Source organism: Lycorma delicatula, chromosome 7 (assembly GCF_047948215.1).
Source record: "Lycorma delicatula isolate Av1 chromosome 7, ASM4794821v1, whole genome shotgun sequence".
Classification (NCBI taxonomy): Eukaryota; Metazoa; Arthropoda; class Insecta; order Hemiptera; family Fulgoridae; genus Lycorma; species Lycorma delicatula.
In genome coordinates, this window is record NC_134461.1 from 42,765,921 (window position 1) to 43,054,278 (window position 288,358).

At 27.6% G+C, this 288,358-nt stretch overlaps 1 protein-coding gene and 1 non-coding gene across 2 annotated transcripts; both read right to left on the reverse strand.

Annotated features, from left to right (window-relative positions):
• Nucleotides 1-12,625: 12,625 nt before the first annotated feature.
• Hr4 (nuclear hormone receptor 4) lies at nt 12,626-122,751 on the reverse strand. The gene is given in 13 exon segments (XM_075370719.1): nt 12,626-12,981; nt 14,979-15,106; nt 17,010-17,202; nt 19,176-19,310; nt 24,168-24,296; nt 26,142-26,276; nt 38,006-38,179; nt 41,375-41,436; nt 47,080-47,228; nt 61,659-61,855; nt 71,780-72,360; nt 85,698-85,814; nt 122,652-122,751. Coding segments are annotated over 13 exon segments (2,181 nt in total). The 3' UTR covers nt 12,626-12,900.
• A 159,270-nt stretch (nt 122,752-282,021) lies between these two features.
• On the reverse strand, nt 282,022-282,095 carry TRNAI-AAU (transfer RNA isoleucine (anticodon AAU)). Its single transcript has one exon. It is a non-coding gene; the product is annotated as a tRNA-Ile (tRNA).
• Nucleotides 282,096-288,358: the final 6,263 nt, after the last annotated feature.

Sequence of the window (288,358 nt, forward strand, 5' to 3'; positions counted from 1 at the left end):
GTATGAAGACTTATATATGAATAAAAGCTTCAGGGATGATCTTGGAAGGTACTGTGTGCAAATTCCCTTGAAAGGAGATATTTGTGAACTCAGTGAATCAAAGGATTCTGCATTCAGAAGATTTCTACCATTAGAGAGGTGCCATTAACCCAGAGATGTGTTGACAATACATCCAATCCATGAAAGAATATGAAGAGCTAGAACATATGAAGGAAATTACAATGACTGGAGCTAATTCATCGAAGGCTTATTACATTCTGCATCATGCAGTGTTAAAGGAAGATTCCACCAAATTACAGATAGTTTTCGATGCATCCTCAAAAACAAGCTCCGGTGTTTCATTGAATGAAATCTCAATCGCTGGTCTAACAGTACAATCAAATCTTGTCAGTATTGTATCAAGATTCAGAACACAATCATATGTTGTAACAGCAGATATAGAAAAAAATGTATGTCAGATTAACGTCCAATCAGCTCAACAAAATTTACAACTAATCTTTTGGTAAACTATATACATATATATATATATAAAACTGATATATGATAATATAATCATATTTAGGTCGATTTCATAAACAAGGCTTTTTTTTAATAAAAATCTTTTTTTTACGTAACTTGATACATTTTTTCTTTTGATCTATTTTTTTCTTGATAAATTTTTATTAGTATTTTCTAATATGTCTTTGTTTTACCTAGTTTTCCAGAATATAATGATACATAATTGTTACTATTAATCACTTCAAGATTTTCAATATAGCGCAATATCTGTTTTGATCAATTTTAATTTATTAAATTATCATTCAAGTGAATAGCAGTTACTTCCCTCTCCTTCTCCTTTCCAGATTCTCTGTGTTCTTGTATAGTGAAGTACTAAGCCTTTACTTTCTAAAATACCATAATTTTCAATTTCTTCATTTTTATTATATTTTTTTTATTAATATATTCATTAATAAACATGTTTCAGTTAACTGATTATATTGTATCTAATTATATTGGGAAATAGATTAATAGGAAACTTTCTTTACAAAAGAAAAAAAGTTAAAAAAAAAAACAGAAAATGTATCATCCTATGACATTTATATATTTACATTTAAAGACAACAACAATTTCTGTATAATTATAATAATTATAGTAATAATAATAATAATTATTATTATTATTATCATCAAAATAATAGTAATAATAATAATATAATAATAATAATAATAATAATGCTATATAATATTAAAAGTGAACAACACAAGGCAACAATTTCTAGACCTCATTTCTCAACATAATGAGAAAATTTGGTATATTATAATTAATTATTATTTACTGTGTATTAACTATTATTTCTATTTTTACACTTTATTTTATAAGCCACAGAGTTGCAGTTCAATACTCTATGTTTAGAGTCGTCAGACTTTAAAAAATATATATTTTTAAGTATTTTTTTTCTCAGATTAATTTAAAAATACTAAGATTAGCACCAATAAATATCTCACATTAAATTAAATGAAAACAAAACATACATTTTAATAAAATATTTATTAACAATATTTTTTACTGGAATTCATTAATAGACATGAATAAAATTTGACATAATTTTTCTCTTAATTATTATTTTTGTTCCAGTAATAAACAGTTAATTTAATTTCATATATATAATTTTTTTTTAACGAACAAAATAATTTTATTTGTTCCCTAATTTGATAAAATCTATGAAAATTAAATTTTGAAAAAAATCACAAAAATAAACATTAAATAAATCACAATTAAGTTTTTTTCAACAGTAATTCTAAATATATATTAAGAAATAACAATAATTTTTTTTAAATTTTATATTATTTACATTTTGTTAACTTTAAACCTTTGGATTTTCTTTCTAATATTTTTTTGTAAAAAATAAATACAAATTCATTCGAATAAATAATAATAGTAATAATATTAATAATAGTATAAAACAAAATGCCACACATATATATAAATATATGTATAGTAAACAATTTACACGAAATATCCTACAATATTTCTACGAACAATACAGAGTGATATATCTATATTAAAAAAAAAAATAATAATAATAAAAAAAAATACTAAATAATATTAGCATTAATATTCTTTCTGGCAGTGATAGTGTAATGGTTGTTAATTAACATAAAAAATTAATAATAATAATAATAAAACAAATAATAAAAATACAATATTCACAATGTGCAATAAGACAATACAATTAACATACACTAAATTACAACATTATCATTGTTATTATTATTATCATCATCATTTTTATTACATTTTTTTAATCAGTCAGAAATTTTCAGTTGCCGCTTTTTACTTCATTATGGTAAAAAAATGTTATACACAATAATTAAATAGCTAGAATGTATTTTATATTTAGGTAGGCACTTAGTCTTTAATGTAATTTTATAATCAAAAGTTTAAAAACAATTACAATATTTTTAAAAAATCCTTCATCAAATTAATTAAATTTTTATTTTATTACACAGAAAGAGGAAGAGAAAATATTCTAATTTTTATCTATAAAAACTGCAAAAATTACATAAGCTTAAGATTAATTAAGTAAATATTCCAATAATACTTGCTTATACATTTATTTATTCCTTTATATATCATATTTGATTCATAATATACAATAATAAATAGTGGATAATAAATAGAAAAAGTAAAATAAAATCATATAGTATGTAATTTTCACTAATATAACTACTAAAACACAAAAAAATCACATTCCTTGTTTGCCTGCTTTTAATAATTATTTTAAAAGTATACAATTTAAATTCTCCATAATGTTAAAATGAATGAAAAATTTTACACAAATAAAAAGTCCTAGTCTGTTCATCTGTACCATTTTTAGAATTTTTTAGTTTATTATCTGTTTAATGCATAATATCTAAGCACACAGTATATACGCATCTGAAAAACAGAATTAAGAAAACTGATGTGGAAGAATATATATATATATACGCTGAGTTCGCTGTTGAAAATAATGCTACAGTAACATCAGGGTTAGAAATGACAATGGCATCTGAAATTTCACAGAGAAATTGTAAAAAAATAGAGGAAGCAAAAGAAATGAGTTAGAGGGACATGCTGAGATGAGGATGATATAATTATAATTATAGAAAGCAATATAAGAAAGATAATGAATGAAAAGTAAATGATGGTGATATATACAGTGTACAAAAAGAAAAAAGTAAATCAATCACTTGAAAGATACCAATGCATCAAAATGATATAATTGAAAAGGATATGAGACGACCATCATTTGTGAAATACATGTGACAAGAAAAACAGAACAAGAACAATATTTGTAATGAGGAATCAGAGAAAAAGTGAGTAAAAAATAAATGTAAATAATAAAACTAATCTCATAAGGCAATAAGAAAGCAGTCTGGTACAAACACGAAGAGTTTAGTATAAAAAAGGAGTCTGCTAGCATCAATTATAAAATCTTTGTATGTTCTGTAGGATTTATGGCAGTAAAACATGAAAAATAGTAAAAATAAAAATGAAAAGAATAGATGTCTTTGAAATGCGATGTTAAAGGATTTTGAAAATTAGGTAGGGTGGTGGCATTCAAAATTAAGTAGTCTTCAGATGGATAAGATCAAATCTGGTTAAGTAACAAATTACGTAGATGGGACATGTACTAAGAAATCCTAAGAAATGTACTAAGAGATATCATATCATGAAAAACACATAGTTTTAAAATTTTTATGAAAAAGTAGTTGAAATGTATTACAAAATGATGTTAAAATTGCCTTGTGCACATGGAGAATAAATGGTGATCTAATAAATACAAATCATACTTTGTAAAATACAAGAACAAGTAGTAATCAAAGTCATGATAATGGAAGCTAACAAACATGTAAGAATTATAAAATTTGATAGAAAGCTGTAAAATTCAATTACTAGTAATTTCTGCTACAAATGTTTATAGTATGATGGCTAAACTACTCAGTAACAAATTTATACACTGGTGAGAGATATCAATGATTTATTAGAGAATTAAGAAATATAAAGGAAGGTCAGTTACTTACAAACTCAACTTTATTAACTGAATATGTTAATAAAGGGTGATAAATTTTAAATTAAAATAATTTCTTATAACCCTAATACGTAAATTTTATTTAAGAGAAATCATAACATGAATAACACAAGCAAAAGTAGTCTTCTGAATTATGTCAACATCATGAAAAAGATAAATGGTAAAACTGTCAGAATCAATTTTAGTTTCACTTCCTATTAGTGATAACTAGTGGCTGAAAATGGATGAGATATAAGGGCAACTGTAATACAACTTTTAGTTGTGGGTGGAATTGGATTTGAAGTGTTGATAGAAAATTTGAAACTATGTAACTTTTAAAAATAAAAAGATAATTAAAAATCAATTAACAGATAGAATACATATTTACATTTTCTATTTGTCAACACATTTTGTTATTAAGTTGGATAATTTGTTTAATTTTGAAAGGAATTATTCAAATTATTAAATCTTATTATTTACATCAACAGAAAACTGATTACATCAGTAGCGAGCTTGCCTGCTACACCAAAGGCTCTGGATTTGATTCCAAGATAAAGTCTACAAAATTTTAAGTATACTTAATTTGATGAAAAACATGTAAGGTTCAAACAGAAACACCTTGTAATTTTTATTTTTACTGTTTCTAATAAGATTAAATAACTTTCAAATGAAACATTCAAATAAAAGTAATCATAATTAATATAAAGTTTTAAATATATTTCATATTACAAAAAATTTCATTACAAAAGTACTAAAAAAAATATGCTCTTCATTTCTAGATAATTAAAATTTAAATAGTATTACATTATTTACATTTCTGAGAGGTTATATAAATTCTATAATTTAAAAGTAGGATAACAATCCTATGAGGACTCTTCGAATTCAAATTAATTTATAAAAATTCAGTTATAAAGCGTCAAAAGTTAAAAAAATATTTAATACAAAATCTAAGATATCTAAATTTATAGTAACTATTCTATCATATTGAAATAATTGAGCTCTGAATAAATTTTAAATATAAACTATAAAACCAGTCACTGTGGTAATGTTAACTGTTTGTTGATGAAAAATGTATTTTTCTATATTACTGAGCATTTTCAGTGTTCATTTAAACTAAATAGTACACAATAAAACCAAGTTTAATTTTTTTTTATTTGTAGAACAAGTGTGAATGTGAAAATAAAGGAATTAACTGAATTACACTATTAAGAAATTGGTATTGATATATTTATTTAAACATCACTAAATTAAATGCATATAAATATTAATAAAAAATAAAATAATCTAAACAAATTAAAAATACACAATTAAAATATTAAAAAAAAGAAAAGCATAAAGTAATAATTTTTATATATCATTCAAACAATTTTGAAAATGTGTAGTAAATAAGATGTATATATTGCAACTAATACTTCTCAACAGACAAACAAGGATTCTCTTTTTAATTTTAATTTATAATCAGTCTTTTAAATAATTATGTATTGTAGAAAATGCAAATAAATGAACTTTTAAAAATGAATTCAATTTGTAATATGTTATAATTAATCTCAACTAACTGATCACTTGTAATCATAAACTTTAGTTTTTAATTACTTTAATTACTGATACATATATAAATGATTACTGATGTAATAAAATTTAGACATTATAAACCTGATATAGTTAAGTTACTATTATACTAGGGACTGAAATATATTTAAAGTATTATTAATATTATTACAGTGTTATAAATGTTTGTTACAAAGTCATGATTTTTTACAAATATTAAATCATACATCCAAAAAAAAAAAAATTAAAAATAATAAATTTGTTAATTTTTAACAGTAAAAATCATGATCAAAGATGAGTTAAAGAAAATAAAGTGCGACTATATATCAGTTTAGATTGATAAGATATGAGAGTTCAATGGACAATAACTACAATTAAAACAACTAACTTAGAATATCAGTTGAAAATAAATGATCTTGCAAGAAAGTACTGATATACTGTAAAATGAACACAAAATACATAGTTTACAAATATCTATTGGTATTAAAAGTATTTTAGTTGTTAAGACTGAAAAAAAACGTCATGTTGATAATGATGATGAGATGCAGAAATAAAGATGGCAAAGTAGAGGAAAAATTAATGATTGTATATTCAATCTAAGCAAATACATATATTTAAAATATGTTCAATGATAAAGATGAAATATATGATGACAAGTTAAAAAAATAGCAAACTATGGCCATAAACTACCCAAGATCAACTAATACAAAGAAAACCACTCAGTTACTATTAGATCACTCAGGAGGGAAAATGAATGACTAAGCTAATAAAAAACTAAACTTTTTTTAGAGAAAACGAATTGCAGTTACAGTAAAAAATACAGTTAAAAGTTATTACTACTAGCACATTTAAAGAATGTGCTAGTAGAATGTTCCCTTTCTATAAATTTTAGGGAATAAGAAAAATATTTTTGAGGTAACATTCCTTGTTTTCTATTTTTTTTTTTTTAGTGGTTTATTATATGAATACGAGGAGTAAAATTAAACTTGCACACAAGAATTTAAACATGAAATAAATACTATTTTACTTTATGTAGTCTGATTATAATGAAAAAAAAAGTTAGTAAGTCAAAAAAAAGAAAAACAGAATTTTGACTTTTTTCCAAAATCAATTCTACTGTAAAAAATTTGTAAAAACTGGTATAACACAAAAGTAGCCATTTTTCAAAAAGGATAGGTATTTTGAATGTCAACAAGCAGATACTTCTAATTATATTGGTTTTTATTTTAAAATAATACAAAATTGTGTCTGAAAAACAAGACTCTAAAAGATTGCATTATTTTTTCCAAGAATTAAATAATCATTACATTATATTAATACAGAGTGGGCTACAATCAATAAAAAAAATAAAAATAAAACTTTATATAAAAATAAATATAATATCAGAAGAAAGTACAGATCTATGAATTTACTTTGTTTTTTTTTTAATATTTCAAAAGGTTCAATAATTTGGAATCTCATTTGTATAAATATAAATACCAATGCAGAACAAGATTAGAAATGCAGTTTAGAAATTAAAACTATATTTAGAGGAGTGTTAGTAACTTGCACAAAAAAAAAAAAAGAAACAGATGTATTCGATTCAACAGAAAAACCTATTATATTAATATAATACATTATATTGTATTTTACAGAACAAAATTTAAAACTAAAAAAAAAAATTAGGGAAAATAAACAACAGTTTTAGCCCAAAACCTTTTTATTGCAGATAGACAGAAATCTGGAATTATAAAGCATATGACATGATAGTATAGCAAAATGTAGTCAATTTTTCAAAATGTTAGCAAAATTATACTAATTTTAAGGTCCAGTGTTTATATACCAGTGATGGAATATCACAAGGGTCAAGGAATTCTCTGTTTTGATGATGTAATATTATAAAATCCACTCTTAATATAAATGCATAGATGTATACTTTTATAAAAATAAATGCAGCTAATCAGAATTTTACTTCATGTACTTTCATAATAATAAAAAAAAAACAATTTAAAAAAAATATGAAAATAATATCACAATACATTGTAGAAAAGTCATCACTAGTGGAATTCTTAGATGTAATATTTGAACATAATATCCCTTGGAATGACCATGTAGTTTGCTGCAAAAAGAAGCCAAGGCTTAGAAATAATAAACTGCAGGAATATAAAGTTAATTGATGATTTCCCATGAAATGTTTTTGTGGATAGTTATAAAAAGAAGATAATAAGTGTTTTTAGATTAACTTGATGAACCTATTAGCTTCATGGTAAGAAAATATAAAACCTAAAGGAAATCTTTTAAAAAGAAACAATTAACGTAAGTTTTTTTTAAACTTATTTATGAAATAAATATAGTTTAATTAACAATAAATTAAATGAAGGTAGAAAGATTTAAAAAGAAATTTACAGTTGCAGTGGAACAATATTTGTAGAATTCCACAAAGAAAAAAAAAAGACTTTAAATGACTTTACATCAGAAAAAATTTCCTTCCTTACCTAATAAAAAGTTGTCTTTATAGGATTACATTGATTTCAGTCTAAGATCATTTTAGATGTTCCAGGAATAGTAATAAAATGGAAAAAGCATATCAGAAACCTTTACCAGAATATTTTTAGAAATATTCTACCTTTACTAGAATATTTTTAAAAATCAAGAGAATAATGATTTCATGAACCAAATTCTCTATTAAATATAAAAAATATAATATGGTATAATAATAAATATCAAGAATATTATTTCACTAATATACTGTTAAGAAACACATCTTTGATCAATTTCTCTTTAAGCAACCAATTCTGTTTTTTAAATGATGATATATAGAAAGACAACAAAGGAAAAGAAAGAATAGATTTCAAAACTAGGATATATAAATAACTTTATTTAGACAAGGATACACTTTATAGAAAGTATAACAATAATAAATCAAATGTAAACAGTTTTAAGTTCGAAATTATATTATAAAGACAGAAAATATGAACAGTGAATAATAAATAATAAAAATAAAGATGAACAAAACAATTTAAGAAGGAAGAAAAATATAGATTTCTAAAGTAATTTTAAAACGTACAAGATAAAAAATGATACTGCATTAACAAGAGCATATTTTAAAAGATTAAAATATTTTAATTTTAACTGTTTACAAAAAAAGGTACAGGTGAGGGGATAAAACAGATCACAAGTAATAGATGGCAATATATTTGAAATGGGGAAAAATATCATACATGAGTTATATCTTGAAAGAAAAATGTATACAGACATATAAAAATGGCATGAAGCAGAATTATAGAAACATGGATAGAAAAATAGAGATACCAAAAATATTGGGTGTAATAAAAAAAAAATAATAGTTAAAATTTAAAATTCAATGGATATAATACCCATCTGACATTTAAAATAACAATACTTGGTAATTACATTAACATGTCAATTTCTTACTATTACTGAATTAAAATATATTACCTGTATATAAATATCAGACTATCATAAGAATAAATTATTTTATTTCATCAATAACAATGTTCAAAGAAGCAGGATTATAATTTCATGTCAAGAGAAATATTTCACGTGGAGGGAATGATAAGAAGTAAAAAATAAAACAATTTTGAAAACAAATAAAAGAGAATAAATTAGATCAAAATCAAGTAGGAGCTAGATAAGATTGTAAAATAAAGGACAGAAGGGCATAAGCGCAACCTGCTGACATCATGATTTGATTTTTATTATTAATGTTACATTACATTTAAAATTATTTTTTCCTTTTGTCATCCAACCTGAAGGAAAGAAAAAGCAGGATTTAACAGGAAAATATATAAAATCTATTTTATAAACTTTTATAAAAATTTTATTATTTACTTTATCATCAACATGATTTACAATCAGAATTGTATCTAGAAAAGTGAACTAAGTTATCTTTCTAGAATTTATACTAAAAACAAGAAGATTAGATTATAGGGTAGATGCATGAAATGCCAATGTGTACAGATTAAACATTAACAACATATGTTGAGAGAAATTAGACATTCAGTAAAAACAAATAACAATAAACATACATTTATATAACATAGAATAAGCAATATAAAATAAACTCATTAAGTTTGAAAATTATAGGTTAGTATTAGGTTAGGTTAGGTAATTCTAAAGTAATACAAAATTTAATGAATTGAAAAATGGATAAAAATGAACAAGTTTACCGAAAAATATGCATCAAAGAAAAAATCTTTACTTATTTGTAATTATTCAAAATTATAAAAAAAAAACATTTACTTTAAAAAAATATTTAAATGTAACAATTTAAAAAAAAATGAAATAAAATATTTTTTATTTTCTATTTATAAATGAACAAAATTCCCATTAAGAAACAAAATTGTTATTAAGTGATAAAACAAAAATTGAAAAATAAAAATTAACAGATCTTACAGTAGTTAAAATTTCAGGATTAAAAAAAAATTTTCAGTATTTAAAAAACAATCCTCTATAAAGTTTTATTAAAAAAAAAAACATGCATTTTAGTTTCATCTTTACAGAAACTACATTCTGTACATTCATCTTTCTGAACTACATTCAGAAAAAAAACAATAAATATGCTTAATTAAAAAAAATTCATAAACACTTAAGAAACTTCTAGCACAGTAATTTCCTTAATCTTGTGTGTATATACTAACAATTTCATGGTAAAAAATAAACATTATTTACAATGTTTTATGCATATTGCTTTTAAAGATAAGCAGATAATGTAAATAATAATTAAAAATCTTTTAAATATCTTATAGTGAGAACAAATTACAAACATTTCAAAATAATTTAAAAATATAAAAATTTTCACAGAATTTAATCTCTAAAGGAACAGTGAAATAGAATAAGGAATAATTTTTGTAAAAAAAAACAACATAAAACACAAATTAATAATCATGAAACGAAAAATGACATTGTTTAAATTTTTGTTGTTGTTATGACACAAGAGTGTAATTAGATACATAAAAAATGTATCAACATTTAACACTGCCAGGTCTAGAGTAATAAACAACACTATCTTACAAGAATGAGCTACTTATTTTTTTTTATTAGGTTCATCAGTCAGATAATAAAAAGGCATATGATCTATAATCTACTTCTTTCTATTATTTAAAAAAAATAATAATTTTAAATATAAACTTCTAACATGGAGAGAAAAGAAATAATAAAAATCTGATTTTTGTGGCAAGAAAAAGCATTTGATAATAACAATACATCTTTACACCACTTTTAGCATTTAATTTATTTAAATATTTAATTTTTAAAAACATTTAATTTACATTAAAACAACATTATTTTACATATTTTCAAGCAACAATCTTACCAGATAATATACCAACTCACCAAGTTTTCAATTAATCATAAATTATAAACATTGTCATAATATTTTTATCTCTAAAAACATTATAGACATTAGAAGCAAATATATTTCTTTAAAATTATAATACATAACAATCAACAACCATCATATGTAATAAAGGCAGTGTATACATAACGCATTTTTTTCATGTAATACATGAACTCATACAATGATGGAACAGAGTAGAGTAATTTTCTGTTTTACACCACCTGTCCTGTTTTTTTTATAGTTGCAAGGTGTGTAAAACATTTGAAATACTTCAGAATTGCTTTCTCTGATGTTATAAACAGAGTAAAAGTATATTTTTACAGGTGAATATTACTTGCATTTCAGTAGATTTATTTTAGAGGTGCAACAGTAACTTCACTTCTCACTTTCTCTAGTAACCCTGGCTGGGATACTTATTCTTAAAAGAAGAGTATGTCAATTCTATAAACAACATGTTACATATGAGACACAGCTATTTGGTAATGGAATCTAATAGTCATATAATAAAATACAACTTAAGCAAGTAGTAAATTAAAACAAAAAAACCATTTGCTTGAATGAGATTTAAAAATTGTTCTTGGCTAGTAAAGCAAATGATTCTGCTGACCTAATCTATACATATATCCAATATACCTTGTACAACAGTAGACCTGTGAGTGTTAAATATTATTTTCTATAAATGTAATTATAAAAATAGTCTTAAAATCTTTATGTGATGATAAAAATTATATTCACATAAAAATAATACATATCATTTATAAACAAGAAAACATTTGAATTATAAATAACAGTAGTAATAATAATAATAATAATGACAATAATAATAATAATAATAATAATAATAATAATAATAATAATAATAATGGTAATATAATAATAATAATAACAATAACTTGAATAACGCTACAACACATGATTTCAATAATACGATTTTCCACTGGCCAAAATATGGTAGTGCTAAAATCACGATTCATATAGAATATTAAATGGTACAGAATAACACTGATAATAATCATAACTTCTGCATTTAACAAATGGTAAGAAAAAAGAACCTGAATTTACAGTGGTAACTTTAATTTAATTATTATATAACCATAATATAGGAATATCAATACAAATTAATTTTAACACTATTATATTGGAAATTAATAAATTAATTTCTTATTTTCTTTTTTAAACAATAGAACAAATTAATTTATTAATTATGAAAAAAATATATTAATAACTCAAACTCAAACAGGGTTCATCCCCATTTGAACAAAATAATTGCTTGCTAACACTGAAATTAAAGTTTTTTTTCAAGAAACAAAGACCCCGCCCACCTACTAATTAAATATAATACATTTTATACACAAGTTAATATATATAATTATGTATATTTCCTCAGTAACTCCTAAGAGTTGTTATTTCCGACTTAAGGAACATGTTATATCTTATATAATATTATGATTTTCTCACCAGAAATGGTAAGTGTGTTAGTTGGTAACTTTATATGGGACTATTTATATATATTATCAAAATGGCAGCATTGTCTCTAAAAGGTCAACTAGCATAATCACACTGACGTTATACCAAATGAAAAAAAGTGATTAGTGAACTTATTGGTCTAACAAAAAAAAAAAATAAAATGGTAACAAATTTTTAGGAATCAAATTTACACAAGAAAAATAAAAAAAATAAAATCACATTGATGGTAGCAGCGATTGTTTTGTTGTGACCGCATATATCATTATGACAAGTGATGAAATAATTCAAAATAATGAACTTTGGTTCTGTTGTCTGTCATCACTGTCGACAGTTCATTCAAGGCGAGACCTCATATGTCTGGCAGTCATCATTTATCAGTCATGAGATATAAATTATATATTATATCTTGATTTGTGCTTCAGTCGCCATTTAAGTCTGACAGGATGGTAACTGGAGGAGCGCGGGGCTCGAGATCACAGCTCAGCTCATGTATAACGGACTACCTCATAGCCCGATACTACCTCTGAATTGCAGAGTTCAACAGGAATGGAACGTAGAACATCTTACTTTCCAGCAGTAGTGAAGCTGCCGACTGTACCTGTGTAAGATATCATTCAGTTTAGAAAAGATTAAGCATGTCTATATAGGTAGGTAGGTATATTTTTACTTTAGTAAGTATATTTTTAAACTTTCAGAAATTATTTTACATACACAGCTTGCAATTTCTTGTTTTAATATTATAATTATATATTATTATATATCTACTACCTTCAGAGCAGTATCTTAAGATACAAAAAACTAACAAAAACTTTGAGAAATTGTTTTGTTATAAATAAACCAGATGTAATATCAACTTACACTAATTAAATATATAAATTCTGTGAACCAGTAGTTAAAAAGTCCTGTGTAAGTCATTTATTTAATGATTACACTGTCATGTTCATGATTAAACTGTTCAGTTAAATAAAGCTCTTTCTGAGAGAATGAAAGCATAATGTATAAAAAAATTCAAAGAGCATGATACCAATTCTGATTTAGTTGGTAAGGGTTCAGTGAAAATTTCTGAGTAAATTTTAATTAACCTATTACATGTCATAATGCTACAAAAAATGTGCAACAAAAAATGTTTTTGTCATGCCATGGGACAATATGTAATGTTAATGACACAAACATAGCTATTTTGGCCAAAGCATTTATTGAGCATTTATTTATCCTATTAATCATTCTTTAATAGGAGTGTTACAATTATCATTTATAATTACATTTAAAGCATTGGGTTACAATGTTAGTCTGACTTTGGAAGAAAGGAGCTGTGTTGAAGATGAAAAAAAAATAAAAACATGTTGACAATACAGAGGCAAAATTACTTTTGTTATCATTATTAAGTTATCATTGGAAAAAAAGGACAAACGAGGAATGAGGTGTATACACAACTGTGAAAATAAGACCAATTTAAGGACATTTTTATAATTTATTCTCTTATATAAAGAAAGATGAAGAAGAATTTTATAAATTTTTTATTAAAAAAATTTACTCACCTCTGTGACTCATTGCATAAGGACAAATGAAAAATACACCACTACACAGTCAACATAACCTCAGGCTATATTGTCTGTTGTCAACTTTAAATTGCGCGTCAACTCAAGAACGACTAAATCAATCTTCATCAAATTTTCACATGCACAACTTTAGATACACCACTACAGCATATCTAAATTTTAATAAAATTGATCATGTAGTTTTGGAAATTTGAGCCACAAAATTTTCAATTTTTTTGGAAAATTGAGCTTAACTCAAGAACAACTCAACCAACCTTCATCAAATTCTCACATGCACAACTTCAGATAGAATACTATAGCATATCTGAATTTCAGTGAAATTGATCCAGTAGTTTTGGAGATGATTTTCGAGCCACAAATTTTATACACAGGAAAAATTCTATACTAGGTATATATATATAAAAGCAAATTACTTTTTAAATGAATGGTATTTTTGTATTCCTCAAATTTCAAAGTGTAAAGAAAATTCATTTTCATCTCCCCCCAATCCCACTATGTGACTGAAAGTAATATGGTACATTTCTTCAAAAAGTTGATAAAAAGAGAGATAATGAAAAATAATAAAAGCTAAAAAGAATTATATAAAATAAGTAAACAAAAAGAATTAAAACACCCTTAATATCTAACTTGGACAGTCATCTTCACCCATAAAGTGTTTTACAAAATCATCAGCAGTAGTGCTCACTACTGTGTGTATCATGGTAAATGTGTCAACCATTTTGTTATGTTGGAGAACAGCTGAATGCGTGTGTATCAATTTGTGTTACCAATTCAGTAAATACTTTGGTTAATTAGGTACATAAACTCTTAGGATAATGATGCTTTAATACACTGAACCACTAACACTAATGAATCAACAAATATATATTTTAACAAAGATATACCATTAAAATAAAATAATTTACCAAGGTAAACTATGTTGAAATTACACATAAATTGCCAAGCATATTTGTAATTAGCTTAAGTTAAAAATTAGTAAACAATTAGAATATTGTTTTGTTGTGATTTTTAAAGAAAACAAGAAAAAATTACTTACTTCAGGTAACCGGATTAACAATTCATGAAATCTATTTGTCTGCTGGGGTGCCGTGTGTTCAACAAATGTTCTTAAACATGTCATATACCTTTCTTGAATTGTCTCTAATTCACTGGAGCCTCCTCTAGCTGTAACATTTACAGTTACTGATATTAAATACTTACATTTCAGTTGTTATTGCAGTACAAGTAAATTGTACAAAATATATTCTTTAGTTTATTAGTTTAAGTAATCTGAAACTTAAAAAGAAGTTTTTTTACTTTATTTACATGTAAAGATAAAACGGGATATCAAATCAATCTAAATTCATGTTATCCAGAACGTACCAAGATATTTTAATTTATACATTTATTAGTCAAGTCAATAGAATAAAAAACCTAATTGATTTGGTGGTAGATATTTATCAAATTGTCGTACTTGTCTCTTGATATGATGAGTATTAAAAAAAAACATCAGGTACTTTTAGACAAACATATTTTATACTATAATTCAAAATAATCGCTCACATTTTCTGTTTTCTTCAAAAAATAATTATTACAGAGGTCTTTTAATTAATCCATCAATGAACCATTTTACCTTTGACATTTGATTGTTTCTCTCAGTCTTTATATTAGGAATGTTTTAAATCAAATTAACTGTATTATAATAATTTAAAAAGCTATTAACCCCTTCCTCTTGGTTCAACTGATATTATCCAGCATATGTCAAAATATAAGTAGTTTTTTTATAATACTAAATGTACTTAAACATTACTACAAGTAAATAAAAGACACTGACTACATTATCAGTATATTATTCTTTTCACCAGAAAAATATTCCACCAGAAGTGGATAATTTTAATTTATTGATATAACACGCTGATATATTGATAACAAAAAAAAATCACACACACCCATAGAGAGAGAGAGAGAAAGAGAGTGAGAGAGAGATATTAGAAGACCAATGAAGTAATATATAATACCATACATACAGTTAATAATGAGTTCATTCAAAGATCAGACTTCAACATAAACTGCTTTTAGTTTTAAGTGGGACTATCTTCAGTTGTTATAAGAAAGATTTGGTAATAGAAACAGCTGTGTCGTCAACAGCTGTTCTGTCTACTTGGATGAACATTAAAGTTATTTTGATTCAAAGAATTTAAGCCTTTATAAAATCATTATATGACATATGTGGAAAAATAATTCTGATAACTTGGAAAAAAATAACTTTGATAACTTTGTGAATACTGGATAACAGAAAGATAAGATGAATACAATTTGTACATTGTATTCATCAACATATGAAGTTATTATGTTCATATAATGTAATATGTTTTTCTCTTTGTAAATTAAATGAACTTTCAATGAGAAGGGAAAGTATATACTGAAGTATTATATAACTTGATATTAAATCACCTACATTTTAATTAATTGTAATGCCCTATTTGAAGAATAAAGAAAAAATTCAATTTTTCTTCCTATGAGAGAATTAATGGAATGCTTCAATTCTGTCACATTGTTTTTAAATTTGTCATCTTACCAGAACATAAAATAAATTTTCTCTAAATGACTCAATTTTTTGAGGTTTTCAAATATTTTCTAAGTCTTGTAAAATCTGGTTCAGAATACATGTATTTACTATTACACATTTTAAGCACAATAGTACAACATAAAAGCAATGAAAAAACCACAAAATATGTTCAAACGTTAACTTTTATATCATGTACAGAATGTCACCTGTATGCACTAGAAAAGTCAATCATCAAATTTACTAATAACACAATTTTGCATAACAACAGTATTTTGAGCTTGAGATTGTCTGGTAACTCTCTTCACTTTTAATTTAATTATAAAATATTTTCATATTTTCATAACAGTAGTACATATTAATAGTACCTTTTACAAATATATATTTTAATTATATTTTATATATATAAAATAACGCTTTATTATTTTTTTTTATAAAATGATATTACTTTATCCAAAGATTGATACAAAAATTAAATAATTAGCTTTACTTAATCTGAAAAATATATAAGTAAAAACTTACAAGGGTTGAGCATAATAATAACTTTTAGACAGACATATTCTTCCATTCGTAACTTGATTCGTCGAAACATTAGAGTGACATATGTAATCTTTTCAACCATTAGACCAACATCTTGTCTTAACTGATCCATTGTAATTGGTCGACCCATCATTGATGTTAGGCATGTTTGTAAAGTACAGAGATTGTTTGAAACCTATAAATTAAAAAAGTAAAGACTAATTTAAAAGAATTAGCTAAATACAAAATTATGATTTTTCATTATAGTACCATAAAGAGTATAAAGTAAACATTAATCTTAAAAACAAAGTACAAATAAAACAAATGTGTAAATGGCCACCTCTATTAAATAAAAACTGAAACAACATAATTTTCATAACACTGATTATTAAACTATATTTTTGGAAAACTATATTTTAAACTATATTTTCTACTTGGACCATCAAAACTGATCACTTTTCACATTAACCGATGTAACATTTTGGAGAAGATCTTTATCTTCCCTAAAATATTACATCGCCCAAAATGTTGCCTATGCTCAGGCTTCAAGTTATAAAGAGAAAAGTCTCTTTATAACTTGAAGCCTGAGCATAGGTATAATACATGTAATGAAATAAAAATAAAAATTTGACTAGAATTCAAACCAGGGATCTTCTGAATGAAAGGTTGAATGGTACTACACTTTTGGCATTATTTTTTAATGTTATAGTCATCAATTCAAAATGTTCCTATTACACAAAATTAGAAGAAATCTATCTCCTGTGATTGAATGTATTTTTTTTAAGTTTGTTAACAATGCTATAATATCATCTACACTAATATTTTGAAAAAATAAATTTATACTAAATAAAGAAATACATGTTCACAGCTGGTGCAGTTATTGTATAGTCTATAAAATTAAATACATTCTACATTCTTACAAATTAAATACATTTAAATACATTCTAAGGCAAAACCTTCCAGTGACCACACATACATGAATATAGTACCCTACAATAATGTGCAAGAACAGTTTTTCTTTGACAAAAAATTCTGAATAGATGTCTATTGCAAAACTCATTCATCTCAAAAGATAAACAAGAAAAATATGAAGATACATAGTTAAAAAAAAAAAAAAATTATTTTTCAAAATAAACAAATATTGGCATATAAAAACATTATCAATATACCTACAACATTTTTTCACTCATGATAGATCTAATCTTAAAAGCTCTTAAATATTATAAGAGGTAATGAAAAATCCAAAATGAAGTATAAGGTAATATTGCTTGTACCATATTTTTTCTTTTATGAATTTCAGTAAGATAAAAAAAACGATTTCATAAAATATGAATCATATTAAATTAAATAAACAAATTTAACTTCTGAATAATTAAAAAATAATGAAGAAAACACTCTCTCATCAAGCAACAGTGATATCTTTCTCAATAAAATTATAAAGAAAATTAAGGGGAAAACTAATTTAATTACAGAAATTTAAAATGAACTGATTGTAATAAAACGGAACAAAAACATTTGTAACTCGTTCTACCTCTCCACAATCAATTAAATGAAAAGTAATCAAAACCACAACATTGAATGCATAGCACATTAGGATCAACCTCATCTACAGGCCTCCAGAATTAGCACCATATGTGTTAATGTAATACAAAATCTGAATTTTAAAACTGACATAATATAATAAGTAGAAAACAGCTCATAAACAAAAAAGGACACATTAGCCATTTGATCACATCCCTGCACTGTAGAGAGCTAGTACTAAAATTTATATATGAAAAAAGATAATGTACATTTGGTACCTAAAACTTTGTTTATTGTTTTTATAAGATATAAAAGATATTAGCAAACAGCAATTGTATATTTTGAAAAAAAAGAAATTATATAATCGGTTTATAAGCTTTATTATTAAACTGGATCCTAAACAGACATACTTCAAACATCACGTAGGAAAAAAATTCCTTTATATTTCAATAGGATAGTGGATACTTTAGAACTTGGTTTTGAGCCACAGAAAATATTTTTACTTAATACAATTGTTTTTGACTTAATCTGTTACAAGTTTCTAAGTACTCCTAAAATTTTAATTTTGTAGACTTTGAAATAAATATTTAAGTATACAATAATATTCTTTACAGAAACATGAAAATAAATGAAATTTTAAACACTTGCCTCCTGAGTAAAGTCTGCTTCCATTCCATCATTGGTAGAACTTCCAATTTTATGTGATCCATGAATAGCCTGATATGCTGATGTTGTAAGCACTAACAATTCATGCCACTTATGAGTCAAAAGTCTTGTATGCACCTGCAAACATATTATCATTAAATTTATTATCTTAAATTTAATAAAAATATTTAAGAGTTTTAAATCTCAAAATGAACATGCATATAAAAATTATGTAAAGTAAAAAAAAATCTATAAAATTACTTATATTAATAACATGCATACAAAAAGGTGGAATTTTTATTCAAAATAACAATAATTCTATAAATTATAGAAATAATAAGTCCATACAAAATTAATTTTTCATTAGATTACACATATTTACATTTATTTATTTTCTTTTTAATTTTTGTACCAGACAACCAACTGTCCTAACTTATTCCCCAAATCTTTGAAAAAAAAAATTTATTAGAGATTAAAATATATATATGTTAGAATCTTTAAGAATATCCTACAACAAGGCATATTCATTCAGTAGATTGTATTAAATCAACAATTTGATCAGCTCACAAATATGTATTAATACAACAAGCATAAATGTGTTATCTATTCACATGGCAAGCATAGTTCACAGGTAAAAATTACCACAAGGATCCTCACCTTCAGTTTTAAAATACATGTTTTTTTTTAGTTGAATTAAAGCAGAATAATACTGATGGAATAAAAATCACTAACATAGTATTAGCAAGTGATCTTATTTTAAAATAATTAAATCTTCTCTAAATTTAACATAAATTATTTATTAATGCTTTCACTACAGAATAACAATCATATTTTTGTTTAAAAATAATAAAGAGATTGTTAGTGACTGTAAAAAAGTATGCTTACTTAAGCAGTGATTAATTAACAGAATGTTTTTGTTAAACAGTTTTGTAAACAGTGTCTACTATTTCTGGTAAAAATATTTTTTTAAATATATGCTTTCATGTAGAACCATATCATGACATTTCTTTAGATGAAGATGTTTATGTTATTGATTGAATAATATTAAAAAAAAGCTACACAAAGATTAAATGGAAGAAATTAAAGTCTATAGAAGGACAAGACTGAAAATTTTACTTCATATCTGAAACTTAGAGACAAAGTAACTGATGCAGTAATGAAATTACTACTGTCACATTATCTAAACATTGTACAACAAATCTACATCTATTCTGGATTTATTAATAAAAAAGAGTGTACAGAAATAATAAAATAACAATTATTTTGCCTGTCATTAGTCTATTATGCTAGGGAGAGTAACATAACATTTTGTTTGAAGGGTCCAATTCTCTCCCATAATCACAACTCACCCAAATTTTTTATGAATATAAATGTATAAATAAAACCAACTTTAATATAAACAATTGTTAAGTTCTTAATAGTTCAAATTTGTAGTTCATAGGGAATAGATTTTAATTACTTACTATTAATTATTAAGTGAAATATTTTAGTCATAAAATAATAAATAAACTACATTAAGTTAATTCAAACTGAAAAATAAAAAAAAATAAACAAAATTGCTTAATTAAGAACAATTAAACAATAAGGTAAAAGTTATGCATGCAAATAATTAAAGATATATATTTAAGTTGTTGTTTTTATATTAACAAAACTGATTCATGCTTTAAACAGACTTAAAATAATAATACACTTTTTTAAGAAATGTTGTGCTGTCTATTATACAAATATACATACATTAAAAAAAACAAAAAAAAAAAAAACGTAAAAAATGAAAACTGTATTCTGTCAAGTTATGCGACACATATTTATTCTCAAGAAATATAAAATTTCTTACCTTATCCTATTTGAATTTAATGACAAACAAGTATAAAATTAATTTAAATTTATGTATTATAAACCAAATAATTAATTACAGCCGTATCTCATTTTTCAAATAAAGGACTTTTTTTTAAAAAAAATTAATTACAAATAAAAAAAATGGCTGAGAAAAGAAAAATATTACACCTTGTGAAATTACTTTTTCCATTACTTGTGAAAAGTCACTTACAAATCTCTTGATAAAAATTATTAGTTTCATTATTTGACGATGAAAACATTTTTTAATAATGAGCGAGTAATTTATATTTTTAATATTTAAAAAAAATTTTTTTTTAATATCTTTCCTTTTAATAACTAAACATCTGATAAACTGACAAAAAAGTGATTTTGGAATGCCATAAAAAATTATTTGAAATATAACTGCGTACAATCATGAAAAATGGTTAAATATAACAAAAATAATTAATATTTTTTTTAATGATTTTATGACTACAAATACAGAAAAATATAAAATTATTTCAGACAAAAAAAAAGAACATTTTCTATTAACATAAAATAAATGTCAACAGCATTTAATGTTAATAATCTGTTTTGGGTTCATATTTTATTATTTATGTAAATAAAAAGGTTTTTAATGTGGTGAGAAGGAGATGTCAGAAGAGGAAGGGAGAAAGACAGACAAAAATATAAAATCCTTCATTAAAAAGTAGCAAAATTAGAGGAAGTACAAACACAACTAAAAAAACATAGATAATGAAAAATATAAAAAAAAAACATTGTCTTTCACAAGTTTATGAAATGGTACACCTACTTCACAACAATAAAAATTTGAATAGTTTGTTGACCAACATATAAATGAGATTTATATTTAACTAATAATCTTGTTAGTAATCTTTACTAACAAGTAAAAAATTTTATTTAAAGAACACATAAAAGCTAAGTTGTAATTTAGTTTACTCACAAAAAACATTAATAAAAGCTCTGAAATGTAACTATTCAAATTAAGCAGAAATTTTTACCAAATCAGTTTTTATATATCAGTGCTTCAACCGTCACAATGACCTCAACAATTTTAGGAGAGAAGAGGTTCAATTTAGAAAAGCAAAGATTTAAAAATAAAAACTATTTAGTTGACTACAATAATAATATAAATAAACTCTAATGTTAAAAAATAATAAGGAATTCTGCAATTAAAAATTAGAAAAATAAAATGATGACATCACTGAAGAAGGAACTGCATAATGAGCTACTAAAAATAATATGAAAGATCCTCTCCTCAAAGAACAACTTCCATGTAATTTGAATGTGAACTGTTGATAATTTTCAATTTCAATTTTTTTCATGCTATTCAACAAATAGTATTAATGACCTCTTTAATTAAATTCTTAGAATAAAAATTAAATTAAACATAATATGCCAGTTACAAACGACACTCTACTGTATCATAAAAAATGTAAGAACTCTTATAATATATTCATATAACCGACACATGTTAGATACCTGCACTTTTTGTTGTAGATATAAGTTAAAAAACTATAATCCCATATATAACTTTAAAAACAGCTTATAAATTGGTATTACTACCAATGGTGTTGGTATCAAATCTACCAAACTATGTTCTCAAATTTTAGTTATTATATTTAAAATATATATTATATTACAAATATATTCAGTGGCAGCTCGCATATGGTCACTGTGAAACTGCAGCACTCCCTACTTCCACTTGATATTATTGATAACATTTAATATAATGAATCCTTTTCTCTTTAATGCTTTCCTTATACTTGTTCAAAGTATAATCCTTAAGCTTAATGTCAGTAGCCATCCCCCAGTTTATGAAAAATATACAAAAATCTTTGTATGGAACTCTGCACTTCACAGTTCCAGCAGCGTGGTGTTTGACTTTTGTGCACATGTGCACATAGGAAGATACAAGGGAGAAAGAGCACTGTCGCTTCTGCAGTGCCGACCCTTGTGTGTTGGTAGAAGGTAGTTTTTTTTTTACTCTGCATGTGTATGGAACATTCCTTGTTCGTTTCCTTTACTAATTTATTCAGTGGAAAGAATATGAAAGTGGTTTAGCTCTTTTCTCAAATAGTGATCAGAAGATGGCAGAAAGCAAGGGTTCTTTGATTGCCAAAACTGTCCTAAAACACACTGGAAGTGCAAAAGAGAAGGTAATTAGTAAAAACTAATTATTTATTTGTTTCTGTGTACATAGAAATTTAAATAAAGCACCACTGAACTATAGTGTTTTTAAACACATTTAAGTTTATTAAGACATTTTATTAAGTTATTATCTAATAATATTAAAAAATATTATCTATATTGACATTTTATATTTATTTGGTTAAACCGAATATGGTACATGGCTTATAAACACAATGTGCTTAAACCATATTCTTGAATGTGATGAAGTGTAGAATTAAATTATTATCCTGCTTTCAACTATTCTATTTGATTCATTTTTTTTCGGTTCTTTTATTTTACAGGAAACTTTAGCCATGGCCTTGAAAAGGCCCAGAAAAAACGTTTTCTGGAGCAGCAGCCCCACTAATTTCAACTACAAGCTGCCACTGTATATATTATATATGAATGTATTATAAAATATATTTTGGCTTCCTGAAAAGGTTTATATTGTTGATAACAATTTCTCTCAAGAAAAACAGAGGAAACAGAAGGTGCAGGAGGAAATTGAAGCTTTTAGATGATGTCAAGGATGGAGTATATTATAAGGAGATGAAAGTTCAACAATCTAGCAAAAATGAATGGAGACAGTGGAGGTACCTGAAATCTGGAACACTGAAGAATACTAAACACTGAAGAATACATAATGGTGATAAAAAAATAAATACAAAGACTTAAATTTACAAATATTCTATTGAATTTTCGGGAATGAGAAGCTAATTTATTGCCTCTAATAATAATATAGATTTCCAATTTTTTTTACGTGAATATAATTTATTTTAAAATTCTGATAAGTGAAAATTAACTCTAACTACGTGAAATATTTTTACAGCACTTTCAAAAACATGTTTTGATAACTAATGTAGTAGAACTTCAAATATCTATTGTAATAAAACTCACTACATCAAGCAATAAACAAGTAAAATCAGAAGCATTATCAACTGATAATAGTAAAAACAACAACAATAATAATGATTGAGGTTCCCTCACTTCAACAGGAAGTTCAAGATAAAATGGAAGCCTCTTCGTCCACTGTACCAATTTATAAACAATCGAATCACCAATCTGCATCAGTTTGTCTGATAAATCTGATTTATGTTCCAGTAAGTCTTCTAAGTTCTGTAAACAAAAATTATTTTTAAGTAATACTGTACCTTTCTGTGTTTATTTTTTTAATTGTAACATAATTCCACTATATTAAGCAATAAACAAGATAAAATTAGAAGCAATAATGTATCTATACACACACACATACACACACACACACACACATACACACAATTTTTTTTTATTATTATTATTTAATTCTGCATGTTATATTTCTTTTACTGAGTTCATTTTTTTCACACATAATGGCTGTGTGTAAAATATAACAATATTTTTATCCATATCAGACATCTAGTTTGAATTTAGTTACCAAGTAATTAGAATGTATTCTATTGTGAAGATGATTGAACAAAAAGTATTTGCATTAATTTTCAACTAAAAATGAAATGAAAGTACAGTGAAGCAGTGAAGATGTTAGAGAATGTTTTTGGTGAGGATGTTATGTCGAGACCAAGGATTTACGAGTTTAATAAATAGGTTGAAGAAGGCCGTGAAGTTGTGGAAGATGACAAATTGGTTGGATGTCCTAACAAATCACCAACTGATGAAAATAATTTTGATAAAATAAAGGACATTGTGATCAGTAATCGCAGAATCACTATTAGAGAAGTTACTGAAAAGGTGAGAATCTCTTATGGTGCGTGTGAAAACATTTTGACTGACATTTTATGTATCAAACAATCAGCAGCGTAATTTGTTTCAAAACTGTTCAATTTTCAACAAAAGCAATTGCAGAACAACTGTTAGTTGACATCGATGGTGAATTACTCAAATATATCATAACAGGTGACAAAATGTGAGTGAGTGTACAGTTGTGATATTGAACATCTAACATTCCAGTGGAAACTTCCTGAAGAACCAACACTGAAAAAAAGGACACCAAATTCGACTAAATGTTAAGGTTCTTAGTGGTTTTTTATTTTTTTTTATTATAATGGTGACCGGTATAAATTCTTACAAGGTTATATGGTCAACAAACTGTATTAATTAACAGTTTTACATGAGGTACCCTGAAGAAAAGACTACAAATGTGGGCAAAAAATTCTTGGAATCTGTTCCATGATAACACTCCAATTCTCATTTCACTGATAGTTTGTGCCAAAAAATAACACCATACTGTTGCCACAGCCTCCTTATTCTCTAGGTATGTGTCACCCTACAACTTTCTCTTTTTCCCAGTGATTAAGAGACTATAAAATAATGGAAATTTACAAAATTAGATGAAATAAAAGAAAAAATCATTACATGAACTTAAGGTTATACCAAAAAGCGCTTCTCACAAATGTTTTGAAGATTTGAAGAGAAACAATGGCATAATTGTATTGCATCTCTGGGGACTACTTTGAAGAGAACAAAATCAACATAGAAAAATAAGTAAAATCATTTTGATAAGAACGAAAATTCTTGTTTTTTTTTTTTTAATTATACTTTTATACATTTCTACTTTTAAGGTCGTTAACCACTAACTATGGAATGAAAACTATACAACAATTAGTTAAATCTTACACTTAATCATGATTTTTTTTTTTAATCAAAATATTTCTGAAAAACATTTTATTCAAAGTAGAGTTAAGTTTAAGTAAGGCTGGGTGGTTTGAGGTGTTGTGTTTTGTGCTAGGGGATCATTCTTGGTTTATTAGATATTTAGAAAATATATTTCTGTTAGTTGCTTTTAGTGGTACTAATGATGTTAATGAATTTTGTTTGGTTTATCATAAAAATTTTATATAATTTTGACTACCAACTATACGGAAAAAAATGATTGCAGAAATTAATTGAACTTGTTAGCACATAAGATAAAGGTAACTGAATAATGAACTGAATATAGTCTATTAACATTTCAGGGAAAAAAATTACCCTTAATGTTGCAATATCTTGGAATTCATCGCAGTCTACTAAATTCTGTATCATATTTAATGTTGCATCTATTGATAAAGCTCTATCTCGTGATGAACTAACTGCATTATCCAACCTCTGTCTTAAATGTATAACCTGTAGAAAAAAAAAAACAGTTTTTTTTTATATAGAAATAAATTTATATATATATATTGTATAACTTAAAACATTTCATGACATTTACTTTGAGCATTTATGTTATGATTTCCATAGCTTTCTTTAATCAAAACAGTCAATAACATATTCTTATTAACAGGTAACTCTTCATTTATGAAGAAAAAACATAACCTTGAACAATATCACAAAGTTTGAATTAATAAACAAGAAAATGCTCAATACCCCTTTAAAAATTTTTTTTAATTAAAAAAATAAAGGGCCATTAAATTAAAAAGAATTTTAGTTTTAGATTTACAGTAAATTTTCTGTGAACTGTTTTCGAGCATTTTCTTGTTTTTCAATTATTTTCAATTACTATTTGGCATAGCCTTTTCTTTATCTTATAATGGCAAGCAAGACTTTTGAGCTTAACATATATTTGAATATGCTTCATTATTTGAAAGGAAAGCTTTTTACATAGCTTAAGGCATTCATTTTAAATACAGATGGATTTCAAGTACAGGAGGGAAAAGTTTTCCAAAATTTGTTTAGATTAATATCCCTGTAAAATATTTGATAACTAAAAACTGAATTTAGATGTTAAATTAAATTGCTAAATTTGGAGATAAAAATAAGTTTTCCAAATAAATCTGTTATGAATTTGATGCATATAAAAAAACATGTATTCATTTTAACTGATTTTGTTGTGTTTCACTAGTAAAAAGTATTTTTATTTTTATACTAAATTTTTTTTGTTATAATTTCTTCAGAATCTCCTGATCATGATGTCTGTCAATCAAAATGACAATCTAGGTCAGGTTCCTAGTTATGACCATCTAGTTTAGGTTTTAAGTAAATTTTCTGTAAACACTTTTTTCTCTTCATTTCTCTTTTTTCAGTTCTTTTCAATATCCAGTAATCATAGATCTTTTATTAAAAACATTTTTTTAAAAGATAATTTTTTTTCTAAATAAGTTGAACTGAAGTCCAAGAAAATTTTTTTTAAAGTTAATATGCAACTTCTTGATTTCCTTGTTCAATAGCTTACATATGATGCTTTTGTTAATGGCACCCATCTTGAGACACCACTTTAGTATGCGACCAAATATATTTGATCTGTGTTGTGATTTTTTAATTTGTAAACTGTTTTTATCAAAATTTATATGTTTGAAAAATTTCATAATATACAACCAAGCGTCTTAAGGCCATGACTATTATGTGTTATTTATAACATTTTACGGTTAACATCTTTACACTTACATGTAAGTGTAAAGTGCACACTTGTAGTGCACACAAAGTGCACGTTGTAAGTGTACACTTACGTTGTAAGTGTCTTCTATCAGGGTGAAAATGTGTTAAAAAATTGCTTGATGTAGTATTTAATACAGTCATTGCAATTCATTCATACAAAAATATGCACTTAAATATTAACTTATAAAAGCAGTATTGGTCTGATAACTGACTGAACTATTTGCAGATATTGTTAAGCTAATAGTAATGTTTAAGAAATTAATAACAACATAAATAAAAAATCCATTGATTAAATGCAAAGTGGAAAATTAACAATTTAAGAAATTGAGTACACTATGCTATACTGAATACGCTATGCTATTGAATATGCTACAAAATGAAATATCAAGTACCCTACAGTTTCAAAATATTGATTAGTTTTAATTTATATCACTATTATTGTTATTTTAGGAAATATTAAGCTTATTATTTAATAACATTTTGTTACAAAATAAAGTACTAAAGTTTTATTATTAAGATGGTCTACTACTAACAATGCAAATTTTTTATTTTACTGTATACTTTATCTTTTTTGTAATTATAAAAGGTTCTTTTATAATTTTATGTATATATAACATGCTTTAGCAATTTTCATAATCACATAAGACTGCTAAGGTTAACAACAAAAGATAAAATTGTATATACTATTTATTAATGTGGTTATGAAAAAGTTGTTATTTAACATCAAATTTTAGTATGCATTATCCTTATTCAAAATACGAGGTCTGTAAATAAAGTAATGAGACTGGTTCAGAAAAACTTTTATTTACAATCCAATTACACATTGACTCTTATCACCTTTGAAATAGTTCCCTTGGGAAGCCATGCAATGATTCAAACGGTTTTCCCATTCTTCATAACAGTGTTGGAACTGAGAAACTGGAATATCCTTCAGATGATCGGTTACATTTTTTAAAATGTTTTCTACTGTTCCAAAATGGTGTCCTTCAAGATGTTTTTTTAAAGTCGAGAACAGGAAAAGTCACGGGGACTCAAGTCACGTGAATAAGGTGGTTGAGGAACTGCAGGAATGTTTTTCTTTTCCAAAAACTTATTAATTGAGAGTGCAATGTGACAAGGTGCATTGTCATGATACAGCATTCAGTTGTCTTTGATGGCTGGTCTCATGCAGGCAAATCTTTTCTGTAGTCTTTCAAGGATTTCTCAGTAAACATATTGATTTACTACAGTCTGTCCTATAAGCAAAAACTTCTTATGGACAATGCCATTACTATCAAAGAAACAAATTAGCACGGTTTTGATTTGCTCATGTTTGCATTTTTGGGATGTGATGAGTTTGAAGTGTGCCACTCCTTGCTCTGGTATTTTGTTCCTGGGTCGTACTCAAATATCCAAGATATTTCAAAACATTATTTTTTTAGAAAATCAGGATCAGTTTCAATTTGCCCTAGAAGATCACAGCACACTCCCATTCTGTTATTTTTCTGTTCAGCAGTGAGTTTTTTGGGACCAATTTTGCACAAACATTTTCCATGTCCAATTCATTTGTCTAAATTTGATAGAATGTGGTATGGTTCAAATTCAATTGTTCTGCAATCATTCTGACAGTTAATTGCTGGGGTCGTATCGTATCAAGTCTCTCATTCTCTCAACATTGTTGCCACTTTTTGACGTTGGATCAGTCTTCTAGAGCGTGGATCGTTCACAACTGATTTCTGGCCTTCTGAAAATCCTTTAAAGCACCTAAAACTTGGGCTCATGATAGAACATCATCTCCATACATCCTTTTTGATTTTGAAAAAGTTTCAGTAGCATTCTCATCGAGTTTAATAAAAAAACTTGATTGCACAACGTTACTCATAATTAGTATCACTCATTTTTGTAACACACAACATAAACTCGTTTCATGAAAAGTTTGCTTGTGTCTCATGTGGCAAAATAGACTAAAGATATTAATACCTAATATAAATTAGCTGTTCATATAAACATATGTTTACTACTAACTTTACAATGTTACCACTTCAGCTACCAAAAAGCTAATCTCATAACTTTATTTCCAGACCTCATATGATAATCTGAAATAAAACATTTTTATCTTTTGTTAGTAAATATATTTCATTACTAACCAGTTCTTAAATCACTTAGACTGTATTTCATACATTTTTGAAATATTAGGTACTAGACAGATCTCTGAAATTCTTAACTATCCTTAAATTAAAGTAGATGGGAAAGATGTAAGAATCAAGGCAACACACTTTATAGGTTACTGTCATTTTTAACGTTATACTATATAATATCAACATAGATAGTTGAAGAAAAAGTTTTTCTTTGAATGCCCTGTTTTTTGGTACTAAGTTATGCATAATGCTTTCTTAATTTTAATAAAATGTTATATTTCTTTCACTGAATTGTTTTTTTTTTATTTTCTTAATATTTCGCTTTAAAAAATCTATTTTTTCTATCATTAAAATTTATGAAGTTATTTTCCAATAGATTTACACTTAATTTATATAACTGTTATTATTAACTATTAAATCCCAGTAAATAAAGACCAAAAAAATTTTTTCTTTTTATTAAAAGTTTGAAAAATAGATCATACCACTTGGTAAAACCAATGTCTGAGTTTTGAAGTTTTTGTTAAGGAGTGTCCTCTCTTAGACTAAATATAGATAAAAACTTTTAATAGAACTCTTTCACCCAACTGTCCTAAAGTTTAAATTACAGAGACTGGAGAATTAATATGAAAATGAATAAATCTACTTTTATAAAGGAGATTTATAGTTATAAATCTCAGTTTATATATATATTTAGATAAGATTTATATATATATAGATATAGGTGTATATATATATATATATAGATAAGATTTATATATGTATATGCTTTTTAAGTTATTCAGAAACATTAAAGAAACTTTAGTTATTAAAGAAACATTACCACCATTGTTTTATTGTAATGATCAATGGAAACCAAAATAAATATAAACATATCTATTGTTAATAAACAACAGATTTGCTTATTAAACATGTTTTATTTTGTTGAAATTTTAATCTTATTACACATACTTTACTTCCTGATAATTTCAGGAGTTGTTTATTAACAATGGATACGTTTATATTTATTTTGGTTTCCAATCATCATTGCAATAAAAAAATGGTGGTAGTGTTTTCTTTATATACTGTTGATATTTATAAGTGGCTAATATAAGATCTCAAATGGTAAAAATATTATGAAATGTACTACTTTAAGAGTGTAGATGAGGAACATTGTGAAATACATGAAAGCAAAGATTTGATACATTTAAAATCAAATTCAGAGAAACTGTGAGAAAAGTGCACAGAAAAAGGAAGAAAAATTATTAGTGTATCATGTAATATTTACATGAGGGTCATGTTATTTTCGTATAGAAATTCATAAGTCTTATGTTCACTCTCAGAGACGTGTAGAATTTAATTTTGTAACTCAATAAATGAAAGGATATATAAAAATATATAATAATAATAATGCCATGTATTTATAATAGTTTTTATAGTACACAACCTTTTTTTATGAGTTTATTTATGCTCATAATTCAACTACATTAGTAGAAATGTGAAACAAATTAAAGTGTGATAATAAATTTATCTTTGTCATACTACGTTTAATCATTTAAGCATCTGAAAACAGTCTATTAAATAAATAAGAGAAATGTAATTTTCTTTTTTCTTATAAAATAATAAGATAAATGATAAGGACTACTACTTTGTTTTATTTTTTTATTTATTGCCTACGGTAACCAAGGAATTTTAAGCTCTTGCCTGATTACAGCTCTATTTATTCTCTTCTTAATTTGTTTTTATAAGAAAATGAATTTTTACCACGCAAACATTAAATTTCAAGCCTGATCAAACCTTCCAGATGAGTGACAGATGATACCATTCCGCCTTAGAGATTGGTAAAATGGTAGCATGATGAATTTTAATGACATGTAATCATTCAAAAGTTAATTTTTTTTTATTTGATAATACATTATGTTTAGCATTTATATCTTTATTAGATATATGGAGAAATTCAGTTTTCCTAAGTGCCGTTATTTAGAGTAAAATGTGTGAATTTCAATATTACTTCAACTTTACCATATTTTAGAAATAATAAGAAGTTTGGCATGGCTCATGACCTATGTAAGGAAAAAATGGATTTAGCTATCTGAAGCTGTTATTCCAAATCAGAAACTGACATCGACATTTATTATACACTCTTCTATATGCATAGTAATATTCACTAACTCCAACTCCATACATGTTTTACAATACTCCTATGTTATGTAAATTTTCATACAATGACCAATATTACCATGCACCATGCACCAATAAATAAATAAAAAATTAGTAATAATACAATTAAAAACATTAAATTAATGATTGCTGAGTAGCATACTAAATAGCACATTTAATTAATAAGGCGAAGTTAAAGAAATTATTTGCTTGCTGTTAATTGATTTAAAAAGGGAAAAAAGAATATTCTTTTTTAATAAATAATTTAATTAAAGAATTATAATTTTTATTATGATTTTAATTTTTTTTAAATAAATGAGAAAAAGCAACATGCATACATAATATGTGATCAGCATGCAAACAATTATGTAGCCTGATAAAAAAATATTGTGTCATGTTTATAATTACTATTATTTTATCCAAAAAAATGTACTTGTAATGAAAATTTATATGTAGTTTTGATAACACTTATATTTTGGAAATATTTACTATTTAGTAAAGTTTTAAGGAAAGCAAAAGATTAAATAAATTTATATAATGATGTTATCACTTTAAGTTACATTATCAATGAATCGATGTATTATCAATGAGATAACAAAATCCAATTGATTATATGTTAAACTATGAAAATAAGGAACTAAAAAAAAGTTATAAAACAATAATTACTTGTCCTGTAAACTTCACCATTCCAAGTCTTATTTAATAAAAAATATATAAAAAAACTTAGAAGAAATCATCTTTCGAATTTTAAGAGATTACATAAACGCAAGAAAATCTTAGAAAATAGACATTCGTTATCTTATTCAAGTCACTTGTTTAAGTTTTTTCAAGAATTAGATTTTTTGCGACTTATCACTGTTTGGAATGGCGTTCTAGCACCAACACATCCCTGAGGACATAAAGGTAGATTAATTCCCTTTTAACCTATGGTTAGGTTAAATAAGAGTACAACCAAAAAGTCTTACAATCATGTTGCCATATATCTTTATTACTCTTCCAATAAAAATACCTTCGTTAAAAAAGTAATTTTAATACTAATTAATAAATTTTATTATTATCACAATAAAATTTATTATTATCACAATTTAGGTAGTGTAAAATTTATTTTTAGTGGTTATCAGAAGGCTAATTTTGTCTTGATTTGATCAGATTGGATGCATCAACTATAGTTTTTTAAAAATAAAAGTGATAATTTTATTGTGCTTGAAACACTATTTGATCAAATGTGCCCAAAATATCAAAATTTTAGTCACAAAATATATTGCAAAAAAAAATTGTTTAAATAGCAAAATATTAATGTTAAAAACCTACAGAATTCTATTTATGTAAAATAAATCCACTTTTTAATAATGGACATTTTTTTAATATATCTAAAATTACAAACTAAATTTTTCTTTTACTGAAGAATAATATTAACAAGATAATTGGGATAAAAATAAAAATGAACTACCAATAAAATGAGGTCAAACTGTAAAAATCACACACACACACGCACGTGCGTGCACCTGAACATTTGCACAGACAAAAAACAAAGAGTACACTTTTATATGTAAATATACTATTGAATTTTGGCAAGGAATAAATCAAATAAAGGAAGGAGTCATTTCCTGGTTAAAAGAGAAAGGTTTCTGTGAATGAAAGTGAAAGTGGATTAGGTGAAAGTGAGAAGTGAAAGTTATATACATTTTATTTAAAAGAGAGATAAATTTTGCACACTAAATAAACTGTTTCTACTTCCTAGTTGTTTATTGGGAATCTATGGCAGTCAGTCACACGCTGCTGAACAAAAAGAAAAGTACTTTTTTAACAGTTACTTCCTATTTCATAATAAATATACAATAATAGATAAAGAGTAAAATAAATATGTCTAGTTAAATATAAAAAAAGGAATATAAAATGTCAATTCACAGTATCAAACTAAAATTTTTGATAAAAAATAAATTTACCATACAATAATAAAAATTAGAAGCCTGTAATTAAATAATATGTTATGAACATTGATATTAAAAAGAAATTTATGAAATGAATCTTAAATTGCATTTAGTTGAAACAGAAATGAAGGAGACTAAAACTTCTTAAGTTTTTAAGTTACAAAAAAGCTTTAAATAAATAAAAGTTCATCTACGATAAACTAGTATATGTATAACACATTATTTCTTTTGTTATAGTCATGAGCCATTATATGCCAATATATGTTATCCACTATTCAATCAAAATACTTTCACTGTTAATCAACACTAAAGTACAAAACAGCTTATTTATTTTTTTGTACGAGAGGATAATATAACCCAAAATATTTTGTGTATCACTGATTACCAGGTTTTAACCATCAAATTTATAATTTTCATCAATACCTGTTTTTCATTATTCACAATTATTTACAATTGACAGTATATATAATGTAATAATTAATTATTGTTAGGTATTATTAATTTTATATCTAAATTAATTACTAAAGGAACTAAATAAAATAAAAATGATTTCTTGACCAAAAGAAATCAGTCTTACTGGATAAAATACATTGAAACCCACAAAACTAAATATAAACTACATAACTGCTGTATATATGCATATATTTTAATAAAAATAAAATGTTTTTAAAAACAAATATGTGACAAAAATTTATGTACACATACACATCCTCAAATTCATACATATATGTTATCAACCTAGAAGTCAAGAATTATTTTTTAAATTTATTTTAATAACATTTATTATGATTTATATAATTTTTATTATTTTGATGCTACAATAATTTTTATTTAATTTATAGAATTGTTTTTGCTTTTGTCTGTGTAGCAGTTTAATTTATAACTTTTATACTTTAATGTAATATCAACTTCTGTGAGCCAACCTTTGGATTTTTGGTTTCAACAGGTGGGATAAATAACTTCATGTGGTAATTTTTATGTTTACATTTATACTTTAATATTATGTTCTTGTTAAAAAATTATAATATTTTCCAAACAATATAATTACCGATAAATTATTATTAAATGTTTATTATTCTAAAATGTTTGGTTTAAATTTTAGTATGTATACTAATTTTAATGAAAATATAAGATGAACATAATAACAGTTAAAAATCAATTAAATTTAATCCGGGATTTAACCTATTACAAAAGAAACTGAACAACTGCAATCAAGAAAGAAGTAAGCATTTAGATGACAAATTGTAATCTTTAACATATAAATTAAGTCTAAGCCCTTATCAAAGATGATATGTATCATCTTTATACTGACTTGTGTGTAGATTCTATTAAATCAGAATTATAATTTTTAGAATCCCCTGTTTTATATATATGAGGCATATTCATAAAGTAAGGGTTGTCAGCTTATATTTAAATATTAACAGGTCTGAACACAGTTTCATGCATGCAGGGCTATCTATTGGCTATTTACAAAGGCACTGGAGTTGTCATTTTGGTTTGGTAGTCGTTTGCCTCCTGGTGACCGCAGATCGCAATAACCATGACAATCATTTCTCCCACCAGTTGTGAAGTACGCACTGTGATTCGATTTTTGTGTGCAAAAGGATCTTCAGCTGCTGAAATTCATTGGGAGTTGTGTTTAGTGTATGAACCTACAGTAATGAGTGAAGGAAAGATTAGACAATGGTGTCAAGACTTTAAAAGTGGTCGCACAAGTGTGAACGATGAAGAACGAAGTAAGTAACAGACCTAGTATTCAGACCAATGAAATCACTGAACAAGTTGAACTGAAAACTGCGATGTGATTGGCGACTGATGATTACTGTGCTGGCTGATGATTTCTGTGACCTCCATCTACATGAATGTCACAGAAAAGCTTGGATATCACAAGTTGTGTGTAAAGTGGCTACCAAAAATGCTCATCGATCAACACAAAGAGCAAAGAATGTGCAGTGGACAAGTGTTTTAGACCGCTATCAACAATATGGACTATTTGTTTTTCCAGATTGTTACAGCGATGAGATGTGGATATCCTACATCAACACAGAATCAAATCAACAGTCAATACAGTGGTGCCATTCAAGTTCCCAAAAATCGAAAAAGTTTAAGCAATCTCCGTACTAGAATCAAAATATGTTGTCTACCGTTTTTTGTGACGAAAAGGGCATCATATTGGTTGATTTCATGGAATGTGGATCAACAATTACAGCTGATGTGTACTGCAAAATGCTCACAAAATTGAGATGTGCGATCCAAAATCTATGTGGGAAATTGTCGTCCGGTGTAATCCTCCTTCAGGACAACGCGCACCCTCACACTGCTGCCTTAACCAAGAAGAAGATTCAAGATTTTCATTAGGAACTTTTTAACCACCTTCCATATAGTCCTGACCTTGCACCTAGCAAATACATCCTCTTCTTCCATTTGAAAAAGTGGCTTGGTGGACAATGGTTTGAAAATGACAGGGAACTCAAGAATGCCATTGTTAACTGGTTCAATTCCCACGCGGCGAACTTCTATGCAGAGGGGTTAAAGAAACTGGTGCAGCGTTACAAAAAAGTGCTTAGAACTGAATGGCAGTTATGTGGAAAAGGGTAGCAGATATGTAGTAAACGAAAACTCTAAGTAAAAACCTTTTCTCACAAGTTAATTTTTTTATTAATCAAATGGCCCTTACTTTATGAATATGCCTTGCATGAGCGTGCACGTGCGCCCACACACACACACATATATACACACACACACACACACTTAATAGAAATACTCATGATTTTTCATTTTATCTATTATGTACTTCTTAATATGTGTACTTGTAAATAAAGACGTGCTTCATGGGATTATTTTGTACCTGTCTTATTTTGGTAAACCATATTACTGTATCATTCTGTATATGTATGTGTTTGTTCTAGTGTTAAAAAGGATGATCAGAATTATCAAGACTTATAGACTTATAAATACATGGTTATGATTATGAATCAAGAGAACACTTTAAAATGTATATAATTCAAACATAATAAACATGTTCATTTCAAAACTGAAGGACTATTTAGTTTTACATAAACATATATCTTATATTAATAGATATATATCAATTTAAAAATATTAATTGATATAAGCTAAGGGCCAGTGATATACATTTAATTTTTCATTTCACAAAGTTCATTTTGTTATACAAAATTTTAATTTAATTTCAACTGTTTTTAAAATATTGAAAAAATGTTTCTAAAATCAACTATCTGCCTAGAGTATAGAATACTTTATGAGAACAAACTTTTAACATTAAATTTTTGTAAAAAAAATTTAATATTTTGTGGATGAAATAACCAATTATTATCACAGCAATTTACATCTGGCATATTACATCTACATGATCAAGCAGTTTTTATTTACTAACTATTTTTTTAATTATGAAAGTTTTCATATTTAATAAAAATAGTACTGCAATTAAGAAGCATCTTGATGTATGAATCTTTTTAGGCTGCACTCCAAAAATTGTAGTTTAATTAATACAAAATACTTGCACACCATCAAAAAACATATTTCAGTTATTGATAAATATAGGTTTACAATTAGGATCTTTTCTAAAAAAAAAGAAAACCATGACAATAGAAAAACTGCACAAATAAAACAATTTTATTTCTACTAAACTAATTTTTCTATAATCTTATTAGTACAACCTAAGAGCCAACAGCAACAGATTTTTTCCAGAAGTAAATTCATCTAGGCCTACCATAGGCTTTGAGCATGGCTATCCTATCTTGTCGCAGCTGTGTTGCTTTATTTTTACCATGCAATATAGAAATGCCCTGCCAGTGGGTATCATACCTAATTCTACATACTACAGAGCAAGGGAGCGTGTGTATGAGGGAGCTCTGCAGAGGGATAAGACAAATTTAAAAGTAATATCTAAACAAAGTATTTTTAAAGTAATCAATTGTTTATAGTTTTTCATAATAACAACAGAGACAAAGCACGACAGAACAAACTATATAGGTCAAATTGTAATCATAAAAGAGAACTTCTGCAACATGTTTGTTTATTGACAGAAGGCTTATATATATATATGTCAGGCTAATGTTTTACCTATTCTTACATAATTAATATTTTTAAAAACTAACAATAAAAAGAGATTAAGGTAAAGATTACTTAATTTTTTTAGTCAACAGGATTTTGGATCAATATATTAAAAAGTACTATGACTTCTGGTTGAATTTCATTTCATCAATCTACATTTTCTTTTATCCACAGTATATTTATTTAAATATAAAAAAGAATAAGTTACTGATTAAAATACCTCACTAGGATTTGTAAGAGCTGTCTTCAAAATAGTTCCATTGACCAGATGTGGTGGTACACCATGTTCCGAACTTAGCGTAACTCCAATGTTCTTCTGCTTCTCATGTGCTTGTCCAGGTTGACCTTTCACTTGTCCATTTCTTGGACTCTTCTTGTGTTTTTTGTACTTAACCTTCAATTACACCATACACCACATGTCACTCACACACGCCATTAATTTTATTAAAAGATAATTAAAAAACACTATAAAATAAATCATTAATTTAACTAAAATATAATGGAAAAAAGGGTTTTTATAATATAGTAAGGTGTTATTTAAAAATGGTTGTAACTAATAATTTTCAGTAAATAAGGGGGAATACTTAATTTTATAAATATCATATAATATTAAGAAAGTAAAATTATATATTGTTTTTAAAACATATCCATTGATTATTTACTTTAGTAAAACAAAAATTGTAAAAGGTAACTATTCGGAATTTGCATTTATTTTTAAATTTTACATTGTATATATTTATCAGTCAGTAAGTCCTTCATCCAAATGAATAATGTACATGAAACAATAGGCATACTAAGGAAAATGAGGTGTGAAGTAGTTTCCTACCACTTTTTTCACTGAACCAAATACAATATAGCATAATGGAAAGGTACATCCACAGAAATACTGATAACATTCAACCCTGTAAGTAAAAGAATCACTTTGTTCATCACAGTGATTGAATGTTCAGTGAAAATCATTATTTTCATAGAAGAAATATATATTTAATATTACAAAAATAAAAAAATAGGAATAATATGTGATAATATATCAAGCCGATTTAATAATTGAAACCTGTGTTCCTATTGTATGCACATATTAGCCAATGTCTTTAACACATGAACTACTGAGATTGTGAATCTTTTTTCGATTATTGCAGGACAATTTACGCTATACAAGGTGAAGATGGAAAAAATAACCTATATGACAACTTAAAAGGAAAATACAATCATTTTATTTTTATTAACACAAATATTTAAAAAAATATATATATATATATTTTTTTTTAATGTTTATTCTACTCTTGTGTTTTTTGGGTGGGATTTGACAGAATTTTTACAACTGAATGCCATTACTAATGCCAACCTACTTCAAGTAGAAGTATAGAAGATTTTAGAGTGTGATAAACACTATGCTGTTTGTCACACTCAAACAGTGTGATTGGAGTATAAACTCAAAACATTTTGAAAGAAAAATGAAGGGCTCTTAGAAAGGTCTACTTTAAATGTTCTAAAAAGAAATTTCTGGAACAATCCTTTAAATATTATACTTTTACTTTTAACATTTATACTTTTTGATTAAAAATTGTAAAACTTTAAAAATAATGTTATGTAATAAATATTTTTCGATAAAATGTTTTGTAATGTTATCGTAATAATGTTATATCTCTATAATCTTTACGTCCTAAAGAATAAATGTTAATACAGATAAAAAATGTATCTACCTTTAGTAAAAGCATTTTTTCATTACTTTAACAACTGATGTTAATAATTTTTAAACTACAAAAAAATTACACACTATTAGTTTTAATACTACTTTAAATTAAAATATTAAAGCAATACTAATAATCTAATATTATTACTAATATTTTTTACTTTCTAATACAAGAACAATTGTATGGAAAATTATTATTTTTATGGAATATCTTAAAAATCCCTTCTTCCAGACTCTGTTTTAGGTATTTAGGACCCAAACCTGATCTAGTAATCACTTTCTGTATGAAAAAGGGGGCAATAGTTGTATGGGATTCAACAATCCAATTCACTGTATCTGTTATCATGGTGAGTCAAGCCAAATTATGAAAGACATTTGTTATTATTGCAGTGTAAATAAAAATGCAGAACAATAATAAGAATTGTTACTAATAGTACATAACCAGTGAAATGACCAAATAAAAATTTTAATTGTGAATGAAAATGTAATTTTTTTCTAATACAATTAGTGTTAATAAATATATTAATAAAAAAAATATATTAATAAAAATATTAATTAATTAATTAATAAATATATATATATAGTATAAATGTAATATGTATAAATCTATGTTTATTCTACTCATGATTTTTTTTGGGGTGGGATTTGGCAGGACTTTTACGACTGAATGCTACTCCTAATGCTAATCTAGTATAAGTAAAAAAATTTGTAGAATGTTACAAATACTACGTCTGGTTGGGATTCAAATTCAAAATTTTCTGAAACAAAATTGAATGACTGTTAGGAAGGTGTACTTTAAATATATTAAAATGAAATTTCTGAAACAATCCTTAAAAGATTATACTTTAACTGATTAAGAATTATAAAACATTAAAAATAATGTTATTTTTAATGGCATAATAATGTCATTATTCTGAAGAAACAAAAAAAATATATATACAATCTTTTCATGGAAGGGATCTACAAAAACCTGATTGAAAATTTTAGAAAGAGAAATATTCAAAATCAACTTTTTTTATTCCAGTTGAAAAAAACAAATAAATACTGTAAAAGACAAAAAGCTGATTAAGGAAAGAAGTGACAATACATAAATAAAAAAAGAGAAAAACATTAAAATTATGAGGAAATAAACATGAATTCAAGACTGCAAAATAAACAAACAAATAATTGATTTAAAAAATGTATTTCTCTTATAAAAAATTAAATGTACATCTGTGATCTAAAAATGTAAAAATTCAGCATTTACTAATTTTTACAAATCTGTAAAACATCATATAACTAAAATGTTCCCATAATACATTCAACAGCAACATTTAAAAAAAAAATTAAATTAAAAAAAAACACTATCTGTAGGTGAATAATTATACCATACTTGGAATGATGAAGGAAGATGTATTTTAATTACTGATAATATTAATTATCAATTTAATTCAAGGTTAATTTTTTATAATACTCGTGAAATTAGTAATTCTTTAATGTACGTACATTAATTATTCATAAATTTAAAAAAATACATAAAAACTATTAATTAATATAATGAATTAAAATTGCATTATTATTAAACATGTAAGTAGATATTACGTATATGTTTTGTTTCAATATGATAGTGTATCATAATTAACTAAATATTTAAAATCGTATTATTTAACCTTAAAACCTGTTTCAATTTAGCACGAAATGAAGAATAATTTTATAATTAAGATAAATGTATATGACTGACAAAATGTTAAATTAAGGTAGATAAAATCCAGGAAGTGTACCTAACATAATTATTATTACTTTTTTCTTTTAAATTAAAGCGGAAAAATGTTTGGTATGATATGTTAGATTGAAATCAAAAGGCATGATGGTAAAAGGGCGATGATAAAATTATTATGAAAAAAATTCTTTTCTTACCTTATATAAATTATAAACAGCACCCGAATTTCTTCCTCCAGGCATCCTATCTTCTCTTACAGCTGAAGAAAAAAAAAAAAATTATTATACAATTGCTTTAGTTGAAGATGTAAGTAGTAATAATTTCTTTAAGAGCAATTATAAAAGCAGGGTTCTAACAAATATATTATAACAAGGCCAATGGATTAATAATAATAGTAATAACAATAATGCAATTAAATGAAATTTGTGAGTATTATGGAATATATTATTCATATCCTACAGGTGTAATTTATATAAGGATGTCAAGAATTTACAAGGAAATAGCTCCATAAACGAAAAGTCTATAATGTATCACAGCTTGTGAGAAATGTGTTTATATTAATTAGGGCGGTAACCCTCTATTTTGGCTTTATACCAAGAAAATCATCTAAACAATTCTGAATACAAAAATGTGAATATGACAGAAATCGGATTTTCTCAGCAGATTTGTTCCTAAATAGGTTTCAATGGGTGGATATGTTGTAGAATAATAATTTTTTAAATATTTTCTTTATCAGTCTATCTGCTTTTACTTTAATGTAGATAATAAAATGACAAAATAAAGTTGCCAAGCCCACATTAGGAACTGAAACTGGAACCAGTTAGCTGATATATCAGTCAGTTGCTGTATCATTAAGCAACCAAATATCTGAAGTGAGGATTAATAATCATTAGGATATAGATAATAATGATTTATGCATATTAACATAGCATACAGTAATACAGATTTGTAATTCCTTGTTTAAAACAGCTCAATCCCAGAATGTCAAGGAGACTGCAATCACTTTTAAATTCTTAATCACACTTGAACTGGCAACTGTTATTTTTTAAACTGGCAAGTTATTTTCAGCAAATATATTACTCGACTATAAAAAGTGAATTAAAAATTACATTTTATCATATCCCATTTTAAGTTTATCATATTATTAAATCATATTTAAAAGTTAAATAAATCTACATAATAAAATATTTTTATAATACTACACTACACACAATACGTCTTAATCATGAAGATACAGAAGAGAAAAAGCAGATAAAAATTAATATGTTGTGTACTAAAACTGTACCTAATATTTTGTAAAATTATTTATAAACAGGAAATCTGTGATTTTGATTACAACATGACCCCAAAAATATCAATACTGCAATGGAATACGGTAAATTACATTTTTCAACACTACAGTTCAACCAAAAACATTATGTTTATAAAATCAATGACTACCATTTCAAGGATTAAAATGCTGGTAAACAACTAAAGATATTAAAGAATTGGAATGTAAATATTACTCATGAGATACTGTGAAGGCATAAAATTTATGTAAAGATATGTAAAAATCTATGTAAAAATGAGTAGCCTAGAATTAAAACTTAAATTATGAAAACTGATAAGGTAATTTTCTTTTTTCTTGAAATTAAATGAATAGTAAATGAAAAATAAAATTTTAAAATATAATTTTTCACTTTGAATTTGAGTAAATCAAATTCTAAATTGTTTATCAAGTGACATTCTGTTTGTTATGTCCCATAACTGTAACAGTTGTAGGCGAGCTGACATGTATTACAACTCCTGAAAATAGCACAGCTATTCTCCCAACAATAGCCATCCTACGTCAGGCAGGCTTACTAAAGTGAGGATTGGTTTCCTATTCACTAAGCCAAATATAAACATCAACACATCAGCATGTTAAGCCCAACAAATGCCAGTTGATATTAGGCCTTTCAAGTCATACCTCTGTTTTTTTTCACCATAAAATATACGGTAAACATAATAGTACAGCAAAAAATTAATGTACAATTAGTGTGAAACAAAGTGAAATACATAACTGTACTTTTAAGTTGATGACTACAACATTACAAAATTGACTGTACCAGAAATGGATTAACTAGCAGAAAAAAATGGTTTAATCAGTTAAAAAAATATTGATAATAATAAATACAGAAAAAATATTACTTTTCTTTTAAACTTTGAAATTTTTCTTTAAAATTAAATTCATATTTTATTTATATATGTTGAATAAAAGTCAAATGATATGTAAGATGTCTTCTGTTTAACATTTCACCTGGGTGAGACTAAAATTTAGTATTCTAGTACATAATGGGGGACACTGCTCACAAATGGGGTTTTTAAGAGGATTTACTTATCTCATAATCAGTAGCATTGAATCTTATAAACTCAAAATATTACAACAAATTATTCAAAGCAATTTCATACAGTGCTCAAAAATGTATTCAAGCAAAAATAAAATATTAAAAATTTTGAAAATAATTTGTTTTTTTTCTAAATAATAATTTATATTGAAATAAACTACACTCCATTATATTTAATAATTAATTAATATATATTTGTTTATTTCAATACTGTAATGGTTTTTACTGGTTCATATTGGTTAACATAATTGTGGTTTTGTGGTATAAACTTAACTGATAAGTGACGTAGTTTTAAACACTCTTAACAATGATAATTTATATTATCTATAAAAAAAAATCACTGATAATAAATTAAAAATATATCGTTCTAAAATTACAGGAAAACCAGATCAAATTTCTTCATCAAGAAAATACAGAAGAATAATGTGTACAAAATAAGAGTAAAATAAAAAGTACATCAAACGTTATGAATGAAAATATAAATGATTCACTGGCAGTCTACTCTTCTAAAACCAATATAAGGTTTACTGTAGACATAGACTAATGCAAGCTACGTTTCAAATATCAGCCTCTATTTTTAGTCTATTTTACTACAAATAACTTAAGCCGCTCGACATTACTACAATTCAATCTTATTAACACAGCTTGTATGTAGTATTTATATTTATTAATGAAACAAAAATTTATCTCACAATGTTGCAGTAAACAATAAATATTAGTAATGATAACAAATTGTACATTATGAAATTCATTAGTCTATTTATTATTATTTAAAGTATTACTCAAGATTATCAGATAAATATTGCCTGTTACTGGATCAAATTAGAATTGTTTGTAAGTCAGTAGGATAGGTTAGTAAATAAAAGCTCTCTTGATCATAGGCCATAGTAGAAGTTGTTTATTATAAAGTTTTGCTCACTCATAACTTTTTAAAAATATTTTCCCTTTTGTACAAAATAAGAACATTATATGATAAAAAGTATATTCATTTTGCATTAAAGGAAATCAATAAATCTTCTTCAGCGTCATCTGGAGAAAAGATAGGAAAACTTCAGTTCAATAACTCTTTCATTTATAAGATGCATTTTGTTTTATTTACTGTTAATATAATTCATTACTCCCTGTTGCAGGATGTGCAATTTTGATGAAAAAATATTTTTACACAACTTGTATAATGAATAAGGTAAATTCAGTGGTCAGTTCAATCACAAATTATTTATAAATATTTAATTAAATATAATTATTAAATTCTTGTAAAAGTAGGCAGTTCTAACTTGTTAGTGATGTTGGCTATATTTAATCATTTGGTTCAAGATTCAAATCCAGTAACTGATTGAATGATGACTAAAAGAAATTATATGTATTTTTATCAGAAATACATTTCACCCATTATTTAGTTTTTTGTCCATGTAAAGAAAACATACAGTTCACAGTTTCCTAAAAAAAAAACAGAAAATGTTACCGTCTCACTAAAGTAATGGTAATGTTCAGTTGCTAACAGAACCAAAAATGGGAGCAGTATGGTGTATGATGAGAAGCATATGAAAAAAATATCAAGTAAGGAAGAACAAAGAAAAAAAAGGGAACAGGTACTTGTATTTCAGGAGGGATTAGGAGACCTGGCTTCATCCTAAAGGCATTTCAGTTATTAAAAAGACACTCCATTTCAAAAAGGAAAAAGAGTTTATTGTTGGATTCATTTCTTCAGAAATGGATAAAGGTAAATAAATTAAATTTTGTACATATATTATTTCCTTTTTTTTACAACTTTTAACATAGGGATTTGCTCATTTGTTAACAATTTTAAAACCTTTTAAAATATTTCCAGATGACTTGGCTAAAAAAAAAAAACAAGTTAAAAGCAGGTAACTTTGAAAGTATTATGTCAAAAGTTGTAAAAGTTTGAACAATAAGTAGTAAAAATTTGAATTGATTATCTCTACCCATTCATAAGAAAATTGAGCTTTTGAGTACGTTTATGACAATATATTTTCAAAAAGAAAATCCAATTAGAAAAATTTGGTGTAAATATTTCAGATTCCTTTTTCTGTTTAGCTTCTGAAACCACTGTAAGGTATTACTTCAGAGAATGAATGAGAATGATATGCTTGAATGTAAATGATGTGTAGTCTTGTACAGTTTCAGGTTGACCAATCATAATATCTGTGGTAATTGAAACCCAACCACCAGAAACCCAGTTATCCATGATCTAATAGTCAAATCTATATAAAAGTAGCTACTTTTATACTGATTTACTAGGATTTGAACCTTAGAACTCTTGACTTTGACGTTGCAAATCAGCTAATTAGCTGATTTGCAACGATGAGTTCACCTCTACACCAACCCGGTGGTCTAATGTAATTATTACTTGAACTGAAACATATGTATTATTTAATTCAAACAGCCACTTCAATACAAAAAGTAAATATTTTATTGTTTTTAAAAACAGCACTAACACAGCTGTTCAAAATGAAATATCCTTTTACAAAAAGAAGAAATACAAGAACAAAGTTTCATTTTTTCACAGGGTGCCATTATCTCAGAATCAAAAGACAGTATGAATAGTCAACAAAAATATGCTATAGATAAAAACTTCCTTATCAGAATTTCATAAATGTTATCTTAATTTAAACAGAAAGTACTAGAAAAAATTATGGTATGAAACAGAGTTTTTGATGAAAATCAGATTCTGATCTTTCCTTTTTAAGTGAAAAAAAAACAGGAATCAGAGCACCCACATAGATAAACCAAAAATGCACTAGTTACGGTTTCCAGTTTCTCCAGCATTGAGGATCTAACACAGTCAGCTTCATATTTGAAAAATTGTAATGAGGAAGGTAGAAACAAGATGAGAAAGGATATTTCACTTTTCAAAAAAAGTTCATACACACCAACAATCCCATTTAGAGAAAAGTACAGTTCCTTTCCAGGCATTGCCCATATCACCAAAAATTTCTTGGGGAACAGGAAAGTTTTAGTAAAATGAAAGCAGCATATTACTGACAATTTTGTGTTGTATAACCTCAATATATAGTGCAAAAGAAATTATTTATTCTCCAAGAATTAAAGAAGCACTTGAAAACAAGTAAAGGATTCCTCCTATAGGACCTATCGCCACAATTTCGTGGGATGCAAACCATCCAACTGAACTATGAACCATTCAGTCAGATTGTCACTGGTGATAAGAAAGGGGGCCTCTTGGCTATCACACAGGTGATAACCAAACCATAAAGATGCCTAGAGCCATGGCTAACAGATGATGTTCCAAGTGTGATGTTCCAACTCTTAACTTAAGAGTTTAATTAATCTGTTTTATCTGTTGATCTACCTAAAACTATATAGTTCTTTCTTACTTTTATTGGTAGTTAAGTTAAAGTTAATTCAAAAGAATAGTGAACATATTTATAACTGGACAATTATGTACAGTTAGCTGATGTTTTCAAATTTTCTACCATCTGATCAGTTGATTGTTCAATAAGACTAGTTTTACTTTAGTTTTAAGATATCATTACCTTATTGTCTAATAAACTACTTACCTTGTAAAACCATCCCTTGTTCGATGCACTTTTTAAATCGGCAGTACTGGCATCGATTTCTTTGTGCTTTTGTAATTTCGCATACACCATCAGCTACACATGTATACACTCTTCTATTCTGGACTGTTCTCTTAAAAAAACCCTTACATCTGATAAAAAAAAAAATATTAAGTGTATGATTAGATTTTTGTTTATCTATTTATTAAAAAAATATATACATCTATTTAGTTATAATATATGTGTAAAGCTAGGAGGCTTAAAGATAGGGTAAATTAAAATTAACTTTTAAGGATTTTCAGAAATAATTTTTTTTTACAGTATTTAAAGTAAAGTAATTTTGTTTATGATCTGATGTTTTTTTTTTTTTAATAGTAACAACAATTTTTTTTGGTCTAATCATTTGACTGGTTTGATGTAGCTCTCCAAGATTCCCTATCTAATTCTAGTCATTTCATTTCGGTATACCCCCTACATCCCTATGAATTTGTTTTACATATTCCAAACGTTGCCTGCCTGCACAATTTTTTCCTTTTATCTGTCCCTCCAATATTAAAGCGACTCTTCCAGGATGACTTAATATGTGGCCTATAAGTCTGTCTCTTCTTTTAACTATAATTTTCCAAATGCTTCTTTCTTCATCGGTTTGCCGCAACACCTCTTCATAACAACAAATTATAATGTTCAAAGTGAAATTTACCAAAATTTGTTTCATTATAATCATTAATTACAAAAATAATTTTTAATGTTAAAGATTTTAAGTAGACATAGTTTTAAGCTGATAATTTTTTTTGTTTAACAAACAAGACGAGAGATCAAAAAATTTCTTGGACAATGCATGCTTAAAAAATACTTTTTTTTGGTTTGTTTTACCTCTGGATTCACAGTCAAGCAATTCATTTCGCAGAGGATGAGATGAATGTTTTGTAGCATGTGTGAAAAATGCCACGCCTGACCAGGATTCGAACCCAGTGTTTAAAAAATACTAGATTTGAATATTAATACCATCCTTTTCAAAACTACTTTTCTTATGCAGGGGCACACAGATCCAAGTACTGTATGCATGTCAAGTATCTACTGTCATTTAAATTATACCTCCAGTTCGATATCAAAATTTAACGCTTTGGTTTAAGTTTCACCTTTGGGACTAAATTTTGAAAGCATGGTTAGTATAAAAAAATAATCATACTGTTGCAACTGAAAAACTCACGCGTTCTGTATGCTTTGTAGTAGAGATCATTGTTGAAATGGATCACTGGCCTTGTTCTTGTGCTGTAATTCAAATCGTTTGAGTTGAAAATCCTGCTCCCTCAGACAATTCAGAAGATTACAATAGAACAATGTGTCGACAGTCTGGTGACAAATTCCTGGTGTACAAATCCCAGAAAAAGATGATGAAAAAAGAATCCACGTTGAAAAAGATGATTAGCCTATTCTTGACTAAATATACCTTATATATATGTATGCCTTCTTCACACAAGTGAATAACATTCAAAGCATCTTATCTGGCTGATTAATTGTTGCAAGGATGCCTGATCAATCCAAGGTTCTCTGTTGCAGATTTTCTGAGTTTGATTCCTTTCCGTTCCACCTTACTGCTTATAGTGAGATCACAGATGCACCTATGCATGTAGTCATTTAGGCTCGTGCAATGTGATCCCGTTAAATACTACGTGATTTCATTCGATATAATGGCAATGAAGATTGTTTTCTATTGTGACTGCACATGCATACCCTAGGTAGGAATTTTCTGATTGTAACTCGTATTAAACTAAAGAAATTTAGAATCTGTAAATAATTCCATTAAAATTGAAAAAAAACAATTTTTAAATCTTTGAATGGAATAACTTTGCAGCAGCACTACTAAACACTGATGAATATTACTTGTATGAAATTTAAAGGATTTTGACATAGTTTAACGACATAAAAGTTGATAAAGATATTTACATAACAGATTAACCAATAATAATGTGATAAGTAACTAGACTAAAAAAACACAAATGGAACAATACAACAAAATAAGTATAGTGTACAATTATTTATGCATTATGATTTAATTATCTTTTTTCTTTATAGGATACATTACAATATTAATTTAGCAACACATTTCAATTAACATAATCCTATGAGAAATACTAATCGCATGAAATCCTAAAATTATATAGTGCTAACGTTTCATAAAATAAATTCATGAACAATTAAACATTATTTTCAAATATTGCTTAAACTTATTAAGCAATATACACAAATTAAATTTTATAAGTGATTTATATTAATAGGTAAAAACTGGAATAGTATTTTCTGGGCAAAGATACCTGAAAGCGCGTAACACATCCTCAGGTAAAAAAAAATTAACCAGAATTCTAGGAAAAATACCGGATAATCTTTTATATTTGATAGCTACATACCGATTCAATACAGATAGTAGAGCAGTTGTTTAATCGGATAGGGGGGGAGTTGGAGGTTCTACCGTTATATGTTAGCCCTCATCGTCCTGCTCGGATGCATCACGTGTCCTTGTGACGTCACACAATATGCCCGCCCGGTCATTAGCTCGCGGGGAAATCGGACAAGGTCGACGAAGACTGACAATGCCTGGGTTGTTGACTGCCTGTCCTTGCGTTAGACAATGATATTGGTTAGCGACTTGGGAAACTGGTATCAACTGCTGTGTATTAAACGCAATGCGTGAGCTTGAGCGTGACTTACGATGCCCCGAGAAAACAAATGCCGTGAATATACAGAAACGAACGCACATGAACTCCGTCGGTCAACCTTCGTTGTTAAACAGTAAATAATAATTGTTTTATTACATTATAAACCTTAAAACGTTATCAGGAAGGGTACATAGAACAATAATAATAATATTAATGTAGACCTACAAGCATTAAAAGAGTGTACACACAATGCCAACTGATTACATGGCAGGGAAGATAATGTTACGTAAAATCATAAAAAAAGATTATAAATTTTAATTCCCTCATAATGTAAATTATAAACAAAATTCTATCAAAGATTGACTGATAACAATTTTTTTTTCTGTTTAGCCACCAGAACCACCGTATTACTTCAGAGTGAGGATGATGTATGGAGTGTGTATGAATGTAAATTTAGTGCGGTCTTGTACAGTCTCAATCAACTTGACTATTCTGAGATGTGTGGTTAATTGAAACCCAACCACTAGAGAACACTGGTATCCACAATCTAGTATTCAAATCCGTATAAAAGTAGTAAAATCCTAGTAAATGCCTTTAATAGGATTTTATCTGAGAACTCTTGTCTTCGAAATCAGCTGATTTGAGATAACGCGTTCGCCACTAGACCAACCCGATAGGTTAATAACAATAATCAATGTCGTTTTTTGTTTTTTTTGCAAACTGATATTAAAAATTTGTATCGAACATTCATACTCAGTTCATGACTAACGTATTACGTAAAAAGAAAGATAACACCTTATTTTGAAGTCATGAGCTCCGCTGAGTGAGAAATCACAAAAATTGGATTCATAGCTCTATTTAAAGCTTGTTCTTTTTTAAATTAAATTATGTACAGTATTCTCCCTATTAAAATGCGGGAAAAATCCTTTCTAAGCAGATATTGCAGCATATATATTTAACATGTTAGTAAAGTTTTTCAAAGTGATTTGGAAGTTGAAAATTTTATTTTTTAACTGTTGTTTCTTTTCAGAGGCACACACCAAATATTTCAAACTTGGTTATTCTAATGAGGTAAAGAAAAGCTGGAAATTTTTTTTAGTATATTCAAAGATTTTCGTTAAAAAGAAATGAAAAGGGATAAAAAGTAAAAAATAAATTTTATACTACAAAAATCCGGCTGTAAAAGAATATTACAGCCAGACCATTTTTCACTTGTAAATTGCATTAACCATGTGATATCAGAATCAACGTAAAAATCAAATAGTTTTTTTTTATTAATAGCTGGAAAGGGAGTTTTTTTCTAACTTGGTAGGTAAAATTTTATACTTTATTTTTCGTTTCACATATATTTTACAGGATACAATAAATTTATATTAAGGAAATAAGCTTCTCTATAAAGAAAATATATAAATAAATAACCGCACTTAGGTAAATAAATTCTTTCAAGTTCAATAAAGTTCATTTAAAAATTTAGTACAAAGGTTATAAACAAAATATATTGATTTAAAAATGAAAAAAAAAATTGGAAGACTTTTTAGGAATCACTTTCAAAATGATGTATCCTAAATTTGTTTCTGATGTATCAGAAAGTTAGTTTTTCGAAAATCAGACAAAAAAGATTCTTAAGAAATGTGTATTATAAACGAAAATACGTTAAATTTTGAATATAATTAGTCAAATAAGGACGTTAATTTAAGTAGTTAATTGTTTACTTGCAAAAAAATGTATAAGTTAGACGAATATGTTCATTTATTAATTTTCTGGTAATTATCCAAAAATAAATAACTTGAATGAAATATGTTTATAACTTTACTAAAACGAGTTCCTCAGTTTGATCCAAATGTATCTATATTTAGCCTACTCATCACTGAATAAATTGATTTCGATGGTTTTTTTTTTACTTTTGTAGAGAAAATCCTTTTGATATTCTAGTTATAAGATTTTCCAGACAACTTTGATAAAAGGTTACTTTTTTAACGAAAAATTACACTGTCTACAAAGACAGATTTTGAAGATATATTTTTTATCATCATTGAAATATTAGGAATAATAATGAAATGAAATTAATTATAACATTTAGGTTAAGAAATATTACATATTCTTACATTTCAGAGAGCTTTATTCACACAATAGAAATCATTCTTGTGTTTCTCTGTATTTAGATTTTATTTTTATTAGGGTACAGGTTTTTTACCTTTGTATTCCTTTTTACGAGAATCTTTTTTTTTTTAATACAGAGAAGGCTTCTTTAAATTAAAAAAACTAAATAAATGTAAATAAAATATAAAAGTTTTAAAGAAGTAAAACCGACTAAAATTACATTAAAAATAAAAATAGTTTTTTTTCAATTCATCTTTAATGTCAAATTTTTAAGCCAAGCACTAAATTTTGAATAAGTTGATTTTTTATAATTTGATACCAATTTCTAAGAAGAAAAAAAAAACGAAATTTAAAAACTGTAATACTAACAGCATTCCCGTCGCGGTTTCAACCACACGCTATATGGGCGTATAGAATTTCAAAAATGGGAAATAGTTTTTTAGAAATTATGTGTGGGATGGATATTGTTCTGTGAGTTTCCGCTATTGACAAGTTACCGGAAAAAATAGATTAATTTTGATATATTTCAACGATTAAATACATAAAATGTTGGTCATTTTCCTTTAATTTTATAACTAAATTAATTTGTTTTTACGTATATCACGATAATAATACAAATTGATCATTTATAGGCAACTAACCCCTTTGCAGCTTCACCTGTGTTATACGGTTACTTGCGTTTCCTGTTGCGGTCAGATGATGTTTAGCTGGTCAGGGGTCTCTTCGGTCGCCCTTCCCGTCTCGCCGGGGATTCTCTATCCCCTGAAACCTTCTGTGTTCATTAAACTCATGCTTGTGAGAATAATAATGATAAATAAAATTTAAAGACTATTTTTTAAAACTATCAGAGTATTGTATTTTTTTTTTAATTTCCCATCATGGCTACGCTCGCAAAATAACAGTCAGAATTACAAACATTAAATTTAATGTTATCAAATTTCGTAAAGATTTAATATTCAATAGCGGTAGCATAAAAAGAGTGAAAAAAATTAGGTTTTTTACACTTAAAATGGTTCTTAGATATTTATCTGAAGAGTACTTGCAAGGCCAAATGGAATGAATATTTCATTTAGTATACTCGGAACTGGGGAAAATTTGCAATCATTCGAGATTTTTTTACCTTTCTTCATGACTTTCAAGGTCGAATTTAAAAAAAAAATAAAAATTAGATTTTAGATATTCACATAAAGATTATACATATCAAAAATCCAATTGACGTCTATATTTGTTACCGAGAAATTAATAAATTACAGTGTTACTTTGTTTTAACGTTTTACACCCAGAATTTCAAAAAATTCTTACATCATAAGTGCATACAAGTTTCGTAAGTGTTATACAAATTTTCATAAATTTATCTTCAGTAGTTTTCGCTGATTGTTGATTATGAATCACTCACGACATATTTATATAGATGAGATTCATTTAGTAAATCACATAATAATTGTTTGAAGAAGCCGATATTGAACAAGACAATGAATGATCGACAGACATAATTTTTTTTGGCTGATGAATTAATTCACTAAAGAAGCTTCCTTGTAAGCTTGTACGTGGGAATATGAATATGGAAAATTGTAACATAAGAAAAATACCATGCCTGATCGGGATTCAAACCCAGGACCTATGGATGAAAAGCCGAGACGCTACCACTTCGCCACGGAAATCGACGGAGTGGTAAACATTCAATTTATTAACAGAAGTTCTAGGTTATTTAATTATACTTTTTTTAATGATTTATAGAAGTGAGATTGGTGTTCTAAACTGTAATAAGATAAGTAGTAAGAAGAGAAGTAACTGTAGTAATGAGATAAAAAATAAGGACGGTATGATACCAGGTTTATTTAATTTTAAATATCAATTACATAAATTTTTAGATAGTCATAAACAAAAAACATTTTGTAAGCTCAACCAGGATTCTGTATTTTAGCGGAACGGTAATATTTGTTTATGAAGAAAATTTATTTCATAAAATATTGTATGAAAATTATCTTCAGTCCAATGAAAGGCTTGTCTTTTATTACAAATCTATTCATTAAAAAAAAACTTAATATTTTATTTTCGAAATAGTTAAAGACTCATCCAGATAAAATAGCGCAGAAATGTGATCAATTTTCGATCTAACTCTTTACTTCTGTGTGATGTAGTATTTTAACTACAATAGTCCAATGTTTTTAACAGCCATACATGAGACCCCAGTCCCTTCTGAGAATAGTTTACCTGTTTTCAATAATAACAAGGATACCGTATCGGTATAACTGTTAAAATGAGAAGTTTCCAGTTTCTTTTACATTGAGTCGTTAACTCATTGTATTATACTGAAGGGTAACGGCATATCAAGCCGACCAAAATGCAGGAGTTATTCAGTCCTACAAGCAATACCTTTTCTCTGTCTTTTCCATAGGAAGTAGTATATTTCATGTTTTACATACGTCACACTAATAAAAAATTACTGGGATAGATGTGTAAAGTAACATATTAATGTACTCCTTTCTGTGATATTCAATCACTAAATGGAAGGAAAATAATCAATTATATCAATTAATTTATTATGTAATTGAAACATAGTGATTGTAATTTGAGTAGTGTGTTGACCTCGTACAAAAGCCTAAAGAAATTTTTTTTTCTGTCCTTGACCGATAAACAATAAAATAACTTACTTAGGCCCTAATATATTTACTTTTTGTTTGCTTAATTTAACTTAAATAAAAGGATTATATATATATTCGAATGAACTTACAAATATCGCAATTTTTAAAATAATTTAAAAATATTATGTCAACAATAATTTAATAATATGTCAATATTATTATATAATATTATTATTATATGTCTATTGCATCTTTTTATTACAAACACAGGTCACAGTGGGTCAGCCTTCCAATGCTTCGTGGGTAAGAGATCATGAAGTCTTGTAGCGAACCCCTAAAAGATGTATTTGGACAAACCAGGGTCAGATGGGCGATCGTTTGCTCTTCAGCTTCACATCGGTAGCATCGTGGGCTTTCCGCAGCTTCCCATTGGGTCAGACTCTTATTACAGATACCATAACTTATGCGAATCCTGTTGATGTTACACCACTGTCTTCTGAGAAGAGTAAATCCTGGTACCCTCAGAGTTGGATCTGTCATAAGGTTGGAGTTAGTGCTATTCTGACCTTGCCATAGTGACGTCCAGTGATCCTTTGTGTTGAGGTCGTTGACCCGATTGGCGGCTGCTACAGGTGGATGTCTGGATTTCAGTCTCCGATGCTGTTTGAGAAAATCTATATCGGCATGAATAGGTAGAGATGGTTAGCATTCTATTTTTCCAACTGTGATTTGTGGGTTGCTAGTCGTCTAGTTTGGGGGGTGCGATATTACTCAGCAATGGCAATCACTGGAGCGGAGTTGTTCTAATGGTTCCAGTTGTGGTTCGCATAGCCTGGTTCATATGTGTGTCGAAATAAAAGGATTAAAACCATATTTCAATAAAAATCTGTTGAAAAACTGTTCGGATTAACATTAATAAAAGTGTCGTGTATTTTTCCACCAACTTTGACGCTACATAAGATGACTTACATTCAAACGATTTAGTTCTACGGCATTTCCGTCAACGTAATTGTCCTAATATATGTGTCACAATTATGAATTATTAATCAGTTGGGATTTTTTTAATTTAATTTTTTTTTATAATGTCTAAAAATTGATTACAGCTTTATAAATAAGAAACAATCTTCATTACTTAATTATGGATCTTTAAATATATTTGAAATCTGAAATATTTAATCTAAAAAGAGCTCTTTTCAAAACTTGGTAAATTTAGGTTTTTATTAAAATTAATTACGTTAAGATAACCGACTTATAAATTCACATACATTTCACATTATAAAATATGATGCAGTCTTTTTTTTTATCAAAAGTTTTGTTTATTCTATTAAAACTGGATTGGAAAATTTCACACAAAAAAACTACTTTCTTCACCACTAAATTAACCTCTGTTCCTGTTTCCAATGGGGAATAAAATTTTCAGCAAACTTTCATGTAGTATGATAAGAATTATTACCTTAAACTGATGAAGCGAGCGGAAACCTATACAGAATTACAATTAAAAGAAACACAAATTAGAAAGATATACGTGTCTCTCAAAATGAATGTCGGAGTTTTAAAGCTATATAATATTTCTCAAGTTTCACGTATAACGATTAATTATACGTAATTGACATGAAAGAGCAACTCAAACAGTTTTAGCTGCGCGCAAGATTATAAACTGTTTTCTGTACCTTCCGCTTGAAAACAGTAGAAGCAAATATGGAGACCCCCCTACAAAAAGCGATCAGTGGTTTGCAGTTTGCAAAGTATGTATCCGTAACTATCGTTCAACGTGCGATCCGTTTGAAGTTCCGTTGTGATCCCACGATTGAAGTAGATGGTATAAACAATTTGAAACCACTGGCTGTATTTGTAAAAGGAAAAGTACAGGATGACCGAGTGTGTCCAAAGATAATGTTGAACGTGTAAGAGAGTCTTTTGTGCGTAGTTGTAGGAAATCAGGAAGACTAGTCGCAAATTAACAATTCCAGTGACGTCTGTGTAGAGGGTTTTAAGGAAACGCTTACAACTGCGTTCATATCGTTTATAGCTGTTACAAGTTCTAAAGCCTACAGATAATGGATTGCTTCGCAAATGAAACGACGCACCGTTATTAAAAATACATTCTTTATAGTGTAGTATTCAGTAACAGATCAATATTTCATGTTAATGGAAAAGTAAACACTCATAATGTGCGTATCCGGGGATCAGAAAATCCTCACGAAGTATTGCAGAGTGAACGAGATTCCCTAAAACTGAATAGTTTTTGTGCCCGGGCCGTTCTTTTTCGCGGAAGCAAGTGTGACTGGAATGAACTATCTTGATATGCTACAAGTATGGCTCTTTCCTCAACCGCAATAGAACCATATAACATTATTTGGCAACAAGATGGTACGCTTCCTCACTGGCATAACGCCGTACGTGATCGATTGAATGAAATTCTCCCCGATCGCTGGATCGGTCGCCGGGGACCAGATGATAGGGCTTGTTAGCCGCGGTTTCCACACTCGCCCGATCTGACCCCAGGCGATTTTTTCTTTCGGGTTTTATAAACGATCAAATGTATGCTCTATCGTTACGCGCTGATCTACCCGACTTAAGACAGGATTGAAGCAGCTGTCGCATTAATTACTCCAGATTTGTTGATTAAAGTATGGGATGAACTTTCCTATCGGCTGGATGTGTGCCGCGTGACAAATGGTGCTCACATTGAACACTTATAGGAAAGACTCTTTGAGCTGCTCTTTCATTTCGTATATAATTTATCAATGTAAGTAAAATTTAAAAAATATTAAATAATTTTAAAACCCCGATATTCATTTTGAAAAACACGTAAGATGTATAGATGTATAACTTAAAGTTATATAATAGTTAAGTGACTATTATATAATTTAAGATATATATAATAGTTACTTTAAAAAAATATATAGTAACTTTTAGGTATCTATACATACATCAACGCTGATGAAAATAAAGAAGATTATGCCAGCCATTTTAACAGGTATCAGAAGTAAAATAGATTATTATTGTAAGTTATATTATAACGCTGCATAGGTTAATATAAGAAAAAAACACCTTTACGTCACTAAATCAGATCACTACAAACACATCGGAAACCCCATAATAAGTGATGATCGGTTTGAAGAGTCATTAAAATATTTAATATCGGAATAAAATGAAAAGAAAATAGGCAAAGAATCGTAACTTGATCAATCAGCGCCACATTCCTTTAAATAAAGTTCATATTTTAAGAGTGAATGTAACAACAAATATGTTTTATTGTTAGGAAGGATTAAAAACGGCGTTAAAATTAAGTGCAAATTAAGCCAAAATAAATTCAACTATTCTTAAAATCGATTATACGATAACTGGTATTGGTCTATTTAATTTAATTTTTTATAAAACATTACGTTATTACGACCAATGAGAAGAAATTGAGCCAGAGGTATATAAAAAAATGTTAAATCCTACGTATGATATTTAATAAGTACATAAAAATGTTAAGGTTAAATCATATATAACAACTATAAAATATATAGTGTTCAATATAATGGTATAAATTTAATTTTATTACGTATAAGAAAAGGAAACTTTAAGTAGAACACGCAATGTAGTGATTGTAATTAGTAAAAACAATCTAATATTAATCAAATAGTCAAGGTAGATAGATAGTTGTAACAAAAAATGAAATGTTGATGCGTAAAAAACCACTCTCATTCATTCATTATTTTAAACTTGTTTACTACGCATTTATTTGTAAAGTTGTTCTGACGGTCCACCTCGTACACCGGTGTCTCAAGGCCATGGAATTGCCAACCGAACAAGACAAAACAAAACAAAACGTTAGGGAATTCGAGCTGAGTCGAACAACAACGGGATAAGTGTTATTATAAGGTAGTAGACTAACAACCGTCTAATATAGTCGAGTAAGCGATGTTTACAAACATTTCACTTAACTGGTTAAATGTATAATAATATTTCAAACTGAATTATCAATCGTTTATAAATAACAAGCAAGAAACGAGTACTTGACTTAACAATTAAAACGTGTGCTATTAAACTTTTAAATTACTACTATTTATAGGAAAAAAATGATAGTCTTGAAAAAATAAAACTTCGAGCAGCAAATTTTAAGTGTTACATAGTACGGTAAGATAATATCAACGTATCGGATCTATTTTCAAATAATAAAATGTACAGATTGATCAATAAATTTAGGCTTTTCTACCTTGAAGAAAATGATTTCCCAATTCTTTTTTTTCATCTAGCCAAATAGAACTTTTACAAATAGGTATATCAATCCTACCAAAGTATAGATATTCAGTTTTACAAATTATATGTTTAATCTATTAATCATAAGGATTTAAATGTATATTGAACATCATTACTCTCAGAGAAAGTAATTCACATTAATGTTATTTATAACTCAGATATTTTCTACGTCACAAATATAAGAAAAACTCAGACAGATTATACAAAGCAACAAATTAATGTGTCTTTTCTTTCGAGAACTGTTTATATAAATAGTTTCTACTAAAAATATTAATACATAAATAAAAGTGAATGAAACTTAAAATATTTATAAAAACGTATAGTAGGAAATATCTCTAGTTACATTTTTGTTAGGGCTTTAACCCTCTGGCACAAGTTTTTTGGCATTTATTCACTATGGATGGTATCCTAATAAAAACTAATACATTAACACAACTTCGTAGGAAATTAATTTTTTTTTATCGCTCAAAATTATTTTAACAAAAAATTTTGAAAACTAAATTAACATTAATTATTTTAAATTTCGAATGTACGCACTAACCACACTCTCTGGGAATTTTTACCTTAACTTTTCTATTAGGTATTAGTCCGGTTTTAGTAGAAACATCTTCGTATGATTTATTAGATTGGGATACATTAAACAAAAAGCCTTAGCGAACATAAATAAAACAGAATAACAAATTTTCTCCAATAACTTTTTTTAATTGAACGAATAGTTTCTTTCCGGGTAATGAATAAGAACTGATGCCATAGGGATTCAGTTGAATATAGTTTTGAGGTCTCATTTTTGAATTATTTAATAAAGGGTAATTTCCTTCCTTCTGGTAAAGAGAAATAAAAATGAATACTTGCACCAATCCGGATATCTCATTAACCTACGACAGCAAAAAATAGTTTACTGGAATAAAGGAGTAACTCTGAAATAATAAATAATGAAAAAATTTTCAAATGACTTCAGAAAGATTTTGGATAACTGAAATTTGAATCATAAACGAATAAAAAAATGCATACAAGAATATTACAGTAAAAATTACACCATATCCCTAACACTCAAACTAGAAATATTAATTAAACACAACACAGTATCGTGAAAATAATGAACATAAAATTTTACCTACAGGCTACACTTGTGATGTAATATTTAGGGGGAAAAATTCGGTGTACTGAACCTGTCTTCCTAATTTTAAGATGCAAAGGACACTTCACGCAATATTCTAGTTCGCACATATGAATATCTTACATGATTCAAGTGTCTACTTCATACGAGTTTGTTTACTTACTAGACGGCAAAAAACTTGAGACATACACGCACTAATGACCATCATTTTTGTCACCTTTATGCTTAATTCCCAACAAAGACAAGTAGCTTTTACGAACAGTAACAACAAATCTGTTTCGCTTTCGTTTCTATTTAAAAAAAAAAATTTTTTTTGTTTTTTTATGAATTAATTTACTGCAGAAGCTTGTAAGCGGGAATATTAAAATGGAGGCTAATAAATGGTATGAAAAAAGTGACTTTATGACATTTCATTCTGCCTGACGTTTTGCTTTGGGTCTATCAAAGTTGAGGAAGGAGGAGTTTTTCGGCAGGTTTTTTAAGGTAACGACGAGAAACGTAGGAGAGCGAGTCAAAACATGGTTATGGCGAAAATGTTTTCGCCATAACCTAAGATCGTCATACTACCTTCTTCGTGTAAGTGCTTAGTGTTGGTATGAACTGGCGGTATGGATTCTCAAGTGTGTGAGATTTGACACCGATCGCGTCATTTGCCTTCAGGATATTACAAAGTAAACATGTCTTCTCTGCTAGCAGTTTGCACCAAGGACGAGCAACGACCAGTGATCCGATTTTTCTGGTTGGGGGGTGCGAAAGGGGCCAAAATTCATCGTAGAATTATATTATAATACGGGGTTTTATCACGTAAAAGTGTTTTATCGTAGATCGAGAAGTTTAAAAGTGGCCGGACGAGTGTGACGCATGAAGAGGAATTAGGACCCCTGTCAACCTTCAACACGGACAAGATTCAGCAAGCTCGAGAGATGGTTCTGGGGTATAGGCGAGCTACAATCGATAAGGTAGTGTCTTTTTTAACATCAGTCATGATTCTATCCACGACAACCTCGGTTTCCGTAAAATCTGTACCCGATGAGTACCAAGACAGCTTATTATATAACACAAGCAATCATAGTGACACTTGCCAACGCTTACTCAATCATTTCAACACTGAAGGTGACAAATTTTTGAGCAGAATAGTCACGCCAGAGTATGGAGTGGAAACACCCGGGATATCTGTCGAAGAAAAGAATTCAAGACTGAGCCATCGACGAGAAAGATTTTGGGACCCAAAACAACCTACAGTGGAAGACTTCATGGAAAAGGAGACTACGATCAACAGCGCGAGTTACAGTGAAACGTTGAAAACAAGCTGAAACCAGCAATTCGCAACAAACGCAAAGGTCTATTGTGGAAGAAAGTGTTGTGTGACAACGCCCGCCCGCCTGCACACGCCTCGCGCATCGTTCAAACCATCAAAACGTTGAATTTTCAGGTACTAGAACACCCTCTCTCTAGTCCAGTACATGTTCCCTCCAATTTTCATCTGTTTGAGCCGCTCAAGGATATTTTGCGAGGTCGTTCAATTTCTACAGATTTAGACGTGAAGGAAGCAGTACAAAAGTGGCTTTGCGACCAACCGAAGACCTTTTTCTTGAAAGGAATAAGCAAGCTTGTGGACCGCTGGACCAAGTGCATTAACAAGGAAGGTGACTTTGTAGAAAAATGGTGTAAGTATTGAACCCTACCTTTGTTAAGATAAAGTTTAGAACGAAAAGTGTAGATAATGTCTGACTCGCCCTTGTGTACTACTTTAGTTTAATTTTTAGAATAGACTTTTAAGTAAAGGTTTTTTTATAAAAAAAATTACACTACCCAAACAGTAAATTTTAAGACGTAAATAAATATTAAAATAAAAAAGAAACTAATACTTACCCTTCACAGGTAATAATGCCATAATGAAGACCGGTAGCTTTATCTTCGCATATCATACATATCATAGGTTGTTCTTCATCTTCGTTATCCTCCTGTAAAGGTTGTAATGGTGTAGGTCCTTTTGTAGCAACTTCACCGTTCTTCATAACAGGCGGCCAACATGGTCCACCACTTCCTGATGTTAAATTTAAGGCCTGCTATAAAAACAACGAATAGTAATTTCATTTTTTTTTAATTATATTTTTGCATATTTTTAGAGAAAATATGCAGTTATTTTAATAATACAATTAAATAAAAATGTACTTAAAGAAAATAATATCAAATATCGATATATCATAGTGACATATATATTGTAGTGATATACATATTGTAACATTAGAATTGAAGATTTGTAAATGAATTAGAGGTAAGAAGGAAACTAGATTTCAATGGACTTCGCAATAGAATACAATTAAAAATTTATTTTAAAGAATGATCAACTTTGTTATTATTTCTTTAACAAATTTTAACTTATTCTATTATGTTTTAAGATAATTTTTGATTAGGACAGATCGTAGAATCAAGAAATCTGTTTTTAATATTAATTTTATTTCCTTCACAGAGAAAATCAATCGTATTTTTCCCGAAATCACATTAATGTCATCGATTGAATACACATAAATCCAGTAAAATAATAAAATTATTGTCAGTTCCTTTAGCTTTTTATCCTCGCGAAAAGGATATTTCCCAATATTAGACAAAATTTAATTTGACAAATAACAGGGCGCTTAACATACAAGGGATACACAACAAAAAATATCTTGAAATTTTTAATACAGGGCTTATAATTCTACGTTTATTAAATTGAGCTTTTAAATATTTCAGAAGGTAAAAATTCCATTAGTAAATGTATTTTATTTGTTGCAATCAACTAAGGGAGTCAGATCAATACAAACAAAAACTTAAAACTACTATCTTTTTCTGCGGTTCATTCTATTATTTTAAACTGTTTATAGTTTAATATTTTTAAACTGTTTTATAGATAAAGTAAATAACTCCTGATTTTATCTCGGAACAAACTAAGTCCGTTAAAAAAAAAGTAGCTTTACTTTCAACCACAAAATGAAAATATATCGAAATATACCAATAAGTTGCTTTTATTTACATTAAACGCCCTTTTTTGTTATTTCTTAAATTACTAATTTATTATTAGTAGTTTTTAAATTAAATTATTATTTTTATCTTTTACTGATAGAAATTAATATTATAAAATATTATTTATCTACAACTTGTATGCTTCCGGTGTAGGTGAGCGAATTACATTTTACCATACAAAGCATGTTTTAGAAGATATTTTATGCATGTTCACTAAACTTTAAAAGGAAATTAGTAATTAGTAATTACTCTCTTTTTAAGAAAAAGAAAATATTTTTGTTATTTTTTTTGAACATGATGTTTTAATAAAAAAAGGTTTTTCTATAAATAATTTTTTTTTTTTTGTAAATTTATTCCTTAACGAGTAATTTATACTTATATAAGATTTCTACGATTAAAAAAATAAAATAATCTTTTAAACTTACTCTAATTACTTAAAAAATATTAAAAAAGAAATAATAAAAAACGAAAGTGTTTCAGAATATCTTCCAAAAGGAATGACTCTAGAAGCTACTAAGGCTAAATTTTTAAAGGAATTCGTATATTCATCGAATTTGATATGACAAAGGCAGCAACTGAAACTCTTTTGGTCATTGAAAAACGCAATATAAATTATGTATGAAAAGTAGAAAAGATGCCAAACTGTGTAAAAAAATAATTTGAACTATAGAAACGTCATAGAGGTATATATATAGAAAGACAGTTCAATAACTTGTTAACGATAGGCCTACCCGACCAACTATTTATACTGTTTGTTATATGTAAGTGTATCGCAATGTTTTTTGTCTTATATCTCAGGATTGACCAAACCGATTTTTTTCAACATTTCTATATATAAGGCATTGATAATATTATTTTTTTTTTATTTGTTAAAGGAGCGGGGATATCGCGAAAAAAAACAATTTCGATTCTCTTCAGAGAAAATTTTATTAAAGCATATTTGTTACCAAATAATTCACAAATGAATAATCCAAAAAAAGTTTTTTTAAAAATCACTTCCCTCTTAAAATTTTAAATAATTTTCAAAGAAATTTTTAAAGTTTATACTTCACATAATTAAAAAATGTATATATTTTTTTTTAAATTGTAGAAGCCAGGCCTAAAATGCAGACATTTTTTTTGAAAATCATCTTTACTTATTTTAGGCTTTATTGAAGGGGATGTTAGATTTACAGAAAACTTTACTTAAGCAAATTTGTTAAGCTTAAGCTACATATGAATTTTTTTTAAAAAACCTCTTAAAATTTATTCTCCCTTCAAAAAAAAAATATATATATATATATATATATATATTCTGTTTTTTTCTCTAACTCTTTTAATTTTTACTTTGCCGTCTAGATAGCGCTATAGCAGAACAACAGCTCTAGAAGGGAAAGTATTGTAATCCGTCCAATTTGAGAATATGCGGTTTTCACCTGTTCTTGACGTTTTGACACCCAAAGAAATCAAAAACAAAAATGGATGGAAATTTTCCTGATGACAATGTTCATATGAACGTGTGTTTGGTGTTTGCCTATAAATCACCTTATATACCCAGAACTACGGGACCGATTTTTACCAAAATTGGTCAGATTATTTCTATATTATGCTATGAAGCATTGACACCATTAAATTTTCAAAATAAAAGATCAAGGGGATAAGACTATAGAGCAAGACCACCCTCCGTATTTCGAGATTTCGCTTAATTAAGGTCATATTATTTTTCTTAGGAACGTTTGTTAACAATTAAAAAAAATAACAAAATTTACAAAAAAAGTTTTGAAAAGTCAAGCCCCCACCCAAAAAAATGCTCTAAACTACTGCTATATTGTAACGTCACCGTGGGTAGTAGAATTAAATAAATGAATAATATTTAAAGTGCAAAAAACGTAACTCGATCTGGCTGGGACTCTAACTCGATCGCCCGGTTGATTCGGTACCTGGTGCGCTAAGCCTCGCGGCTACACCAGTCTGCCGACCGTACAGGCGAAATTTGTTCTATGTAAGTTGTGAAATTACATCAGTTTAGTTAATGCAAACCGTCACCGCTTGTGCCGCCACACCCGCGCGAATTAAATACGGTATGCGCGCGCGCTTTAGTTAGAATTATTGAATTTAAATTAAAAAATATTATATTTAAATAAAATGATAAATATTTTAAATTTAGTTGTGTGTGTAACTCATGCATCCGAAACAATCCATAGTTGGAGGACTTCTTACAACTGTGTTGTCAGCTATTTATTATTAATAGCCAGAAAAGTCATGCAATATTTTGCCAAAATTTTTTTAGCATTGAATTACGTACATTAAAAAAATAATAATATTAAGTTTCAAAAATGTTTAACAAAGTTAACAAGTACGAAAAGTAAATAGATTATAAACGTGTAAAAAAATTATAATAAAAAAGATAAGATTTAGTAACTAACTTACAAATATTAAGTGAAAAATAAACCAAAAATAAAAATTTATAAGAATATAAAAAAGAACAGCAAAAGTAACGGAAATGAAACAATGATTCTAATCTACTTTTTAAGTAACCGAATAAATTAAACTTATTTGATAAAAATAAGAAACCATATACGCCAAAAAATTAATATTGATAAAACTCTTGTTTTGAGCAAACCTTTTTATTTTTTATAATAAATTCCAGTATTTTTTTTTTTTTAATTATTAAACATTTCAAATAGTTGGAAAATACATTAAGTCAAAAAATAAGCAATTCAAGAATGATGACAAAGAAATATTAAATTACAGAATTAAAAAATAAACGAATAAAAAAGAAGTTCAAATTGTTAAAAAGCGTAATAAATATAAATATTTAATAAAATAATAAAGAATATTTTAGACACTACACTCAAGTAACTATTTTTACATATTATAAAAGCACGTTGGACAAAGTTATAAATAAATGCTGTAGTTAACTAGAATAGCGCTTTATATATTACTTAAGGTGGACAGCAGATTCACTAGAAAAGCCATTTTAACTTCTATTCATAATAAAAGAGATAAGAAGTGGGCAGTGGCAGGTTAACCGAGGTCAATGATCCGACCTTACACCCCAATATAAAAATAATAGTTATTTTCTGATATTCAAATATATAACTGAGAAAATTAATAAACTATATTTTATTAAACGCCCATAATAAAATCTAATTATTTATTGTTGTGGTCAGCTTAAATGTGCAATTAAAACCATAAAGCAATCTTTATAAAGGCATGTTTTTTAATATAAATTATTTTACCAATTAATAAAATTAATTTATTAAAATTACTACTGCGGTCGCGACAGGACGTGTTACATGAACTGTTATAGGTAGGTTATGGAAACCTCGTAAGTACAAGTGTAGTGCGAATGCGTAGTTTATTAATCTGTTTTAATATTAATTTGAAAGATTTGAGCTTTGCCATATTACCATGAATTAAAATTTAGTATGTGAGGGATTTAACTTTTCCTCCCATTTGTATATAATTTCCTCGTAGTGCCAAAATAATTTATTTGTAGCTACGTAAGTGTTACTGTGTGACACTCTTTTGTCACACAGAGTCTTTTTCTTTTCTTTTTTCTGTTTAGCCTCTGGTAACTACCGTTTAGATAATTCTTCAGAGGATGAATGAGGATGATATGTATGAGTGTAAATGAAGTGTATTCTTGTACATTCTCAGTTCGACCATTCCTGAGATGTGTGGTTAATTGAAACCCAACCACCACCAAAGAACACCACGATCTACGATCTAGTATTCAAATCCGTGTAAAAATAACTGGCTTTACTAGGACTTGAACGCTGTAACTCTCGACTTCCAAATCAGCTGATTTGGGAAGACGCGTTAACCACTAGACCAACCCGGTGGATTTGTCACACAGAGTCCGTGTGACTCTTTTTTTTACTAACGATTGGTCATTCATACATAGCAATAAGAACCGCTAAGGATTTTGCTATTATTAAAAAATTATAGTTTTTTTAAAAAAAAGTATTTATAGGCATTTGATCGGAAATCCCTATTTATTACTGATGGAGTTGCTTATAGAGCTTAATTCTAATCTCTATCACAGCTTGATTGCAAATTACATAAAAATTATGAAATCTAATCTTAATCAGGTTTCTTAATTTTAGGATAGGTTTAGAGAGAAACCAGAGTTCTTTTTATGGAATGCTGATATTATCATCAGAGCTGAATCTTTAGAACAAGCTTATACTAACAGAACGAGTTGAGGAGATATCAGATGAGAAGACTAAGCCAGATTAATTAATATTCCCATTCAACTGACTTGAGGAGTTTTTAAACTGTGATATTAATCCAAAGTGTATTTTTGATTAAAAAAAAAATCAATACCACATATCAATTAGAAATTATGTTAGTTTCGGAAAATCAGTTTACAATTCTTTTCAAAATAAATCTTCCATCATTCTTTTTCTACCGATTTAAGGATGAGTCAGGAAAAATCCTTCTTAAAGGTAACTTATATACTTAAGGGAAAATCTCTGCCATGTCTACTTGGCATCCTTTTTCATCCAATTTTTTAATTGACCCTAGAGGAATTGTTTATCAAAGTAGTTTACTGTTTCTTAAAAACCTTTTAAAAATTATTATTAAAAATTTCAGATTCTTAGTTGAAGAAACAGAAATTGAAGAATTAATGATCAGCGAGCCAAAGAGAGCTTTTCTATGTGTATTTTATTTTACCGGCTATATTTTATCACATTTTTTTAAGGAATTATAAAAAAGTTGATTATTAGATTTTATCGTAACTTAGAACCAAGAATTTATCGAGATATGTAACAAACTGTAATAATCAAAAGAAAAAAGTGTTAAATATGTAAAAAGGGAAATGTTTTTTATTTAATTTATAAATGCATGCGAGCGTGAGTGTGTGTAACTTCTGAGTATAAAGATAGTGCTGTAATAATAAAACTATTTTGCGTAATACATTACTACTAAAAATTTGGCCTTTTTTAAGATATATCTTTAGTAGAAATCCATTTTTAATGATTTTGTATTCAAAATATGCGTTTCAACGGTAGCTAGAATCATCATCAGTTTTAAACCTATATATATAATTGTTTTTAATTCTTTTTAAACAAAACTCTCAATAGAATTTCTTAACCTATCAACTAAATCTCGACTATTAAAATTTTGATATATTATTTTCATTTTTTTTATATATAATAAATAATGGACACAATTTGGAGACATTTTTTTATTTAAAATATGAAAAAACTTAGTAAAATCCTGTAGTTTTCCGGTAAAAGCCAAAAATAAAAAGGATCACAGCAGAAATAAACAATAAATTTTATTAAATTAAAAATAAGAAGATTTAAATGTTTGTTTATGAATATGTTTTTGTTTCATAAAATTAAAAATGTAACGCTAAACGTTTTAGATCCTAGGCGAAAGGTTGCCATCTAAAATAAACGTTTAGTTTACACGTTATATAAACAATACAATTTTTTATCAACAAAAGATTAATCTTTTGTTTGTTATAGATATCGTGTATTTAAAATTTAAAAATAATAAATCTTTTATTAGTAACTACAGTAATAATACTGTGATATTTAATCTAATCAACATAAATTCTGCTTTATAGGTTTAAAGAATTTCGTTTGTCCATAATTTTTCACACTGGAATACAATAACTGAATTTAAAATCCGATAATCTTACTTTATTAACTTTTCATTTTTAAAAAAATAATTTTAGCTTTTTAATTTTTTCCAATGGGTTTAAGAGTTAGTAATGAGAGAGAAAAAGGAATGGAGAATAAGTTGTTTTTTTTTTTTTTAATGTAATGCTCCCACAAACCCATATACCCTACCCGTCTGCTCTTCCCGGAGTTAAACCGAGAAAATCTAGCATTATGTTTAGAACAGTTTTATTTTCCGTGAGTTAGCAAACTTATAGAAAATAAAAAATATAAATATAATTCATAAAATTATAATACAAAATCAACCCATAATTTCATGCGTAAGATTTGAAAAACAAGTAACATGAAAGTATAATACATTTATATATAATTAGTAATTTCTTAAAGAGATATTCTTTAAAAGTTTCAGATTAATAAAATTCATAGCATTTATTAAATCTGTTTAAAAAAATCGAAGTAGGTTTTTAAGTTAAAATCTTTAAACCACAAAACAATTTTTTTGTTTACTGATAAGTATACAGGAAAACGATGACAGAGAATTCTATTTATAGCTTCCGTTAGAAAAAAATAAAATAATATTAATAAAGGAAAGTAATTGAAAAAACGAATTTTATCTTGAAACGAGATTAAAACTACGTAAAATAAAAAATACATGAAAAAACTTTACATTGTTTGTAAAATGAAAGAGATTTTACCTCTTCAGTGGAGTTATTTTATAACTTCTATTGATATCATACGTGTAAACAACTTCAAACTTTCCGTAACTTGATATAGATGCTATCTTTTTAGTTATTAAAACGTTATGAAATGTAGCACCACATTTATAATCAAAATTATACAGCAACTAACTACCAATAATCTACGGCGCTTATTAATTAATAAAAGAAAATAAAAACATAAATAAGTTTCTGCTCGGTAATCTCCACATACGTTACACAGTGACAGATTTGTTATTTTTTTAAAGGTAATTAGCAAATTTACAATAGTTTCCTGATTACTCGATTAATATATATATAGATATCGTACACAGAAATCTTATAGACTCATTCTTCACTAACCTTTTCTCAACTTCTGATTACCTAAAACGCAGATTTTGGCGTATTCAATTTAAGTGCGGTTTTAGGAACGAAAAACAAAGATTATTTTAATAAACAACTCCTAAGGGTTTAAATAAAAAGGGGTTGAAAAGTGAGTAAAGAAATATAAAGAGCTGGAAACTTTAGATCTGGCATTTATATTACACTTGGTAAAAAGACATAGATCTGGCATAGATCAGTCTATCTATATAAATGAAAATGTAAATGTTCGTTTGTTTAAAATCTTAAATCTCCGAAAGTTCTTCACCGATTGCTTTGAAATTTTGAAACAACGTTTCATTCGAATACGTGTTTTTAAATACCTACTATTTATATACCTAAGATGTCACATCTGTGACAGGTAAAAAAATGTTTTTTTTTTTTAACAGTGCTACCTGTTGGACGTAAGAGCAACACACGTTATACCAAATACTTTACGATTCCATTTCAATGTTTCCGATATGTGTGCCCGCTATAGACTAAAAAACTACTGGACTGATTTACGGAAAAAACTGAAAAAGGTAAAAGAGAAAAATGGAAAAAAGAGAAAACGGGGAAATATAAAAATAAAGGGTAAGAAAGAGGGAGAAGGAAAGAGAAATAAGGGTAAGAGAAATTGAGGAAATGGAAATGAGGAAAGAGAATATGGTAAAGGGGAAATGGGGCAAAAAGAAAGGGAAAGGTTAAATTTTGTGAAGTTCCGTAATGTTCATTTTGTTAATGTTTTATCAAACTTTCAATTGTATTCATTTAATCTCTCTCTCTCTCTATATATATATATATACACTTAAATCTAGCAATAACGAACCATTGCCTGGTCTGCTAGTATGTTTATAAATGAAAAAACCCTTACTGAATCATTTTTAAAAGGCTCTCCCATTTTCTCAAACTAGAGATCTGAAATCTGACGTTATTATTCCAAAGGGTTGTTTATGAAAAATTGGCAAATTATTTTTATTAACAACCTTAAAGAATTTAACTTAAATAAAAGATATCTTTTAACCTAGCAGTTATGTTCCACGTACGAACAGCTAGAAGGTTGAATTCTAACACTATAATTCTAAAGAAAGCCCTTATTAAAAGTAAACAAAATTGAATTTGATTAATTAAATCCGTAAGGGGTACATACATAAACTAGTACGAATACACCATGCGTACGCCATGTATAGCATATTACATATATTTATTGCATGATCCGTGCGAATTAAAACAATATATATTTAAATGAAAACTTTTTTTGTTAACATAATCTTTAAAAAAACTATCTGCATTAAAATCTGTTTTGTAAAAAAGATATTTATTTAAAAAAAAAGAACCTTAATAAAATATTTGTCATCTAATCTAGAAACAAAATCTGCGTTTCCGTTACGGATTCAATGAAAGTTTCTGTACAACAGTAATATGTTGTTTCATTAAAAATAAAACTTATTTTTAGATAAACTTTACTTGAAGAAGTTATACATTTGTATTCGAATGAATATAATGACTACTAAAAAGAAGGAATTTTATTTTAAATAAATATATTAAGTACAATAAAAAAAAAGTAAGCGTAATTATTTGAATAAATAGATTGTTTGAGAGCCACAGCGTTCTTCATCGACACGTGGAGGCTTAACACAATGCAAAGAAAAGTGTGATTTTAAAGGAATTGACAAGTATTTTGATTCATTAAAATCATAGTTTATCAGATTATACTTCATGATTTCATCATTTTAAAGTGAACTACCACCATTGAGATTTTCTTTTTATCTTTAGAAATGAATACAAATGCTAAACTATTTTATCCCGCCTGCAACGGAGGTAGTTTACCAGTTAAAAGTCACCACTTATCATACATCTACCTCCGTTGCAGGCGGGATAAGCCAATCAACAGCTGTCAATTGTTACTCCCACCACATTTTAAACGAAAGAAGAATAACAAATATATTATAAAGACTACGTTAGTCACACAAAATTTTTCTTTTCTCCGTGATTTTAGTGTAACATATTTAACTAATTAGTTTCAAATTTCAATTTTATTATATCTCTGTTAATTGTTTTCTTACTTAAATAACCGCTATTATTCTTCATCGCTTTAATTATGTCTTCCATCTTTGAACTCGACATCAGCAAAATTTTATCGAGATATAAATCGATCAATGCAACGCTAAAAATTAACTCTACGTTGGACTTCATGATAAAGATGCAGTCGAAGGAAAGTAATAATAATATCATGAGAGAGGTATTTAAATAAAAATAATTTTAACAATTAAATTTAAAAAAATGAAAGTTATTTTTTTACAGTAGCGTTTACCTGTAATTGCTGGGATGCAGGTAGCTGAGACAAATCTCCTGCCCAAAGTCTTTCCATATTCAATGGAACAGGAAACGGCCTGTTCTGTTCCTGACCTAGATTTAGAAGGAGCTGAGCTTCTTCAGCAGTTCCGGCACTAGAGGTGGACGACTGCGACGAAGAAGACCAACAGGTGGTCGACGTGGAAGCGAGTTGACCGGTAGGCGGATCCGTTCCCGGTTGCGACCATATCATGGTACGAACGCCTCCGGCTTCTCCCATAATCACAGTCGGTGTACTCCTGCTAAAAGTTCTTTGAGGAGAAGGTAAAGGAGGTTTCATCGATTGGTCCGGATAATTAACACCACCGATCAGTTCCGGTCGTACGCCGTTTATTCTAGTACAGGGTGCAGCTGCCCAAAAGGCTGGCGGCGAGGGAATCATCACAGTCGCACTAGTCATAACCACCGTTCCCGAGCTACCACTCGCGACCACCCCCGAAGACGGCTCAGAACGAGTCGGTCCACCACTCCCCCCTCCATCGAACACGCTATGATTCACTTCCTCCTTAACTTTTACTTCTTCACTACACTGTATCGGTACTTCTACCTCGCCACCGCCTATGATTACACCACTTACCCCACCGCCCGCGACACTATTACCCCCACTCATCGCACTGATGTCAGTTCGTTCCTCACACTTGGGAACCAATGCTGAATCAGGGGAGGCCGTCCTGTAAAAAATAAAACAAAGAAATATTTTTACATAATGTTACACACACACATATATATATTTAAACTGAACATTTATTTAAATCTAACATATTTTTTAAATGAGACGAATTGATTTATGTGTGATAAATGAGCTCAACAGCAAATCTTAATCATTATCTCTTACTGAAAACACACATATATATGTGTGTTTTCATATATATATAAATATATAAGTACATAAAAATATAAATAAAAATACACAAAAACATATACATAAAAATTCCTTTAGCCAATTTATAACTAAAACATTATCAACACTAATAAGTAAATTGAATAAATTGCGTCCGAATGCTATTCCTAATCAACTGGTTTTGTAATCATAATATAATATTACATAATTATAATCCATTAAAAAGTCTCGCAGTTACAGAAATTGTTAAATAAACAAAAAATGAAACGTATTTGGGATTATATTGTTTTAAATAAAATTAAATAACACGCTTTTAAGTTTAAAAGTTTTTTACTTCAAGTTATATTAACCAAATTTAAGTAAGGTTTTAATTTTTTTATACTGTATTGTTGTTTGAACAGTTTTGTAAAGTTAGTTTCTAACATAAAATGTTAAGTAAGAGGTCTTAAAAATTACAAAAAATTGTCTGATTTTGGTGTCGACATTTTTTTTTTTTTTATTTTTTAAACGTCATTTGTTTTCAGTAGTTTATTACAAATCATCATGGAACGCTACACGCCTCAACAACAATCATAAATCATAAAAATTTATTACCCAAATATGGAATCAATTACAGCCACGTAGCGTGCGCTTCGCGTATTTATGGTGTGCATAATCGGGCAAACAAAGTACAATACATCGTTTGCTTAAAAACTTCGAAGAGAATTTTTCTCTACTTGATGTTGATTCACCAATTTACAAAAGAAGTGCAAAGAGTCAAGAGAATAAGTACAGGTGTTCTTGTAAATCACTTTCACTTTCATATCGTTCATAGGAATTGGCCCTTTCAACAACAACATGGCGAGCTTTAAGTAAAAATCTTGGTCTACACCAAAGATCAAACTAACTGAAGGAATTATAATCACAGGACCATTCTCTGCGTCAACGATTTGCGGATTGGACTCTAGAGCAGCTCGAAGTGGAAAAAAATCATCTTATCAGGTGAGGCTCGTTTTTGGCTTGATGGCTTTGTACAAGTAAAATTGCGGTATTTTCGATGATTTCAATTCACAAATGGTTCAACAGCGAGTATTACATCCGGAAAAAATCACTGTTTGGTTTGAATTATGGACTAGTGGCTTCATTGGGTTATTATTTTCGAAAATGAGCAAGAAGATGCTGTTACAGTAAGTGGTGAATGCTATCGAGCTGTGATTTTTTGTTTGCAAATTCGGGAAATTTTAATTTTAATGAAATGTGATTTCAACAGGATGGTGCTACATACCATACAATTGCTGAACAATACAATTACTTCGTTAAAAGTTTGATAATACGATAATTTCATGAAATGGTAATGTTAATTTGCTACCAAGACCGTGTGATTTGATTCTCTCAAAGTTTTTTCTTTGGGGCTATGTTAAGTCGCATTTTTACGGAACAAACCACGAATGATTGACGACTTGAAAGCAAATATTCGACACGTTATTAGTGGAATTCAAACTGATTTGTGCGAAAGTCATACAAAATTTTGCCGATAGACTTCGCTATGTCATCAAAACCGCGGAGGTCATAAAAATGACATTATTTTTCAAACATAATTTAATGTTATAAGCTTAAAAAAAAAAAAACATTTGATTGATATTACCCATACACTTTGTTCTGTAGCAATTTTACTTTTTGCGCTGAAAATGAAAGACCATATTTTAATTTTCTATACCTCTTAATTATGGAGTATAAACTCGGAACTGTTCTCTTTGAACTTTGGGTATAGGTTAGTACGAATTAAAAAATATTCGTTAAAATTAATAACGCTCAATTTTTACTACTATAATCACCAATATTTTGCATTAATTCTAGTGCTGATTTAATTTTACCAATTAATTACAGCTATTTTTTGTAAAGATATTACTTTTACTAGTTTTATTGGGGTTCCCTATATATATTAATCCAAACCACAAACAACAGCTCAATTTCGTGTTAAAATAATTTCGAGTCGAAATCGATTTAATATTTTATTTTTAATGATTATTTTAACACCTAAGCTCAAACTTTGTATGTGAAAATTTCCAACTTTGTTTGGGATACGAACCTGGAATCTTGTTGAGATTTTTACCACCGATCCACAGATTTTAAAAATAGTAAATAAGTATGAAGTAAAATTAAACATATAGGAAATATTTTTAAATTTAAAGGAATTAACTTTTGTAATATGTTAAACCACAATTTATTTTTATTTTTCTTTGTTTTATTAGTTTAGTTTAGTTTAATTACGGTTAGGAAAAACAAATGTTATGAAGTTTAGTTTTTATGTTTCTTTTATTTTATATTTATCATGTTGTTAAAATATGTGAGTGGAAAATACATTAATGTTCTTATGGTAAGGACGTGTAATTTGTTGAACAATACTGTAATTTTAAGTATCTAAAGAAATAAGGTTAAATAAATCAAAACACCACTGTTATCTAAGTCCTTATATTTCCATACTATTTACTTCAACGAATAAACGTCGACAAACAGTTTAGTACAAGATAAAAAGTTTTAACTGAAATAAAAAAAAAAACTTTCTTAAACGTATTTTTTAAATTAAGTTGTATAAAACAGAAATATTTGTTGAACGAAATAAATAATTGTAAGCTTCTTAAACGAGAATAAAATTTAAAGATAAAAAAGATTATCGATAAAAATTGGGAAAAAATACATTTTCATAAGCAATTCATAAAAATCTTTCCTGTTAAATTTTTCTTTAGTCGATCGCCTTTAAAAATGTTTGATTTTATTTCAGATATTATATGTGTGAATCTGAAAAATTCTTGTTTTTAGAACTTTGATTCGGAAGCCAGTTAGTTTATTTGATTATAACTCGTTAAGTTCACAGAATAGACCAAATTCGTCAGTATGTTTTAAATGGATCTCAAATCACTCATTTTTATTCTTACAAACATATTTTATGCGACATATCATGTTGGCTTTGAAATTTAATGATATAAATTAAATAATAAAATGAAGTTATGATGGAGAGATATTTTATTAAAATTTTAAAATTTATTATTACATAATTAAAATGGCGGGAAAAGGCCTCAACGGAGAAGTCAGAAACTTTCTAGGTGTAAAAGTATTAGTAGTTATTAATTAATTAGTAATTACAGGTATAAAAGTAATTAATAAACGCAACTCTTTACTGTTATAACAGTTAGCTACCCGAAAAAAATCTCGTAACGTCAACCTTGTATTAAAATCTTTTTTTTAAATTAACAAATAGCTCATATAAAAAATTATATTAATTAAATATTAAACTAAATTAACAAAAAAAATTTTAATATATTGAATCGGTAATTTAAAATTTGGAAGAATCTGATTATAAATTTAGCGAATTATTAGCAAAAATCAAAGCTTTGGAATTAGAGCTCTAAAAACAAGCTCTTTTTTGAATTTATGAATAAAAAAAAACAAAACTAAACATATGCATATGTTTTTAAGACAATCGACAAACATAAAACTAGACAGAAAATACTTAAAATTTTTATGAACGTTTATGAAAAATCTGGCAATCTATTTCCGAGATATCTATCGTCAACCACGATTGCATATAATTCGCAATCGAATATTAGCGCTTATCATACACAAGTATCCTAGGCGAAATAGCTATAATAAAAGGATGTGGCAGGTAAAGTATAAAAAGTACTTTCAGAGTAAAAAAATTAAGAAAATCAACAAAAAAAAATTAACTCTACAGCTATACACATATCATTCTTCATAAATGGAATTTTACAACGTAATTATTAAATAAAATAGAATATTATGTTTAAATCAGTCAACAAATAACTAATTATAATTCAAATATAGGAAGCAAACACAAACAAGTTTCTAATATTCAAAAATAGCATAAAATTTATCATTTTATTAAGATTAATGTCTGATTATATCTGATATAAACGATTATTTGACATAACAATATGAATGCTGAAATATTTTGGGAAGGGATAAGAAATAAATTTTTAATTACCTTAAGTTGATTTCTCTTTAAGTTATATAAATATAAAAGATTTATACTATTATTTGTAGAAAAGTGAACTTCGTTTAGAGATTTTGCTCGTTTGGTATAATTCGAGAACTATAATCATGATGTATCATAAATTGGTAAGTAGAAAAAGTATTTATGTAAAAAATATAATGCAATTGTAAAAAACTGAAAAAAAATCTTACTAAAATGTCCAAAACTTTAACCAAAAAAAGTTAAAAAATATTCATAATTTATTTTCATTAGATAAAGTTACGTAATTTAAGCAGTTTATTATTTTTTTTAACAATAAAATAATGAACATATAACATATATTAAGCCATATGAATAATCGTAAAAGGTTTTTTTTTTTAAATTCAGATCGTTACATAATCATTTTCAAGCTGAAGTAACAGTTTTATAAATATATAAAATTGTTACTAAATAATTATTCAATAAAAATAAATTAGTTTACTTTTAAAAAATATATTTAACACCTATAAGTATTTTATTTAAAATTACTGTCAATTAATTACTTGTTAAAAAATAATAATTACGTGAATTTCTTAAAACCAGTCCAGTTATGATTAAAATTATTCTATAAATCAATTACATCAGTCATACAGTTAGTAGCACTACTGACTGCCAAAGATATAAAATTTTACTTTTTTTTATATATTATTATACAATAAAAATAGCCTGAGGCAAGGCTGCTTTAGACTAAATAATCATATAATTATGGTGAAATTATTGGAGTTTTCGGAAAGGGGTAGAGGTTAAGAGTAGAGAAAATTAGACCATTAATTTAATGGTCTAAAAATTTTTATTTCTTTTTAGTCACTCAATTTTAACAATTTAGAAACAGTTATTGAAGAATGAAATAAACAGTAAACTCATACAAACATAACATGCAGCTCAGGAATTACGGTTTAACCCAACAATACAGATGTAAATTGTAAACTATGGTTTTCCTATCGAGGAAAAAAAACAAAAATTATAATTAATATTAATATTTATTACGTTAATTTTTCAGTTACTTGGACTAATAATAATTATTTCGACTTTAATATTCCTTACTAATTCTGCGCCGATTGAAGATTCACCGACTGAAGTTTCGCGCACTAAAGAATCTCCTCTTGAAGTCACAACGGAAAACAATGAAAATCAAGATCTTAAAACTGCCGAAACCTTCATATGGGCTGGAATCGGTACCCCATATTGGTGGGGTTTAAGAGGAAATTATCAACCATATTGGTGGGGATGGAATGGACCCTATCACCCAACTTGGTGGGGGGGATATGGTTGGAACTGGTAACCAGGTAAATAAATATATGTTATAAATATTTTATGACAAATTATATCTTTAAATAGATAAAAGAATTTTAATTAGTTCTAATATATTTTTCTAAAAAAAAATCAACATTAAGTTTTATACAACAAAAATAATAAAATCAAATTATTGAAAAAGTTTGATTTTATTATTTTTGTTGCTGGTTTGATGCTGCTCTCCAAGATTCCCTATCTAGTGCTAGTCGTTTCATTTCGGTATACCCCCTACATCCTACATCGCTAACAATTTGTTTTACATATTCCAAACGTTGCCTGCCTGCACAATTTTTCCCTTCTACCTGTCCCTCCAATATTAAAGCAACTGCTCCAGGATGCTTTAATATGTAGCCTATAAGTCTGTCTCTTCTTTTAATTATATTTTTCCAAATGCTTCTTTCTTCATCGATTTGCCGCAACACCTCTTCAATTGTCACTTTATCCACCCATCTGATTTTTAACATTCTCCTACAGCACCACATTTCAAAAACTTCTAATCTTTTCTTCTCAGGTACTCCGATCGTCCAAGTTTCACTTCCATATAAAGCTATGCTCCAAACATATACTTTCAAAAATGTTTTCCTGATGTTTAAATTAATTTTTTATGAAAAAAAATTATATTTCTGACTGAAGGCTCGTTTCGATTCGGCATTTTATATCGCTCCTGCTTCGTCCATCTTTAGTAATTCTACTTCCCAAATAACAAAATTCTTCTACCTCCGTAATCTTTTCTCTTCCTATTTTTATATTCAATGGTCCATCTAATTATTACTACTATATTTCATTACTTTCGTTTTGTTTTTGTTTATTTTCATGCGGTAGTTGTGTAGGACTTCATCCATGCCGTTGATTGTTTCTTCTAAATCTTTTTTATTCTCAGCTAGAATTACTATATCATCAGCAAATCGTAGCATCTTTATCTTTTCACCTTATACTGTTACTCCGAATCTAAATTCTTTAATATCATTAACCGCTAGTTCTTTATTAAAAATAAATTTAAAAAGGTAAAACCAAGTAAAAAATAAAGATAAAAATTTTGAAATAAAAAACTTTCAATTTTCGTGAAATGTTAAAATTTTGAAATCAAATTATATAACTACCACATATTTCTTTATTACCTTTTATGTTGAAGGCACATCAAAAAATTAGACACTAAAAAGAAAATTCATTTGAGTTTTTAACGCTATTTTTTTTTTTTTAATCGGTTTTAGTATTTTGTTTAATTAATTTTATTTTCAATTAAATTATGCAGAGACGTAGAAAAATGCTTAATCTTATGACAAAAAAATTGTCTTTCAAAAGGGAAGAAATTTGTGCCCAAATAAAATATAGATAAAAGATGCTATTTTAAGAGAATATTAATAAATATTCAGCAAAGTTCCGGTTTGAAACGAAGAAAACAAAATAATTCTGATATTCATTATTATCAGTTTTTATAAATATTTTCTAAATAATACAACAGTAATGAAGTAAAAAAGATTTTACAAATTTCTAATTAAAATAAAAAGTTTTGAAGTCCAATTAAAAAACAGAATTTAATACTTTTTATGTTAAGTTTATCCGAAATCCTTGAATATCAAATGAGGTTAATGTATATATATATATCATGTTATAACTGGCCAATACCAACAAATGACAAAAAAAATCCAGTTTTCTACTTAGAGAAAGTTTTTGTTAAAAAATCTTTCGTTTAAGTTGCGAGATAAAAACAACCAACGGGATTATTACACGATCTTCCTCTGCAAATAAAAAATATTCTCGATCCATTTATTGAACATAAAAAAACACAAGTTTGAATAAAAATCCTCTTTTTTAAAAGGTCATTTAAAAATTACAAACTGTAATAGCATATTTATTATTTAAGTAGAAAAATGCTTTAAATTTAAACTATAATAATGTGTATAATTTTATATTTAGTAACCATTGATAAGAGTCGTTAATAATTTGACATACCTTGAAGATTAATTGGAGATGGTTTTTTTTAATTTTATTTATTTTTAATAATGATAAATGAACTAGACTATAATATTAAATTATTTTTATGAGATTAACATAATATTTTTCGCAAATTTATATTAAAAAAAGGATGTACTTTGGTTTATTAAAAAATAAAACTGGCCAGCTCAGTAGTTTTAAATAGTGGTTGTAAATTAAAAGTGTTAAGGTAACGTAATAATTAGTCGGCATATCTAAAATAAATTGTCGGGAAATAAATTTAAATCATTAGCAAATTTTTTAAAATTTTATTTTTAGGTTAAAAAAAGATTAAATGATAAACAAAACTATAAAAGCACTTTATATATTCAATTTTTATTTTGAATTTTCAGATTAAGAAAAATAGGTTATAATAGTGTATTGTAAGAGAAGAGATTTATTACGTAACCACAACCTTCATATGTTTTTTAAGTTATACGAAGATTGTAATTTATTTAATTTTCAAAATGTTAAAGGTTCAATTTTTAGGCTTTCTTTTTTAAATTAACCCCAACTTAGGATTTTAAATAAATATAAATAAATTATTGTATATAAATCACGCCAATTAAAAAAATCGTTTTTAAAAAAAACAGAGGGAAGGAGTTGATTTTTTTTATAAGTATTAAGTAATCAGTATAATGGAACATACATGTAAATAATTTTTTTCTATGTTTTAGGTTTGTGAAGAAAAATTTTAATGATTATTTTTTATAATTAAATAAATTATTAGAAAAACATTAAAAACTGCAAAGTTAAAAATATTTTTTGCCTGGCGTGAAAAAATAATTAAAGAAGATATAATGTTTACTTTTATAAAAAAAGGAAAGAAAAAACTTTTTTGTCAAATTGCTGTCTTAAATAAAATATTTTTTGTAAATATTTAATTATTATTTATTAATATAATTAATTATTTAAATAAAAGAACACTCACTTTTAATTCCTTTTACGAATGAACTATAAAAAATTAAAATAAATTCCTAGATGCCATTTGATATCTTAAATACATAACAAAAATAGTATTCCCAAATTTCAAGCAAACTCAAGAAGACATTTTTCCTTAAGAAAAAATTTTTATCAGCGCACAACTAAAGAAGAAGGGTTCTATAGAAGAAGACTACACTTTTCACAATTCATCAGTTCCAGATTCCGTGTCAAAGTATCTGTTTGCCACTTTAAAACCCGGACCAGATTAAGTATTAATAGAAAACAAAACATCTGCGTGTTAAATTACTTTTGTTAAAGAAACGAATGAATAGTTTGTGTTGATGAATGGAGAAAATATAATTTACTTCTTTGTTTTATTTTTCTTTATGATAACAAATTTACGATAATATTACGGAAAAATAATTGTTTAAATAAATTATTAGTTTAGTATAAAAGCAAACAATACCTTTTAACATACAGGAAAATTTTTATAAAATGATCAATGTTAATGAATTTACGCACAATGTTAAAAACAGAATATTAATAGTATTCAAGGCCAACACACTTCAATTACTTATATATTTTCTCTACAGGTGCCAATCATTAATTACACAAGTACAGTGGGGTGGGAGGTTTAAAAAATTTATTTCATCTTAATATGGTGATGCATAAAACGTAGTTAAAAGAGATTTAAGAAGTAATGAATTCATTTAAAATCATTTCGTTTAGTTCGATTTTTATCTTTAAAAAAGTGGTGATGTTCAATTAGTTTCTACTACGGAATTACTTTTGAGTATAATGTCGAAATAGTTTTAAAGTAAAAAATTTAGACGTATTTTTAAAACAAATAAATCCTGATATTTAACAATTTCCCATTGTAATGGTTTAAAAATAACTTAAGAAACTATACTGCGTACCAAGAAGATTATGTAGTACATCATAACATGATGATGGTTGATTTTTCATTTTCACTTAAACAAAAATGTGTTACGTCTTCTTAAATATTTACTTAAGTACTATTTTCCTCATGTATCTTGACTACAGTTTATGCATCCGTTTTTCATATATTAGATTTCTCTTTTTAAGAAGATTAGTTTTACCGATCAAAAGTATTATTTATTTTTAAAAAATGTACTTTTTATACTTTAAAAACTCCTGTAAATGAATTGATACTTAACATTATTTACATATATTTTTACTCATATTTTACATTTATTAAATATAAAAAGTAAATTTTTCTTATTGTATGTTTTACTTCTAGAAGTACAACGTGCGGTAAAAACATTTATGTTAAATCGTGCGCTATTGTTGGTCACGGCTACCTAGAAACCTGATGTTTATGCCATTTCGTAGTGCAGTTTAAAGCCTTTATTGTGCGCCATATTAGACGACCTTGGCAGTCAGTATAGAGCGCTGGTCCATGAATGAACATCGCGCGTTTGTAATTAAAATTATTTTCAACTGTACTGATAGGATCATAAAACGCACAATTTGTTTCGGAAAAATTTCGAAATCGGTTGGAATGAACAAGTTCCGTCACGGAAGGCGATTAAAACAAGGTGTGTTAGGCAGTTAAGACAACAACATCTGCTTCTCTGGTTCACATCCTGGATAACAATGCAATATTAAGAGCTATTTTAGACCAAAATTCAATGTGATTCGTCCGCATTCTCAAGTCCTTAAAATATCGGACAGAACTGTTGGACGGTTGTTGCATCTGGATATTATTATAATTATCCCGAGATATAGAAGCAAGTCGAAATTTCCACACAGCTTCTAGAGATGATAAAACACTCCACCCAATTTTCTCAACAATTTGATGATGTCTGACGAAACCCATTTTCATTTATCTGACTATGTAAACAAAGAAACTTTAGATACTGCGAGTCCCGCAATCCTTACCAGCTTCATGAACAACCACTTTATTGCGCGAAAGTTATTGTGTGGTGTGGAATATCTTTTCAGGATATTATTATTGGTTCTTAATTTTTTGATAACGACGCAGGCAACACTGTCACAGTCTCATCAGATCGTTATGATGTAATGTTGCAACAGTTCGTATCAATGAAAATGCGCCGTAAAAATATCCATAAGCAGTCGTGGTTCCAATAGGAAGGTGTAATGGTCACACAGTAAGAAGGTTCATGACAACCTAACAAAACATGTTTCCAGAACTACATTCGTCCGATTTATCGGCGGGGGGTTTCTTTACTGCAGGGATAAAGAAACTGTATGCTGACGACCATAAAATTTTCAGGAATTGAAAAACAACATTCGTACTGAAATTAAGGGCATAACTTGAGACACTGCATAAGGTTATGGCTAGTGCGCGTGCTTGTGCCGAAGACTATTGTTAACAATATGGTCACCTGAAGGACATGATTTACAAAAAGGGACATGTGTAAGGAATGGTATGAAGCGTTCTTTCTATGTTCAATAATAATAATAATAATAATAAAAAATTCTAATTCTTTATGTTTAATGTTTAAAACTTGTCATTGTTTCTGCTACATCCGGTAAAATTATTCTATATATATATATAAATTATTCTATAGATTTAATTTATTCAAGTATAAAAACGTCTATATAATATTTTTGCTGTGGTACACAATAAATAATTTTTGTATCTTAAAAAAATCAAAATTTTTTGCCATAAAAAACTTTCTTTGCTCCACATTTTTTTTTATTCATAAATTAGGATTAGGAGAAGACAGTCTGACAGTATTTAATGTGGAAAAGGATGACTAAAAAATTAATTTTTAGCTTATGTAATTTATGAACGATGCCTTATATAATTTTAATATTTAAATCAAAACCTTAGAAAAATATTCTTTCTCCATTCTATTTAAAGTAAATTATAATATGAGCTGTTAAACATATATGTGTTTCTATTGTATGATAGTATTAAATTAAGAAGTATAAGGAATGTCACTTAGTTTTGGAGAAAGTTCAGTGTCATATACTGAGCCCCCGCAGTTAAATGCGTAGTTAAATATCACGTACACATACAAGATGTTCATATTTCATACTGTATTTACTAGAGTACACCATATAATCCAGAATTAATAATACCAGAGATAATAATGCAGAGAATAAAAATGATATCCCACATGGAATAAAAAATTAATTTAATGATTCTGAGCTTCATTTCAACGAAAAAGAAAACAAGAAAAAATATAATAAAAAAAAAATTATTTTTAACTGTTAAGGAAACATATTTTTAAGAAATAAATAAAATAAAACCATTAATTACGGTTTTAATATTTAACATTTGAGCAATAACATTTAAAGATTTTAAAAATTAAAAAAGAAAAAATAAGACAAACAAGAAGTCGACGGTTAAAAATAATGTAGTGGAGTGTTTTTTAAGTTTTTATTTCAGAACCCGTTCAAATTAATTTCTTACCTAACATGTTCTCAGCATCATAAATGAAATTTTTTCCATTAAATTTCTTCTTTTTTTTCAATTAACAATATATTTGGATTTTTACAAATAATTTTATAAATTAAAAAAAAGACTGAAGTAATACCTAAACGACAATTCAGAGGCTAAACAGGAAAAAGAAATAAAGAATATATAAAAGAAGCATTTTCCCGTTTGTCTTAATCAATTTTTGAAATGGTCGTTGAGGTTAGTGGATAAAAGGAAGTTTAAAGGTGTACAAGATTGCACTTCATTTACAGTCATACATATCATCCTCAGTCATCCTCTGAAGTAATACCTTAGGGTGGTTTCGGAGGCTAAACAGAAAAACAAAGAGAATTGGAGAAGATATCTCTCACTCTTTCCGTGTTACACTTTTATTAATGAATTTAACGGTGAAATGTAAACGACAACTTCTTTATAAGTATTGAAGATAGAGATATACAACTATGAAAAATTGTACAAGGGACACATTTTTAACTAAAGATTTCACACAGAACTGAAATATAAAACCCATTTTAAATAAAAGACAGTCTTTAACATTTTCTTATATTTAAAACTAAAAGGGGTAACGTTAAAGTCAGAGAAATAAGACTTTTTTAATATTAAAAATATAATGAAAAAATCACATCAAACTTCATATCGACTGAAAGGATTCAGAAATCCCATTTTTATGATGTAAAAGCCCTTCACCAATATATTTGTATATCCGTAATTGTTAAAGAAAATGTAGAGGATAAAAATATTACGGAAGACAACGATTAAAATATTTTAAATAATTGAACATATATAAATAATTAATAACGTACTAAAATTCACACAGAAAAGAATACAAAATTTAATCATACAGGTGACGCTACTGATGAAGAAAAATTGGTTTAAAATAATAATCTTTTTCTTAATTGGTTAATTTTAAATTTTGAGTTTCATAAAATCTCATCTTATTATTTTAAATAAGTAATATTACGTCTATTAAACAAATAACTACGTTTATTATAACTATGAGTAACATTAATAAATCATAACAGAGTCTGAACAGAAATGTTGTCTATAATAAACATTTGGATAAATTGACGGTTCAAAAAAAGTAAATAAGTAAAAAAGTAAAGATTGATTATATACAAAACTAACTCGGGTAAATTAATGACCCGAATCAAGTACAATTCCAACAAAAAATTAAATAACGTAAAATTCATATTTAAAATGAAACTAAAGAAATCAAAAATTCTTAATGCATCACACATTTTTAAAAGTTAACCTTAACCTTAAGCTAATTGTTGTACGCTTACTACATACAATCTACGACAATAATTTTTTACTGATCTCCCTTTTTTAATTAAAAATGACTGACTTAAATAAATAAAATGTTACGTACAATATTTATAAAAATAATAAATTATTACAAAAAATACAAACTTACCTATTAACTGGGCTTGGGCTTGGCGAAGATCGGGCTATTTCCAGTTTACAGGGCGATATAGGTCCTGTCATATCAGGCGAAGACGTGCTAGTATCAGCCACGCTTTCGCCTGTAAACAAAAAAAAAAAATACAAAAATTATATTAATAATAAATAATAGCCAATATAATAGAGACAAAATTCTAGAATCTACTGCTGTTACGAAACTACTTCCTACATATTAAACGTACTAATACAATAACAAATATAAACATACATAGTATTAAAGTGGATACCTAGGGCGAGACTATTTGTGATCCAATTATAGAATATAGAAAGTCATACTAAACACGAAGGAAGAACATATATGCTAACAAGCTATTCACAATTTTCCGATAGGCTATTTTGTTTCGAATACACTGACAAATCTGTTTCCATAACTTTCTATAATAACAGAAGACATACATATGGTAGGCGGCTAAAATTCTTTTTTAAAATTCAAATTTAACGGAAGTTCTTTGATAAAAGATTGTATTTATCCGTAAATAACATACTGCATTTTATTGTCTCTTATCACACTAGATTAGGAAAATACGAGTATATTATTTTATAGTATTAATAATAATAACAATAATTTTTATTCTCGCATAACGTTTATCTCAGGGTTTATCATCCTTTACCCTTTATCCCTTCTTTTTTACATAAGAATTATGTCAACTATTATCAAGGTATTTTATGTTAACAACTATTATTAACCGGCTTGGGAATATATCTTTACTGAAGCTTAATATAGGATGGAAACTTCCAGGAAAAGTGTTCAGAATTCCTATAACAAGTCAATCAACGATTGAAGAACATATCGAATAAAACTAGAATAAAACTAGATTCTCAAATCTAATCTAATGAATTGATGTTTACGAACTCAATATTAAAGAAATACAAGATCTAAAAATGGGATTAGAACATCTAAGAATTTACTTTTAAAAAAACTTAATATAAATAATTTATTTAAAGAGAAAAAGATAAAATTATTAAGATATATGATTTATATAGATTCTTTCGCAAACTTCACAATTAAAGGGGAACCGTCAAGTAATTTTCTAAAGGAACACCTTTGGGTTTAAGTCTATTCTTACATGATTATTTCTTTTTTGTAGAATATTTTTACTGCACACATACTCAAAACAATGCAAAACCACTAATTTTTGTCGCTGTTAAAAATTTTCCAATCTTCCGAGGATTTACAGATGAAATGAATATCCGCTACATAGTGGTATCTTGAAGTAAACCTTTTATAGAACCTTTTGAGAAAGACGATGGTCTTTCTCAATATCTATCACTTTTCCTTAATTCTAAATAACTTATCCATCAATTTAGATTCTTTAGGTGAGGTTTACATTCATTATAGAAAACTTAAAAATTTGCGGTACCGTTCTTGATATTATCCTGTAGATCTATCTGGTATGCATAATAACTGAAGAACCTAAAGGGTAAAGCAAAAACTTTTAATCTCTTCTAAAATATAAGTACTTCAAGAAAGAACGAATTCACTTCATAAATTGGTCGTAAATAAATAAACTCACATAGTTTTAAACTCATAAGAGAAATCAGTAACTAAAATAATCCTTGAAACTAATAATTAACGATGTAAAAAAGCGGGAAAAAACATCATAAAATAAAGAAAATGAATAATTTAATAAATCCACCAATAAAATGAAGGAGACATCTTTTGTTTAATTTATCAATTAGACACAGTAACAATAAATGTTTCTTATACAGTTAATATAACGTTTGAAAATATTATGTGAAAGTACAAGGGTTATGTGGCTGTGTAGGCCTAAGTACGTATAAAACATAGATAAACTGAGTTATTGTTTATAAAATTATAAGTAATTACAACTCTTTAATTCCTTTTTTTTATATACACAAACATATGATACTGCAATTGCAACAATAAAACATGTTATAAACAATATTAATAAAAATAAATAATAATAGATCTAAGTAATATTGTGGAGGCAAATACAAGAAAGAAATAAACAAATCAAGGACATTTTCGTACCGTAACTGTAATACAGTTGTAGGATATACAAGTACTTGTAAGAAAATTTTATTTGGCAATAAATATTTTTATTAGTATAATATCTCCTGACTAAACAGCCTACCTATAATACTATGAATTCACTAACGTATAAAAGAGCTACCGTATAACCAATTAAATCCGATAATAAATACACATCTAAAATAAATAAATAAAAATTGTAAACAATAAGGAAATTAATATATATAGATCCAGGAAAAATAATCATAAATAATTATTAAATATTCAAAGAAATAATATAACGATATTTTTAAAGATATGCTAACACAATTCTCGACATAGATTAAACTTGACGGTGAGAGTTTATAGAGTTTATCTGATTGGTTACTGGTGCATACATACAGTCACTCCTACTCTACAACAACTGGTCGCTGTGCAACTTTACTTGAACCCAAATAAAACTAAAAGAAAGTATAACAATGGATACTAGGTCTCATCGGCTACTTTTGATAACATCGCAAAACCTAACTTAATAAATAACCTTGTACGAACAAAAATCAAAATCAATTTTCTTATAATCTGATAAACGATCTATTTAAATTACAATAATGAAATAATCACGAGATAGAATCAGGAATGAGATGGTTTACCTATTGATAAATCAAAAGTATTTTGTTAGATTTACATTTAACCGTTTAACCGGAATTTTAGTTAAGATAACTTTGAAAAGCTGTAATAAAATTTGCGACAAAGAATTAAAAGTAGAAAAAGATAAAATAAGTTTTAGTTTTAATTGCAAGGCTAAATGGTTAAAACTAATTTTTTAACAATTACTCCTCAAATTTTCCATTAGTTAATTCTATGTTTCAAAAAAAATAGAACACTGTTAACAAGTTTATAAAATAATCCTTTTTATTACTACGTTAACGAAAAAATTAAAGATTTTTGTTTAAATATTCTAAAATATAGGAAGTTATTTGATCAGTTTACAACTCGTGTACGACTATTTCAAACACAAATCGTGAGACAACGTTTAAATTTAAAAGTAAATACAAAATTTACTTATATCGCAAATTTGTTAAGATAAGTTCATGTCTCTTTGGAATTATATTTTTCAAATTTTACATTCCCTTCTAGAGATATAGCGTAGATGTAATATGTAATCGGTCCGATTTAGGAATATGCAGTTTTCACCGGATCTTGACGTTTTCATACCTGAGAAACCCAAAAAACCGGATCGAAATTATCCGGATGTTAATGTGTGTGTGTTCTGTGTTGGCCTCTAAATCACCTTACATCTCCAGAACTACTGAATCGATTTTGACCAAACTTCGTCAGATTACTTTTATATATGGGGCATTGATGGTAATAAATTTTCAACATAAAGAGTCAAGGGGGTGAGGCTGTAGAGCAAGGTCACCCTCAGTATCTCGAGATTTCGCTTAATTAAAGTCATATTTTACTTGGGCACATTTGTTAACAATATTTACAAGAAACATTTTGCAAAATCGTACCCCCACCCCAAAAAAATCTACTGCTATGTTGTGACGTCACAGGTAAGCGGTAGAATTAAATAAAAGAATAATATTTGCACCGAGTTACATTACTCGGTCTGGCTGAGTCTGAAACTCGATCGCCCAGTTGATTCGGGTACGTGTTGTGTTAAGCCTCGCGGCTAAAATAATTTGCCGACCGTGTAAGCGAAATTTGTTCTACGCAAGTTGTGAAATTGCATTAGTTTAGTTAGTGAGGACCGTCGCCGCCAAGTACCGCTACACCCGCGCTGATTAATACGGTATATGCGTGCGCTTTAGTTTAGATTCATTGAATTAAGTAAATGAAAAAATATTGTATTTAAATACAATTACAAATATTTTTAATTAGGTTTTTGTGTATGTGTGCGCGCGCGCCTAAGCCCTCTATCAAAAATAGTCAACAGTTATAGGACTTTCCCAGCCGCGTTGCGGGCGGCTTTGGCCGCGTGAATCCTATAACTGTGTTGTCAGCTTTTTAATTTTTAAATCAATAATTTAAATCTTATAGAAAGTTACACTTGAAGCAATTATAATCGTATTTCTTATAAACTGGTAAATTAAGTTGAAAGTAATAATATTTTTGATCTTTTCCTTGTAATATATTCACCTTTCTTAATTACAAAGAAAATAAGTTGATGGATGACTTGTAAAATTTTAAAAATATAATAGTCCTTTAAAAACATTTATTTTAATATAAAAAATAAGTAAAATGTCTATTAACTGTATGGGATAAAGTAGTCTATATATCAGTAATATCAAATAGATCGAAACTTATTTTTCGATTAGTATAATAAAGTATACTAAAATAATTAAACATAAGAAAAAAGTTTATTTTACTTTAATCTTGACCGCTTCTAAATATTTTTTTAGAAAATCCCTTGAATTTACGGAATTAATAATAAAAATAATATTTTATTTGTCCTTTACTAGGGTTATTCGGCATAATGGTTAATAACCAAGGCCGGTTATGGTTATTTAATTCAATGTTGAAGCTAATGTCAATGACCAGAAACAATGAATTAAAATAATTCGTTTAATTTATAAAAAAAATTCTAATCAACGTGTTTCATAACGATTTATTCAAATAATCATATTTCTATAAATATATGAATTAATGATATAATTTTTGTAACATTTATTTTATCAAGGTTTGAAACCGTAACTTACTCATGTAACCAATTTAATAAAAACAAAACAAGAACATTATTGTATTACTTTTGCAGAGGACCTTGCAATCCTAACAGAGGACATAAAAACGGCGGACGAACTACTGAACATCTTGATGATATGGCTGAAAAAACAGGTCTAATGGTATTAATCGATAAAACTAAGTATTTGACCAACATTAGACATTCACCAAACTATTTAATAACAAACCTAGTAAGAATAAGGAAGACGAGGAAATTCAAATCTTGACGAAGTAATACAACCAAATGGGTTAGACAGAGGGCCAAATAAGGCTAGAATAAATAAACTGCAGAAGTCCTATGCCTTATAAAGATACAAAGAGGATACCAAGGATGGGAAAGATTCAAAATTACGCCACAGTAGTTAAGTCTGCGGTGCTGTATGCTATAGAGTGTGCAACTCAAAACCGAGGAGAGATTGATAAACCGAAATTGGCTGAAATGAAAGTACAAAGAAAGATACTCGGACCATGGAAAACTGATGATGGTTGGAGGTTACGGAAGAACAAGACTGTACCTCCGTAAAAGTAGACTCGCGGATGCAATCTGAAAAAGAAGATTGGGTTTCTATACACACTCGGCTAGAATGATGAAAACAGATTAACAAAGAGGATTTTCGAGAAGAGCAATATCGGCAAAACAAACATTAAGTGGTTCACACAGGTGAAAGATCGCGTGATTTCTGGGATAATTCTAACAGATACAAGGGAGATTCATTTAAGATCCACGTTTGTGAAGATTATCAGAAAGGAACCAGAGTTTAGAAGTAAAAAATAATCGCAAGAAAGGAAAATCAGCCAGGAATTAACTATTAATGGTAATCCTATTGTGGCCGGTGACGAGAGAAAAAACAATAGAAATAAATGACGGAAATTTAGAAATTTAATCTAAATTTTACTACTCCAACAAATTAAAAATGAACCTTAATTTTTAAATCTAAATATAGAATATTTAAGTAAATAAAAAATAAACTCATTATGAACTAATAAAAAAAATTCTATTAAAATCAAATAAATAATAAATATTTGCGAATAAATAACACTCGCGTCGGCCTCCGTGGCGCGAGTGGTAGCGTTTCCGTCTTTCATCCGGAGGTCCTAGGTTTGAATCCTGGCTAGGCACGGAATTTTTCATACGCTATATTTCTATATCCCATGCGCAAGCTTCAAGCTTATGTGGCGATATCATGCAAAAAATAAAAAAAATATTCAAGTAAATTGTATTCCTGAATCGCATTTAGGAATGTAACTCGAAAATGTAACTCGAATGTAATCGAAATTTTTCGGTTCAATCACCGAGCATTGAAAGAAGACATAACATGATCTATGTTAATTAAAGTTAGAAATATCTCATATGTACAAAAATAAAATTTTTATTTAAACAACTAGTTTGGGGCGAATTTGTTTTATGTTTAGATTTACGTCATGAGTTATTTGTGTTTAAAAAATTTCATATGGAACGAATAAGCGTTTCAAATATAATTGTAAATTATCGAACACAAAAAAAAATCACATAATTTTACAAAGTAGCCATGTTTGTAATAAAATTTTTATTTTTAAATTACTTTTAAAAAAATGTGTCTTGTTAGATGGTGAAATATAGAAGTGATTTCGTTTAAGAAATATCAACCTGTATTTTGCACCTTGTAATCATAATTAAACGTATTTTAGAACGCGTATTTCTACATATATTCCGGTCTAAAATAAAATGTTACTTCTTAGGACTTCATTAATAAGTCATGGTAAACTAAAAGCATTAAAAAAAGGGAGTATCGTAAAATATGAATCATTATTTAGATCAATTTTTTGTTTGGTAAATTAAAAATTCTAACAATTCCACACGTTTATATTTGTTAAATATGTTAACGTTGCAAGAAAAAATTGTTTTTTTCTTACAAAAAGGCAAAAAACATGTTAATTTTCCGTACGTAGCAAAATATTGAGGTCTTATTATGTCTCGGTTTCCATTTTTTAAATAAATTATCAAAAGATTATGAATTTTCTAATCAATTAATTTATTTAAAATTAGATTAAATTTTTTCCTTTTGCAGAAACGGTATTACTATATTCAAAGATTTTTAAATAAATAATTCTAATCAAATAAATATTAATTTTCTGCATATACGAGATACATTGACGTCCAAAACTTAAATGAGATCAAATATTTTATAATTAACGCATTTAAAATTATTAATTTGTACTAACAAAACAACTTTGACGGCGTTATTTCAACAATATTTGAGCTGTTTATACAATTTTTCCAAAATTTTCTTTTATTTTTCTAAACATATGAGGGAAAGCAATGTTTCCCTCATAAAAATAGAACATTCCTGAAGTGAACTAAATGACGTATAATTACGTAATGATCTGAACATAACTACCTATTTATTTTATAAATTCCACAAAAGCTCAAAGCATTTTTCCATGAAAAAGAAAGATTTGCTAACATTTTAGTTCATAAAATTTACAATTACATCAATCAATTTATTAAAAACGCATTCTTTAAAAATAATTATTAATATAAATCAAAATAAAATCTAAGAAATTAGTAAAATATTCTATAATTATATAATATCTGTGATTATTTCATAATATCTTAATATTATAGTAATATTTCATATTACTATAATATCTTAATATTATAGTAATATTTCATATTACTCGTACTGTTTTTTATTTACATGCTACATACGCTTTTCACCGCGAAAGATACTTTTTACACATATGTATAAAAAAATAACAAAAATTATATCAGTTAAAACTAAACAAATATTATTCCACCATTAATTCCTTTAAATTGCAATCTATGTGTAAAGTTACCTGATAAATAAAATCATTAAACAAAGTTTTAAAAATATTTACGCATGATTTATGTGTTTCATTAATATAATACTGTATATTTTTCAGAAATCGACCAACATCTCAAACACATATAGCAAAATTCATTAAAATTAAATAAAAACAACCATGTGGCCTCACGGTGACGAAGCTTTTAGTTGCTCCTGAAATACTAATAGACATTAAAGGCATTTAATGTCTATTCTGAATGCTCTTCGTGAATTCACTTTTTTTTAAAGAATTGTAAACATGATGTAAATTGGACGATGAAAAAATAAACTGAAAAAAAAATATGTGGATTAAATAATAATAAATAAATGAACTCGCTTCGGCTCTAAAATTATACGAAAACGTCATTGATCAAGTTAAAATAATGTACTCAAATATAACCTTTAGCAATAAATAAAACTAATCGATCAGTCGATTGATGTAGTTAATTAATGTCAATAAAATTACACGATAATTATATATCATTCAACAAATGTCGTAGTTACTGAATAACAAATGATCTTTTTGATTAAAAATATATTATTAAAAGTAAAATCTGATATAAATTTAAAGTTTTAACTTATTAAAAAACACAATTAACCTTGAGGAATGCTAATATTTCTATACTTAATAAAATCTTAAAACACAACTAGGATTTACGTTTCATTTATTATAATAGATTAGATCAGATAATAACTTCTTTATTAAAAAAAAAAATTACAAATATTTAAAAATAGATTCTATTTTTAGGGTAAAAAAGACCATTATACATAAGTAATCGTAATCTCTTGATTACGATTTGATATCTCGACCGAAATTTAAAAACTTAATTTCCACATATACGGACTATTAGAGTTATAACCCATGTGACAGTAAACGAGGTCTGAAAATTCTAAAAATTTCAATATAAGAAGGATAAACGTTTCCTATCCTACGATTTCGAATATACCTTCCCACGAAAAACTGAGTTGTATTCAACATTAAATTAAATAGAATAAGCGTTATTTTAATATATTAGTAGACGAGTTAAAGACTGCAGATTTTTTTTTTTTTTTTAAATGGAGATACAGAAATAAATTTCATGTCAATTTCCTAACATTTTTTTCTTTTTTTTACGTAATTTTCAGAGTATTTAAAGGATTATTTTTTCAGTTTCTATTTACAAAGTTTTTAAAAGTTTTATTTATTTATTTAACAATTAACTTTTAAATAATTTATAATAATATGTTTAAACCTTATCAAACATATCTGATGATAGAAGTCGGTATAAACTTCTCTCATATTTGTGTAAATTCATATTGACCTATGCGATCAAAAATATAATTTATGTACTGAATTTTCGCTGTGCGCAATCATCGCATAATTCCGTAGCACATAATCTGCACTTATTATTTATTATTTTTTTTTTTTAACCTCCGGGACCTCCTTCAGAGATGGATGATTTATGTAGCGTCTGAAAATGCCATGCTTGACCGGGATTCGAACCCGAGATTTTCAGATGAAAATCCGAGACGCTACCATGCCCGCCACGGAGGCTGGCGCGCTTATTAATTTTAAATTTCTTTTAAGTCGCCAGTATACAATAGCAACTTAGTGTAAGGTAATTAAAATATCGATATGAATTAACTATATTAATATAGTATATATATATATTATATTCCAGGCATAATTTTAAAAATTATCTAAAAACTTGAAAAATTTAATGAAGCTCTCTTAATAAAGAGCAAATATTTATTAAAAAAGCTGACAACAAAACTGTAATACTTTCCCTGGCATTGGTTATTTATTTTTATATAGTGGAAAAATAATTATACATGAAAAACTTATCAAGATTTATATTTTGGGGTGGGGTTAACTTATGAGTTTTATTGTAAAATTATCATTATGTTTAAATAAACCAAAAAAAGCTTAAAATATCGGTATTTTTTAATTTTTTCCGCTCCCCACCTTCAAAATCACCTTTCAAGAATTTTTTTTTGTTAAATGTTTTTTACGTTTACGATGTAAAATGGAAGAAACTAAAATAATTCCACTAAAAAATGTACAACCAGTAAAAAATTACCTAAGATGTAGATTAGATCTTAATAGTTGAAAAAAGTTTTGAAAAATTTTTTAAATCAATATTTTTAAACTTTGATTGGCTTACCTACCCACAATATTGTCCTCAAAGTATTTTCTTTTTTTTTGTTCAGTTGCATTGTCTAGGAAAACATAAAAAGAAATTCAGTTAAAAAATATGCAATAAATTAAAAGATAGCTTTTTTAAATTTTTTGGGAAGGGGGTTATTTTAGAACAATTTCTTTTTTTAATGCTAAAATAAGTATGCACTATATACTGAGCTTAATGTAAAAAGGGGTTATTTTTACAAAACTGTGAAAAAATTAACCCAAAATTGCTCCATATACACGAATCTATACAAAATTTCATTGAAATCGGTTTTTCAGTAAAACGTTATTATCAAGTTTCAAACACGTACGTACTAACAACAACCCCACTGTTTTTGTTTTTTTGGGGTCCCTGGGTCATGAAACTCGGGAAATGTAAAAAAAACCATTCTCCACTTTTTGATTGAATGTCATACTTCCTTCTTGCATCATAGCTCTAGAGCTATGATACAGGAAAATAAAAGGTACTTCTGCTTAGTTTTATGTTAAAAAAGGGTTCTTAGCTTTTTATTTTTGAAAAAAGGCGAGAAAAACAGATTACTCTTGATTTTTTCCCATTACTTTAAAATAAATTATAATGCTTCAACCCATCGGCAATAATATATTGTGTTAAGTACAAGTTAGTAATGAACAGTGTTCATTTATTTATACGCAATAACAAATTTATTTATAATATATGTTTTATCGCATAGCTGATGTCCATAGCCTGGTTAAATAAAAAACAACTTAATTCTAGTGTATGAAAATTTTATCAAATGATCTACATTACCAATCAATAAACGCAAAACAATTTAATATATATCTGTATTTTAAATCCACTTTAAGCAACAGTTAGTTTTTTAAAAGATTCTCCTTGGCAGATGATGACGAACTGTATTTTTACACGATTATAACCATGCATAATTTTCTTTTTTTCTTTACCCAGTAAATCTATAATATAACTGGAGTTTCTAGAACAAATTAACTGCAAGTCAACAATAAAAATATGACTACAGTATGTTAACTATTAGTACTACCACACCTACACGCACGCATATATGAAAATATATTACACGTCTGAGACTAAAATGATTAGCAAAATGACCTTCGTAAGTTTTATTTACAGACTTAAGTAATAAACTCCATAGGATAAAAATAATTTTTTTTTATTACGCAAATAATTATCAATGACTTACAGTTAACTACACTATATAATATATGCGTTATATACTAAAATTGCACAACAAAATTTTATTCGATTCATGTTAAAAATTATGTTAAATATGGTCAGTTCCTTTCATGCCTTTCAATTGGGAACTGATAATGTCTGATAAAGATAACTGTTTAAAATACTATTTAACCACATAATGAAATACAGATTTGTGCGAAGCTTAACCATGTAATGAAAATCGTTTTATACATATGCCTTATTTATACATAAAAATGTGTTATTCATCTACTGTAAAATTAAGTAGAAATAGAACAATAGAATTAGATCGTTCTTTCAATATTAGAGAATTAAAGAACTCTTTCAGAGAATTTTTAAAATGGCATTTTTTAAATTAACAATTGTAATTTGTTAAGCCCATCTTCATGTTCTGTTTAGCCTCCAGAGCCATCCTCTGAACCACCGACGGTGGTTCAGAGGATGAAAATGAAGTCTTGTAAAGTTTCAGGTCGACTATTCCTGAGATGTGTAGTTAATTAAAACCCAACCGGTATCCTCGATCTAGTATTCAACCTTAAAACTCTCGACTTCTAAATCAGCTGATTTGCGAGGACAAGTTCACCACTAGACCAACCCGGTGGGATAATTTGTTAAGCCCAAATATTAATCAATTTAATGGGAAAGAACCACACATTTTTAAGTTTAAAGGCGTAAATAAAATATCTATATCTATTAATTCTATTATTGTTCTTGAAATCTTATGAATATACAGAGAAACATTTACAGCTTTTTGATGTCTGGTTTTTAAATAATTACGAATAAAAATATTAAGTTAATACATCCATCATTTTGTTAAACTATAATTTTTTAATAAATATCTTAATAATTATTTAGCGGTTAAATTTAACCTTGTTCATATGAATATAGGAAATGGAAACTAGATTTCTTTCCAAAAAACCAACAAAACATTTAACATAATCCATGTAATATCACTAGGCTTTTAGAACATTTACCGAAGATTGAGAATCTTCCTAAAGAATAAAAGTTACTAATGCTCTAATTGATTCTAATTAATTAAATTTCTAACTAATTAAATTCTGTTTAACTGATCATTGTTCGAGTATAATCAAAATCAACATACTAACCATAAAACAAGAGGTAAATGTTATTAAAAAAACACGACTCCAAAAAAACATTACCGACAAACATTGCTCTTTAACATACGATAATTAGCAGACCCAACCCACCGGATTGGTCTAGTGGGGAACGGGTCTTCGCAAATCAGCTGATTTCGAAGTCGAGAATTCCAACGTTCAAATCCTAGTAAAGGTTTTATACGGATTTGAATACTAGATCGTGGATACCGGTGTTCTTTGCTGGTTGGGTTTCAATTAACCACACATCTCAGAAATGTCGACCTCAGACTGTACAAGACTACACTTCACTTATCTTTTTTAAAAATCGGTAACGAGCTTATATTTTTATTAGATGTGGTAACTGTAATCGTGATAGGTAGACCTGTCGCGAGTCAAAGTCATACCAAAGATATATACTCATTCTCAACAATAAGAAACAATTCACGCCTAGCAATCTTATATGTATATGCATCTATATATATATCCTTCTTCTTAAGCCGAATACATTGACGATTATCAGCAAGCCACGCCCAGTAAGATTTATGACATTCATTCTTATAAGCTACACAGTTTCTCTTTCCATCCCATCATAGAACGTTTTGGCTGGATTATGTACATCACTACTTTTAGGGAAAGCAATTCCAATTACTACTGATTGTACTTTAAATATTTTAAATCCGTCAGTCATAAAAAGACTCCAACAGATTATGTAATCCAACGAGTTAATTCACCACTTTCTGCAGGGAATAATGTATCGAATACACTTGTTTCCACTAAACTGGTGAATTAATGCATTTATATATATATATATATATAAACACAGTAAAGAAGTTGTAATTTATAAACAGACTCAATCAGAAAATAATAGTTATTATTATTATAAATATTTCCCGGACGGCTGAATCCGGGAAAATCCCCTTATAATATAGATCATAGGAAAAATCGTAGTATAATTTAATAAATTAAGATATATTTTATAAATGGTAACAAAAGAGTTTAGCCTATTAACTGTGTTAAGTGTTTATTGGAGTCAATTTGCAAAGTAATAATTTATAAAATGGCCTTGAATATATTTCATGTTTTAATATCGCATAGCTTTATTAAACAGGATTATTATGAACAGTAAATAATAATCATAATTATCATTATTATTGTATCATGACAGACCATCAACAATTTTTTTTATTTTTTTTATTTTATTCAACAAATTTTTTATTTTTAAATATTATTCTCTCTATTAAGAATATTGAATTTTAATACAATGAAATATTACAAATATTATTATCGTTAATATTTGTTGCATTTAAATGCAACAGCATTAGTCATAAGTAAAAAAGACATAATAAATTACAGCAAAGTTATTCAACTTAAAAATCTTAATTATAGTTTTTACTAATCTTAGTTTTGATAAATGAATTCTTAAGAATAAATAAAATAAACATCATTATAAGTAATAATAACAATAATAATAATAATAAAACCGATTTAAAAATGTACTTATGAATCACGCCAAATTAAGAATTTACAAGTTCCTGGTAGTTGATTTAATTTTAAGTTGTTTGGTTCTTAATTTAGAGAACTGAACAATTACTATATTTTCAAAATAGATTAATATAGATGTACTTTATAGTTATTTAAAATATTAGTAGGGCTACAAACAAAATCGCCGACTGAAAAAAAATGAAATTAACCATACCGCGATGATTCTCTCAGTTAAGGGTCTAAATGATTTTATTGTTAAACAATACAAATAGATATTTTCTTTTTCTCCTAAAATGAATATTGTAAAGATATCGGATATTTTTATTAGGTTGACCAAAATTCTTTTTTTAAATTTATCTACTTATATTTTATTGATGCCAATTGGTTACACGGTCATTTTAGATAAAATAGTATTTATATTACAACTATGGATACCAGTAATAAAGTAAACAAAACAACATAAATTTATAAGAAAGTAACTGAAATCATGAAAGCTATTCATTCTCAAATTTCAGATTAAAACAATTTTCTGCAGTAAACAAAAAAGCTGACAAAACAGTAGTAGGACTTTCCTGTCACGCGGCTAAAGCCGGGTTCCGGGAAGATCCTACAACTGCGGGTTGTTTCTGATGCGTGGCTTACACACACATACACGCACAATTTAAAATATTTATCATTTTATTTACATATAAATACACACTTTTTTGTTTATTTAATGCAATGATTCTAACTAAAGCGGGCACACATACCGTATTTAATTCGCGCTGGTGTGGCGGTACTAGCGGCGACGGTCGGCACTAACTAAACTAATGTAGTTTCACAACTTAGATAGAATAAATTTCACTTGTACAGTCGGCAGATTGTGTAACCGCGGGGCTTAACGTACCAGTTACCGGGTCAAGCGGACGATTGACTTCAAGACCCAGCCCGACCGAGTTACTTTTTTACACTAAATACTATTCATTTATTTAATTCTACCGCTCAATTGTGACGTCACAACATAGCAGACGACTACAACAGCATTTTTGGGGGTGGAGTGCGGTTTTACAAAAACGTTTTTGCAAATATTGTTATTTTTTAATTTTTAACAAATATGCCTAAAAAAATATGATTTTAACTTGGAGAAATCTCGAGGTATTGAGGGTGACCTTACTCTACAGGCTCACCCTCTTTATCTTTTAAGTTGAAAATTTAATGGAATCAATACCCCATATATAAAAGCAATCTAACAGTAAGTTTGATCAAAATGGATCCAGTAGTTCCAGAGATATATAAGGTGATGTAAAAGCTAACACCGAACACACGTATATACGAACATTAATATCCAGATGATTTCCATCCGGTTTTTTGGGTTCCTTAAGTGTCAAAATTTCAAGATCCGGTAAAAACAGCATATGCCCAAATTGTACCGATTATAATAACCCACCGGGTTGGTCTAGTGGTGAACACGTCTTCACAAATCAGCTGATTTGGAAGTCTAGAGTTCCAGCGTTCAAGTCCTAATAAAGTCAGTTATTTTTACACGGATTTGAATACTAAATCGTGGATACCGGTATTCTTTGGTGGTTGGGTTTCAATTAACCACACATCTCAGGAATGGTTGAACTGAGACTGTACAAGACTACACTTCATTTACACTCATACGTATAATCCTCATTCATCCTCTGAAGTATTATTTGAACGGTAATTACCGGAGGCTAAACAGGAAAAAGAAAAGGGCCTATTATAATACTTTTCTATATCTATCGATCTGCTATAGAGCTATCTAGACGGAGAAGTAAAAAAGTAATAACAAATAAACTAATAACAAAGAAACAAATAGGATGAAAATCGACTTAACAGTGGCAGATTTTGTTCAACTCTAAAAAATGGAACTGAGGGTACGTAAACTGATTAATTTAAAAGAAACTACTATGAATTAGTTACAACATGTAAATAAGCTTCAGTATTTACAATGATTTTTCAATGTTTATACCATTTTAAAAACATAGAGTAATTGTAAAAAAAATTAGTGTTAACAAATTGTTTTATATAAATGAAAAAAACTCATTAAATTAAGTTCTTAAAGAATTACGAATATTTCGAAAGTAGAGATTGATTTTATAGAATTACTTTTCTTCCAAACTGAAACATTTAGAATTTTCAAGATGAAAGCAGGATATTATTCTAAATACATCAGGTACCATAGATGGCGTGTTGGAATAACTGGATTTTTCATTTAGCACGTGACGAATTTTAATTCTTCAACTGAATACGTCCACTAGGGAGGAAAAGTTTGGGTCTTCCTGGAACGTAGTTATCGGATTGCATATATACTTTCATTCATTTTCTTACACGGTGAGAACATCACGACCGTCCCACAATAGCACTTACATTGTCTAGTTAACAATTACTTCTGAGTAACGTAATGGCAATGTTGCCCCTTTTGAGTTATATATTTGCTTGTTATTACTATAACCAGTAACGATGAGGAATTTAGGTTCCATACCTGTAAAAACTACAATATCTAAAATAAATGTTTATTCTATTTACCTTGAAGTTACGATATTTTAAAAATAAACCCTTTGAAAGATTATAATCACTCATAAATAAACTACAGGAAAAAACGAAGCTAATAATAAATTTATTATAAAATTTGAACTCAACGCTACACGTAATTTATGTTTTAATTTATGGTTTTTAAAATATTGCTAAATTCAATTAAATAAGAAATCTAATTTTTCATGTACATACAAGTTGTATTATATATATATATATATATATATATATATATATATATATATATGTAGAGAGAGAGAGAGAGCCTATTTTAATAGGCAATAAAATTTCATCTAATTGTTCATACCTTTATATGAAAAAGGAGACTTGTTTTAATTAAGTTCGGTCCTCACTAAAATGTGACCCGAAAGGCGTATTCCTGGTAGGCCGGATGGTTCTAGCACCGAAAGGACTTCAGGGAACGGAATGAAGGGAAATCACGCCGGGAGAACGAAGCTCAAACGTGACTAGTTTCTCAAGGTCAACCCACCGGGTTGGTCCAGTGGTGAATGCTTCTTCCCAAATCAGTTGATTTGGAAGTCGAGAGTTCCAGCGTTCAAGTCCTAGTAAAGTCAGTTATTTTAAGACGGATTTGAATACTAGATCGTGGATACCGGTGTTCTTTGGTGGTTGGGTTTCAATTAACCACACATCTCAGGAATGGTCGAACTGAGACTGTACAAGACTACACTTCATTTCATACATATCATCCTCTGAAGTATTATCTGAAAGGTAATTACCGGAGGCTAAATAGGAAAAAATAAAAAAAATTCCCACAAGGTCAGCCCGGTCAAATAATTTTTCCCGGTCTAAAGGATCGGAACGCGGTACACATTTTTGCCGATAAATAAAAGAAAATAAATATAACCGCTACTAAATAAACAATTACCCGCCCGTTAAACGAAAGATGCAGCAGCAAGGGACTTTTGTCCAGGTTCTGCGATTAGTAGGGGGATACAAATTCTCCTGTTATGCTAGCGTTCCGTTCCTCCTAAATGAATGAGAACAAAGGTAACCGTAAAATCTTTCTTAAAAATTCGATCAAACGTCAAGAACATCGACCGTTATCGAAATGTTTACGTTAACATTTTTTGGTCCGGTATCGAACTATCTTTAAAAATATTTAATTTTCTATTTAGTAATTATATTTTAATTATAATATTTATATTTCAGTTTAAGTTAACTATTTAATATTAATATTATTTCTAAAGAACGCAAAAATTCCTGTTAAATAATTAATACCGGTTCTACATTTGTATGATTGAAAGAATAGAAAGTATAAGTTAACATGTAATATGACTCAACCGAAGAAAAGAGGGGATAAATATATGTCACATATGATGGATAACAGTAAATAATTTATAAGTGTTTTTAAAGTTAGTCAGTTGTTCTTGAAATAATACAACTGTAACATCATTACAACAAAAAAAAAAAAATGGTAAAATTAATCAATTTTTTCGTCAACAGTTTTCTGACCGATTTGACCCAATTTTTTCATTACTTTCTATACACGGTATCTCTCAATTTCAAAATATTTGTTACAATATATGTCTTTAATATTTACATTAATCTACTGTAATTTATGTTACTTCATTCAATACCTTACCTGGGCTAACAAACATGTTTTTTTTTTCATTATTAGTTAAAATTCCGCAAATTCTTTTATTTACTAATTTCTTATTTTATACAAGAGTGAAAAATATATAATAATTAAACTAAATCTTACGTACGATTAATTATAACATTTAAAATTGTAAATAAATAAAAAATAATAATAACCGGTAACACTAAAAAGAAAAAAACAATTTTATTATTAAAAATGGAAAACAATAACGGTAAATTCAAGTCCGTTCACACAATTATACATAATTCAGTCACTTTGAAATTAAATAAAATTTAAGTCAAAAGAAATTTAAAAAAATTAAATTCCAGTAAATTAAATATTATTTTAGATGAAAGAAGCAAAAAATAGGTAAAACTGAATGTGAAAGAAAAAAATCTGATGTGGACAGCACATGACTTCCTCATACGCCTATTAAATTACATATACACATGTTTTTTTTAAATGAAAAGTACATAAAATTTTATTTCACTAATAACTTCTGATATTTTTTCATTATTATTATTGAATATTATTTATAGGAACTTTTTTTATAATCAGAGCTTAATAATTATTAATAAATCAATATATTTAAATTAAAAAAAGTTAACCAAAATCGAATTTTTTTGGATCTTGGGCTTTCTTGGATACTTTTGGTTCAGTCGACTGCAATTACTTCCCAAATCAGCTGATTTGGAAGTCGAGAGTTACAGCGTTCAAGTCCTAGTAAAGCCAGTTATTTTTACACGGATTTGAATACTAGATCGTGGATGACGGTGTTCTTTGGTGGTTGGGTCTCAATTAACCACACATCTCAGGAATTGTCGAACTGAGAATGTACCAGACTACACTTCATTTACACTCATACATATCATCCTCATTCATCCTCTGAAGAATTATCTAAACGGTAGTTACCGGAGGCTAAACAGGAAAAAGAAAGAAAAGAAAGAAGTCGACTGCAATTAAAAGGGAAGGCACACAACTAGATGTTACGACAGTTCTAAATACAAAATTTCAACATCCTACGGCTAATCGTTTTTGAGTTGTGCGAGATACCAACATACGTATATACAGACGTCACGTAGAAACTAGTCAAAATAGATTCTAGGACGATCAAAATGAATATTTCCGTTGAAATCTGAAAACCGAAATTTTTCGCGATCACAATATTTCGTTTACTTCGTACAAGGAAGTAAAACGTACATAAATATTTCAAAACTCACAAAAATTAAAAAAAAAATGTTAATATTTATAAGGTATAATTGTAATTAATTTGTTTTTATTTTTTAATTGTGAAAATAAATAAAATTACGTAAATATTAAAACAAAGATTCACCTGATTTTTTAACATTACAACTGTAAAAATTACCGGAACGTAAAAACATTATTTAACATATAAAAACACTAAGTTATTAAAACAACGACACGCAATGGATACGCACTTATCGCTCGACACTTCCAACACAAGACTGATGTGAAATTACAAGGCTGTCCTTATTGTAAATAAAAACATGGTGGGCGATAATAGAAAATTGATTACGTTATTCGTATATGCAGCTTATCTAACGGAATTGCTGAACGCTAGGTCATATTGTGAATAATCAACAACAGTCAGCGGTCTGCAGATAAGATAAGTTGGGCGTAGTTGGATATGTAATAAGACTGAAACAACGACAACAGCCATACGAGTAGTTATGTCGGTTATTTAATAATCTTTGTAATCATTATACAGTTTTTTTTTTTATAATTCGATTAGGAGACTAAATAGTGGGTGTCAACAGACTACGTAGTAGTGGGTATAAGTATGAGTAATTCACTCGAGTGTAACCTATCGCCTTATTCTAAACTAGCCGTGAGGCTCCACCCCTGGAGTCCCCTGTATTCATTATCCTTATGCTTGTGAGAATAATTTTAAAATAATAATAAAGTCTAATTACTTTATAAAAATTATCAGTTTATTGCAATTTTTTCAGAGCAGCAGTTTTGTTAGTGCAGGACTTGAAAAATTTTGAGTGATTTGAATCAGTGTTTCAAAATAGTCGGTCGCCATCTTAAAAATGTAGTTATAGGTGGTTACCCGTATGAAAGACGGGTAAAAGAGTATTTTTTACAGTTCATAGTGTTATCCCTAAAAACATCAATAAGAAATAACTGTAGTTCGTTTTTTTTTGTTTTTTTTTATTCAAGAAATCAAATCGAAGGCAGATGCAGCCAGTCGCGTCACATACACAGTAACGGTTTCAGTGGCTGTGTTGATTGATTGAGCCGCCGGCGTCGTACACCGTCGTACCTTTAAAGGTACTTTTGTCGATAACCGAAAGATATAGAAAAAGTAGTCTCCAAATTCAAGTTGAGTAACGGTTCGGTCATTGTAAAATACAAAGAATATAATCAATATTAGAAAGGAACATAATTTGGTTGTTACCACAACCCGTTAAAGTGGCCGCCGTCTTATGTCCTTTACAGGTATAAAAACTACATTCATGCAAAATTTCAGCTCATTCAGTTGAGTAGGTTTTGCGTGAAAGAGTAACAACCTCTCAGATACAACTCTATATATATATATATATGAGAGAGAGAGAGAGAGAGAGAGAGATAGCGAGAGATTTTCAAATGTATAAAAGATTACAAATATACGAGTGAAAATCTTTTTTAACTAGTACGTTGGATTTAGCTAATGAATTTAAAACTGATGTTGATTGTTTGTCATAGACATACGTTATTATATTTATACGATACATAAAAATGCAAATAGTAAAATAATTCTAATATCAAATATCGATTAATATAAATATTTTAATGAAACATTACCTACTTAATGACTCAATTCTATGAAAATATACATTAAATTATATGAAATGAAATATGAGCTAAATTGAAAGAAGTTTTTATTTATTTTTAATTATTTTTTAATTGTTAACTATATAATAATTTCATGATAACGAGTTATTATTAACATACTAAGAATACTATAAAGATAAAATTAAAATATAAAAACAACAATTAATTAAATTTATTTACCTTTAATATAATTTTTTTCCCCCAGGGTTTTTAAAATCATTTATTAAATCAGTAATTGAAGAGATAGTTGAAATTTAATCTTTTAAGGAAGGAATAATTTTGTTTGAACGGTACATGACGTCATCCACAAAAATTAAAATTGATAGACTTTTGAAAGATTTTACTTTCATAAAACATTGGAAATTTAATACTACAAATATTGGCTTATGAATGATATAAAAAATAACATAAGCTGAACAAATATGACATTATATAATTTCTCAACCGATCCACTTATTGTCAGTATAACATTAATCGTTTTCATTTGTTTGTGGCCAGGTTTTTTTGTTTTTTTTAATTTCCGGGACCACCGTTAGATATTGCTTCAGAGGATGAGATGAATGATTTGTAGTGTGTGAAAATGTCATGCCTGACCAGGATTCGAACCCATAAACTCCGGATGAAAGGCCGAGACGTTACCACTCGCGCCACGGAGGCCAGCATGTTTAAAATAAAATAGTGTACGGCAATCAAGAACTACCAATTTATATTATTTCTGCTGTGCATACGTATAACAATACGCAAAAACTATTCCAAGATTAAATAATATTCAAAAATACTCTAAATAAAAATCTTTTTAATAACCAAGATGATTCCGTATTTTAAAATTCTTTTAATCATAAATTAGTTTCCTAACAACAATAACATTTTCAAATTTTATAGTTGTAATATCTTCTTTTTTTTATTTACTGTGTATCTACAGTTGTATTTGTATAAAATTGTTTATGATTTTCTTTATGCAAGCGATAATGATAGAGGTTAGAGTTAAAATGTTAGGAATAATACGGCCTGATAAAATAGCCAGATCTTTAGAGAAAAAAGGCGTTATAAATGTTGTAATATGATTATAATAAGAATACAATACCATCAAATGGTGCATACGCATCTTTTAGATGATATAACATGAACGTTGATTAAGGATGGTGATGTTAATAATAATAATAATAGGTGGATTTTAATCGAAAAATAATAAAATAGAAGTTATAAAAAATGCTTTTCAGTTATGTATGGTGGCGCAGTTAGCAAGTGCATGGTAACTGACAACAACCATAGGAGAAATGTGTGAATGGTGATTTGTGAGAGAAGCACGGGAATACTTTGTGATCGACATCTGGAACTTACAATATTTATGTACCACAATATTTAAATTTTGTAATTACAGAAATGTGTTTGTAATTAAAATGAGTATTTCTACTTGTGTGTAAAAAGAAAATAACAACAGGATTGTTTATTGGAGGGTCAGTTTGGACAACCAAAGTAGAAAGCGGAAAGTTAGCGTAAAAACAGTTTAAATCAAATAAACTCTTTTCTGTAATTGGCTATCACGTCCTAATACACACATTGGATAAAATAAAATCTTACATAAGAAAGATAAGAGATAATATGAAATTTCATAATGATTTATTTCCTATTTAAAACAAATGAGGTAACTTTTCCGTGTTGTTATATTAGAAAGCTTTCCAAAGATTTTAAACAAAATTAAAAATTCTGAAAGGAAATCGTAAATTAAAAATAATCTACTATATGATTTTTAATAAAATAATATTTTTTTATCAAATTTCTGTTTATTACTACTATTTATTACTATTCTAGTTTATCCTAAGTATTTTAAAAATTGCATTATTTTTAGTTCTGAAGTTACCCATGAACTGAGAACAGACACAATTTTTGTGGATATAACGTTAATACTATATTTTTTAAAAATAATTATTACCTTACTACAAAATAGGACAACGGAGGGGTAATTTTTTCCATTTGATTTTTGTTGTCTATTATTCTAAAGTAACATTTCGTACTGTCATAAATTATTTTTATTAGTTTTTTATACTTCTATTAATTTTTTTTTAATAAAAATAAAATCAGTTGTGTCTTTAATAAAAGAATTTTCTTAGAAATACTTTTTTTGGCAACGTGGGACCCGATTTGCTCTAGTGGCTGCATTAAAAACTATAATGATTATGGTGGTTGAAGAATTTTATCTTTCCCATAAAAAACGATTGTGCGTGGGTTTGTTTGCTTGTTGTATGTGCTCACATTTTTATTTTAGCTGCTATTGGCGCAAAGCGGACTAATGGTGGTGTGCCGAGAGGCTGTGCGCAGCACATGAACGGTTCATTCGTTTGAACGATTCATTACTTCTTGATACGAACGATTTATCTAAAATTATATTTGTGTTTTGGGGATAAAAAAGGAAAACATTGGAAATTTTGAGGATTTTGAAGTTTTTCGTTGTAAAAGTTTTTGTTATTGTTAGTACGCTAAATTCATGAACGTTACTTAATTACAATTGACAAAAACATTTAGTAAAATCATGTGCATTGAAATATAAACCATGTAATATTTTCGCGGCGGGCCGTAGGCCCGCCTTTTCCCTAGTAGTATGTAAAATGTATTCAGCCTGATCGAGTTTTCGGATGAAGATCAGAATACAAAGGAGAGATTATCATATTTGTCAGTTGCATATTTAGAAAACAGTTATAGTTAATTGAAATGTAAAGTAAAACGTTATAAGAATAAAATAACGATTCAATAAAAAATACTTGTAGGTCACGATCTTAAAAGAAGAAAAAAAATCGACTTTAAAAAATTAATGATGTAAACGATTAGTATAAATAATTAGCTCAAAATAACAATAGTTTTTCATAGGTGCGATAAAATCATAAATTACAATAGTTCACGATTATTAGCATAAAAAATAACCATTAAGTTTTACCACGAACTTTAGATAGAAATTAATATAAAATGAAACATAATCAATGCCGTGAATTTACACTAGTTAAGTAGTAATGTTTTATATAATGTTATTGTTAAATGTAGTATTATAGTTATAATGAATGCAAGTGGGAATAGGATATAACAAAACAATGAAGGCGTCAAAATCAAGTACGACAGTTACAACAATGTTAATATATCTCTTAATACATCAATAAAAATAGATTATTATCATTACATATGTTGTGTTTTTTCATTCTTGTAATGTTAAAATAATGATGGAATATCAAACAATTTTTACAAAACAGCATAACTTTGTCACACTCCTTATTTAACTATATATACATATTCGCAAAAAATATATAAACAAGTAAAACGATAAGAAATAACCATCTATTTCTTATTTTTATGGGTACGAATCAGAAACGATTACACTAAGTGAGCGGAAGGTTTACTCCTGTCTTTGTAAAGCAAATTGTCTGCTGGCTTGGGCATGACGGGCGGCTGGGTTAGTTGTACTATCTAACCAGATGACATCATCTGATTACTAACAACATGACACATTTGTACATAAGATGCAAAACAACAGACTAGTAGACCAGACGCAACAGTTGGCGAAGGGAAAACTTTCAGCTCACGTATTGTAAAGAGTGTTAGAAAATTGTAAATGACATACTACTAAAGTATGACATCTTAATTTTAATATTATTAAAATACTAATATTCTCACAAAAAATTTATTTGCCTTTTTTTAGTTTTTAATAAAACACGGCCTTTTAAATTCGCATTATTCTGTCAACTATATTTTCTAGAATTATTTTTCATAGTTTTTTGGCGGAATCCTGTGATGCTTTTATTTATCCAGCAAATATAGCTAGAATAGCTACTCATAAGTGTAAAGTATGGTGATGATATCAAAAATGAGTTGTTTCAAATTTTAGGTTTTACGGTCCAAATAGTTCATTTTTACCAAAAAAAAAAACGTGTATATACGTCACATTACTTTTGGCCTATCTCATTTGGCCTTAAATCGGTTTGATTAAAACCGATTTTCTTCAAATTTGACTGAAATATTTTTATATTATAAACTGATCATATTAAATTTTTTCAAAATTCGTTAAGTGGGTGGAGATAAAGCGAAAAAATCAATTTTGATTTTCTTCAGTGACATTTTAGAAAAAAAAAGTTTATTAAAGCATATTTTTTATCTAATATATATATATATATATATATATATATATATATATATATATATATGAAACAAAATCCTTTAGGTTTGTTAACCTATTATGAATATTTTAGAAAAAAAGTTTTTAAAATTTATTCCCCACCTCTAAAATATTTTTTTTCTTTCTATTATTTGACTTCGCTTTTAACTTTTATTATTAATAGCCAGAAAGCCATGCAATACTATGCCAGCTTTTATTTATCTCCTTATCAAATATTTTTATTTAACATCTCGTTTCGATCTTTTTAAAATAATTCTCATTTTACGGCAAGAAAAAATTGTACATAATTTTATTTTCTCCGCATACTTCATACGTTTTTGTCACTTATGTGATTGGCCCAAATAGTTTTATACTAATTAAATAAAAATAGAATTAACTGTTCTAGAATTAAAATGACAAGAATAAACATACAACCAAAATAATTCCGTCCATCAAGAATATTCAACTAAAAATAAAATAATAATAAAAATAAGCTAACAAGTTTATTACAAGTTTAAATAAACAAGTTTACGATTTTCCAGTATGTTGCAGATTTTCTAAATATCAAGCTAGTTTTTATTTATATAACTTTAGTTCTATATGACATAATTTCGTATTTATTCTATGTAGAAATATAAGTAAGATTTAAATTCATATATTTTAAATTATTACACACATTTCACCATTCTAATTTCTTTAGGTTGTCCTTATTTTTCAAATTAAGGATTAATGTAATATTATTTAAAGTTTTGGGGATTACAAACTCGGTCGTTTTCATAATCGATCAGACCTTTTTTTTTTGTTAACCTCCGGGTCTACCTTAGGTATTGCTTCAGAGTATGAGAAGAATGATTTTTAGCGCGTGAAAATGCTGTGCCTGATCAGGATTCGAACCCGGGACCTCCGGATGAAGGGCCGTGACGCTACCAATCGCGAAACGGAGACCGGCTTATCGATTAGACTTATTAAAAATATATATAATTATAAAAATCTTGCAGAAAGAAAATTATAGAGAAATGAATTGTAAGAGAAAAAGAAATGCCCTAGGTTTTAAATGCCCTAGGCTTAAAACCCGCTTTTTTACAGAAAATATTTAAAACAATAAAATAATACACAAATGTTTCTAAAATAAATATAATGAATTACACTATTAATTTCATTTGTAGAATATTTTATAACGAAAAAGGATTTATAACATAAAGAGATTTGATTGAGGAAAAAAACAAATCGAAAAATATATTAAAAAACACAAAAAAAATGGACGGCTAAATATACGTAAACTTTATTTGCAAAGGCCAAATAAAGTTACAGATAAAACAGCTGTTATAGAATAAACATTTAAAATATTTGTTACAAAAGAAAATTGAAGAGTTACGTATTACAGACCATGTGATAAATTAATAAATACCTTATTTAGCTGGATATAATTATATTTTTAAATTACGTTAAAAACGAATACGTGTGTTATTCCACAGATAATAAAAAGGAGTTGGTCTAGCATTTGTGTAGAATGATCCCGGAAAACAGTTAAAAAAAACCTTGATCATAGCAACAATTCTAAGAACAAAATTGCCGAACTCCGTGGCGTAGTAGTAGCGTCTTTAGCCTTGCATCCGAAGGTTCCAGTTTCGAATCCCATTCAAGCGTGGCATTTTTTTCATATGCTAATACTAATTTCCATCGGACTATTATTACCATACCATTATTATACATATTAAATCTAAAAAAAAGAAGAAGTACAGTGGTGTAGTTTAGAAAAAATAAAAAATAAAATCGTAACACAATGAAAGAAAATTTAAAGGCAAAATTTTTATGAATATTAAAATTTAAAAACAAAAAAAAACTTTTTTTTCTTCCCTGGTGGTGTAATAGCGTCTCAGTCTTTCATCCGGAGGTACAGGGTTCGCATCCCAGTCAAGCATGGTATTTTTCATGCTTTTCAATATTTCATATTTCTATGCACAAGCTTTGAGCTTATATGTTGAATTAATCATTAAAAAAAAATTATAATTAGTAGCAAAAACGGTATCTGTAAGAGAAAATCTCTTACTTTAATTTTAAATAAACTGATCAGGATATCCTTTAGAAAGTTAGGTAATTTATTCAAAACAAGAAAGTTAAATCTAATCAGATCATATGCCTAAGAATTATATTCTGCATAACGTAAAATAGAGAAAAAATTGATGTTATACAGTGTTAATACTTGTTTTCTTCTACATAACTGTTGGGAGGAGGTTCTAATTTATTTAAATTAATCCTGCATGAATTATGGAAAATTACGCATAAAACGTACGTCGTTTATTAACAGTCCATAACTCAGTTAATTGTATCAAAAAAGTATTTAAGTATATCTGTGAATAGTTTTATTTGTTATTCAAGTTCCCCACCACTGGTATTCGGTTTAAATATGGCAGCTGTTTTTTAAACTAACCGTTAATTCGGTTGTTAGTAAAGATGGAATATATTTTCTGGCATTGAACCATGTTTTTTTTCCTAGTTTATATAGTACATAGTTTATTAATGTCAATTAAAAACGGATTTGAAAAGAGTTGTCAAGGAAATAAGAATTTCTTTTAAAAATGCTGAGAATCTAGAAGGTCTATTAGAGAAGGGTAAAATCATCTTATTTAAGCGATTTTGCTGTGCAACATTGTGAAATGCATTTTACGTTATAGAAATATAATAGTATAAAATTATAGATTAAATTTAGTTACAAAATTCATTAATATATTGAAGATTGTATTTTTTAAACATTAAATTAATAAAAAAAATAGGGCATACAAATATACTGACCATTAAATAAACTAACGGCGTCCATTAAAGACAGATAATTTTGATTTTAATTTCCATTTTTTATGGCATATTTTATTATTATATAGAGAACATGTCTTTTTGAAATGGAAAAATGGATATCACATGAAGATCTAGTTATATTAGCCGTGGTAAGCTATGACCGTTGAAAAATAATGACCTACATTATTTTAAAAAAATCATTAAAATCAATTTATATTAAATTAAGTTATAATAAAAAGTAAATTAAAAAAAACCAAAAAATTTAAAGCGAATTGATGGAATTATAACCGTAAAATTTAATTAACTGTATAATTACGTATAATTTAAACAGCCTATTTTAAAATAAAACCGTTTCCCTTGTTTTATGAAATTACGGATTTTACACTTTAACAGTAACATTTAATGCATTCTAGTCAGGATTACCTTAAAAGGTAAATTTTAATAAAATATTTTATAAATAAGATTAAAAAAAAACTTACCGGCTGTAAAATACACTGAAAACAGATAATAAATAATCTACTTATTAAATAAACATAAAAAAATTATTTCGAACTGAAATAGAAATTCTATATTTTATATGAAAATGTAAAATTTACATTTATGAAGTATATGTATTTTATTTTCAAACTGACGTGTTATTTAACGTATTTGTTTCATGTTTGTTGCCATTAAGGTAGTGTACTTGTAATTAAACAGTGCAATAATATAGATACTAGCATAGCATTGGTGATATTTATCATAAACGCATACCAATTTGTTTAAAAAAAAAGGAAATATATAAAAATTAAACCGTGTTTTCAGTATGATTTTTAACTTTATTCTTCTAGTTACCAAACATAAAATGTTAATACACAAACACAAAAACTGTAATTTCTTAAAAAATGATAGAATATGCATTCATTATCTGTTGTTCTGGTCGAACTAATTCAATTTAGCTGGTAACGTGTACGTGTTTTTTAACTAGAAAAAGCCTAAATATTTTGGCAAAAAATTGCGTAAAATTAGCCAATTTTATATAATTACATTTATTTTTGTATATCTGATAATTTAATAAGTAAATTACAATTGATACAAGAACGTACGTTATGACTCATTTTTTTTAATACTAGTATCAGGCTACAAAAAATTATGAATACAATTACATATGTACACATATATTGCCTGTGTGAGAAAGAGAGTGTGTATGTGTGTACACAAAAAAATTATTTATTCAATAAAATGAGGGAAGAAGAAACAACAGGAGAATCACAGAAAAATTTAAAAAAAATGTTGACAGATGAGAACAGATTAAAGACGCAAAGGAAAAATAAAAAGTTTGTTTCCGCGGTCTGAAATGGTCAATTTGAAAAAGAAAGATCATAATTCAATTCAATGTACGCACAAATAACATCACAGATAAATTTTTACTTCTTGTAAATTTGAATAACACCGAATAATATAGAGTTAACTTTAAATAACTGTACCACTTTGATAGTATAAAAGCTTACTATGATGTACTACTAGAACAGATAAAGCCTACAGCCTACATTTAAAATAATTAGACTGCTTTTGCGCGTATAAAGTACATTTTCATTTCCTTAAATCGAGTAGAGATAGAAATAACTATCCATTACATTAATTACAGTATGATACATTTAAAACTATAGGAATGTATTACATTATAAGGTGATTTAAAATTACTAAAAAACAATTAAGATATGATTTTTAGACGCATTACATTATAATCGTATTTATACGTATACATTATAATCTAAGAAATATAAAAATAGAACAATTTTTAAAATGGTTATTTTAAGAGTTATAACGCATAAGGTGAACGAGTCGTATTTTTTTTTAAAGAAGATAATTTGTGGAGATGAAAATCCTTTTTTTGACTATTGAATAAAGATTTCTAAATGTACAAGTACATCCCAGTATGTATATTCACGTAAAGTTTTTTAAACTGCTACACAAAATAATCATTTATGGTAGGAAATTCTTCACTGATTGTTGTAAAGCGATTTTGCATCAATATTTCTTAAATTATATCATTAACTCAACACAGGATCTTCTTCGAAAAAATTTTCAAAAATAATAATGTAAAACGCTCTAAAATTTGTTGCATATATATGACATAAATCATTAAAAATTTTATTAATATTCTTTAAACTATTTTTAAGAAAGTGTAGTATTTTTGAATTCATTTTTAACAAATATTAATAAATGTTAAAAATATTAATATTTATAACATTAATAAATTAATGTTATAAAATAAAACTGGAGGCTTAAAAAGGTGAGTAATAATTTAATTATTATTCTTTTCTTAAACAATAAGCGTTATAATTTTATAAAAAAGAGTTCGTAATTTTTTTTTTTGAATTTAGCTTTGCAAGCCGAAAAAATAATGCTTGGGTTAATTGTGTAAAAATAGTATGAAATCAATTTAGGCAGGTTACACAATCAAAACAGCAAAATTTGGAATTATAATTCACACCACATCTTCGTACAACTACTGGATTAAATTTTATGTATAGAAATAAAAGTAAACATCTTCAGAATTTGTAAAAAGGTTGTAATTATAATTTATTTTCAAAAATAATATTGGGTACACAAGGAATACAATAAAAGCCATTTTGTCCCTACTAATTTTAGAAAGTGGACATGAAAATAACACAGTCCCTTATATTACGTTTATAGATATGGTATAAATAACTCAGAATGAAATAAAACTTTAAGAAAAGTTGAGACTTGGAAGAATTATTTAAAATCTGAACTGAGTGAAGTTATAAAATTATAACATTAAAAAAGATGAGCATAGATTAAAAAAGAACTGAGATTAGGAAATAATTTACTTTCATCGTTTTTTAACTGGTAAAATAAAGGCAAAAGAAAAATTAAATGTAAAATTAAAAGAAATATTCTCAAATTTATTGGATGATTACTATTATCCAAGATAAATAAGTAAAAATGTGTTGATCACATCGTTCTTTTAACTCTAAAAAAAAAGAATAAAAAATAAAAATAGATAATACATCTTTTAACTAAAATAATCTGAAAGAAACGCTGAATGTCATGGGTTTATGGCTAAAAAATAAATAAGATTAAAACAAAGGTAATACAAATGGACAGAAAGGCAGATAATGAGGAATTAATTATAAAATATTGCACAATTTTGTTATTTAAGAAGTAAAATTAAAAATGATGGACGAAATAATGCAGTCATCAAAAACAGATTAGCACAACAAGGAAAATTTCATGAAAAAAAGATGTTTGATATTATCAAATACAATTGAATGAATTAGAATAATTTTTATAAAAATATTTACGGGTTGTATAACGACAAATAATAAATGAAAAGGATAAACAAAGACCAATTTTTGAAACGTGATACGAAAATTTTTTGAAAATTCCTCGGACCAATAAAATTCGAAATGAAGATGTCTTAAGCAATAGGAAAGAAAGAAATTTGTGATCAAATCTTGTAAGGAGAAAAACTAGGTTGATGAGTCTTATAATAAGATATTAAGGTTTAGTTAATTTGGTAGCAGAGGAATATGTAGAAGGTAAAAACTATAAAGAAAAACAAAGATGAAATATATCAATCAGATAATTGGGGATAAAGAATGTAATAAATACGTTGAGATTAAAAGATGATATTATTAGAACAGTAAGAACAAACAAAATTAATAGCAAACTAGTCAACTGAGTGGTAACAAAAAAGAATAAATAAATTTAAAAATATATGTAGTTCGCTATTATATAAAGAGAACGTATTTTTCGTTTCTTATAAATAACTGCGAAAATTACTGAACCAATCGTTACGAAATTTTAATTGTATCTTTCTTATGTGCCCCAATATATTTATCACAGTTCAACCCTCACTAATCTCACTACTATACAAATCATAAATAAAATATAAATAAATAACCTACAATTTCGTTTAGTAAATTTAATATCACTGTCTATATGTATGATTATTATCTATGTCAATATCGACTTCTTCAGAACGTTACTATGTGATTTACTAAATTTAATGGCATTATCTTTAAAAGATCAATTTGTATTATCATAGTAATATACATAAAAACAGATTACTTTGATAATAAAATTAAAGAGAATGACTATCATTTTATATTATATTATCTATTTTTCCGGTAAGTTGTGAATGACGAAGAGAGCAACAGCCTACACACAATTATTAAAAGCTATTTCCAATTTTTGAAGTTCTATATGCATGTTATCACGGGCGAAGTCGCCACGGGAGATACTAGTATATATATATATAACATTTTAATAATTAATTATAAATATCACTTCATACTAGGTATTAAACCAAATTTTTAGAAAGCCAAGTTTGAAGTGTAAACTGGAGATGGATTACAACTGGTTTCTTTATCTATTCCCCCTACTGAACTACTGACACTGCCAACACTACTTCAGACAACCCCGATAGAATTATTGCGGATTTATGTATTTACACCTTCTAAATTTTGACAAGTAATATTTGATTTATATAGTACCGGGTCGCAAGACTTTGATCGCACGTATAAAACCGTTTAATTAATGAGAACTGATTATGGAAAAAGAAACTAGATACATGTAAAAAATATAAATATTATCATAAATAATAAGTTAACGTATAAATTATTTTGTAGCTTTACATTCGAGTAGCATAAGAGAATAAGGTAAAAAAAAAAATATGCTAAGAAATTAAAAAGACAAATTGCTAACACGAGAAAAATAATAAACTGAAGAAATGTAAATTTAAATATATTAATTATTTATTAAAGACCTTTAGAATAACTAATTTTGTAAAAGTGATTAAATGTGCATTAAGGGTGGTCGAAAAGTGTAGGCACACTGCATGCCCGAGTAGTGATCATAATATATTCTGTATATAATATATTCAGAACACTAATGCATTGTTTCATTCAATATGTGGGACTATTGCGACTTGACAACCTTCGCCGTGGTAAGAAACATACTTATAAAATACAAGTTTAAACTTTATATTCATACATATAAATAAACGCGTGTAAGTGTAGAGTGTATGAGGCAGTGAGTAAATGAATGAATTAAAAATATTGTTATGACACATGTAACAGCTTTAAACTACGAATATACACGATCGTAAGGGAACCGTTACTATGACAGAATTACTCGCATATAACATACCGTTTGTATAATGATGTGACCATATTCATCCATACACACATATTACAGTATAACAATAATAACGCTGACCTTTTACACGACTCGTCGACTGACTTTATTTAGTTGTCAGAATGCAAAATATTTCCATTTACCGTTATAATGAAATCATAAAAGCAACAACATACAAAAGCAGCAGGTAAAAGAGATACAACTAAATGTAACCGGACAAATCATTTGTCATTCGTTTAACTACAAGTAGAAAATTATGGAGGTTGGAAACATAAAGAGAAAGAAAAATAAACAAAGAAAATAAGTAAATGAAAGTTATACTGTTATTTCTTTGAAACGGTAAAGAAGAATTCTGTTTACAATTTTTATTTTAAAAGTTGCCCCAGAAATTTGTAACTCTTCTTTATTATAAAATTTCGTGAACACATATTTATTTATAGATTGTCATCTAAAATATATTTAAACTGGGCAATTTAAATAATAATAGTTCCTTTACTCTATCCCTTAGATTTTATATCCATAAAATTAGATAGAGTTTTAAAAGTTAAAAATTTTGACGTTCATTTTGCAGGGTGAAGAACATAAAACCGAACCCATGACGTAACCGCTGCAGAATCGATAGGTTATGTTGAAATTATATTTATGAATGATACGGATAAATTAACTATGAAAAACATAAAAAGTAATTTAAATGTTGCATTTATTTACCTTACTGTTACAAAAGATGTTCAAAATATCCACCCTGGGCATTGATGCACTTGTGTGCTTGACTGATCATATTGAGAGTCGTCTGACACAAAATATTGTTATCAATTGCGTGGATTTCTCGTTGAATGTTCACCTTCAGTTCATGAATATTGTGGGGATTAAATGCATAATCTCTCTCCTTTAAGTAGTCCTAAAGGAAAAAAATCACAAGCAGACAACTCTGGGGAACATAGAGACAGGCCACCGTCCACTGCTAACAGCTCGTTGATTTGTGAAAGCTGCTTGAATGCGATTCAGTGAAACGTTTGGTGTGTGACCCGTCTTGTTGGAAGAAGCTGTATTATTCTTTTTCATTATCAGTTAATTGGCGCACAGAATTTTTTGAAAATGGCATCTTCTGAACTGGCAGCAATTCTCCTTTCAATATCGGCAGTAGCCTATAGAGTCCTAACGGAAGGTTGCCTATTTTATTTTGCATTTGAAATCGAACCTGTTTTACGACATTTTCTAAGTCGTACATGCTACTCTTCGCTGGGATGTAGGCATTTGCAAATCATTCTACGAATACTTGACGTGATTCTTCAAACAATCCAGAACGAATACAGGCCTCAACTATAGCTATCCTCTCGTGGACTGAATAAGGAATTTTATATAAACACAACTATTGTTTTTTCTTTTTCCTGTTTAGCCTCCGGGAATTACCGTTCAGATATTATCTCAGAGGATGAATGAGGATGATATGTATGAGTGTAGTCTTGTACAGTCTCAATTCGACCATTACTGAGATGTGTGGTTAATTGAAACCAAACCACCAAAGAACACCGGTATCCACGATTTATATCTACTTTTATACGGATTTGAATACTAATTCAAATCCGTATAAAAGTAAAACAAACATATCTGCAAAAAACGTATACTACACTGATACGTAATCAATCACTTGACAAACGGCAGCAACAATCAGTAGTAACATATACATCCATTAGTCGCGCTAGTTGTGCGAGTCTTTCATAAATAGTGTTGGGTTGCGGTTTCATTATGGGTACGGTTTTACGTTACTCACTCTGTAAAATGATATTTAAATATGATAACTATACTAATATATTATATCTTTATATCTAACTAGTATAATTTATTTATAAGTATAATTTTATTCAGATTATGATTTTGTTAAAAATAACTATTATTTAATTTTTCAAATATTACTTAATAATACAAAATAAATAAACGGTGACAGATCGGTAGCGTCTCGGCCTTTCATCCCTCGGGTACTGGAATCGAATCCCGGTCAGGCATGGAATTTTTCGTACGCTACAAAATTTTCATTTCATATTCTGAAGCACAAGCTTCCAGCTTAAATGGTAAATCATCAAAACAAAATAAACCCTTTTGGTTACCTTTTTATCCTAACATCCGTAAAGTTAAAAAAAAAATCTATAAATTGATCTATCCTATTAATTTTTTAAATTATTAATTAATAGTCTTTAACTTTTAATTAATAACTTTTTCATTATCCGAATCAAATTTGGACGATTTTCAACCGACAGTATTCCAATAATCAACTATTCATCTAATTGCTATAAAAATAATTAAAAAAAATAAAATAATAATAATTCAATTTTAATACACCGAAAAAGAAATTCTGTAAAATAATTAAAAATATCGTTAATGACGTAAATGCAATGGCAGTAGAAAATAAAATCCTTTAAAATTGCTGTTACATTCAACTTACACTTATTTATATATGTATACTTTTTTTCCCCCAACTAGTATATTTATAATCGGCTCCTTAAATGGAATCATAAGTAAATTTATGATAATAAATACATATGGGGTTCTTAAGAACTCTCATATTAAGTCAATCCATAGCAAAAGTTATCAGTAATCAATAATCCTGAAGTTCATTAGAAAAAGAATATACTTGCAAACACTTCATTTTCCATAAAAATAACAATTAACAAATAAATAGTCAATAAAAAAACGAACAAATAATAAAGTGATAGCAAGTTGAACAAAACAAAACAAGTTGTAACTATAAACCAAAAAAATAAATAAAAAAGTATACAAAAATAACATCACTAAATTTGGCGACAGTAACTGTAAAATGTAAAAGCAGCACACGCTATACTAAATATTTTACGATCCCATTTCAATGTTTCCGATATGTGTGTCCACTATAGAATAAAAAACTACTGGACCGATTTACGCACGGGGGAAAAAGGTAGAAAGGGAAAAATTGGAAAAAGGAAAAATCGAAAATATAAAAAAGTAAAAAGGGGATAATGGAAAAAAGAAAAAAGGGAAAAGGCGGAGGAAAGGAAATGGAATGGGGAGAGGGAAACAAGGGAAAGAGACATGGGGAAGGAAAGGGAAAGGGAGTAAAAAAGGGGAAATGGTGATTGGGAAAGGGGAATGGCGAAAAGACCATGGTGAAATGAGAAAGGGGAAAATAGAAATGAGGAAGGGGAGAAAGGGTAAACGGGAAAGGTTAAATTTTGTGAAGTTCCGTAATGTTCATTTTGCTAATGTTTTATCAAACTTTCAGTTGTGTTCATTTAATGTATATATATATATATATATATGAACATATATGTATATATGTTCACATCTAGCATTAGCGAAGCACTGCCGGGTCTGCTAGTATTTTTAATAATTATTTTACCATCCATTCTATTATATTCTATAATAATGGTAAAATAATTATTAACTGTTTAAACAATCCAATCAATTCAACTGGACTTCAGTAGACGGTCTGAAAGGGAATTGCGTCGGGAGGACAGGCTTCATAAGCCTAGCCTTCCGCGGTCGGCCCATAAAATGGGTTCGATAACGCTGGTTGAACAACGGATTGGAATGCAATTAAATCCGTCTTAAATTAACTAAATAAAAAAATTACCAAAACTTGAAAAAATTAGACCCGCTATTTAAAATTAACCCTTTTAAAAAAAACAAACCCGATTAGAATGATCCAGCAGCAAGGGACTCTGTCCAGGTTCTGCGATATAGTAGGGAGTAATAAACTCCTGCCAACTTTGCATTCCATTCCATTCCAATTCAACTGTTTAAACAATCCAACTCAAAAAATCGTACTTTTGCAAACGGTTAATCAGTTTTTTATTTTTATAAATTCCTTTCAAAATATCATATCAAAAAAAGAAGATAATAACGATATAAATATACATATAACGAGTCTGCAAATATTGGTAGTATCCATTCATGAAATGGTAACTATAATATTTATATATTTTTAATATTTTAACTATGTAAATTTCTACAAAATAATCTGATGACGCGCAAATTTCTGCGAAAGTATTAAATGTAAAGTAAAACATTAAAATTAATATTTATGGATAAAATATGTAAGTGTCTATTGTGTATAATAATATAGCGTCACGGCCTTTGGAGGTCCCGGGTTCGAATTCAGGTCAGGCATGACATTTTTTCATAGGGTAAAAATTTCCATCTGGCTATTGACCATCGCAGTTGTCCGTAATATATATGTAGTATATTAATTTAAATATGTTATTTAATTTAATATGTAGTATATGAATTTTAAATATATGTAATAAGGAAAATTTATCAAATTTTCATTATAACAATTATAGACTTATAAATTTGTCACAATCAGAATTTACCTCAATAAAACAGTATGATTAATCAAAATTACATTAAAGATTGAATAAACTTACCATCGCTACTACACCTGGAATCAACTTTACGTCTCTTCAGTTTCAAGTCCTGAAACAGGCTCATCGTGTCCAGGTCACACGGGGTACTCGTAAGGGTCATAATTCCTAAAACAATAAAAAAAAACAATTGATTTTTTTTTTTTATACAGTATGATCAAATTAAATAACTTAATTTGATACCTTACAAGGAAGTGCAGTAAACATATATATAAAAATTAAACAAGAACGCAACCCAGATTTTTATTCTTTGTGATTCAGTGTCTATTTTAATAATGATAATAATGTAATATACAAGCAAGTCTACTCCTACGTTGTTTTACAATCAATACTGATTGCAGTGCTTGTATTCCTGGCTATGCGACCTTCAATAACTTCATAAAACACTAACACATATACATAAAATACGTTTATATATATACTCGTGTACAAACATTTATACTAAAACTACATGCACCGCAAGAGCAGACATACTAAGTGCATTACAGCCTATAGTGCGCCAATTTAATTGTACTGTACTATACTTAGATGCAATAATGCGTTACGACGATGCAGTGTAAATGTACTGATCTTTCCTGCTGAGTAAACCATCTTATTTTTTTTTTTAACAAATGAGATTTCCGGGATAGATTCTTTTATCGGTAACTATATATTTTTATAAATATAATCACGAATGTTTTTACGTTTATAAAGGAACAAAGTGAAGTTCTACGTTTTGATTTTGTTTATTCGTTTATATCGTCCTCCAAATTTGTTAAAATGTAACAGATATCGGTGTGAGTCTTCTTGCAGGTCATTTAGAATTACATTTTTAATATTTTTATTGCACTTTATTTCACCTAGTTAATTCTTATGATCGAATAATTCTGTACCAACTGAATAATGTTTTGCTATTAAATTCCTATCGAAATATTTTTTCCTAATGAAAGAGAAAATAAAAAGGAAAATTAACCAGAAGTCTATAAAGCTAGTTATAAATATTTTGGGAGAATATAGTTAACTTAGTTTGTAGTAAAAATTCTATGGAGCCGGCCTCCGTAGCGCGAGGGGTAGCGTCTCAGCCTTCCATCCGGAGGTCCCGAGTTTGAATCCTAGTCAGCCATGGCATTTTTATACACGCTACAAACCATTCATCTCATCCACTGAAGCAATACCCTAACGGTGGTCTGGAAGTTAAAAAAATAAATTCAATGGAAATTTTATGCATTTCACTGTAGTAAAAGTCTGTGTGGACAACACATGGCTTTCTTGTACGCCTATTAAATATACACACTGTTTTTAAATGGAAAGTACATTAAATTATATTTCACTAGTCACTTCTGATTTTTTCACATTTTTTTTTATTGCTATTGAATATTATTTATTGTAAAAGTTTTTTTTTTACAATCGGAGGTTAATAATTATTAATAAATCAATATATTTAGATAAAAAAAAAGTAGGAAATGATGTCGAATTCGAACTATGTGCCTTCCCCTTGCAAGATCCAAATATCTCATTAATTAAAATCTTATTTGGGTATAACTCTGGAAACAATGAAAATAAGTACCACTTATAATATATCGTTGAAAAGCTCTCATGAAGGCTTATTACAGCAATTAAGAAAAAGTTCAAAATTTAATTTTTTTTTAATTTTGGGCTTTTTTGGTCACTTTTGGTTCAGTCGATTGCAATCAAACGGGAAGGTGCACAACTAGATGTTACAAAAATCCTAAATCCAAAATTTCAACATCCTACGGCTAACGTTTTTGAGTTATGTGAGATACATACGTACGTACAGACGTCACGCCGAAACTAGTCAAAATGGATTCTGGGATGGACAAAATGGATATTTCCGTTGAAATCTGAAAACCGAAATTTTTTGGGATTACAATACTTTACTTCGTCCATGGAAGTAAAAATGTAAAAAGAAGAACCAATTAAAACAACTACATTTCTCTTTTTTTTGTATCAAAGTAAAGAATGAAAGAACCATTACCGAAAAAATAAAATTTATTTTAATTATGCATCAGTAATTAGAAATTTATAACTCAATAAAAATTTGTAAATAATTAAAAATTAATTTAACGTAGGTTGATATAATCAAAATTTCGAAAGAAAACCTTTGGATGGTGTGACACAATTATGCGGTTTCTGCAACATACACGGCACGTTTCCGCCTATTTTTATATACAAGAATGAAATGTAGCTCAAAATTATCGCCAAAATGTTCCACGTATTTTATTTATTCATAAATAGGAAAATTTATTGCTTTGATCGGTTTTTAAAAAGAATATTATATAATTCTGTCGCCTTTGCGTGTCCTAAGAATACGTTGCATCTAATATTAGAAACGTGATTTAACTTGAAAGAAGCAACAAGTTTCTTGTTAAAGTTTTTTTTAACAATCTTTTCTTTACAATGAATTAAAATTTACTATTTTTGGCAACATTTTTTTTTTAATTTAAATTTATCGTCATAAATACTTTAAATATAAAGTCATAAATATTTTTTAAATATATATAAAATACAAAGATATTACAAACCCATTATAAAAAAAAACTTTATTTATATAAATATTTTTAAGTGAGTAAAAATGAATTTTTAAAAAAATTTAAGCATAAATTTATTATTTGATAGAGGCCAGTAATATACACATGTACAACTATATTAAAACTATGAATAAAATAATTAATAGAAAAAAATTCGAAATGGAGCCTGTATTAGCTATCAGTTATAATTACAATTGTACAAGTATAGGAAAAAGTACCTTTATTAACGTGACAGATTAAAAGAATTAGGTTTTTATATATAAAGAGTTTGATATATATGTATACATATATATTAGTTATTTGTCTAAAATTACAGAACTTTCTTTCAAAAGAAAATAATTCATAATTTTCATTGTAGGAGGAAAAATGAAATAACACCAACAAAAAAGTATCAATTAAACTTAAAAAATATTATTTATTCTAAGAGAAATTTAATTTTTAAATACCAGAACATATATATATATATAAACACATGAAATTTCTTAGAGTAAATATTTAATCAGAAACCTTAGTTCAACAATGAGATAACACAACAGATGCAATTATTTTCCTTGCTTATAATAACAGCTTTATATAATATACTATAATATAATTGAAAGAAAAGGTCATTATAGGAGAAAAAAAAATTACAGTGGGTAGAACAAGTCATCTGACATAATCTAAATAAAGATAAAGATGATTAATAATTCTTATAAAAATAAATTACTTATAAAAAATATTCCAGACAATAATTGGCATCAGCTCATAAAATTTATATCTCAAATAAATATAAATAGAATATTAAAACAAAGAAAATCTAGATTCTTTCGTTAAAAGATAATTATAATAATAATCATAAATATATATATATTATAAAAATAACTGTTTTAATAAAATATACTAACTAATATAGGAATGAAAATGACTGCAAATAATAACGTATTTTATTTACCTAAAGAGACTAAGAAGCAAAATAATTCTGTTATTCATTAGAATAAAAAAAAATAATTAAAAAAATAAGATACAACACATTTATTCTGTAATTTATTTTCATAAAACAAAGGCAAAATGCCAAATAAATAAAAATCACGATAATCTAAACATAATTTTTAAGTATAAAAAATATACATATAAATCAATTTTAAAATAAATAATAATAAAAACGCATTAAATCAATATTAATGTGATACTAAATTACTACGAATTACGGAGGAGGACAAAAATAGAAAAAAGTAAAATCTATCTGAAATAAAAATAAAATTTTATATTTTATTTAAGAGAATAGATCTATGAGAATCCTCTAGTAAATATAATTATTTTCATATGTATAGGAGCTGTGTGGCAATCAAATTTACACTTCAACGAGCCCTCATGGTAACCTTATGTGGAGGGTTAACTTAAAGTTAACCCTCCACATAATAAAAAAAAAAAATCTTCCTTTCTGTAGATGTATAATCTAATAATACTGCAAAAAAGATATAATGTGTAAAAACTAATCTTTTTTGATAATTTTTTGTTGTTGTTTTATCAAATTATTTTAACAAAGATTTTGCTTATAAATGTGTAAATGTAAAATAAAAATGTTAAGAATATTAGGAGTTAGATGTAAGGAGAGAAGAAGTATTTATAATTTCTACAAGAAACAGAAACAACTTGTTATAAGAATAGAGGATGAAAAAATTACACTCTGATTTAGAAAGTAGTGAGATAAGGACGTTACTTGTCACCAATTTTCTTTTTAACTTGCACATAGAAGAAACAATATAGGAATTAAAGAAAAATAATATTTACATTATTTGAGGAGATTGTTCTTTGGGAAGAAACCAAATAAAATTAATAAGAAATATTTAAAAAAATTGATTGATTCCTAAGAATAGACAAAGGTAATGAAATAAGAAAAATAGAAGGAAAATGAACAATTAATATTAAATGGGAAAAAAAATACCTGTTAAAAGCAGGAGAATTTTATTATTTAGGTAATAAGATAAAGGATGGACGAGATAATATCTAAAGCAAAATTAAACAAGCTTCCATGCAGAATAGAAACCTTCTAGTATCAAATACAGTTATAAACCTTAGAAAGATCTTCTTGAAAATATTTGTGAGGAGAGCTATGCTTTATGGTAAGGAAATACAGACAACAGGAAAAACAGAAAAGAAAAGAGGCTTTTAAAATGTGAGACTAGGGAACGATTTTGAAAATTACGAAAACTAATCAAATTTAAAATGAAGAGGTTTTAAAACGAATAAAAGAGAGATATTACAAAAATCATGTAAAGATATACGTTGGCAGCTTTTATATTAAGATATCAACGCGTGGTTTAATTTTGAGAGGGACGTGCAGACGGTGAAACTTTTAATGGAAGATAAAGATGGAATATATAAATCAGAAAACTGAAAATACAGAATGTAACAGTCAGATTTTGATAAAGCAAATAAAAATTTGTCAAGTTTAGTTTTATGTGCATCGATTGCAGATCTTTATCGAAAACGTTTTGGTGTTAAATTAATAGAAAAGTCTATTTTTTTGAGCTTTGATTCTGAAGCTATCAGGTTCTACCATGAAGTTTAGATAAAAATTTACAAAATTAATAACAGATGATTTGTGTTATGAGATATTATTTATCATTATTTTTTTATGATTTATCATATTTTTTTATCATATGATTTACTGAATTTTCTTACTAGATATTTTTTTGACTTTATTACTTCATAGTCTTCACATCGAAAAGGAGGACATATGCAGATTGCCAGATTTCTTTTGGATATAAAAATAAAAGTTTACTGGCCGAATGAATCTGGCAACATTGTATCTTCTTCTGACCACATTTACCACGTAATAAAAATATAAAAAAAAGTTAGCTCATCGTAACATTGATTTATTGTTAAATTTATGACACTGAATTCGTAACGAAGCCAAAACAATGTATATTACACGCTGACATTTATTCCGATGACAATTCTGTTATACTAAGAGTTATAATTTCTCACATAACGTCTTTATTATTAAAAAAAAGTCATTAAAAGTGGAAAAACATAAAAATTGTTATTTAAGATTTGATAGGTATGTTAAAAACAATATGATAGTTAAAAATGTTTAATTCAATTTATGAATTTCTCGAGCATAATCAGCTAAAATTGAGCATTCCAAATCTAAGTCCTAAAAATAGTTTATTTTTTATATATACTTGAAAAAAATTATGAAGGAATCGATGTAAATGATCTGGAATATACAGTATTCAAGATATTTATCCTAAGTATTTTTAAACGGATATTAGAATTTATTGATATGAACTATATATATATATACGTACGTATGTGTGTGTGTGTGTGTGTGTGTGTGTGTGTGTGTGTGTGTGTGAGAGAGAGAGAGAGAGAGAGAGAGAGAGAGAGAGAGAGAGAGAGAGAGAGAGAGAGATAGAGTGGGCGCCCCAGTACAAGTAAACATATTGAAATCAGTAGCTACCTCTTCCTGGTACGGTGGTTGATGTTCAACAGTGAGTAAATGAATAAAACAAGAATAAATTTTCCTAATTGTAAACTGTAAGTGAACTGAAATTCCATTTATGTAAAAAAAAGGGGACATATTAAAATATTTAAAATGAAGTAAAATATTAAAGTTACACATGAACAGCTGAACTGGAAAAAGGAAGAAATTGAGTAAAATCTTGATAAAAGAAGAAAACATTACAGCTAAATAATATAATTACAATATAGGAGAAATTAATTATTATTAAAAGGAGTTAAAATATTAGTGCTATAAAACAAAATTAGTTAAGCTGATTTCATATCAATAACTACACAATTAGAAAAAAAATGAATTTCTTATAAAATATTTATTTAAAAACTACTCATTTTTTGAACAACGTATAACATTGTAAAATGGCAAAATGCCACCATCTGATCTATTTGTTTTTATATATAGATGAAAAAAAAGTCGCCGAATTTAAAGTAACCACATGATAGGAACGGTTCGTGTTGTTGCCAAACGGTCAACCACCCTAAAAAATTATTATACATAGTTTAATGTAGGGTATCGAACTCGCAAAATTCATATTTAAAAAGGTTAAAATGCAAATATGAATAGTATTATAAAAAATAAATAATGCAATGATTACTTATTAACTCAAACATGAAAACACTGAAAAATTTAAATGAACACAGAATATATATATATATATATATATATACACACACACACACACGTATATATATATATATATACACACGAGTATATAAAATAAACCAGGACAAAGGTTATTAGGTTTGTTGTTTAATAAAAATACTTGGTTTTATAATTAATAATCAAATAAAATCATATAAAATCTAATGTTGACATGATATCTACTGAGAAAAAAAACTAGCAAATATTTGCGAAAATTAAATATTTTAATTAATATTTCAACATTCTGAAAACTAACGATGATGCTATATGACTAATAATGAAATAGTTACTCTTAAAGTAAATAATTACAAATGAAATTATAATCTCTGTAGATATTTCCTTTCCCTGAATTAATAAATAAAAAATAAGCAAGGGAAAAGCTTGATTATTGTAACAAGACGGTTAACCCAAGACTTGCTTTAATAGAGGTCTCAACTCTCCTAGCCGGAAACGGCGGCGGGATCTTACACCGCGGAGTCTAGTTTTTTTTCTTACAATTCCGATACAAGGATCCATTTTATTAAAAATTATATCCTGAGATGAGAAAAATATTAAAATTATTAAAAAAAAAAAACATTATAAAATATAAATTATTAGAGATGTAAATTAATTTAAAAATAGTAATATTATAATTATAATATTAGTAATTAAAAATATTAATTAATGAGATATATACAATAAACGGTTGTAAGCAAAATTTTAAAAATTTACTATGGATGAAGTCTTTAAAAATCGTAGAAATCACAGAAAAAGATAACTGTGAAGTACACAGTATTGAAGATAAACAAAAAGAATAAAAATGAAATAAGTTACGACAAAAATATTACATTACAGATAAACGCTTTAATATTTATGACGTTCATTATCATAGCTTAATAGTGACACGGAAGTGGTTGGTATGGGTATTATTACTCGATTTTTGTAGAAAAGGTGACAAACTTATACTAATAAATTAAAATAATAGTACAATTAACTAAATAAATAAAAAAATCAAATAAAAATAAAGAAAAGACATAAAAAAACTTTTGGTAAGATTTCAATTAACCGATTTCAATAATTTAATAACGAAAAAATTTAATACATTAAAAATAATTTTATTACAGGTATGTAGTAATTTATTAACATATCTTCTTAGTTAGAAAGATTTATCTCTTTCTATTAAATTAACTATTATTCCATCCTTAATGAAGACAAAAAACAAAGAAACATTAACGTGACCCGATACACATCAATGTACAAAAGAATACAATCATGATTGGCTTTCTCTGAGAGTAATGATATTCATTATATCGTTAATACTTGTGGCAAACAGAAAGGATGATTTCACTATAATGTTAAACATCAACTGCATTTCGGTTGATTTGAAACTTTGACGCACGACCATGCACTCATTTCACTAAATAGATCGGTTTCATCTCAACAGGAAACTAATTCACTCTTCAAATCCTGGCATACGCTGATTATTTCAAGTTAAAATAGCGATGCTGTTTTCAAAAATGTAATGTGAATCACGACGAATCGTTTATATCTATTACAGTTATGTTACTGAACAAATGGATTTAATAAAATAGAAATCGGATCAACAAAACTCCACCTTTTAAATGTACAAGTTACTGAAATAATTTACAAATATTTATAATAAATACTACGTTTATTATATTCCATAATTAACATTCTTATTTATAAGAATTTTTTGTAAATTCGGTTATGAGACCAGTTTATAACAATTAGGTTACAATTACGTTAGACTCAAGGACTCAGTTATTTAAGAGATCCGAGTCATTTTTGAGCCCAAATAATCTCGGATAATTAAGGTTCTACATTGGCATATACACTACTACTGTTTAAAATTAGTATTTCAATAAAAATACTTATGTGAAACCTTAGATTAAAATTAATATTATGTATTAATACTAAATCTGAGAGTAATCTCTTTCGGACAAATACATGTGATACAATATATTTATCAATCTATCATAAAATTTGGTCATTAAATACACTACTTGTCCTTACGACAAAATTATAAATATTTTTTTATGACCTGGTTTATAAAATAACAGGAAATACAAATTAAATTTTAAAAAAAGAAAATGTTTTTCTTTTGGTTAAATAACATTTTAAAAAAAAATAATAAAACGGTGGAAACAAAATTATCTAACGGAATTGATCATTCTTTATGATAATTTTGCAGTAAGTGAACGAACTCCAATAAGAGAAATTAAAAAAAATATATATATTATTAAAAAGTGGAATGATCTGTTTTATTAGAGAAGAAAACAAGTCGACGTATTAATTAACCGTACTGAAAAATAAATAAAATCAATAGTACAACATTTATTCCATTAGCTTATTTCCCGTTAATTTTATAGTAATTGAGTATAAAGCAATAATTTAAAATTCACAAGGATAAGATGTCAAAATTATTCTTGTCTCCGTTAAGTTATTTTATTATGTGGTTCTGTGAACTTATTTCGTGAAATTTTATTTAATACAGACTAATTCAAATTAGATTTGTTGTTCACGGAAGTGTAAGTAACCACAATTTAACCTAATATTAAAAGACAATTTATGACAAGATAGATACGTAAATGAAAAAAATAAAACAGGGAAAACTCGTTTCAATCTTAAAATTTTATTTTAAATGGACTTAAAATATAAAATTTAATTAGTAAACAAGAAAAAATATTTTTTTTTTTTAATGATATAAGAAAGGTGTTCATCTTAACACACCACCATTTGTTTGCTTCTAATATAAACAATCAATCAGATATAGAGCAGTAATCTATTAAAAAATTTTTTAATAAAACAATTCGTTTATTCATTCATGTTTGTTTGTATGTATAAAACAATAGTTCGAGATTTATCTTCTTTAAGGTACGCTTATTAACAGCTGCACAAACCCTAGGTAGCACTAATAAGATTATAAAGTTTTTTGTTTTTTTTTGCTTAATAACAATTATAATTACAATCGGCTCTCCTGCGGAGCCTTAAGTAAGTTTCCTGACAAAAGCACATGATAAGAAGGTCCTTAAGGAACCCCCAAAATAAATAATACACAATAAATAGTTGCAAGCAAACTTAAAGTCAAATATGAAATTTCAAGCTCAGTCATAATTAACAAACCATTAATTTCAGCACCATATAGTCCACAAAAAAACATTAATAACAAAGAAAAAAGAAAGAGAAGTAACAAGAAATTAGATACGACACCACTAAACTTGACGGTGTTAGATTCCAAACTGTTACGCAGACCCTGTCGAGTACGTGTGGGCTCGTTTCAACCGTCGGACGTCTCTGCTGTTACCGAGTAGATTAATTGCAAAATGGTTTACATGATTCTCAAGCCTCTGCAGGTATTTGACATCGCGCTGTTGTACAATCTCACGAACCGATGATAATCGTGAATCTCATCATTCCGTGTGAACCACGGGGCTTCGGCAATTACCCTCGCTACTTTGTTCTGAAATCGTTGTATAATTTCCACATTACTAGTACTAACCGTTCCCCACAATTCTACACCGTACGTCCAGATTGGGCGCAGGATAGCCTTCTAAATTAAGATATTGTTGGATAACGTGAGGCCTAAGTTCCTCCGTAGCAGTCAATGAAGTTCCCTGTACCTTGCGTTTAGCTGTTTCCTCTTCATCCTCACGTGACACTTCCAGATCAAACGCCGATCCAGGTGAAGTCCCAGATACCGCACAGTCTCTGTTTGTGGGATCAAAACACCATCGAAGTACACACCGGGACAGTCACCTCTCCGCATGGCAAAAGTGACGTGCCTCGACTTAACCTGATTAACCTTAATCCTCCAACTTTTCTGCCATACGCACACACGATCCACCGGCATTTGCAGGTTCTGCGAGGCTAGGCCCGGGTTTTCGTTTACGGCCACGATAGCAGTGTCATCAGCAAACGTGGAGACGATGCAGTCATCCAGGACCGGAATGTCTGCAGCGAATATGGAATACAACACAGGGCCCTGAGGAACACCCGATCCAATCTCAAAGAACCTTGAAAACTCGTCATTACATTGAGCAAAACGCCTCTCAAGATAATTCCGCAAGACTAGGAAGTAGGGTTCAGGAAGTTGTAGCTTTAACTTGTAGAGTAAGTCATACCTTATCAAAGGCCTGTTGGATGTCTAAGAACGCCGCCGAGCAGAATTTCTGCTCCTCCAGACATCCACTGACGACTTATGAAAAAGAGTTATGAGTATAATTTAGGCAGTTTACCTTTTAGAGATGTATATAATAACAATTACAAAAAAAAAAAAATGACGCGAAAAGATTTTTATCGGCAAATCGTAAGTTACTGGTAACCCTGTTTCCATTTTGAAATAATCTTAAATATCCAAAGTAAATCTAGCTAGTTTTTATTACTGATTCACTCAAAGCTACCTACAGTCAAATCTACGATCTCTATAAAAATCATTACTTTAAAAATGTATTTGAAGTCTTTTGAAAAAAAAATTATGGGTAATATTATAAATCATTTTCAACCGTGTTAAGAGATAACATAATATTTTTTTATACATAGAAAACATAAATAATCAAAACAATTTTATACATTTTAAAACTGAAGAAAAAGATGTTCAACCTTCCAAATGGTAAACAAATATAGGTTTCAAGTACTTTTTTAGGCCTCCGGGACCACCGTTAGGTATTATTGCTTCAGTTCCGTAGCGTGTTAAAAACGCTATGCCTGATCAGGAATCGAACCCGGGAACCTCCGGAAGTAAAATCCGAGACGCTACTACTCGCGCTACGGAGGCCGGGAAAATAAATACATGTTAAAATTAAACATCTTCCACGGTATATGAGGTTAAACATTTTAACGAGTAAATGAACAAATTCAAATTATTTTTCTCTTGAATATTTTTTATTAAAGTAATATATTTTAACTGATTTCTTAAACCTTAAGAAAATTCTTACAAATTCTAAATTTCGTTAAGGTAACATGAAATGTAGTTAAATGAATGTTAGGTACCATAATTCTAATAACTGTAGCGACCTGATTAAAAAAATGAACGATTTTAGAGTAACAAGCATCCCATGACACGCTTAGAAAAAAATAGTGAGGAATGAAGTAGTTTCCCTTTGCCTTCGTTACTCCTCTTACTACCCTGTAGCATATAAGCATCCCAACCTCTACGGAAATGTACGTGATATCCAGCCCTACAAATGACATCTTTACTCCGCTCACGACGGGGATAGTTTTATAATAAACATTATTACTCTCAGAGAAAGCAAAACAGATTAGTACAGATTATAACTAAGATGATTTATTTACATCTGTCGCAGTTATTAAAACTACTGTAAAAGGTAGTGTAAAGCAAGAAATAAATGTATCCATTTTTTATGAAATATTGGATTCTACACACTATATTACATCAGTTAGTGAAAGGAAATATAAGTTAAAAACACCCAAAATCATAATAATTTGAGATATTTGAACAAAATATTAATTTAAAAAGAAAACTAACCTGATTTACGGGTGAACGATTATTCCAAATCAGAAAATGTGTCTATTATAAAATCTACATTTTTATAGACGAGGGGTATTTTTTTTTCTAATAACCTAAAAAATAAAGTAAACCCACTATATAAATATCTCCCGATTACTCCTGGAAGTCCAATTAAACTAAATTTAATAAAATCATTGACCCTTTACTAATCAATTAACCAAATTTCATTAAGCTTACATTTTAACTTTTTTGTAAATATCTTGTTTGTATTTTCATTTTTTGAACAAAAGAAACCACATAAATAAATCAAAAAATCTAAAGAGATTTTATTGTTTAACCAATGGCATACTTATCTTGTGTTAAATATTTTCCTGACCTTAATAGTAGAATATTAACAGGTTCGAATCCCGATAACAATAAATAGATTAGTAAATATCACTCAATATTGGAAAAAATAAACAGGGATATATTTCCCTCTCAACTGGTTATACGATTCCCACCGGAAGTAGTAAATTGCTCGTAAAAAAAAATGCATTTAATTTTAACTATATAACTAAACTATGAAATAATGTTAAGCTAACAAATAGCGTTGTATAATCACAACACTTGTTATAAATAATTACAAACATATATTTTAAAAATCTACGAAAATATTTAATTTATTATAGTAATACCAAATTTAAATTTACTTACATACCAACATTTATGAACATTTTCTTTAAAAACATATTTTCTTCTTTAAAAATACATAATAAAAAAAAAATATTTAAATAAAAACATATAATTTAACCGCAATTAACCGAAAATATTTAAAAAAAAATAAAACTTACAACTGTATTTCTAAATAACACATATCAGTATAATAAATAAATGTGCAAACCTTAGCGATTCAGCTAAGAACTACCAGTTAACTATAACTACGGCGACCCGACATAGTACTTGTACGTAACCCAGAATTAAAACAACACGCGAACTGAACAGAGCGGAGTCAGTGCTCCTTAACTAGGTCAAGGAAGAATTCTTGCGACATTACGTTAGTCTTTACGTTAATCAATAGCGACATTTTGATGATGTTGATGAGATAGCATCATCCACCCACAAATATAATATGCAACTTTTTTTTATTAAATAAATATATCTAAAAATACTAAAAAAAAAAGGAGAAAACTTAATAAAAACATCTAAAACCACTTAAGATAATACAAACCGTAAAATAGAATTATTAAAAAAGACAACAAAAAGAATCTAATTTCATAAGACTATAATGACAACACAAATTTCAAAGAATAATTAGTTTTGTTTAAAATAACTTTTTTGTTACAAAAAAAAATCTTAAATGAATACTGATAATAGGTTTAAAAAAGTTTCTTTTATCTAAAAATATATTTTTACGGAAAAAAAATTAGTTGAGTAAATTAATCTAATAGGTTTTAAATTTGTTCATTGTTATATAATGAAATGAACATGAAACTACTTGCTACTTATGATTTAGCCTACTCTGAACGTTTAAAACTATTATGTAATAAAAACTATACGTTACACAATTTAAAAAGAAAACAAAACAAAAGTATTTAATATTACTTTTTTTATTATTAAAGGAATACAAATCAAAATAAGATTATTTTATTATTATTATTATTACCAATCAATAATTACGTAATGTATTAAATGAAAAACCAAAAAAGATACTGAAAAAGTAATTCCTTACGAGTAGAGTAGTTTTATTATAATTATAATTCCAGTTTATATTTCCCATTGTATGAGACAGAAAAGACATAAATTAAAAACGGAAAAGCTATTTCCATCTTATCGAGGACCATTATCAGCTGCTATAAAAATCCAAGTCATTACTGAGGATGAGTACTAGGTTTTAGAGGTATATATTACAGCTATATTACGTTCAGAAAGAAAAAATACATGACTCAAAAAGTTGTACTTTACGAACCACTCATGGAAAAAATATAGTTTTGTATTATCATCGTATAGTTGAATATTGGTCCATGAGACAAGTCTGTTCCACCATATCCGTTTTATCTCATTTATACAGCTCATGTTTGAGTTGCTAATAGCGGTTATTTTCTTTTAAATTGTTTAAAATCGTCTTTACTCTTTTCTGCTCTCTCATTTTTATACCTTCCATAGATTCTTCTGCCAGTGTTTTAATCAATTATTTACCTATCATTATAATAATAATTCCAAGAAATTTTCTTTCCTACACTGAACTGTCCTAATCAAACTTCTATTCTTGTACTCATACCAGATTACTTATTAATTTTTATTTCATCTGTCCATTTAATCTTCTACATTCTCATCTATTTCAATTTTTCAAATGCATTAAACTTTTATTTATTGCTTTTATTGTCATGTTTCATATCCGTACAGAAATGACCTGCCAAACATGTTATTTTTTTTAATACATTTAAAAATAAAATGTTCAATATATTCTAAGAAAATTTATAAGAATTATGATAAATAACGAATAAATGTATTTTTTTTTTTTTTAAATAGTGTAAATTTTAACTATCATTATTTCTTTAATATAAAAAAGTTAAATTAAAAAGGAATTACTTTTCCTTAAAAATCCTATCGATCCCGAAATTGATTAAAATTATGATTAATAACTTGCTTTTAAAATACTATTAATGTACGTTATGTAAGCACCTTAGTACTAATTGAAAACAAACAGTTCAGTGCAAAAATGTTTTTTATTATCGACGGCCGAAAAAGAAATTACAAAAAAATTATCGTAATATTAAAACCGATCATCTGAAATTAACAGGAAAAAATTAACGATAGATTACACCTTACTAAACATACTTAAACATTAATATTTTAATAAAATTTATTTTTTGATTTATAAAATGTTGAAATTATACCAGTCGAAAAAAATGAGATAAAACACGGGACAATTTTTATGTATAATTTGCTGTAAATTCCTATATGTTTTTATCAAATAAATTGAAAATCTGAATAACATTAATAATAATAAAAACAGATTATTATATGTTTTATTTCTTTAATATAAAAGAGTTTAATTAAAAAGGAATTACTTTTCCTTAAAAATCCAATAATAATAATAATAAAATCTTTTTATTAAAAGATTTATTACGCTATAAAAGTTAACTAATGTTTTCGTTAAATTGTTAATAAAGAAAAGATTCTCAAAATAAGAAAATAAATTCTTCTCTTTTTGATTAACAGAAATTTAACAGTTAAATATAAAACTGAATTAAAAACTATTATTTAAGTATGTGCATAATACAAACTAATTGCAGAAAAATAAATATTAAAAAAAACACTGTATGTAAATTTGTAATCCACAATAACTATTCATCAGATATGATACTTTTATAAAATAATACAATTTATTTGTTTATAACTTAAGAATTATTAATACCTTACATCGTAATGCAATAAAAATGTAAATAAATTGTTTCAATCCGTTTTTTATTTATATAAAATTGAGTAAATATACAAATAAATGCGTCATATAATTAACATGAAAGAAAATTGTAAAAAAAAGAAAAAGAAAAAAGAGTTTTTTATACGATTAACATTTAACGTAAGCGGATTTTCCGCCTCGTTGAACATCAGTATGATGAATCAATATTCAATTAACTGTTAATATTTTTTTTTTTTTTTTAACTTTTAATCTAGTATCTCCAATAATGAATGTAATCTGAATACTTTTTCCTTTAACGGGAACGTATTATTCATTTAAATCGTTTACGAAACAAAATTAATTATCGGCTGTTAAAAATTTCTAGTTGGTTTGGCAAATAAAAAATAAAATTATAAATTAAAATAATAAATCTCTTTCTAAAAAATAAATTCTATCTTCCCTTTATTTACATTTACACAATTTTAGTCCCGACAACGGAACAAAGACTTAGAATTTTATTTTTTTGGAATGAAATATTATGATAGGATATATAAATATACTAGTTTAGATACTAGTTATATACTAGTTTAGATAAATTACATGAAGCTATGTATGAGTTATTATTACTTAAGTTTCTTAAATTATAAAACACATTGTATGAATGTTAAGTGACATAAATAAAAACAATGTCAGGCGATCTGACTGACAAGATGAAAAAATCCCAATACTGGCAAAGAAATTTTCAACATAAACATTCCATATCAGAAATTATATGAAAAGTGAGGAATGAAGTAGTATCCTATTGTACTCAAAATATTTTAACATATCGGTAAGTCAAGTAAACTAAAATACAGAATATTTTCGCATTCTGTTCTTATTTCGTTCATTCTGTTCTGAATTACAAAGACCGGTTGTGTCATTTACATCATTATTCTTAGATAGCAATTTTGACTACTGTCCCTTGTACTTCAAGTGAATTTAATGCATCACAATCATAAAAAAGACTGAAACAGATAATATAAAGAAATATATTAACAAACTCTTTTCCTCAAGAAACAAATCATATATACTAACAATTACACAATCTTTGCTGAAAAGAAGTCACTTATTAAAAAAAATTACAATATGCACCAAAGTACGGAACTGTTAAATAAATCAACATAATACTTCAAATTTCGAGGAAGGATTTAGTTTATGATTCCGTTGTTATTTGTGCCGAACCGTGTTAAAAATGTTTCTACCAATTTATTTAAAATATAATTAAAACAATTATCTTTTACGGAAACAATATTGCTCTGTAGGTGATTTTTAAATGATACTAATTAAAGATAAACAATGATTTTTCTTACATCTCATTCAACAAGCACGTAAATATATGCTCAAAATAATTATCAATAACGCCTTATGTAAGAAGTGTGAATTATTTTTTATACTTAATGTACATTATTAGCATTATTTTATGTGTTTATACTTTAAATAAATTATATCGATTTTAATCACATTTATTTTCAATTTATCTTTATATGACGTAATCTACAAAACGTATTATGCAACCGATTAGAATAATAATTTATTTATTTGTAAACTGCCTTTGCTTAATAGAGATAAAAAAAAGTTTATCTTTTAATAACAATAATTCTTAAATGTTTTGAGTATACAATAATCCACCTAAATGCGTTATGTATTTACTGATATATATATCACAAAATTCTTAAGGAAAATATTTTCACTGATGAAAATTAGACTTTTAAAAACTTACAAAAACATTCATTTTATTGTATTAAAAATACGTTTTATTTTTCCTATATTATTGCTATAAAAAAAAAATTATTGCATTTGTTGTATTAAAGAGCAACAAGGATTTATATTATGAAAACGTACTCGAACTTTAAAGCAAAATGTATTATATCGATAAAAATTCTCTAAATATATTCGTTTATTAATACTTTAAATCAAAAAATTACGTTAAAAATTTCTTCCATTTTAAAATCTAACACTGAAAAAAATGTAAAACTTTTCCCGTATAAAAAAAGAGTAATTCCTGAATTATGAAGAAAATTAAATTAAAACTTATTTTTTGTATATAGGTTAAATTAAAAAATCGTTAAACTTAAAAAAATATAATTTTTACTTAAAATGAAAGAAAAATGTGTATGAAAAGTTCAAAAATATAAATATGCCTTAATTAACAAAGTCAAAGTAATTAAGAAAATTTTGAAAAATTATGGATATATTAAAATTTAACGACTGAGAAATAAATAAACACAAAGTTGGTTAAGATATAAGTAGATAATATAAAAAATTTATCGGAAAAACGTTCTGATTTAAAATACTGGATAAAAATAAATACTAAATTATGATTATCTTAATTTTCATGTAAGATTTTGATATTTAAAAAATATAAAGTAGTATCTTTAAAGAATCCAAATAAATAAAAATATCTGAATATGTTGCATGATCGCCGGTGTTAAAAATTCAGTAAGTTTTTAAAGAGATACCTATTTCATTTTCTGTTTAGCTTTCGGAATTATCGTAAGGTATTACTTCAGAGGATAAATGTAGATGATATGTATGAATGTAGTCATGTACAGACTCGGGTCGGCCATTCCTGCGATGTGCGATTAATTGAAACCCAGTCACCAAAGAACACCGTTATCCGCGATCTAGTATTAAAATCCGTATAAAAAAAACTACAATTACTAGGATTTAAACCTTAGAACTCTAGACTTCGAAATCGGCTTATTTGCGATGACGAGTTCACCACTAGACCAACTCGTTGCGTTTAGAGATACCTAACAATAACAACAGTAATAATGGTAAATCTCTATTAAAACTATGCCGATAAGGTAAACCTTAAATCTTGTTAAGTTGAAGCAGAGTTGCTAGATAATGGATAATTTTACAACAGAAAGAGGTACCTTAATTTGTTACTTTACATTTTCTGTCCCAACTTTCTTATTGGTTTGACGATTACAAAGAATCTAATTATAAGAGATAGTAGTTAACTTCTTTCACTGGTGATAATTATGTTCATTATATAATTAGATCCTGTAGTAAACAAAGTTAAAATGTTATTTACAGGGTTGATTATTTCCTGCATTTTAGTAGGCTTGATATGCTTTAGCACAATAAAGAGGCAATAGGAGACCGCTTTACTCCTTAATTTTCTTGATAAAGCTGGTTATTCCATTCTAGTTAATTATATACTTTCTCAAGAGCTACAGATTCCATGAAGATAACAGATCTTAGATTTTACGTAATATTCTTTAGTAAATTGGTATTAATTTTTAATTCACGAATATCAGACAAATCAGGTGATAGATTTATTAAACTATTCCTTCATTTTTTGGTGTTATTCAATCGTAACTTTGTTTTTACATGACTGCCCAAAAAGGAGTATAATGTATTTGGGGTGTATGTATGTATGTTCCACCGTAGCAGCTCAATGGCAGAACCGATTTAGATGTATGACATTGCGTTGGTATCCTTTCGTTACCGGGAGAGTCAAAGGCTATATAAATATATATATATGCAGGTGATTCAAACGGAAAGGGAATCTGGAAACTGATTCTAGAGCTTGAAAGAAGGAAAAAGTTCACATATCTCAGAAAACGTTTTGTTATACAGTTACGGCTAACGAAAAATTTCGCGCGGATTTCAGTTCCTCCGGTGAAATTTCAGTATGTTAGAGGAAACTTGATAGTTTCTTATGTTTTCTGACCTGAAAGATAGACTAATATAGAACTATACAGAACTGTATATTGTAATTTTCTTGTCCAACGTAAAACAGAAAAATTCTATTACGAAAAACATTTCTTTAGGTTTGAAGTACAATAACTTTGTTAAATGGCTAATAAATGCGTCGTAATTTTTATTGTCTAAACGTGTAGAACATTTTATTGTGTGAAAATTGATTATTAAAGTTTCTGAAAAGCAAAAAAAATGTCAACTTTTATTAATAACAAACTTAACAAAAAAAATCTTATGAATTTGTAAAAATTAGAAGTAACTTTTTTTAGTACAATAAAGTTAGACCTTTGAAAAATTAAAATATTTTTAATTTACTTTAAGAATATACTCATTATGGTTCATACTCTAATAATTTATTACACGACTGCCCAAACGGGAGTGTAATGTAGTTAGAGTGTATGAATATATGTTTGTTCCACCGTAACAGCTCAACGGTTGAACTGATTTACATGTATGACCCCGCGTTGGATTCCTTACGTTACCGGGAGTGTAGTAAGCAGCATACAAACACACACACACACACACACACACATATATATATATATATATATACATGTTTAAATAAATTTAAAAATTTGAAAAAAGTTTATACTATATACATAATCTGTCACCCGCACGTTCTTTAATTATCCTATATTAAAGGGTAATGATTTCTTTTGGCAGTTGTGTTTTTTATATTTATCTCTGCTTGTTTACTTAATATGAAATTGTATATATCTGTTTAAATTCTTCATAATTCTAATTAGAAGTAACATTACACGAATAAAAACAATTTTACGCTTATTAAATAATAAAAAGAAATGTTTTCGCTTGTTATAAGCTTAAATTCGTCTTCATAAGTATAAAAAATGCATACTATTTAAAAAAAATATATATATACATTCTAAAAGTTTAAATTATGTTTAACATAACCACTGTATAATCACGGGTCACGCACTTCAATGATCATCATGCCTTCAAAGATTAGCGATTAATATATTCGTACGAAGCCTCAAAATGAAATTGAATCATAATTATTTTTTTTTTTTTACAGTCGATAAATTAATAATAACGACAGATTTAAACAAACAGGAATACAATAGTCGTTTTTTTTTTTATCGCCATGATAACTATTAATTAATCATTTAAACACAATCAAGGATCTTTTTGAATAACCATATAACTGGCAAACTATATGAAAACAAAATACGTCTAAATTTTATATACCTAAATACAAAATTTATTTCAACATTATTTTGAAAAGTGTAACCTTTATAAATGTACTTGTAATCAAAACTTTTAAGCAGGAATTTTATATTTTTTATATTAGTAAATAAATAATAAGGTAGTAAGCAATTCGATCAAAATATATTTAAATAAGATCTCGTAAGCACTATACATATTATGGTACGAGTAATTTTTATAGTATTGGCTATTATAAAATATTTTTTATATAACTTATTACCTAATTCCTGTTTGACCAATAAATGAATACACAAAACCTTTCCATTGTACATTTACTTACTTTCATATTTATCTAATAATTATTATATATATTTTAAAAGAAACATCTATTTATTATTGTTATTTGTTAAATAAACTTACTTTATTTACATTTTTTATAATATTTGCTTTATTCTTATTATATTAACGTAATTATATTAGATTTTTCATTCATTAAATATTTTCTGTACGGTAATCAAGCAATTATCTAACCTTAACTGGAATAATGATTAACGTTAAAATTAAATACTAACCTAACCTAAAATACGTAACCCGACCTGAAATGTGGTTACTTATCATTACAATAAACGGATATTAAAATCAATTACGTAAAAATAATTACCCGAATAAGCTTATTGAAATTATATAAATAAAGTAAAAGTGTAAGAACAAAAAAATACCAAGCCATTATTAGAAAATCTTATTTAAGTTATTTAAATAGCTTAATTTATTAATTTAAAGTGTTTGGCAATTATTGTAAGCCTAAATCTACCGAACAATAAAAGTAATAAATATATTTAAATACCAGATAACGGTTGATGGCACAATCCAGAATTTGTAATCCGTTCAAGAGATTCAAGAAGCATGACACGGCCAATGCACAAGGCACGTGCATACGTCACGGCAATACCGCTTACACTAACGGAACGGTGAGTGGCGGCTGAGAGTCCGGCACTGAACAACACCGACCGCGGTAAGGCGAAGCGGAGCGAACGTTTACGGTATCGTGAGGAGAACGATGGAGAGGGGAAGAAGGCAAGGTCCAGGCCTGGCCTAGAACTTTTCCTGGACAGTTGCCACACCTAACCTTGCTCGGTCGCCTGCAAGCACTAAGCTACAACATCGCGTTAAACTACTAGCATACTACTAGCGAACACGGCTAACTTTATTCTCGACACGACACACCGTTAAAAAAAAACTACCTGTGTATCATTTCAGCCAAATCAATGCGCCTACAGACTTATAAAATTAGTCATGGATGAGTAAGAGATTTCGTAATTACATAAGCCCCCACCAACTACGTATTTACGCATGTTTTTCAACGTAACCTTAATATTCTATCCGTTGCCATACTTTGATCGGTAATGCGACTGTTTTATCCACATACATTCCACTCATCAGTCTATCATACCTTATTAGTTTATTACTTTTTTTAATAATCTGTGTGCCTTTCTTTAGGTGAATGAAAATACATAAAAAATAAATAAATATACAGTAAAACCTATGTCAACGGAAATCAATGGAGCAGACCGATTTTAGATTCTACACACAAATACTTGTATTGGCTTTAGAGTGAAATGAATTGATTATCCACATTAAAAAAAATTAAAGAATAGTATTAAAAAAATACTAATAACGTAAAAATATTTTTAAAATTAAGAAATATCTTTTAAAATATTACAATTTTAATTACAGCTTTATCATCAAAAATATTTATTTATTCTTATTCATTCAATACCCAAATTTACTAATAAAGAGTCATTAGAATTATGCATTTACAGTGTACAATTTTAAAAAATTTATATATTTTTAAATTTGAACAACTTTTCGACAATTAAATAAGTTTCAATTTATCAATGAACTCTCTACGTTGCAAATAAAGCACTTTAGAGACGACCAATTCTTCATTTTATCCAAATGATTCATAAAAATAAACATTTTAAACTTACGGCTGCAACGTATGATATAAAATATGTTTTCTTTACTAATTTATTTGGAAGAAATATAAACGAAATTATTTGGATCTTTCTTTCACAGCATTTTCTGGCAATATTTATTCACCATTACTTTGTAAGAAGGATATCCATTAAAGATCTTTTACTTCGTACGAAAAATAGTGATGGTGATTTGAAAACAAATATCTTGTACAATCTTTTGAAAACACGGTATAACATAAGTTATTTACCCTAAAAAAAAATTATCATTCCATTTCTATCTATTTTTAATTTTATCTATTTAATTTTTTTTTTTATCGTTTTCTTCATCATCTGCATATATTTCGAATGCTAATTCGAAATACAACAGAGTGATATAAACAATAAAAAATTTGTTGGTCGTTTTGATTAAGCTAGATTTCGGTAAAAAGTGATTTAAATAATGGAAGTTATACTGTGTATGTTATTAAAACACTTTCCAAAAAATGAAACTTAAATATTTCATTACACATTAAATCATACTTCTTATATTTTAAAAAGCAAAATTATATATATATATATTTCTAATCTATAATGAAAATTTTCCAAAACTAATTATTATCTGAGAAGAACTGTTTTGCTGGACGTTTACGTCCTCAGATAAATTTGTAGCGTAAAAGCTTTAACATTTTCCTTTCTGCATAAAATATCAGTAAATCAAATACTTATCTGGACAAATTGAAATCTAAAACTATTGGTTTTGTTTACCGGCGAGTATTAATAATTAAATTCCAATTAACTGGCCTCATGAACCTCGGACGTAATATAGCTTTTTACAGGCAACTACAAATCAATGTTACACCATATATTCTGAACACTAAAAGAAGATTAATATATGAATAACTTCCTATAGAACACCCTTATTCTTTCTTATTTTTTCTATTTAGTCTCCAGAAACACCGTAAGGTATTACTTCAGAGGATGAATGAGGATAATATGTATGAATGTAAATGAAGTCTAGTCATGTACAGTTTCAGGTTGACCGATCCTGAGATGTGTGATTAATTGAAACCCAACCACCAAAGAAACCAGTATCTACGATCTCCGTAGTATTCAGATCCGTATAAAAGTAGTACTGCCTTTATAGATCACCCTTAGAATTAATAATAAATTAATCTTATTAATGGTACAAAAAAATAAAAAAAATTAAACGAAGAAGCTGTCTAAAATTAATCATCCAATAAACAAATGGCTCCTATATGGATGGATATTTATTTTTTTGTGTAACCTAAAAATTAAAACTTTACAAACGTAACTAAAACATTTCAAGAATAAATTATATTAGAAAGTTTTATGATTTTTATTATACATAAATTAAGGTGAAAAAAAATTAAATAAATAAAATTGAGGGAACTCTTACACCATTTCTAGTCACGCGAGAAAAAAAAATCATACGCGGAACTAGTTTTTAACATTTCTTTCAATTATACTATAGTTTACTTCTCATATTTAAAAAAACGGACAATAAATTCTTTTATTACTTATAAAATTTTTCATATATCGTCGTTTTTCTTTTTCAGTGAAATACAAAGTGTTATAGAACCTTTTTCTTTTTATTTTTAGTCTTCGGAAGCACCGTCAAGTATTACTTCAGAGGATGAATGAGGATGATATGTATGAATGTAGATGAAATGTAAGTCTTCTTTCTTTTTTCCTGTTTACCCTCCGGTAATTACCTTTCAGATAATACTTCAGAAGATGAATGAGAATAATATGTATGAGTGTAAATGAAGTGTAGTTTTGTACAGTCTCAGTTCGACCATTCCTGAGATGTGTGGTTAATTAAAACCCAACTACCAAAGAACACCGGTGTCCACGATCTAATATTCAAATCCGTATAAAAATAACTGACTTTACTAGGACTTGAACACTGGAACTCTCAACTTCCAAATCAGCTGATTTGGGAAGACGCGTTCACCACTAGACCAACCCGGTGGGTAGATGAAATGTAATCTGAATATTAATAACATCACTCAAAAGAATAAAGAGATAAGAAATTATATTGATTTTATATTTTATTTAAATAATACCTAACAGTAATGTTAAGGAAATTTAAAGAAATTACGACAAAGGTCAAGTAAAATAGCAAAAGTAGATGATGCGCAACAAGAATCCATGTTATATAGCTTTGAGTCACCCGATACAAGGACAACAACGCTGTAAGATGGAAGATTATAGTTGTAGGTTTATGTCTTATGACTGGAGATAATTTTAATAATTAAATTCTTATTTTCCAATAAAATTGGCAAACAAATATAAAAAAAACGAAAATATTCTTACCAGCAAAACAAAAACAAATATATTGAAAAATGTTAAAACTAACGGTAAACAAGTAAACAATTTATTTTTTATACATTATGTATACTATTAACATATATTAAAAAAAAGGAAACTTTTAATTTAATGAAATATTCAACTACTAATTAATAATTAAAAAAAAAATTACCTTCGGCAGTGGAAGATAAATAAAGGAAAATCACTCTTGAAATGAAAACCTTCTTCCTGAATATGGCAGATTGCCAGGAAAATCATGATCAACAAAGGTAGAAAATTACAATGCTTGGATCATTTAGCTGATACTTTAATAACTATCGCCATAATTTGGTAAAATTTTCGAATAAAACGACGTAATATCTCGATTTATTTACTCATCGACCAAATTTAAATCCATCAAAAGGTCAAGGAAACCTATATGTTCATCAAAACTGTGCAAATGTTTCAGTAGTGCATATATATTAATGTCAGAATTAAAGATTGTAAAGAACATGAAAAAATCTGAAATTCATTTTAAAGAATAGGGAATATCTTTTTTTTAAGGAGAAAAAACCATCCCATGCTAGGCTTTCTAAGGAAAGGTGAAGAATAACTTTTTTGACGTTGCATTTTTCATCAAGCTGACTATTCTATATATTAGCATGCAAAGCCTATAGGAATGGAAGGTGATATTCAACCCTAGAAATTAAACCTTCGGCATAGGATTTAGGCAATATTTTAAGAAGGTGTTTTTTTTAATCAATAATTTATTGAATATAGAGTAAATAAACAATACAACCACAACCGTTCGTTACCGAAACCCAAACATATCTGACTTCACACACGCACGCATCTTTATTTCCTGAGTTCGATATATATCGATATTACGCTCATACTACATAAAATACGTATATAGTATGACAGTAATCATATTAACATACAGTATAATGAACTTTGGTGGTTGGGTTTCAGTTAACCACATATCCCAGGAATGGTCGACTTGAGACTGTACAAGACTGCACAACAACTGGGAGTTGGACCCACCGTTTAATCAAACAGGTTGCACCATGTATTGACCGCAAATTTGGCCAACTCAATTTCTGGTTAACCCAGTTCTTAACGGGGCACGGAGTCTTCAGGTCATATCTTTTCGGGAGGAGGAGGGCTATCACTTCCGAGTCCTACATTGCGGAGACTGAATCCTCTGAGCATGTTGTGTTCAGGTTTCGACGGTGCATGGTCGAAAGAGGCATCTGCGAACAACTGGAACCTTCGATGTAAACACGAGTGTACCGAACATGCTATCTGGAGTCGACAAATTCAGGGCTGTGTCAAAATATGTAACAATGATACTACAGCACAAAGGCACGGACGAAGTAGCGAGGGGGTGATGGACAGCCTCCTGTGGAGTCGACGTTCGTTCGGGCTTACCGGGATGGGCGGTGACGATGAGACACGAGGACTCCGTCACCCACGAGCTGTTAAGACCGAGACCTGGCTGAGGCCCGATCGGGGGACCCGATTAGAGGCAGTCAGCTGTTAAAAGACCGAGACCCGGTGTGGGCTCCTTTTGTGGGATACTCATATTGAAGGCAAGGCATCAAGACCGAGTCCCGGCCTCTAGGCTGAGGTTCAGGAACGACATAGTCGGGCCTGGATACATTGCCCTAGAGGTTAGAGGCAGGCACTGAAACGATCCGTTAGAGTGGACAATCCCCTGGGCTGTGCTATGCTTTACTGGTGAATCCAGTCCAGGGGGTAGGGAAACAAGCTAAAACAAAAAAAAAAAAAAGACTGCACTTCATTTACATTCATATATATCCTCATTCATCCTCTCTGAAATAATACCTTACGGTGGTTCCGGAGACTAAACAGAATATCTCTATTAAATATGGTCATCTCATAAAAAAAAAAAAAAAGAAGAACTGATGATACGCTAGCTAAATAACAGAAATTTCGAATTTTCAAAATTTATTATTTTAAAAAGTACATTCGTCAAAAATTTATTTTCATCTAAGATGCAAAGAACATCCAACCATTAAAGAAAATATAATAAAGAAATTGGCTACGTAGTAGACGTTCGTTTACGAATGATTAAGATACTGTTTTAATATGACAATGAGCTTCATTAAGCACAAAATGTTATCCGTATTGACCAACCGCAGTTCAAGAATAAATTCGTTCTTGTCGGATTATACTACTCCATCTGTTATTATGGGAATATAATCCCCTTCGTATTAACATAAAAATAATTCATAGAAGATATTTTCGAGAGATAAAAATAATTGATTTTGAAGAAGGTAAATTATATTTATATATCTAAAACAAATCTAAAAATCATTGAGTTTTCAATCCAAACGAGATCAAACAAAGATAAAAACTTGCAATTCTAAATCAATATAATATCTGCAAAGTTCGAAACAAAACTGTGTAAAATGTTACGCTGTATCCTTAACAAAGTGTAAATAATTAACTACAAAATTATTGTTTAAAATAATTTACCTTGAAAATTTAACAAATTTAAAAAATAAAAAAGGTAAAAATAAAATAAGCCCGTCAAATAAAAATTATTATAAACTGTTAAAAAAATAAAAAGTTATATAATACTTTGAATCCAGTAATTATTTATCATAAAAGATACAAGTAGAAAAAGTATTTATAATAACAATAATAATAATAACAATTATTATTCTCTGATTATAGTAAATAATAATAATACACATTTATATAAATGATAATTAATCCGTATATGAAATTATCATATCCTGAAAACTTTCTCTACGCTGTATACTACCAAAGAAAAAGCTATTTAATATGTTTTAAATCTCTCCCTCTCTCTCAATCTCTCTCTTTGTCTACCTCTTTAACAGTCACTCTCACTGATTAGATATTTTAGGAGATAATATCGTTATTATTTTGTTATTATTAATGTTGTTGGTACGATATAATATTAAATGAGTTTATTAACCTATTTTCTTCCAACGTAGACTAAATATAGTTAATTTTATACAGTTAGCTCACGTATAAACCATTACGAGAAAAATAAATTACAAAACCAAACAAATATTGAATTTAATATACTTATATATTTTGTTTTATTTGTTTATTTTATCTACTACAAAGGAAAAAAATATATGCTACACGATTCTTGAAACAAAACCGAAAAGAAAAACTATAAACCATTAAACAATAGATAAATATTTAAAAACACGACTGCCAAAAAAAAAAAAAACATTGTTCTTTAATATGGATAATATATTAGTAATTACTAATTCCTATATTAAAGTTAATATAGGAAATTAATTCCTATATTTTAGTAATTATTAATATAGGATAATAAATAAGCGTGCGGGTGACAATGGGTTCAGCTGTTGAGCTGTTACGGTGGAATAAACATACATACATACACCCTAGATACATTACACTCCCTTTTGTACAGTCGTATAAAAACACTAGTAAGACAACAACTCAACGCGTATAAGATATGAGGTTTTCGAATCGTTCAGAATGAAGTTTTGATATACGAGTTATTAAAAAACGACTCGCTCATCTGATAGATTTTAAATTTATGTATATACAATTAGAGTGGTCCAAATAGGGCAAAATTTTTGTCGAAAAACGTACACCCCCTGATTTAAAAGTACTCTCAAAAACAAAATTTATGACGCGTTGATGATCCCTTTCCGTTCGAAAAAGTCATCCCCCACTCCACTTGAATTTTAAAGGGAATTTAACATGGGTTTTAGGTTATTTTCAAGTCGTGACGATATAGCGCTAGCATGTTTCATCACAAAACTTCAAAAATAACATATATAAGGGTTTCTGGGGTCGGAGAACACGAATTTGAAGTCAAAAACTTATTTTGACACATTGTAACTGTCAAAATCGCTGTCAATCAATTGACAACTAGCGTTCTTATGAAGGAAAATCAATGTTACACATTACAAACAACGTTAATTAGGGTTTTTGGGGTCGGAGAACACGAATTTGAAGTAAAAAAACTCATTTTGGCTAGGTACGCTAGCTCTTTTTGATGAAGACATCTCAACTGAATTAAAACTGAAAATGGTTGAAAAACTAGCAATTTCGGGTGAAACTTACGAAAATTTATTATCTGCGACAGATGATGATTGTGATTATGATAACGAACCTGCTCACACGAAACGCTACGAAACTAAAAATGTTAACGAATTGTTAAACAAAGAAATCGACTTTTTTGTCAACACGGAGTCCTTGAATTTGTTTAAACGATTCGAACTTGCGACTAGCTTTCTAGAAATTGATCCATGTAAGTGGAGCGAAAACGAAGATTATTTGGCTGCTTTGAATTGTGTTAAAAATCTAAAGGTCGTCAATGACTGCTCAGAAAGAACGGTTAAGTTGGTGAAAGAATTTAGATTTAAATTTACTAGAGATGAAAGTCAATTGCAATATATACTACAAATTGTAAATGATCATCGCAAAAAACATCCAAATGTATATAATTACATTACATATGTAATGTAATATAATAATAGAAATAGAAATCATAAAATTTTAACAACATTATTTGAATAATTATATACATGAATATAAAATTTTTTAAATAAAATGAGAGTTGATGTTTTTGAATCTATCCTTCGGATTTTTTTTAATTGACAACGACTTCAACAGTTTTAATGTGTCAAAACAATTTTTTCACTTCAAATTCGTGTTCTCCGACCCCAAAAACCCTAATTAACGTTGTTTGCAATGTCTAACATTGATTTTTCTACATAAGAAATCTAGTTGTCAATTAATTGGCAGCGATTTTGACAGTTTTAACTTGTCAAAATAAGTTTTTAACTTAAAATTCGTGTTCTCCGACCTCGAAAACCCTTATTAACGTTATTTGTAATGTCTACCATTGTTTTTATAGATAAAAACGCTAGTTGTCAATTGATTGACAGCGATTTTGACAGTTACAATGTGCCAAAATGAGTTTTTTTACTTCAAATTCGTGTTCTCCGACCCCAAAACCCCTTATATACGTTATTTTTGAAGTTTTGTGATGAAACATGCAAGCGCTATATCGTAACGACTTGAAAATAACCTAAAACCCATGTTAAATCCCCTTTAAAATTCAAGTGGAGTGGGAAATGACTTTTTTCGAACAGAAAGGGTTCATCAACGCGTCAAAAATTTTGTTTTTGAGAGTACTTTTAAATCAGGGGGTGCACGTTTTTCGACAAAAATTTTGCCCTATTTGGACCACTCTAATATACATATTTATATAGCTTATGACACTTCCGGAAACGTAAGGATTTCCAACAAGGAGTCATACAAATAAATCGGTTCAGCTGTTCAGCTGCTACAGTGGAACATACATACATACACCCTAAATATATTACACTCCTTTTTAGACAGTCGTGCAAAAAAACTAGTTGTGCTTTATATTTTTTGAATAGTCGTGATCAGTAGCTAGAAGGAGAATAAAAAATCTCTTATAGTTTGCTATAAAAGTAGTGGGATAAGCTGTATCTATTAAAAAATAATTAATTATTAAAAAAAAATAATAATAAAAAAATCAAATAAAAAATTATACTTGTTTTTAGATATTGCGCTCTTACACTACTATATAACGGTAGACAAAATTTAAGTAGTTAGTAAACGTTTTTCATTTTCGACTTGCCGATAAGGATTTTAAATTTCTTTAAAAAATAATTATATGAATTTCTTAAAAACAGAAGATGAAATTAACTTTTAAAACAGGAATAAACTTAATAACATTTAGTGGTTAGAAAAACCCTATCTTATTTCCTAGGTAAATGGTGCTGAATATAACTATTAAGGATTTAATGTATGCTTGATACGTTCAAACCGTATTCAGGGTTAATGCTACGTGGAATATACTCCCACATAGGAGTTAAGCAACAAGGCGCGCATATTTAAACTAGTCACAACAACGCTGGTTGAAATATTAATATATTTTTATTACTCTTTTATATGTTCGTTTAAACATCAAGGTTGTTTACAAAACTTAAAAAAAAAATTTCAACTCTATCTGTTGGGAAAAGAGTAGATATGAAAAGCCTTGATTATAGCATAATGACGTTACGCAGCCAAAAATAAATTTGATCCCGAATGTATTTTATTCAATTTCTATTAACTCTAAATATCTTGAATACGTGTTATATATATATATATCTTTTAAGGTATTAAAGAAATACTAAGAAGAATATGTAAAATTTAATTGATTTTAACAAGATGTAAACCATTTTTGTTTTAAAATTTGCTGGAAAGAAGATAAAGGAAAGATTTCCGGAACTGGTGATTTCTTATTGAAACCAATTTATTAGTTTGAAGTAAAAAAAAAAAAAGTCTTTAATAACGTGATTATTTCCCTCCAAGATTAATTTTCAAAAAATTAACCTATTTTAGATTAGTAAAATCGCATGAGAAATATATAGTATATATTGCAAGGCAAAAAAGTTAACTGTTAAAAGGTCTCAAACGCCCAAACAAAAAGTACAGCATATCATACTAGCCGCAGAGGGCTCGCTTCGCTAGCCCTTTCCGTCTAGCCAGTGAGCTCCGCCCTGTATGTTCATCATCCTCATGATTGCAAGAATAATACTGATAAATAGTTAAAGTCTGTTCGCTTTATAAAAAAAATCCTTTTCGGCTCGCCGGAAGGTGGAGGTAGATTTCAACAGTGCTAAGTAGGGGATAAGAAAGATTTCCACCTTAAAGTTAAGAAAAACTTCTAATTTACTCAATACGACAATGGTTGTATGCGAAAAGAGTTTCACATGTTTAGCATACGACAAGCCCTCATCTTCTTACAATTCCAAAAACATTTGGTCATCCCTTGCCGTAAGGGTTGGTCATATCAAAAATTATTTCAGATTAAAGATTTAGGTAATGTTTAGAGAACTAACAATCACTTTAAACCGATTCGATGCTAGCCGATTAAGGGAGGTATGACTTTTTTTGGTTTTCAAAACCCAATTTTTTCTACCTCCTGGGCCGATGGTTGGTGATATCAAAAGACTTTACTTAAATAAATTTTAGGCCCTTGTCAAAAGAATAGTGGAACTTTAAACGAGATATTTTACTTAATAAGAAAGTTATAGTTATATTTTTCTTTTTCGAAAAAGCCCGGTTTCCACCCCTATGGTCCGATTTTGCCCATCATCAAACTCAACCGAGATTTTAGGTCGTTATATTTTATGTATCAATTTGAAAGTGATTGATGGAAAATTACAGCAGTTATCGTGTCCGCAAGAAAGTGAAAAAAAAAAAAAAATACATATATATATATGTAAAACATTTGAACTGACGGTGGTCTTGGGGTCTGGAGGATGTGTAACCGAAGATATGTCGAAATTTTACAGAAGTTGAATCATGGTAGCCATTACAATAGGTAACTTACTTATGAAATCTACCTAAAAAACTTTAACGTAGTAATTTCTTAAGCAACTGTTTGGTCAGAACAGAACTCGAATCTTCCAGTGATCTGAAGTAAGTGGGCTTCAGAATAATCGAATCTTAAAACTTGTAGTTAATGGTGTTTACCCGTACGAAGGACGGGTAAAAAATAAATTTAACGGTTCTTAGCATTACCCTACAAACACCACAAGGAGTTGACCGTACTTCGTTTCTCATTTTTTATTTTATGGTTAATGAAATAAAATGAAGGCAAGTGCAACCAGTCGCGTCACACATACACACAGTAACAGTGATAATGGCTCTTTGGTTCAGCCGCCGTGCCGTACACCGTCTCAGATTTAAAGCTACTTTTCACGATAACTACAAAGAAAAATAGACCTTTTTTCATAGAAAATTTAATTTCAAATATTGCTAGTGGTCTCTGAATTCGATTTTACCAAATTTTTGCTATAGTAAGTTGAATATCGCTAGAACTTAATTTGGTTGTTGAAGTAAGCCATTAAAACGAGCACTACGTTCACGCAAAATTTCAGTTCAATCGGTTCAGTAATTTTTTTGTGAAAGAGTAACAGAACTACAGACACCATTAGAGTTTTTTTTTATATCAGATTGTAAGATACTTTGCAAACTATGTTTGTGATCGTTTGGAACTTCTCCTCAATAGTTATATCAATTCTCGGGAATGTTCCATCGATCATTTTACCTCATGTTTAATTTTACTAACGAATTACATTATAAATTAATAAAATAATACTGTTATTTATTATTTGTATTAAAATACATTACAATTACTTGCCTTAATGCCTTTTTTTTAAAACGATTTTTTCTTTAGAATGAAATCTGAACCTATATTAAAATATTAAATTAAATTCTATTCCAGTACTGTTTTTAACCAAGAAACCGAATAAATATATTTATTACTAAAAGGAAAATAATAAAACCCAATTGACCCGAATAGAAAATACATTACTAAAGATAACAAAAGAATATAATTCTAATAAATATCTATTACTAAACTCCATAATTTGACACAAAATTGAAGTATGATGTCGTAAAACGTTTTCCCGTTACCAATATTATCGTCGAACACAGTTTCTTCTTATATTTATTTTATTCAATCGAGGAATATCAACAGAAAAATGTGAGTAAATGATAAATGAAATACAATAATTTCATTCACATTAATTTTTAAAAATTTCGAAAGAATAATATTTTCTTGATTAATATTAATGCATAATAATTGAATCACCACAAAATAATTTATGTTATGTCTTAAAAATTACACCCATCAATACAAAACTGACAGAACGTTATTACGTGATCAATCAATATAGAATAATAAAATTATAATACTTTTTTTTTTAAAGTTAATAATTTATTTTTGAAACCTGATAATTTTTAATTTATAATTTATTCTACGATTTATTCCATCAACTTTTCAGATTATAATCTATTATTAGTTTAATTTCATCAAAGACTATTTGATTTACAAGTCATGTACATGTATATTTTATTTTTTTAAATATCAGTGAATTTTAAATAAGTAAATGAAATGAAATATATACTACTTAAAAATAACGTAATAGTACAAAACAGCATTTTTTTTTAATGATATAAACTTTAAATATTGATTGTATACAAGTTAAATTATTTTTTAAATTTCAACAATGGCAGAACACGTTTTCCGTAATACAGAAGCTTTTGCTAACGAAACGTTAGAGTGAGTGTTAGCGTAACAATCACCCTTACTCGATTTTTCTACAATCTAACCTTATTTGCCGCCACCGTGGCGCGAGTGGTAGCATCTTGGTCTTTCATCCGAAGGTCCCGGGTTCGAATCCCGGTCAGGCATGGAATTTTCACACACGCTACAAAAGCTTTCATCACATCCTCTGAAGCAATACCTAACTGTGGTCCCGGAGGTTATACAGGAAAAAAATTATAAAACTACCTTATTTGGCGTCCTGAAAATTAAAAAAACAACTGTGTTGTCATCACAACACAGTTTTTTTTTTATGCACGACTTACCCACACATACACACACAACTTAATTAAAAATATTTATCAATTTCGTTTTAAATATAATATTTTTCCGTTTATTTTATTCAATGATTCTAATTAAAGCGCGCACGCATACCATATTTAATTCTCGCGATGGTTCTAGCGATAGTACTAGCGGCGATGGTTCGCACTAACTAATCTAAGGTAATTTCACAACTTAAAAAGAACAAATTTCGCTTGTACGGTCGGCAGACTTGTTTAATCACGAGGCTTAACGCATCAGATACCGAGTCAACCGGGCGGTCTAGTTCGAGACCCAGCCACACCGAGTTACATTTTTACACTTTAAATATATTCATTTATTTAATTTTACCGCCCACTCTGTGACGTCACGACATAGCAGACGACTACAACAGCATTTCTTGGGGTGGGGGTGCGATCTTGCAAAACTCTTTCTGAGAATACTGTTATTTGTAATTATTAACAAATATGCCTAAGAAAAATATGACCTTAATTAGGTGAAATCTAATTAAATAAATAATCTTTGAGTAAAAATTTAATTTTCATTAGGAAAGTGGAAAAGAGACCGATTTGTTATCTATTCTCCTTCAATGCAGAAATGAGAGAAAGAATCACATGACAAAGGTAAAGGAAGGAGAAAACGTCAATCGGTAAAGATAATAACTTAGATCTCCCATCCTCTTAACCAACTAATTTAATGTAGCATGACGCCTACGATTTACTGATCACAACACCGTATAGGTACAAATAATCCTTATTTTAGCAAAATAAAATGTCTTGAGAGATCTATATTCCTCTTTGTTATCGAGTTTGAAGCTTAATACGTGTTCAATAATAACGATAAGAAATTTAATATTTTATTATCAATTCTGATTGAAATAGCCATGACTTGAAAATTGCAGGTAACTGGAAAACCGCGGATAAAAGAAAAAACTCGAATTGGATAGTGATGAGAATAGAATTATTATGAAGTTCTTACAGGCCAAGATTTTACAATTCTTTTCTTGAATTACATGGATGTAAAACGTAATTAAATTAAAGAGGAGTTAAAAAGGCTAAAATTGCTTGTTTTTTCTTCATATATATGAAGAAAAAGTTTACTAACCAAATTTAATTACGTAGATTAAAAGAAAAATGGTCAGGAAATAAAATATGAAATCCGAATTTTTTCATTGTTATTGCGAAGAAAGTTAAGCAAGTTAGTAATCCATCGTCAAAGAAATAATGCGATTAATTTTCCTAATAATGAGCCTAGTCTTATATTTAATGAAACTAACTTAATATTTTTTCACTTTTTCAAAATAAGATCTTGGTTTGATCAAGATAGCAATGATGTTAAAATAGAATGGTGTTAATCATTTACATGGCTTTATTTATTAAAATACATTTTACCTTTTTTCCTTTTTAGATGATACAAATAAAATATATTTAGATAAAAATAATATTTACATATATGTATATTAAGAGTATTATATAAACATAATTTATCAACAAACCACGCCTACGAGTTACGTCAGAAAAACCAACATCTCATTAAATTAACCATTACGCAAAAGTCGTTTTATCTATTATTATATAAAGGAATAATAAATTTTAAACATTTTTATTAAAAGTTAATTTAAAAAGTACTAGATGTAATGATAGTTTACATAAATGTTAAGAACAGAAACACAGGAGCTAAGTGCCTCAGAATAATATTAAAGCAATTTATTTAAACTCTAATGCTATTTAATTTACTAATATGAAAATAAATTATTTAAATGCATTTAAATACATATATAATGTCTGTAGTAGTTTTTGTTTTGTTTATAATTATTCACAATGGTAGTTTTATGCCAGTAATAAACCACCACGTGACAAAATATCTCTGGAACGACTTAAGGATCTTTTTAGCTAATCAGCAATGTCATACAATTAACGTAAAAAAGTACTGACAAAGATATCCTGAAAATAAAAGTCATAATGAAAAGTAGGCAGTAAATTTTTAACAGGTGACGAAAGAAAAAAATTATTTTAGCTTCCAGTAGGATAACAGATCAGCATAAACGAAGAAGATTAGTAAGTTCATATTATGAAAATACCACCTGAAATGTTACTTGTTTTCTAAATCTTACTAAATTCAAAACAATAGAAATCATTATTTACAAGGAAAATTGTTCTACTACTAAAATTTTTTAATATATAGAGTTAAATTTTATCAAAATTTTTTATACTAAGAATCGATGCTACGAATTTATCCAGATTGAGAAATATATTAACGGGTTGGTAGCGTTTTATTGAAAATAATGGAAGAACATTGAAAAAGACTCATATTATAAGAATAATATATAAAAATTTATGTTAAACAAAAAACTGCAGAAATTCTTACAAAAATTAATTGTTTGTTAAGTAAACACGGAAAATCAAGACGCATAGGAACACGGTGAATAAGTTAAAAACATATAAATTATATTTAAAAATTAAAACAAAGCTGATGTTAGAACTTTGTTTTCAGTGCAGGTCAGATGAAAGTGAATGTCTGACCTCTGCTTTAGGAGTTATGCCTGAGGGCTCTTTTAGCATTTAATGGCAGATATATTACTGCTTAGAAATACATACCGTCTTTTGTACAATATTATTATTAGTAGGACTTAATCTGCCTGGTTAACAAAACAAATCTATGACCTTCATGGTTAAACTGTTGCAAATTTCATCTGCAATATTATTATTATTATTTTTGAATTCATTTTATTTTGGAATATAAAAACAAGTAAACTTTATTACATGCATGATTAGAACGTTATATAATTGTTTCGTAATAAATATGCAGCCTAATAATACATAAAAAACACCTTAATATATAGATTTAAAATGATAATTTAAACAAACAGGAAACGTTTTTGTTTTAAAAAAAAATGAAATTTTTAAACATTACGTAGTTAAATTTTTAAAACTTTATTACAATGAAAAGAATAATAAAATTAAAAATAATAGCCCAAACAGAAACACCGAAATTACAATGCGGTTAAAATAATCTTTGATCTTGATACCATAAAGACATAAAAATGAAGTAAATAATTCCAAAACTTACACCAAAAAATGTATTAGGCTTATGTAAGATAGTAATAATATAATCAGTAATTATAACTTTGTGCAAATATGGACTATCTATTAAAATTTATTTTTTGATTAATCAAAAACTGAGGTTTACATAGACTAATCACTAATCACTAATCACTGTTAAACGATTATTTATATATATATAACCCGAATTGCAAGTGAAATATTAGCTAAAATATAGTTTAAATTAAACCCTAAATTTCCCTCTTAAATTGGCGACTATGATCTTATAGGTTGTGGGAAGTTTAACTGGTTTAGACATTATGTTAAGCTAATATTTATGGCAAAACCAATTGTATAGTTTTTAATTTTTTTTTCTTTTTAAAACACTGGTAGAAATAAATGTTTATAAGTATACATTTTTTCCACAAAAATTTTACCTTATAATAATTAATTTGAAGTTTCTTTTTTTCATTTATATTCCTAATTAAACTGTTAGACCGATCGAAATAACTCATTTAGAGGGGGAAAAAATTGTTAACTGAACTTTTAAAAATGGAAATGGTAAAGGGGCTTATAATATACGTAAAAAAAAATAAATGCGTGAGCGGAGGGGTGGTGGAGGGTTGAAAAGGGGTGAAAAATGGTATTATTGTAATTTCTGGCGAAAGTTGACGACAAAAAATTTTGTGGTTATTTAAGACACAGAAAGGTATACTTTCACCAAGTTTCGTCACAATTAAATTATTTTTGCGGAAATGAAAAATAACAAACGAAAAAAAAGAAGATTTTTTGCAGTTTTCTCGATAATTTTGAGGTTTTTTTAAAAAAGGCCTCTACAAAAGTTTAGATTTTTGCATGATCTACAACTTTTTTATTGGAAAATTGTTTTTTTCAACCCTCTCCCCACACCTAACACCATTCCTAATGTCCCCTCCATCACAACCGCTCATGCATTTATTTTTTCCCTTAACCATTTCCACTTATAAAAGTTCAGCTAACAATTTTTTTTTCTCTAAGTGTAATTTGGTTGGACTGTGTATCTTTACATGATTTATTATATAGAGATTGAAACTTACATTTAATTTTAGATTTTTATTTTTATAAAAGATTCTTGATCGTTTTTTTTTTTGTAAACAAGGAAGAAACCTCAATAATAACTAATGTAGTACCGAGGTTTTTGTGGTGTTTTATTAGGTTTTCCTTAAAAAATAGGTAATAATAATAATAACATATAAGGTTAAATAAGTCTTGCATATATTTCATTTCTTTATTCTAACACGACTGACATTTAAATGTTGATCCTTCTGTAGAATGGAAACATAATATATTCGTTCTTTTTTTTTACCTAATAATGTAATCAGAGAATGAATTGGGATAAATAGGGTCAAAATAGCGTTTAAACAATTTTTTTATTTATTAAAAATTCGTTACATAAATGAAATAGATATGAACAAATTTTTACATGAAAATAGACAAAAAGTTATGACTTTTTCCATATTACTTATTCTAAGAATATTTGTTTAATTCATTTCAACAAATACCAATAGAAAATTCGAAATATTGTGGATTATATTTCAGTGACTTATGATAAGGACCTTTTGAGGTACCGTATATTATAATACTATGATTCTCTGATAATTGCCTCATTTATATGATGATGTAGAATCTAATTTTTAATGAAATATTATTATTATTCGTGATATAAATAAATTGCAGGTAAAATACAATAGAGGGATCTTGTTTTTAACAATAATAAAATATAAGAGGTAATTCCACGGAATAATTTTCTTTATATAATTAAATAATAATTAAAAACAATATATTACCATTTTCTAAAGAATAATTATGAATGAAATTTCTTTAGTAAAATTAATTGAAAATAACAACAGTTCGAGTACTTTTATAACTTATTTCCTCATAAGATATTCTTATAGAAATCAAATACAGCTCTATTATAGAAATAAAAATAACTGTTGCATTGTTCTAAATTCCGCTACAAGTCAACAACCGCTATGTTCATTCTGTTAAATATCAGGTGAATTTCAGGCTTTCATTACTTACGTATTTATATATCTTTTCAGCCATCACTTATAAAACAAAGCACACCACTTTCGGTGACAATCATATTTTTAACCTAACAAAAATAAACACTATCGTTCATTAGCCTAAAACTAAAAATATTGAGAGAATTATGTTTAAAAGAAAATCAATATAGAATTTGAACATGCAACTTTAATAATAAAACAACCCGTTTCACAAATGCGCGTTTTGTAGTCTGATACCAAAATGATTAAATTAATTTAATGTAAACAATAAAAAACAACTATAATTTTTTGTAGCTGTCGATGTATACAACCCACCAGGTTGGTCTATTGATGAACTCGTCATCGCAAATCAGCTGATTTCGAAGTCGAGAGGAGTTCAAAGATTCAAATTCTAGTAAAGACATTACTTTTACATATAGTTGAATAAACGATCATGGATACCGGTGTTCTTTGGTGGTCGGGTTTCAATTAACCACACATCTCACGAATTGGTCGACCTGAGGCTGTATAAGACTACACTTCATTTAAATGTATACATATCATCCTCTTAAGTAATACCTTACAGTGGTTCGGTAGGCAAACAACAAAAAGAAACGAAGAAGCTATCGATGTATAAAAATCATAACAATCATTAACTATCAGCTGTTACAAAAACTATTTGGTATAATATTATACCTTTTTAATGAACTGTGAAAATTATTTTTAGGTTTTTAACTAATCATACAGTCTCAAAATTTTGTCACTACAATAATCGAATTGTAATAGGGTTTACAATGTATTTTAACATATAATTCCTATAACTTCAAAAACTAGTTCAAATGGTATTCTATGAGTATTATAGCATACAATATAATATAAATCTTTAAAGTTTTAACATTAACTCACCAATCAATTTCTTCACTAATACCTCTTCTCTTTTCTTCTCTCATTATTCAAGAGACGAGACTAAATAATAATAATAACACTAATAAAAAATCGCAAGACGGTAACCCCAAGCGGTATGACATATTTTTGGTAATTTTTTAAAATTAAAAATAACAAATTAAAAAATAATTAATTTTTATGTGAAAAAAGGAATTTCAGCATATATTTGCAAAATTATCGACAGTTTTAAAAAATCATTAAAAAAATTAAACTATTAATCGGAATGCGCCAAAAAAAGCGTTACAGAATTAAAAAACCCTTAATTTATTTTTGCTTATGTTTAGAGAGGAAGTAAAATTACTAGTATTACCAAAAGTAAATGATCTTTACTGTATTATTATAATTGTTTCACTCGTCATTGCAAGCCCTTTTACATACTCGCATATAACAATCCTTGCTTCATAGATTGCTTCAAAAATGTCATAGATTGACATTTGTTTCATAGATTGGAGGAGATGATGTTTAAAAGAAGTAAATTCTATAATATTTCTTGAACTGCCTCTTCTACCTGAGCAACGCAAACTTTAATATTCTCTACTTGCAAGAACAAATATTCGGATTTGTCACATGTGCATCACAACACCGGTAAAAATTAATTAACTGGTGTACAATAAAGAATATGATTTCTTAAACCCCACACGTTTTCATGTTCTTTTATTAAATTTGATCAAATTACAACAATGAAATATTAAAACCAACATCCTGAGATAATGAATAATATACACAATCTATTTTATTTTTATCTAGCAAAATGAGACATTTTAAAAAACCAAATTTTTTTTTATAACGACACAGAAACTTTGCAATCTGTTCAGCAAGATAATTGAAAAATAAGTAAATAAGATCTATTTGAACTAAAATTAAGTAGTAACAGACCCAGCGGCTGGTGACTTAAAACTAGCCGCTGACCCAGCGGCTGGTGAAATGAAATAGAAGAGCACTCCGTACAGCCAGATCATAAAATCATCATTAGGTGACTTCACCTAATTAGGTGACTTCGTTTCAATTATGATACGATAAGGGAAACCAAGAATATTGTTCCTCAGCAACCTTGAAAAATCACTAATCGTATTATCCAATAAATTGACCGCAAAAGAACTCGGGTGCCAATTCAAACGATTTTGATATCATAGGCTGACCAGAGAGATATCCTGCCGAGCGGTTCGCAACTTAAGATCATTGTACATGAGGCTATTTCTTATGTATCAGGGTATGTTTAACATTTTCCGCAGCGTTTTTGTCTGGTAGCGTTCAAGTACGTCACTACTGAAATATCTCATTTGAGGAATGGCAAGCAAGGAAGACCGAGTCCCGGCTGTCTGGGCGGGGCCTTGTGCCCTTCCGAGGTAGTTTGAGGCGATGGCACCCCTTGGAGCTGAGCTTATGCTTGGTCGCGAATCCGGCTGCAAGGAGTGGGGAAATCGACGGAGAAAAAATCAGGAATTGCATGCCGTATCCCACAATTCAAGCCCGTAAATCCAAACGGGGTTCAAAACTGGTTTAATAATCAATAATTATCAGCCAGTACATATTTTTAAACTTAAGATACAACTGTTTCCGCTTAGACTTGATATGTTTCGCTCAAGTAAATCGTTAGTCACGATGAAAACCCAAATATGTACAGTCCTGTGATCACGGAATCGGAACATTGAAGATAGAAATAGGACAGTGTTCCCTACGAAGGGTGAACGTAACGTGCTTTGATTTTGTTATTTTTTCAAAAATAATAAGTTTGAGAAATATTCTTTAATATTCAATTGTATTAATTATTATTTTACAGATACAAGTTTTAAAATAACAAAACTTAATTTTATATTTATTTTCAATAATTAGAATTTTTAGATATTCTTTAGTCGTCGGATTTTAAAAATCCAGAATTATAAAAACATCAAAAGAATTTACTATTTATTTTTTCATATAAATACTGATGGATTTTTATTGGAGCACAATAATAAATGTATAGAGAAAGGTGATGATATATAAACATCTCTCACATTAATATATTACTGACACTTTTCTAAAATGTAAAAATATATATTAATAGATACATTTCTTGCCAATATATTTTTCCTTTATAAAAACAACCTTTTACGTCTAATACTGATTACTACGTTTTAAAATTTTTTTTACGTTTAATGTTTTCACAGATTTTTCTTATGTATCCTAAAAAATATAATGTAGTAAAAATACATGGTATATCCTTCTTTATTTTCTTCTCTTATGATGTTTTTCTTTACTCGTATTAATTTTCACATTTATTACTGTATTTTATTATTACTGTAACATATTTTTCTTTTATTTTAATACTAATAACCTGATATATTTTTATTTGAAAACAAAACTAATGAAATCTATAACATTTTTAAATATTTTAAATATCTAAAAGATATTTGATACACGTATGTATTTAATAAAAGTTTATTTAACTAAACGTAAGTCTAAAAAAAAATTCTGTGTTGTATTTACTGCAATGTATTGTGTTTTTTCTTTTCTCTATTAATGTTTTGTTTTAATGCAATTTTCTTTAGATTTGTTTAGGAACTAGATTGGTATTATTTAGCCTCATTATTTGCAAGAAAGAATATTATCTTTAAATCCTAAACTTGACAAATCTCGAAATAAAAGAAAAATTAAACGATTCATAAAAACAGTTTATCATACGCTAACAGAATTATTGTAGGCAAAAACTTTTTTGTTAACATTTTTATATGTCATCAGTATACTAAACATTATGTAATAATGAAAGGAAAAGTCATCAAACAGTTTGTAGTTTTATTTTTGATATAAAAGAAGGACTCGGTTTAATTATGGCGGAAATGTTGTTATATTAAGTAAGGTTAGGTTATATGTAGGCAGTTGAACAGGTATATATTTATATAGGCCGGTTATGTACGGAGTGTGGTGTAGGTAGTTTTTAATGGTAAAACAGTCAAACTTGTGATCGAGGTGAGGAACGGACCAGAACAAAACAGGTTGCAATGAACTGAACATTGATGGAGAGTGTTGAATAACACTATTCTCTAACTCATTCGTACTCTCTCTCTCCTTCCCCTGTTATATTACCACAACAGTGAACCGCATATATAAAGACAGACAAGAGTTTGCAGTGATTAGCTCACAGCACTTTCACTTTGGCCTATTTCCCCTCTACCCTCTCTCCAACGAATAACTACCTTCCCACCTACCGCGGACACCGGGTCAAAGACCTGTTGGCTTTTTGTTTCTCAGGATTCTTTTTTGTCCCGCCAATGCCAAACCGTCAGCTTTCCCTTGCAAAAGACCTTGTGCTTTTGCACGGCGGACCAATAGCAGTGATGCTACTTTACCTCCTGTGAATTTTCCCATAAGGTGGAAAAAATTTACCTCACTTTTTTTCTATTTAGTTATGTATCGTATGTATGTATATTATACTATTATACATTGCATATTATGTAATTTAACACCTTGTATAGAACACAACATATTACGACATATTTAAAGAATTTTTATTACAGTTTGTTCATTGATTAATAAGAAGCGTGTAATAATACAAACTAACGTTGCGCTTTATTAAAAACAAAATAATAACGCATAAAATATTAAACATTAAAAAAATGTTATTCACAATAAATAGAACTGTTATAATATAAATGATTATGAAAAATTTATAGTTATAAGTAAATAATAATATAAAATCGAGTTTTATACTATAAAACTAGTGAAGTATGATCTTGAATATTTTTTAAATTTATATTTAGTAAGAATAATGAACACAATATCAATAAAAAAAGATTACAAGGATTAATGAAGAACAAATTAAATCAGGTAGTTAAAAATACAGAAAAAAATATTGGAAAATTAATTACAAATAATTATTTATAAAAACTTATATTCTGATTATAAAACAGAAAGGATTTTAAAAAAATCTATAATACACAATAATCCATAATAACTCAGTAGAATACTTATTACTTATATATTAAATAACAATAACATTCTCGTGACAACATTTTATTTTGCGATAAATTTTATAATAATTTTATCACGTACTGTTCAAGGTTGAGCTAACCATTAATTTTTTTTTGTTATATTCTTTTTAACTCAACTTTTAATAGATATGGTTTACCAAAGCGAGGCCACAAAAATTTTAACTGAAAGAGGTAAGATCATAAATGTTTATTTGTGGTTCTGGTTACTTTAATAGAAGTAAAAAAAAATTTTGAGATGATTGAAAGAGCATAAAAATAACTGAGAACATTTATAGAATAAACTAAAAGACTGTAGTAAAACTGGAAAAATTCAAGTAGTGTGTGAAGAATTTGTATGATGAAGATTAAAAGAAACAAGAATGGCAAAGTGTATGTGATTATAGAGATAAAAGTGAAAGGATTGAAAAAAAAAATTTGAATAAGAAATAAAATTTAAATATAACGGTGACATTATTGACAAGGAATAATTTTGTTCCATAGAGAATTAAAACAAGCATTACGATCGGCAGGAAGACTTTAACAAAAAAGGGAAATTTTATATATGGGCGACCAAATAATGAACAAAGAAAAATATTATTGAAATATTTAGTTTAAAGTATAATAAATTACGATTGGATATGAAGCAAATATAGAGAAAAAAATCCCTTTCGGCATGCCGAAAGGTGGAGGAAACTAAGTAGGGGTACTTAGCATAAGTATACTTTGCATCGGTGCTAAGTAGGATATAAAAATGATTTCCACCTTAAAGTTAAGAAAAACTTCAAATTTACTCAATACGACAATGGTTGCATGTGAAAAAGGTTTCACATGTTTAAAATATAAGGCCCAATCTTCTTACAATTCCAGCAACAATTAGGTAATCCTTTGCCGTAAGGGTTGATCATATCAAAAATTGTTTAAGACAAAAGTTTTAGGTATTGTTTAAGAGGACTAACGATCACTTTAAACCGATTCGATACTGTACCTATTAAGGGAGGTATGACATTTTTGTCTTCGAAATCCCATTTTTTCCACCCCCTGGGCCAATTGGTTGGTGATATTAAAAAACTTTACTTATATAAGTTTTAGGCCCTTATCCAAAGAATTTAGGAACTTTAAACGAATTCGATATTTTACTTACTGGGAAATTCATAGCGATATTTTGTTTTTTTTTCGAAAAAGCCTCCACATTTCCACCCCTATTGTTCGATTTTTCCCATTAACGAACTCGACCGAAATTTTGGATCTTATATTTTATGTATAAATTTGAAAGCGATTTGCCCAAAATTACGGCAGTTATCCTGTCAACAAGAAAGTGAAATACATATAAATATATATATATATAAACTTTTGAACTGACGATGGTTTTGGGATCAGTGGGATGTGAAGCGCGAAGATATGACGAAATTTTCCGGAAGTTGAATCATGGTACTCATTACAATAGGTTGCTTTCTTATGAAATCTATTAATTCGTAAAAAGGATAAACTTAAGTAAAGTTTTTTTAAATTGAGGCTTGAAAGAATTACTCGAAGCAGGACTACAAAGCTACACTAAACGAATGTAAGTATTTTGAACAATTAATATCTGCTTGAAATGTTATCTCGAAGGAGGTATCGCTTTACTCTATACCATACCGACAGAACTGTCAAAAAGTAATCGATTGGTTGTAACATAAAACTTATAAACATGACACATACTGTATAAAATCGATTGATTCCAATAATCAACCTTTAGTAAAATTATTAAGTGAGTATGTGCATTAACAGTAAAGATTGTTCGTCACCTGACAGGAGACACATATCACTCCTGAAAATGAATTAGCAATAACAACAATTCAAGTGGAGAAATCTCTTTTTTTGAGTGATGTGGTTTAATAATGTTTTTTGAATTTCCGAATATGCTGTTTTATATATATATATATATATATATATATATATATATATATATATATATATATGTATATATATATATTGGATTTTGGGCTTATGTATATATATATATATATATAAAAGTCCATCGAAATTCAGGTGATATTCAAAATTAAAATTCATAATTTTATCCCACCCATTTCAAGGATTAACAGAATAATGAATATTATTTTTCTTGGAGAAAACAACATGACTAGTGCAGTTTGTGCTTCAGTTCCATTAGAATCATTTCCATAAGAAAGATTTGGTTAATTAGTGTAAAATAACAAATTAATGTACTCTTTACTTTGGAAAGCTATGCATTACATACAGCATATTATATATATACATATTATATATATACAGCAGTTATATATATATACATATATATATAACTTCAGAAGGGAACACAGCTTATTTAGAGGACAATATACTTCGTTAAGGATTTTTTTTTCAATTAAAAAGCTCTTGCACTCAACTAGAGAAACTACTTTTACTATATAACTTAGAAAATTTATCAGATATTTAAATCCAACGTACTTGGAAAAAAAACTAAAAAAAAAAAACTGTAAAATAGAATAAATAATTTTTTTAAACTTAATAATTTTAATAATAATATTTATATTAATGATAAAAGGCTGAATGAAAAATTATTACTTGTAGGTTGTAGGAAGTGTAAGTAAGTATAATAAACAATATTGTAAAATGTCCTTACTACTTTTAATTATGAATTTTTTATCTTCCAACGCCCTACAAGAATCAGCAAAATCCTATAAAAATTACAATGTTTTAAAATGATAAAATTATTATTTATATACTACAGTTAAATTTTATTATCATCATCAATAATAAATTATACTTTTTTCTTTTTTTTATTACTTACGATCAGATGAAACTATCTAGACGTTCTTATATTAGTCGTGATATAATCTAGTCAAAGATTATTAATATATATCGCTTGTAATAACCAAAATAAAAATAATAAACGCGGGAAGTATTTATTATTTTATTCCTTTCAACTTAACAGTTAAATTTCATTGCTGAAATTTATTTAAAAAAAAAAAATAATAAAGAAAAACTTGGAAAAATAATCTTTTTTCAACTAATCTTTCCAACACAACTTTACATTCATGTAAAATGCACAAAAAAAAAATTTTAACGTATAACTTATTAACTTCCTAATAATAAATATTTCCTTTTTTTCTTGGTCAGATTAGTTGTTTTTTAAGCAACCATATTCCATTGATCGGCAAGTTTTTATGTAACAGCTACTTCAAGGAGGAATGGTTATTAAAAAAAAAGGAAGTTATTTTTGATAAATTGAATGAGAAATTATTCTTGAATTGGCCAGGTAAGGTCACACTAAATATCTCAATCATTTTTTCTCTTTTGATTTCCTTTCTTCCCAATATTTTTTCATTCTTTCTCCATGTTTTAGCTTTCTTTTTTCATTCCATCTGTGGTCATATTTCTTTTCCGTTTTTTCTTGAAAATCCTTGTTTACTGGAATAATATTCCTAATTTATTTCTATTTAAGATTATTTCTTCCGTGATATTTAATTCTCATATCTTTTAAAGTCTGATTAAACCAGGTATGTTTAGTTTTTTGATTATAAACAAAATAAAAAATTTTTTTAGGCATTATTTTTTCTTTCATTTTGAAAAGATGTCCAAAAAAACATCAGTTTTTATTTTCCTTATAAAATTTGAAAGTCTGTTATCAAATATATAAGGCTCTTCATTTTTTCTAATCCACTATTTATTCTCTTCAATTTTATAGTTTTCTTTATATTTTCCTCTTCCTTCTTGAATGAGAAATTATGTTTAATAATAATAATGAAAAAAAAAAAAAACAATTCTTATACAGTGGATGCATGGTATGTAAACAAAATATGAAAATATTTTTTAACAGTTCGATTGGTTTACAATAAATTTTACAAATAAAAAAAAAATCGTTTTTTTCAAAGATCATCTAAAAGCATCATTCAGCATCCTTTATAATTTTATTTTACGTTTGAATAAAAATACTTAAAAAAATAAAATTGGAGCGAATCAATTTTTAATATATTTTGTCTAAAACATGTTTTAATATTTCAAATTGCGATTCCTTCCCTATCGTTGAAAAATGATTTTCCACCATGTTTTCATAAATTCCCTTTTATTCTATTAAATCTTTGTTGAAATAAAAGTTATACGATTATACTTTAGAATCAAATTAATTTAAAATTTATACTGAAATCTGGTCATAGATTCTTATTAGATTTTACCACAAAATGACTTGATTTTTTTATCTTTTTTTACTTCCTTGTACAAAGTAATGGAAGTATTGTAGTAGCGAAAAATTTCGCTTTTCAGATTTCAACGGAAATATCCATTTTGATCAACCCTAAATCGTTTTTCAGTACATACGTACGTATCTATCTCGCATAACTGAAAAACGATAACCGTAGGATGTTGAAATTTTTGATTTAGGATTGTTGTAACATCTAGTTGTGCACCTCTACTTTTGAATGCTATCGACTGGACCAAAGGGTCCAAAAAAGCCCAAAATCCAAAAAAATTTAGATTTTGGCCTTTTTCTTAACTGCAGTAATAAACCCTCATTGAGAGATTATCAACAATATCAACAATGATATCAACAATATATCAAGTGGTACTTATTTTCATTGGTTCCAGAGTTATAGACAAATGAAAGTTTAATTAATAAAATATCTGGATCTTAGAAATCAGACTTCATCTTCTTTTTTCATTTTTAACCTCCGGGACCACCGATAGATTTGCTTCAGAGGATGAGATAAATGACAAGTAACGTGTGAAAATGCCGTGCCTGACCGGGATTTGAAACCGGGACCTACAGATGAAACGCTGAGACGCTACCACTCGTGCCACAGAGACTGGCAATATTGATTTATTAATATTTATTAATCTCTGATTGTAAAAAAATTTTACTATAAATAATTCAATAATAATAATAAAAAATATCAAAAGTATTAATGAAATAAAATTTATATACTTTCCATTTAAAAAAAAAGTTTATGTGTAATTTAATAGGCGTACAAAGAAGTCATGTGGTGCCCACAACAGATTTTTCTTTTTAATTGTATATTCTATCAAATAGTTTATTATAATTTAAAAAAATCACATGTTTTCCGTATATTTTATCGACCTCATTAATAAGGAAATTTTAGAGATGGTTTCATTCTTGTCTTTGGTGAAAAATCGTTTTGGATGTAAATTATTATAAAAACTAATTTCTAGGGGATATAAAGATATAAATATTTAAAGCAAAATTATTTTGAAACAATATCTTTCAAACAATGGAATTGTTAGAAAAAAACAATTTCATTGCAAGCAGTACATGATCGCAGGTAACGCGTCAATTATAATCTGATTCTCGTACCATTTTTATGCCATCAATATAATTTAAAAAATTCTTAATTTTAGGTGTAAAAATTTACATTTCAAGTGTTTTAAAAAATTGTTCTCTAAAATCAAATAATGCATGCGAAGTCGCAAATATATTTAGTAAGACAAATATCTAGAGTTCTTATTGTCCAATAGTTCTTAATACTGCAATATTAGTTTCGAGCAGCCTTTTTTAGAGATAAAATAAAAATTTCGTAATTTAAAAAATTATTTTTTGTGAAATCAAATTTTAGATTCATTCGCCTCACTTTGTTGTTTTACATGTACCTACGAGATGAATCTTAAGCCTTTATTCCGTCATCATCGTTGAATTTATTAATAGAGTTGTAGTTTTATCACGTGATACCGTTATGGACCCTGTCCCCCTATATAATAGACCATGATAACTCTCCCCCCTTTTCTATAAATATCATAACTGATTTATGGACGTCTCTTAACAACTGAATCGTTATGTTATTCCTTAACTCATGTTCGCAATACGAATCCTATAAAATCCACGCTTTAAAAAAAAAAATAAAACATTCTCTTATTAAGTAAGAACTACGACATACTGTTGAAAATTTTAAAGGGGTATAAAATCAATTTTCAAAGCTTGGTTCTTTATACGCAGAAAATGTTTTTTTTTTACTTTGTTTGTCTACATATCATTAAAATTATTTTTTATATAGGAAATTTACGCTTTGAAATGTTTTGTCCGATCAATTCCAATCTTTTTTTACAGTTCTAACACATGTAAAGGTTCTTAAATAGACCAGCTAAAATCGTTTTCTTTAAACATATATTGATCTTTATTATACGACCAGTGAATACCTGTATGAATGTTAAAGTAACATATTGTAATTCATCAATCGCTGTGTATACTGATGTGAAAAAGTATATTCGGCTAAACGAAGACGATAATGAGAAACTACTTCACTTTTAATTTTCCTTATTAAGCTTTGTATGGGATATTTATTATTCTTATTAAGAATGATCTGCCATTTTTAGGAACGTCTTGATATTTTATATTAAGTTATTTACAAATTGGTTGTAATAGCCAACAGACAGATTATTTGAAAAGAACAAAAATTTTGATTAAAACTTATTGAATTTGTTAAAATATAATGATTTTAGTTAACAATTGGTACAATGATTTTAGAAATATTAATGATATATCAATAATTTAATTCTCATAAATAATAACAACGTTATTACTGTTGTTTGTTATATAAATATCATACTTTTCAGTAGTAAGCATTTCGTTGATTTTTTTTTAAAGAATTGGACATAACATTTTTAAATGTTGAGTTTTTAATGGTTCTAAGCGCCGAAAAAAGTTTTTTCTGTTTGTCTACACATCATTAAATTGATCTTTTGTACACGATGTTTGAACTTTGACATTTTTTGTTCGATCAATCACAATATTTTTTTTTTGGTTTTAACATATGTAAAGCTCCTTAATCGGTTAATCAAGAATAGTTTTTAAAATTTTTTATTTAATAACTGTCAATAGATTTTTATTAATCTATATAGAAAGATTATAATAAGGAATGACAATAGAATTTACTAAGTATGAAATTCATAGAAAAGCTATTATAGATCAATTGAACGTACAATACCAGAAGCTTGTTAAATGAAGGTCTATTATAAAAGTAAAAAAAAAACACTAGTCTTTTACACATACACTATCCTTGTTTATAAATCACAACACAAATAAATTAAAAATTGAAATAAAACTATTAAAGCAGAAAGAATAATTGAGAAAAAAGAAAAATATTAACAATAGATTTTTTAAAATGAAATTTTAATAATAAAGACAAGAAGAATAGGTCTGCGTAAAGTACGAACAAATAATGTAGACTTAAATTATTATTTATTTTTTTATTGCAGCAGTTTACTTTTACCTATTTTTCATTTTATGTCTGCTTCAAGAAAAAAAAACACATAAAAGTCAAGGGCTAATATGATTATTATTTTATTATAAAAATAATATAGTAGACAAACAGTTAAAAATTAATTTTTTTCCTTTAAACTTCAGTAAAATGAAAAGAAGAGACTCGGAAAGAGGGTGATAAAGGCAGAGAATTTTATTCTTTATTATCTATCAGTAATCGTTTTTGAATTATATAAAAAAAAAAAACAGATAATACAAAAAAATAATTATGTAAAGTACATTACCGAATTTATAAAAATCAAACAAATGTTAATGAATCTTTCTCAACTAATATACTAATATTTTTATTATTAATTGTGATACATTAGAGAAATCATATAATTATAACTAAGCATAACAAAAATAACATTTTAAAATAAAATTTTACAAAATTACTTTCTGTATTAATTTACTCCAAACGATAAACAGCATCTAGTTATGAGTACAGGAGCAGTAGTAATAAAAAGTATCAATTATTCATTCACAAAATTGTAATACATTTTAGTTGTATAACTCGACAAAGCGAAGAGTTTATCCTGATACTTAAAATTATTTGATAAGATCTGCGTACTTAGACTAGTTAAGGTAGAGGAAGAAGTTGTCATATAAAGAGTGGTACAGTCGTTTTTACTGTCTGTATACGATTAACATTTTCCTTAATCATTGTTATACACTCCAGACTATCAAAATTGTTTTGTAATAAATCAAGGTTTTATTTTCAAATAGAAATAAAACTTTATTTTACATTTCAAAATCATTTTAAAATAACCGCTACATTAATTATTACGGAAAGGAAAAAAATTACTGTAACGGTCACGAAATAAAATAAGGTTATTTTGTACTTTTGTGTGGACTACTACTAATAAGGTAATGCACCGGATTATAATTTTTTCTTAATGTTGCTGTACATCACTCAGCTTGAAATATTTAATAACGTTTTCGTTTACGGTTATTAATATTTTTAATTATTTTTCATTATCGTCCCTCAGCTCATCGAAAAAAAAACACCAGTATATGTATTAAGACAGCGGTTCCCAAACTTTTCCGAGTCGCGGCGCCCTTTTTCAAATAAGAATTTTTCCATGACGTCCTACCCTAAGTAAAAGTATGACTACTCATAAGTAAGAGATAAAAATAAATAAAACTCGTGTATGTTCATAATATTTTTACTTTATTAACATCAAATTAATACTTATAAATGTTGGTTCAATTAATTAGAGGCTTTTACAATATTTCGTGGCGCCCCTGTAAAGAGGCTACGACTCCGCAGGGTGCAGCGGCGCACAGTTTGGGAATCACTGTATTAAGAAATAACCAGTCCTGACCGAAACAGCGTTTGTAAAAATGACTGATAACTGGAATGTCGTTAGTTAAAAATTACCTAATTTATGCCATGACACCGATAAAAAATTGATTATCACGCAGAATTGATTATTACGCAGTTAAAAGGACGTATTTTCATCGTGAAACATATACGTACACGCATTCGCCTGCTCACAAAAAACAAAAGAAATTAAATTATAATAATACAGATTATTAAAATAACTTAAATAGCTTTATTTTCGGAAAAGGAAGGTGAGACCTATGGGCTCATAAGCGATATCAGGAACTGAGTAGAGCGAAAGCATGGTAACAGACTACGAATTCACCCAGTTCCTTTCTGGACATGGATGTTTCCGGGACTAACTGTACAGATTCAATAGAAGTCCCTGCCATAATTGCAGCGGGCTGAATACAGCAAAACATGTGTTTTTGTTTCCCTAGATGGCGCGACTTAAGAGTAGTGCTCTAGGACCAGAGTGTGGAGGAGGACAACAATATAATCGAGGTAATGCTCAGTAATAGCGAGAAATGGGAATGTGTATCGACTACGATCGCAACAATGATAGGAGAGAAGGCCAATGAGGAGAGGCGACGATAGGTTGAGGAGATGCGGATCGATAGAGATTTGGAGTTGATGACGGGTGATCAAGGGGGGGCAACTTCTGGTGGTGAACGGTGAGGGCTCCTCGGAGTCGTCACTCGTCGATCGCCCTCTGGGGACACCGTCCGTTCATCTAGATTCTGATAGTAGAGTGCCTGGGTGATCATGCAGGGGTTGTTATGAACATACCAAATGGTTTAGATCTGGCACCTGTATGATAGGTTTTTTAGCGGGTGGGAGTCCCGCACTGCCGTCAGTGCGTGCCTGACGGCTGCTGGCAGAGATTTTTCCTTCTACGGAAAACAAAAAAAAAAAAAAATAAATGAATAGCTTTATTTTACATTTGTTGGCAATAAAACACAAAACTTGTTTTACGCATAATAAAGTAAATTATATATAAAAAATCAGCAGTTTGACAGAAAGATAAAGGTTTATAACATATTTGGTATTGCCCATTTAAGGATTATAGATGTGGACCGGATTATTTGTTTTTTCCATTCGACATGACCGTGACATATGACACAGGATAGTCAGTTGGATAATAAAATAGACTTCTATAGTAAAATGATAACTGTAAACTATTTACAATACCCAAACCAGAAAAATTAAATATTAGAAGGTTTTTTTTTTTGTAAGATTCCAACCCACAATTATAGATATTACACTTGATGGAATTGATAGCGTGATGGTAAATATTACGTGTTGCTTGCTGCACACATATACATATATATATATATATATATATTTTAAAAAACTTCAGAAATCTAAGCTTTATACTTTAACGATAGGAATGGTACAGTTTTATATATTCGGGCTTTAAAATCAGCTAGTCACGTGTTCAATCCTAATGTTCATCTGGAATTTCTTCCTCTCCCATTTCATTTAATCAGATAAAAAACATAATGCATATTCAAGAACACAAAAAAATATTCAAATCAAAACTCTTTAAATTAGGATTTTTTCTTTTTTAGTCTAAGAGGGTAAAAATAACATTTCCCTAGAATTAATTGCAAATATACATATCTAAATTAAAATAAAAAAATTACAAAAAAAAATATATATATATATATATATTAAAAAAAGGGATTTCATTAAAAGGTTTCTACGGGTGTAAAATCAAAGTTATTAAAGGTATTCCTCATACTTATTATTTCTAATTCCCATTTATTTCCCATTTCAGTTCCCATTTACATCACAACTATAAATAATAGACTTATTTCATTATTTATTTTATTTGAAAAAATAAATCATTTTAACATTCCTTCCTATTTTTCAGGTTGAAGAATTTTTTTCTTGTACATGATCCATTATTTAAAAGACAGGAATAAATGAATAAATAATCATACTCAATATAAAATTATAACTATCTGATATATTAAACAAGGATGTGACTTTAAAGAATTTTATTTAAAAATCACTCGTCTTTTTAGGGTTTTTAATTGAAAAAACCTCAAATCAATATCTTTTCTGTGCTTGTCTGGATCACAGATCGTACATATCTGCCACACTAAAATGATTTAGAGATATTCTATCAGTATGAACAGATGACAGAAAATAGAAAAACGACAAATATACAGATACTGAATTAGGCTTTATCCGATAAGCTTTTCAGACCCAAATTACACTTTTTATATAACCATCAGATAGGAAACGGAATAACTGTGTTAAATCAGACCACGTATATCGTGACATGGTAATTCCACACGAGACACCATGATTGGACCGGGTGGCAGGTGGCTCCTGCGCGTATCTGAATGAGGTTATGGTCCCCTTGTTAGGCGACCTAAATTGGTCGACTTATTCGGTTGTAGGTCTAAATTTCTATGTTGCATAAGACATAATTTTGATTGGTATGAGTGTAGCACTGATTTAACTTTAAAACTCGTTCGTTTTCTGAGGAATTCACAGTCACGAACCGTGTTATAAAATCTGTACTAAGCACGGGTTTCACCCTTCCGCGGTTTCGGTCAGTTTGTTCGAGGGAATCATGTTAGGTTGGATGTGAAGATGACCGTCTGAGGCCTACGTGAAGGCGCAATTTGATATGTATTTTACTGATGCCTCGGCGGACGCCGAGGCATTTACTTCGGTGGCATCCCGACCGGACCAGGCTGATGACTATGAGATGTAATCAGTTAGAGGTCTAAAGACGACCTCCGGTAAAGTCCCTTAGGGCTTGGAACGAGGGGGTGGTGTGGCGACCGGTAACATCACAAGGTGGGTGGTCTTCCCTCTGCGGGGTTAGGAAGACAACACAGATAACAAATACAATAAATCAAACGAATCTTACATCTTTAATACGGATACATCTACTAAAAGCCCACAGAAATCGAACGGGAAGGAAAGGATCTAGAATTAGGGAAAAAGATAAACGTGATAAAGGAACAATCTATTAACAAAGCGATAGTAAAGCGAGTAAAACCTCCTGCAGACAGCGGGAATCGATCCTATGCACAACCCTTCAGGAGATCGTCCGGGTTATCATGACCTAAGATAGAAGCTGCACATTTTCAACAGCCAACAACTGACCAAATTTTAAGGACAAAGAATAAAATCTTCGACTACTCTCCAGAATTTTGTAGCGGGTGGAATTATTCAACTGAACTGTGTGTGTATATATATATATCGCTCCAAGATCCCTACCACATATGAAAAGTAGACGTAAACATAATCCTTTCTAAATCGTAAGTCACAATCAGTAAGATTTAAATAAAGGGTTAACACATATTATTTGTACGGATAAGCTAGACCTTGACATTTAAATTATATACTCGTAATTATAATTTATTTGCAAAATATAAATTAGTATAGGTACAAATAAACATATTTTTATATTAATTAAGTACTTAATACATAACAATTTTTTATGTGTTCCTTCATCCTTCTGTTTATCTTACTTCTACTTTAAAATTCATTGGGATATCCTTTTTCACGTAAAATGTGAAATGATTTGAGCAGAATTGTATTTTAAACATTTCCAGATAAATGCATATTTTTAATATGAAATATCTAACGAGGAAAGAAAATGAAAAATAGATAGTATAATCATAGCCAGAACAAAGAAACAATTAAAAACAATACGAAAGAATAACAAAAATGAAAATTAAGATAATGATGTAGAAACAATACAATAATATAGAAATATAAAAACAATGTGTGTAGGTTCGATACTTCTAAAATCACTCGAATAAAGGTTGAATGGAAATTTCGGAACTGGTGAGAATAAAAACAAATCTATCAAAGTTATTAAAAAATTCTATCCTACAATAAAAGTCACAAGATAAAATGAGAGAAAAATAAAAAAATTACTAACTATTAAAAATTTCTCCGGGGTGTAGTTTCCACGATTTGTCCAAACGTTTCTAGATTAAAACTATTGTTTAGGTTTTTAATTTTTCACGTGTTACAAAATTAATTTTTTTCTAATCAATGTTTGCAGAACAGAACTGTTTTTTTAAAATAAATTTAAAAAATTATATCCCGTAACCTTGTTTCTTGATCAAATAATTTTATTGATCCATCTCCATACATTTCCCTATAGTGAAATCATACCAGCTTAGCGGATAGAAAAACCAGGTAACATATTGGAAAAATACATACAACAGTACAGCAGAACAATCTAAATAAACCTTTATTCGAGGTTACGAAACTTCGTACACTTGTGAGTACGAAGTTTCGCGTGGTAACGGGTGCGCGTATGGCGTACCTGGACTAGGGAAGGATGGGCAGTCTCTCAGTCGAGGGGCTTTCTGGCTGTCCTCAACAGGAAGATGGATTGTTCCGTTGACGCGGAGGGGATCCCGAAGGGTATGGTCTGTTGGACTGAGCTAAAGTGGGCAGAAAACTGCTACGGCACCCTGGGGCGACTGACGTAGTGCTTAATAGTGAGTCCGGTTGTTCTGGGGGTGCTTAACAAGGAAAAATAAATAAGAATAAACCTTTATGTGATGTCCATTTTGTGCACTTAATTTTAAAACCATAATTACAGCAGTTACGTTTCTAAAAAATGAAATATTTAAATGAAATGAAACTGAATACCTTGGAAAATAAAAGTATTTGGTCCGTTTTTCTCTTTGCGAATTGTTTAAACCAAGTAAACTAAATAAAACTTACTAATAGAAACGCGTTAAAAAATGTTATTCAAAATATTTTTAATCATATCTATAATAAATAATCTGTTTGGACTTTGTATCTAATTAACGAGAGCTATTAACTAAAATAACAATGAAAATATACAAGTAAATAAGTAAAGTTCTTTATTTTTACAATTACAAAACTGTCAACAAAACTAACCGGAATGCGGATATATCATAATTTTTACGTCACCCTACAAAACCTTAACTCAACTGATATTGACCACAACATCCTAGTTGATAGAAACGTTTTACACTTTACGTTTAAAAGTTACTAAATCTGATTAAAAATCATGACTTGATTACTAATAGAATATTTATGCATACACATGTATCGAGTAAAATCAGAGTAGTAAATAACTAATAACGTCGTGCTAAAATAATTATCCTTCGTTACAAAAAAAAAAAATTAATATAAAAGAAATAAAATAGTACCTTCAAGTAAATGTTATACATTTAATTAAATGTTAAAATTACCATTTAATACGGATTATAATCTTATTTTGATTGTATAATCATTACGTTGATTATCATATATTTATCAAAATAATTAAAAATTAATTGACAAATGTTATTCAGATTAATTATAGTAGTATCTTATTAGCATACTACATCGGAAACTAATACCATTCATTTTCTTATAATAAAGGTCTAATTATAATAAGTAAATCTATTGATATCGATTGTTCCAATCACAATGTAAGCCACAGATAAGCTTCTTACAAAGCTTATTAAAATACTTTTTAAACCGGTAAAACTATTAATAGTTATTAGTAACAGTAAATAACAACGTTAGTTTAATATTTTAAGTAATCTTAAAAATACTGCAAATAGTGAAACAACGAAAGATTTCATTGTTAATGTGTGATGTTATAAAAAAATATATATATATAATATTCATTGTAAAAAGAGTTAAAAACCGACAAATATATAAATAGTATTTCTAAAAATAAATATTGAAAACTGGCTGATTCTTATTAATTGGTTTTATTCAAGAGAATAGTGAATAATAAAAATTATTTTTTTCATGCACAGATAAATGATGATATTAAAAAACTTTACTTACATAAGTTTTAGGACCTTATCCAAAGAATAGTAGGAACTTTAAATGAATTTGATATTTTACTTAATAAAAAAGTTATAGCTATATTTTGTTTTTTTCGAAAAAGTCCCCCCCCCCACCCATTTCCACCTGCCATGGTATGATTTTGCCCATTAACGAACCTGACCGAGATTGTGGGTCATTATATTTTATGTATCAATTTGAAAGTGATTGGCTCAAAATTACGGCAGTTATCACATCCACAAGAAAGTGAAATATATATTTATAAATTTTGAAGTGACGGTGGTTTTGGGATCTGGGGAATGTGAAACGGGAAGATATGCCGAAATTTTCCGGAAGTTGAATCATAGTACTCATTATAATAGGTAGATCTATGTTATAAAATCTACCTACAAAATAAACGAATAAGCTTTAAAAAAATTAATTACTCTCTGTAACAACTTATTATGTAGAAAATCCTACTGCAAGAATTAATGTTTGTTTCCATTTAATTCATAATAGAATATTTCGTTACACATATGACAGAGCTGTTAAAAATCCGCATGTATGGTTTATCGTTGTCGAATTCCTAATTTATAAATATTTTTCAATTACTATTCGTAAAATTATCGCTAAACGTTCAAATTTATTAACCAGAAGTTACTGATGAAGTTAAATATTGATCCAATATTTTGAACTTCCTTTAATTTTCAATTCAATTCAAAAACAACTTATTAATATTATTATATTGTAATGTAGTAAAATAATAATAAAAATATAGAAAACTTATACAGAAAGATTAACTGTAAAATAATCTGCAATTTTACATACGTTTTGTGTCTGGAATGTTTGTTTTTAAATTGGTAGAAAATAACAACACATGCAATGGATGTTATTTACAAAACCATTATTGTAAATAAAAGTTTCGTCACTCACCTGTAACACAAAGAAAATATATAATTAATCACACGCTCATAGGAAAAAAGTTACAAAGTATAACAAATAATTTTTTTATTTGAATATACAAATAAGTGTACTACTATCAAACAATATTTACTTAAAGTTAAAAAACATTTAAAAAATATACTAAACAGTAAAAAATAAAACTTTTTCAGTTCTTCCTTGAATTTCAGATTTTTATAGCTTGAGTCAAAAAAATAAAAATCTAACAAACTAATCCTTAATTTCGTGCCGATTACAAAAATTAGCAATTTAAAGATTTAAAAATAATAATTTTTCACATTTTAGTAAATTTTTAATAATCGAAGAGCATAATGAAAGAAGCAGTAGTAAAAAAGGGAAACGGATAAGAATGATCCCTATCCCCGTTAGATTTAAGCTTTACATAGAATTAGCAGTTAATGATATTACAGAACGGTTTAGATCCGGAGTAACAAAGATAAAGATGCTACGATTTGCTGATGTTATAATAATTCTAACTGAGAGTAAAACCGATTTAGACGAAACAATGAATTGCATGGATGAAATCCTACGCAAGAACTACTGTATAAAAATAAACAAGAACAAACCGAAAGTAATGAAATGCAGTAGAAACAAAATTGATGGACTACTGAATATAAAAATAGGACGAGAAAGGACTACGAAGGGAGAAGAATTTTGTTAATTGGGCAGTAGAATTACTAAAGATGGACAAAGCAGGAGCGATATAAAATGCCGAATAGCACAGGCAAAATCAGCTCTCAGTAAGAAATATAATTTACTTACATTAAAAATGAGATTAAACATCTGGAAAAAATTTTTAAAAGTATATGTTTTGAGCGTAGCTTTATATGGAAGTGAAACATGAACGATCGGAGTACCCGAGAAGAAAAGATCAGAAGATTTTGAAATGTGGTGCTATAAGAGAATGTTAAGAATCAGACGGGTGGATAAAGTGACAAATGAAGAGCTGTTGAGGCAAACTGATGAACAAAGAAGCACTTGGAAAATATAACTAAAAGAAAAGACAGACTTATAGGCCACATATTAAGACATCCTAGATCAGTCGCTTTGATATTTTGTGATATGTTTTTTAAAACACTGCGAAAATTGACTAAAATTCATAATTAATTTCAATTTATAAATGTAGTAAGAAATATTTTTAAAAAAATTCAAATGATCAATTACATCAATATTTATCATAAATCTTTATAAAAATTTGACTAAACAAAAATTCTTACTATAAAAATTTTTATTTTAATGTAATAAAGTAATATAAAAATAAGTGAATGGAATACACAAAATGCAGTACATTGTTAGTTTATATATAAATATACATGAATTGCATACTTAAACAAATAAATTTATTACGTGTAACAAGGATCGCATGATAATAAATTTTAATATTTATTCCGTAAATAGTATCGTAATAAATGTAACAAACATATGCATCTAGATTTTATAACAACAAACTGCAAGAAAATAAATACTACTGCGTAAATTCATTAACTTAAAATATATATGTACATAAAATATAGCGTAAATTTTAAATTACGTAATAAGCTATTTTCATCAACTTCATATTTTATTATCATTTTTAAAAATAATCCTAGATAAACATTTAATGCCTATTACAATTTTTAAATTATTTTATTTGTGTAACGTATTATAATAATTAACTGTGAGATATTGTTAACAGAAGAATTAGGTCAAATGATAAAAGAAAATCAATAAAGAAAATAAAAATAATACCATACAATATTGATAAAAACAATGTAACAAGAAAGAAAAATACTCATTATTCGAGTTTTTTTCTTACTCGTCTAATTTTTATTTATAGTAACTATAAGTGGTACTTGTATCAAAAGTCTTACGTGTCTTTTTTTGCATAAATAGGGAAAAAACTATAAGGCGTAAAAAGTTATAAAATTTCAATTTTTTCATTTTAGAAAAAAAATAAAAAAATAATAAGAATTAATAGTGGTACAAAAGAACTCAATTTATAAATCTTTCTTATACATATAAAAAATTAGCATACCATGCCAGGTTTAATAAAAAAAGTGTGAAGTCTAAATCAGAATGAAGTAGTTAGTTTACTTCTCGTTGGTTACTTTACTAAGCTGAATAAATAATTATTCATCTATCGTCCTGGTAAGAACCCAAAATATTGGTGAATTCAGCCCTACATGTAACACCATAACAACCAGAGAAAGAAATTGATTAGTACTTTTTATTTCTTTTTCACTCTTGTACCTTCATATAGTTATATTTTTATTTTATAATTAATTTTATTATTGAGAAAAGCAAACAAATAATATGAAAAATGTAATGTGAGATCAGGTGAGAAAATATTATTGCTTAAAGAATCAGTATAATAATAAATATTTTAATAATATTGTATATGGTGACGATGGTCTAGATTAAAGCATGGAGTTGAATATTGGAGTGGAACATTTTTAAAAATATTTACTCTGTTATCACTGGCCAAAAACACAAAAGTAAGATAATTTTCAGTTTTCTAGTTTGTATTCATTTATTTTCATTTACTACTTAGAGAGGTTCATGCATCGCTTTTTTAAAGTATGATTTTCAATGATTATTTTTCCTTTTTTTTTTACTTTATTTTATTTTTTAGGTTTTGAATTTTTTTAATAATTTTTTTGTATCTGATTTCCAATCTAATTCCATATGGATTCCCCTAAGAGTAATCTGATTTCCAATCAGATTCCCCATAAGTGAGGCCTTTGAAACCATATAAATATATATATATGTGTGTGAGTTCAGTTAGGAACCGAATTATTCTTATTTAAAAAAAGTCTTAAAAATAAGTGAAATTTAGCGCTGCCAAAAATAAGTAAATAATATTTTCGTTGATTTTGTTTGTACATTGCGTCCAAAATTATTAATTATTTTACAGGTAATATGAAGTAACTTAATTACAAAAATATATTTTTAAAAAAAATATTAAAAAATGGTTAATCAAATATGAAAATGTGGAAAGTTTTTTTATAATTAATAGTTACGAAAGATTAAATATATATTTGTTATCGTAAAAATTAATGCAAATTTTTGTATTTACAAAGTATTTATTTTTTAAGTACTTATTATTTTATTCGTAATTCACAATTCGCAATTCTAATTAAATAAACTTAAAATGATTGTTCTTGAGCCCCTATTGATTTTATTTCAGCCCCTAATACAGAATTTTATCAGGGGTTCTTAATTTTTCCAAATTATAAAAATAATTATAATAATGTAATTTAAGGCATTAATTTGTAATAATGAGTAATAAATTATAAAAATACTGTGGAAAATAATTTGTGTAAAAATAAATTTATTATAATTATTATCAGCGTGTATAATACACACAAATTTTATTTTTAATTTTAGCATCAGCCTATTTTTCCCGCTAGCTACCAAATTTTGATGGATTTTTGGATTTTGCACATACTGTTCCACTTCCCTAGTTTTTATTTTTTTTTTTTTTACTTAAAAGAATTTAATTCTATAAGAATATAATATTCTTATACGTTATGACTAAACTCTAAATTGAATTAATTTATTATTGACTTATTGGCTAAATAAAACATTTTGTAATTTCTTAATTATCGTAAATAATTTATTTAATATTCTATTTAAATATGTTTTTAATAAATATGATATTTGTAAATTAAAAAATAAATAATTTAATAAATTTAATCAAAACAACAGTTTTAGACACATATTATTTATCACTGATTATTTAATTTATTTATAAAACTTAAAAAATTACATTAGTAGAAAAATAAGAATATTTTATGTAACATAAGATTAATTGGATAGCTGTAAAGTAGAGGGAGTATGTCGAAACCGAAACGTAAAACCTAATAATAAATAATGTTACAAATTAAACCATTAAAGCTGGAAAAAAACTATAAAAATGTAAATATATTTATTATAAAAAATAAACATGTTTTGTTCACTAAACGGATCAATAAAAAATAAGATATCAGATAAAATACGTTTAAAAATAATAGACTTGTCTATCTATAACACCTTAAATATGAATATTAAGATTGAAATCACTATAAACAGAAGAATGATAGCAGTAAAAAAAAGGTGATACAATCTTATCAAACATAATTATCAAAAATATTCTTTAAAAAAAAGATCAGTCAAATCGTGACTAATATTTTACGGTGATTTCATTTTTTATTTTATTTTAATTTTTATTGAAATGAATAAGTTACATAGAGATAAGGTATTGAATAATATATTTAAATCATTCATATACAAGTATAACCCAAAACATAATCATAAATCTTTTTCTTATTTTGTAAGTTATCGAATAAATTTAAAGATTTTAAAGTGAGAAAAAAAATTAACATAAGATGTTTTATTTGTAGTAAAACATTTTCAGTTACCATTACTACTATTATATTATTCCTGAGAAGTTGAATTCTTAAACCACATCTTAAAAAGAAAGTGGCAACGTATGACTAAACCGGCTACGCTGGTTAACTTTTATAAAAGTAATGAAAAAAAAACTGCTTCTCATTTTGGGTCCAATTTTAATAGCCCTTTGAGTAATGAAGAAAAAGAGAAAAAAATTAATAATAAAAAAGAACGAAATATATATATATATATATATATATATATATATGTGTGTGTGTGTGTGTGTGTGTGTGTTTAGAGATAGGGAATAAATTTTGAGGAAAGGTTTTCTTATAATTTTCATAAATAGGTCAAGATTAACAAATTTTTGCTGAAGTAAAATTTTCTCTAAATCTAGCACCCCTTACAACAGAGGCTAAAATAAGAAAAAGAAAACATTCAAAAAGGTTTTACAGGTCCGAGGTTTAAAATTTAAAAAAATTGTAGTCATATTTTTATAGCTCTATATATGAAGTAAAAACTTTCCAAAAATGTTAGGCAATATTTAAACCGAATGGAGATAAAGCAAAAGAACAAAACACAAATATTTCAATTTTAAGAGGTGGGAATTAATGTTTTAAAAACAATTTTTTTGGATATATGCATTTATAGGTAAAAAATATTCTTTAATAAAGTTTTCTCTGAAATACCTTTGAAGAAAATCAAAATTGGTTTTATCGCGATATCATCCACTCCTTAACGAATTTTGCCCCATATATAGAAATATTTGAGCCAAATTTGAAGAAAATCGGTTGGATCAATCGTGCGATATAAGGCCAAAAGGCTTTTGATAATAATGATGATGAATAAAAATTAAAGTCTGTTAAATTTATAAAAAAAAATACTATTGTACAGTAATTTCTTCAGAGCAACAGTTTGATCAGTACAGGAACTGAATCTTTGAGTGATCTAAGAATGTGGGTTTCAAAATAGTCGGCCTCCATCTTAAAAATATTAGTTTTAACTAGTTATCCGGGTAAAAAAAATACATTTTACCCGGTTCTTAGCTTTACCCGATAAACATCACTAGGAGGTGACCGTAATTCGTTTCTCGTTGTTTTTTTAATTTTTGATTATTTTCATTTTATGATTTTTAATCAAGTAACCGGAGGCAGGTACAGCGTCATACCCATTAAAAAAATAGAAATTAAAAAACCCGTAAATGGTTTTTATTTATCTTAAGAGTATTTACAAGTCCCACCAATCTAGTGAAAATCTCGTTTAGTGTAGTGGGAAATGGAGAAAATTTACAAGCATTGTTCAGATTATTTTATCTTTCATCACCTCCTCAAGGTCCAGTTTCGAAAAATCCACAAATAGGTTTTTAGATATTTACATGAAAATTACACACATAAAAAATCAAGATGATATCTTCATCTGTTACCGAGAAATTAAAAAAAAAAAATAGTAAATTTCATTGTTACTTTGTTTCATTGTTACTGTTAATCCTATAAACATGGAATTTCAAAAATCATTTCTTAGTATGCACTTACACCGTTAAGATGAACACTTATACAAATTTTCACCAATTTACGTTTGTGTAGTTTTTGCTAGACGTTGATGAATCAATCAGGCAGGACAAGCTGCTTTATAAGTACAGATATATCGTACAGATATAATCTAATGTGGACATCACATGACTTCCTTGTACGCCTATTAAATTCAACATACACATTTTTAAAAGTACATAAAATTTTATTTCACTAATAACTTCTGATTTTTTTTTCATTGTTATAGAAATATTATTCTTTTTAATTGATATTATAAAATTATTATTTACTGTAAAACGTTTTTTACAATTACAGGTTAATAATTATTAATAAATCGATATATTTAAATTAAAAAAAAGGAAATGAAATAGAATTCGAACCGATGTGTCTTCCTCTTGTAAGATAAAAATATTTCATTAATTCAAATGTTATTTGGCTGTAAATCTGGAACCGACGAAAACAAGTACGACTATGATATATCGTTGAAAAACTCTCAATGAGGGCTTATTACTGCAATTAAGAAAAAGTCTAAATCTAAATATTTTTGGATTTTGAGCTTTTTGTGCATTTTTGATCAATTCAATTACAATCAAAAGGGGAGGTGCATAACTAGATGTTACAACAGTTCTAAATAAAAAATTTCAACATTCTACGGCTAATCGTTTTTGAGTTAAAGGAGACACATACGTACGAACAGACATCACGCCTAAACTAGTCAATATGGATTCAGAGTTGGTCAAAATCAATATTTCCGTTGAAATCTGAAAACCGAAATTTTTTACGATCACAATACTTCCTTTACTTCTTAAAAGGAAGTAAAAATTATCTATAATTTTAGGAAAAAGGTTACTGTGTCGCTTTTATATATATATATATATATATATGTATATACACACGAGTATATACATATTATTAAATCAGTAACTGTTTTAAAACAGACACAGTAACCTGTTTTCTTGAAGATATAGATAATTTTACATGATTGTTTTATGTATTTTTTGTCAATAGGTATGGTTTACTTTATTTTATTTTTAAATGCTATCTATAAGTGTGGGTGAATAGTCATTAACCTAGTCATTTTAATATTTTTTATTATTACATTGCATTTTTTAAACATGCTAAATTTAAAAATATTTTTAAAACATTCACACGTATTATTATATACTTATCTTTATTTAGGAAAGTAAATCTAATTTTTTTTCAATTTTAAACTTTTAAATTATTTTTTTGCCGTTTCATTATACCGTAATTGAGAATTTTTTGATCTTCAAAACTACATAAACTCTAAATTTTACTGTAAAAATTCATTTAACAACAAAAATGAGAGTATAATTTCGTTTTTTTACAAACATAAACAAATTATATTTAACATTTTCAAGAATTTTCATTCTTGGTTCAACCAACAAGATTTTGTTGCTTGAATAGGACTTAATTACTTTATATTACTTTTGTTGCACTGAGCACATAATAATAGTGTAAATTTATCAATACATAATGTTTTATAAGATATCGGTATTCGTATTAAAATTTCACAAGCAAATTTATCTAATGTTTAATCGAAAACTAATTTTAAATGGCCATTTATGCATAGGCTAAGGCATAATTCATATTAATTACTACCTCAGGACCTAAATTAATTAATTTATATACAGACCTTGACAATGTATACAGTTATACAGCGCCCGAATATTATTTAATAATGGATTACAATAGTAAAAAGAGTATCTGCATTATTGCAATATATTGCAGCAGCTTGCTGCAATAGAGCTGGTCAACTTGTCTTTCTATGTTCGTTTCTTACTAAGATTAAATACCTTCTACAACAGAGATCAGTTAAATGCCAAGGCCAAGGTTCAGTTTGCCCTTTGTATGCATGTATATACATGCAATATATATATATATATATATATATATATATATATATATATATATATATATATGTTGGCTTAATGATTTATAGGTACATATATACTCGTGTATATATATATATATATGTATTTTATATAATATTTATCCAATCATACAAGATATACTTAACATATTTATTTAAAAAAAAAAAAAAAAATTAACTAAACACTTTTTACATTTTGTAAATTTTATATATATATATATATGTATATTTTTAAATTAACATACTGATTATAATAATAAGATCCTAACCCTGATATGAAACTTTTTACAATCAGGGAAAAACGTAGATTTTACCTCCTTTCTCAAAAAAAAAGAAAAGTAATCAGGGAATCTTTTTTTTAATTTATTTTCTAAGTTTATAAGTATATTTCTTTTTTAATAATTATTTTTAATTACTTTTATTGACCAATTCATGGTCAATAAAATAGAATAAAAAAATACAATTCTTCAATAAGAATATTGTCTAGCTACTATATTTCGATTAAAAGAAAAATAGATGAAAGCGTTTATTGTTGACGTAGCTTACGTAATTAAATATTATTATCTTATTTCATTAAATTATAATTAATTAAAAATATATATATATAATACTGACTGCAGATAACAGTTTCAATTTGTTACTTTCGTACGTGCCGGGTATCAATAATGACAGTAATTGTATATATGTGTGTCCGCACGCGCGTGTGTGTAAAAAGTGTTAAAAATCAGGAAAGAAACAGTACATAAAGACCAACATACACACGAATTATTACAAATATTATGTCAAAAGAACATAAAGAACATTACTAAATATTTTTTTTAAATATTAAATCCTTAAAACTTTATAAAAAAATAAAAATAAATCGTCTTTAACAGCAGATGACACTAGATGCGAGTTAGGGATGACGGATACAAAGTAGAAAATAAGTTTTGTATTCTTTTTAACGTTCAATATTTTTTTGTTTTACACATCCTGCAGCTCATGAACCAACTTAACTGCCACTTTTATTCCAGCTTTCATTATTTTATAAACTTTAATTTTAAGATATAAAAAAATATATTTCCGAGATAATTGTTGTAATATTGTAATTACTCAAATTTTATCTACTGAGTAATGTTGTATTTCTCGATTTTTTGGGTCCTTTTAATACAAAAAAATAAAAATTAAAACTAGAACTTCATCTTGTATATAGATATGTGGGTGAGTTGGCGTCTACTTTTTTTAATTCTTTTGGAACAGATTAACCTATATTTATGGAATTGTTACTCGTGTAAATAAGACATTAATATTATGATATTTTTATGAAAACAAATTTCATAACAAGGTACTGGGGACCTTTAAACTAACAACTTAAAATTGGTTGCAGCTAATACAATTCATAACCACATCTCCAAGTTTTCTCTGATATAAATACGCTATTTAAAAACTGTTTTATTACCAAGAAAAATAAAGAAAAAAAAGCTGACAACACAGTTGTATGACTTTACCATTACGCGGCTAAAGCCGCGTTCCGGGAATGTCCTACAACTGTGGGCTATTTCTTATGTACGGCTTACACACACATATTAATTCATCAATGAATGATATACATCCATATGCACTCCGTATTTAATTCGCTCGGGTGTAGCGGTACTAGCAGCGACGGTCGGCACTAACTAAAATAATATAATTTTACCACTTACAGGGAACAAATTTCGCTTGTATGGTCGGCACACTGGTGTAGCCGCGAGGCTTAATGCACCAGGTACTGAGTCAACCGGGCGATCCAGTTCGAGACCCAGCCAGACGAAGTTACTTTTTATATTTTAAATATTATTCATTTCTTTAATTCTACCGCTTACCTATGACGTCACAAGATAGCAGATGACTAACAGTATTTGTTAGGGGTGGGGGGGCGTTTTGAAAAAAAAACTTTTTTTTATCAAATATTGTTATTTTTTAATTGTTAACAAATTTACCTAAGAAAAATGTGACCTTAATTAGGGGAAATCTCAAGATACTAAGGGTGACCTTGTTCTACAGCCTCACCCCCTTGAAACATTTTAAGTTGAAAATTTATTGGCATCAATGCCCCAAATACAGAAGTAATCTCATCAAGTTTGGTCAAAATGGATCCCGTAGTTCTGGAGATGTAAGGTGATTTAGAGTGCGACACCGAACACACACACACACACGTACATACGAACATTAACATCCAGAAAATTTTCATTTGTTTCTTTTAGTTTTTTGGGTTCCTTAGGTGTCAAAATGTAAATATTCGGTGAAAACCGCATATTTCGAAATTGGACCGATCACAATACATTCCCTTCTAGAGCTATTGCTCTGCTACAGTACTATATAAACGGGAAAGTAAACGAATAAAAAATATTTAAGTGATAATTTTAAACTATTTATGACAATGATGTCTCAATATTCTTTTCTTATTATCATAAACAATATCATGTAACGTTGTAGGTATGACTGATGTACTTCTACGAATAATAATCATGCCTTACCAAGTTTACCTTAAAAAAAGGGACTAAACTTGTTTCTTCTTTATTACCTACATTACTGAGCCGAATATTCTTCTCCATATTAGTATACCAAGCCTATTCAAATTCCGGTGATGTTTAACCCTAAAAGTAACACATCCCTTTATAATCCCTAGGGGTTAAGTAACCAACATTACGCTCAGAGAAATAATAACACGATCTTCTACGTGATTTGGTTTTACATTGGTTACAGTAATAAAGAATGAGACAGTTATTATTTTAAGGCAATAAAAAAATGTAACCATCTATCAAGAAATAATATATTTAATATTGGGGTTGGGGAAAATGTTTCTTTGAATTCTCCCAGTGGATATCATTAGGATCGCATAACTCTGGTAATACTGACCGTGTATGACAACATTTGTATGATTTTGATAGGTGAAATATAATTCAGTATTTTTAGAAAGATAATACTTATATTAGTTAACCTATTTAAAAGTTATTGGCCCTTAAAAATAAGCAAAAATACAGAAGAAATTCGATAAACTTAGAAATTTTATTAAAAAAAAGAGAAGAATGCAAATCAGACTGCTAAAGACTTTATAATATATATGAACATGATGCAGTATCAATACGTAAGCTGGTTCAAGCGATTTCAATCTGGAAATTTTGATGTCAGTGATGTACCATGCTCTAATCAGCCAGTGACTGAAAATTACCAAAGAAATCATAGAAAGAAATTGTGCAAGACTGCCACATTATTATAATATCACACCACAAAACAGTTTTGAACCGTTTGAAGAAGCTTGGATACAAAAAACTCGATGTTTGGGTGCCACATAATTTAGCAATGAAAAATTTAATGGATCGAATTTCCATCTGCGAATCGTTGATAAAACGGAACGAAATCGAACCATTTTTTAACGGTTCATTACGGAAGTAAAAAATGGATCACGCATAATAATATGTACGGAAATAATATTCATTGAAGCAAAGTGAACCACCGCAAACGACACCCAGGATTGGCGCCAAAAAAGTGATGTGCGCACGCGTGTGTAGTGATAATGAAATGGAATTGTTTACTATGAGCTGCTGCCGCCTGGTCAAACAATTGATTCTAACTTCTACTGTCAACAAGTGGAAATATTACTCCAAGTAATCAAGATAAAGCGACCAGAATTGATCAAGAGGAAAAGTCTCATCTTTCCTCGCGACAATGTCAGACTACATCTTTGTTGATCCTCCGAAAATTGAGAGCGGGAACTTTTGAGACTATTTTGACTTTTAAGGTAAAGTACTGGACCTTGTACGGTCAGAATATCATTTGTTTCAGTCTTTGCAGAACCCTCCTAACGGTAAAAAATTTGCTTCAAAAGAGGTCTGTGGAAATAGCTTATCACAGTTTTTCGTCCAGGAAACAGAAATTCTACAGTAATGGAATTATTAGTTTATCCCAAAAATGGTAAAAGGTGATCGATCAACATGCACCTATTTAGTTTATTAAACTTTATTTAAATTATAAAAACATACTTGTTTTACTTTTGCATTAAAATACGACCAAACCTTTTAGTTTTTAAACTAATAATATTAATTACAAAACATATATATATTTTAGCATTTTTTAAATCAAATTCCTTAAAAAAAATTAATCAAAAATATATTTTATTGTAATGTATCACAAATATACTTTTGAAAATATTAAAAAAAATATTTAAAAGTAAACAAGAATACCAAATACATTACTTACCAAACATTATAAAAAATTATATGAAAAAACTAAATAAATTATACGATAATGTAGGCCACTAGTAACGTAAACGGTATTCGACACTGAACGCTACTAATTACAACACAATACGTTATACAGCACAATAATTTCATTACTAAAGCAATATTCGTCTTTCTTTATTACAATAAATCACTCAAAAAATTATTGTTTTAGGTTGATAAAAATATAAATATAATTACATAAACTAGAACGGAAATTTAGTAAATGTTAAACATTTATTTATAAAAAAAAGCACTTGTAAAAATAAGTACGTACTTCTAACATACATAAATAAACATACAGGAAATAATAATAGCATACGGTACTTAATTATATATATTCATTTGGGTGCAACGGCCTTTTGTATATATATATATATATATATATATATATATATATATATATATATATATATTAGACAAACTGATTATAATTGTTATCAGTATACATGTATAACTACTGTGGTGGTAAAAATAGTAACAAAAAGTGTGCTAAAATATACACAGTAACACATTAATAGTAAAACATTTATTAGCAGTTGTTTTTTATTTTATTTTTTCATAATACATCAACAGATCTTTACAAAGTATTTTCAAGTTAATAAGTACAGTTGATAAATATAAAGATAAACGTTAAAGGAGGTCATAATAAAAAGAAGAAAAGTACAATATAAAAGTCACGGCAAATACAAATCAGGTGTGCCAACTGCATATTAGAAATAAAAATCCAACTGCTTATCGTACGCTGTTAATACATAAATGTAATGTTATGCCAAGCAATGCACGCACTTTACATTAAGTATAATTGTATGAAATAAAAAAGAAAAGAATAATCAAACACACACAAAGCAAGAAGAGAAGGAATAATTAACTTCAACACTAATCTTTTATTACCATTCTATACTATAAAGAAATAAGAAAAAGTATGTACAACGGTAACTGATTAATAAATAATAATTTAATAAAAATATTAAACTAATGCATATGCATAAAAACTACTTTCCGTAATAGCACATATACAATATTATACATTAGTAAAATTGTAAAGTATACGTTGTACTGTACCCTTATTTTTCGTGCATATAAATTTAATTAAATTATAAGATTCTTTAGTAGAATACCTAAATTTTGACTGATATCCTTTTATCTGTTTTTAAATATACAAAATTGTATTTTTGTATAAAATATTCGTAAACTGAGTTCATACATGTAATATAATAATATTATTTTAATAGCAAATAATCATTTTTATAAAAATATAATAACGTTAAAGGGAATTCAACTTGTTTATCATTAAATCGTACATATATTACAAATATTAAATGATACTGAATTTTGATATATGAAATAGGGCCGTAAACGTAGGCGTGGTTTACTTATAACTGATAGGCTGCTTTCTTAATATTTTATTAATTAGATATCAACTAACTTTTAATTATATTTTGATTAGTATTTTAAAAAATAAGAAAAAAAAAATATATATCTTATTCTTTTTTTTTACTATTTTTATTTTGAAAACAGGGTCCTACCTACATATGTCAGGTTATATTGACCATCTGATGCAATTCACGTGCTAAATTAATTGATAATATCATCAGTATAAATATTTAATTAAGGTAACCTAACGTATTAATTATATTTTCATTAATCTTAATAAAAATATATTTAATTACAAATTATTTTAATTTAAAACATAAGAAGAAGTATTTCATTACATCTGAAATATGTGTGTGTACATATAACTACAAAAATTAGCGTTAATTAATTAATAAATATTAAATGGAAAACAATTACAATTCACATCGGTTTATTACAACAAAAGATATAATCGCTTTTATGAGCAGGGACGGATAAATTTTACGAATGTTAATTTTGGATGAGCAGACATTATTAAAAATGTAACATCTGGGACGGTAATCACCTTTAGTTATTATATCAGTAGATTTGTGAAGGAAATCTAGTACCCGCGAATTTTAGACTAATTTTTTTCTGGCACATAAGAATAATAATAATACAGTTCACTAGTTCTGTATATACTACAAACTACAACCTTGAGCGGAGACCCAATTACAATTTGAACAGCGCGCGACGGCCTTCGAGCGCTAGGGTCAGCGACACCGCACTGGGTCAAACCTTGCTTCCCCCGTCCTCCTCAACTCTTTAAAACCCATCTTTCCCATGGCCACTATATCTCCCGCCCTCTTTTTTCCCCACCAACGTGACTGAGCGTCTTAACAACGCGATAATTTAACGTTTTATTATACGTTTCTAGCGTATAAAGTTTATGCAAAACAAAATTTTAAATAGTTTAAACAATTTGTTATTAAACTTACGGTGTTTCTCTTTTTAAAGAAAATAGTCAATTTATATTTAAAAAAATGTCCAATTACGTTAAATATAAGGCAGTTATTCAAAATAGTTTTTAAACTAATGATCTATGTAAGCTATTTCAGTAAACCCTTCTACATAACTGAAGAAAAAAAATTAATAAAAAATTTGTATTTCATTTTATATATATATATTAGTGTTTTTAAACAGCTGCTCAAAAAGGAGTGCAATGAATTTAGGATGTATGTATGTTTGCCCCACCGTAGCAGCTTAACGGCTGAACCGATTTAGATATATCACCCGCGTTGGAATTCTTACTTTATCGGAATTGCCATAGGCTATATATATATATATATAAATGTTTAAATAAATTTTAAAAAATTGAAAAATCTATCAGAAGAATGAGTCGTTTTTTAATGAATCACATCTGAACGCTTCATTCTGAACGATTTGGAAATCTCTTATCTCAAACGTGTGAAATTGTTGTCTTACTAGTGTTTTTACACCACTACCAAAGAACAGTGTAATGTATTTTAGGATGTATGTATGTTTCTAGAAGCTCAACGACTGAACAGATCTAGATTATGACCCCGCGTAGGAATTCTTACGTTACCGGGTGTCATAGGCTATATAATATGTGTATATTAATATGTATATATATGTTTAAATAAATTAAAGAATTTGAAAAAAAAAATTATATTAATTACAAAATTATCGCCCGCGCTTTTTAATTATCAGCAATGTTTTTATTAATGAGCAATGTTTGACAGCAATATTTTTGGCAGTCATATTTTTAAATATTTAACGTCATTATTTTTATAAATATATATATGTATATGTATATTGTAACTTGTAAAATATTTTCATTTCTGGTTGCAAAAGTTCGTATAATTTAGTCTGTTAATTATTATGATGACAAAAATAGCACCTTCTCTCTTCAAACTTTGCTAAAACGTGACGAGTCAACGAGTTATATTTACTAACAAACGTTTTAATATTCGTGTTATTATGTATATATATATATATATATATATATATATATATAAATAAAAACAAAGAAAAGGCACTTTTTATGTACATAAAACGTACACATTCCCCTTTATTTAAAAATATTACCTTTTTAACTGGTTTTGATACATGTTTCATATATATAAATACGTTTTTCTGAAAGTCTGAGACCGCTTGGATCGAATATTGATGTATTTTTCTTTATTAACTACAATTAATTATTTATAGAAGTATAGAACAAGAGTTAACTATACGAAAAAGATTACTTAGACCACAGAAAAATCATAGGAACAGGAGAACGAATTTTAGTTTTCAAATTAACTTTAGAAAGCAGGTTGAAGAAAAAACAAAATTTATATACGAAATTTGTAGATCTTGAGAAAGATAATTTTGATTGGAATATTGTTTATAATTTTCATTAGGTAGTAGAATACAGAGAAAGAGTATTTTTTTAATGTAAGAATTAAGTAAGTTTTTTTTAACATCCGGGAGCACCGTTATGTATTGCTTTAGAGGATGAGATGAACGATTTGCAGCATGTATGAAAATGCCATGACTCATGCCTGACCAGGATTCGAACCCGGGACCTTCGGATGAAAGGCGGAGACGCTACCACTCGCGCCATTGAGGCCGGCAAGAATTAAGTAGTTATAATGAGAATATTGACTGAGAAAAAAAGCTGCAATACAGAAAGAAATGAGAGAAAGATATAATAGGATGTTCATTTATTCCATTTTAATTGGTATGTAGAAGAATCAATCTACACTTAACATTTGAGAGTGGATCAACAATCCACGGTAAAAGATTTAAATGTTACAATTAGCTGATTAACTTAGCAAAGCTGTTATAATCAACTATAAGAATTCATTGCTACGGGAGAAGTTCAATATCAGAATAAACAAGAGAAGGTAACCAAACAAAACAAAATGAAGAACACAATACATCATACGTAAAACAATTTTGTCGTTTACGAGATATGGGCGAAGATTATGTTTTAAGCAAACTGGTACAAATAATTAAAATTTGTATACATAAAATAAATATGTAGTACAGGCATGGCCTGTACTACATTTAATGAATTTATTTTTCGCTCGGCCCGCGAAAAATTTTTCGCGGGCTGAGCTTTTAGCTTTTTTTATAAGCAATTGAAAAATGGAAAATACGGAAATTTAAAAAACTTAACCGTCGCATTAGTTTTTTTTTTGTTAATTTATTGTACTAAATTACTTACATTCATTCATAAATATCGTTTTTGCATTTAACATTTTTTAATTTCAATATCTCGTTCGGCCTTTGAAAAAAATTTTCTTTCCAATTCGGCCCGGAGACAAAAACTGTTGGCTGCGCCTGTGTTACTACCTTTACATATATTAAAAAAATCCGTACAAAAATATTTGTTTGATGTGGATCAACTTATGATAGCAAAACAGCAACATAAAATGAGAACTTTAATAGGGAAAACAGATAAAAAAATATGGAAACAGGGAATAGGGAAAGTTTAGAAATGTGATATAACAAGATAATGTTAAAACCAATACACTTAGGTTAATTAAATATGAAATAAAGAGGAATTGGAAAGGAGAAAAATTTGCAGAGGATTCTTGTAAAAAGAAAGAAAGGGATATTATTAAAAAAAAAAATTAAAGGGTAAAAATAGTAAATACAAGTGTTATTAAATATAAAATAAATAACTGAAGGTGTGTGGTGTAACAGGTATGTTGAGGTTAAGAGATTGACATAGAAAAAGGAATGAAGAACACCTTGAAAACATTTTGAGGTAAAATCATGGATAAAACTACAACTTTGATGTTGGACTAAAATTTGAAGGAAAAACTTAATTCTTCATTTCTCTAAAATTCAAACATCAGTTTTAATAACTAATCGTAAACCAGCACAAAATTTTGTCTTTCTTCATAATTTTATTACTGATATATACAATTAAATACTGAACAAATTGAGTTTGTTAGCAAATCAAAACTGTACAAAAAAAATTAAAATAGCTGAACTTATTGAGTCTAAAAAGTCATTATTGATTAAAAAAATTAAACTTTAAATAAAAAATGATTAATTAGATTATGTTTATATGACTGGAAATTACTTTATTAGATTTTATGGATCATTTAGCTGTGATTCCATAAAATCTAATACGTATACAAGTAGATGTAATTTTTTTAAACGGGTAAATTTTAAATACTGCTTGCCTATTAAATACTAGAGGGAATCTCTATTCTTCTATGTCTTTCAGTCGAAGTACAGTAACGTAAGCCTTTTCATTCCGTTTTACAATATGACCAATTATAATTTTCAATTTAAAAACTTAATGAACCTTATTATAAAAAATTGTCTACTAAAAAAAAAAAAAAAAAAAAAAAATAAAATTTATAAGACTGATGATATAAGCAGAGTAGAGTAGAGTATTTTTTATGGAGAAGAGGTAACATAGAATAGTCTGTAATTTATTTATTTTTATTTTTTATTGACTCTATAACATTAAATCTTCGTATCAGCAAAAAATAATTGAATACTATCTAACCGTATATATATATTGCTTATTCTATAATTAAAAGAATGCTACTAATTTTACGACCTAAAATAACATAAGATGTAAAAATATCTTACAAGACTGTAATCTAATAGAACACAGAACATAATAAATTAAATGAGAAAAATAAATCAATAAATATTCATTAACTTGTATAAATTAATAACGTTATTTATTTTATATTTAATAATATGTTTATTTATAATTCAATATTAACATAATATTAGATAGGAATACTATAAAATTCGCGTACGTATATCTACTGTATTCTATTAAAAAAAAAATTAATAAAATAAACTATTAAAAAAGTTATGTACATAAATATTTTTTTAATTATCTAGTAACAAATATAGAGAGATTATAGAATGTAAATAATAAATTTTTATTATTACTATTAAGTATTATTATAATTCCTTTCGTTTAGATGAACCAGTCTTAACAAGCCAAGGTAAGTAACAAATATCAAGGCACCAATATAGCCATGACAATGTTAAATGTTTTTGTAACGAACATTACTATTATATTATGATATCATATAATATATATTAAAAAAGAAGATAAGTGACCATAACATTCTATTAATATTATTATTAATACTATAAATAAAAAAACTTATAGATATAAGTAATCTCATTAACGGATTTATTTCTTTACTTCTAATTTTATCATTCCCACACTACAAAACGTGAACGTTTGATTAATCTAATGATAAAAACGTATAAATGAAATGAAAATTGAAATTTTTATTTTAATAACTATAATAAAAAATATAAAAAAATAAAGTGTAAACATTGTAATAAACTATCACAAACAAATAATTAATTCATTTGTAAATGTACGGTAAAAATAATTATATGTGGTTTAGAATAATAATTAAACATAATAAATAAAATAAAAGAAGATGACAATCACATTACACTGTATTAATTATTAAACCGGATGTCATATCCATAAATAGTAAAATGGTAAATCAAGTACAGTACTCTGTATGAAAATAGAAGCTTGACCTTGGTGACCAATAAAGAATTTATTAACTACTCACCAACTTGAAAACATTTAAGTTATTAATCACTTTATGTTATATCTTTTTTCAGAGGTAAAAGAAATCCATAAGTACATAAATGATAAATCGAAAACAAAAAATCAGATTAATGCTTACTACTTTAATAAACTAATATATGTTTTACTACATATTTATACGCTATTAATCATAATGAACCTGTGACAAAACGAAGTGGTCAGCATCCAAACCTGTGAATAAAGTAGGTTTTAGGAAATACTGTTTACAATATTCACACAATAAGTATCCGCATTTGAAAATGTAAGATATATAACTTATCATTATATTTAACACTGATAAACTGTAAGAAAAATTTAAATTCAATCGATATGGGATAACCTTGAGATTTTTAAAGTTTAATGGAATCCAAAAAACGTATGTATTCATTATTAGGGAATTACATGGAAAGGTAAAATTAATAACGGAATCCAGCTCTAATTTAAAATGTTAAAAAGAAGTAAAACAACCGAATACTATTTTACCGAAATTATTCATTATCAGTTGAAATAGGAAAGTAACATAAACTGTATGACGTTAAATCATGTAAGATTTGCAAATTTTATTTTGTTGGCGGCTAACAACAAATTAGAGCTTGAACCAATAACTAAACAGGCTTTAAAATAAATTTACGGAAAACAAGAAGATAATAGAGAATTAAAAAAAATTGAATACGTAGTAATTTTATTAGAAATTGACGCCTACATAAATTTAGGCATAAAATAAACCTTAAAAGATGAAATAAAAAGAACTGAAAAGTTCTGGCCAGCTTTTGAAAAATTAAAGAAATACTATTAAATAAGATTTGTAATCGGCTAAAAGCAAGGTACAGGGAACTTCATTGGCTGCTACGGAGGAACTCAGGCCTCACGTTATCCAACAAGATCTTAATTTATAAGGCTATCCTACGCCCAATCTGGACGTACGGTGTAGAATTATGGGGAACGGCTATTACTAGTAATGTGGAAATTATACAACGATTTCAGTACAAAGTAGCGAGGGTAATTGCCGAAGCTCACGCGGAATGATGAGATTCAGGATTATCTGGAGCTCCCATCGGTTCGTGAGATTGCAAACAGCGCAATGTCAAATACCTGCAGAGGCTTGAGAATCATGTAAACCACTTTGCAATTAATCTATTCGATAACAGCAGAGACGTCCGACGGTTGAAACAAGCCCATGTACTCGACTGTCTTTGGAATCTAACAATTTGATCAATCAATTGGAATCTAACACCGTCAAGTTTAGTGGTTTCGTATCTAATTTCTTGTTACTTCTCTTTCTTTTTCTTTTTTATTTGTTATTAATGTTTGTTTTATGGACTATATGGTGCTGAAATTAATGGTTTGTGATTTATGACTGAGCTTGAAATTTCATATTTGACTTTGAGTTTGCTTGCAACTATTTATTGTGTATACTTTTATTTGGAGTTCCTTAAGTACCTTCTTATCACGTGCTTTTATGAGGAAACTTACTTATGGCTCCGCAGGAGAGCCGATTGTAATTACAATTCTTATTGAGAAATAAAAAAGATTTTAAAAAAAAAGTAAAATTATTCAACACATGTATAGTACATACTATATCTAGCCTTATAAACGTGGTAAATGACTATCGTAATAATAAAAAAGGCTCAGAAAAATATGGACCCTCAATTTTAGGGTCAAAGTTTAATCAAAGAAAGAAAATAGTCGAATAATATCACAAACCGGAATAAGAAATTTCTAAGAATTAACAGAGAGGAAGATTTGTCGTGAAGAGGTCATGTATCAAGAACAGGTTTAGGAAAATTATACAATGGAGAATTTAAAACGGGGAAAAATGAAGAGAAAGATGTGAAAACAGATGGGCTAAAAATACTGAAAAAGAAAACTGGAAGAAATCGGTGAAAATTGAAAAAGCCGAAAAATATCGAAGAGGTCTAAATAATGAATATAATTTAAAAAAGACTTAAAAGAAGATTGTATTAAAGAAATGAAAGTATAAATAAGATAAAACAAAAGTCAAATTTGCTATTTCTATAAAAACTATATTTATAGAAATACAGATAAATGGGTTAAAAAATGCGTAAAGAAACCAAAAAACCGGATGGAAATTTTCCAGATATTAATGTTCGTATGTACGTGTATGTGTGTTTGGTGTTGTCCTCTAAATCACCTTTTATCTCCAGAACTACTGGACCGATTTTGATCAAACTTGGTCAGATTACTTCTATATATGGGGGGACACTGGTTAGTTCTGTGTTTGAAACGAGAAAGTAAAAGTTTACTCATTTTTAATAAAATTTATTTATTTTTTTAATATATATATACGTTAATTAAAAACATATTCAATATGAAATAAACCAATTTTAATACAAAAAAGAACTTGATTTTAAATAATTTTCAAGATAATTTTCCATAAATTTCAATTGTTTATTATTTGAAAATTTCGTTTTATTATCTGCTCCGATTTATATAACAAGTAATATGTTTGTCAAACAAAAATTTTTAAGATTTAAGAAAACAGGGCGGTAACTTAACTACTAATGAAAAAAGAGAATATAGTTTGCAGGAGCTGGCTTTAATATAATTAATTATAATATACATTTAGATTGCAATTTCAATTGGAATGCAATTATCTAGGTCAATGTTTTAGTTTTTGGTAAGGCAGAGAAAGTGAATATCTCCATTCATTACAGACATTAGGTTATCAAGATACCCTATACACTTAATATTTAATCAATACTACTTTTAAGCGTAAGTATAAGAGAAAACAAAACAAAATTTATTGTTAGGCTACTTTCTATAACTATTATTATCATTACATTTTATTTGCAAATTAACAAAAAAATAACAACAGTTGTAGGACTTTCCGTCAATCGGCTAAAGCCGCGTCCGGGAAAGTTCTACCACTGTGGGTTGTTTCTGAAGCACGGCTTACTCACACATACATACACAACTAAATAAAAATATTTATAATCTATTTAAATATAATACTTTTTCGTTTATTTAATTCAATGAATCTAACTAAAGAGCGCGCACATACCGTATTTAATTTGCGCGGGTGTGACGGTACTAGTGGTGATGGTCGGGGCTAACTAATGCAATTTCACAACCTATGTAGAACAAATTTCTCTTGTCGGTCGGCAGACTGGTGTAGCCGCGAGTCTTAACGCACCAGGCACCGAGTGAACCGGGCGATCCAGTTCCATACCCAGCCAGATCGAGTTACTTTTTTTAACCTTAAATATTATTCAATTATATAATTATACCGCCCACCTGTGACGTCGCAACATAGCAGACAACTACAGCAGCATTTTTTTAATTTTTAACAAATGCGCCTAAGAAAAATATGATCTTAATTAGGCAAAATCTCAAGATACTGAGAGTGACTTTGCTCTAAAAAAGCCGCACTCCCTTAATCTTTTAAGTAGAAAATCTAATGCATAAATGCCTCATACATACAAGTATATGATCAAGTTCGGTCAAAATCGGCCCAGTAGTTCTGGAGATATAAGATGATTTAGAGGCCAACAACAAACACACACAAGTACATATGAACATTAACATCCGGAAAATTTCCATCCGGTTTTTTGGGTTTCTTGGGTGTCAGAACGTCAAGATCCGGTGAAAACCATAAATGCCCAAATTGGACCGATTACAATACTCCCCTTCTAGATCTCTAGCTCTGCTACAACGCTATCTAGACGGGAAAGTAAAAATACACAAATTTATTGTATGGAGTTAAAATGATTAATGTTTTTTTTTCGAAATTAACGTAATTTCCTTTATTTAAAAATTTCATTATCAATTGCCTAAAGGATATCATCAGAAAAAAACGACATTTAATCAAAATAAATTTCCATCAGAATAAATAATTAAATTAATCCGTTCAATACAAACAGTAATGGTATTAAAAAAAGAAGAGAAGCGTACAGTTATATAGACATAAGTAATTCATAGTTTACAGCTCTTTCTTAAACGTTTTGAATGTAAGAATTGGATATTGTTCGTAAATGAAATTTAAGAATTAATAAATCAAAGAAAACTGTTATTAAGTTATAATTTATCAACTATTTAAAATAATCAAATTAAATATAATTTTTCGTACAAATGAATAAAATATCCATATTATTATTAACCATACATCGAGGGAAAAAATTCCGCAATAAAAATTTAATTATTTCATTTATTGAATATTAAGATTAAAATACATTAAGAAAAGGAAATCTACTGGAGTCGAATTGAGAATCTCCATCTTTTGAAGTGTGTAATAAAAATAATACTATTTTATTTTCAATTAAATTAAAAAAAAAAAAAAATTTTTTTTGCCAGTAAAGTTTTTTTTATTTACAATCAGCCCCAATTAGGCGGAACTACAAGTAAATTTGATTACAATAAAGTATTTGTAGAGAAAGGTCTGTATTGAAACCTCTCAAGAATTGTAAATGCATACACATTTTATGCATATCTTATACAGTACATTGCAGTACATTACTGGTGACTTAACGATAACAACGAAATGAAACAGAATAGCCCTTCGTACAGCTAGACCATAAAGTCATCTAACTGAAACGGTAAGGAAAACCGAAAATATTGTTTCTCAGCAATCTTGAAAAATCACTGATCGTGTTATCCAATAAATTGACCGCCAAATAATTCGGATGGCGATCCAAACGATTTTGATAACGTAGGCGCTAACCGATCAGCGTTACAGAATATATAATAAATTATTTGTTGAATAATCAGTATTATTACTGATATTATATTAACTGATGTCTGGTTGAAATTCATTAAACGTTTAAAATACTTTCAAATGAATCTGAATGTGCATATGCGTACTTAGATTACTGGGGTTTATTACAACAAGACTGTAATTGTTTTAAAAAAATACTTGAGAAATGTATAATTTCTTCTTTTATCTTTTTACCTAATTTTCTCATTTTTTTTTTTTTCTAGTATTTGGCGAGTAAGTTTTGGAAGGATTTTTTACCCAGTCTAATACATGAAGTTGATCCTGAATAAGACGGTAAATAATTCAGATGTATTTTCAACCTAGGTAGGCTTTATAAGGATACAAGACTACCCTTCATTTACACTCATACATATCATCCTCATTCATCCTCTGAAGAATTATCTAAACGGTAGTTACCGGAGGCTAAACAGAAAAAAGAAAGAAAGGCTTTATAAGGAATGATTACCCTCCATCTTTGTACTCTGATTTTTCATACTTTTTATTCTTTCTTCTTTGAATGAAATTAAAATGAGCGAGTTGTTTGATACTGCCCTGGTACCATCCGGGAAGTCGTACTAATAATTTTGGCAACCAATCGGACAGCCTTATCGTTATTGGAGCTTATGAAAAAGGAACTCATATCTGTAGGTAAAATAATTTATTTTCTATCTGAAGGTCGAAGAAAAAATCAAAATAGAGCGCAAAAGGCATATAGCCGAATTTATAATTTCTCCTAAAATCTACACACTTTGTTTCATACTAAAAAAAAATTATCAACTAATCAAAAAGAAATAATTTCCTTTTTTTTATTGTATAATTTTTATAGTTAAGGAAAATTTATCACGTCATGAAAATCCATGTTCTTGACAGATATCAAATTCGGGAATTTCAGATTTATAATAGGAGACATACTACTGATTTAACCATCGAGACGGTTAAAAAAAGGGAAATAAGTTAAACAAAATTTTAAATAATGAAATAGATTGCAAAAATTCAGATGTAATAAAATATTTTAATAAAATTTCAAGGATATAACTTTTGCTATTTAGCTAATCCACATACGCGTGCGTGCACGAGAAGGAACACAAATAACACCCACACACGAGCACAACATTATACCGTATTATTATAGATTAAAGAAAATAAATAAATTCAATAACGTAAAACACCAGGAAAGGAATACATAATATTTCTTATACTAAGAAATATATATTTTTTTCCAACAATATCTAAATATTCATAAACTTATTTCCTTTTATATTAGATTTAGTTCACCTGTATACTTTTTATTTAATTTAGCGTATAAAATTCATTTTGTTATTTACTCTTTTAATTCTATATAAAAATATTTTAAATGAACCGCATATGAATAAAATATGAATAAAAACCTTATGAAATGGTTAACTAGATATTACGAACTGTTTAAAATCCAAGTGTGGGCCTTAATGACGTTAGGCAATTTTAATATACAGTAATAAAAAGGAAATAATAAAATAACGAGTAATATAACAGACAAGAATTAAAGTAAAATAATACCATATCAAATAAATTATAACGTATTAACTAAAGCATAAAAACTTGTGCGGTTGTCCTAGAATTATCTATCCTATTAAAATATCCACGAACGATATCAATTTTATCACGTAAGACGGTTCCACATCCCATTCACAAGGTACCTTAGACACCGAGGTTGAGGTTTTACTGCCGTAGACGCTATCATAAAGGAAGCATAAGAAAAAAAATAGCGGAAGAAGAGATATTCAGGGTCGACCGTGCATGTTTTGCAATATTACAATGACAAGGACTTGGCAACCCCAAGGGGTTTAACTAAGCTATTAATAAAATACTGCAACACGAATTAAATCATCAAGTAGACCTATTATAGAATAATTTGTTTATTTATTTATTGTTAAAAATTCCTGATTTTTAACAACATTTTTAAATACTTAAATGTCATTGACAATGCTGTTTTTTTTTCACCTTTTTTGTTAACTGTAAATGTCATTGTCTAGGTCTATTTCCTATTGATCTTGCAAAATAAAAGTAATAATAATAATAATAAAATGCATAATTGTAATTTCATAATAGCATACTTGCCATTTAAAAAAAGACTAATTAAATCTACATTATCCAATCAAAAATAAAAACGTACAAAATATATGTTATTACACGAAAAAAAAACACTTATTTATTTAAGTTACTTATTTTAAGACACTTTAAAACTGTTAAAATGTTATACTTTCTTTTCGATATTAACACTGGCTTAATTCCAATGAGGACAAGGGCTTTACGCAAACGGTGTGAAAAAAACATCTTAATCAAACTATATTTACAGATACGCAAATATAATCATTCAAAATTATAAACAAAACCTGGGATTAAAAAATCTCTAAATGTCATAAAAAAATTCTACATCTACATAGGTTTTGAAATAAAATTCCGATCTCTGTTGAAATCTTATAGCGTCTCCTACTTTCATCTGGGAAGTTTGTATTTCGAATTCGTATCTGGGTTAGGCATAGAATTTTCAATATCCTAAGAAATAAATTTTTAAAAATTAAAAAAAGGAGAAAGTGTCATTAATAGTGTAGATTGTAATTGTAAGTGTGTATGTGTGTGCACGCGCGCTGGATAGCTGACCTATTAGGATATTTCAGGAAAAAGATAATATTTGATATTTGGATTTTTTTTCTAGGTGACTGTAATTACACAAGGGTTCATCGATTTTCATGAAATATATACCAATCAATCCATCCGTTTCAGTTTCTTTGGTGTCACTAGGCGTGACGATATCTATTTCTTTTTAAATACACCGTTTTATTCAGTCAGATAGACCAAAGTGTTTTTAAATTGATATTTCATTAAGTGATCAAATAATAGTATTTGAAAAGCGAAGTCCAAACACATAAATGTAATATTCTACCAAAATAATAAACAGGAAACATAGTTACGAATACAATACGCGTTTGAGCGTGCACGCACGCATACACAACATCTGACAGAAATAATTATGGAAATAAATATTACAAGTACTAATTAAAACAAACTTCACGATAGTTTATTTCACCAGTCAAAATAAAATATAACAATACGAGTCAATAATTTTAAATAAATTTAAATTAAATCGTTGGGAATTCTTTAGAAAAATACTTAAAAGTTGGTTTGAAAAATTCAAATTAACAACCATTTCAACTGTAAATTAAATTAATGTATAGGGATGGTCGTAAGGAAGGAAAAGTAAAAACATCCAATAAAATGTATTAGTCGACTTGTATGAGGGAAACTCAATACATATCGACCTTAAAAACAAAACATTTTAATTATAATTAATAGTTTTTTGAAACTATGCTGACGTTTTTGATCTATAAAACTTTACCAGATATACCATTCGGTTTTCTTTATCACAATAAAAATAATTTTTATATTCAATGCATTTTTATATTTGTTAATATATTATATATTTTTGTTTAAAATTCTCAACTTGATTTAATTCTTGTTTTTTTACTTTTTAGAGGGTTTTTCTAATTTATTTCCTTTTTTTATTAATGTTAATATTGATATTAGTTAAATAAAAGCTTTTTTTAAAAAAATAGTTTTTTATATGTAATCAAATATATTTTTGTAATGTTTTTTTTTTTGTATTTTTTTAATTATATAATTCAAATAACTTTTTTCACCATAAACTTTAAAATCATAGATAAATCATTCAAACTGGTTAGTCGTTTTCTCAAGATTACGCTTAACACAAATTAATTTATTAACTTACTAGACCGACCCCTGAACCCTGCAGAGCTCGCTTTGCTTAACATTCCCCTCTAGTCAGGAGAGGAGCCCCCTGGATCCTCGCAGGGTTCGCCACCATTATGGTTGTGAGAATGGGAGATTAATACTAATAAATAACAATTAAACTATTCAGGCTTTATAGAAACCTGAAAAAGAAACTAAATTACAAAAGATAGAATAATAATAACTATGGAAATTAAGTATACACACCTTTGACGACGAAAAATTCATAACTTATTTCTTTGCCATGGTGGTAGAAATATTATAATGAAGTAAAAGGATTAATCTATTTTTTCCTTTATTAATATATTTAATTCACAACTTCACCCTTCTTGGGGTCGAAAAAATAATGAACAAAATCCTCTGTTATCTTAGTGACAGAAATATAACTAAGATCCGATTTATTGCTTAAAATGTTCCCTGGGATAACACGAATGTATCCTGCAAATTTAAAAGGTCGGTTAAGTTGAAAGCAATAGAACAAATAAACAAATTTTCGGCTTTATATATAAGATATAAATTTGATAATAAATGGCTTTTGTTTAGTTTTCTAATTATGTTTAAAACTTAGTAGTAAAGATCAGTTGTAAAACGGTGTTTTCGAAATTAAAATTTTGGTTAATTTTCACATTCAAATTAAAGAAAATGTTACAAATTTTGAAAATTTACAAAATAGAAACTTGTGTGTAAAAATGATAATTACCCATAAATCACCATAAATGGTATTTGCAGATTTTTAAACGATATGCTTCTAAAATGGTGAATTATTTTCATTGAAAAATTCCATTTAAATATGTTTACTTTTTTAAAAATGACTCGCAAAAAAATTTCGCTTCTTTTTCGTTTTTCTTCAGAACCTAACAACTTATCGGGATATCTGTTTATCTGACTTCTTGTTAAGACAAAATCATAGTCATATTTACATATAATTACGTTTACACATTAAAAAAAGAAATTAGCAAAAAATCTGATAAAAACATATTAGTTTTATTAGTCAAATAAAACCAAGAACCAATACACACCTGTAAAATTGCAAGAATCTTGGGATGGTTGGATTTGTACACTTTTGGAGGAAATATCACAATGGGTTGCATAGAGGGAATGTTACCAGGTAATGAACAGCATATATTATACACATTAAAACATGTCTACATAGCAATAAATAACGCAATCATTTTTTCTGAATCAACTGATCTAATATCAAATAATTTAAATCATTATTTTTGTTAGTAAACCTTTTTAAAAGCTGTTTATTTTAACTTTCATAACATGAAATATAACGGTAAAATTTATCTCTCGGTTAGTTAATCAAAAAACAAACTTTTCTGCCAAAATGAGAATGAAATTCTAAATCTCTCAAAAACATATTTCAGTAAAACGGTTACACATCAACGCTAACATAATATCGATACAAATAGACATTTTTTTTAATGGATACAATTAGCCCATTAAAAAAAATCCAGTTTTACAAGAAATGGAAAATCGATATGAAAATAAAACGCAGCTTAGCAATTTAAAGACGTATCTATCCTTAATTATTACAGTATACAGTATATAACATCACTTATTACGAAAAATTACGTCATTTGCCTATTTAAGAAAATTATAAAACAGTTTCTATTAGATCCCTAATATTTCAAGAAAAATTAATTGGTTTTTTTATAAATAAAAAAATAAAGTTCAGTTTATTATTTTTTGGAGGTATCTCTTACATAACAATTTCATAATTAAAAAAAAAGAATGTTTTTCATGAATTATGATTGTTTAAAAATACGATATGCTCTCAGCTTTACTGCCCATATAATAATGGAGATATCTAGAGAATTTCACAACTGAAATTTTACTTAAAATGCAATAAAGTATTGGAAAACGAATGATTCAGAACAGCCCAAAGGTTTTATGAAGTTTTAGGTGAGTCGAAACAAAAAACGATAACGACATTCAGATTTATTATCGTTAATTTTCTTCGTTATATTTATTTTTACTCACACTTAAATCATTAATAATAGATGAGATACCATAGAATTTTCGTTCATTAAGAACAAAAGAATTGTATGTTTCTCTTGTTAGATAGTTCTGAATACTTTACAACGAAACGTTTTCCGTGAAGTACATTGAAGTATGTTGAATATATACTAAGTACAATAAAGTTAAAAGTTACCTCGTTAAAAAACTGGTTTGTAACAATAATAATAAATAATAACAACAATAATAAAGTACGGTTGCATGAAAGATGTTTTATGACGTCAGAAAATTTTATTGTACTTCATTTTTTTTTTTTGTATTTATTATACATACTGTACTTATAAATATAAATAATAGCACGAGTCATTAGAATTCTTTGAACTTAAATTATTTTTATTTAAAACATTATCATTAAATAATTTATATAACAATTAAGATAGACGATCAAGAAAACGGTTACTAGAAAAATGAAATAATGTGTTTACTAATAGTGTGATACAAGGACCAGGAACAAGGAACTAAAATGCAGTTCAACACTTGACTTTAACCTCGTATTAACACTGACTTGTACATCACGCACCCTCATAATTGTTTTATAGTCTAGCATTTAAGCTGAGTATAATGTTGCAACCAGAATAATAAATTAGATTTAAAAAAAAAATATCTGAGCAACAATTTTGCTAGATTACAGTTAATTCAAAGAATTAACCGGTTGCTTTTACAATGTAACGAATCCATTTTTTTCATTATAATTATTTTAACAGTGTATTTCATGTTAAAAATAAACAAAAAATTCTTTCTAGGAATTTATCTACGTAATTATTGTAGACATATTATAAATGATCTTTTCACTGATATATTTATTTATCTTTTGTAAAATAGTTTTTCTTATCATATTAAAAAAAAATCAACATAAAATTGTTTAAAAAAATGCATCTATAATAATAAATAAAAAATTAAACGAGAAATTTTTCTATTAAAAATAATAGAAAAAAAAATAGTTTATATTCAAATAATATAATTTTATGGCATTAAATTATAAAATAAATAAAAAAAAATAGAGAAATTTATCTATTTGTTTTGTTAGTTTATTTATTTTATTCGATTTTAAATCGTAATCTTTAAACCAGTGTAATAAAAAATATAAAGAACTTTTTTAAATTTTTTATTTTAAAATGTAGATTTTAATCTTTCTCTACAGATTATCAAAACAAGGCCGAAACATTAGTTTATTAAAATAATAACTATAAATTAAAAATTTTGTTCGTATTTAAAATTATAGATTATATCTAACATCTTAAAAGATTAATGCCAAATTTAGCACCTGAATAGATCATGACTGCAACTAGTTAGATAATAACATATGTTCATTATAATAATAAAGGGAGATTTTATTTGATCAGATACATGGTAGCAATATTAAAAATAATAACTTAAGTTATTAATCAAATAAAAAGAAACGGATTCTAGATTAAAAGTAATTTTTAATTAAAAGAGGAAAATCAAATGATTAGCTTTTTTCGCTATAGCTTTATTAAAGTTTACTCTCTCCTATAATAAAGTAAATTAAAATAATGTACTATTTATTAAATAAGCTACGCTCAACGCAAGAAACATGAACTCAAGTAATATAATAGATATTACTATTGTATAATTTATATAAGAAGTACAGACATTTTTTTTTGCCTCCCTAACATTATAAAGTGAATTATGAATAAATTTTTCTTTTATAAATTTAATCGGTATTGTAATTATTATTAACAAATCTTTAATCATAATAATTAAAAAAGTTGTTTTATTAAAAAAAGATAAAAAATAAAAATATAAAAAAATCAATAGGAGTTTTTAACTTGTGTAGATTACACATCTGTTTTTCTCAATCGGAAAGTATAGCCTTTATCTTTTGAGAAAAAAATCTAAATGTAAAACAGTAATACCGCCATTTTTAACCGTATACTGTTAATAAAATCATAACTACCTGCACGATCCTTTTTTTTTAAAGGACGAGTAATTATGATAAATAAGCTTTTTTTTTTGTAAATCAAACATTACAATTATGTATAAAAAATTCCGTCTTTGTGTTATACAAAAATATAGACAAGTTAAATCAAGAAAAAAATTTTTTAATTTTTTTATTTGTCAAAAACTTAATAAAAATGTTATTAGGCAAATATTTCATATATTCTAAGTAGAAAGGATTTTTGTAGCGTAATAATTTACAAAATAAACAAGTAGGTACTGTACAGTAACTAAGACCTACTTTTTTTTGTGAAAGTAAAAATATATATAATATATTTTGTCAAAAATATATCTGTGAAAGTGTGAAAGTTCAAAAAGCAGTAATCAGGGGTTTTTTCTTAGGGATATTAACAAATCATATTTACAATTTTATAACTGTAGTGAAGTTGCTAAGTATATGGTTAAATATTGTCATTTCCGATTGTTCAGTACACTAAATTCAGCGAAAAACAAAATATAAATATTAAGAAAAAACACGACAGCTAAAAAAAATCATTGCTGAAAAACATTGCTCTTTATATAGAAAAATTAAAGAATGTGCGGATGATAATTTTTTATATTATATATTTTTTTCAAATCTTTAACATTTATTTAAAAATATATATACATACATTCATACATAAACTCTAAATACATTACACTTCTTTTAGGGCAGTTTTGAAATAAAAATCTTTTGTGAACACCACATGACTTCCTTGTACGCCTATTAAATTACATATACACATTTTTTAAACAAATGACAAGTACATAAAATTTTATATCATTAATAACTTCTGATATTTTTTCATATTTTGTAATTTTTTTTTATTATTGAATTATTATTTATCGTAAAGTTTTAATATATAAATCATAAATATATAAATATTTAATAAATAATATATAAATAAGTTTTAATATAAATCAATATATTTAAATTTAAAAAAAAAGCTAAAAAAAGGAGATGAAGTCTAATTTGAACTGATATACCTTCTTCCCCTTTTAAGATCCAAATATTTAATTAATTATAATTTTATTTGGCTATAACTCTGGAACCAATGAAAATAAGAACCACTTATGATATATCGTTGAAAATTTCCCAAAGAGGGCTTATTACTGCAGTTAAAGAAAGTCCAAAGTCCAAATATTTTGGATTTTGGGCTTTTTTGAACACTTTTGGTTGTCGATTGCAATCAAAAGAAGAGGTGCACAACTAGATGTTACAACAGTCCTAAATCCAAAATTTCAATATCCTATGGCTAATCGTTTTTGATTATGCGAGATATAGACGTACGTATAGATATCACGCCGAAACCAGTCAAAATGGATTCAGGGATGGCCAAAATTAATATTTCCGTTGAAATCAGAAAACCGAAATTTTTGCTATCATAAATACTTCTTTTACTTTGTACAAGGAAGTAAAAAACATAGAAAATTACGATTAATCATTTTTTTAATTATTTAAGAAATGGGATGGATATCAGCCTATTATACATGTTTGAAAAAACAGTGAAAAATATTATCGAATTTGAGTTTTGTGATTATATAAAAATTAAATAGATGAAATTAAGATAGAATTAACAGAGCAATTTAAATTACCGTAGCTACTAATTTTTCCTCTCTCTTTCAAGTCGATGAGTTCACAGCACGATCGATGGTGTTGGTAGTTTGTTAAGAGAAAGCAAGGTTTTTTGAGAGAGAACGAAAGAGGGAATTTATAAAAAAAAGATTTTCAAATTAAAGATATTTAAAAAGCTACAATATATATTTACGTATAAGGAACTACCTTTTATCTGATTGATTCATGAATATAAAATGTTAACTTCTTTTAAAGAAATCAAAAAAAGCTTACAATTTATCAAATATATTTTCTTCCTTGTACGAAGTAAAGGATGTATTGTGATCGCAAAACATTTCGGCTTCCAGATTTCAACAGAAATATCCATTTTGACCATCCCTGAATCTATTTTGACTAGTTTCGGCGTGATGTCTCTACGTACGTACGTATGTATATATACGTGCGTATATATGTACGTGTATATATGTATGTACGTATGTATATATACGTGCGTACATATATACGTGCATGTATGTATGTATCTCGCATAACTCAAAAACGACTAGCCGTAGGATGTTGAAATTTTGGATTTAAGACTGTTGTAACATCTAGTTGTGCACCTCCCCTTTTGATTGCAATCGACTGGACCAAAAGTGTCTAAAAATGCCCAGAATCTAAACAAATTTGGATTTTGGACTTTTCCTTAACTTCAGTAATAAGCTCTGGTTGAGAGCTTTTCAACAGTATATCATAGTGGTACTTATTTTCACTGGTTTCGGAGTTATAGCCAAATAAAATTTCAATTAATGAAATATTTGGATCTTAGGGGATGGCACATCGGTTCGAATCAGACTTCATCTCCTTTTTAAATTTTTTTTTTTTCTTGTTTAACCTCCAGGACCAACATTAGGTATTGCTTCAGAGGATGAGATGAAAGATTTGTAGCGTGTGTGAAAATGCCATGCCTGACCGGGATTCGAACCCGGGACCTCCGGATGAAAGGCCGAGACGCTATCACTCGCCCTACGGAGGGCGGCAATTTAAATATATTCATTTATTAATAATTATTAACCTCTCATTGTAAAAAAAATTACGATAATATTTCAATAATAATAAAAAAATATGAAAAATTATCAGAAGTTTTTATTGACATAAAATTTTTTTATGTACTTTTCATTTAAAAAAAATGTGTATGTGTTTTTTTTTTAGGTGTGCAAGGTAGTCATGTGTTGTCCACATCAGATATTTTGTTTTATAACAACAACCAAAAATTAAAAAAAATCAAATTAATAAACATTTTATAAGCTTTAAAAAAATTATCATAAGAGTTTTAAATAACACGCTTATTTTTAAAGATATTTACAATAAAAACTCATTTTCCTCCCTTCCTCTCCCATTTAAAAATGTAGATATCTTTAATAGTGTTGCAGACGAATCGATCCCATCAATTACATATATTTATCAATTTTCATTATTCCAATTTTTTCTAGTCTTTTTTATTAAAAATAGAGAACTTTAATAACTGATCTAACTGATTTCAACAAAATAAACTTTTTAATAATTATACAATTCCATTAGTAAATTATTTTTTTACTACATCACTGACAACTATATTAAAGAAATAATAAAATGTATAATAATAAGATGCAAAATTTAATAAAATTAAAAAAAAAAATCAGATTTAAATGATCAAATCTAATATAAATTTAGATATATTGGTTTAAACCCGTTAAGACCCATTAAACCCATTAAAAATACGTTTTTTAGTACACGTAAAAGAAAAATATTAATAATAAAACCATAATAATGCGTTATTAAGTCGTATAGGCTATATATAATTACACATGAGTTTCAATTGAATTTAAAATGAGAGGTAATCACTACTTTCAAGAAAAAAAAAGAAATTAATTCTTATTAACTATGGATTCAAGCAAGATACGAGTAGTCTAACATTTTTCGAGGTAAAAAAAAAAAGTTATTACATTTTAATAAGAATGAAGGTTAACAAAATTCTTATCAAATGTTAAAAATTAGTACTACGAGGTCATTTAATTATACTATTTTTACAGCGTCTAAAAACAAAAAAAAAATATGCTAGTAACTAACAACAATAATATGCTAGTGTCTAATTAGCACACACTAGCATATATATTTATATTTAAATTGATTTAAATTAATAATTACTTGTATTGAACTCTACTGATGTTATCTAGATATTAATATGAAAAAAGTTACTTTGAATGTAACTAGTAACCTTAATAAGATATATATATATTTATATATACCGCAGTAATTCTCAACAGCCGTACGCCAAAGAAGGTAAACATAGTTAATATTGGAGGAGGTAAAAAATAATAAGGTAAGTAACAAGGTTACACAGGTGGTAATATTAGTTTACTTAGTTTGTTTACATTCGACTTGAAGTAGTTGCTAAGTCGAATTTTAATAAAACCTTTAACTTAGTTGTAGACTATGACCGAACCGGATCGGTGCGGGGTCGCGTCCCCTTCTGTTGGGGAGGTTTTCAGTCCTGCTGCGGGCAGACGGTCCGGATGAAAGGGGATGAAAGCGGATGAAAGGGGGTCATGATTTTGGTTGCGTGAGGTCCCCTCCGATGACAGTGGGAGTGATAGTTCAGCGGATATGGAGATGCGGAACTTCGGCACAAGGAGCGATTGTTAGAAAGGAGCCAACTTTTGCATCGCTCAGTCGAGTACTTCGGTCGATGGGTTGGGAAGAGTTATCTTGTGCGCCTGTTGGTGTCAACGTCAAAGGATGTCATTAGGAAACGACCGGGAAATCTACGACGATCTCCTCCGCTCGGTGAAAGAAGCTATATCACCAGGTGAAGTCGGGGTCCTCTCCGCACGTAAGGGCAGGGAGAGGACCTTCATATCCGGGTGCGGCCGATAGCGTGCAGCTGAATTATAAAAATATTCCCGCGAAGGTCGAGCGCATCACTACGGCCCTGACAGGGAGTGGTGGCAGGAGGGTTGACGTCCTTATCAAGGTCGTTAATGTTCTAACTACTCAAGATGAGTTCGTAAAGGAACTTCGAAAGGTCACGGGGGAGCCAGTGTCGATAGACGTTACGTCCATGCGACCGGCTTATGATAAGACGCGGTAGTCACTGTGGCCATCCATCCTGGCGGACAAATTACTGGACGACGGACGTATTCGTATTGAATGGGTGGTTTGCAGAGTCATGAGGCGCTCAGTTGAAGACCTTTGTTTCCGCTGCTGGAAGCCGGGCCATAGAGCCAATTCCTGAACTGCGTCAGATCGTTGTGGCCACTGCTTTACCTATAGCGAGGCCGGTCACCTGCTGAAGGACCGCTGACGGGAGGGTCGGTGTCCTTCCTGCAGGCTGCGTGGGCATGCACCCGGGGGCGGGGATGTAAGAAATACTTGCACCATAAGATGCGGCGTCTGCTTAGCGCTATTAGGTGCTATTAGGTGAAAGAATTATAAAAATATTCCCGCGAAGGTGGAGCGCATCACTACGGCCCTGACAGGGAGTGGTGGCAGGAGGGTTGACGTCCTTATCAAGGTCGTTAATGTTCTAACTACTCAAGATGAGTTCGTAAAGGAACTTCGAAAGGTCACGGGGGAGCCAGTGTCGATAGACGTCCCCCCCGAGGGACAGCCCCGTCCCGGAGAGGTAGAACGCTCCGGCATCCTACCATCAATGATTGGACGGGGACTCCTTCGCAGACCTTTGGGAAGGGAATGTAAGACCGTAGTCCCAGTGGGGAATCCCTTTCAGGGTTCCTCATTAGATGCAGGGCGTAAAGACCGGAGTCCCGGTTGGGGGGGGGGGGCATTGGGATCCCATCATTATCGCTGTGGCACATAAATAAAGACCGCGTCCCGGCTACCTGGGTGGAACTTTGTTTCTACCGTGGAAGCTTGAGGTGATGGCACCACCCGGAGCTGAGTTTATGCTTGGTGGTGAATCCGGTTTCGCGATGGGGAGGGGAAATACAGATGCAAAAAATAACATAAATCGATATCCTTATGTTGCCGGGTAAGAAATAAGTTACAATAAAAATGTACGGGTGCTGAATTCAGTCAGTTTTACAACTTTACGTTTTTCACCCGTATGCTAGATTTATATACTTCCAACATACCAGAGTAGACAAAGTAAAAGATAAGCCTTTTTCTCTCGACATTTACTTATATTTATTTTATAACTTATGTAATGTTTATATTAAACATTACATGAGGTAAAACAGACTGATATTTATTATTTTTAATGCAATAGAGAAGAAAATAAATGTAAATTAGGTACATTATTATCATAATTAAGGGTAAATATAAACTGCTACAAGAATATTACGTTAGGGTTCCGTTAATTCAATTTTTGTGCTTATACATAATAATAAATACATTCACTATTTATCTAATTCTATCATGAATTATCCTACATTAATGTAAAATGCAAATGTTCTTATACAAGTACAACATAACAGAAACGTATTAGCTATTATATTAATTTATTGGAACAAATTTTCATAAATTCATTTTATATCTGACATTAAAAAAAAATTCAAGGTTAATTTTAATATACAATGTATATAATGGTATAAGTAAATTAAGTGCTGTAATTGTGATGGTAGAACACAACCTGACAACTCACAAATCACTCTCAGAAAATTTCTTACAAAGAAAAGCGAGAAATGATGTGTTTTCTCGATATCTTAATTACTGAACCGAATATATTCAGTCGAATTAAATTCAGATAACATTCGAACTAAAAGCGACTCTTTCATTGGGTTAACTACGGACAGTAGTAATATAAAAACATCATTACTATCAAAGAAAGGATTTTTAACTGGTATACAATATCAAATTTTTATTACTGTCGACTAACTTTTATAAATACAAATTTTATTTCTAAAATCTGAAATTTCCTGAATAAACTTGTTTTCTTTTAAATTCTTTTTTAAATCCAAATTTTACTTTTCCTAAAATCTTCTGAAAAACCGGTTTTCTTTTAAATTTTCTCGCCAGTAAAAGAGAAATTCTTGCGCAGTTCTGTGCAAGACGACTGACTTTTCATTGATTTTTTTGTATAGTATTTTTTGCATAACTTTTTTGCGCAAAAAACAGAAAATTAAATGGAAAACTAAAAGAAGTATAACTTTTTCTTTTATTTAATATTGAAATATATTTTCTGTTTATAAAAAAAAATAAAATATTATAACCATATTTTGATGAAATAATTAAAAATAACGAGTAGACCCGACACGCAAGCATCAAGTTTAAACACCACTGTATTTCAATGCATAAGCGTGTATGAAAAATACACCGATACAAAGTCAGTAACCCTCAAATTGAGGTTAGGTTGACTGTTGTAACCTTAAATTGAGCGTAACTGAACAACCACTCAAGCAGTCTTCATCAAATTCACAAATTTGTAACTTCAAACACCCTACTACAGAAAATTTAAACTTTAATTAAATTGATCCGGCAGATTTTGAGCCACAAATTTTATACATAGGCCTATAATTAAGGAAATTATATTGTAAATTAAAAAACGGTACCGGCCTCCGTGGAAGCCCCCCCTGAAAAGCCGAGTGGTAGCGTCTCAGCCTTTTATCCGGAGGTCCCAGGTTCGAATCCCGATCAGGCATGGCATTTTCACACACGCTACAAATAGTTCATCTCATCCACTGAATCAATATCTAACGGTGGTGCGGAGGTTAAAAAAAAAACGGTAAAAATCGGTTCAACGTACAGATAATAATTAAGAACATACACATATTTGATTTATGAACAAAAGTTTGTCTGTGCAACTAAGACATATTTTTTAAAATTTTAATAACTGTACTTCATACATAAGGAACATATAAATATAAAATTTCATTATGAAATACATACACCCACACACGCACATGTTTATATATTTCTCGGTAAAAAAAAATAGTTAATATTAAATTAGAAAAAATAAAGATTACAAAACAGATTCAACTACATATAGTTACCGGTCACATATTTCTTTGTATAAAATACAAACTTGTTAAGGGCGATAATAATGTTTATGATTAGTTTATACATTTTTATTACGTTTCTAGTGTAAAAATAACAACAATAAAAAATAATACTAAAGATATTCATAAAGAAATGAGAGTAAAACAAAAAAAAAACATAAATACAGATAAAAAAAGGTAAATGAGATAAGAAGAACATTAAGTAAAAAGTCATTCTATAACAATAGAATTATTTTTCGTTATGTAAATTAACTAAATACATAAAATTGATTAGTATAATAATTCTTCCCAATAAATTTTATTTTTTTATTTTACGCATCTAGTAAAATAACAGTTTATACGGATCCAGTTAATTGTATATTGTTTATATATATATATATATATACATTTTTTTTGTCTCTAGACACATTTTATTTTTATATTAATATATTATAAAGTATACAAATTACTCGTATTTATTTATTTCTAATTTAAGGAAGCATTGTGATCGCGAAAAATTACGGTATTCAAATTTCAACGAAAATATCCATTTTCACCATCCCTGAATCCATTTTGACTAGTTTCAGCGTGACGTCTGTACTTATGTATCTCTCATAACTCAAAAACGATTAGCCGTAGTATGTAGAAATTTTGGATTTAGGAATGTTCTAACAACTAGTTGTGTACCTCTCTCTCCTTTTTGAATGTAATCGACTTGACCAAAAATTTTCAAAATCCAAATTCTTTGGATTTTGGACTTTTTCTTAACTGCGGTGATAAAGTCTCATTGAGATCTTTTCAACAATATATCATAAGTGGTACTTATTTTCATTGGTTCCAGAGTTATAGCCAAATAAAATTTTAATCAATAAAACATTTTGATCTTACAAGGGGAAGGCACATCGGTTCGAATTCGACTTCATTTTATTTTTTTTTAATTTAAATATATCGATTTATTAATATCATTAACTAGCTATTGTAAATAAATATAATTCAATAACAAAAAAAAAAAAAAAATGAAAAAAGCAGAAGTTATTACTGAAATAAAATTTTATGTGATTTTACTAATATGTATATGTAATTTAATAGGCGTACAAGGAAGTAATATGGGGTCCACATCAGATCTATTTATAAAAATATCAGTATTTCTTTATTAATAAATAAAATAATAAATAAGTTAAAAAATATATAGATTTGTGAATAAATAAATATATATATTAGTTTATTATTATTTTTAATTACTTATACAGGAAATTGTGGCAGTGTAATATAATATTAATTGATTAAACTATCTTTATGTACAATTTTCTGCATAAAAATGCATAGCATTATCATAGACTTTTAGAATTTTAATAAAATTTATACATATGATTATATAAATAATATTATTTTTCATCAGTTTATAGTTATGCATTTATTTATTCCTACCTGTTTTGCAAAAAAACGTTATAATTTTAATATAGTATTTGATTTGCAAATACTATGCAACTTTCATTATTGGCTCATACATTCAAATTTTCCTTTTCTATCAAATTTTTATCACTTAACTCTTCTTTTCTACAGCCAAATATACCAACCCTTGCTACTTTAATATATGTCAACTGATTTTGTTTTGTAGATTCTTCTAAAAATCCATTGTTCTCCTATATTTTAATTATAGTTTTTACTTTATACTTCACCCATTTAAAAATTTTGAGATTTAACCGATTAAAAATTGTCTACTGTTTATAATTCAGATTTTTTTGTTGTAATGTTCGTGTAAATCAACAGAATAATATATACGCTCAGTACAGAGATAGTAGAAAATTCCTAATTCTAGTTCCTTAATCTGACTGGGTTGAAAACTAAAGGAAAATGAGGTACGCAACGAAAGAATAAAGGAAAGTTATTTGCGGAAAGGGAAATCTTCCTACTCATGTTGGGTTACTTTTAATGTCTTCGCATTGTTGACTCGGAGACTATTTTAGGGAATAATTAATCCTACATATATATATATATATATATATATATATATATATATATATATGTTATTACTAACATAAATACGGGTTTTAAATTAAATAATGTCAAAAAATAAAAATAAAATAATTTTTTAAAGCTTTTGATGTCAACATTAGGAAAAAAATATAGAAACATTAAATAAATATATATGAAACCTAAGGTAATAGGTGTATTAATAACAAGATAAAATTGTATTTATTACAAATTATATCAGGAAATTCTAATTATTACATTTTTAAAATTTCTATATATTTTTTTTATATTACATTTATTTTACTTTATTGTTACTATTATTTAAACATGCAGTTAAAAATTTATCATTATCAAAATGTATTTTTAATTTATTAATTTTTTATGAAGTTTTTTACAATAATATACGAGTATTTTTTTACTTTATCCATAACTTTTTTAATTCATTTTTTTTAAGCAGCAATTTTATCATCTTTGTTAATGACATTGTTTTGATTATTTAATTTTATCTATTTCTTTTATTACTTCTGGTGTAATTATGCTGTTTTTCTTATTATTTTTTTTTCTAATCAGGATATATATATATATATATATATATATATATATAAACATCAATGATAGTAAATCGTTCAAGTTTAGGTTTCTAGCAGCGTTTCATTTTTACTTCCATAACTATTTCCAAGAAAATGGAAATGTAACCCTACGAAAGTTTAAAAAAATCATATTATTTCAAATCTATGGACTATTTATAATTATATGAGTTTTAAAATGTAAAAGGTTTTATTTTCTTAATATCTATTAAATATCGTAATCTTTAAATATATGTTTAGATCTTAAGACGAAATAGTACATTTTTTCAAACTCAAATTATATCTGAAAATAAATGATTTTGGTCTGAAGAGTAGAATTATATATTGTTATTGAAATCTGTGACAACATCCGTTTGTTTTGATTTTTCCGAACAATCATAACAAATGTTTATACATGATTAAATATAACATACCCAAGAAAAATATTGTAGATGAAACTTTTATTAACATTTTTATTCAAAGCAAATTTTTATTAAGTGTTTTCAAAAATTAAACAAAAAAAAAACGTTAATTGATTTAAAGAAATGAAATGGGAATTAATAGATAAAAAAAAATGTATATATACTCGTATTTAATAAAAAAATGATTTATTTCAAAACGATACACATCATATGACGTAAAAATAATGCAAAGATGGACGCAATGGGATTTATAAAAGAAATAAAAATCATTTAAAATAAATTAAATAAAACAAAACAATGATAACTAGGAGACCTTCATTTTCAATGTCAAAAGGGATGAGAAAGAAAGATGAGGAGAGAGAATACATAGAGCGAGTGGAAGAAGGAAAGAGAAAAGAAAGACGATAAAAGAGAGAGTGAGAGAGTGAGCGAGTGAGTGAGAAAGAACGAACGAATGATAGAGAGAGGGAGGTCAAGTTAGGTTTCATATTATTAAATCATTGCTACAATGTTGTTCTTAAATACAAAATATCTAATACACGTAATAATATACAATGCTATACTATTAATACAATACAAAAATACGTAGTATTTTTATGATGTATTTTTTACAGAATAAATTTATAATTGTATTTATTCTGTAGAATAAATACAATTACTTAAATTTTTTATTTATTGATTTATTTACAAAAAAATATATATATATATTACAGTCTTTTAGAGTAATTCGAATTCGAGATTTCGTAAAAAAGAATCTCTTATTATATTTATTTTATTCTTTTAAAACAGAAAAGCTAATGTATTACATACTCATATAAAAAATTGTATATTTGAGAAAAAAATATCATGATCACTAAAAATAAAATAAATAAAGACTCAAAATAATAATAATAATAATTATAAATTGGCAGATTCCTTTGATTTGTATAACATTTTTCCTGAAATTTAAATCTTGATAATAAAAATAATTACATCGTAATAATAAATAATAATCAGAGGCAATTTAGTTAATTTGTTGATCACTAAAGAATCATAAATAAACAAATTATAAAAGAATAAAATAATTTAACTATCTTGAGAAAAATTATTGTATTTTGATACATTATCACGTGGTTATAAAATACTTTTTTTTAAATTCCACTTAACTTTTCAAGCTAGTCTTTTCTGTTTTAGTATTCCTATTGGGTCTTTTGTATATGGATGTTAAATAAAGTAAAATAAAAAATAACATTATTAACGGGTGTAAAACACAAAATAAGTAATAATTATTTTTCTTATTGTTAATAGTTGATTTTGGAGAAATTTTTTTAAGAAATGTAATTATTTTTAAATCATTCTTTTTACAAAATAAATCCTTTGATAATGAAATTTACTGAAAAACAAATTCAAAATGAACTTTTTAATAAAATTTAAATTATTTATTTTTAAAATTAATACCATAATTAAGTATATTTTTACAGCTATTACGCAACAAATACTCAATGATATAAAATATCTTTTTTGTTCTATTTTTACAAAGTTATTTCTGATAAAATAAACAGCGATTACTTGTAAAGTAACTGATAAAACATCCAAAATTGATGAGGGTAACAATAAAAAGTTATCTCTAAATTTAAATGGACTTTTTTATAATTTTATTTAGTCGTTTATTGCATTATATATATATTATTTAAAGAGCAGATTGTGGACAACTACTTAAGATAAATAACTCCTTAAATAACAAATCTTGTTTCGGATGCTGAAACAAGCATCCCATACCAGGCTTAATAAGGAAAATGAGTAATGAGGTGGTTTCGTTCTTCTTTTCTGAACCAAACATATTAGACAAAATCAGGATGACAAGTTCGTCCCTGAAAGGCCTACTTAAGATAAATAACTGCTGAAATAACAAATCTTGTTTCGGATACTGAAACAAGCATCCCATACCAGGCTTAATAAGGAAAATGAGTAATGAGGTGGTTTCGTTCTTCTTTTTTGAGCCAAACATATTAGAAAAAATCGGGATGACAAGTTCCCCCCTGAAAAGCCGAGTGGTAGAGTCTCGGCCTTTCTTCCGGTGACTCTGGGTTCGAATCCCGGTCAGGCATGGCATTTTAACACACGCTACAAATCATTCATCTCATCCTCTGAAGCAATAACTAACGGTTGTCCCGGAGGTTAAACAAAAAATAAAGAAAAAAGTTCCCTCTCCTCCTAAAATGCAAATGAAGTTCTGCTCTACAAATCGTATTTTCTTCCTGCTCATTATAAAAATTGTCTATAAGTATGAATATCATTACTTTCAGAGAAAGGAATTTTGATTATCTTGGACTTCAGATGCTTTACATTCGTCATGCAATAAGTAAGTGAGACAGATAGTATAAATAAAAACAAATTAATGTAATCTTTTTTTATTAGAAACAATGCATTATAAATGTATTCAGTAGGAAAAACGCGTTGCATATCGATGTAAATTCAAGTTAGATTAAAAATTAACCAAATACGATAATTTTATTTTAAAAAATCTTCAACATTCCAAAACAAATTTCAGTTATAAGATTAAATTTAATAGATTAAAGATAAAATAAATACGGAATAAGTTATGACCGCGCTCAAATATTTTACCATTATTATGAAGTGAGTTTTTAAACTTTAAATCAATCAGCAAATATTTAATACAAATATAGATACACTAATTCACATGACTGTAAATTGCTCAAGTAAGTTTTCAGATCATATATCATTAATTTTATTTTTTAATTTATTACTTAAAGAAAGTTGTATTTTTGTTTAAAGAAGATTACAAAGCACTTATCTAAAATACCATATAACATAATAGTAGTAACAAAAAGAAAAGAAAATTAGTCATTGCTGTAATATTTATTTATAAAAATAAATAAAAATTTCTTTTACAGTGTATTCAAATATTATGATTGCGTTCGTATATTAAAGATATTTACATTAGTATAACACACGAATACATATACAGTAAATACTATAAAATCGCAATAGTAAACAATGAAAAAAATACAAAATATTTGCAGTTATCCTTGTGCATTATCCCTTCCACTTTTACTTTAAATGACGTCATAAGAAGACAGTGTTTTATAACTTTCATAAGTTTGAACATTTGAATTATAAGTATTAACAGCAAAAAAAATCTGTTAAAACTTACCAAAAAGATGCATTTTTAGTGTAGCCAATTTTGCACAAAAGTACACAATTTAATAATAATAAAAGGTAAAATTCGTTTATTTAGGAACTTACTTGTTATTATCTGTTAAAAAGTTCTAGTATTACATAATAATAAATAGTATACAATCTATTATAAATCGTTTTAAAATAAATATTTACAAAGTAACTAATATCTGTCGATTAAATACAAATATTAAAGTTCAGATGATTCATAAGACAAATGATGCTGCACGATTAATAGCTTGGTGTTTTCAAGTATTTCACAACATGTAAATAAATAATATCGCAATTTTTATTCAGTCCAGCCAATGGAATACAATTATAAAAATAAAAACAGCTAAGGAATAAAATTTTAAATATACTAAAAAAATTTTTAGTGTACTTAAAAAACAATTAATATGAAACAAAAACTTTTTAACGATTCAATTAGTTTTTTTTAGGGCAAAAAACAGTGGAAACACGCAATCAATTAATGAATTTAACTGATGGCCACAACTTACGCCCTTTAATTATAATAAAATAAAGATTCATCTTAATAAAAACTGAATGTGGAATCTTAGACACAGTTCAATAAAGTGAAAACTTTCTGGGGTTTTTGAGCAGGATACAATTTTGATAAAAAAATCAATGGTTATAAATTTCTCACATGGTATTCAGTTCAAAAGCTGAGTAATAAAATCTCTTGAACATTAAAAACAATGAATATGAAGGGAATTTGTAACTAATATGGTAAAACAAATCAATTACCTGTTTTTTATAAGATGTCTGTTTCAAAACTATTATGGAATTAAAATCTCTAAAAACAATAAAGAGCGTTTCGACACGTGCATCAACAGTTGTAAAAAAACCAAAATAATTTTAAAAGGTTAATAGTAGTAACATGTTAATACACAATTAGTGTCATTTTTCTCGTCCATTAATAAAATAAATCAGAATGTAAAGATACAATTAAGAATGATTTTAAATGTAAACAACTAGTGCAAAATAGTTTAATTATCAAACTTTTTCTGTTCGATAACATTTATAAAGCTATCATGTTATTATTTAAATATAAATTTGAATTATCTATCATTTACAAATTCAATTATTTTTTTTTAAATATAAAAACTATTTTTCTTCAACCATTCATGTCTTTTCTTTAATTAAATACATCCTGAACGTTTTATTATTCAAATTATTAAATATATACGTATATTTAAAAGCAATCTTTTTAGCTTAGCATACTGGAAAATCTTTACTTTAAAAAGCTAAAAAAAACTTTAATTTAAAAAAAAAGATCTGATGTGGACACCACATTACTTCCTTATTGTTGGCCTGTTAAATTAAATATCCACATTTTTTGCTGCACTTCATTTAAACTTATTTCATTTGAAAGTGAGATACGGTCCTCCAATTCTTTAATAAAGTGGACAGTTAAACAATTATATTCTGGTGGACACCACGTTGCATCACAGCATTTTGTGGTGTCCGTGTCAGCACTTTATATCAGTTTATATGCTATTAATTTTGATTCACGTCGCTCAAGTAGTTGTGTGGTGCAAGGGAGAACGTGTCGGATCCGTAACTTGCACACATCGGTTGGAATCTGACTTTATATATAAATAGTTTTAAAATTTTTTTTAAATTTAAATATATTGATTTATTAATAATTATTAACTTCTGGAAAATTTTTTGAATTAAAATGAAAAGTACATAACATTTTATTTCAGTAATAACTTCTGATTTTTTTTCGTATTTTTTTAAAATTGTTATTATTGACTTATTATATATATTTTTTTACAATCAGAGGTTAATAATTATTAATAAATCAATATATTTAAATTTAAAAAAAAGTTAAAAAAAATATATGTGTATGAAGTTGGAATCGAATCGATGTGCCTTCTCCTTGTAAGATCCAAATATTTCATTAATTAAAATTTTATTTGGCTATAACTCCGGAACAAATGAAATAAGTATATATATTTGAAAAGCTCTCAATGAGGGCTTATTACTGCAGTTAAGAAAAATTCCAAAATACAATTTTTTTGCATTTTGAATTTTACGATTTTTTTTTGTGGAATTAATCGGATTTAGGGGTGGAAAGATATTTAACATTATTTCTAAACAGTTTTTACCTTAATTTTTCGAAAACCTCTTGATTAAAAAGTTGAAATTTGGCAAAAACGTTTGGTTGTACATATTCTAGCTTTGGCCTGAATTTCGACCCCACTGGGCTAGGATACATCATGGTACTCAATTATTTTTTTTGTAAATTGTTTATCGAGTAGTTGAATAATATTGCCCCAAATCGGATAAATTACTGAAGTAAATAATTACTCCAACAAATTAACTTTCTAGCCGCAAAAAAATAAGGAAGATGAGTCCTCTACCTAAAATATAATTTAAAAAAAAAAATGTAATTTTCAAAATTGAAAATCCAACTGTGTTTAGTATTAATGATGGAACTTTTTTTTTTTAAAAAAAAAGGAGTTCCCATGGTACCCAACAAAGAATTAAATTTTTTTTCAATTCTTTATAATTTCTGATATTTTAACTAGTTTTAAGTTGTAGCTGTATTAAAATTTTATACGAGGTAATTTTTACAGGTTTAAATAAAATTATATCTGTAAAAATTACGTTTTTTACCAATTTTAAAAGATTCTTTTATGTAATAAAGATTCTTTTAATGCTCTAAATATAGTTTTGTCGATAAAAATGAAACATTGAAAGATCAAGGAGTTGATAAAAATATCAAGGAGTTTAACCCAAAATATTTTGCTAAGAATTTAAATTTTATTCTCAGTTTTAGTTACAATACTGCATAATTTTTAAGGTAAAAAGTTATTTGACCAAGAGAGTCAAACAGCACCCAAATATTTTTAAATGATATTTTTTCCAACAATAATTTAGCATAAAATTTTTTTATTATATAATTATTCTTTAATTTCTTTAATAAATTATTATTTTCATTTTATAATAGAAGATAAAAATTCTTATGATTAAGAGAAATTAAGGAACGTTAAAATAAATGCGAAAATAACAAGAGTTAATATTTATTTAGTTTAAAGACAAATGGACTTATAAACAATCGCTAGAAGACTTCTGTAAGAGTGAAAGCTAGTGTACATATTATGTATCTATACATCATGTAAAAGTATAGAAATGAATATAAACTCGAATAAATTATACAATTACTACATAATATATGTCGTGTATTGCTAATATTTCTTCTGTACTATGCCATGTTAGTTGATTTTCTCATAAAACAGCCAGGTCCGTCAACAAGTAAATACTGAAGAGAAAATCCCTCCTACCTTCATGCACGCATCAAATAAATAAAACTACAACACAATTAACACGAAACGACAACATACTAAAGCATTCATATATTACAATAATAATAATAATAATAAAAAATAAAAAACTGTATATATTATACCGATGAATAAAAGAAAGACTAAAAGATGTGAAGAAAGTGAAATAATGAAGGAACTAGTTGGTGAATAATAGAGGGAGTAAGAATAAAATCCAGATACCGAAATGAAAGTGAGAGTATTATCATCACGCCACATCTTTTCACACGTATATATATATAGAACCTTCTTTCTACATTACCACTCTTAATTCTATAATTATCTTTTAATCCCTTGCTATTATAATCAATATTGTACTGAATATAAAAAATAACAAAAAATAATTATAATGACATTAATACAAAGAAGAAAGAATCATTTGATATATATTTTATCATATAATTGTATTAAGTAAAATTAATATAAAATTAAAATTTTTTAAAACCCCTACAAACCATCATGTGTTAAATATTAAAAAAGTAATTCTATAAAATATATCAATACATAGGGTTTGAAGGTAACGAACGTTCAGTATTCTCTTGCAAAGATTGGTATTCCAGTAAAACAAAAGGATTCTTTGTATTGTTTACTTATTTGTTATAGAATAGCTATGGATTATAAACTTTTTAAACGAATAAAACAATTGACGTTACTGTTTATGAAAATCGCAAAAATTCTATTAAAGGTAGATATTTATATCACAAGGAATGACAGTTACGGTAAATATAATATGAAACGCTCTTGAACTTTAAAGAGATATCCAAAATCGGTGACGGAAATGGTTAAAAAAGAATATTGCAGATGTTGCACAATAACGCTCGTCAATGGAAAATATTAGTAATAATATGAAATAAATTAAATATTCAAACTAAATAAAAGACACAGAAAACTAAAGATAAGGAAGTATTCTAGAATACGTCTTTAATGCTCATGAAAAACTGAAAATACTAATAAAACCATGATAAATAAAACATAACAAAAAAAAAAGCAATGTAATATATATCCTGGTTGCTGCCATAATATTAAAACATAACTAACAGCCCGAAAGTTTTGCCTCCCTATCCAAAATCATTGGCGGGAGAATTATACATACAATTACGCGAACCACACTTCGCAAAGTTATGACTCGTTATTCTTCAGAAAAATTTGAATGAGATGTTTTAGATACCCAAAATAAAATCCAGACCTAGCTTCTGTCTTTCTGCCTGTTTTTTTAATTTTGTCTGTTGAAAAAGTTAAGTGAATTTTTGAGTAGTAAACGATTTTAATAAGTTTATTTTTGTTTTACAATCTTAAAAGTGATATTTGTTAACTGATAGAAACAGTGCTTAGATATACTGGCGATCGACTAAACAATACAATTAGGGTACTATAAAATATGTAGAGTGTTCAGATAAACGCAACGCCGATGTAGGAATCGGAGAGTAATTACCAAAACGAAGCCTAACATAGCTCTTTAATATTTGCAAGAAAAGCAGTTTGTTACAGCATATTAACTGATTTAGGCAAGTGTTTTTGTAATTATTATATTGCTCTAGCCCTGAATAAAGATAGTAAGATATATATTGAGACGGAAAAGATGTCAAATGCCCGATGGAGGCCTATGATACTTTTCTGGATAGAGATTTTTTTCATTTCATGGTCTCTATAAGTACTTGTAGATTGTTTCTTTATTATAATTTATCACTTTTGATTATTCTTGATCCTTTCTTCTCCGGTGTTTTTTTTTTTTTTTTTTTTTTTTTTTTTTTTTTTTTTTTGGGAAATACTCATTAGGCACTGTTGTTAAGAACATGATTGAATTATTCTTAATCACTGAAGTAAACAGCCTGATGACAATTTAAGAGGATGGTACACGTATGACTTTTGTCCACATAAAATATATAAAAAAATATCTACTAGTATTTTTGCAATGATTCTGTAAATAAAACTTTTAGGTAAAACGAATGAATCGACAAAAAAACTGGTAGCTTTTGAAATGCAAGATAAGATTGCTATGGTTTCTAGCGTCAATGAGTGACTACTTAAGAATGCACTATGAATGCACTAAGAATGTGTAAATATATATATATATTTAATTTGATAGTTGAGGGCATACCTTAGTATACCACAGCACCATAACCACAGGTGCCTTAGTACCTTAACCTACCATAGTAGATGATCGTGGGTGAATGAGGCCATGCGAAAGCGATACTAAGTTGAGTAAATACCGATAGAAATATCTGCGACGAGGCATTTGCATAGGTGGCATCGTGACACTTGACTGTGCTGTGTTATCAAGTTTAGAGGATCGAAAAGACGACCTCCGGTAAATCCCATCTAGGTTAGGAACGAAGAGAGGTAGTGTGGCGACCGGGATTGTCACAAGGTGGGTGTCTTCCTCCACAGGGGTCAGGATGATATATATATTAAAAAATAACAAACACCGAAAAATGTAATTAGAACCAACAAAAACTGAAATCAAAAACTTTAATCCACTCATTTGAAAAACTGAGAAAATACTACAGATAATCGATGTAATGGTATTCAAAATAAAAGAGTAAAAAAAAAACCGGAAAATAGACAAAATTAAAATAGATAGATTTTCCAACCTGTTTACAATTTCCAAGACCATCCAAATGTATTACACATCACTTCTGACTATTAAAATCGGGTAACTCTGGGTCCTATTTTTAAAAGCACTAATCATGAATGAATATGCTATCCGAATATATTCTATAAAGAATCTTTTTAATTAAAATTTTCCTTTAGGGCTGGTAATTGAATCCATTACCTTGAAAATTATAATTTTTTAAATCAAAAAAATTATTTTCAGATATTACAAGAGTATTTATTTACCATTAGAGCTATACATACAAGTATATCTAAATATGATGAGAGATTATTTATTTTTACTTACTTGTACGAAGTAAAGGATGTATTGTGATCGCGAAAAATTTCAGTTTTCAGATTTCAATGGAAATATCCATTTTGACCATCCCTGAATCCATTTTGACTAGTTTCGGCGTGACGTATGTACGTACCTATCTCGCATAATTAAAAAATGATTAGCTTTAGTATGTTAAAATTTTGGATTTAGGACTGTGGTAACATCTAGTTGTGCACCTCCCCTGTTGGTTGCAATCAACTAAACCAAAAGTGTCCAAAAAAGCCAAAAATCTAAAAACATTTTGACTTTTTCTTAACTGCAGTAATAAGCCTTCATTGAGAGCTTATCAACGATATATCATACGTGGTACTTATTTTCACTGGTTCTACAGTTATAACCAAATAAAATTGTAATAAATGAAATACTTGGATCTTATAAGGGTAAGGCACATCGGTTTGAATCAGACTTCATCTCCCTTTTTTTAACTTTTTTTTTTGATTAAATATATTGATTTATTAATATATTAACCTTTGATTGTAAAAAATGTTTTACAATAAATAATTTAATAATCATAAAAAATATCTGAAGTTATTAATGAAATAAAATTTTATGTATTTTTCATTAAAAAAACATAAATACATAAAATAAAATATATGTATATGTAATTTAATAGGCGTACAAGTAAGTCATATGGTGTCCACATCAGATTTGATGAAACATCTGATTATTTTTTTTTTTCATTTTATTTATGGTTACATCATTATAATTTAAAAAAAAAGTATTCGATCGATATAAGACATTTATTTAAAGAGTAATAAAGGGATGTAAAATTTTTGAATTAGTAAATTGTATAAGTATTTGATGTTAATAAAAAATAATATTTTAGCAATTGTGTGACCGTCCACTTTATTAAAGAATTGAAGGATCGTACCTCACTTTCAAATGAAATAGGTTTAAATGAAGTGAAGAAATAAAAAAGATTATTCAAGGAATTGTAAATTAATGATAATTTATATGAACAGTAATGTAAAATAAATTATTGTCAGAATTTCTATTACAGCTGATTATAGACACGCGCAACCAGCAAAAAAAAAAAAACGTGAAAGAATGATTTCATGTAATTTTGATTTAAGTATAAAACATATTACAAATGTTTAAAAAAGTAACTATAATCCGAAAAATAATTACATGTGGATAAAATAATGCCATTTAAAAATTAAAACGTCATTGATTAATTTAAAGGGTTAAAGCCTGAATTTAAAAATAATACTGAATACATATAATTTAAAAAAAAATTCTATAACAGCATTAAATAATTGCCTACGCTGCCTTTAATATAAAAAATAATAAAATTAAATAAAAAATAATAATAATAATAAAAACCCTACAGGAATGTTGACCTAGAACTGCAGAACTGTGTTGTTAATTGACATGTAAAATATTAATTCCGTAGCAAATTTATACAGTGCGCAAAGCTATACAACATTTATATACGTATTAAAATTTTCTTAATATTAATAACTTATATAAATAAATTCATTAATCATTACCATAAATAGTTTACGAGTAATTAGAAATAATTTTAAATAATATTTATAATCATTATATTAAGTAAAACAATTTAAAATAAATACAGTAAATTATAACAAAATCAACTAGTCTCGGATAATATTTTAAAACAAACATGAACACCTTCATGTAAGATAATATATGTTAATATTTTTATATTACCTATAATTGATAAATAATATATTAAACGACGAAAAATAAATATAAATAGTTATTTTTATAATGAAGGGAATTTTTATTTATTTATTTTCTTGAAAGACCTACACATTTTATTACGTGAATAAATAAATAATCATTATAAACACATAAATTAAATTAACTAAATGAAAATTCTAATGATTCATTCATTATTGATATTATTATTATTATTATTATTTATAAATTAATTAAAATGGAATGATCACCAATTATCATTAGAAATTACCATCATCATTTATTAGTAATAATTATAATAATAATAATAAATTTACTAATTAACAAATGTTAACATTGACAGAAAAGAAGTTTAAATAATAAATTATAAAAACTATAAGTTTTGAAATCAGGATTTGGTTTTACTTTTATTTAAACTGTTTTATTATAAATTTTTATAGTTTTTTAACTAATATATACTATACAAGTATTATAAACATTATAATTACAAAAATATAAATTAAAAAAACTTTTGATTGGTAAAAAGGTTAAGGATTAAGGTTTAAGGTTAGGGTTAATACGGTAAAAAAAATTTTTACTTTTACTTTAAAGAAAATTTTAGTAATAAAATGTATTTTATTACTAATCTTTTCGTAATCTTTTTCGTAACCATTGATCTATTTCAACCCATTTTTGAAAAATAAAAAATTCTTTATTAATATATCGGTATAATTGTAAAGGCGTAACAGAAGCCTTTACAATTGGAAACATAGTTTATTCCATTAAATTTAAAAAAAAATTGTTTTGCAGTTCTGCACAAGACCAACGTTTTGTTCAATTAATTTGATTTTAACATTTTTTTTAAATTTTGTTTAATATTGCTAATAATAAAGAAATGTCAACGTCCCAACTTGTAGCATCATAACGAATTATGGATCTAACTTTCCCGCTTAAATCTTTTCGACTTTAAATTGAGTGTGACTCAAGAACGATTCAATCAATATTCATAAAATTTTCACAGGCACAATTTCAGAAAAACTATTACAGCATATTTAAAATTTAATGAAATTGATGCAGTAGTTTTGGTGATTTCTGAGCCACAAAATTCTATTTGGCATATATATATATATATATATATGTGTTTATATAGATAAATTAAATAAGAAAAAAATTAAATGTAATTTAAATGTTCATTTATTTAACTTATTGTTATAAAAGATGTTCAAAATGACCACTCTAGGGCATCGATGCACTTTTGTGCTCGAGAGTTGTCTGACGAAAAACGTTGTTGTCAGATGAGTTGAATGTTCACCTTCAGTTCATCAATATAGTGAGGATCAGATGCATGAACTCTCTTCTTTAAGTATCCCCAAAAGAAAAAATCCAAGTAGACAACTCTATCTGATTAGTATTATTCACCAAAATATTTTCGAGAACCCAATTGCAATAATCAAGTCGTTCGGTTTGTCTGCTTCTTCAGTTATTGCAGTTGTAACGCGGTATGGTTTCAATTTTAATTCATGAAGAATTTTACGACAAGATGTGTATTTAACACCAGGTTGTTGGGATAATTTGCTTAGTGATTATTTTTTTTTGAACCGGCAGTAATTTTCCTTTCAATATTGGAAATGGCCTGTGAAGTCCTAACGGAAGGTTGTCTATTTCGTTTTGCATTTAAAACCGAACCTGTTGTAGATCATTTTTTAACTAAATCGTGTATGTTACTATTCGCTGGGATACAGGCATTCGGAAATTTTTCTACGAATACTCAACGTGATTCTTCAAACGATTCAGTACGAATACAGGCCTCAACTAAAGCTATCATCTCCTGAATTGAATATGGCATTTTACATAAATACAACTGCACTGCAACAAAACGTATACTGCACTGACACGTAACCACCAGACAAACGGCAGCAATAATCAATAGTAACATATACATCCACTAGTTGCGTGAATCTTTTATAAATAGTGTTGAGCAGCGGTTTCATTATGGGTTCAGTTTTTTTGGATACACCGTGTATTTTTGGATACCCCAATTTAACTGAATGATATTTTCGTATTTCTAAACCTCAAAACGTAAAGAAAATTCATTTCACCCCAACTCCAACTATGTGTTCATCAAAAGTAACACTGTACATTTCTTCGAAAATCGGTAAAAACTCTACACTAACAACCAAACGATAATAATTTATGAGTTCCTCCTTAATGAGTAGAAAGTTATTTTTTATTGAAAATTATGATAAATAGTAGAACATGTACAGGATCCATTTTCAAGAATATTAATATAAAATATTTGAATTTATTTTTAAACATCAGTAAATTCTCTACTACATTTTAGGAGTTAAATAAATAAAATATGTATACTGAAAGTGTAAATAACACAGTGTATACTACAGTGTAAATAATACACTGTAATGTAAATTACGTCATTAATGGAAAGGTTTGCCACTCTGCGGATATTAAGAAGGAAATGATCCAGAATTTGCCTGAATGGATAAAGGGAAACCACGACAAAATCGTAATAATGACGTCACAAAATATTCCTTTAATTATAGAAATAAAAAGAGAAATAGTTTAAGTCGAAATTAATAATTAAAAATAACAAATACATATTATAATAATAAATAAACTATGAAGATACTAAGTAAATAAATAGTTACAAAATAAAAATAACAATAAGAATTCATATTAAAAGAAGGTGCAGAAAATTCGGTATCTTTATTATTATTTTTTAATTATTAATTTTAGATAGGCAATTTGTTAGAAATGGCAATTTAAGCATGATAAAATCCTTTATTGTTAACCATAGTATTGTGTTAGTTACACGACAATAGTTCTCTTGTTTCGCTTAATAAAGATGGATATTGTTATTTTTTTAAGAAGTAATTATTCTTTTAAGCAAAAATTGCACATTCATATATACATATGCACCAGGATAAATTAATATTTTTAATTATTGGTTTACGTGATTGATATTTATTTATACGCGCTAAATAACTGTCTAACATTCCATTTTTGTAACTTGAAAATTCCTCTGAGTTTCTTATAAGCGACACAAGAGATAATCAAAAGGAAATATACGTAAATTTTAATAATTTTATTTTAAAATGATAAGCTTAACGTTTTATTAAAACGCTTCAAGGTTCGGTTTAATTTTGTTGGAAAACGAAACCAATCTGATCATACAACTGATCAATTTGTCATACAACAAAACATAGAGAAATTTTGCATTTGTATTTACGTTCAAAAATATATGTTCAAATATTTTTTATGAATATCTAATAGTTTTATTTTTTAGTCCATCAACAATTAAAGTCATTAGCGACTTATTAGTGTAATATAACTGCACCGGAAAACGTGTAGTCTTGAATAGAATCAGGAGACCATTCCTGACCAAAGACGTGTGGTTAATTGAAACCCACCAACAAAGAACATCGGTATTCACGATATAAATTCAAATCAGAACACAAGCAACTAGTCTTTATTAGGATTTGAACCTTAGAAATCTCGACTTTGAAATCAGCTGATTTACGACAACGACTTTACTATTAAACCGACCCGGTGGGCTAGTGAATTATGGTTTTGTAGTTATTTTATTTATGTATTTATTATCTAGATGAATTAACTTTAATATTATTTCATGTATTTATATATTTAATTATTAATAAGGACATTAAATATTTCTAATTTTTATTTTATAATGAATTTTCAATTTTGTGATGCTTGTGTGATCCAAGGCATTCCTATGATTTTTCTGGAACCATACAGGTAAATGTTGAGCCGACTTTCTATTTTTTAAACTGTGGAGTAATATATCAATCTATTCCTTACATGATACGTTTAATGTATTATTATGTGCCGACCAAATAAAATATTTATTTGTTATTTTCATAGAAAATCTGTTACGTACAATTACAATTTTTTAATTTATTTTTTTTAACTTCCAGGACCACCGTTAAGTATTGCTTCAGAGGATGAGATGAGTGACAATTTTTGTAGCGTGTGAAAATGTCATGGCCTGATCTAGATTCAAACGCGGGTCCTCCGGGTAAAAGCCCGAGACGCTTACCATTCGCGCCACGGAAGCCGGCACATTTGATACCTCCTTCGTTTAAGTAGTCTTACATTTAAATTAAAACCTGGTATAAAAAAAAATTAATATTAATTCTACTTATGCTAAAAAAAAAAAAATATTTTATATACTGACAAATCTATAAATTCTACTTACGGTGGTGAGCTGTAATGCAGACAGGAGGTAAACCTGTTTCAATTTATTGGATTATTTCGCAACTAAATATTCATGCTCTATGTTTCACGGTTATTATTTGTCTATAAATAATCTGTTATTACCATGACTTCCATTGAAAACTAGTTTATATTATTAATATGATTAATAAATTAAAAGAAAAAACTTTTCGTTCGGTATTTCGAGAAGGGAAATATATCTCCATTTATTTATTATTATTATCATTAATTTTTAAAACAATATTACAAAGAACCAAAATCATAAAAACTAATTATAATACATGAATAGCTGTAAAAAAGGTACGCTAATTATTACAAGTGTGTATAATTTGTACATTTGTAAAAACCGTTTACATGTTTACAGTAAAATGATGTAAAAACCCGTTTATGTTTCACCACGATCGTATGATTTAGTAGAAAAGATAGTATAAACCATAGTATATATATATATATATAAAAATAATAATACAAAATACAGACAAGGTCATGTTGGTACTACAATTGTAAAAGCAGACAAGAAGGAGGGAGAAAGAAAAGACACGCCGACATGGAGATGGGAAATATATGAAGTAAGACTATATAATTCGAATACAATACTTAATTCGATTTAATAGAAAAACACAGTGTTATTTACCAAAATTAGCTGACATAAATCTAAAATTTCCGTTAGTTTTAAAACATACACAATACACATACAAATTTTAATATTAACCACAAAAAATTAAATATTAGTACTGATAGTTAACATAGTTTAACCAAACTATTCCGGTAAAACACTATGTACGATGATATTATTAAATATACATTTCTCATCTGTAGGTGGTTTATTTTACGTTATTTTGTAATGTAAAGCCCATTATTTTTGCCTGAAATACGACGTAACTACTCCAATTCAATTAAAATGTATTTTTACAGAGGTTAATACTTAATATTAAAAAATACAAAATATGAATTATATATAATGTATTAATTAAAAAAAAGGTAATAAAAACACTATTAAAAAATATAACTGAAGATATATAAAACCTAGAATTGAAACGTGTATAATTTTACGTTATAATATTTAAAAAAAAAGAAATAAATAATTTTTAAAAAATGTGTAAATCTTAATAATTACATTATTTTTAATGTTATACGAATACTTGTATTTTTATACGCATTAAATTTAAACGTAGTTTAGAACTTCGCTATTTTTGGACGTCTGATTCATATTTCTAGCTGATGTCAAAGTTAAGTGCTTTTTGTCAAAATAAGAAATAAATATGCTAATGAAAAAACATATAAAAGGAACAGCATACGAATCTCATTCCTTTATTTTGTGTACTTATATATATAATTTTTTTGCCGTTTTTTATTTTTTTGTCAGAAACCTCTTCACTATACCTTAGATGTTTATTTTTGATAGATGGCATAAACGAACGAAAAAGTATAGTTATTTTTTTAAAAAAACTTTCCATTCCTGACTTATCAGGAAAACGCGAGGAATAAAATCGTTTCCTGCTTCACCTTCACCGAGGAAAATGTACTGTTATACTATGTCTCCCACGAAGAAACTTTCAGGACATGTTTTACTGGTGAAAAACATTTATATATACATAGGTCTGGAAATGCTTTGTGTTCCAGTTAAGGCTAGCGAAAGATTTTACCCGGATTTCAGCTCTTCTAATAAAAAGAAGCTCTAATGTAATTTTTGGGACCCAAATCAGGGAGTAAAGTTGGTGGTATCTTACATAATTTGAGCTGTGAATTAGGGCAAAACAGGTCCCAGAACTGTAACACTAGTAGTTTTTATGATATCCGTCGTAAAATACAAAATTCGGTGTGGAAAAATAAGGTTTTTTTTAGGTTTGTAATACAAATAGGTTTGTTATGACTAATAAATGCGGAAGGTTTAGTAAAAAAAAAAATTGTTAAGGTTTAATTCTGAGGAAATTGAATACAGTCAATAAAAATAAATAAAAACTTTAAAAATAGGTTTTTTTATTGACACAAACAGACGGAAAGTATACGGAAAATCTCATTTTTCTTTCTGTATCTAAAACATTATTCTTAATATAGCAAAATAAAAAAAAAAATAAATAATATATAATTTTTATTGACTATATTTACATTAACTTTCTCAGAGTAAAATTTTCTACAAGTTCTATTACTAAGTCTTTCGCATTTATTAGTCATTTAACAAAGCTATAGTACTATAAAACCTAAAAAAAATTGGTTTTTGACAACGAATTTTGTGTTTTACATCGGATATTTTAAAACTTACTGGTGTTAAAGGTCTGGTAACTGTTTTATCATATTTATCAGCTCAAATTACATAAGAAACCACCACTTTACTCTTTAATTTGGTTTCAAAAATTACAGTAGGGTTTCTTTTTATTAGAAGAGCTGAAATCCGGACGAAATCTTTCGCTAGCCATAACTCGAAAACAAAGCGTTTCCAGACCTATGTTTATAAAAACTTTTTTCATTATTTTAGCCAGTAGAACATATCCAGAAAGTTTTACCGTTTCTTCGTGGGACACTGTATATACTGATTCACGATGAATAAAACATACAGGACGTTCTACTGGAAAAAAATAAAGAAAAAGGTTCATATAACCATAGCTTCGCAAACGCTTCGTTAGTGGGTGTCGGCTGGCGAAAACTTTCGCCCTGATTTATGTGCCTTAGCTAATATTAAACCAGACTGTAATTCTTGGGACTCAATTAAGGGGTAAATTTAACTATTCTATATAAAATCTGAACTGAAAAATTGATAAAAATAGGTCCCAGAACTGTATTTTTAATATTTTTATAATTTTGTCGCAATGTTATATATAACAGTACAAAATATTCTCTAAATAAGTACGAGTAAACATATAAAATTTTTAAATAAAACTTGTACACAACTTGACTCTGAGTAAAATGATACGAATAAAATCAAAATGTGGCAGATTTTAATACCTAGCTAAAACTGCCATATTTTGGTATGTTTTGTGTTTAACATACAGGTAAAACCTCTATTCAGGTAAAAAGGAAAAGGTGACTCTCAACCGTCAAGATATTTCTGAAGCTACAATGTAAGTATACTACATTATTGACGAGTCGTTATATGCTATAAAATGTTGCATTGTAGAATAATAACCGATATACATGCGATATGAGTTTCGGTATACATGCGTGCGATTTACACTGATATATTAATACTTAGTTCTACACGTTATATTATGACTCAATTCATCACAGAAACTACTTAGAATTTAATGCACATCATTCCTATCTGTTAAAGTGGCTCTAATAATGCCAATTAATTAAATTATTTAATTTAACTCTAATTAGATGAATTATTACATACTCGTAAGTTAAATCAGGATACGGGGCCTTCCGCTCCTATCTGCATGGAAGAAAAATAGCGGAGGATCCTCTGTTCCCATACTGCCAAGAATTTGACACTCCTGAACATGTCATCTTTCAATGCTCGAGGTGGGAGGAAGAACGTAGCCGCTGTGTGCAGTCACGGGGCAAATTATGGTAAATGACATAATAGACATGTTGAAAAGCACACTTTGAAACAGTAGCAGGATTCGTGGCAGGGGTCCTGCAAACCAATTCCGGAAAGAGAGGGATTGATAGTTGCTTCCAGGTGGATCTTTTAGAAAGTACCGCACTACAAAGTCCTCAGACCAAGGCAGAAGAACATGACCGGAGGGTCGGAGAGTGAAAGACAGCTCTCTACAGAGTCGTCGTTCGTCCGTGTTTGGGTGGATGAGCGACGGTGATGAAGAACGGAGACTCTGGATTCCTCTGGCCCAAAGGCACCTCCCGGGGACGTGCAATGCTTAATTGAGAACGTGACCCCGGGAGGGGAGGATCGGTGAGATATGAAGTTTGGTCGGTAGGGCGCAGGCACACATACGCTCTCTTAATAACATCTAGCGGAACCTGTTAGCGAGTTCGATACACCCCCCCCCCCTAAATGGGGTTTCTCGTAAAAAAAAAAATTATTTCGATAGTTTTATGAATATACAAATGTAGCGGTTGAGCGCTGAAAACCATTAGCAGTTAGGTGCAAGAAATGGGAAAGCTAATGGAAAACAAAGAATATTCGTATGATTTTTCTTGAGGAATAGGTGGAAAAAATTACTAAAATTTATTTTAAAAAATAAAGTAACTAATGAAGTAAAAAATAAAATAAAAAAAAAAATAATAGTGATGAAATAAAAAATAAATAAAAAACTAAAGACGTGCGGTAAGAAATCATTTCCTTATAGACCACATTGGAAACAACATGACCGGCTATGTTAAAAAATATTTCCTAATAAAATAATTATTACGCTAGATTAGTTTTTGTTTTTTTTTTTTTTAATATAATTATTGTGAGTAAAATATTTCATCAGTAGTTTTAAAATTATGCAGTAAATGTAATGGTATTGAAATATCAACAAACTTATTTTTACTCTTACTCCAATCTATGTATCTAAGTACTACTACATCTCCCTTTAGCCCAAGTAATATATTGTTATTTTTATATTAAACAAATAATTAAAACTACAAGAAAATAAATGATGCAATTTGATAAGTTAAGAAAACCACTGTCTATACAACCAAATAAATATCTGATATTTACAGTATTAGTAATATTTTTAATATAACAAATAAAAACAAATCTGATGTGGACAACACACGACTTCCTTGTACGCTTATTAAATTACATTTACACATTTTTTAAAATGAAAAGTACATAAAATTTTATTTCATTAAAAACTTCTGATATCTTTTCATATTTTTTTTTTGTCATTATTGAATTATTATTCATCGTAAAAGGGTTTTTACAATGAGTGGTTAGTAAATTATTAATAAATCAATATCATTAAATTAAAAAAAAAGTTAAAAAAAAGAGATGATGCCTACCTATCTAAAAAGAGATGATAAGATCCAGATATTTCATTAATTAAAATTTTATTTTGGTATAACTCTCGAACCAATGAAAATAAGTACCACTTATTATATATTGTTGAAAACTTTTCAATGAGGGCTTATTACTGCAGTTGAGAAAAATCCAAAATCCAAATTTTTGCGGATTTTGAGCTTTTTTGGACACTTTTGGTACAGTCATTTGCTATCAAAAGGGGATGTGCACAACTAGATGTTACAACGTTCTAAATCCAAAATTTCAACAACCTACGGCAAATCGTTTTTGAGTTATGCGAGAGATACATACGTACTGACGTCACGCCGAAACTAGTCAAAATGGATTCAGGGATGGTCAAAAGGGACAATTCCGTTGAAATCTGAAAACCGAAATTTTTCGCGATCACAATACTTCCTTTACTTCGTACAAGGAATTAAAAATTATTATTTTAATAAAAATAGAATGTTCCTTGAAATTAAGGAACAATACTAAAAAAAAAAAAAAATACCGAAATACATACGCCATCTCTCTTACACGTATATTAAATTCATACATAATAAATTTTAACTTATTCATTTATTTAGGAAATTAAGATTAAGTTATTTAGTAAATATATTAAGTCGCTTCATTTCGAATCATAATTAACTATATTTCCCCTTCTTTCACTACTACAAAAATCCCCTCCATTAACATAACCTCTCTCCCACCAACAATTAAAAGTTACTGTTCTTAGAACATATTTATTTTCGCTATTACACCATTTATATTATTATTTATTCTCTATTAAATACTGAATGTTAATATTAATTAATTTCTTATTAATAAATAATACATTTTTAATACGTAACTTCTAAGTAATCATATTGTTACGTAAACAATCGACATTGCTTAAAATTAGAAAAAAATAATTTTCTTAAGAATAATAGAACAAATAAAATATTTATAATTTTATTAAACAAAAAATAAATAATTAACAAAGAAATAATCATACATTCCTCGATAACTCTTAGGTTGAATAATTCATAATTTATAAATTAAATTATTATTTTTAATTATAAAAGCAAAGTAAGTATAAGTCGTCTTCCCTTTTTAAGTACTATGCGCTACTTAAATGTGATTTGATTAAAATATAATTAAATATTAAGTTCATAAAGTATAATAATTATTACATCCTTAAAATAATTTTTATAAATTTTATAATAATAGAATAAAATTAAAAAAAAATAAAATTGACTTCAAAAAGAATTACTTTATAAATATTATACTTCTTCCTTCATTAAAAAAAAATCGATTTTTAGAAGTCGATATCAAATTAAACAAAAAAAAAAGTAAAATAAAACCAAGAATTTATTAACCTTCAATTTCTGCGTTAAAAAGTTCAAAAAGTTTAAGAATTAAAAAAATATATATATATTATTTATCATTTTTAAGTGCAGTTTTTTTTTCAAAATCGGTTAAAAAAGAGATTCCATTATTTTATATTTATTTAAAATATAGATAGGCTTGTAAAAAAAGCTGCTCATATGAAGCAAAAGGCCTTTTAACAGTTGCAAGAAACCAACAGATAACAAAATGTGTTTGAATAAAAAAAGTAAAGAAATGCATTTAGTACAGCCAAGGCTCTCTTGTGAAAGGTTTACTTGAATACGGAAATATGTTTGTCTATCCTAAGTTTTCTACTAGTTTTCTTAACAAACAAAAAAAAGAAGAAAATACGTTTTGATTTTTAGCATGACCAGGCTGTTATAATACCCAGTGCTTAAAAATTACGCCAAACAAATAACGAGAAAGAATTTCAAACCGTTTATGTAATGACGTAACTTTTCAATAAAACGTTTTTCACGAGATTTAACTGGGAAAATAGAAAATCATACAGGTCGAATTAAGAATCTACTTTGAAATGCATGAAATGAAAAACACTACCAACATTTTTCTTTGGGGAAGATAAGAAATAACAGTACTGGAAAAAGAATGGAAACTTTATTTATATGAAAAAAGTGTTGTTTTTTCCAAATTGTATTTATTACAGATTCAAAAATAACAAATTATTAATATAGAAATAACTACATTATTTCACTTTCTATTATAATTTGATAATTTCTTTCTTTACTTTAGTAATCCAATACAATGGATACAAAAATGTACGTAATATAAAGTATTACAAGGAAAAGCAATCACATAATTTTTCGAACTGGTTGTCACTCTAAATGAGAAGTGTTTGCTTAGAATAACAGATGATTTTGTGTATATTAATCGAGTAACAAATGAATCTAACGAATTTACGCTGTCTGACGTAACTTTGATCAAATATGTTAAAACTAACGGCATATACGTAATTTTTTTTTTAAGTGTAAAAATATGGAAACCTAAAGAAAATTAGTTCAAGAAAATTTACCCCGGAATGGAATTAATAACTAAAACTTTACTTCAGATTTTCACTAAACAAACGCCACATCGTAAAATATAGCCTAAGCAATCATATTAAAACTAATTTAAAATTATGTAAAAATATAACATATATTCCTAATGTTTACGTTGCAATATGTTCAACTAGTGAACTCTCCCCATAGCACAATGAGTTGAGGATATGTTTGACGTGTAAATGAGGTGTAATCTTGTACAGACTCAGACCGACCATTCCTGAGATGTGTTGTTAACTGAACCTCAACCAGCAAAGAACACCCGGTATCCACTGTCTAGTGTCCAAAAGCAACTAACGTTTACTAAGATTTGAACTTCAGAACCTTCTACTTTGAAAATCAGCTAAAGGCTGGTTTAGTGTTAAACTCATGTTTGTTCACTGTTACGGTAAAAAAAAAAAAACAACTACAAATTTATCATACTAATTTAAGTATACTTGATAATACCTTTTGAAATTCATCTTGAAATGAGATACAAAGAGCTTTCCAATCCTCTCAAAATATCTTATTTATATATAAATACAAAAGTATAATTTAACTAAAACGTTATTGAATGCGTAAATCACATAAAAGTATTAGTAAAATAATTAGTATAATAATGTATAAAAAAATTAGGTAGCTCTTTATTAAATCTAATTTTAATGAATTTTGCAAAGTTAAATGTGATTATGAAAAATATACTCAGGAAGAAAGATTTTCTGAACATATGAAGGAATTTAAAAAAAGAATACTTTTTTTTCACGGAAAGGTTACTTGTATGATGTTTTTTGGCTCTCTTTTCAATGTTAATCTTTCATTTTAATATATTTATTACATCCTACATTCCTCAGTTATTAGTTTTATTCCAGACTTTGTCTCCCGTTTCCTGTTACAGTTTTTACCCTCGACTACATCCTTCTTTTAGAAAATTATCTAAACAATCTGAATTTCTTAATATATATCACACTTAAATGTCTCTTTTCTTTTTACGATTATATTAAGAACTATATTTTTCTTTTTATTCATCTAAATACCTCTTACACATGAATCAAATAAAAGCTGTTCTACTGTAAACGAAATTAATATATTAAATAAGAAGTTTGTTATTTTATGTAGGGTAAAATTTTCTATATATAGATTTCTCTTATAAATATAAAACAAAATACAAATTAGCTAATTACCGTAATTTCAGGAAATAATCTATAACAAAGTAACTAATAACAAATGTTGTTAGTTACTTTGTTATAGATTGTTAAATGTCAAATGTTAATCAAAATTAACACTAGTTAATTTTGATTTTTAAAAACCAGAATTATATTCTTGTAGTACAAGAATAATTTAAATCTATCATTTTAATTTAAATCTATTTTTCTATTTTGTTTTTATAGAACTACGACTAACGTAACTTTTCATGAAACTTATAAAATTAATAAATTGTTAATTAATTAATGAAAAACATTTTGCCAAAGTAAAAAGGGAAAAATTTAAATTACCTTACTTATTGTATATAACCTACATAATATTTCGTAATATTAATAATAATTATTGATAAATATATAATAAAAATAAACATTTTTAAGAACAAACCGATTAAAATAAAATAGAATAGAACAATAAAGGAGTAAATTATAAATATTTATAAAATAAAACTTAAAAAATGTTTAACGGGAAGAAACTTTGAAAATAAACATAAAATTGAGATTAATTTAAGTATAATTAAAAAAAAAATTTAATTTTGCTTCGAAATGATTGTTGGAATTTAATGACTACTGATTAAGTATGCAATATATTATGGCTAGAAAATAATTAATTATATATAGAAATTCGATTTAGAAAATTACTCATTGTTTAGAGAATCGAAATACTTTTAAAAATAAAGATAAAAAATATTTACAAATAAGATTCAAACTCAACAGCCACTGATTATTGAAGTAAGATCTTATGTATATTGAATCTAAAATATTTAAACGATTTTAATAATTCAAAGAAAAAATTAAATTTAAAAATACCTTTTTGTTAATAAAAAGGTATAATATATGTGTGTGTGTGTAAATATATATATATATATATATATATATATATATATATATATATATATATATATATACAATTATATAATAAACCTAAATAAAAAGACGTTAAAAATAAAAATAAATAAAGCAATAAAATTTAATTAATGATTTTAATACGTTATAGATAAAAAAATAACAAAATTCGAAAATAAATAACATCAAAATAAACGTAATCAAAAGTTGAAAAAGACGGCGTTAAAATCTCTAATAAAGATTCAAATAACGAGTAGGAAGTAATAGATAAAAATACTTAGAAACAACCGAAATGAAAAAAAAACCATGAATATCATTTTTTAATTTATTTTCATCATAACTTTTTCAACAATTATCAATTGTTAATTTATTTTCTTTTTTTTATTACTAAATGAGAATTAAATTCACTAAAAAATTATCTTCTACGAAAAAAGAAAATACTTTGTAAGAATTATTATTATTTACAAAATATTAATGTTAATTTTGTTTTACTGTACTGTTAAATAAATCTATAACAAAATTTAAATGTTAAATTACGAAATTAAATACAAAGAAATCGAATAATAATAGATTACCTTACATAATTTTCTTTTTCTAATAACCTTTCAGCTTTATTATATTGTAAAACAGCAACCACAAAATCGAACGAAAAGCAAATCAAAAAACTTTATTGTAAGATTACGATGACAAACCATTTTAAAAATATTTATAAACGTATTTGATTGTGAATGATAAAAAAACATGGCATCTATTTATTTAATGAAATATAAATAATAAAAACACAAATATATCACGTACAAACAATATATACAAAGGAAATAAAATAAATAAAGATGTACGGTAAATCATGCGCAATTTATTAAGCTCACTTAATTACTTGAAAATTAACGCTCACTGTTTCGGTAAAACGTTAACGATAAATTATTAATAGGAAAAAACACAAAATATTTTAATCGATTAACCATTATAAATAACACAATCTATTTTTCACTGTTTACTAAACAACTGCGCATTATCACCGTGGAGAAGTAGATAGCCGGCAGTAGAATGACTGAAACGAGTTGTTAAAGTGTAACTGTAGTACAGTATTATGTTTACTTACTTTATCTGCGCAGATCTTTGAAGGTTCTTCGACATAGCGAGAGGAACAACACAATTAAACGTATATAAACAATAATATTAAAGTCAGATTCAAACTCAGTTTTAAAAACAGTATTATCCGTTCGCAAAAAGTTCATGTGTTTTTTTTTTATTTTCAAGGTAGTCCGTTACAAAATTTTACCCTATGTTTTGTAGAGGTAGTTTTTAGACGAAGATGGTTTTAGTTACCTGGTAACGTTATCCATTTGTCGCCAGGTTTGGACAGGACGGGAGCCTCTCCTCTCACAGTATACAACAAAACACTGAACGGCTACAAAGTAGGTTAAAGACTGTTAGTACACCGACCTCTCTCGGCTCACCACCGGTACACTTTCTCCTTCGCTTTCCCCCGCCGGGCTGCCGAGGCCGAACTTCCGCGTTGCCCGTCCTAGTCCTTCCTCCACGTTACGCAAACGTTGTGTATTAGTCTCGGTAACAACCTCCACAGTCACCGCCGCCATCCTCCACTTGCCAACCGGTGCGGATTATCTCCACTCGGCCGCCACAATTCTTTCTCCGAGCAGTGAAATGATTTCGCTGTTAACATAGTTATTTCTCAATAAATGGTAGATAGGACAATGACTTTAACATCGGTGCACTGGAAAAAATAAATAATTTCTAAAAAAAAAAAAATGTATAGAAAAAGTGAACGTGAACTCGATAAAGAAATAATGATTTATTAACGTTGATATTTCCATCTATGAATTCTTTTTACCGGTTTTTAGATACAAAAATAATACAAATTAATTTTAAGTTTAGTCCAGAAAGAACAAAGTTTCCCAAACCCATTTTTTCCAACAAATTCTATTATGAATGAAATTTTAGAGTAAAAATTTATTCAAAAAATAAAAATTAAAAAATATATTAAACAAAAACATCTGTTACATGAACAAATATTTAATGTTAAGACTACAAAGAACGGAAAGTATGTAAAAAAGGGTTATGTTTAATTAAGATAAACTTAAATGGCTTCAATAAATTTATAAATCTATTAAATGAAACTGCGTAAATTCAGAAAAGCAAAAATTAGTAAAACCCCTACAAACTATTTAAATTTTAAGTTGAAAATTAATAAAAGCAGCATCTCCATATTGATTGCAGGCATTGTATTTTACACCACAGGGTACATTATGTTTGCATTAAATTAACATTCTTAATTTTTCATAACGGCTAAGATGCTTGTAAAACACAGAAGGTACAAGTGATATTAATCAGGTCGCTTACTCTAAAAGTAATGATGTTCCTTGTACAGTTATTTCCCATTTGTTAACAGAGCGTAAATAAAAGTTGAAGAATTGTGGCTACCTGATTTCAGTAGGCTTGCTAAGCTGGTAGGTAATAAAATATTGTCGATTAAGCGACGAAGGTGTAAGAAATCCACTTCACTCCTCTTTTTTTATAGTAAACCTAGTATAAGATTCTTATTTTCTTTAGAATAAATCTGCTATTTTCACGAGTACAAGGTTGTATACAGCTTTTCCAGTTATACCACTAACCGAAAACCAAACAGTTAAACTTCTTGCAATTCATGAATTTTTCATTTTTAACATTAAAAAGTAATTTATCGAACAAAATTTAATTAAATAACATGCACTATCACAAAATGTAACCTTATTTTTTATGATTTCTTCTTTCTTTTTAGTCTTTTAACTAAAATGTTCAACTTAAAACGAAATAAAAATTAGAAAAAGAGTTTTCATACAAAGAAGAGTCGATCGATAAGAAAGAAATCACTTCAAAAAATTTATAAAAGTTAAAGATTGGCAAAGTAGATCTCATGTCCAACTAACTCATATAAATAATATGCCAGATGTTATTTACTTCTGTTTTTTTATCCACACAAAAAGCATATTCCTTAATTTAAAAAAAAATTAAATTGGATTGAAATAGTGCATTCGATCGATATAAAGGCATCAGTAAAATATTTTAATAAATATTTTTTACGAGATATTACAACATTGAAGTTTTTCAAAATTTGAATTTGTGTAAAAAATTTAACTCTATTCGTGTTCTATAACTTTTAGGAAGTTGATTATTAATTCATCACGTAACCTAGAAGTTTGGACATGTAAATATGGAATAGACATTTTACAGCATATGAAAAATACTGTGCCAGACCAAGATTGAAATCCGGGACCTTTCGAATTAAAGGTTGAGACGATACAAATCTATCACGAAAATTTTTCTACGATAATACTTTTTCACAAAATTAATAAGTAATTGAATTTGATAAAAAATTTATGTTTATAACTCACAAAAGTATTACATCACATCAGTTCAAAGGTTCTCAAATTGTAGGAAGATAAATATTTATAAGCAGGATATTAGGCTTGGTTTATAATATCAATAAGAACTTTAATTATATTATTAATTTAAATTTATTCTAATTTTTTTACAATTCTTTTTTATCCTGAGAAAGATCGAGTTTTTCATGTAAATGTGACATTTCTGCCGTAATTTATTAATAATTGTATTAAATTAAAAAAATTCTCACAATCTTGTTATAAACATTAATTATTTTAATATCAATCAACATACAAGTTATATATATATATATATATATATATATATATATATATATATATATGTTACATAAAATCCATGAAATTATTCGGTATTAAATGAGGATACAGCTTTCATTTTTCATACACTTTATAGACAAAGAAACCTAAAGAAAAACCACAGCTAATAATACCACTTTCACTCCTTCTTAAATAAAAAGATAATTGCTACGTGCATTATTAGTTATACATAAATTTAAATAAATTCAAAATAGTTTTTATTATCTTAATAGGATGATAATAATACTGACAGTAATTTTTCAGTTTTTTGTCCACTGGTTTCATGCACTTCTTCATTCCTTTCTATTCTTTACAACTTTTTTAGCAACGCCATATCTTTTATATCCTATCCTCAGTATCTAACTAATGCATTATTTTTTCTACACCAACATCAATCTAATAAATTATTTTTTCTTTCCTTAACGTTTTCATGTTGACAATCTCGTCTAGCACCAAAGTTAAATGCCTTAGTATATGGCAAAATAGCATTATCATTCTTTTTACAATAACTTACAAGAACTTTCCACTTTTATGATTCTTAAAACATAATCATCCATCTAATTTTTAACATTCAGATAAAAAAAATTGTTGTTTTCTGGTTTTCTATTGTCTATGTTTCATTGCAATGAATCTAACAAATATTAAATTCATTACATACAAATATAAAAACTAGCCGGCTCGTCTTGCCAGAACCTGGACCCTCGGGACTCAGGTCAGCCCAGGTGAAACTCGGAGCCAACTCAGGGGCTCCCGGTGCCAAGGAGCCTACCCCTTGGTCGCAGAGCTCGCTTCGCTCGCCATTACCAATTAGCCAAGGGGACCGGCGCCCTGGACACCTGCACAGGTTGTTTCGGTCACCATTCCCATATACCAAGAGGGCTCCACCTCTTGGATTCCCACACTGTATCTTATCCTGGTGGTTGTGAGAATAATACTGATAAGTAATAATTATAATATTCAGAAATCTGAAATATAGTATTCATAGAAACCTGAAAAAGAAACTAAATTACAAAATTTAGAATAATAGTAAATATGTTAACTAAAGTATACAAACAATTGACGACGAAAAATTCATAACTTATTTATTTGCCATGGGGGCAAAAATATAAAAATGAAGTAAAAGAATTAATATAATTTTTCCTTAATGAATGTCTTTAATTCACAACTTCATCCTTCTTCGCCTTGGGGGCGAAGAAATAATGAATCGTTTTAATATTTTAACCTTCAAGGGAGCTAGAGCTTCAAACTATGGATTAATGCCTTCCTTGGATAACACGATTGTATCCTGAAAATTTGAAAGTGATTTGTAGATTGGTTCTCGTGTAATGCGATTGCAAACAAACAAACTTTATTATATATGAGGTTCGGCTGATAAATTTTTCACATATATGCGTAAGTAAACACATATATGCGTATGTGTATGTCACATATATGCACGGGAATGAAAAGAGATATTAGAATGAAATAAAAAATGAATAAAAGTATAATACCTTAGCTACAAATGTAGTATTAATTTTTAATATAACCCCCGTTTACACTGATAAACGTTTTCCAATATTTGACAAGTTTTTGCATTCCGTCACTTAAAAAAACCTGGTGGTCTTTCTCCTATCCAAGTAGCCTCAGCTTCCTTCACCTCATCATCGGTGGTGTAATACCTTTGAGATACCTTTAAGTACCTTTGAGATCCCTCTTGAGATGAGGGAAGAAGTGGAAGTCGCACGGAGCCAAATCTAGCGAGTATGGCGGATGCGGAATAGTCTCAAACTTCCGCTTGCGAAGAGCTATCAGACAGTTTGAGCGATACCCATCGTGCACAGATTTTACGGTAACCCAATTGCTCGATAATATGGCCTACTCGTTCTTTAGATATGCCTAACTGAATACCAATGCGTTGCTGGGTGATTCGCCCGTCACTTTGAAGCAAATTATCCACCTCCTTTTGATGTTTCTCGTCAGTCACAGAAACTGGTTGTCCGCTGCCAGGTGCGTTCTCAATTGTTGTTTTACCAGCTTCACATTTGCGAAATTTCAACGCCCACCAATAAACATTTATTGTTATCAGTTTCACTAGGGTAAACCGCTAATAAACGATGAAAAATATTCGTAGGATTCACATTTTCTTCTGTTAAAAATTCGATCACTGTGCGCTTTTTTAACCGTGTTATTATATTGGCCGTACTTGACTCCATTTTAACTGCTATTGAAAAACAAACCGGTAAACGGATTTCAACGCATTATCAATAAGATAATGATTGTAATAAGTGTGTAGTTGAGGATTTTAGCTATCATGTGCTCGCACGCCCAAATCGATAGTACCTTTGTCTCCATGTAGCACGATAGTGTGAAAAATTAATCAGCCGTGCCTCGTACATTTCCGAATAACCGTGATCTGTTAGATGGAGAGTGTACCGGATGGATGCAAAAGTTATTCTTAAAATACTCCTTTTGAATTTTGAAAACCCGACGATTATTTGCAGAGATATTATAAGAGTACTCCACTGCACCTCCCAAAACAGCGCCCTAGGGCATCCCGTTTGTTACCAGTTGGTAATGATTGGTCTAGCCTCCTACGAGATGCTCTCATAATCTCACCATTCCTGTCTCATATGCAGTTCCCACGGGAAGCCCATTACTGTTACACATAATTTTTTTAAAAATTTGTTGAATACTATTTTATTTAACGTAAATTTAATTCTATTATTTTTGTAATATTATTCATTCAATTGATTCGATCATTCAGTTCAAACCCAGCACACACAGAGAGAGAGAGACACTCACAGTTCACAGTTCATTGAAGTTTTTTCTTCAACCGGCAAATCTCCATCACTACATATATTAATACAATATATATATTTTTTTTTCGAGATTAAATATATATAAAAAATCTTCTCAGTTATGCCAAGAAACATGGGTAAAAATTTGGTTGCGATTGATCGAGTAGTTTTTTTATTTATCTCGAACAAACTAAAACCCTCTTCGTCTTTATATAATAGTATAGATTTTGAGGTATAACATCTATTTTCCTGTTAATAATAATTTATTGATTCATAATAATATATAATTATTTAATAAAAATCATTAAAAAACCTTTTATTTTTATTATTGTTTTAGAATACAAATGTACAGTTCTGCAGGACGTCAGCCAGTTAAACTTCAGGCAATTGATTATATAAACTTTTTCTAATTCAATTTGTAGGCCTAAATATAATAAATTTCAGCATTATTAGGCCTACTATAACATTATTCAGGCCGATCATTTCCAAATTATATACGTCTAACTCAAAGGTAAAAAAAAACGTGGTAAAAGGTAAAAGGTAAAAAAATGTATTGTTTTAAAAAAAAACGATACAACATTTAAAAAAATACTAATTAAATATTTACAACAAAAAATCAAACTAAAACGAAACACATGTTAAGCAATTATGCAGCTGGTTTTATTTTTTTTCCAATGTATAATTTATTAAATAAATACATATAAAAAAAATTAAGAAAAGCTAAATGATTTCTCTTTTTTCATTAATATTTCCATGACAAAATTTAAAAAAATTCAGAAAATTATAAAAAATATTTAAAATATAATTTCCAATTTATTTATTTTTTTGTAAATGTTTTTTTTTTAATCTTATCTGAAGGTTTTTTAATCGATTTCTCAGTGTTATCTAGTTTAATAATCAAAGCAGAATTTCTTCTAAGATTCTGCTGTAAGGAACTAGAAAGAATTTTCCTATTTGGGGTATCTATTACTTGATTAATATTTTGTGCACATAAGCAGTTTTAAAAAAAGAATTTTCTGTGAGAAATATTAAAAAATGGAATAACTTCGATAAACCAGGGCAATCGAAAATAGAACTCTATTTTTATTTTTTTGAAAAATTTAATCGCAGTAAGAATTAAATCAGATGGTGATAAAGAATTTTATAATATGGATATTATAGTATACTAGCCGGATAAGGAAATTAATAATCTCTGGAGTAGCTATTGGTAATTATTCAGAATGATTGCCTCCTGTATATTTCCCTTTCATTACAATTCATCCCTTAATCAGTTGTACTATTGATATTTGGTCATCACTGGCTTTAATTTAGAGTCTGAAAATAGCATTATCCAATGGGATAGCTACTAACTAGGTTGAATTTATTAAGGTGGTAACGTTGTTTGGAAATTTCATTTCTTAGGTGTTGTACAAAGGGCTTACCTTTTCTATCGGGTATAGTCAGATTCCTAACTTTCCTATAGTGTAATCTGATGTAGTCTAAAGTAGCTTACCGCAACAACTTGACGTGTCCATCATCTAGAAAGCGATAAAATTAAAAAAAGTAATATTAATCGATGGAAAAAAATTAACTTCTTCCATTGAATGCATTAGTTATTTTACTGATCAACAATAAAGAGAAATTTAAATTCCTCTTATCAGTTGTGGGTTTATGTAACGGTTGCATCTAACATAATTTCTTTCATTAGTTCATGCGGAATTATTCTTGGATTAATTTATTTGTGGATCATTCTCCTCTAATTATGTTTTTATTCAGAACATTATATTTCCTTTTCTATAGGTAACCGCGAAGTTAAACAAAATATGTCAGAGCACGTTTTTCATTTAAAACTGCTTTCATCACTTAATTTTCTACATTACTATTCTAATAAATACCTGAACAACTTAATTTGTAATTCCCCCATAAAGTTAATGTTGAGCTTCTCATGACTCGCTCTTATTTAATCTTTTATTACTTACAATAAAAATATTTTATTTTATTATTTATTAACATATTCAAGTATTTAATTTTAGAATTAAAAGCTTTTAAAACTCCTATTTCATATTTAAACCTTTTTAAATATTTATTTTTTATTTGGGAAATGCAAGAAATATTTATATGCCAAAAAGATAATATGAAAGCAAATACGAAAAGCACACAATCATTACCAACATAGATAGATTCATGTAATATTTCGGAAGTTTTCCAAATACGTACGTGTTCCAGATTGATGGTTTATAACCAATAGACAGATACGTAACTTATTCACATAATGAATATATACCATTAGCTTGTAATATTCAGGCAACAATATATTTTTAGTTGAATACCGACAATAAAATGGTGCTCTGCGTTAATATGGAGGAATTGTTAGCGTTAAAATACAATCCTTTCTGTCAGATCTTGAACAATCAATCAATGTTTAACACAAACTAATGCTAATCATCTGTATTCTATTTAAGACATTTTAAATGAAAAATTGTCTAATCTTTTAAAATGAACTATATAATAAATATTATTATAAGTTATAGGTTTATGCCGTTTTGCGTAAAATAATAATTAAAAAATTAATAAATTCCAGAATGTTTTTCTATATAAAACTATAATAGACTAAAAAAGCGTAGTATAAAAGATATTAATTTACAGTAAAATACATAAATAGATAAGGAACACAACTTTTATTAACAGTAAATTCGCAGCAAATTAGTTAAATCCATTAAAAAGATAACTTATTACCGATTAAATGATATTAAGAAAAAGACCTAATAGAAGGTTGTACAAAAAGTACATTTAAAAGGAATAGTATTATATATATGTATATATATATAATGTATATACATGTAAGAGGTCATCTTCTATTATTGTAAAGGATAAGAAGAAATCCAATAAAATAGAGTATATACGCAGACATATATTTTATTACAGTTAGTTAAGTGAGTGTATTCGAATGATAAATATGTCACCTTCATTATAAAAAATTGATTACAAAACAAGAAGAAATGACGGGAGCTTGAGATAGATCTCACCTTGGTTTTACATAAAAGACTGATCATGATATTAATTATAATTAAATAATATATTACGAATGTAATGAATAAAAACATATAATTATAATTATTACAGCTGTTTTACGATGATTGGTTATTCTATATGCTACATAAAACATTATAAACTTAGACGAGATGTAACTTTTTTTAAAAGGAAAGAATGTTTTTCAATGATAAAAGAAAAAATTATTGAAAAAATAGAATTTATAAAAAATGAACGCACGAAGAGTAGAATCGCATTTTAAATAACGAATAACGTAAATTAAATAGAAATACAAAATAAAGGAATAAAAAGAAAGTGGGAGATAATAAAAAAGAAGAAGATAAAAGAATCTAGAAAAGATATCAATAGGTGTATAAGAATGGATGCACTACACACCAAGAAAAGAAAGTTTTTTCGCTGTAGAAAAAAATTTACAATCTGTTTTTCGTGACGAAACCAAAAGTAAATAATATGTTAAGGTATCACATGAGAGAGGGATCCAATAACGATCCCCCCCCCCCCCCGGGGAAGTTAAGTAATAAATGATTATAATTACAGTAAACATTCATGTTAAAAAAACTTGTTTATAGCAACAATTAATGCAGTAAATATTCTTTACGTCATAAGCACAATCATTACTTCTTCTAGAACTTGTCCAATTTATGGACCACGTGTCCAACATATTCAGTTCGTATGCGACTGTTTTTTTACCAAACAGAAGATCTTCATGCATCAATGAATACAGGTAGATAAACGAACGAATGAAAAATTAAACACAGATATAAATAAAAGGCTGAAAAAAATTAACGAATGTAGGTAAATACAAAGCGCAAGAATACGAATTACAGTAAATGCAAGAGGTACAAAAAATACCTAAAAAAAATATGAAAATAAAGTACCTTCAACGATCATTTCTAAACTCCAGCACATGAACCCTTTTCAATCGTCTAATGTTGTCAACGTTATCCAGCAGGTTCAAAGCAAAAGCAAATACGTGTTTATTTAACCTAACCATGTATTTAGAACTGAAACGGTCACACTCATTTCGAACATACCAGATCCCCAGGTATTCATGTATTTCAGGATTCTTGACGAACTAAGGCTCACTTTCCTCAATATCTTGTTCTGTATCTTTTGGATCACTTAAATATTGTTTTTGCTAATCGTCCCCCAGAGTTGAATCCCATACTTCCACGTCGGTTTCAAGAAGGTCTTATTTAGAAGGACCTTTGAGAAACAACTGAGAATCCCTACCCTTTAGCCAATACATACGCTTGAATTTCTGGTCATTCTGTTTCTTTTTCTCCATTACATGATTTCTTCACATCATATGTCGATCTAGGTGTAAACCAAGGTGTCCCACACTATTTTAATGAAGAATTCAACGTTATCCAATAAATTGGAGGGCAGTATCCTCTCCTAGTCGTAAACGTAACGTGGGTAGATTTTGCTGGATTGACTTTAATATTCCATTTATGCACCCACTTACTGACTGCATCCAATACCGACTGAAGCTTCTACGAGGCTACAATCCGGTCATTGTTAACTGCTAAGATCGCTCTATCATTCGCATACTATTCAATTATAACAGATCCTGAAGAAGGAAGGTCAGCAGTTTAAACTAGGAATAAAATCAGTCCCAATGCCGAGCCCTGCGGCACTCCGGAGGCATTTTAAAAGATGTCAGATAGATTGATTATACCTATCCTGCGTGAAGCGACCATCTACAACTAAAAACACCGCGGAGTAGTAACTCTTTCTCTCCAGACACCCGATAATAACATTTTGTATTCTATGAGTCTGCTCTATAATTGAGTAGTCACTTCTAAAACCAAACTGATGGTCGTCAACGATCATTTCTAAACACCAGCACATGAACCCTTTTCAATCGTCTAATGTTATCAACATTGTCTAGCAGGTTCAAAGCAAAAGGAAATACGTGTTTATTTAACCTAACCATATATTTAGAACTGAAACGGTCACTCTCATTCCGAACATACCGGATCCCCAGGTATTCATGTATTTCAGAATTCCTGACAAACCAAGGTTCATTTTTCTCAATATCTTGTTAGAGATAGAATATAGAATGCGTACTGATCTCCCGGCCAGATCAATACGCATTCCCACTAAGCGAGAAGCGCCAAGCAGCCTCCCGTATTGTTAAACGTATTTCTCTGTAGGCCTTCCGCATTATAAAACGCTTCCGGTAAAATTGCTATTTTATAGTCTTAATTTCACGTTTTTTAATAAAAATTTTTTATTTTAAATGTTTCTTTAAAGATGATAAGCCACTTCTTTTTTTTGTGTTCTAGATTTTATTCCTTGTCATTTTAAATATTCTGGGTAATTATTTCATCTAAATATTTTTGACTCTTTTGACTGACTTTTTAAAAATTTTTATTGTTTGGATTCTATTTTTATTACTGGAAAGCTATTGCGGTTTTTTCGTATGAAATTTAAAGAAAAATTTTATTTACACATCTTTGTAATTCTTGAATTATGATTTTTTGTCTCTCTAATATCTTTTGTGGAAATTACCAAATAGTCAGTAAATGTTGAAACATTTATATTTAAAGATTTTGTCGCCATTTTTATGTTTTCGTTTATCTTAAATATTTTGATACCTCCGATTCTCGAATTACTCTTTCCAGTGCGTAACTGAACATTATTGGTGAGAGATATAATAATCTTTTTTCCTTCAATTATTTATTTCAAACAGTTTAGAAATTCCGAATAAAAATTTTAATTTTTGATATTTATTTTTTTTATTTTTTATTTTTATAATGCATTGCTTTTTTATCAATCTTAAATTCGAGAATCTCTCGTTAAAATACAACATATTAATTCATTTTTAATTATTAAATAACTTTTTTAAATTTAACTTATCGAAATTAACTTCTTTTTTAAATTAAAATAAAAAAAAAACCATTACTGATTAAAATATAGTTTAATTATTTTTAAAATAGTATAATTATAGATTAAAATAGTTCCTTGGAAATGGGAAGTTTTATAAATTATTTAAAACGTTTTTGAAATAAAATTTTCAGTAATGAAATGAAAGTGTATAAGTTGACCGAATATTGATCGGGAAGTAAAATAAAATCATGGTAGTTTTGTTTTTACGTTATTAAGAAGCAAATTGTTAAACTTTAAATTTCAGGAAAAATTTAGTACATTACTTAAAACATGTTTTTGGTCATATTTTTTTTCATGAAAGATTTCAATATTTTTACCTAATCATAAAAATAATTCTACTATACTTGTAAAAGAAAAATAAATAAATAAACATAAAATATTACTACAATAAATTAATAACGTAATAATTCCGTTTTAATATGACACTACACAATGGAGTGAAATTCTTTATACTGTTCATTTTATTCATTCACTTTCTCTATTTATGCTGGTACTGAACTAGGCAGGATATCTTTGTGAATCGACGACCGACTGCGATATATCGATTTTTCTTCATTTCCGGTCGAATTGTATTTCATCATATTTTTTTACCAAAAATTATAATAAATTAAATAGATTAGTAAAGTTTATTATATAAATATATATATATATATATATATATATATATATATATATGATTATAAAAAAAACAAAATAGTTGAGTTTAATAAAGGCTATTTACATCATCATATTGATTCTGACCTTCGTTCCATGCCCTTCTTTTGAAGGTTTTATATACCCTCAAGCAGTTGCTAGTATCATACTTCAGTTAACACAATTTATATTTACATGCAATTTATTTTTGTAATCGAGTTCTTTCTTTCGTATTAGTTATTTAAAATTCTAACGTTATTTTAAACTATCTTTTCTTTTGTTAAGAATATATAAATTAATGTAATACTTAAAATGTATGTCTTTTATAAAAACTACGTCGTTAAAAAAATTATAGAAAATAATTGTATATTATAATTAACAATCTTTTGTGTATTGCATTAGATATTTTGTTCATATTATTACTGCTATTAATAATTAGAATATGTAACGTAACGTCTAAAAATTTATAACAAAATTTTTTGATTCTATTATAGGTATAGAAACATTGAATTTTATAACAGCTTTTTTGTCCGGGTCAGATTTAATGGGATAACGCACAGAAGGATTATCTTTTTCTATTTTATGGTTAAAAACAAATGAAGATCGACAATCGTAATCTCTTTTTTTGGTTATTTTTTTTAATATTCAATTAATTATTTATTTTTTTAGTTATAATTGGTTAAGTTAAAATGTAATTCTTTAAATTTGTTACAGAAACAGGTCCAGGCCTACATAATAAATGTTTGTTATATTACAAATGGTTTAATTATTTATTGTAAAACGGATCCAGTTAAAAAGATAATAAATTATCAATTTGGGTGGTTTTGATTTTTCCTTTTTTTTTGTATTTCAAACCTGAATCTCCACTAAACAGACCGATTTCGAATTTTTTATTTTGTAGATAAAGCACCTCTATTAGTTCATTGCTCTATACATATATATATATGAAATGAAGATAATAAATAAATATAGATAAAAATAATAATACATATATATATTTTTTTATTTATTTATTTTTTATTAATTTAAAAGGCAACTTGGATATTTACTGTTAAATGATATGTAAAATTTGATATCATTCTGAGAGTAAAATGATTTTCTAAAACTTTGAGTAATGAAATAACATACATTCCTGCATTAAAGAAAACCATGTTTTCATTAATGCATAGAAGTTTGCAGTCGACCGCGGTCAACTGCAAACTTCTATTGTTATTTTCATCAAGACATAATTTCATCACTTTCGAGTTTCTTTCGAACGGTTTGTTTTCCAAGAGACAACATTTTTTGTAGTCGTATCCATGTTTTAATAAAAAAAGTAAAAATCAAACTAATAAATATAAGTTTAATAAGTCTTCCGATGTCTGTGGCGGAGTGGCTTTTCATCCGTAAGTCCTGGGTTCGAATCCCGACTAGGTATAGCATTTTTCAAACGCTAAAAATTTCAATTTTCGTATTCTCACATACAATTTTTTTTTGTAAACTTCTGTGATGAATTGATTCATCAGTCAAAATAAAATCCACGTTAAAAAACATCATAAAGTACCCTTTTTTATTTTATATATATAGTTTAATCGGTTCCATATTTAAGGATTAGTTGTCGTTTTTCATTTTTGGGTTCAACTTTTAAAAGCTAAAATAAAAAGGGGAAAAGTAGTAATTGATTCATTCCTTGACCTTGCTGTAATTTTTTTTTAATAAAGTGTATATATTTTTTAAAGTTCTAAATTTGTTCAAGCGATTTCAAAAAAGGAGTAGCTTTTCAATTAAATCCGCATCCAATTTACTTTCCTGGCATCATAGCTCTAGAGCTGTGCTGCAAGAAGGAAAGTATGTAATCAGTCAAAAAATGGAATTTGGTTTCTTTTTCATTTCTCGACGTTTCATGATCCAGGGATTCCAAAAAACAAAAATTAAAAGTATTAGCTAATGTTCTTACGTACATATGTATATGTGATGACGTGTCTGAAGCTTAATAACTTTTGACTGGATAAAACGATTTTTACTTAATTTTGTATAGAGAATTGTGTATACGAGGAAACTTGTTGGTCAAATTTTCGGGTCAATATCTCAAGAGGGTAAGATAAATAGTTTCTGTGGGGGTCACTTTTACATCCTTTTACGAAGTAAAGTAAGTATTGTGATCGCGAAAAATTTCGGTTTTCAGATTTCAACGGAAATATCCATTTTGACCATCCCTGAATCCATTTTGACTAATTTCGATGTGACGTCTGCACGTACGTACGTATGGTACATATTGGTCTGACTGAACCAAAAGTGTCCAAAAAAGCCCAAAATCCAAAAAATCTGAATTTCGGACTTTTTCTTAACTGCAGTAATAAGCCCTCATTGAGAGATTTTCAAGGATATAACACATAAATGGGGGTACTTATTTTTATTGGTTCCAGAGTTATAGCCAAGTAGAATTTTAATTGATTAAATATTTTGATCTTCAAGGGGAAGGGACATCGATTTGAGTCCAATTTTTTTTTCTAATTTAAGTATAAGGATTTATTAACAATTATCAATCGACAAAAAAAAATGATTTTTTATAATAAAGTATTATAAAAGTAGAATCTAATGTAACATACACGTATACAATATAATAACAAATTAAAATAAGTGAAATTACTTAAGTTTAGTAAAGTTGACATAGCTTATATGCGATCCAATGTTGGAAATACCAGATCTTTCTCTCTTTCGCTTTCTCTCTATCTCACTCCCTTTCAAACCAGAAATATATATCGTTAATTTCTTCATTTAAAAGGTTATCGGCGCAAAATCTCTAAAATATCGTATCATATATGTATATATATATATTCATCACAAAGAAAGTTAAAAAGAGATGAGTATATTCTATCGTATGTCTAGATGAGATCAGAACTTGACGCCGGAAATAACTCACAATGAGAAAGCTGAAGGTCATGTTCTGTGGGAAAAGTTGCAAGAAGCTTTTTTATTTAGCGGTGATCATACATCATTGTCATTATGATTAAATCACTGGTGATTAAAACCGGATGCCTTCTCTATCGCTTTTAAACTAACGGCAGATTGTATAGTAATTTTTTTTTCACTTCCTTTTTCGTGTAATTTGAAAAAAGCCTCCTATTAGATACGAACTTTAAAGCCTTATTAGAAATTAGGCTTTGGTTACTTAACCAAAATAATACCTAGTTTCCAAGTAATAATTACCAGTTATAACAATACATTTTCTATATATTCTTATTAAGAACAATCATTATAAAAAAATAAATTTTATTACATTTAATATTCGCAAGGAAAATAATAAAAATCAACGGATCTTTTTGACTAAGTTATTCATTTATAAATATCGTATTTTTAAAGTAAATGTTCATTTTAAACAACTACAATTACAGGAAGAATTCCCTAATTAGAGACATACGTTTTTTTCATGAATGTTCAAAATTATTTCAATTATATTTTTTTAAATATTTTTATTTTGTACATATTCATGTTCTGGTGATCTTGTCCTAAAGATTTTTGTGACTAAATGAGTGATTTTTTTTGATCGAAAAAATACATTTGTTTACATCTACAATTTGGAAATAATTTTTTATAATTCTACAGAGTGGCTCACGAAATGATCCAACACTTGTTTTGGCAATAATTGTTTAGGTTAATAATCAATGTGTTTTATATTGACAGAAGTGACAGCACTTCTTGAACGGCGTGTAAAGACTGTGTTTTTTTAAATAAACGAAAGTGTGGTGCTTACACAAGGACGGTTTTGTTCCCTTTTTCCATCTCTGTGGTCGCCCTCATTTACAGAAATACGTAGACTTTACGAAAAATTTAATAGTTATGGTTGATTATTTGAGAGTAAGTGCGAACGGTCTGCCGATGTTCGTTCTCCACAGAATGTCGAAGCAGGCAGAGCAGCGCTGCTGAGGAGCCCGGGCAAATCAACAAGAAAAGCAGCAGCACAACTTGGGATTTCTAAACGATCTTAAAGCGAATTTTAAAAATATATTTGCATTTGTATCTGTACAAAATAACAGGGTTGCCTAAATTATCTGTAGACAACAAACATCAAAGAATGGTATTCGCTGAATCGGTTGTGAACCGAGACGTTTCTTGAACAACGTTTGGTTTTCAGATGAGGCACATTTTTACCTAGACGGGATTTTTAAAAAAACAAATTGTGCGTTTTCGGGCTTCCGAAAATCTACACGTATTTCATGAAAAGATGCATCACGCTCCATGAATTACGGTAAGTACTGCTATCTCAAGTCACTGGGTAAAAGAGCCATTATTTTTGAAAACAGATAGAGAATTGTGAACGTTATCTAAACATGCTGCTTAATAATTTTGTTCCTCAGCTTCTTGCAAAAGAGTTTCGATTAGAAAACGAGTGGTTCATGCAGGATGGAGCCAGACCGCACAATGTTGTTTTATACTTTTTGCACACGAAACTTTTAACGAAAATGTCATTTAAAATTTATTAACGATTTAAAAACGATTAGGAAATCGTTTTTAAATCGTTTATAATGTCATTTGTGCGTGGACAGTACTGACCTCCGAACAGTCCTGATTAGAATCCGTGTGATTATTTCTTTGGGGATTTCTAAAGGAAAAATTTTCCCTAAAAATCCTCGGACAGTGATGGAACTGCGAGAGCCGATCATTAGTGCAAGCAATGAGATAACCAAGAAGGGTGTATGTCGTCGAGTTATTAACAATATAAAATTCGTGTTGAAGTTGTTAGCTGTGATAGTGGTCATATTGAACACATGATAAGCAGAAAGTAATTTCTAGCTATATAATAAACTCGGTGTATTTTACTTTTCTGTATTGCCATTCAAATAAGTATTTTTTAACAAAATGAAATGTTGGATCAATTCGTACGCCATTGTATATCATCGTTGCTAACATTGAATCATTATAACTTGTATTTTTTTTTATAATGATAGATTTTTGAAGGACTATCTATATTTTAAATAAAATTAAAAAAAGTTCATAATTAAATAAATATTATAATAAAATAAAATCGAATTCAAAAATAATGTAAAAAAACAAAAAAAAATTACAAAAATATATTTTATTACATATAAAAAAATTATTTTTAAAAAAAGCTTTTATTTAACTAATATTAATACTAACATTAATAAAAAAGGAAACAAATTAGAAAAAACCCTCTAAAAAATAAAAAAAAGAATTAAATCAAATTGAGAATTTTAAACAAAACAATATAATATATCAACAAATATAAAAATGCAATGAAAAGTCAAAAATAAATTATATAAATTCCTAATAAATAACCAATAAATAAATGTAATATATATTAAATTTTAAAATTAAAAATAATGAAAATATTTAGTTAAAGAAAAGTGTGGCGCAGTTTTTATAACAATCTTTTCGAATAAGTATTTATAGACATTTGCTGTATTTTAAAATATGTTTTTTGTTTAATGAGGAAATGCAATTTTATAGCTAATGGTAAAAATGCCATGCCTGACCGGGATCGAATCCGGGGCTCCATGATTAAAGATCGAGACTCTACGATTCCGCCACATCGATCGGCTTTATAACACTTAATTTATGACATTTTATTTGTCACGAAGCCTAACACAAACGGTTCTTTACCTCTACGAATATTAATTACGGTGATATAAAGTCTTCATAAAAAGCGTAGAATTTAGCGATTTAGTGTAGAAAATCGATTTTAAAACACGAAGATAAATAATAATTTAAAATTTGGAAAAAATCCTTATGGATTTCGCAAGTTTTAATATGGTTAAACAGGAACTTCAGAATCAGAGCTCTAAAAGGTAGCTGTTTTTTCGGATTCTCCTAAAAGAATCTTTAAAATAAATTATTGTTTTAAAAATTAAACCGTAAGACTTGAGTGGTAAAAACATAAAATGTATAACTTTATTTAATAAAGTTTAAATTTCTATGAATATTTTTGAAAAATATTCAAAAAATATTTTTTTTTAATAAAGTAGAAATGGTAGATTTTGATAATCTACCATTCTACTTCCAAGATACTTATCTCTCAATCATGACATAACATTTAATTCAATTGCAGACTAAACTGTTCATAATGCAAATATTTGCCAACGAATCGAAAACTTTTATTTACAAAACAAGTAATATTAACATGTTGACAACATAGGGTCAACATCTGTACAACTACGGTCGTTGTAATCTTGTACATTAACGGATACGATAAACACAGATATTGGCGGGAGATTGTTTCCCGCTACAATTGACAATTGCCGGGTACGAAAACAGTCTGAAATTTGTTCAAATTCCTTTTACCAAAAGATCCAGCTCCTCCAACCAGGCAGCCTCCGCAGCTCTCCTCGAGGTTGGCCGCTCCATCTAGAGTTATGGAGCTAACGATTTTATAGAAAATCATAAATTTTCAATGTTATTTTAAATGGGCTTAAAATGTTCGTGGCGTTCTGCATACGAACGAGTATACCGACATCAGCATGTTGCTGAAGTTAACATACGTACACAATACGGCCAACATTAACATTTTGTTAAACAAGCAAAATTAAGAAATTTTATGTTGGGTGACACGTATAAAAAGCTTAAGCGGAATTTCGAAATCCGTTGCTTTTAAACCTTTTAAGAAGAATTTTAATAAGGCTGTAATAGAATTCTAACATCTTGTAAACTAATTGAAAAAAAAAAAACATCAAACATTCACTGATTAATACATTAAAACTATATTTTGTTTTCCTTAAATTACAAATCTATATGTACTGAGGTTTTTTTTCTATATTAACGTATGCGATAGATAGAAAAAAACCTAAATTAAAAAATCCAAGGTTAATTTTTTGACTCACAGCAACACCCTTTCTTTTCTAACATTATAATAACCAGGAATGTAGAAAAGATTTTTTAAATTGTAGGTTAAAATTAAGTGCTAAGTATAAAAAACTACTGATGAAGTATCACCGGCTGAAAAAAAAAAGGAATAACCATCTAACACAATAATAATTTTTACTACTAACAAAATACAAAACCGTTATATAAAATAACTAATTCTTTAAAAAATAATGTTATTACTTATTTTGTAAAATTAAAAAAAATAAATAATAACAATTTTTATTTATTACGTAACAATAAACACAATTATGAGATAAAATTAAAAAAACTATCATTATTAACAAATATAAAAAAAACCAACAAAAGGTAAAAATAGAAACAAAACAAAGATTTTTTAGTTAATTTTTATTGCAATTATATATTATTTTATTAATTTTCTACTCAATTAAATTTAGAAAGGATTATTACAATAAGAAAAAAGAATCAAAATTGAATGTCATTTATAAATCTGCAGCATGGAAGACAATACGTAAAGTATAAAAGTTAAATTAATATTATCACATAATAAAAATTAAATTATTTTTTTTTGACAATTAGATAAACTGTTTTTTCCTCGTACTTTCATTTAATAAATAACTGGTATAGAATTTGTTCTAGCGTAGAAAAAATTACAAAATTCTTAAAATCTTCTGTATTATTAACAAATCATTTTTTTTTAATGTAAAATATTACTACTTCATTGTACAGTTAAAGATTTTTAGATATTAAACAACAAACTTTCAAATTAATAAAATCTTTTCATACAAAGTCCTTTTGAACTACCGGATATTTCACTGAATAAACCGATTAGTATCAAAGATCTTTAGGAAAAAAAAATTAAAATTAACTTTAAAATCAGTTGTTTAATAGTTAAGTACTAATTTTATTCATATTAAATTATAATGTTTCAGCTTACACCATACGTATTTAATTTATATAAACTGGATTTAATGATTAACTGCAACCTAAAGAGTAACGAATCAAAAACTTTTATTTATAAAACAAGTGATCCCATAATATTAAAAAAATTTAGGTTGAGCACATGCATAAAAGAATTTCAGGGGATTTCGAGATCCGTTGCTTTTAAAACATTTAAGAGAAATCTTGAAAAAACTGTAAAAAATTCTAAAAAACATTTTGTACATTAATAGTAAAAGAAAAACACATCAAATATCTACAGATTAATACGGTAAAACTATAATTTCGACTACGGTTTTCGATACGGTTTAATCATTAAATACCACATCCTTTTTTTTATTTTATGTTTTCTTAGTAAAGTAACCGGAGGCAGATACAGTCAGTCGCGACGCACATACAGGAACAGTGGCAGTAGCTATGCTGGTTGAGACGCTGCGCCGTCCAACGTCGCACCCCTTTAAAAAGATTGAAATTCAAAAATCCCGAAAATTATTTTTAGATATTTATCTGAAGAGTTTTTTATAAGTCCAAATCTAGTGAATATCTCGTTTCGTATAATCGGAAATTGGGAAAATTAACCATCATTGTTCAAATTTTTTTACCCTTTTCATCCCTTTCAAGGTCGAATTGAAAAAATCTAGAAATTGGGTTTTAGATATTTACATGAAAATTACACACACTAAAAGAGAAGTTGATATCTTCATTTTTTTACCGAGAAATTAAACAAAAAACAGCTGGGTTTAAACAAAAAATCAAAAACAAATTTTACCTTTAAACTCGGAATTTCAAAAAATGTAGAAACTAGTTTTTGGATACTCACTTGAAAATTAAACACAACAAAAATCAAGTTAATATCTACATTTCTTATAGAGAAATTTAAAAAAAATATAGTAAGTTTTACTGTTACTCCGTTTTAACCCTTTAAACTCTGAATTTCAAAGAATCCTTTCTTAGTGGGCGTTTACACCATAAGAATGACCTTGAATTCTTTATTATATATTTATTCATCTCCGTCGACACGTAATTTTCACACATTTATGAATATAACTACTTTTTTCCATTAATCAAAATTTTGTAAATTTTTTTATATATTTTATATTCTTGTAATGAATGAAAGCCTGCAAAATGTGTCCAACTCAGTAACTGTATTATTCACAAACGAATAGTATTTTTAATATTTAAAGAAATAAAATAGATTTAATAGAGTACGTTACATTATTAATTTAAACAGTATAATAAAAACTATCCGGATACAGTTGAATGAAAGAAGTTTTATGTAATATAATAGAAATTTATGGTTTATTAATATTGTTCGTAAATACAGAAAACACTTTTATAATTGCAAAATAAAACCAGAAGAAAAGAAATATATATAAGATTTAAAGCTTATTTTATCTATGTACAGAAAATATAACAAGATTTATATTTAAGATAAAATATTAATGAAAGAAATCTGATTAATAAAGTAAAGAAAGTTTTTTTTTTAATTTGTACAATATTTGGGATAACAATACAATAAATCAAAGCGGAAAACTTTTAAATAGGAATGTATATAAGTACCAGTGATTTTAAATTGTTAATTAGAGAAATAAAACTGAATTTGACAAATTTTAAAGTAAAGTAGCTAACGAAGGGAAAAAAATTAGGATTAGTTTATGACGTTTTTCTTTTGGAAGAAATCAAAGTGGAGCTAAAACAAATACTGAACAGTATTTATATAGAAATACTAAATTATTGCTGGTTAAAAAGGAGAAAAACCCAGTATGAAAGTAATACTAAAACAAAAAAAGAAATGTAAAAAGGGAGTAGATATTAAAATAAGGGAACATAACATACCAGAAATTGTACAATTTTTTATTTATATAATAAAATTACAAGTATAGACGAAGTACGCATACTAACATAAATAAAGTATTCATATAGAAAAGAGACCCAGTAATATAAAAATTCAACCCATGAATCTCTGAAAGAAATTCTTAAAAATACTGGAAGGAATATATCGATTTATAATAACGAGACATAAAAAATCGATAAGAAAAAAGGAAACAATAAATGAAATGTAATAATAATAATAATAATAAATGTAATAATGAAATGTAATATCACTGAAGGATGTTGAAAAGTAAACAGGTTGATGAAAAATGGAAAATAAAAATTCTTAAGACAAATTACAAGGGAGGGAAAATTTTTGTAAGAAATCTTGATTAGAGATGATATTTGATTTACCTTTCTATACAATCGATGACGGGTCGTCATCGATTGTATAGAAAGTCAAAATTGTATAGTTCGGTGCATGGGTCATGCACCGAACAGCAAAATAGATGAGTCGCCATCAATTAAGAAATCCATAATTAGTTAATTTAATTTTTATTTTGTAAGGGCGAAATAACGTTTTCGCGTTATTATCGCCCGGAACAAATGTAATATAATATTACGAAAAAACCATATTACAAAAATTATTAAATATTCGAATACAGATGCGAGGTCGTAAATAACAATAAGATATTCGACAACATCATCATATTGTTTCCTAGAATATCTCGGAGATTAGCTCGTAATTTAAATGTACGAAGAAATGCTGCCTAACACACAAAGTCCTCAACGATATGGTGTAACGTTATGGTGTGGTCTAGCAAACACTAATGTGTGCATCGATCTGATTCATTAGGTGTCCATGCGTAAGTTTAGTGTCCCCACAAAGGGAAGTAATAACCTCCTCTCGACGATTATTCCTGCATGAGGAGTCCATGGAAGCACAGTGTCCTTGATGTGTAGGAGTTTAAAATGTGTACTACATTTACTGTAGTAGTCCAGTCACCTTGCCACTTTCCTTGAAGAATTTGTTTAACAGAATTAATAAAATCGTCAATAGTAACACGAGTGGTGAAAGTCGGGTGATTACATGCGTCTTTATCAGCGAAAACCGCTCGTTTATTACCCGGGATCTTCATACGGATAGGAATCCAGCATAAACTCACTTGTTTATTGCGATGCTTCAACTCAGCGACTGCATTATAAATTTTGGTAACGATAGGATGCTTCGAATATAAATCTTCTAAAGCATGGAGTGCACTACACGAGACGCTACAAATAAAAATATGATGGTTAATTTAAATAGTTAATAATTTATTTAAAGAGAGAGGTGTGTGTAGAAAGCAAAAGTTGTATAAAAATACAAAGATTGGTGCAGTAAGTAAAATGTTCAAAAATGAAGTAATTATGCTGTAGCTAAAAGTTTAAAATAAAACAGAAAAATTTGGAGAACAGCATCAAACCATTCAAACTGATAATTAAAAAAGTTATTAATTTAAAAAAAATATATATTTCTATTTTAAAATATGATTAAGTATCTATGGATGAGAATGAATTTCATAGTTTCAAAAAAAATGTGAAATTTGACTGATTACGATTAAAAAAAAAAAAACTATCAGATTTTTAAAGAAATTAATAATAACCTTTATTATATTTCCAAATAAATATAACTGTTATTGTTTTATGCCGTAAATGAGACCATAAAATAATAATATACACAATTAAATATGAAAAAATATAAAGCAGAGATTACTTGATAGTTATTTATTATAAAAAAAACTTAACATGAAGAAAAATATAATTTTATAGGATTCCAGGATTTTCTGATTAATCATCCCGGATTAAAACTAGGGTTAATGAAAAGATACCAATATTTTGAAATATAACCGGAACCGTACATGTACGAGAAATAAAGCAAGTGCCAAGAAATGACGTATGTTATTACTACACAGTTATAAAACGGAATTTCCAACATTTAAATAATATTTAACCTTTAAAATGAAATTCGATTCATTTTTAATTTCATTATTATTTTCATTTACTAATTTTCATGTTTATTTAAGACATAATTACAGAAATTTACCATAAAAAATTTAAGTAAGAAATTAGAACACAACATATTTTATAAAATAAATTGACTGATGTTGTGTTGGTTACTGTAATATAAACTGTATTACTAACAATTCATCTATGCTGATATCTTTTTTCTTTAAATTTCTCGCTTTATAATGACTGCAAAAAATTGATGTTGGCCTTAATTTATTTTCCAATTAATCTTCCTTTGACGTAGACAATTTCATTTGAGAAAACTAAAGAAACGATCTTTTTATTACCAAATAGACTTTATACATATATGTTATAAGCAAAATATTTCTATATAATTGGGGTATTTCTTATTTAATAATTAATCATTTCTCATGGTCTCGTAGTTGGATCAACGGTATCCCAGTTATTGGCTACTTTTCAAGTAACAACTAAGAAAAGTTTAATTTTAAAATATAATAAAAACAAAAAAAATATATATATATATATTCGTATTGATAAGTTGAACAAAATAAAGTGTACAAAAATAAAGGTTAAGACAGAGATGGATTAAAAATTTTAGTTTAAAAAAAAAAAATTGCCATACTGTCTATTTCAAAGATGAAAAATAATACATTTTTATTTACCAGAATAAATTCATCTACTTTTTGTAATTCTTAACTAACAATCATAAGCTTACAAAAGAAAACATACCAGCATTTTAATTTTTAAAAAGAACTATTCCTGACTGAAATAGCTATTACTTTTAAAAAGCCAGATGACTGGAAAATTACAGGTTAAAAATCGCATAAATTGATGAGGTACAAAAAAGATTATTAGGTTATTTATCGGAAATATTTATAGAATATTTCCGATATTTCCGAATATTTTCTGGGGTTCCCAGGGTCCAGTCTTGGGGGCCCGGTTTTACATTCAATCTACTCTGCTGATCTTCCTGGCAAGGACACTGTTACGTCCTTTTTTGATGACATGACGATTATGACGGTTGACATTAACCCAACAGTAGCGTCGGAGAAATTGAAATCGGAGTTAGACCTTCTCATTGAATTGCTAGTCAAACTCGAGTCATATAATGAGGAAAGAAGTCTACCCATGAGTCTGTCTAGATGGAATTACCATCCCTCATTCGGATAGCGTACGATAACTATAAATTTATTTGGACCGTCACTTAAAGTGAATAAAATCATCTGAGAGAAAAGAGGAAACAATTAAATATCATGCTTAGACGGTTGAACTGGTTATTAGGAAGAAGGTCCATGTTACCGTTAAATAAAAAACTGTTGTACAAGGCGTTTTTAAGTCCAATATGAGCCTACGAGATACAACTTTGGGGTAAGGTGAGCAATAGGAATATCGATATCATCGAAAGGTTCCAGAATAAAGTGCTGAGGAAAATTTCGAAGGCGCCATGGTTTGCGAAGAACAACGAAATCCACGTTTATCTAGGATCTATCTAATTTCTAATTAATCGTAAAGAAATCCACCGATTAAGTTCAAAGTATGTACTAAAGGAAGCTTAAGTACATTGAGCGCGTTAAGACGTGCATGAAAACCATCTGGCTGTTAATCTTTTGGATAATAGTGAAGATTGTGAGACGACTAAAAAGGCTGCATGTATTGAATATAGAAACTGCTGTGCGTTGGGTTACTGAAATTTTTGCTGATAGTATTTACAAATTATTTTAGTTTAGTAATATGAATTCTTTTTTTTTATTATTTATGAATTAAGTTTCATGGTTTTGACTTTGTGACCAGTGTTAATTTGTTATCTCTTCTTTACTTCTCATGTATGACTTGTGACAATTATTTTTTATACTCAATTACTTGTTTGGTTTTGTTAACCATTTAATTTTATTGTTATATTTTTATTCATGTATTTTTTAAACCTTTATATTGTCTTGGGATATATCACTGGATGCCTTCATTTCACATAATTATTACAGTACAATTTACTTATACTTTCATTGTTCAGGAATCTGATCGTAAGTAAAGCAATACAAAAAAAAAGATTTTTCACAGGTTTATACTGTTGTGTTCACAAATAGTAAAAAGTGTATTTTATTTAGTTTTTCTTCATTTCTTTTGAAAAGAAATTTCAAAAATGAAACATTTTATGTAATTACATATCTTATGTAATTGTACATAATCAAGATAAGCATAATTTAGATGTCAGAAAGTAAAAAGTGTTTAAAACAATTTTTGTTAGCATTAATTCCAGTTTTTTTTTTATTAGGCTTGGTGATAATAAAGTGATTTTTAAAATTTAAAGAGACACCATGCAAACGATCCGAAGAGATAAAATATCTACTGCTCTTAACGTAAGAGTCCATAATTATTGTGGAACAGAAAAAATATATATGTCTGAAAAGAATATGTTGTATAGAATTGGAGTAAGAATTGATCCTTACGGTACGCTTGCAAATAGTGGAAAATAGTCCGATAAGCTCTAATTTGTGACAATGAGAAATATAGGTCGGTGAGAAAAATTTAAATAATAAGATATAGAGAATAATTCATGAAGAATATAACAAGCTTTCAGGATATCTTCTAATGGTGAAAATAAAAACGAAAGTTAATTTTAAAATAGGTTTGGAAACGCTTCGGTAGCGAGTGTCGGCTAGCGGAAGATTTAGACCTGATTTCTGGGTCTTCGGTAAAATTAAGTCAGATTTTAATTGTTTGGACTGAAATTAAGCGGTAAATTTAGTTGTTTTACATGAAATCTGGCCTGAAGAATTGAAAAAAAAAGAATAGGTACTAAATCTGTGATTTTAGTAGTTTTATGACTTTGTTGTAATAACATAAAAGCTTTGTTAAATGGGAAATAAAGATATAAACGTTTTAAACAAAACTTGTAGAGAATTTGCTTCTGGAGTAAAATGGTATGAATGAAATTCAAAGTAACAAAATGTAAACAGAAGAATTTCGAAGTACAGTAAATATCGTTTATAGTGATATCGGATATAATGACATATCGGATATAGTGACCAAAAACTTGTCTCTTGGTTGGTTTGGTATGCTGTTAATACATAAATACAGTATGTATATTTTTTATAATTACATCGGTTGTAGTGACATACCGGTTATTTTTCTGCAATGCAACATTTTATCGCTTATAATTACTCGTCAGTAACGTAGTATACTTACATTGTAGCAAGATAAATATTTTGGAGGTTAAAATGAGGCACCTTTTCCTTTTTACCTGAATACAGGTTTTACCTGTATTAAACACAAAACATACCAAAATATGGCAGTTTTAACTAGATATTAAAATCTGCCACATTTTGATATTATTCATATCATTTTACTCAGAATCAAGTTCTGTACAAGTTTTATTTAAAACTTTTATATGTTTACTCGTTCTTATTTAAATTTATTTTTATACTGCCAAAAATAACTGCAACAAAATTATAAAAACATTAAAAATACAATTCTGGGACCTATTTTTATCAATTTTTCAGTTCAGATTTTATATAGAATAGTTCAATTTACCCCTTAATTGAGTCCCAAGAATTACAGTCTGGCTTAATATTAACTAAGGCACAGAAATCAGGGCAAAATTTTTCGCCAATCGACACTCGCTAACGAAGCGTTCCCGAACCTATGTTTATATGAACTTTTTTCTTTATTTTTTTTTCCAATAGAATATGTCCTGTATGTTTTATTCATCGGCAATCACTATATACAGTGTCCCACGAAGAAACGGTGAAACTTTTCGGATATGTTCTACTGGTGAAAATAATGAAAAAATCAAGAAGCCCTACTGTATTGGAACCAAATTAAGGAGTAAAGTGGTGGTTTCTTACGTAATTTGAGATGATAAATAGGATAAAACAAGTCACAGAACTTTTAACTCCAGTAAGTTTTAAGATATCCGACGTAAAACACAAAATTTGGTGTAAAAAACATTTTTTTTTAGGTTTGTAATACAATATCTTTGTTAAATGACTAATAAATGCGAAAGACTTAGTAACAAAACGTGTAGAGAATTTAATTCTGAGTAAAGTAATGTAATTATAGTAGTAAAAAGTAAAAAACTTTTCAAAATAGGTTTTTTATTGAAACAAAACAGACGAAAATAGACAGAAAATGGTATTATTCTTTCTGTTCCTAATAAACATAATAAGCATTTAATAGTCATTTAACAAAGCTATTGTACTAGAAAACTTAAAAAAAATTGATTTTCGACAGCGAATTTTGTTTTACGTCGTACATCTTAAAAACTACTGGAGGTACAATTCTGGGACCTGTTTTATCCTATTTCCCAGCAAAAATTATTTAAGAAACCATCAACTTTACTTCTTAATTTTGGTCGCAAACATTATAGTAGGGTTTTTTTTTATGAGAGCTGAAATACGGGCGAAATGTTTTGCTAACCGTAACTCGAAAACAAAGGTGTTTCCAGACCTATGTTTATATATAATTTTTCCGTTATTTTCACCAATAGAACATGTCCTGAAAGTTTCTCCGTTTCCTTGTGGGATATTCTATTCTGTCTCACGAAGTTAAGGAAATTTAACTTTAGATAGTACAAACTCGATCAAAGATCATAATTCTGACGTATTGTTTTCTCTCTAGGGCAGCTGGAAGAAGTTGATGGATAGTGGAATATTGGGATCTGAAACTGCATTAATGATCCGGAATTATTTAATCCTTCTACAAAAAATAAGTTACTAGGAAGAAGCAATTTTTCAAATAAGGAATAAAATAGAATAATGTTTGGAAGTTTCAAACATTAATCGATTAATTTTTTAATACATTAGAAAATTATTTTTTAACGTCAAAACATTCATTTGATTAGTTAATTAAAAAATAATGAGTACTATTTATTAATAAAAAGACATATCCTTGATTAAGAAAATAAAACTCGTTAAAGCTTGAATATGCAAGTCTACCATAAAATTTATCTTGTACTGTCAATAAAAATTCTTTTTACTGCAATTTTATATCTCTTAACACTTGATTAAAAGACCCTTATTGAAAACAGTCTACCATATCACGTATACGTGTAAGTAACGTAAGATAATAGAATATTAACACGATAAAAAACCTACAACAAATACAAAGGATAAGTGATTTTAAAATAAAAAACATCTATTTTTTAAACAATTAAAATTCTAAAGATGATGATTTATTTTAAAATGGCAATGAATTATGTAATAATTTGTTAAAATTGTAGTAATTACTGTTATTCTTTGTTCTAAGATACATATATAAATTCATCAGACACACTTGAAGGTCTTTTAAGTAATATAATATTAACTGTCGTAAAAACCTCAATTTAATAAACCGTTTAAAAAAATTGAAAATGCTTATTAACTTGTTTACTAGCTAGTATTAGTTGTATACTAGGCCAGCCCACGGGATTGGTCTAATGGTTGTTTACGCAAATCAGTTGTTTAAAAGCTAATTTTCGATGTCGGAGGTTCTGAGGTCAAATCCTAAGTTAGTTGGATCTGAATATTAGACAGTGGATACCGGTGTAATTTGGTGGTTAGGGTTCAATTAACCACATGTCTCAGGAATAGTCGGCCTGAGTCTGTACAAGATTACTTCTCATTTACATGTCATACAAATCATTTGTGGGTGGGGGGGTTGCTTATTCACTAGTTGAACAGGTTACAAAATAAATAAGTTGTATACTAGTGTCGGACCATTATAAAACAAGTTACGCGTAAAATTACAATACAATATTTATGAAATAGATTATGCTGAAAATTAATTTAAAACTTATTTCTAATAAATTATATATATATATATATAAAGTTTTAATTTAGAAATTACATAAGGCTATTAATAGTTTATAAATTCTTTAATATTCAAAATGACAGAAAAATATTATATAGATTATTAAATAAAAAATAACTTTGAAATCCTTTCTTTTAAATATTTTACAAGACAAAAAACTCATTCTTTGAATAATTATATTTTACAAATTATTTGATTAATAAAATTTAATTTTATACCTCATATTTTTATAGCTTGAAACTTATTTCAAGAAAACCTGTAAAAAGTATTCTATTTTTCTGTTAGACATAATGAAATCGACGACCGCTAGAAATGTTAAAAAATAGCGACAGATAAATACTTTCCTTAAATATACTTCAACATTAATTTTTTGTACAATCTATTTTCGAAAAAAATGTTGAAACAGGTACTTCAAAACACGAGTACCTTAAGAGCACCTTTAATAATATAATACATAAACAAAGTTAGGTTAAATTAAATAAGAATAAACATAAAAAAATTACAAAATGAGTTTTTTCAGGGGAAGAATAGGGAATAAAATAAAAGCGTAGTATTGAAAAAAGCTTAGAATAAAAGTTATTTGCTGACTTTTCCGATATTTTCGCACAGTTTAAACTTTAAGCAGTTATCAAATGATAATTTTAAGCAAAATTATTTATTATGCCTTTGCTTGGTTTCTTATTTACAAATTTACTTATTAATAGAAAGAAATATATTTAAATGTTCTAGTTTTAACCTAAAAAAGAAGGTACTTTTCTTTAAATCCTCAGATATTTAATCCTGCGATCCCACTTTAATATAAAACATATAGAAAAACCTTAAAAATTAATTTTGGGATAATATATTTGAACTAGAAAAAAACCTTATATAAATAATTAAAAATATATAATCTTTACTCTTACGATAAAGTGTAAAATTCATTAGATCATGACAGAGGTAAACCTTTGATGTAAATATGATAAATAATTAGAAAAAAAATGATAAAAATTATCGTTTTAACTATAGGGTGTTATGTTATACTTTATCCAGTAATAAGAGTTAAAAATTGCTCCCATCTTCTGATAATATCAGATTTAAAAAAATATAAAAATTTATCATTTCTGTTGCTAAAATAATAAAAAGTAAAAAATATTTTTTACAATCCATTCTGATTTTAGGATTGAAATTTATTACTATTTAACTACGTTATAAGGGTTGAAAAATGTTTCATCCTGTTAACAACATATTTAAAAGTATTATTGAATTTACAACAAAAAAAGAAAAAAGTAGACTGAGACAGTGAAAAGTAATAAATTTTAATTTTTTAATGTAGGAAGTCATCACCATCATTACATGGCTGTCTGTCCTGAGGCAGGTTGCACCACATCAGTCTCTAATCTTTTCTACTTCCAACTCAACGGTTTACTTCCGGGTCGCTTCCAGTTTCTTTTACATCTTATCATTTTTACTCTTTTCTAACCTTCTACTGATCTTTGTATAGAAGATGAATCTTTCTCTAATCATGTTATACCATAACTAATTAGCTTTCCTGTTCTGATTTAGCTTCTATTCTTATTCATTCAGTAAATTAATTCTAATCCCTCTGTAAAATTAATCTTTTCTATTTTCCTCTACTCCTACAATTCAATAGCTTACAGCCTTTCTTTTTCAATTGTTTTTATTGCCCATCGTTTCAAATACATACAAGAGTACTCTCTAAATATAACGCTTCACAAGAATATTATAAGTTTAACTTCGCGTCTTACTACATAGTAAACGTTTCTTTCTATTAAATATTTGTTAACCTATTTGTATTGAGTACTTACTCGAAATTTTCCATTATTAATAATGTTATTCCAATAGTATTACTTTTTCAATAATAGGTTATCTAAAAAGTAGTGAGCCTTTTGCGCATGAGATAGCGTAAGCGTCCCAAATATCAGGATATGAGTCGTAGTGGGTGAAGTCGAACGTCATTAACAGCTGGAAGTTGAAGCTAGTAGATGTGCAAAAAGTGTTGCAATTATTATATTCAGACGTTAGGTACTACGCCGTGAAGATAGTGAACTTTCCGTAAAACCACGCTATATTTTACAATTTTATTTTGATAAAGGAGCAAATTCTGTGCAGGCTCGTGAAGAAAATTGTGCTGTTTATGGGTAAGACACGTTATTAAAAGCATCAGGTAAAAGATAGTTCAGTCGCTTTCATTCAGAAAATTTCGATGTCCAAGATCTCCTCTCAGTGGGCGAACAATCACAGAAAAAGTGAATAATATTTTGGCAAAAGTCGAGGAAAATCGGCATGTAAACAGTCATCACATCGCCGATGACCTAAACATCCACCACCAAACGTTGTTAAGTCATTTGGAGAAAGCTGACTACAAAAAGAAGCTCAACGTTTGGGTGCCATGATCTGACTGAAAAATGTATAAGTTTTATAGCCTGTGAAAAATGTCAAACTGAACTGTGAGTTTTGAACCCAAAGCCTAATGAATGAAAGATATGTTATCACAATGTATTTTACTTCATATTCACAATTTTCAGTAGTGTTTGAATTAAAGAAAAGAAAAAAAATTACTAACAGGGTAGTAAACAAATCCTTTCTTACGATGAAACATTATTGAATATCATAAAGGTAAGAGTACATTGTTTTTTTATGTAACAATTAAAATTAAATTACATTTTTAGTTGTTTCTTACTTATCCTTAAAAATTAATGTTATATACAAATATATCAAATCGATGCAAAATTTACTAAACACATTTCGGCCGAAAATCTTTAAATTTAATTAGTTGAAAGAATACATAAAACAAGAAATCGATTCAAAGATACAATGATTAAAATCGATAAAATTAACTGTGTTATCTGAGATTCTTGAATATATTTTGATTTAAATTTATTTCAGCAAAAATTTAGTAAGTTCTGTAACTGAACTTTAAAAAATTTAAATTAAATTGTTTTGATAAAGTTCAATTGTATTATTAGAATCTAAGTTTTATAAATTAGTAATTTTCAGGGAATTATAACAATCATTATACTTAAAAAAAAATTGGCCCATGGGGGGATCGAACCCACGACCTTCGCGTTATTAGCACGACGCTCTAACCAACTGAGCTAATGGGCCAGCTGGCGCGCAGACGACTACTAAACATATATAAATTTAACTACTACACATTTTAGTTAATATTGAAAAATTTGAAATATTTTTAGATTGAACATATCGTTACCGTGAACTTATTAACAATATTTTTTTCGGAAAAATTTAGGATTTGTAGATTTATTAAATGTAGTTAGTATAAACGAGAGTTAGACTATTATTATTATTTTCAAGAAAAATTTTTTTTTAACGAATATTCAATAAGAATTGCAAATTAAATTGTTTACCATACCAATAAAAATTAAATATACAAAATACGTTTTAATAAAGTGTTATTGAAAAATAATAATAAAGTATTATGTCCAAATTATGAAAGTGTAATTTCTTTTCGAATTGAATCAATGAATTATTAACAACAATATTACTAAATTCAGTTATATTTCCAAATTCGTACTGGAAATTTTGAATTTTTACGAAATATTATTCTCGTTAATCCGGGAACTTTATTCACTTAGGTGATTTAGAAAAAAAATATTCCAATTTAAAAAACTTAACTCTGATAACTTTCAGTAACTATAAAAATCTACATAAAATTCTTGTTTGATGTGTGTATATATATATATCACGGCGTAGAAATTTAAAAATAACTAAACTTTCTACGGAATTTTTTTTATGTATAAAAAGTTCTTGTTAGTTAATTAACGGTGAAAATTCTAAATAAATATATAGTGTTTAATATTATTAAAAACACTCATTTAAATTCTATGTGATAAATTGAACATCAAGTGCAGAAGAATATTTGTGTTTAGTTTTGCGTGGTTGGAAAGTGAGAGTTGAAGCAAAACAAGTCTTGCGTATGTCGGTTGTATGGAAGTACTATTTAGAATGAAGTGTAAGGTCAGCGGTTTGTTTTTGAAAGTGCGAGCTTTAAGGTGTGCGAGTGTGTTGTAGGGATATTATTGCAACAGACACGACAAACTAAGCGACTATGTAGCAACCCACCGACCGACGATCGAATCAAGTCCGAGCGTAATTTAAATGACGCCTACACCCTTATATATTCATTGTCTAGGCCATATACGAAAGTTTAAGCTGTACTATTTTATTTAAACAGACTTTATAGTTATTTCGTTATCTTTTTTATTATACTGCTTATAATAAAATATTTACTAAATATTATTTACTTTACCACGAAAAAATAGATTAAACAAAGACTATATTTATATTTGTATATGTTCCGCTAATCTGACGGAATAGCTTGATTATTACCAAATAAGATCGATAGATAGAATTTGCTAATTTAAAATGAAAAATAACTACAAATAACAAAAATATAAATTACAGAAAATCTTGTTAAGTGAAATAGAAAAAAAAGATAATTAAAAAAGAAACAACAAAATAATAATAATGCTGAAATAAAAAAATAGATGAACAGACTCATCTGACAAACATTAACATATACTCAAACCAAAATAAAGTTCCCAGGGGAAATTTCAAAATAAACTGGGATACAAGAAAAACAAGTTAATAATAGACTGTCTAGCGTTCGTAGATGATCTGGCTATCATATCAAATTCAAAAGGGACAGCGACAAAGCAAATAATCTTACCAAAAAAATCAAGCAGATAAAAGTGAACTGCAGATCTCCTTCGAGAAAACAAAATTCAGAACGAATAGCTCTCCCCACGAAAAACTAATAATGGAATACGAGAAAACTATCAAAATCGAAAAATCCAAATATTGAGGGGGAGATAATTGAAGTCAAGCTCTCTGAAAAGTAAGCCATTAAATCAAAAATCAATAAACCTATCATTTAACTAAGGAAATCTACAGTAAGAAATCAATAGCATTGAACGCAAAATAAAAACATTGCGCTAGAATCGTTATACGGAGCTGAATATCTGACATTTAACAAGAGATTTCTAATCGATAAATTATAAATAAAAAAGAATACTGCAAAAGTCCAAGGGCCTTTCAAAGACAGAGAAAAATGCAGAAGACACAATATTGAATTTTACTTGAAGATACAGAAATTATAGGATGTAATCAGAAAAAAAAGAATAGCTTTTTACAGTCATCTCCAAAGAATAAACTGTAATAGGATATTTACACATTTTATAAATCTAAAAACCAATAACAAATGAATCAGAGAAATTAAAGAGATATGGAAAAATTGAAAATAATACCCCAAGACATCAAATAATTCATAATTCAGAAAGAAAATGTAAAACATCACAAAACAATGGTAGAAGTATACCTGGACAAAAGGAAAAGAAAGACACCGGGAAATTACGAAAGAGATACTGAAGAAAGTGGATTAGTTGAAATAATATAGACGACCATAGCGGCTAAAATACAAAATAAAGTACTGAAAAAGTAAAGTATTATTATTATACTTCATGAGTTTTTTTACTTTCGATAATTCTAGACTAAGGTTATTGTGCAAAAGTAGTAAATTTGTTTATAATACCTGTATAATATCAAAACGATGTACTGATCTGCACGAAATTAATCTTCGATTTTTCACAAAATTAAACCATTAATCTCAATAATATGAGTAAGATTGAGTAGATTTACCATTAACTCAAGCATATAAACTAAATCTGTTTGTTTTAAAACTACATATACATTCATCAGTAAAAAAAAATTGTATTAAATATATCGAAATAAATTAAATCATTTTTTAAAAAAGAAAAAAACCCTTTTTTGTTTCAGGTTGATTTTTAATTATTATTTCTTCTTTGTTGTATATTTAATTTATTCTTATGGATAAAACATTGATTAGAGTTAATTTAGTGTTTCATATAACGCCAGTTATATGAAACACATAAGTAACAAAATCAAAAAGAAAATAAATTCAATAAATGGAAAAAAAAGAACAAATCATCCATAAAACTTACCTCGGTATTACTACGGAATTAATTTGATTCAAAATGAGTTGTATCAAGCTTTCAAGTTTCAATTTTTTAAAATAAACTTTCCTTATTAGAATTCCTAGAATCAGGTCTGAGAGAAGACTAGACTAATCAATAATTATGTCAATGAGAACATTTAATCAAATAATTCTATGGTTGAAAGCCTCTACCATATATTTAAATTCCCTTAGTGATAATTAGGAAGAACGAATAACAACTGAGGTGTTTTTAAATAACTAAACATTTTTGAAATGTATTTCTTTCGGTATATTTATTATGTCATATTTAAATAGCGCGAAATATAGAAAATGAAATTAAAGGGCCAATATTTTACCAGTAATAATTAATAGAAAAAGAAAAGTTTAATTAATATGACTTATTATTAAATATTAATATAAGGAAGGTATTTAAGAACAGAAAATTACTTGCTGTTATAGGTTCAATTCATTTACGATAAAGGTTTTACACATCAAATGTACCTAATTATTGTTACGAACACGTACAACGTGTTAAGTTCATCTTGTGGAACTGTCTCGGGTCATAAATAATACAAATACTACAACGCACGTACACCAGAACAGTATATAAGAAATTTTAAATGTTAGATAAAGAACACATAAAACGAGAGTATAAACTTAGCCGATTAGCGGGAAAGAAAAGTATTTAACAGCTGTGCTCTCAACAATATCATGTAAAATACGCATATATTAAAATAGAACAATGTGTTAATGTACATCGAATGTGTTCCACAATATGATGATAAAAGAAAGTGAGTTAGGTACATTAAGATACCCTAACACATAATAATAATAAAAATATATTTCAGATTAATTAAAACAGAGTAAACGAAAAATAAAAGCAACTAGAAAAAAATAAATTAAAACTTATTCATTAATAAATAGAAAAATAAAGCATCAACGAAATCCATGTCAGAAAATGGTTACCTAACCACGATAATTTACACTTTGTTTATTACCTACCATATTACCTACCAATAGAAATAGGTCGAACACAATGCTTATAAGGGCATAATTTTTTTAATTTGTAAGTTACCCTTAGTTACCACTTAAAAATGTAGGGTCTCAGTTTGTAAAGTTACCGTAATGGAGAAAAAAACACAAAATAATAAATCACCGTAATTAAACCTATTACTTTTAGAAGCGTATATTTTTTTATCGAAAATATACCACAAAAGTCAAAGAAAAAAAGTTTAACTAGAAAACGGTTGGAATTCCAAGTGAAAAATTTTAAATTAGATATAGCGTAGTTTTTTTTTTTAGGTTATGGTAAAAGAACTTTAACATCTTTACAATAGAGTTGAGACATGGTTTATTCAAGTTGTAATAAACAGGCAATGAGATAATAATCAATTACTTTAAAAAAAATTGTATTTATATTGTGAGAAACCATCTAAAACATGAAAATTATGAAACATTTATCAATATACATAGACATAATTTTTTGAAGATACACTTCTTTTGGCGCGTTAGTAGAAAGTGATCAGAGTGCATTTTCAGCAAGTTACGGAAGTTGCGCGCGCCGATGTAACACACCATGAATATTTGCGCAGATCTGGATCAGTTTGCACGCACATGCGTGGTGTCTAATTCAGTCAGTCGTTCAATGCAATTAAGTGATTAGCACGTGTTTTAAACATAACAGATATTGAGCCGTAATAAATATATATTTATATACACGGATTTCTGAAGACGGATATTAAAAACTGTGAATATTGTTCATATTCATAAAACGTTTTATTTATTTGGTAGTATATATTCATTTTTTTGTGAAAATTGTGTATCAAGATTAACCGTAAAAAAAGATTGTATAAAATAAATATTATTTAATTTAAGTGTTATTTATTCAAACTTTTATTCATGGTATTTAATATCGTCTATCGATCGTTTGACTCAGTTCAATTTTGTTTGAATGAGTAAAAAAAATATTTTTTTATTCAGCCAAAGAAGTATAACTTCTTACGTGCGGACGTAATTACATACGAGCTGTTTTTTATTACTTTATTTTAATAATTAAAGATACAAAAAAAAAAACGGTAAGATTATTTTATTTACAATTCTAGCAACACAAAAAAAAAATAAAAAACAGTTCCGTTAAAGAAATCCTTAGGGGAACTTTTAGAATCATTCGAAATTAAAAATGGAGTTAGGCAAGGAGATGGACTGTCTCCAATCCTATTTAAGTGTGCCCTTGAAAAAGTTATAAGAGAATGGGATAAAGGACTTAAAAAATTAAACAAACACGAAATCATAAAAACGAGCACTAAAAAAAAACTAAGATCATAATAATATTACAAAAAATTTTTAGAGATTAATAATAACTTGTTTTATTCCTTTTAGTCATACATTAATCAAATTATTATCATACATTGCACGAGTTTAATCAGTAGGTTAATTTGAATTTAAAACCTCGCATAGCCGTTTTGAAATTTTTTACACCCACACTCTTAATTTACTCCCGTACGAAGGGATATTTGCAAAAGTAATGGTGGACTATTGTATTGTCATTCGACCTTAGTAACTGTACAATATTCATCAAAAGGAAAGGGCAGGAAGTATGTTAAGGATGCAAGATTTGAGGACAAATATGAAAAAAAATTGAATATTGAAAAAACATTGAGGTAAAATAATGCAAGTAAATACAAACATTCTGGCCTTCGCAGATTATATTGCAATTTTTGCAGAAGATACAGACGAGGCTAAAATCAATATTAAAAACTAAGCCAATGTGCAAGCAAAATTTGTTTTCAAATTTTTTATGAAAAAACGAAATGGTTTTCCATTGACAAAGAGAACAGAACCCAAATCCTTAAAACTGTCGACAACAAAAAATAAGTAAAATTCAAAAATTTTAATATTTGAGAGAAATCATAACACCAAATATAACCGAAATAAATGGGGGGATGAATAGAGTACGAAAAATGGAAACTGTCATCATCTCACGAAAAAAATTTACAGTAAAAAAAGTCCCTGTCATATAATTCTAAATTGAGACACTATAAACCTGTACGGGGCAGAATGTCTGCAGTTTTTTCAGAAAAAGAAACAGCAAAAGTAGAAAAATAATTTTAAGCAAAATTTATAAACCAAAATGTGAAGATAGAATTTACAAATTAAAAAGTGAAAAAGAAATTTACAAATATATAGAAAAAATAGGGGACTTAATACGGAAAAGAATATTACAGTTTTATGGACATTTATATAGATTGAACAACCAAGACTGTCAAAAACAAATATTTGATTTCTACAAAAACAAACATTTAAAGAAATAGAAAGAGATATAAAAATATTAAGCATTTCCAAGGATCTGTTAAAGATAAATAAGATAAGTTTAAAAAGTGATTTGAGAAACTAAATT